The sequence below is a fragment of the Mus caroli genome, unplaced genomic scaffold, assembly GCF_978045245.1.
Source record: "Mus caroli unplaced genomic scaffold, Mus_caroli_1 scaffold_5, whole genome shotgun sequence".
In the NCBI taxonomy this organism is placed as follows: domain Eukaryota; kingdom Metazoa; phylum Chordata; class Mammalia; order Rodentia; family Muridae; genus Mus; species Mus caroli.
The window spans coordinates 130,500,531-130,763,862 of NW_028227260.1; the positions used below are offsets into that span (position 1 = coordinate 130,500,531).

Below are 263,332 nucleotides of genomic sequence, written 5' to 3' on the forward strand. Positions count from 1 at the left end.
TTTCCAGAGTGGTTGTACAAGCTTGCAATCCCACCAACAATGGAGGAGTGTTCCTCTTTCTCCACATCCTCGCCAGCATCTGCTGTCACCTGAATTTTTGATCTTAGCCATTCTGACTGGTGTGAGGTGGAATCTCAGGGTTGTTTTGATTTGCATTTCCCTGATGATTAAGGATGTTGAACATTTTTTCAGGTGCTTCTCTGCCATTCGGTATTCCTCAGGTGAGAATTCTTTGTTCAGTTCTGAGCCCCATTTTTTAATGGGGTTATTTGACTTTCTGGAGTCCACCTTCTTGAGTTCTTTATATATATTGGATATTAGTCCCTTATCTGATTTAGGATAGGTGAAGATCCTTTCCCAATCTGTTGGTGGTTTTTTTTGTCTTATTGATGGTGTCTTTAGCCTTGCAGAAGCTTTGTAGTTTCATGAGGTCCCACTTGTCAATTCTCGATCTTACAGCACAAGCCATTACTGTTCTATTCAGGAATTTTTCCCCTGTGCCCATATGTTCAAGGCTTTTCCCACTTTCTCCTCTATAAGTTTCAGTGTCTCTGGTTTTATGTGAAGTTCCTTGATCCACTTAGACTTGACCTTAGTACAAGGAGATAGGAATGGATCGATTTGCATTCTTCTACATGTTAACAACCAGTTGTGCCAGCACCATTTGTTGAAAATGCTGTCTTTCTTCCACTGGATGTTTTTAGCTCCCTTGTCGAAGATCAAGTGACCGTAGGTGTGTGGGTTCATTTCTGGGTCTTCATTCTATTCCATTGGTCTATTTGTCTGTCACTATACCAGTACCATGCAGTTTTTTTTTCATGCTAATGTATTTTTTATTTTATTTTTTTTTATTACATATTTTCCTCAATTACATTTCCAATGCTATCCCAAAAGTCCCCCATAGCGCCCCCCACTTCCCTACCCACCCATTCCCATTCTTTTGGCCCTGGCATTCCCCTATATTGGGGCATATAAAGTTTGCAAGTCCAATGGGCCTCTCTTTCCAGTGATGGCCGACTAGACCATCTTTCGATACGTATGCAACTAGAGACAAGAGCTCCGGGGTTCTGGTTAGTACATCATGTTGTTCCAACAATAGGGTTGCAGATCCCTTTAGCTCCTTGGGTACTTTCTCTAGCTTCTCCATTGGGAGCCCTGTGATACATCCAATAGCTGACTGTGAACATCCATTCCTCTGTTTGCTAGGCCCCGGCATCGTCTCACAAGAGACAGCTATATTTGGGTCCTTTCAGCAAAATCTTGCTAGTGTATGCAATGGTGTCAGCGTTTATAAGATGCTTATGGGATGGATCCCTGGATACGGCAGTCTCTAAATGGTCCATCCTTTCATCACAGCTACGAACTTTGTCTCTGTAACTCCTTCCCTGGGTGTTTTGTTCCCAATTCTAAGAAGGGGCACAGTGTCCACACTTTGGTCTTCATTCTTCTTGAGTTTCATGCGTTTAGCAAATTGTATCTCATATCTTGGGTATCCTAAGTTTTGGGCTAATATCCACTTATCAGTGAATACATATTGTGTGAGTTCTTTTGTGATTGTGTTACTTCACTCAAGATGATGCCCTCCAGGTCCATCCATTTGGCTAGGAATTTCATAAATTCATTCTTTTTAATAGCTGAGTAGTACTCCATTGTGTAAATGTACCATAATTTCTGTATCCATTCCTCTGTTGAGGGACATCTGGGTTCTTTCCAGCTTCTGGCTATTATAAATAGGGCTGCTATGAACATAGTGGAGCATGTGTCCTTTTTACCGGTTGGGACATCTTCTGGATATATGCCCAGGAGAGGTATTGCTGGATCCTCCGGTAGTACTATGTCCAATTTTCTGAGGAACCACCAGACTGATTTCCAGAGTGGTTGTACAAGCTTGCAATCCCACCAACAATGGAGGAGTGTTCCTCTTTCTCCACATCCTCGCCAGCATCTGCTGTCACCTGAATTTTTGATCTTAGCCATTCTGACTGGTGTGAGGTGGAATCTCAGGGTTGTTTTGATTTGCATTTCCCTGATGATTAAGGATGTTGAACATTTTTTCAGGTGCTTCTCTGCCATTCGGTATTCCTCAGGTGAGAATTCTTTGTTCAGTTCTGAGCCCCATTTTTTAATGGGGTTATTTGACTTTCTGGAGTCCACCTTCTTGAGTTCTTTATATATATTGGATATTAGTCCCTTATCTGATTTAGGATAGGTGAAGATCCTTTCCCAATCTGTTGGTGGTTTTTTTTGTCTTATTGATGGTGTCTTTAGCCTTGCAGAAGCTTTGTAGTTTCATGAGGTCCCACTTGTCAATTCTCGATCTTACAGCACAAGCCATTACTGTTCTATTCAGGAATTTTTCCCCTGTGCCCATATGTTCAAGGCTTTTCCCACTTTCTCCTCTATAAGTTTCAGTGTCTCTGGTTTTATGTGAAGTTCCTTGATCCACTTAGACTTGACCTTAGTACAAGGAGATAGGAATGGATCGATTCGCATTCTTCTACATGTTAACAACCAGTTGTGCCAGCACCATTTGTTGAAAATGCTGTCTTTTTTCCACTGGATGTTTTTAGCTCCCTTGTCGAAGATCAAGTGACCGTAGGTGTGTGGGTTCATTTCTGGGTCTTCAATTCTATTCCATTGGTCTATTTGTCTGTCACTATACCAGTACCATGCAGTTTTTATCACAATTGCTCTGTAGTAGAGCTTTAGGTCAGGCATGGTGATTCCACCAGAGGTTCTTTTATCCTTGAGAAGAGTTTTTGCTATCCTAGGTTTTTTGTTATTCCAGATGAATTTGCAGATTGCACTTTCTAATTCGTTGAAGAATTGATTTGGAATTTTGATGGGGATTGCATTGAATCTGTAGATTGCTTTTGGCAAGATAGCCATTTTTACAATGTTGATCCTGCCAATCCATGAGCATGGGAGATCTTTCCATCTTCTGAGATCTTCTATAATTTCTTTCTTCAGAGACTTGAAGTTTTTATTATACAGATCTTTCACTTCCTTAGTTAGAGTCACGCCAAGATATTTAATATTATTTGTGACTATTGAGAAGGGTGTTGTTTCCCTAATTTCTTTCTCAGCCTGTTTATCCTTTGTGTAGAGAAAGGCCATTGACTTGTTTGAATTAATTTTATGTCCAGCTACTTTATTGAAGCTGTTTATCAGGTTTAGGGGTTCTCTGGTGGAATTTTAGGGTCACTTATATATACTATCATATCATCTGCAAAGAGTGATATTTTGACTTCATCTTTTCCAATTTGTATCCCTTTGATCTCCTTTTGTTGTCGAATTGCTCTGGCTAGGACTTCAAGTACAATGTTGAATAGGTATGGAGAAAGTGGACAGCCTTGTCTAGTCCCTGATTTTAGAGGGATTGCTTCAAGCTTCTCACCATTTACTTTGATGTTGGCTACTGGTTTGCTGTAGATTGCTTTTATCATGTTTAGGTATGGGCCTTGAATTCCTGATCTTTCCAAGACTTTTATCATGAATGGGTGTTGGATCTTGTCAAATGCTTTTTCCGCATTTAACGAGATGACCATGTGGTTTTTGTCTTTGAGTTTGTTTATATACTGGATTACGTTGATGGATTTCCGAATATTGAACCATCCCTGCATCCCTGGGATGAAACCTACTTGGTCAGGATGGATGATTGTTTTGATGTGTTCTTGGATTCGGTTAGCAAGAACTTTATTGAGGATTTTTGCATCAATATTCATAAGGGATATTGGTCTGAAGTTTTCTATCTTTGTGGTGTCTTTTTGTGGTTTAGGTATCAGAGTAATTGTGGCTTCATAGAATTAATTGGGTAGAGTACCTTCTGTTTCTATTTTGTGGAATAGTTTGTGAAGAACTGGGATTAGATCTTCTTTGAAGGTCTGATAGAACTCTGCACTGAACCCATCTGGTCCTGGGCTTTTTTTGGTTGGGAGACTATTAATGACTGCTCCTATTTCTTTGGGGGATATAGGGCTGTTTAGATCATTAACCTGATCTTGATTCAACTTTGGTACCTGGTATCTGTCTAGGAACTTCTCCATTTCATCCAGGTTCTCCAGTTTTGTTGAGTATAGCCCTTGGTAGAAGCATCTGATGGTGTTTTGGATGTCTTCAGGATCTGTTGTTATGTCTCCTTTTTCATTTCTGATTTTGTTAATTAGGATGCTTTCCCTGTGCCCTCTAGTGAGTCTGGCTAAGGGTTTATCTATCTTGTTGATTTTCTCAAAGAACCAGCTCCTTGATTGGTTGATTCTTTGAATAGTTCTTCTTGTTTCCACTTGGTTGATTTCACCCCTGAGTTTGATTATTTCCTGCCGTCTACTCCTCTTGGGTGAATTTGCTTCCTTTTGTTCTAGTGCTTTTAGGTATGTTGTCAAGCTGCTAATGTGTGCTCTCTCTAGTTTCCTTTTGGAGGCACTCAGAGCTATGAGTTTTCCTCTTAGAAATGCTTTCATTGTGTCCCATAAGTTTGGGTATGTTGTGGCTTCATTTTCATTGAACTCTAAAAAGTCCTTAATTTCTTTCTTTATTCCTTCCTTGACCAAGGTATCATTGAGAAGAGTGTTGTTCAGTTTCCACGTGAAGGTTGGCTTTCTATTATTTATTTTGTTATTGAAGATCAGCCTTAGTCCATGGTGATCTGATAGGATGCATGGGACAATTTCAATATTTTTGTATCTGTTGAGGCCTGTTTTGTGACCAATTATGTGGTCAATTTTGGAGAAGGTACCATGAGGTGCTGAGAAGAAGTTATATCCTTTTGTTTTAGGATAGAATGTTCTGTAGATATCTGCCAGATCCATTTGATTCATGATTTCTCTTAGTTTCACTGTGTCCCTGTTTAGTTTCTGATTCCATGATCTGTCCATTGGTGAAAGTGGTGTGTTGAAGTCTCCCACTATTATTGTATGAGGTGCAATGTGTGCTTTGAGATTTACTATAGTTTCTTTAATGAACGTGGCTTCCTTTATATTTGGAGCATAGATATTCAGGATTGATAGTTCCTCTTGGAGGATTTTACCTTTGATGAGTGTGAAGTGTCCCTCCCTGTCTTTTTTAATGACTTTGGGTTGGAAGTCAATCTTATCAGATATTAGAATGGCTACTGCAGCTTGTTTCTTCATACCATTTGCTTGGAAATTTGTTTTCCAGCCTTTCATTCTGAGGTAGTGTCTATCTTTTTCTCTGAGATGAGTTTCCTGTAAGCAGCAAAATGTTGGGTCTTGTTTGTGTAGCCAGTTTGTTAGTCTATGTCTTTTTATCGGGGAGTTGAGTCCATTGATATTAAGAGATATTAAGGAAAAGTAATTGTTGTTTCCTGTTATTTTTGTTGTTAAAGTTGGCATTCTGTTCTTGTGGCTGTCTTCTTTTAGGTTTGTTGAGGGATTACCTTCTTGTTGTTTCTAGGGCGTGGTTCCTGTCCTTGTATTGTTTTTTTTCTGTTATTATCCTTTGAAGGGCTGGATTCGTGGAGAGATAATGTGTGAATTTGGTTTTGTCGTGGAATACTTTGGTTTCTCCATCTATGTTAATTGAGAGTTTGGCTGGGTATAGTAGCCTGGGCTGGAATTTGTGTTCCTTTAGTGTCTGTATAACATCCGTCCAGGATCTTCTGGCTTTCATAGTCTCTGGTGAAAAATCTGGTGTAATTCTGATAGGCTTGCCTTTATATGTTACTTGGCCTTTTTCTCTTACTACTTTTAGTATTTTATCTTTATTTAGAGCATTTGTTGTTCTGATTATTATGTGTCGGGAGGTATTTCTTTTCTGGTCCAGTCTATTTGGAGTTCTGTAGGCTTCTTGTATGTTCATGGGCATCTCTTTCTTTAGATTTGGGAAGTTTTCTTCTATAATTTTGTTGAAGATGTTTGCTGGTCCTTTGAGTTGAAAATCTTCATTCTCATCTTCTCCTATTATCTGTAGATTTGGTCTTCTCATTGTGTCCTGTATTTCTTGGATGTTTTGAGTTAGGATCTTTTTGCATTTTACATTTTCCTTGATTGTTGTGCTGATGTTCTCAATGGAATCTTCTGCACCTGAGATTCTCTCTTCCATCTCTTGTATTCTGTTGCTGATGCTGGTATCTATGGTTCCAGATTTCTTTCCTAGGGTTTCTATCTCCAGTGTTGCCTCATTTTGGGTTTTCTTTATTGTGTCTACTTCTACTTCCCTTTTTAGGTCTAGTATGGTTTTGTTCATTTCCATCATCTGTTTGGATGTGTTTTCCTGTTTTTCATTAAGGACTTCTACCTGTTTGATTAGGTTATCCTGTTTTTCTTTAAGGATTTGTAACTCTTTAGCAGTGTTCTCCTGCAATTCTTTAAGGGATTTTTGTGCTTCCTCTTTAGTGTCTTCTACCTGTTTACCAGTGTTCCTTTGTATTTCTTTAAGTGTGTTATTAAAGTCCTTCTTGAAGTCCTCTACCATCATCAGGAGATATGCTTTTATATCCGTGTCTCGCTTTTCCGGTGTGTTGGGGTGCCCTGGACTGGGCGAAGTGGGAATGCTGGGTTCTGATGATGGTGAGTGGTCTTGGTTTCTGTTAGTAAGATTATTACGTTTACCTTTCGCCATCTGGTAATCTCTGGGGTTAGTTGTTGTCGTTGTCACTGTTTAAAGATTGGAGCAGAAGCTGTGTTCCACTCACCAGCACTCTCAAAATCCTGTGGCGGGGGTCGTGGGTAGCTGGCAGTACCCCGGTGCTGGTCCAGCCGGAAGAGGCCTGTGGTCCTACTCAGGCCGGTTTTCTGCTTCCCTAACTAATGCAGTCTCAGTTCCCGCGCGCAATTGGATTGGAGCAGAAGCTGTGTTCCACTCACCAGAAGTCTTAAGATCCTGTGGTGGGTGTTGTGGGTAGCTGGTGAGTGTCAGCTGACCCTTCGCCCTCGCTACCCCGGTGCTTTTCTGACCGGAAGAGGCTTGTGGCCCTATGTAGGCCGGATTTCTCCCTCCCCAACCAAAGCAGTCTCAGGTCCCGCGTGATTGGACTGGAGCAGAAGCTGTGTTCCACTCACCAGCAGTCTCAAAATCCTGTGGCGGGGGTCGTGGGTAGCTGGTGGGTGTCAGCCGACCCTGCGCTCTAGCTACCGCGGTGCTGATCCCCTTTTTATATTTTCTTGATTGATGCAGTTATCCTGCACTGAACACTCTCATCTAAATATTTGGAGCCAGGAACCATGATTGAGAGTGAACATACAACATTTATCTTTCATAGTGTAGGCTACTTCATTCAATATAATGTGTTCTAGGTTCATTCATTTACCTACAAATTACTTGATTTAATTTTTCTTTACAGCTGAATAGTATTCCCTTGTGCATATATACCGTATTTTAATTTTCTATTCATCTGCTGATGCACATTAAGGCTGTTTCTATTTCTTAGCTCTTGTAAATAGAGTGGCAGTGAGTGTTGCTAAGCCAGTATCTGTGGAGTAAGATGTTAAATCCTTTGGGCAAATGCCAGCAAGTGGGTAGTAGCACAGCCAGAACATATGGTAGATTTATTGTAAGTTTTCCTAAGATTCTTTACAGTGGTTTCCACTACGGGTGCACCAATTTGGATAGCCATAATAGTGAAAGAGAATTCCTATTTCCATACACCCTTGCCAGAATTTATTGTCAGTTGTTTTCTTGATCTTAGTCATTCTGCCTTGCTGAGATGAAATCTCAAAGTTGTTTTAATTTATATTTTCTTATTGCTAAAGATGATGAACAGTTCTTGAAGTATTTCTTAGCCATATTTTATTTCTTATATTGAGGACCTACTGTCACAAAATCAGAAGACCAGTGGAATAAAATAGAAGGCCCAAATGGATGCTTGTAAAAGCAGCTAACAAATACTTGACATTGAGATAGAAAACACTGCGGAAGAGATGCCACCTTCAGCCAATAGAGCTGAAAACTGGAAGTCCACATAGATCCATATCTATCACTCTGCACAAAGATTAAATTCAAGTGTTTGAGGACCTCAATTTGAAACCTGAAATTATAAAATTGGTAGGATAAAAACCCATAGGAAAGGACTTTCTGAACAAGGCTACATTAGTCAAGGAATTAAGACCAACAATTGACAACATGGATCTCAGCCTCATAAATCTAAAAAGTGTTTGCGCATTCAATCAATGCAGTGAAGTAAAACCCTCAGGGTGGCAAATAATCTTTGCCAGATATATATTGGATTTATGATAACTATCCAGAGTGTATAATAACTCAAAAAACAGAAGAGACATTGGAATAAATGCCCCAATTAGTTATCATTTTTGAGTTTTATAAAAATTATTAAGTGAAATTTTGGCTTACATTGAGACACAGTTCCATAATTTTATGAAACAGTCTTACCTAGACACGCTTCTATTTTGTCATGTAAATATAAGCAACCACAGCTGTCTCATTTGCATACAAATTTGTCTTCATCTTTTATAAAGGTAAATTTTATGCAACCATGACATTGCTTTAAATTATTTTTTAAAGATTTATTTATTTATTTATTTAATGTATATGAGTGCACTGCAGCTGTCCTGATGGTTGTGAGCCATCATGTGGGTGCTGGGAATTTGAATTCAGGACCTCTGTTCATTGCAGTCAACCCCGCTTACTATGGATGACTCTGCTTGCTCCAGTCAGCCCACTAAATACACTGTGATTGTCTTTAGACACACCAGAAGGGGGTGTCAGATCTCATTACGGATGGTTGTGAGCCATGATGTGGTTTCTGGGATTTGAACTCAGGACCTTCAGAAGAGCAGTCATTGCTCTTAACTGCTGAGCCATCTATCCAGCCCTTTAAATTATTTTTTTGCTTCTTATTTGTATTTATGTTTATTAGATATTTTCTTTATTTACATTTTAAATGTTAGCCCCTTTCCTAGTTTCCCCTCCAAAAACTTCCTCTCTCTTTCCTTCTCCCCCTGCTCACTAACCCACCCACTCCTGCTTCCTGACCCTGGCAGTCCCCTATACTGGGGCATAGAACCTTCACAGGACTAAGGGCCTCTCCTCCCATTGGTGATCGACTAGGCCATCCTCTGCTACATATGTAGCTAGAGCCATAAGTCCCACCATGTGTTTTCTTTGATTGCTGGTTTAGTCCCAGGGAGTTCTCCTCCCTCAACAGAGGAATGGATACAGAAAATGTAGTACATTTACACAATGGAGTGCTACACACTATTAAAAACAATGAATTTATGAAATCCTTAGACAAATGGATGGATCTGGAGGATATCATCCTGAGTAAGGTAACTCAATCACAAAAGAACATACATGATATGTACTCACTGATAAGTGGATATTAGCCCAGAAACTTGGAATACCCAAGATACAATTTGCAAAACACATAAAACTCAAGAAGAAGGAAGACCAAAGTGTGAATACTTCAGTCCTTCTTAGAAGGGGGACAAAATACCCATGGAAGGAGTTACAGAGACAAAGTTCAGAGCAGAGCCTGAAGGAATGACCATTCAGAGACTGTCCCACCTGGGGATCCATCCCATAAATAACTACCAAACCCAGACACTGTTATGAATGCCAACAAGTGATTGCTGACAGGTGCCTGATATAGCTGTCTCCTGAGAGGCTCTGCCAGTTCCTGACTAATACAGTAGTAGATGCTCACAGCCATCCATTGGATGGAGCACAGGTTTCCCAATGAAGGAGTTAGAGGAAAGACTGAAGGAGCTGAAGGGGTTTGCAGCCCCATAGGAGAAAGAACAATATGAACTAACCAGTACCCCGAACTCCCTGGGACTAAACCACCAACTAAATTAATTTTTAATGATGTATTATCTGTACATGTTTAAGTTGTATATTGTTACCTATACATAAATACCTAACATTATATAAATGTTTTTCAGGCAAAAATGGGGCATGAGGGCCAGTGGAATGGCTTAGTCAGTAAAGGAGCTGGTGATCAAACCTAATGACCCGAGTATGGTACTCTGGATCTTTATGGTAGAAAGCTATAGCTGACTCCACACCACTCTATTATGGCATGTAAATGTACACACACACACACACACACACACACACACACACACACACACACACACACAATTTAAAGATCTTATGAATGGAAAGAAGTTTATAAATCTAAGTTGTAAAATAACATTTTAATTCAGAAGGAAAAATTCCACTACGTTTCAATGCCTAGCAGGATCTGCTATGGATATGTTCTCTGTCCTTTGTGTCCTCGTAGACAATGGCCTTAGTCTTTTTGGCCCTGGATTCCATCATTTGACTCATAATGTTTCTTAATTTTGTTCCATCTCTGATTCTTATCATAACTACTTCATAGGATTGCAGTGAAAGTTTAATGATATTGTGTTTGTAAGATTGTATAGTGCCTATCACAAAGGCATTAGTCAATAAACAGTAATTAAACTAAAATTTATTTCTAGTTACCTACCATATGAGTAAGATGACGTAGAGGGAGTTTGCACTTCCATAGCCACAGCATGTTTTCATATCTCTGCATACTGTTCAGTTCTCTATGCAATGTAAATTGCCCTTTACTGAGAATAGAGATGGATTCTTTTAACATAATTCAATAAGCCATCTGTTTATGCATATAAATCACTAAGCAAACACTCATGCATACACACTTATTACAGAAATTGCATGTGGTTTAAAGAGATGACTGCTCATAAATTTAATGTAGCATTAAAATTCTGGCAGGGGCATCTTGCACCATGACTTGCTTTGGGGCTGTTTCTTTCTCAGAAGCACTGTGTTCACTTATCCTTCTGGCTTTTAGAATCTAGTTCTAACACAGATAAATTCCTTGCTTTCATCTCCAAAATGAAATCTACAGTCATCTCTCTCAACTTAAATCTGGTTTTGTGTTCCACCTGGGGCTGATACTTTAAACACAGAGAAAGGTTATTATCTTGTTTTTTTTTTTGGGGGGGGGCTGGGGTTAAGTTAGATGGATCAGCTAGTGTGGTGATTTGAATATGCTTGGCCCAAGGAGTGGCACTATTAGGTGTTTTGGCCTTCTTAGAGTAGGTGTGGTCTTGGTGGAGAAAGTGTGTCACTCTGGGGGTAGGCTTTGAGACCCTCCCCCTAGCTACGTGGGAGCAAGTTGGTTCCTGTCTGCTTTTGGATCAAGATGCAGAACTTTTGTTTCCTCCAGTTCCTCATCTGCCTTGATGCTAACAGCTCCCACCTTGATGATAATAGACTGAACTTCTGTAAGCCAGCTCCAATTAAAAGTCCTTTATAAAAGTTCCTTTATCCATGGTGTCTCTTTACAGTAATGGAAACCTTAACTAAGACAGAGATTCGTACCAGGGACTGGGGTATTGCTCTGATAAGCCAGAACATGGTTTTGTTTTGAGGAATGTAGATTTGGGGACTTCAGAAAGCAATGAGAATGCTTAAGTGGGGCTTAATGAGCCACCCTAGTAGGAATATGGAAGTCATTGGTGCTGAGGGTGATTTGAACTGTGCATACCTGGCCCAAGAGATTTCAGTGGAGAAGAAATTCAGTATGTGGCCTAGAGACTGCTTTTGTGGTATTTTGGTTGAAGAATATGGCTGCTTTTTGCCCTTGTCTGAAGAGTCTGCCTGAGGCAAGGTAAAGAGATTTCAAACAATTGCACTGACAAAGGAAGTCACAAAAACCCAGCAGATACTTTGTTGTTTCTTTTAGTCTCATGAAGACCATTTTGATCAAGTGTAGCAAACTTTGAAAGGAAGTTCAAAATGTATGAGTTAAAGAATAATGGGTCACCAAGAAGTAGAATGGAGCTGTATCCTATATTCAAGAAGTTAAACAGATTTAGAGTGGTGACTTTGGGGCAAGATCCCACCCAGCTAATAATGTTGCTTATTCTTTTGCAGTTGAACAAGGGACTTAGTTATTGTTTTCATTTGGACTTTTAATATGAAATGAACTACAATCAATAAATGGAGAGCACAACTGTGATCCAGATCTTGAGGCTGGAAACACAGGCTTTTGATCAGGGTCTTGAAAAATACTGGCCATGTCAAGCTTAGGCCCAGGCAAGGTGTTATATACCTTTAATTCAAAGAGACAGAGGCAAGCAGATCTCTGAGTTCAAGGCCAGCCTGGGACAGAGCAAGTTCCACATAGAGAAAAGCTTAGGTCCAGGTATGCTGGTCCACATCTATAAACCCAGAACTCAGGAGACTCAGAGGAACTGAACTGTAGATCTCTAAGTGCAATGTCAGTTTACAGAGCAAGTTCCAGGACAGCCAAGCTTAGGTAGTGAAGGAGTTGGAAATCAGGAAGCTGGTGATAATGTAATAGAACAAAATGACCATGTTTCAGCTACAGTAAGCAGCAGAACTTGGCAGCTTCGGGCATGTAGTCCTGGGTCACACATAGAAAGGGAGTACTGGGACAATTGACGTTGGTTAGCTGGAGCTAAGAATTGAGCAGTGAGCAAGAAAAGACCAGTGCCAATGGGGTGAAATCTCGAGGAAAGTGTTTTCTGAGAGCACAAGGAAACTATCTATGTTCCAGAGATAGTCAAAGTTGTACCTCATGATGCACTGGACTTGGTAATATGTAAGAATCACCCAGATGGTATTGGTTTTGAAGGCATGAAAGGGTCATGGAGAGCAGCTGATACTTGGCACTTTGAGAGGCCAGGGAAGGCTATTGGTGAAGGTGCTGCCTCATTTGCAGTTGACGACCTATGGCTGAAGGGGTCATGCAAAGAATTTGAGGTTTGGCACCATAAAGGGAACCTGTAAGAGGCTATTGGTGATGTCTCCTTGAAGTGGAAGACTCCAGTGAATTGGAAATACCAGTACCATGTTATGATCACCAAGAACAGCAGTAAAGGAGTGGACTCAACCAGAGCCCAGAGTGCTGGAAAAAGAGACCTAAGCCCTGTGAAATATCCCAGTTGATCATATATGGATCCCAGGCATTGTACCAAGAAGGTGTAATGTTGAAGTTGCCTAAGATGTTAGAGATGCCAGAGCTGTGGGATACCTGCTGAGGAAAGCTGCTATTAGTGAGTGGAACCAGCCCAAGATCAATAATTGTGTTGCAGTTAGCCAAGATCAAAGGATTTGGAGAACTGAAGAGATCTTTTACATCAGACATGGAGATGCTCAGTTTGGAGTTTGCCTTGATGGCTTTGGTCTTGCTTTGATCCATTATTTCCCCACGATGACATTTTGGAATGGTAGTGCATATCCTGTGATGTTGGAGGTATGTATGTGATCTACTTTTAAATTTTGATTTCTTAAGGGATTACATTTAAGACATTGCATGAATCTCAGAAAAGCCCTTAAATTTAGAGCTTTTAACCTTGTTGAGACTGCGATAGACTACGGGGACTTTTGAAATTGGACTAAATATATTTTACAATACGCTATGTTGAGGCATGGCCCCTGTAGAGTCATGTATTTGCACAAGCCTGTGGAGGAGGCAGGGAATGCAATGGGTTGGCTTAAAAATGCTTGGATCAGGGAGTTGCACTATTTGGAGGTATGGCCTTCTTGGAGGAGGTGTGGCCTTGTTGGAGGAAGTGTGTCACTGTGGGGTGAGTTTTGAGACCCTCTTTCTAGCTACATGGGAGTCAGCCTGCTCCTGTCTGCCTTTGGATCAAGATATAGACCTTTTCACTTCTCCAGCCCCATGTCTGCCTGGATGCTGCCATGCTCCCCTTTTGATAATAATGTACTGAACTTGTGAACCTGTAAGCCAGCCTCAATTAAATGTTGTCCTTTATAAGAGTTACCTTGGTCACGGTGTCTCTTCACAGCAATGGATACCTTAACTAAGACAGCTAGTAAATGTTCCTTGTTGACAAACCCGATGACCTTATGGCCTTGACCCCTAAAACCTACATAAAGGTAGAGAAGAGAATCTGTCTTATGTCTTGTATACAAAGCCTGTGTCATGGGCATATTCACATTCATAAACATACATTTCTGTAAATAATAAATAAAGTAATTGATTTTTTTTAAAGGACTGTCCTTGAACAATTTCCCTACTATACCCTCATGACTGGGAGGGAGAGTAATCTTCATGACCCTCAGGGTTTACTACTTTGTCAGTAGAAATCCAACTTAGGCCTGTGTCTTTTCATCTGAACTGCAAAGACTAAGTTTGTTTAAGATTCCCAGTCTTATGGTAAGATTTTTCCTACTTTGGTCTTAAAATTAATGATACATAGCATATAGACACTGAGAGAGCTGTCTGAAGCAGAGCTTAAAGAAATGTCTGCTTCTGCTGATGGCAATAAAGAAATGAAATGTGTATAAGGAATTCAAAGTAAATCGTACTGACTAAATTCAGAGTGCCTTTCATTATCTCTGTAACCTAAATTTGCTAAACAAAATCAGTGATAAAATAGTCAAGCATTCCATAGCAGGCCACTACTAATGTTAGATTTTATTCACACTGCACTCACCATGTTTCAGGGACTTTAACAAAGTGTGTTTGTGTGCATGTGTGTGTGTGTTTTGTGTGTAATGTGTATTCCATAATACATGCCTTCTATTACCATAAGGTACCATAAAAGAAGGGTAACTAGAAACTACCTGAAACAGAATTACATAGAAATAGTGTAATGAAAAGAGCACTGGATTTTGACTCATGTAAGGATAAAACTTGGGGGAGGGTAGGTGAGTATGAGCGAAGTATTGTATGACAAGATCAAAGCATATAGTTCAATTGTTTTCAACATTTCATCTTGTCTCAGCTCCCTAAGAGTTGCACGATCCTAATTCATTTGTTTAACATCTTTTGTGATTGGGTTGCCTCACTCAGGATGATATCCTCCAGATCCATCCATTTGCCTAAGAATTTTATAAATTCATTGTTTTTTAATAGCTGAGTAGTATTCCATTGTGCAAATGTACCACATTTCTGTATCCATTCCTCTGTTGAGGGACATCTGGGTTCTTTCCAGCTTATGCACTCACCGATAAGTGGATATTAGCCCAGAAACTTAGAATATCCAAGATACAATTTGAAAAACACATGAACCCCAAGAAGAAGGAAGACTGAAGTTTGGATACTTCATTTCTTCTTAGAATGGAGAAAAAATACCCATGAAAGTAGTTACAGAGACAAAGTTCAGAGCAAAGCCTGAAGGAACGACCATCCAGAGACTGTCCCACTTGGGGATCCACCACATAAACAACCACCAAACCCAGTCACTAGGCAGATGTCAAGAAGAACCTGCTGACAGGATCCTGATATAGCTGTCTCCTGTGAGGCTCTGCCAGTGCTTGGCAAATAGAGAAGTGGATGCTCACAGTTATCCATTGGATGGAGCAAAAGGTCTCCAATGTAGGAGCCAGAGAAATACCCAGGGAGCTGAAGGGGACTGAAGCCCCATAGAAGGCACATCAATATGAACTAACCATTACCCCTAGATCTCCTTGGAACTATACCACCAATCAAAGAAAACATATGGTGGAACTTGTGGCTCTAGCTATATATGTACCAGATGATGGCCTAGTTGGTCATCAATGAGGAGAGGCCCTGGGTTCTGTGAAGACTCTATGCTCCAATATAGGGGAATGCCAAGACCAGAAATGGGAATGAATGGGTTGGGGTGCAGCAGAAGGGGATAGGGGATTTTTGGAGGGGAAACTAAGAAAGGGGATAACATTTGAAATGTAAATAAAGAAAATATCTAATAAAAAAGAAAGAAAAAAGAAAAATAAGAAAGTCAGACATAAAAAAAATTGTTTAACCTCAGTGAAGCTTACTTCCCACGTTACCATATGTGCCAGGTCACTGAATTCTCACAAGCTTTCAATGACTCGGAGTATTGAAAAGTGACCTGTGCATAATAGACATTCAACAAATGTTAATTTCCCTTCTAATCATTGCTTCTGAGAAAAGTAGACCCGAATGAAATCCCAACCATATAATACTGCTACACCAATGTAAATAGAGGCCACTTCATGTTCATCTCAGTTCCAAGTCCATTTGCCCCAATCTGGTGAAATAAAATACCCCATACAATGCATAAATCTTTCTTGGAGGGTTAGATGAGTTATGCATATATCTTTGACTTAAAGTAAAAATAAATGCTAGGAAAACAATTTAAATTGTATTTGTAAATAAACATGACTAGAAGTTCAAGATACAGTGTAGGCTTCAGGTACAACCCAGTCACTTCTCTAGCTCTGTTTCTATATATTTTTCTCTTCTTAGTCTCCTTGAATGTGTATGCACAGTGGTATTAGATTAGCTCACTTCATGGAGGGTGTGTGCCCAAAACCACTGAGAAGATATCCTTCCTTGTTCATAGTCCATAATAGGAATATCTTCTTTATAAAGTCAAAACCATTTTCTCTTTAATCTTATTAGGTCAAAATCTCATGCCCAGCACAGCATAATTGATGGTTACTAGGTCTATGACATGTGTTTACTGGCTTAATTATCACTCTTCAAATGGTCACTGGCATGGTTTTGATTGCTTTGATTGACTGAGATAGTCAAGGCCCACTCATAGTGCTAAGAACAAGTCTACTTTCCCTGATCACTTAGGTTTGTGTGTCTAGGAGGTAGGTGATGGATGGCTGAATAAAGACTCTGTATAAAACAAGAAGAGGGGTTGTCTTAGTTACTTTTCTTTTGTATACTGTTTTGTCTAATTGGGTATTTATTTCATTTACATTTCCAATGTGATCCCAAAAGTCCCCCACAGGCTCTCCCCCCACTCCCCACCCACCCACTTTCACTTCTTGGCCCTGGTGTTCCCCTGTACTGAGGCATATAAAGTTTGCAAGTCCAATGGGCCTCTCTTTCCAGTGATGGCCAACTAGGCCATCTTTTGATACATATGCAGCTAGAGTCAAGAGCTCTGGGGTACTGGTTAGTTCATATTGTTGTTCCACCTATAGGGTTGCAGATCCCTTTAGTTCCTTGGGTACTTTCTCTAGCTCCTCCATTGGGGGCCCTGTGATCCATCCAATAGCTGACTGTGAGCATCCACTTCTGTGTTTGCTAGGCCCCTGCATAGTCTCACAAGAGACAGCTATATCTGAGTCCTTTCAGCAAAATCTTGCTAGTGTATGCAATGGTGTCAGCGTTTGGAAGCTGATTATGGGATGGGTCCCCGGATATGGCAGTCTCTAGATGGTCCATCCTTTCATCTCAGCTTCAAACTTTGTCTCTAACTCCTTCCATGGGTGTTTTGTTCCCAATTCTAAGAAGGGGCAAAGTGTCCACACTTTGGTCTTCGTTCTTCTTGAGTTTCATGAGTTTAGCAAAATGTATCTTATATCTTGGGTATTCTAAGTTTCTGGGCTAATATCCACTTATCAGTGAGTACATATTGTGTGAGTTCCTTTGTGATTGGGTTACCTCACTCACGATGATGCCCTCCAGGTCCATCCATTTGCCTAGGAATTTCATAAATTCATTCATTTTAATAGCTGAGTGGTACTCCATTGTATAAATGTACCAAATTTTCTGTATAAAATATTATGACCAAGGCAATTTATACAAAGAAGGGATTGCCAGGAGTGGTGGTGCATGCCTTTAATCCCAGCACTCTGGAGAGGGAGGGAGGTATTTCTGTGAGGTCAAGACCAGCCAGAGCTACACTCTACCTAAGCCCTTCCAACAAAGAAAATAAATAGACGGAAGGGCTAATTTTGGCCTATGAGTTAACAGGGATAAGAATTCATCTCCGTCTTGGTGGGGAAACATGGCAGTAGGCAAGTGTGGCAAATAGTCCAGCAAATTGAAAGCTACAGCTTAAGCTACTAGCAGGAAGAAGAGCTTTCTCAGAGTGGCTTGAGCCTTTGAAACCTCAAAGCTCCTTAGTCACATTCTTCTTCCAGCAAAGTCACATCTCCTAAACTGACCAATCAGTTCACCAACAGTGGACCAATCATTCAAATACCAAAGACAATGAGGAATATCTCACTCAAACCACCACAGGGATCATGATTTGTTGAGTAGCCATTTATGTATGTGCATTACATTAATATTTACGAGGTACAGAAGTCACATTTATTCTCAGTTTCCATCTACCACCAACTCTTCAAGATCACCTACTAGAGAAGTCAGTACCCAGTTTTAAATTAGAAATTTGACTATAGGATGAGAAAAGAATCACTATACAAATCCCAACCTAGCTGACTATTTGTAGTAAAAAGCAATACATCTGATATACTTGAAAGACATATATATATATATATATATATATATATATATATATATATATATATATATATATATATTTGCTAGGGGTATCCATTGTGACTGGACTCCACAACTCCAATAAACATTCTAGCATGTAAGGATCAGGAAACATTGCGGACAAGTGGGCAGAAAGATGGTAAGAGCTAGAGGATCAGGCACTTTGCTATGAGAATGTTTCTTCTAATAATATTAGAAGCTCTCACTGTAAAGTCTCATCATCCTAATTTCCTAAACAGGAGCTAAACAAGGAGCTAGGCAAGGAGTCTCAAATTGTGTAAGTATGGAGAAATCATGCTTAGCACAAACAGCCAAGAGTTTCTCTCTGTTTTTGACTATGATATTATATGTCTAGCCATTTGAATCTCATGCCTTGAATTCCCCACAATGGTTAGCCAGAATTGTAAGTTGACTAAAGTAAACTTTCTCCCCTAAGTTGGATTTTTTAGGGTATTTCAGAACAACTGTCAAATGATGCTTAGACATGAACATACAGAGACTCTATCAGTTAATGCTTTACCACTGACAAAATAACGAAGTCAACAAAGGAGTTGGTTTTAATTCATGGTTTCTGAATATTTAGTCCATTGATTTGTGCCTATAGTGAAATGGAACATTATGATGACAGGAGTGTATGATGGAGGAAGCCACTTATTTCAGTCACAGCAGCCATGAGGCATAAAAAAAGGATAGGAAGGAGCTCAGGGACAAGTACATGATCAAAGTGGCCTATTTTCCCCAACTAGACTCTATCTAGAAAATTTCCCATCACCTCTCAAAACTTTCAACTAATTATGAACCCATTAAATGTGCTAATTCATTGGTAATGTCAGCATTCTCCTGGTCCACTTGCTTCCTCAGATCCTCAGCTATGGACATGCTTTAATTAGGGACCAAACTTCTTAAATGATTTTTCTTTAATTAACTTATTTATTTACTTTACATTCTGATTGTAGCTTCCTCTCCTCTCCTCTCCTCTCCTCTCCTCTCCTCTCCTCTCCTCTCCTCTCCTCTCCTCTCCTCTCCTCTCCTCTCCTCTCCTCTTTTCCCACTGCCTCCTTCTCTCCTCCCCTCCCGCACATCATCCCCTCCTCTCCTCCTCAGAAAAGGGGAGGACCAATGGATATCAACCAACTTTGGTACATAAAGTTGCAGTAAGACTAGGAACATTTTCTTTGGGAGCTAGACTAGGCAGCCCACTTAAGGGGAAGGGATACAAAGGTAGTAAGAGACAGTCCCTCCTCCTGCTCTTAGGGAACTCACAACTCTTGCCTATGTGTAGAGGGCTAAAAGGGACCAAACTATTAATACACAGCCCTTTAGGGGCACTTCACATCAAAACCCTGACCCATGTGGCTGAGCAAATTTCTCTAAGAAGTAGGAGGTTAGTGGAGAAGACTACAAAGTTCACTTTCAACTTACAGTTATAATTCTATGAGAGAATTTGTAATTCAGCTCAAAATAAATTGACAAACATCTCTCAGCAAACTGATCAGGCATATTGTGAGAGGCATAGTCTGCCAACGAGATAGATTAGAGTCAGATCTGATGGACAACCAATCAATGAAATATATACACCTTCACAATGGAGAAGGACGGTGAAGGCATGAATGATGAATCCTAGCCCTGGGGAGTGCAGTGAACTAGACAGTTCGTCTTTGTTGAGGGGAAATTGAGAGGATGCTTCCTGAACTCTTCTTGTTTGTCCTTGGATTTGCTTTAAAAATAGAAAGCACATGAATATGCCAATCATAACATTCTTTTGGAACCTAAGATTCTATAAACCTTAGATCTTCACCTGAGGGTTAAATCTCCATTTGTAAATAAATTGGTGTTAATTCAATGACTTCATTTAGCAAATTAGAGGTTCTTCTTTTCCCATAACATTCCTTTTTAAAGTTGATGTGGCTTTTAAAAGGTGAGCATAGTTAGATCTCATCCTTCATTTGATGCATGAGTCCCAGATTAGATATTAGCTGTGAGCATCCTTGTTTTCATGTCAGTCTGAGACAAAGAACAAGTTAGGGTACTTGTCAGGAACTTCTTGTAAGGAGGCGATGTATCGCAACTGCTTAAATATATGATTAAATATGTTTCACATATGCATATTTTGTTTTGTTCTTTTCTTACTGTCAAATGTGGATATTTTTACTCATCTATTATCTAACTATTTACTCATCCTTAATAGTTACCTTAGTGTAGTGTCCTGAATGGATGCTCTACAGGACTTTCATGGTTCATGAGACTCTTTAAGGAGCTTCATGGGATTCAAATTATGTCCACAGTAGGATTTTTAAAACGTCACTTTCACTTTGTATTGAAATGTGTGCTGATGATGAACACAAAATAGATACACATTCAAAAGTGTTGATGCCTAAGGAAGAATAAAGTGTAGGTATGTCAAACTCTAGGAGCTTGTCATGATATTCTTTATCAAATGCCATTAGAGTGCTAGAGAGAGTCAATTTCCCTTAAGAATTCCCTTTTGCCTGCCTGTACTGCCTGGCTGGGCCTCAGTGGAAAAGAATATGCCTAGTCCTGTTGGGACTAGATGCCCCAGAGTGGAGTGATACCCAAGGGGGACTCCCCCTTCTCTGAGGAGAAGGGGAGAGGGCAGTAGGAGGATGGATTTGTAAGGGTGGGACTGGGAGTAGAAGAGGGAGGTGGCTGTGATTGGGATATCATTTCACAGATTCAATGCCATTGATATAAAAATACTATGCAGGCTGGAGAAATGGCTCAGTGGTTAAGACCACTGACTGCTTTTCTAGAGGTCCTGAGTTTAATTCCCAGCAACCCACATGGTGGCTCACAACCATCTGTAATGGGATCTGATGCCCTTTTCTGCTACGACTGAAGATAGTTACAGTGTACTCATATAAATAAAAATACATCCTTAAAAAAAAGAATCCTAAACCTTATTAAAAAATTAAAACACTATGCTATACTGATGTATAGCCAGGACATCTAAATCTTAGAGTTTAAATGATACACCCCCAAGGAAAATCTACCACTCCATCAATTTAGATGATACTGCATTTCTTTAGACTGATTAGAACAGTGTTGGGAAGATTGTCTGTGGCTTTTGAATAACCCTGGTTTCATCCCAAGGTTTGTGTGGCTTTGAAATCTGGGTTATGTATGTAAATATTCAAACTAATTGTTGCCATATTCTGACAGCCAACATCTTGACATCGCTTCTTAAGGAGATAGAAGACAAAGGCTCCCTGAAGTTGCTTGTAGCCATAAAGAAGATAAGAAATACTCCCTGAGCATAGCCCTGGCTACCCATTTTCTTTGAAGTGTCTTTAATGCTGATCTTCTTTCTTTTGTTATCATTATGTACATTTTATACATTATGTACCTAAATACAGTCTCAAGTCTCAGACTTAAGCAGATGGTGGTTTTCCTATTGCTCTATTTTTAACACATAAAAGATAATTAATCAAGATCTAATGGTATTGTGTGTCATATGATTACCTACCAGATGAATCTGCTCTGTATCATTTAAGCTTCAAGCCACATTAAAATGTTCTTCTCAAAGGCAAAGGTAGAGGAAGATCCAATCCAAGGCATTCTAACAGTCACAGAATCATAGGATCAGAGGTGAGGGGGACACAACACCTTACACTAGAAGTAAGTGGGACAAGCAGGACCCAGGAACTCCACCTGACCAATGGCATAGGTTCCTTCCAGACTGTGCTGGTGCCCTGAGCAGACCTTGGGCGCAAACTCTGCAGCCAGTCCCACAACACCCAGAGGAAGATCCATTCCCAGATGCTCTAACATGCTCAGGATCATAGGATCAGAGGTGCCCTGAACAGACCTTGGGCACGAACTCTACAGTCAGTCCCACAACACCCAGAGAAAGCTCCACTCCCAGGCACTAACACACCTAGGTCCACAGGATCCCAGGAGCTTGGTCATGTCATGATCTCAGGGTCCCAGAGGCAGCTTGACTCGTAGAGCTCTGACACACCCAGGATCTCAGGATCCCAGGATCCCAGAATTAAAGAATCACAGAGACAGCTGAACTCTGTGGAGTTCTGACACAACCAGGATCACAGGAAGGACAGGCTCCAGTCAGATATAGTGAGGGCAGGCAGCACTAGAGATAATCAGATGTCAGGAGGCACGCATAAGAACATAAACAACAGAAACCAAGTTTACTTGGCATCATCAGAACCCAATTGTCCCACCATAGCAGGTCCTGGATATACCATCATACTGGAAAAGCAAATTTTGAATCTAAAATCACTTCTCATGATGATTAAAGAGGACATTAAGAAGGACATAAATAACTCCCTTAAAGAAATACATGAGAACTCAAGTAAACAGCTAGAAGCCCTTAAAGAGGAAACACAAAAACCCCTTAAAGAATTACAGGAAAACATAATCAAAGAGGTGGAGGAAATAAACAAAACCATCCAGGATCTGAAAATGGAAATAGAAACAAAAAAGAAATCACAAAGGGAGACAACCCTGGAATTAGAAAACCTAGGAAAGAGAGCAGGAGTCATAGATGCAAGCATTAGTAACAGAATATAAGAGATAGAAGAGAGGATTTCAGGGGCAGAAGATAACATAGAAAACATTGATTGATACAACAGTCAAAGAAAGTGCAAAATGCAAAACCTCCTAACCCAAAACATCCAGGAAACAATGAGAAGACTAAACATAAGTATAATAGGTATAGAATAGAGAGAAGATTCCCAAGTCAAAAGGTCAGTAAATATCTTCAACAAAATTATAGAAGGAAACTTCCCTGGCCTAAAAAGAAAGAGATGCCTATGAACATACAAGAAGCCTACAGAACTCCAAATAGACTGGACCAGAAAAGAAATTCCTCCTGACACATAATAATCAAAACACTAAATATACAAAACAAAGAAAGAATATTAAAAGCAGTAAGGGAAAAGGGTCAAGTAACATATAAAGGCAGGCCTATCAGAATTACACCAAACTTCTCACCAGAGACTATGAAAGCTACAAGATCCTGGGCAGATGTCATACAGACCCCAAGAGAACACAAATGCCAGCCCAGGTTACTATACCGGGCAAACCTCTCAATTACCATAGATGTAGAAACCAACATACTCCACGACAAAACCAAATTTACACAATATATTTTCACAAATCCAGCCTTACATAGGATAATAGATGGAAAACATCAACAAAAGGAGGGAAAACTACACTCTAGAAAAAGCAAGAAAGTAATCTTTCAACAAACCCAAGAGAAGATAGCCATACAAACATAATTTCACCTATAAGCAAAAATAACAGGAAGTATCAAAGGCAAACATAAAGGAAATTGCTATCTCTATGTGCCATCTGTATTGGCTATTTCTCTTCTCATTGCCTACCAACACATTGCTACCTTCCTCTGATACTCACACCCCAATTTCCTTCTACCAACGCTTCAAAATTCTCACTTTTAGTCCATGGGCTTCCAGTTTTACAATTTCTCTATGTCCTCAGATATTGCCCGCACTTTTGTTCCCCCTGGTAAGAACACGCTCAGGGCAACCGGAATCTTCTGTGGCACAAGCTTTATTGCTTACCCCTTCAGGAGCCAGTGGAGAAGAGAGCCAGAGACAGAGAGAGAGAGATAGAGAGATCCATAGAATGGCGGAAACCCGTCCCTTTTATGGAGGACTGTCCTCCGCCTCGGACGTGTCGCTCCCTGATTGGCTGCAGCCCATCGGCCGGAGTTGTCGTCACGGAGAAGGCAGAGCACATGGGGTGGGAAACTACCCCGGCGCATGCACAGATGGTTTGATTACACGGGTGCCAGTGCCATCAGCGCCATCTTGTAATGGCGAATGTGAGGGCGGCTCCTTACACTCAGAGAAGGACTGGTGTGAAGAATTCTTCATAGTAAACATTTTCTATAATATTTCAAGGATAATATTACCCATAAGTAGTCTGTATCCTATAGAAAAAACTTATTATTCTCCAAATGGAGTAAGACTTAAATTTAGGACCTTAAAACTTTAGGATCTTAAAATTAAATTGTTGATGTTGAACTGAGAGTCTAATTGAGACTATAGTCAACAAAGTGGACAGATGGCACAAAAAAAAAATATTCTAATCCCATTGCTACACCAAAATCCTGCATTCGCTGGGAACACAGCACTGCCAAGTTTTTCTAATTTTAAGCCAACACATTTCCTGTTTTTTCCCTAAGTCCATTTCTGTTGTATTTCCTGTTACTTACATTTGCAAGAATGTTAACCTATAACCCCCTGACATTTTCAGCAGTAATATGTATGCATCTACAGCCCAAGCTAGACTCACAGTCTTCTAACATTCTTTGAACCATTGTCTTAAAACATGTGGAGAACCATTCAAGAATTAATCCTTCCCATCCTTTTTTAAATACAGCAAAATTGGGGTTTGGCTTTCATTTTGTCTTCATAGATTTAGTCCTGGGATTTTGACTGTAGAGAATTATTTTTTTTTCTGAGAAGCTTTATTGGCTCTACTTCCTGTTTGTGAATCATGAGGGGAAAGTCAGAGAGGGGGATCCTGACTCTGTCCTTCTCTGTGCATCCCAACCCCCATCAGAAGAATCCCTCACAACTATTATTTATATACACTAAATAAATAAATAAATAAATAAATAGGAAGGAAGGAAGGAAGGAAGGAAGGAAGGAAGGAAGGAAGGAAGGAAGGAAGGAAGGAAGAAAGAAAGAAAGGAAAAACCATGGAATCAGAAATGAAGGGAATAAGGTTTTTAAGTGTTTGGAGTATAAGGAAGTACCAATTCAAAATTTATACTCAGTTAAATAAAAACAGTGATTTTCTTGTACTAAACTACTACTCTGTTTTCATAGAGGGTTGAACTTTGAAGAGTGATCATTGTACACAGAATTCTCTTTTCAGGAGAGTAGCAGAAACAAAGCCTGCCATTTTGAATAGCAATGTAAGAGAGGCAAACCTCACCACAACCTAGACCCTCCCCAAAACTGCAAACACTTCCACTGAGAAAAGGAAGGTGATAGGTAACCTAGGTAGCATTTCAGCCAATGATCTAATTCCTAATGTTCAAGTTGCAACACACACACAGAAGTGACTTGAAAAATCAAGACAATACAGAGACAAAGATTAGAGCTAAGACAGTACAACTATTTTTTTTTATCATCTATTTTATTTTATTTTTTTTATTACATATTTTCCTCAATTACATTTCCAATACTATCCCAAAAGTCCCCATAGCGCCCCCCACTTCCCTACCCACCCATTCCCATTCTTTTGGCCCTGGCATTCCCCTATATTGGGGCATATAAAGTTTGCAAGTCCAATGGGCCTCTCTTTCCATTGATGGCCGACTAGGCCATCTTTCCATACATATGCAGCTAGAGACAAGAGCTCCGGGGTTCTGGTTAGTACATCATGTTGTTCCAACAATAGGGTTGCAGATCCCTTTAGCTCCTTGGGTACTTTCTCTAGCTTCTCCATTGGGAGCCCTGTGATACATCCAATAGCTGACTGTGAACATCCACTTCTGTGTTTGCTAGGCCCCGGCATCATCTCACAAGAGACAGCTATATTTGGGTCCTTGCAGCAAAATCTTGCTAGTGTATGCAATGGTGTCAGCGTTTAGAAGCTGATTATGGGATGGATCCCTGGATACGGCAGTCTCTAAATGGTCCATCCTTTCATCACAGCTACGAACTTTGTCTCTGTAACTCCTTCCCTGGGTGTTTTGTTCCCAATTTTTTGCATTTTTTAATTAGGTATTTTCTCTTCTTTTTTTAATAAATTTTTTTATTATGTATTTTCCTCAATTACATTTCCAATGCTATCCCAAAAGTCCCCCATACCCTCCCCCTCACTCCCCTACCCACCCATTCCCAATTTTCGGCCCTGGTGTTCCCCTGTACTGAGGCATATAAAGTTTGCAAGACCAATAGGCCTCTCTTTCCACTGATGGCCTACTAGGCCATCTTCTGCTACATATGCAGCTAGAGACATGAGCTCCGGGTGGTACTGGTTATTTCATATTGTTGTTCCACCTATAGGGTTGCAGATCCCTTTAGCTCCTTGGGTACTTTCTCTAGCTCCTATATTGGGGGCCCTGTGATCCATCAAATAGCTGACTGTGAGCATCCACTTCTGTGTTTGCTGGGCCCCAGTATAGCCTCACAAGAGACAGCTATATCAAGGTCCTTTCAGCAAAATCTTGCTAGTGTATGCAATGGTGTCAGTGTTTGGAGGCTGATTATGGGATGGATCCCCCAGTATGGCAGTCTCTAGATGGCCCATCCTTTCTTCTCAGCTCCAAACTTTGTCTCTGTAACTCCTTCCATGGGTGTTTTGTTCCCAATTCTAAGAAGGGGCAAAATGTCCACACTTTGGTCTTCATTCTTCTTGAGATTCATGTGTTTTGCAAATTGTATCTTATATCTTGGGTATTCTAAGTTTCTGGGCTAATATCCCCTTATCTGTGAGTACAAATCATGTGAGTTCTTTTGTGATTGGGTTACCTCACTCAGGATGATGCCTTCCAGGTCCATCCATTTGCCTAGGAATTTCATAAATCCATTTTTTTAATAGCTGAGTAGTACTCCATTGTGTAAATGTACCACATTTTCTGTATCCATTCCTCTCTTGAGGGGCATTTGGGTTCTTTCCAGCTTCTGGCTATTATGAATAAAGCTGCTATGAATATAGTGGAGCATGTGTCCTTCTTACTGGTTGGAACATCTTCTGGATATATGCCCAGGAGAGGTATTGGGGGAATCCTCCAGTAGTACTATGTCCAATTTTCTGAGGAACCGCCAGACTGATTTCCAGAGTGGTTGTACAAGCTTGCAATCCCACCAACAATGGAGGAGTGTTCCTCTTTCTCCACATCCTCGCCAGCATCTGCTGTCACCTGAATTTTTGATCTTAGCCATTCTGACTGGTGTGAGGTGGAATCTCAGGGTTGTTTTGATTTGCATTTCCATGATGATTAGGGATGCTGAACATTTTTTTCAGGTGCTTCTCAGCCATTCGGTATTCCTCTGGTGAGAATTCTTTGTTTAGCTCTGAGCCCCACTTTTTAATGGGGTTATTTGATTTTCTGGAGTCCACCTTCTTGAATTTTTTATATATATTGGATATTAGTCCCCTATCTGATTTAGGATAGGTAAAGATCCTTATGTATACCATTTCTTAATAGGGATATTTGGTTCTCTAGAGTCTACCTTCTTGAGTTCTTTGTATATATTGGATAGCCCTCTATTGGGTGTAGGATTGGTTAAGATCTTTTCCCAATCTTTTAGTTACCATTTTGTCTTATTGACAGTGTCCCTGGCCTTACAGAAGCTTTGCAATTTTATGAGGTCCCATTTGTTGATTTTTAATTTCCTAACATAAGCCATTGATGTTCTGTTCAGGAAAATTTCCCCTGTGCCCATGTGTTCTAGTATTTATCCCACTTACTCTTCTATTAGATTCAGTGTGTCTGGTTTTATGTGGACATCCTTGAGCCACTTGTACTTTATGAGGTCCCATTTATCGATTCTCGATCTTACAGCACAAGCCATTGCTGTTCTATTTTCGAATTTTTCCCCTGTACCCATATCTTCGAGGCTTTTCCCTACTTTCTCCTCTATAAGTTTCAGTGTCTCTGGTTTTATGTGGAGTTCCTTAATCCACTTAGATTTGACCTTAGTACAAGGAGATAGGAATGGATCAATTCCCATTCTTCTGCATGATAACTGCCAGTTGTGCCAGCACCATTTGTTGAAAATGCTGTCTTTTTTCCACTGGATGGTTTTAGCTCCCTTGTCAAAGATCAAGTGACCATAGGTGTGTGGGTTCATCTCTGGGTCTTCAATTCTGTTCCATTGGTCTACTTGTCTGTCACTATACCAGTACCATGCAGTTTTTATCACAATTGCTTTGTAGTACAGCTTTAGGTCAGGCATGGTGATTCCACCAGAGGTTCTTTTATCCTTGAGAAGAGTTTTTGCTATCCTAGGTTTTTTGTTATTCCAGATGAATCTGCCGATTGCCCTTTCTAATTCGTTGAAGAATTGAGTTGGAATTTTGATGGGGATTGCATTGAATCTGTAGCTTGCTTTTGGCAAGATAGCCATTTTTACTATATTGATCCTGCCAATCCATGAGCATGGGAGATCTTTCCATCTTCTGAGAGACTTGAAGTTATTGTCATACATGTCTTTCACTTGTTTGGTTTGAGTTACCTCAAGATACTTTATATTATTTGTGGCGATTGTGAAGGTAGTAGTTTTCCTAATTTATTTCTCAGCCTGTTTATCCTTTGTATAAAGGAAGGCTACTGATTTGAGTTAATTTTATATCCAGCCACTTTGCTGAAATTGTTTATCAGGTGGAGAAGTTCTCTGGTAGAATTTTTTGGTTGGTTTTGTATACTATCATATTATCTGCAAATAGTGTTATGTTCATTTCTTCCTTACCAATTTGGATCCCCTTGTTCTCTTTTTGTTGTCCTATTGTTCTAGTTAACACTTTGAGTACTATATTGGGTAGATATGGGGAAAGTGGGCATCCTTGTCTCGTCCCCTATTTCAGTAGGATTTCTTCAAGTATGTCTCCATTGAATTTGATATTGACTGTTGGTTTACAGTAAATTGCTTTTATTATATTTAGGTATGAGCCTTGAATTTCTGAACTCTCCAATACTTTTAACATGAAGGGGGTACTGTATTTTGTCAAATGTTTTTTTCTGCATCTAAGGAGATGATCATGTGATTTTTTTCTTTAACTTTGTTTATATAGTGTATTATGTTAATGGATTTTCATATATTAAATACAATTCAGCTATTAAAATGAGGACATCATGAAGATTGCAGGAAAATGAATGAAACTGGAAAATATCATCCAGAATGAGGTAACACAGACCCAAAAGAACATGCATGATATGTACTCATTAATAAGTGGATATTAGCCAAAAAGTACAGAATACCTAGGATACAACCTACAGACTGTAAGAAGTGTAATAAGAAGGAAGGCTCAAGTGAGGAGGCTTCAATCCCACTTAGAAGGGTGAAGAAAATAATCATGAGAGGCAGAGGGGTGGATGGACCTGGGTGGGAGATGGGCAAGGGAGAAGGGAAACAGGATCAGGCTTTGGGATCATCAAAAGATAAAGAAATATTAATATATGTTCTATGGGGGGTGTGGTGAGGTGTGGGGGGGGTGCCTCAGCAGGCATCCCTTTCCCCTGAGGGACAAGACACACAATGTTATAGTATAGAATAGAGTTTATTTAGGGCATGGAGGAGGGGAGTTAAGAGAGTAGTAGAGGCAGAGAAAAAGGCAGAGAGAAGAAGAGACTAGAGAAGTAGAGGCCTGCCATGACCATGTGGAGAGAGGAAGGAAGGGAATGGGGAGAAAGGGGGAAAAGGGGGACAAGAGACAAGGGATAGAAGCAGGAATAACAGAGTAAGAGAGAAAGGAGGGGGAAAGCAGCCCCCTTTATACTGGGCCAGTCCTACCTGACTGTTGCCAGGTAACTGTGCAGAGGAGCATACTTGGCTGTTGCCAGCCAACTATGGGGGTGGAGTCCAGACAGAGTATGGAAGGGAGTACAGGAGAGAAGCCCAGATGGCCAGGAGAATGAATGGAAATATTCAGCCTCAGGGGTGGAAGGTAGAAGACCCTCTAGAAAGTACCAGAGACCCGGGAGCTGAGAGACTCTCAGAACTCAGTAAGGTTGACTTTAGCCAAAATGCCCAACAATGAGGAGAGGGAACTTGAAGAGCCCACCTCCATTAGATAGACAGGACCTCAAGTGGAAGGATGGGTTACTAACCCACAGTCAAAATTTCTGAGCCAGAATTGATCCTGTCTAAAAGAATTTCAAGGGCGAAAGTTTAGAAGAGACTGAAGGAAAGGCAGTCCAATGTCTGGCCCAATTTGGGATCTATCTCATTGGCAGGAAGAGGCACCAAGTTCTGACACTATTATTAATGCAAAGATGTGCTTACGGGCAGGAGCCTAGTATGGCTGTCCTCTGAGAGGCCATACCAGCAGCTGAAACAGATGCAGATACTTACACCCAACCATAGAACTGAAAATGTCTTCAACAAAATCATACAAGAAAACTGCCCCAACCTAAAGAAAGAGATGTCCATAAAGGTATAAGAAGCCTATAGAACACCAAATAAATAGTATCAGAAAAGAAAATATTCTCATCACATAATTACCAAAACACTAAATGCACAGAGCAAAGAAAGAATATTAAAAGCTGCAAGGAAAAAAGGCCAAGAAACATACAAAAGTAGACCTATCAGAATTACACCAGACTTTTCAACAGAGACTATGAAAGTCAGAAGAGCCTGGTCAGAGGTCATGCAGAGTCTAAGAGAACACAAATGCCAGCCCAAGCTACTATACCCAGCAAAACTCTCAACATAGAGGGAGAAAACAAAATATTTCAGGAAAAAACCAAATTCAAACAGTATATATCTATCAACCCAGCCCTTCAGAGGATCCTGGAGGAAAACTCAAACACAAGGAAGATACCTGCACCAAAGAAAGGACAAGATATTAAGCATCTCATAACAAAGTCAAAAGCAGAGAGACACAAGCACATAAAGGCACCTACAAAAACAAACAAATCAGGAACCAACAGTCATCTCTCTTTAATATCTGTCAATATCAATGGATTCAACACATCTATAAAAAGACATGTTAACAGACTGGATATGCAAACAAGATCCAGCATTTTGCTGCATAAAAGAAACTCACCTCAATAACAAAGACAGGCACTATCATAGCGGAAAATGATGGGAAAAGGTCTTCCAAGCAAATGGTGCCAGGATCAAGCAGAAGTTGCCAACCTAATATCAAATAAAATAAACTTTCAACCAAAAGTTATCAAGATTGATGAAGAAGGACACTTCATAGTCATCAAGTGGAAAATCCACCAAGAAAAAGTCTCAATTCTGAACATCTATGGCACACAAATCCATAAAAGAAACTTTACTAAAACTCAAAACACACATTGAACACCACACAATACTAATGGGAGTCTCCAACACTCTACTCTCACCAATGGACAGGTCATAGAAGCAGAAACGAAACAGAGATACAGTGAAACTAAGAGAGGTTATGAACCAAATGGATTTAACAATTATCTACAGAACATTTCACTCTAAAACAAAAGAAAACACCATCTTTTCAGCATTTCATGGTACCTTCTCCAAAATCGTCCATATATAATTGGTCACAACCCTCAACAGATACCAGAAGATTGAAATAATACCATGAATCCTATCATATCACCATGGCCTAAGGCTTGTCTTCGATAACAGCAAAAACTACAGAAAGCCCACATAACCACGGTAACTGAACAGTTCTCTACTCAATGACAACGTGCTCAAGGAATAAAGAAAGAAAGAAATTAAAGACTTCCTGGAATTTAATGAAAATGTTGACACATCATACCCAAACTTATGGGACACAATGAAAGCAGTGCTCAGAGGAAAGTTCATAGAACTAAGTGTCCTGGTAAAGAAACTGGAGAGATCTTACACTAACAACTTAACTGCACACCTGAGAGCTCTAGAACAAAAACAAGCAAACTCACCCAAGAGGAGTAGAAGGCAGAAAATAGTTAAACTCAGGGACAAAATCAACCAAATAGAAATAAAGGAAACAATACAAAGAATCAGTTAAACCAAAAGCTGGTTCTTTGAGAGAATCAACAAGATAGATAAACCCCTAGCCCAACTAACTAAAGGGACAAGAAGCAGTATCCAAGTTTTAAAAATCAGAAATAAAAAAGGAGACATAACAACAGAAATGGAGGAAATTAAAAATAACATCAGATTCTACTACAAAAGTCTATACTCAATAAAACTGGAAAATCTGGACAAAATGGGTAGTTTTCTAGACAGATGCCACATACTAAAATTAAATCAAGAGCAGGTAAACTATCTAAAGAGGCCCATATCACACAAGGAAATTGAAGAAGTCATTATAAACCTCACAACCAAAAAAAAAAAAAAAAAAAAAAAAAAAAGCCCAGGGCCAGGGCCAGATGGATTTAGTGCAGAATTCTACCAAACCTTCAAAGAAGACCTGATACCAATTTTCCTCAAACTATTCCATAAAATACAAACAGAAGCAACACTACTTAACTTGTTATATGAAACCACAATTACTCTGATATCTAAACCAGATACCAGAGTATTTGTGTAAGTGAAGCACATTTTCTGCATCCACTCTTCTGTTGAGGGACATCTGGGTTGTTTCCAGCTTCTGGTTATTACAAATAAGACTGCTATGAACATAGTGGAGCACATGTCCTTGTAATATTGTAGGGCACCTTTTGGGTATATGGGTGGCACACACTTTTAATCCCAGTACTTGGGAGGTTGAAGCAAGTGGATCTCTGTATGTTTGAGGCCAGACTGGTCTACAGACTGAGTTTGAAGATAGTCCGTGTTACATAGTGAAACCTTGTTTCAAACACAAACAAATCAACAAAAAATTGTTAAAAGCAAGAAATTCTGGGAATGATGTATTTCAAGTTCTGGATGACTCCATCTGTAAACCAAGGCTTCTATACTCAGCAAAAGTATCTGCCATCATTTATGGAAAAAGAAAATGCTTTCATTATAAAAGTAGGATTGAGTGATGTATGACCACAAAGGCAACTCTATAAAAGGTACCAGAAGGAATTCTTTGGGCTGAACATAATGATAAATATATTCAAGATGCTGCATATTGTTAGAGCAATAATTACATAGATATGGTTTAGGAAACCACCAAACATTAGCAAACCAATAAAACGACAGGACATATACCGTCATAAAATAACTGTGTACTAATGGTCTCAATTCCCTGGTAATAAAACACAGTCCAGCAGATTTGATTTTGCAAAGTGTCTGTCTATTTGTTGCCTCCAAGAATGTAGCTCAAAATCAATATTAGATACAATCATTGAGGAAAGGGTGGGAAATGTTATTCCATCAAATGTAATTAAGAAACAAGCAGGTGTCACTGCAGTCCTGTCTGATAAAACAGACCTCACATCAAAACAAATCAGGAGAGAGAAAGAAGCTCATTTCAAGCTGATTTATAGAGCAGTCAGTCAAGAGGAGATCACAATGGAGCAGGGTAGGTGTCTCAGCTGGTAAACTGCTTAGTGTGAAAACAGGAAGACCCAAGTTTGGATCTTCAGCATCCACCTAAAACTCAGGCACTGTAGTGTGCATGTGTGTCCCAGCACTGGGAAGTAGACACAGGCAGATTAAGTTTTGTCGACCTGATGCTGCAAGCTCCAGGTTCAGTGAAGAGCATCTTGTCTCAAAGAAAGGTGGTAAAGTGGTTAAGAAAAATATCCTGATGTCAAAATCTGTCTTCTTCTCTCATCTGCATGGGCATGTACACCAACTCACACTCATACACTCAACACTCACTCACACACACACACACACCTCAAATGCAAATAAAAAAGAGGACACTATTATTCTAAATACACTGAACACTGGGTCATCCAATTTCATTAAAAAAACTAGGTAAAAATGTACATAGTAATACCAACACATTAATATTGTATGATTTACAACTAATCTGGACCCTTGGGGGCTCTCAGAGACTGAACTACTAACCAAGGAACATACACAGGCTGGACATAGGTCCCTCTCACTGTTCCCCTAACTAGGATGTCTCCTCAGTGGGAGAGGATGTACCTTGTCCTGGAGTGACTTGAAATGTCAGAGTGGGTTGCTACGGGGGTGGGGTCCTCTCCCTTCTCAGAGATGAAAGGGAAATGGGATGGAGAAGGAGCTGTATGAGTGAGGACTGGAAGGAGAGGGGGGCTGGGATGTAAAGGAAATAAAGAAATAAATGGAAAATACTATATGGTTTAAATATCCTGCTCTCACTAATAGGCAAGTTATCCTGATAAAAATAAACAGAATAACAGTTAAATGACATCATGTTATACTCAAACACCAAAGAATAGACATTTATCTCAGTAACCCATGCAAATTTATCCCAAATAGATTTGGTTTTTTAGGACACAAAGCAAGGCTCAAGAAATAATATAGGAATATGGGAATAACTTCCTGTGAACTGTTGTCCAGAAAGTAACAAAGTTAGGAAATGACAGCAGATATGAACAACAGAAAGTGCATAGACTCATAGAGATTAAACAACATAGTACTGAATAATTGAATAATTCAATTATGAATAATATGCTCATATCATTGAAAGAAGATCGAAACACAGCATACCCAAACCTATGGATACAATGAAAGCACTTTTTAGAAGGAAGTTAAGAGTTATCAGCATCTACATTAAGTCATTAAAGTGATCCCGAATAAATAAAATAATGGTGCCCCTTAAAGCTTTGGAAGAACAAGAACAAGTCAAACTCAAAAGTAGTGGTTGAGGAGAAATAGTTAAGATCAGGGGAGATGAATAGGGCATCTACATTAACAACACCCAAGGATCAGGGCATCACTGAAGTGGGGGCCAAAAGAATGGGAGAAACAGAAAGTGGGTTAAAAAATGGTGACATGGGGTGCTCTGAACATGACATAATCATTTGCACTTATAGACACACTGCAGATGTAATGACCTGGACAACGTCAAACCAACGACATCAGTCAATAGCCAGCACTAATTGGATGCAGTGAGTTACAAAGCAAATGGAGAGGCCATGAAGCAGGGAGGGAGAGTATGTTGAGAGTGCCTAAGGAGAGCAGGAGAGGGAAATTAGGATAGATAGGTCCAAGATGCTGTGTTTACAGTACAAGATTGTCACACTGTAAATAAAAGATCTCTGATTAAAAAGATCAGTGGGGAAATTAAATGAAAGAAATGAGGTCTAATACAAAGAATAACTGAAAAGTTGGTTTTGTGAGAAAATAAACATGATTTACAAAATACTGAGCCTATTTATTTATTTATTTATTTATTTTCAGACAAGGTCTTGCTCGGCAGTCTTAGGTGGCCTGGAATTTGCTATGTATACCAAGCTCATCTCAAACTAATAGGAATCAACCTGCCTCTGATTCTTGAGGACTGGGACTAAAGGCATGTGTCACCATGCCTGGTACTGTAAGCCTAATTAAACAAATAAAAGTTAGATAAAAGACCCAAACTAATAAAATTGAGTTGAAAGCAGATAACAATGAAATTCAGAAAATTATAAAGACATACTGTAAAAATGTATTCTGCTAAGCACAGTGGCTGATTCCAGCACTGGTAAGCACTAGGAGGCACTTAGGAGGCAGAGTTATATTGTTGCATGAGTACACAGCTGTCCTGGTCTACATAGTGAGTTCAAGACTAGTCAGGAAAACACAGTGAAACCCTGTCTCTAAAATAAAACAAAGGAACAAAATCTTATATACCACCAATGAGCAAATTCTAAAAGAATTGCATGTATTTCCAGATGAACATGCCTTTCCAAAATTAAACCAAGAAGACACAAATGAGACAAGTATGGTATTTATTTTTCTTTAAATTTTGTATTATTTCATATATATATATATATATATATCTGTGTGTGTATGTATATACATATATATGTGTGTATATATGTATACATACATATACATATGTGTGTATACATACATATATGTGTGTGTATATATGTATGTATGTGTATATATATATATATATATATATATATATATTCACGTGGATGTACTGTATGTGGGATGTCCACAAAGGTCAGATGAGACCATCAGATCCCCTATATCCAGGGTTGCAGGCAGTTATGGGTCACCTAACATGGCTACTGGGAACCAAACTTCAGTCCTCTGTAAAAGCATCAGGTAGTCTGTTTTAAAGGATATTTAACCAGCATTGTGATTCAAATGAAAAGAAAAACATCTCCCAACAAAAATGTCTAGGTTCACATGCATTCTTCATCTAAATTACCAAACCTTTAAAGAAGTTTCAAAGCTGATCATTCTTAAACTAGTCAATAAAATAGAAAAGAAAGGAATATTTCCAAACTCTTTTAATAAACCCAATATCTGGTTTGGGTACAAGAAAAACCGAGAATTCCAGAGCTAGTCTCCCCCAAATACACAGACACAAAAATTCTCAATAAAATACTTTAAAATCTGAGTTTAAGAACATAGCAGGAAGATCAGTCATTATGATCAAATTGACTTCGTTCCAGTAATGCAGCAATGGCTCATTATATTTGATCATTAAATGTAATGTATAACAGAAATGGACTCAAGGACAGAAATTTCATCATTATCTCAAAAGTACAGAAACCTTGGTCAAAATCCAACATCCCTTCATGACTAAAAAATACTCCACATACTAGAAATAATGGCAGTATATCTCAAGGTAATAAAATCTGTGTGTGTGACAGACCTGTAGCTAATATGATACTAACAGCACTCTATACAAGATGAGTTTATTTTGGCTTATGGTTTTATAACAGAGTTTCTCAACCTGTGGGTTATAACCCCTTTTGGGGGTTTCAAACATCCCTTTTGCAAGGGTCCCATATCAGATATTTTGCATATCAGATGTCTACATCATGATTCAAATCAGTACTAAAATTATAGTTATGAAGTAGCAACAAAAATAATTTTATGGTTGAGAGTCATCACAACATAAGGGACGGCATTAAAGGGTCCCAGTATTAGGAATGTTGAGAATCACTGATCTAGAGAGTTAGGTCTATAACGCTATGGCAGAGGCATCAGGGAGGCTTGGTAGCTGAAGCAGGTGAGCTGTGAATTCACATCGTAAACTGCAAGCATGCAGGAGAGTGCGGTGGAGTATACTGTGAAAAGCATGAGGGAGGCAGAAGCAGGAGGAGGCTTTCAGTAAGATAGAAGCTACTGTGATTTACATAGAAAGCTTCAGTCCATGCGGGGCTCTATAGTGAGATTCTATCTCAACAAACAAACAAACAAACAAACAAACACAAGAAAACATACAACTGGATTGAAGAATGGGCTAAGGAACTGAACAGAGGGTTTTCAAATGAAGAAATACAAATGGCTACCGAAAACTTTCAAAGAACCAATCCTTGGTCATCATGTAAATACAAATAAAAACTACTTTGGGATTCCATTTCACATTGCTCAAAATTATTATCATTAAGAAAAGTGTCCCGAGCTATTGTTCTCGCTGGCCCGGATGACCCGATTCTTCTGCAGCAAAAGCTTTATTGCTTCTTCAGGAGGGAAGACCCAGAACCCGGAAAATGGTACTGCTTATATAGCCCTCAGCATGGCGTGTCAGCACCTGATTTGTTGCTCGCCCATCACCTCACTACTGCGCCCCAAGATGGGCAGTGGCCTGGCGTGAATTCACTCTCACACCTGTGCACAAGGCTTGTTTACTAGTTGGGCACAGTGGAAGCCAGCACCATCTTGTAATGGCGATTGCTCACGGCACGGCTCTCCACAGAAAAGAAAGGCAAATGCTGCCAAGGATGTGGAGAAAGGGGACCTTTATGCATTTTTGAGTGAATGTGAACTGATGTACCCATTATGAACAACATTGTGGAGGTTTCTCAGAAAACTAAAACTAGAACTACCATTTGAACCAGCTCTATCACTCCTGGGCATAGACCCAAAGGACATGATATTCTAGCACAGAGATAATTTTCACATCCATGTTTAGCCCTGCTCTCTTTACAATAGCAAAGAAATGAAATATTCCTAAAATATTGGCTTTTAAATGTTCCATTTCTATTTTCAACAACCCAGAACAGTATTTTGGCCATTGCTGTCCATAATATTCTGCTAAAATAACATTCTTGATGGCCTAAGTAGTAGACATGTATTTTTCTCAGAGTTCAGGAGGATGGAAATCCAAGATCAAGGTGGATGTATTTTTAGTTTCTGGCAAGGCCCTACTTCTCATCTTGAAGGTGACCAACTTCTTGCTATATCCTTGTGTGGTTTTTCCTTGGTGCATAGAGTAATATCTAGAGTGCTGAAAATCTACCCTCTTCCTCAAAATCCTATCACACTAGGACCACAAATTTAACCTTAATTGCTTCCCCAAAACTCTCTCTGCAAACACAACTATAATAGAAGTTAGGGTGTCAATGTATGAATTGGGCTTCTGTATCATGTCAGCCTATCATTGGCCATAGTCTGCTTGACAAATGTAATATATTTCTAAAATATTAAGATGCATGTCTAACATTCTAGATGGGGCATTTTCCTTTGGTTAGAGGTTACAAGGCCCTATGCAAATACACTGTAATAAGGATGTCAAAAATAAAGAACAGAAATGGCAGAGGAATGGAATGTCAGATTCAACTATACCACAAAGAAGGTACTAATCTATGAATTGTATAGTAAAAAACCCATGGAAAACAAATGATAAAATTATAGTCTATCTTCTCTTATTAACAGTTAATTTAAATGCATATTGATGAAACATTCTTTTTGGGATGGATGAAAATTTATATGGACAATCTATGCCTATCTACAACGGACTTACTTCAGATCCCATGACAAAAATAGATTCAAAATGAAAGGATAAAAATATATTTCATACAAATAATAACAACATACTGGGGGAGCTCAGGCAAAGATGGATGCTATATCAATGATGTCTATGTAAAAGACACCTAATATGGTGCCTTATGCCTTTCATTCCAGCACCCAGGAAAAGTTAGGATAACTGGGTAGTTCAATGCCAGTCTGAGCTTCAGAGTGAGACTATCTCAAAACAGACACCAAGGGACCTGTAGAGATTGTTCAGTGATTAAGGACACTTACTGCTCTTCCAGAGGACCCAAGTTCTGTTCCCAGCTACCATGTTTGGTGGCTCACAACCATCTGTAATTCTAGTTTTAGGGCATCTGATACCCTCATTTGGCCTCTGTGCACAACTGCACACACAGTGAGACATAAAAACACAACTAAAATTAAATCTTTTTTTAAAAATTTTTAATATTTTTATTACATATTTTCCTCAATTACATTTCCAATGCTATCCCGAAAGTCCCCCATAGCGCCCCCCACTTCCCTACCCACCCATTCCCATTCTTTTGGCCCTGGCATTCCCCTATATTGGGGCATATAAAGTTTGCAAGTCCAATGGGCCTCTCTTTCCATTGATGGCCGACTAGGTCATCTTTCGATACATATGCAGCTAGAGACAAGAGCTCCGGGGTTCTGGTTAGTACATCATGTTGTTCCAACAATAGGGTTGCAGATCCCTTTAGCTCCTTGGGTACTTTCTCTAGCTTCTCCATTGGGAGCCCTGTGATACATCCAATAGCTTTAAATCTTAACAAGCAAAGAACATCTGAAATGAGAATTACTGACAGTTGTAAATGTAAGTGATGCTATGCAAGAGAAACTCCTAAATTCATGTGGCAGTCTCCTGTACACTTAAAATATGAATCTGTGTAATAATTGACTGTGCAACTTCTAGATAGTTACAGAAAAATGAAAACATATGTTCCTTTAAAAGGAACCTGTTCACATGCACACTTATAGCAGCTTTGTTCATAAGCACCAGTTTGCTAACAAGTCCAATATTCTTAAGTGAATGAGAAATGTCTCGTGATTGGAATAGCACTTGGTCATAAAAGAAACAATTGACACACACATAACAACTTGATTGAATCTCAAAGTATTACACTAAGTCATTAAGGAATCCCAATAAGTTGTGTCTACTATGTTTCCATTTCAGTAACATTCTGAAAGGGCAAAACCATAGGGATAGAGAATAGGCCAATAACTTCCAGTGATTAAAGGCGAATAGAAAGTGTAATTATAAAAATATAGCACAGGCAATTCTTTATAAGGATGGAAATTATCTGTATTCTCATTGTAATGATGGCTACATAAATCTATACCTGTGTTAAAACGCACAGAACAGTACAGTTATACAATCGGAAAAGTCTAAATTACTTTATGACAATTCAAACATAAATTTAAATAAACTGAAACCAAAAGAAGAGGAGCTAAGAAGGCTCAGGGTCTGGACTAGCAGCATGTCTCTAACAATCATCTTCACTTAGAGAATCAACAAAGACAGCGTGGTCTTTAGAATCAAATAGGAATGGAGGCTATATAACAAAGGATAGAGATAGAAAGCATGACAAACAAAAGAATCTTTGAAAGGAAGGCCAAGGCATGACATGATGTAGATACATATAAGTGAGAAAATGAGACTTCTTTTTTTTAGCAGAAAAGGAATATGCATGCTGGTTTAAATGAGTCAGTATTCGAAGTAAGACAAATTTTTGTTCTTCAAAGCCATGGTAGTTACTTTCTATCTTCCTTAGTTGGGAAAGTGAATGGAGATGCATGCCAGAGGGTACCAACCTTTCCAGAGCTGCTTTGCAGATGCCCCAGCTTCAGTTAACAGGATTCTCAAAACTAGTTCCTAACCTTGTAACGCTCACTGTTATATTTTTATAACTCCCTTTTGTAAGCCTGTACAAATTTGTTTCAAGTGAAAGCAAGTTTTCCTGCCCTCTTATCTTATAGTTGCTTTGTGCCAAAGCTTGTCCTTAATCAAAACTGTAGTTACAGGGTTAGAGTTGTTGTGTGAGCTATGGTCCTCATTTTTCAGCAGAAAAGAAATTATCCTTTTTTATTTAATGAAAATGAGTATTTTTACTCTTTATCAGATCACAGCCCTTCTCCCTCTTCTCCTCCTAGTCCCACCCTCCCATCTCCCTTCCCATTTCTCTTTCTCCGTCTACTCACAGAAGTGGAAGCCCCTTATGAGTACCAACCCAGCCTGGCACATCAAGTCTCATCGGGACTAAGAAAATCCTCTCCCACTGAAATCAGACAAGGCAGCCCAGCTAGGGGAAAAGGATCCAAAGGCAGGCAACAGAGTCCAAGTCAGAGATAGCCTCCATTCCAATTGCTTTGGGGACTCACATGAAGACCAAGCTGTACATCTGCTACATATGTGGGGCGGGGCCTAGGTCCAGCCATGTGTGCTCTTTGATCAATGATTCAGTCTCTGTGAGCCCCCATGTGTCCAGGTTAGCTGGCTCCATAGGTCTTCTTGTGGTGTTCTTGATCCTTGTGGCTACCATGATCTTTCCTCCAGAAATTATTCTTTAAAGACCATGACACAACTTCAATGTGCATTTTTTTGCTGTTATAGATTACTATGAAAACTGCAAAATAACAATAAAAGTATTGGGAATCGCTGTTGAAGGGCAATGAAAAAAAATTAATTTTGGAATCTTTGGACTGAGTTGAGGAAACAAGTACATTCAGTATCCATTCCGAGAAATACCCAGTAAAGTGTGAGATGACACAACTTTTGTGTCCAATATGAATTGTCTCTGACCTAAAGCAATTTGAAAAAAAAAAAACTAGATAAAACTCAGGTCTAAGTTTTTTAAAAAGACATGAACCACATTAAACATTACCCAGCCAGGGATCTACCTAGATTGATTCTTCATTAAGTACATCATTCAGAAGAAAATATCTTACTGATATTTTCTATGCAATTTTCCATGCAATTAAGGTAAGTGGTGATGGACAAGATTTATCTGCCTACTGGATGCATTTGGGAAAACCACAGCTTGTATAGTCTTGTGTATTATTATTATTATTATTTACTAAAAAGGAAGGTCTTACATGACAAAATGCTGGAGGAGGTTGATTTTCAAAATGCCTTTGAAAGCAAAGAGGGTGATAATTGGAGGAAAGCCATTGGAATCCATACAGAGGAAAATCAAGAAAGAAAACTGTACTGGCTAGTTTTGTGTCAACTTGACACAGCTGGAGTTATCACAGAGAAAGGAGCTTCAGTTGAGGAAATGCCTCCACGAGATCCAACTGTAAGGCATTTTCTTAATTAGTGATCAAGGGGGAAAGGCCCCTTGTGGGTGGGACCATCTCTGGGCTGGTAGACTTGGGTTCTATAAGAGAGCAGGCTGAGCAAGCCAGGGGAAGCAAGCCAGTAAGGAACATCCCTCCATGGCCTCTGCATCAGCTCCTGCTTCCTGACCTGCTTGAGTTCCAGTCCTGACTTCCTTGGTGATGAACAGCAGCATGGAAGTGTAAGCCAAATAAACCCTTTCCTCCCCAACTTGCTTCTTGGTCATAATGTTTGTGCAGTAATAGATCACCCTGACTAAGACAAAAACCTTCAGATATTTGAATTGGCAGAAACTCAGCTGGGCTGTTCTAAAAAGGATCTGGATAAAGAACCCGGGAGAACCACAATGCAGAGGAGCATCTAGGCCTTGATACCTGGAAATTGTCAAATCTCAACTCTGAGATCTATAATTTCCATCATGAAGAACTATTTCTTCCAATTACTTTTAGTTACCAACCATTCTGATCCATTTCTGTTGTTGAACATTCTACAAGGATTACATACCCTGATGTGTAGTGTTATTCAACTTAACATTTCAATAGTATTTTAGGGTTGTAATAATAAAACAAAAGGCTTATCTAGTCCTCCTTTAATCACGTTTTCTGGTGCTCTTCTTTCATATTTCCATCTGGTATCTTTTTTCCTTCTGCCTGAAGGAAATCCTGAAACATGTCTTAAACAGTGTCAGTTCCTTGGTTGATGGGTTTTCTTTTTCCCTCATTACGGGTTGTATTTTCCTGCTTCTTTGCACACCTGGTAATTTTTGAGTGGATGCCAAGTACTGGGAAATTTACCTTGTTGGGTACTGTAGATTCATAGATTCCTATAAATTTTCTTGAACTCTGCCTGGGATGCTGTTAAGTTCTTTAGCTTTTGTGAGTTGTTGGACAGATTCAGAGTAGTGTTTAGTCTAGGGCTAACTCTATCCCACCCTTGAAGCAGGCCCCTTCTAAGCATTTCCCCCCATGCCCTAGGAATTATAAAGTTTTCCTCTGGCTGACTAGGAACAAGCACCATTCTTTCCCTGTGCAAGCACTAAGTAATATTCCTTCTAATTCTTTGGGTGCTTCTGTGCCTTGCCTTGGTTATTTTCCTCATATGCACATGGTAGTTAGTACTTTACTAAATGCTTAAGCAGGCCCCTCTGCACACCTTCGAGGTCCTCTGGGTAGCTGTGTGCGCTTCCCTAATACATTGTTCTTCCATTTCCTTAACTCGGGGAATTGGTTAGATTCTAACTGTATCCTCTCTCCTGGTACCACCAGAAACTTTCAAGTTACACAGTCCCCAGGAAACCAAACAGCCATCCTCACCTATGTGGCTTTAGTGACTCCTGAACTTTGTGATTTGACTTCCAGTAGTGGGAAAAACCATTGTTTTATGGACTTTTGTTGGTCTTATTGTGTCTGGCAGGAGAACCAAAATTACTGTTTCTTGGATAACAGTAAGAGTCCCATTTGAGTTGAAGTTCATAAACCACAAAATTCTATCTCTTCAGACTTTGACAAACAGCTGTGAGAAACTCTGATACCTATTTATTAGAAAATTTTTCTTTGTAATTTTTAGACCTTACATTTCCCTAGACTCTCAAAGATTTCTACTCCTATACAGAACTTCTATAAGTGGGTGAATCTTCATTTTGATATTTAATTTTATTGCACAAACCCTGAAAAACAATATTGCTTAATAGCACCTGTAGGGTATTTTTTTTTTCTGGGGAAATAGAACATGCTTTAACATTTTAAGGCCCAAGGCTTTTACTCTCACCATTGTTTTTTTTTTTTTTTTCTCCTGTTTTATTTTGTTTGCTTATTTTTGGCTTTGGGTCCCCAACTTTGGGATTGCTGGATTGCTTTGTGATTTGGGGTCCTTTGTGATTCCACATGAACTTGGTTTGTTTGTTTGTTTGTTTGTTGTTTTTTAGTTTCAGTCAAGAAGCTCATTGGTGTTCTGATGGAGAATACATTGAATATGTATCTCAATTTCAGTATAAGCCTTGGGTTTACATGTAAAACATATATGTGTTGAATATTTGCTCTATGCCACAAAACAAGATAGAGCCTCATGCTGGTTAGTTTTATGTCAACTTGAAACAAGCTAGAGTCATTTTGAAAGTGGGAACCTTAGCTGAAAAACTGCCCCCAGTAGATTGGCCTGTCAGCTGGCATGCGGTGTATTTTCTTGACCGATAATTGGTGCCAAAGGGCCCAGCACAGTATGGCAGTGACATTGACATCTCAGGCTAGTGATCCTGACTGATACAAGAAAGCAGAATAAGAAAGCTGGTAAACCCCACTCCTCCATAGCCTCTTCTTCCACTCCTGCTCCCAATTCCTGCTATGTTTAAGTTCCTTCATTAGTGGACTTGCTGTGAAACTAAGTTGAAATACACCCCCACCCCAAGTTGCTTTTGGTCATGTTGTTTTATCTTAGCAATAGAAATCCTAAGATCAACAGTGAGGAACTAGATCTGAAATTGTGTTTTCTCAGGTCTTAAGTAGCCTGTCTCTCAGGATGAACATGCAAAGGGAACAAATTTTAAAAACGAACAAAACACACAAGGTCAAGATAGCAAGCTCTACATGCAGATAATACTGCAGAGAACTTGTGTTTTCTGATTGGCTGGCTAAGGAAGGTCTCAAATAGTGGGTGATGCTTGAGTAAAGATCTGAAGGAAAGAAGCTGAGCTAGCATGTATTGTTTGGGAAAGGATTTCTACACATATACAGGGCTTCTGTAGACTGGCAAATCTTCCTTTTGATGGTTCGTTTTATTGCACACACACTGAAAAACAACATTGTTCTTGTTGCTGTTTTGTTTGTTTGTTTGTTTGGGGCTTTATGTCAAGGAGTTTCATCTTAGCAGTTTTGTTTATTCTCAAGCAGAGAAACCAAATATGTGTAAAGGCTAAAGCTAATGCCTAGACAGTTTTGAGTAGCAAGGTGGCTTGTAAGACTAGAGAGGGTACAAGAGAGGGTCATCTAGGTAGGTGGGCAGATCATGGAACTAGATAATGCCAATCATGAAGTAGACAGAGGCCCATTTGATGTTTTATTCAAACAGACCCAGGAGATTGTTAAACGTTTTAAGCAGACAAATGAGATAATACCAGTAAAGATTCACATAGATCACTTTGAGTTTTGTTCTGGTAGTGTAGAGAGGGCAAGGGATAAACTACAGCAACCCATTGTAATGCCGAGCCCTAGTAAAACTGGTAAGAATTGATTGCATTGTGGATATCCGTGTACGGTACAAGCAATGGCACTCGCTGATGAATCTCTTTTTAGTTTTTATTTTTAAATTATTCCATATGTATTGTTGTTTACTTGCCTGTGTGTCTAGTACCTTCAGATGCCAGAAAAGGATATTGGATTCCCTGGACCTGGAGTTACAGGTGGTTGTGTGCCACCATGTGGGTGATGCAAATCAAACTTGTGACATTTGGTAGATCAGCCAATGCTCTTAACCACTGAGCCATCTTTCCATCCCTATGAATCATCTCTGTTAAGATTCTAGAAAAGACATGTCTGAGAGTAACTTTAGGAAAGTCCTAGGGTAAGTGAAAGGACAGAATTACTATTCCTGACATAGATAGGAAAAAATAAAACTAGGAAAACCAGTTTTGAGGGGAGTAGGTTGCAGGCTTTAGACATGTGAACTTTAAGCTGTTGACTAGATAACTAAGTGGTAATATGTGGAGTTCTTTGTAGAGGTCTGGGCTGCACACAGAAAAAAAATTATTTGAAGCTATTTGCATGAGTGATAAGCACTTGCTTAAAAGAAAGGGTTCTGAGGTTGAACTCTGTGAAATTTTCATATTCAGAAGCCATTAGTGTAGGCTTTTGCAAAAGAATAGTTAAAGAGGTGGAACAGGTTGTCCTGAAAGCCAGGATTAAAGAAGACAAAGCAATAGGTTTTGTCAAGTGGGGCTGATGGGTTAGCTACGATAACCAAGAATGAATTGCTTGCACTGGGAGGTCAGTGATGACTTTGATAACTACTGTGTCAGTGGAGGGACAGACTCAAAGAATGATTGGCAATGGTTCATAAGGGAGCTGGAAGAGTAGAGCTTAGGACAGAGACTCCATTTCCAACGAGTTCTACTGTAAACACAAAAGCTAGGGTGGTACATACAAGGAGATAGCACATAAAGAAAGGGATCTTGCTGTGTCAAGTTTTTTAAACAGAAGAGATGCTTGAGTGTGAGAAAACTCAGACAAAGAAAGGAGAATTGGTAATATAATGGAATGACCAAAGAAACATTGATGTAGTATCCCTGAACAAGGGAAAGATCATTGGCTGCAGTGCACAAACCGAGGACCTCTGTTAAGCAGGGTCAGGACAGTGTATCCATAGTAACAGAAAAGAAGGCTGACTATAAAAGGCTAGCAGATGAGCCCATATTATGAGCTTTTTGAAAAGAACAAAGCTCTTTGAGTGCTTTTATTCTCTCAGTGAAATGATCATCAAGACAAAATAACAGAGTGCACATGAAAAGGACTGGTTGGTTGGTGTCTGAGGTAAGAAGAAAAGAGGAGAAACCATTGTCTGGGGTGGTAGAATGAGTGTCTTAGGGGACAGTACTGGATAGGTAGCATCAGTAAGAATCTGCTTCCGATTCCCTTCATAAATACAGAGCAAGGTAATTCCTCAAGATTGTAGATTTTTCTGAAGCCATGAAATTCAAGGTTTGGGCTGCATAATATTAATGTATATCTCATAAATATTATGGAAAGAAAACTTACATCACCCACTAATATTATTAATATTAATATTATTAATATTAATATTATTAATATTCTCATTCTCTTGAATGAGAAGTGGTGGTATTGGAGAAGTAACTTCATGGAGAAATGAATCTCTGTAGGATGTCATGTCTGAACGGTATCCCTGATGGCCCACACTTCTGGTCAAGAGAGAAAACATTTTAAAAAAGTTGGTGGTATGCTACCTAATTCCATATCCTTCACAACTCCATGCTACATGATTTCCTAAAGTTTCTGGCTTATTTCTTCATTCATTAATTTTCTTTTGACAAAACACCCAAAAGAAGCAACTTAATCAAGGAAAGGTATATTTGGGCTCATGACTTGACAAGATAGAGTCCTTCATGATGGAGAAGACATGGCAGTAGACACTTGTTTACAGCTGGGTAGAGCAGGAAGTAGACAGAAAACAGGAAGCAGGGCCAAAATATAGAACATACTCTTGTCTTACATCCCCCTGAAATGAAATTCTTCCAACTAGACCCCTACCTCCCAAAGTTTCAACAATCTCCCAAAATAATGGTACAGAGTATGGATCAAATCTTCCAACAAATGAGTCCCTGGGAGAATATTTTCACATTTAATCCATAAAAATATCCACTGGGTAAATACTCAATTGACGAAGGATGAACAACCATGATATCTTGACCTTGACCTCTTCCTCCTATCTCTTTTGGGCTATGACTGCTTGTGTGGGAGATGTTTTTGTTAGCACACATTTCTATAAACTTAATGGAGAGAATGTCTTCTAACAGAGCAGACCTTAAGTTTTTGTGAGGCAAATAGCAGAGTGAGGTACCAATTGTTTGCTGATGAAGCCAGGACTTGGTTCTATTAGTAGCATTTAATAGTAAGATTCATTTGATTTCTATTTACTCAATTGTGTGATCTTTCTTTCAATTTGCTCCAACCTCAATTAAAAATTATACAAATATTCACTAACCATGTCAGAGTTCCATGCAAGTTTGTATAATACTTAAAACAATAGGTTACTTCATTAAGGCAAAATCCCACATGAGTCTGTTTATGATAAAATAGAAAACTAAAAATCAACCCCAAATTTGATGTGTGCTTGTTTCCCAGTTGGTAGTATTGTTTCAGAAAAGTGCATCACTTTTAGGAGGTATAGACTTCCTGGAAGATTGTAGTTCCTAGAGACAGGATTTGAGGTGTTCTACATCAGCTCCATTTTCAGTTTGCTCTCTGCATCCTGTTGAACCAAGATGTGAGGAGAAGGTGAGGGTGTCCTAGCTACACACTGACACAACAAAGCCAATTCCTACCACCCTACCACATTTTCCTCTCAAAGATGGGTTACATCCACTCAAACTCTAAGCCCTGTCATTGCTGTTTTTCAGGTTCTTGGTCACAGCAACAGGAAAAATAATGCATTATTCATGGTATGCATAGGAAATGGAGAGGTGGGGAGTGGCACTCCAAGCAGCTCAAGGTCTACCACAAACCTCATCTTATTAGGAGCACACCTTTGGAAGGTAAATAACTTGTTACTTTATTGCTAAAAGCATGTCCTTGCAAATAAAAATTACAATGGATTTTTACAATTCGACTTTCCATACAAGATGCACACTAGTTAATATGTAGTTAGATATATTCCCACAAAGTCCCTAACAATAATAATAGTGATGCTAGTGTTCATGAAGACCTTGGCAAGCTCCAATTTTTTAAAACTTCCTTGAGAATGTCATGGATGTGTACAATGAGTCTGGATCAAATCACATCTCTCATCACAGTTCCCTCCAAAGTTTGAGTGTTCTGTTTTTAGACACAGAGTCCAATTAGTGTGGCTAGCTGTGCATCCACGCCTTTGGTGTGATCCAATAAGCTGTGATCAACACACCCAGCCAAACCTTCTTTTCAATAGTTCATATCAAGCGTCTCATTTACTCTCCATTATAAGTTTATGAGGCAGATAGCCTTCTTATCTGTATATAAGGAGATACAGAAACTTAGGCAAAGTTAATTGCACTTGGGCAGGTTACACAGCAGATGGCCGAAGCAGAAATTCCAGTTCAGGAACTTCGTATGATGAAACCTATCTTTTAAACTTTTCAAATTTATTTATTTATTTATTTATTTATTTATTTATTTATTTATTTATGCGTGCATACATGCATACCACCACATAGGTACAGCAGTCAGAAGACTACACAACTTTAAGGGAGCCCCCTATTTTCTTCTACCACATATAATTCTCAGGATTGAACTCGTGTCATTAACCTTAAAGATAAGTACCTTCACCCACTGAACCATCTTGGTGGGCCCAGCTTACCTTCTTCATTGTTCAATAATAATGACCAGTAGGCAGCAACTAAGCTGGCATTATAAACTTCCTCGTTACAGAAGTAACACTAAATGATATACCGTGGAAAATTACTGAAATCAATAGAGATAAAGCCTTGGTTTGGCATAAACCTCATAATTTGCTCTAAGCAACAGGAGTATACAGGCTGTGGATGTGAGAGTGGATATACATATCCTCACTATACTTTTTATGTTGGATAAGTCTGAAAATAAAAATGCTGAGCAAGGAGTGGAGGAAACTCTGGCCTCTCACCTTTAGTCAGCCAAGTAAATTATAATCTCTCTAATTTATAACAAAGAAGCAACTGGGGATGTAAATCCTAATTGTTTGATGTGGGCCAGCTGGAATTGGGATAGCCTGAACTGTACCTGGGAAATTGTAGGGGGATAAGAATCCTGTCAATGCTTTCCAGTCCGAAGCTAGATGATCCCACAAGACACGCTCCTTGTGGCCTGGAGGGCTCTCTATGCTGTACCTTCAGCAGGGAGTGGAAGATAGCTTTCTGTGTCACCAGGAACTACCTATGGAGTTGCCTTCATCCTTCACAGGTTTAACCCGCTGTTGGTCTTAATTCACTGCCGTACAATGAAGAATAAACCATGGAAGGGAGAAGAGAAAACTAATAACCACTGAGCCCTAGTCATTGGTTAGCATTTTCTCTTATCCTCTCTCATTGCATAAGCTAGGGATTGTCTCTAATGTACAAACAAGACTGATGAGGCTGAAGGATAAGAATATGTTTGTTCCAGGTCTCAGAGTGGTCAAAGAACAAGGACACGAGGTAGTGCTCTCCTTTTGGAGAAGACTCAGTGCCAAGACTTCAATATGCTCAGTCTCATTTTCTTTATTAATCACTTTTAATTTTTTGCAATGTTACCAAGACAGCATTGTGCATCTTTATTTTTTCAAATATTTGGGTGTATGGCTTCGTACTATATCATGGTTGGCTTACCGGGGACTATGTATGCTCTTAGAGAAAACTATCTCTTCCTTTCCTAGCAATAGCTCATCAGATAGAGATGGGATTGCTTACCTTCATCTTCTGTGCTGAAATTTGGTCTGTCTTGGGCTTCCACAGACCTTATGCAAGGAAGGCAACATCTATCTATGGAACTCAGGTGGTTTCCCTGAAACTCACAATCCTTCTAACTCTGTTTCTGGAATCCTGGGATTACTGGAGGCTGTCACCATATGCATTTTAAAACTGAAGAAATGGAACTCCAGAGAGTGACTTACCTGATAATTTTCACTAACTTTCATGTGAGCATCAGCTAGGAAGCAGAGAGTGGACCCTGCTAGTCCTTACAGGCTCCAGTACAGCAACAAACATTGCTGTCTGTTTCAACGGGTACACACTACATTCTTTGTCTACTGAGCTACAGGGGAGGCAGTACAAATATCTGGATCCTTTTTGGAAAGTTTTTACAGCATCATGATGAACACTTTCTGTGTATGACTCACAGGCCAGTACTGTGTTCCCTTCTCTGAAGTGAAAAAAATAAACACTGTGTGGCTTGAGTAAAAGTTTAGCTAGAAAATTCTACTTGAGCAGAACTGGAGGCTATAGGCAGCTCTGAAAGCCAAGAACTTGAAAGGCTATCTCTTCTCTTGTGAACTTGGATAGACAGGGCTGAACACAGAGGAGTAGTTTCTTCTCATTTCTCTCTTACTCTAGTTCAAACTCTTCTTACAAGTGCTTGGTGTGGAACTTGGTAGACTATTCAAATGCTCAAGAAATGAGTTTAAGGCAAAGGGTTGGTAAATTTAAGCCATGAGCTTTAAGGCCTCTGCTGAGGCCTAAAATCAAGTCTTCTTGCTGATCATACAGTATGCATGGCTCCTTATAAAAATCAGGAGATTAGGTCTGGGACTGTGGTTCAGTGGTTCAGTGCCTGCTAATCTCCCACAAAACCCCACATTCCATTCATAGATCTGTCAAAACATACATTTTTTTAAAGATAAAAAGAAAAACGCTGGCAATGGACAGAGAGACCCCTAGTTGGTGTTGCTCTCCTATCAGTCATGAGCAAAGCAGATGGCAGTGTTTTGTTCATTCTAGCCTGATGCCTGGCTTAGTGGACAAAGCTGTTTTTTGCCTAGGATTGATTAAAAAAAAAAAAAAAAAGGAAATGAAATCAAATCCAGGCACCACAATGCAGAAGGAGGAAGACAGACAGCCACCTGTGGACCACCATGCTATCCAAAGACATGCCCTCCAGTGCATGGCCACAGGACACCCACAGCACAGATGGAGAATGTCATCCAGAGCCTGGACAGCTGCTTGGCCAGTCTACAGGAGGGATCACCACAGTGTGCTAGCATGTGGTGATCAGATGGGAGAGAAAGAGAGAAGTGGGGCAGCTTGAGCATTCAGAAGAGAGATGGAATTGTTGACTCGAGGATGGAGAGGAGGAGCCTGTTGTGAGTGGCCAGCCCTGCCACCTGGGGCTATAGTGCGGTCCCAGCCTGAGCTGTCACTGAGGGTCATGTCTGAGGCTGTAACTAGGCAGCTGCAGTGGTCAGTGTCGATGCCACCAGCTCATATTACCTCTAGAGAACATGGGGCTGTCCCTAGTCAGGGCAGTTTCCAGGGGCTACCTGCATATCCAGGGGCTATGCAGAACTGGCCCTGTCCCTTACTGGATGCAATGTTCAGGAGAGCTGGCCCCATCTATCACTGGAGGGCAGGCAGTACTCAGCAAAGCAGGTCCTGCACCTTACCTAGACAGCACTGTGGAGCTGTTTCTGGCAGCAAGGTTGGAGGTGAGGCAGCCTCAAGGGAGTGAGTATGGGACAGCTGACCCTGCCACTTGTCTGCCATGGGCAGGGTGACCTAGGCTGGAGGGGGTGGGATGCCCTTTGTCCCCTCACCTATTGACACCTGTAGCAGTCAAGACAGCTGACCCCGAGGGTCATGAGAGCAAGTGAGCTAGGCCTGCCCCTCAGGAGAGTAGACTCTGCATCTTGCCTGGGCAGCACAGTAGGGCTAACCCTAATCGAGGCAGCACATGGGCAAGCCAACCCCAAGGGCACGAGCATAGGACCCTACCACTGATCTGGTGTGAGGTGGTATGGGTGCGGGGGTGATGCCCTCTCTCTCCCCTGTCTCCTTCTACTGCCTCTGGAGGTATGGGTGCAGGTGAGCCAGCCCTGAGGGCAGAAGAGCAGCATCTGTGCTAAGAGGCACAGATTACATGACAGTGAACCACCACCAATGTTTCCAGAGCCTCCTGGAACTTCTTGTGCGACCAGCTCCTCAGCAGTAAGACAAGAGAGAAAGGGGGCTGGGAGTGTGATAAAATTGAACTGAGGCAAGATCTTTCCAAAGAGGAAATGGGGGTCAGGGGGCTGTCCAGGCAGGAATAAAGATACTCTGGAGAGGCACTTATGGTTCCCCTTTGAAGGGCCGACTACTGAAGTGACAGTCCCCAGGAACTTAGACTCTCCCTCAGGGATCTCCTGCTGGAGAAATAAACCCTTAGCCAGACTCACTAGAGGGCACAGGGAAAGCATCCTAATTAACAAAATCAGAAATGAAAATGGAGACATAACAACAGATCCTGAAGACATCCAAAACACCATCAGATCCTTCTACCAAAGGCTATACTCAACAAAACTGGAGAACCTGGATGAAATGGAGAAGTTCCTAGACAGATACCAGGTACCAAAGTTGAATCAAGATCAGGTTAATGATCTAAACAGCCCTATATCCCCCAAAGAAATAGAAGCAGTCATTAATAGTCTCCCAACTAAAAAAAGCCCAGGACCAGATGGGTTTAGTGCAGAGTTCTATCAGACCTTCAAAGAAGATCTAATCCCAGTTCTTCACAAACTATTCCACAAAATAGAAACAGAAGGTACTCTACCCAACTCATTCTATGAAGCCACAATTACTCTGATACCTAAACCACAAAAAGACCCAACAAAGATAGAAAACTTCAGACCAATATCCCTTATGAATATTGATGCAAAAATCCTCAATAAAGTTCTTGCTAACTGAATCCAAGAACACATCAAAACAATCATCCATCCTGACCAAGTAGGTTTCATCCCAGGGATGCAGGGATGGTTCAATATACGGAAATCCATCAACGTAATCCAGTATATAAACAAACTCAAAGACAAAAACCACATGGTCATCTCCTTAGATGCGGAAAAAGCATTTGACAAGATCCAACACCCATTCATGATAAAAGTCTTGGAAAGATCAGGAATTCAAGGCCCATACCTAAACATGATAAAAGCAATCTACAGCAAACCAGTAGCCAACATCAAAGTAAATGGTGAGAAGCTTGAAGCAATCCCTCTAAAATCAGGGACTAGACAAGGCTGTCCACTTTCTCCATACCTATTCAACATTGTACTTGAAGTCCTAGCCAGAGCAATTCGACAACAAAAGGAGATCAAAGGGATACAAATTGGAAAAGATGAAGTCAAAATATCACTCTTTGCAGATGATATGATAGTATATATAAGTGACCCTAAAAATTCCACCAGAGAACTCCTAAGCCTGATAAACAGCTTCGGTGAAGTAGCTGGATATAAAATTAACTCAAACAAATCAATGGCCTTTCTCTACACAAAAAATAAACAGGCTGAGAAAGAAATTAGGGAAACAACACCCTTCTCAATAGTCACAAATAATATAAAATATCTTGGCGTGACTCTAACTAAGGAAGTGAAAGATCTGTATAATAAAAACTTCAAGTCTCTGAAGAAAGTAATTATAGAAGATCTCAGAAGATGGAAAGATCTCCCATGCTCATGGATTGGCAGGATCAACATTGTAAAAATGGCTATCTTGCCAAAAGCAATCTACAGATTCAATGCAATCCCCATCAAAATTCCAAATCAATTCTTCAATGAATTAGAAAGTGCAATCTGCAAATTCATCTGGAATAACAAAAAACCTAGGATAGCAAAAACTCTTCTCAAGGATAAAAGAACCTCTGGTGGAATCACCATGCCGGACCTAAAGCTCTACTACAGAGCAATTGTGATAAAAACTGCATGGTACTGGTATAGTGACAGACAAATAGACCAATGGAATAGAATTGAAGACCCAGAAATGAACCCACACACCTATGGTCACTTGATCTTCGACAAGGGAGCTAAAAACATCCAGTGGAAGAAAGACAGCATTTTCAACAAATGGTGCTGGCACAACTGGTTGTTAACATGTAGAAGAATGCGAATCGATCCATTCCTATCTCCTTGTACTAAGGTCAAGTCTAAGTGGATCAAGGAACTTCACATAAAACCAGAGACACTGAAACTTATAGAGGAGAAAGTGGGGAAAAGCCTTGAAGATATGGGCACAGGGGAAAAATTCCTGAATAGAACAGTAATGGCTTGTGCTGTAAGATCGAGAATTGACAAGTGGGACCTCATGAAACTACAAAGCTTCTGCAAGGCTAAAGACACCATCAATAAGACAAAAAAACCACCAACAGATTGGGAAAGGATCTTCACCTATCCTAAATCAGATAAGGGACTAATATCCAATATATATAAAGAACTCAAGAAGGTGGACACCAGAAAGTCAAATAACCCCATTAAAAAATGGGGCTCAGAACTGAACAAAGAATTCTCACCTGAGGAATACCGAATGGCAGAGAAGCACCTGAAAAAATGTTCAACATCCTTAATCATCAGGGAAATGCAAATCAAAACAACCCTGAGATTCCACCTCACACCAGTCAGAATGGCTAAGATCAAAAATTCAGGTGACAGCAGATGCTGGTGAGGATGTGGAGAAAGAGGAACACTCCTCCATTGTTGGTGGGATTGCAAGCTTGTACAACCACTCTGGAAATCAGTCTGGCGGTTCCTCAGAAAATTGGACATAGTACTACCGGAGGATCCAGCAATACCTCTCCTGGGCATATATCCAGAAGATGTCCCAACCGGTAAAAAGGACACATGCTCCTCTATGTTCATAGCAGCCCTATTTATAATAGCCAGAAGCTGGAAAGAACCCAGATGTCCCTCAACAGAGGAATGGATACAGAAATTATGGTACATTTACACAATGGAGTACTACTCAGCTATTAAAAAGAATGAATTTATGAAATTCCTAGCCAAATGGATGGACCTGGAGGGCATCATCTTGAGTGAAGTAACACAATCACAAAAGAACTCACACAATATGTATTCATTGATAAGTGGATATTAGCCCAAAACTTAGGATACCCAAGATATAAGATACAATTTGATAAACGCATGAAACTCAAGAAGAATGAAGACCAAAGTGTGGACATTGTGCACCTTCTTAGAATTGGGAACAAAACACCCAGGGAAGGAGTTACAGAGACAAAGTTCGTAGCTGTGATGAAAGGATGGACCATTTAGAGACTGCTGTATCCAGGGATCCGTCCCATAATCAGCTTCTAAACGCTGACACCATTGCATACACTAGCAAGATTTTGCTGAAAGGACCCAAATATAGCTGTCTCTTGTGAGACGATGCCGGGGCCTAGCAAACACAGGAGTGGATGTTCACAGTCAGCTATTGGATGTATCACAGGGCTCCCAATGGAGAAGCTAGAGAAAGTACCCAAGGAGCTAAAGGGATCTGCAACCCTATTGTTGGAACAACATGATGTACTAACCAGAACCCTGGAGCTCTTGTCTCTAGCTGCATATGTATCGAAAGATGGCCTAGTCGGCCATCAATGGAAAGAGAGGCCCATTGGACTTGCAAACTTTATATGCCCCAATATAGGGGAATGCCAGGGCCAAAAGAATGGGAATGGGTGGGTAGGGAAGTGGGGGGCGCTATGGGGGACTTTTGGGATAGTATTGGAAATGTAATTGAGGAAAATATGTAATAAAAATATTAAAAAAAAAAAAAAAGAAAAGCCTAAAGCCTGATGCCAGAGGAAGGATGTTGTCTCCCAGGAGGAAATTTCAGACTGTCACACCACTTTCCAGGAGAGACTGGAGGTGACTAGGATAGGTTGGGACCACAACCTCACTCTCTATTTAAACCTAAACATCATTTGAATACCTGCAAAGATGGAGCTTGGAAGGGTCTAAAGACTTCTTCGATTCTTTTCCCAATGTTGCCCCATAGAATACATCTCTCGGTATTTGCTTTGCACTATCAATTGTATCTCTCATTAAATTATTGGGATGGTTGAGTGAATAGAGTGGCTGTCCGTGTCCGACTTTGATCCCAACTTACCTAACAGTCATACTGTGGTAGAATGGCAGTAAAAGCAGTCAGGACTTAGGAAGATGAAGAAGGTCCTGATTCTAAGATTAATTTGCCTTCACCTATGGCTGACAGTCAAACACTTCATCCCAAATGACAAATTCAAGGTTGCCTACAAGTACAGTATTCTCTTTCCTAGAGATAACTCAAAGATGCTAAGAGCAGCAAAGCCTGTGTTGACTTAGATACAATGTCCGTGACTTTTGATTTTGCCCTCATTAGCACCTCTCTCTTCCTAAAGTTCAGTGATGATCCTCAGAAAAGGACTTTGTAGTTTCATTTACAAAAGGAAATTCATTACAATAGGAGAAATAAGGAAATCAACTCAGATTTTTTTTTACTTGATTTAAAAACCTAGGTTAAGTTTACAACATTGCAGAGGAGAAAGTGGGGAAAAATCCTTGAAGATATGGGCATAGGGGAAAAATTCCTGAATAGAACAGCAATGGCTTGTGCTGTAAGATTGAGAATTGACAAATGGGACCTCATGAAACTGCAAAGCTTCTGCAAGGCAAAAGACACCGTCAATAAGACAAAAAGACCACCAACAGATTGGGAAAGGATCTTTACCTATCCTAAATCAGATAGGAGACTAATATCTAATATATATAAAGAACTCAAGAAGGTGGACTCCAGAAAATCAAATAACCCTATTAAAAATGGGGCTCAGAACTGAACAAAGAATTCTCACCTGAAGAATACCAAATGGCAGAGAAGCACCTGAAAAAATGTTCAACATCCTTAATCATCAGGGAAATGCAAATCAAAACAACCCTGAGAGTCCACCTCACACCAGTCAGAATGGCTAAGATCAAAAATTCAGGTGACAGCAGATGCTGGCGAGGATGTGGAGAAAGAGGAACACTCCTCCATTGTTGGTGGGATTGCAAGCTTGTACAACCACTCTGGAAATCAGTCTAGCGGTTCCCCAGAAAATTGGACATAGTACTACCGGAGGATCCAGTAATACCTATCCTGGGCATATATCCAGAAGATGTCCCAACCGGTAAGAAGGACACATGCTCCACTATGTTCATAGCAGCCTTATGGGGTATGGGGGACTTTTGGGATAGCATTGGAAATGTAATTGAGGAAAATACGTAATAAAAAAATAAAAAATAAAAAATAATAATAATAAAAAAGAATATGAACCAGCAAGTGCAATCATTTCTGTTGCTTTCATTCACCAGTATGTCTACAACATGGAGAACTGTACCTAGATCCTCAATAAATATCCATATGATAAATTAAAAAAAAAGTTTGCAGCTTTGTTTTATCTTTAACCCGGATGTATATTATATTCTTTGACATGTTTCCAAGAGCCACAAAAATCTCTCATGAACAAAGACACAGACACATAGACAGAGATACACAGACAGAGACAGACCAGTAGACAGACAGACAGACACATAGACAGGCAGACAGACACAGACAGACACACAGACAGACACAGACAGACACACACACACACTGCTTAGGGATGGAAGCTAAGTACTATTCTAATTTTTGTTGTTGTTTTGATGCCTGTGTGTCTGTGTGTGTACCATCCTGTTGCTCTCTGCTGTCCTCTCTTGAGGCAGAGGATCTGTAGAACTAAGCCTGGACTTTAACATTTCAAGGCTATACTGGCTGGCTACCAAACTCTAGCTAGGGCTGTCCTCTACCACTGAGCTAAGCTCTCCCTATTCATTAAGACACTTAGACATGAGTCTCCTTCGTTAAAAGCCCTCATTCATGTCTTAAGTCTGTATTGTCCTTTTGAGGCAGGGTTTTTCTGTGTAGCCCTAGCTGTCCTGGAGCACATTCTGTAGACCAGACTGGCCTCGAACTCACAGAGATGTGCTTGACTCTGCTTCCCTCATGCTGGAATTAAAGACATTTGGCTGTGCTGTCTTTTACTAAAGGTCTCCTTTTATAAACACCCACTTTTAATCTAAATTGTGTACTATCTTTTTATCGTTACTTAATAAACTCATCACAATTGTTCCATTCTGACTTGCCCCATATATAAATATATAGTTAATTTTTGAGACAAGGTCTTTCTATGTGGTCCTGACTTCCCTGCATTATCTCAATAATTCTGACACTGGTCATTTTCTGCCTTGGTCTATGCCTGATTTGACACTGTAGTGTATCCCAACTGGAGGGATCATTATAAATCTTGTAGAATCTAATCTTTTCTTAATATCTGTTTAATAATAAGTCTTGGTGGTTGGGGAGACAGTTTAGTATGTAAGAGTGTTTGTTGTGTAAGCATAAGAATCCGAGTTCAGATTCCAGTACCCATATAAAAAGCCAGGCATGTCTGCATATGCCAATAACCATAACACAGTGGGGTGAAGGAGACTGGAGGGTCACTCAGGGTGGCTGTTGAGTTTACTAGTGTAGTTTCACACACACACACACACACACACACACACACACCATATACCCCCCCAAATAAATTAAGAATAAAAACAATAAGTAACTTCTATAACCCTGAAACGAACAACCCTGGTATTCAGACCTGCCAAACATGAATTGACAATGTATTTATTGAATAATGCCCTGTGATTTAGAAAAAAGAGAGAAGAAAAGGAAGGAGATTTATCATAAGGTAATATTTATATATTTTCTATCTGAAGGTTTGGCAAATTACACAGGAGGGGAAACCTGCTCACCCCTCCCCTTCCCCCGCCCAAATTTCACAAACTTCTACCAGTGACAATATCTCAGCTGCGACACACTGCGCTGGAACTTCAGCACCTGTGGATGTGATTCCTTGGGTCATCACTGCCACTTTTCAGTAAAGATCATGACAGTCTCACCCAAAATAGAAGGCTAAGCCTAGCTTCCCAGCGCTTGTGCTTTTTGCCCATTCTTGCTACCAGGAACTCGAAGCATGGACTTTATAATAAAAAAGATTGACTTGGGTCATGCTCTGCCACTGCTGTGTGACCCTATGGCAGTTAACCTCTCTGTTCTCTAGATTCTGATACATAGATCGAAGACAAGAAGGCATCTTTTCCCAGGCTTAGGATAATGTTTGAAAGAGGTCTATAGTTATTACTATACTGTTAGTGTTTGGGGGTCCTTGCCAACCGTTCCAACACTCAGCTGATACAGTTATCCCCATTCCAATGATGCTGTCGCATCAGTACACTTACTTCAGAGATAGAGGCCGGGGGCGGGGACATGTCCTCTCTTCTTTGAGATAATAAATCCCTATTATATGGCTTTTTTTTTTAATTAGGAAAGATATTCTGAGTATATTTCCTTGGCCGGATCTTTACTTTTCTGTGGAATAAAGTCTAAAGGACAAGTTTGAAGACCATCCATGTGACTTTCCCAATGTTCCTAAACCAGAGACCCCAGCTGTCTTTCAAGTGAGTTCCTGTCAACCATTGATACTAAAACAGCCTTTGTTTCCAGTTTTAATCCTGCTATGCTGAGAGACCTCCCCCCCCCCCCCCCGTTGTCTCTCTAGGATGTGTTTCTTTATGCAAGTTAGAGTAGAGGGCCCTGCCTACTTAGCATAAAGTCCTCAAATAAGTAACAACATTTGACCAGTACTATAACCCTTGTCTCAGTCAGAAAAACTCTATGGTTCCTTATAACAATTATGGACCTCTGATTTGGGGCTTAGGCAACGTGCAAGCAAGACAATATCACTGTCACGAGTTGGAGGGTCTCAAAGCAGTGGTATGGTAGGGGGAAGCTTTGCTTGGACATACAACATGCAGAGGGATCCTGGACTTGGGCAAACAACCGACTCTCACACAGTTGTTGAGACACCTGAACACACTCCATTCTCCACCTTGTGCCCCTCACATTTCCCTATCAGCTAATGCAAACAACAGATCCTGGGAGGGGTTTATAAGCAGTATAAGCAGTGTGTAGTGGGAAGGGTTGCTATGGCCCATACTCTCCAGTTTATGCTGAGGTTAGATACCTGTGTAAATTTTATACTTGTCTATATGATACCCCCTAAGGGCCAAATAGATTAAAAACAGGCTTCCCTGCCCCACCCCACCCCCACCCCCCAGTTTGATTTCTCAAGTTCCTTTTTCACAGCTCTAAGAATATCACACTATTAGTAGGCCTCAGGGTATCTGCCAGCTTCCTGCTGGGGGCTGCTCTGTGATGTTTCAATCAAGGCAAAGCGCAGGGGAGAGGGGAAAGCAGGCACAAGCATGCTCTCACAATAAATGCACACACACACACACACACACACCAGCGTAAAGCCACACTTCTCATGGTAATCTCCCAAAGCACCATTTCTAAACCCTGAAGAGTACTCAGTCAAAAGAACCTCAATCTCCAGTGTTTGATGTGTGGAATATGTAAATCATCATCACTAGATCCTCTCAAGATTTTATATATATATATATGTATGTGTGTGTGTTCAAATATATATTTGAAGTCAGCATACATGAATACAGTTCTTTTCATAGAGATACATACCGCCAAGGGAAAAAGAGATGGTGTGCACATCATGCACGCATACATACATACATACATACATACATACATACATACTTACACACACTTTCCCTTCAAGTCCTACCCCAAATGTTATTGCACTGCTAGTCACAGTTGTATGAGAGTAATAGATAAAAAGAGAATCAAATTTAATGTAAATTGTGCTTCATTTAATTGGAAAGAGAAGGGAAGTGGAAACTCAGGACTCCAGTGAGTTTAGTGAAGTCAGGATATCAACAGGAATATTGAACAAGAAAGCAACAGGAGGTGGGGATGCTGACGCCTTTAAATCCACACAAGTCACGAAACAGCACGCGCCACTTTGGGCTCAGCATTCTCATCTCTGATCACACAATTCCCCCCGCTGGTGTTGTCTTCATGATTCCATGAAGCCATTAAGCTCAGTCTTCACTGTCGCTGGAACAGCTAATCATTTAGTTCTTCCCCTGTCTTTTGAATCATGAATGCATGATTTGATCACAATTACTTCTCTTCCCAGGTCACAAATCTGTGGTCAGCTAATGAAATGGTGCTCTTCTCGCTTCATGAGTTTCAGCTAAGCTCCTTCTAGCAAATTGAATTGCTAGCCATGAGAAGCAGGAGCCTGGCACGACAACAAAGGGCTTGGCCTTTGTATTTGGATGGATTAGAAGCCTACTGGCTAGATGGATGATGTTTGGCAGGTTACTCAGCTACTCCATTGCCTCAGTATCCTTTTTCAGAAAACTAGACATCACAATAGCATTTATGTCACTAGGCTGTGATGTGGGAGATGACATTACCTAATGATAAGTACCTGGTCCATAGTATATGTTTAGGAAATGTTAGCTGCTGTCACCAACACTGCCACCACCACTGCCAGCAGTGCCATGGAAGTCAAGAAACATCATTTTGTCCTCTGTGTCTAAAATTATAGAACCATTCCAGTTGTTTTCTAGTATCTTAAGTTTTCCATAATTGTGCACATTTATTCTCAATTGATTCTATCAATGACAAGCTAAATGACTGCACAGAGAGAAGAAAGAAAATTTCTGTTCCTTTTGGATATGCTAATGAAAGATAGGTGCTGTCTGTCACTAAGATCACAGCCAGGACAGTTTTGAGTTTCTCAAATAGAGTCCAGGGAGCTGCTAAGAAGGAGGCATTTGACAGCAAATATTTACTAGATCTGGGAGCACAGTGTGGAAGCGACTGATGTATACCTTAAGGAAACAAATCTATTTTTGAAGGGAAGGCTGTTCGGAGATAGAGTTTCTCTGTGTAACCCTGGCTGCCCTGGAACTCGTTCTGTGGACCAAGCTGGCCTTGAATTCAGATATCAGACTGCGCCTGCCTTCTGAGTGCTGAAATTAAAGGCCTGCAATGCTTCCCCCCAGATAAGAAGACAATGAGATATTTGGCTGTTGTTCCTCCCTTAGCTTCTTTGCACTGTCTCCTATACACTCTGAAAAGGAGGGTATTGGAAGCTCCTTGACCTTCCTAGAATAGTATTCTGAAGTTCGAGGTGCTCAGGAATCTGTCTCTGTCTTACGACCCTCCCTCCTAGCACACATCCCTTGATGCCACAAAGTTGCTCTAATTTCAGCTCCGTTACACTCCATTTCCCTCTGTTTGGGCTTGACTCTTTTTATGAGGCAAAAAGAGAAGAAGAGGTCAGAGGTCAGAGAAACCCGAGGCATATGGTTCTAGTGGAGAAAAAAAAGTATGTGCTTACTTTGATTCACTGTAGCTGTTTTCATTTATCCCTAAAAATCATCCTCCAATGTCAAACCTCCTACTCCAGTAGTAAGAAAGACAGTATGCCCTTGGAAACCGATGTAATCTCAGATAAAATATACACAAAATACAAATGTGGACTTGTTTTTTAAACAAACAAGACACCAAGTGGGTAGGTAACAGAAATAGATCTGGGGGAAGCTGAGAGAGAGGCAAATTATAATCCAAACACATCGTACAAAATTGTCAAAGAACTAATGAACACAATTTAAAGAGATTGGGATAAGTGCTCTGGAGTCCCATATCCTGTGAATGAGAAGCCCACTTGAGCTTCTCTCAGTATCGTACATGTTATCAGAACTCCAGTCTTAGACCTTGAACCTTCCACTCTGTTCAGGCCAACCCCCTACTATACTATTGCTCAAGGATTTTTTTTTCAAAAGGAGCAGAATCCAGAGGCATCTATATGGTCAGCAATCTACAAGTGACCATGAGATGTAGCTCATGAATTAGTGTCGAACTGAGTACCTTGGGCTCCTTGCATTAGTCAAATGGAGCAACGAGAGTAAATATAGAATGAAGATAGTTGGGTTTACTTATTTCCCTATTGAGAATAGCAGTCATCTAAATGTAAAAGAGTATTCTGCATCTTACTCTGAAGTACGAATGCTGACAGACAGGGTCATGTTCACAAACTGACAAATTAGTGGCATTAGGGAAGGTCACTCCTGATCATACAAGAAATGTCAATTTAATCATCAGGGAAATGCAAATCAAAGCAACCCTGAGATTCCACCTCACACCAGTCAGAATGGCTAAGATCCAAAAACTCGGGCTACAGCAGATGCTGGAGGGATGTGGAGAAAGAGGAACACTCCTCCATTGTTGGTGGGATTGCAAGCTTGTACAACCCTCTGGAAATCAGTCTGGTGGTTCTTCAGAAAATTGGACATAGTACTACCGAAGGATCCTGAAATACCTCTCCTGGGCATATATCCAGAAGATGTTCCAACTGGTAAGAAGGACATATGCTCCACTATGTTCATAGAAGCCTTATTTATATAACCAGAAGCTGGAAAGAACTCAGATGCCCCTCAACAGAGGAATGGATACAGAAAATGTGGTACATTTACACAATGGAGTACTACTCAGCTATTAAAAAGAATGAATTTATGAAATTCCTAGGCAAATGGATGGACCTGGACGGCATCATCCTGAGTGAGGTAACCCAATCACAAAAAAACTCACATGATATGTACTCACTGATAAGTGGATATTAGCCCAGAAACTTAGAATACCCAAGATACAAGAAGCAATCTGCAAAACACATGAAACTCAAGAAGAACGAAGATCAAAATGTGGACACTTTGCCCCTTCTTAGAATTGGGAACAAAACACCCATGGAAGGAGTTACAGAGACACAGTTTGGAGCTGAGACGAAAGAATGGACCATCTAGAGACTGCCGTACCCGGGGATTCATTCCATAATCAGCCTCCAAACACTGACACCATTGCATACACTATCAAAATTTTGCTAAAAGGGCCCAGATATAGCTGTCTTTTGTGAGGCTATACGGGGGCCTAGCAAACACAGAAGTGGATGCTCACAGTCAGCTATTGGATGGATCACAAGGCCCCCAATGAAGGAGCTAGAGAAAGTACTCAAGGAGCTAAAGGGATCTGCAACCCTATAGGTGGAACAACAATATGAACTAACTAGTACCCCCCAGAGCTCGTGTTTCTAGCTGCATATGTATCAGAAGATGGCCTAGTCGGCCATCATTGGAAAGAGAGACCCATTGGACTTGCAAACTTTATATGCCTCAGGACAAGGGAACGCCAGGGCCAAAAAGTGGGAGTGGGTTGGTAGGGGAGTAGGGGGGAGGGTATGGGGGACTTTTGGGATAGCATTGGAAATGTAAATGAAGAAAATACCTGCTCTTCCTGTCAGAAAAGCACCGGGGTAGCTAGAGCACAGGGTCGGCTGACACTCGCCAGCTACCCACAACACCCACCACAGGATCTTAAGACTTCTGGTGAGTGGAACACAGCTTCTGCTCCAATCCAATTGCGCGCGGGACCTGAGACTGCATTAGTTAGGGAAGCAGAAACCGGCCAGAGTAGGGCCACAGGCCTCATCCGGCCAGATCAGCACCAGGGTAGCTAGAGCGCAGGGTCGGCTGACACCCGCCAGCTACCCACGACCCCCGCCACAGGATTTTGGGACTGCTGGTGAGTGGAACACAGCTTCTGCTCCAGTCCAATCACACGGGACCTGAGACTGCTCTGGTTGGGGAGACAGAAATCCAGCCTACATAGGGCCACAAGCCTCTTCCGGTCAGAAAAGCACCAGGGTAGGAAGGGCGCAGGGTCGGCTGACACTCGCCAGCTACACACAACACCCGCCACAGGATCTTAAGACTTCTGGTGAGTGGAACACAGCTTCTGCTCCAATCCAATTGCACGCGGGACCTGAGACTGCATTAGAAACCGGCCTGAGTAGGGCCACAGGCCTCATCCGGCCGGATCAGCACCGGGGTAGTTAGAGCGCAGGGTCGGCTGACACCCGCCAGCTACCCACAACACCCGCCACAGGATCTTAAGACTTCTGGAGAGTGGAACACAGCTTCTGCTCCAATCCAATTTCGCGCAGGACCTGAGACTGCATTAGTTAGGGAAGCAGAAAACCGGCCTGAGTAGGACCACAGGCCTCTTCCGGCTGGACCAGCACCGGGGTACTGCCAGCTACCCACGACCCCCGCCACAGGATTTTGAGACTGCTGGTGAGTGGAACACAGCTTCTGCTCCAATCTTTAAACAGTGACAACGACAACAACTAACCCCAGAGATTACCAGATGGCGAAAGGTAAACGTAATAATCTTACTAACAGAAACCAAGACCACTCACCATCATCAGAACCCAGCACTCCCACTTCGCCCAGTCCAGGGCACCCCAACACACCGGAAAAGCTAGACACGGATATAAAAGCATATCTCCTGATGATGGTAGAGGACTTCAAGAAGGACTTTAATAACACACTTAAAGAAATACAAAGGAACACTGGTAAACAGGTAGAAGACAATAAAGAGGAAGCACAAAAATCCCTTAAAGAATTGCAGGAGAACACTGCTAAAGAGTTACAAATCCTTAAAGAAAAACAGGATAACCTAATCAAACAGGTAGAAGTCCTTAATGAAAAACAGGAAAACACATCCAAACAGATGATGGAAATGAACAAAACCATACTAGACCTAAAAAGGGAAGTAGACACAATAAAGAAAACCCAAAATGAGGCAACACTGGAGATAGAAACCCTAGGAAAGAAATCTGGAACCATAGATACCAGCATCGGCAACAGAATACAAGAGATGGAAGAGAGAATCTCAGGTGCAGAAGATTCCATTGAGAACATCGGCACAACAATCAAGGAAAATGGAAAATGCAAAAAGATCCTAACTCAAAACATCCAAGAAATACAGGACACAATGAGAAGACCAAAACTACGGATAATAGGAGTGGATGAGAATGAAGATTTTCAACTCAAAGGACCAGCAAACATCTTCAACAAAATTATAGAAGAAAACTTCCCAAATTTAAAGAAAGAGATGCCCATGAACATACAAGAAGCCTACAGAACCCCAAATAGACTGGACCAGAAAAGAAATACCTCCCGACACATAATAATCAGAACAACAAATGCTCTAAATAAAGATAGAATACTAAAAGCAGTAAGAGAAAAAGGCCAAGTAACATATAAAGGCAAGCCTATCAGAATTACACCAGATTTTTCATCAGAGACTATGAAAGCCAGAAGATCCTGGAAGGATGCTATACAGACACTAAAAGAACACAAATTCCAGCCCAGGCTACTATACCCAGCCAAACTCTCAATTAACATAGATGGAGAAACCAAAGTATTCCAAGACAAAACCAAATTCACATATTATCTCTCCACGAATCCAGCCCTTCAAAGAATAATAACAGAAAAAAACCAATACAAGGACAGGAACCATGCCCTAGAAACAACAAGAAGGTAATCCCTCAACAAACCTAAAAGAAGACAGCCACAAGAACAGAATGCCAACTTTAACAACAAAAATAACAGGAAACAACAATTACTTTTCCTTAATATCTCTTAATATCAATGGACTCAACTCCCCGATAAAAAGACATAGACTGACAAACTGGCTACACAAACAAGACCCAACATTTTGCTGCTTACAGGAAACTCATCTCAGAGAAAAAGATAGACACTACCTCAGAATGAAAGGCTGGAAAACAATTTTCCAAGCAAATGGTATTTAGAAAGAAGCTGCAGTAGCCATTCTAATATCTGATAAGATTGACTTCCAACCCAAAGTCATTAAAAAAGACAGGGAGGGACACTTCATACTCATCAAAGGTAAAATCCTCCAAGAGGAACTATCAATCCTGAATATCTATGCTCCAAATACAAAGGCAGCCACATTCGTTAAAGAAACTTTAGTAAATCTCAAAGCACACATTGCACCTCATACAATAATAGTGGGAGACTTCAACACACCACTTTCACCAATGGACAGATCATGGAAACAGAAACTAAACAGGGACACAGTGAAACTAACAGAAATTATGAATCAAATGGATCTGGCAGATATCTACAGAACATTCTATCCTAAAACAAAAGGATATACCTTCTTCTCAGCACCTCATGGTACCTTCTCCAAAATTGATCACATAATTGGTCACAAAGCAGGCCTCAACAGATACAAAAATATTGAAATTGTCCCATGCATCCTATCAGATCACCATGGACTAAGGCTGATCTTCAATAACAAAATAAATAATAGAAAGCCAACCTTCACGTGGAAACTGAACAACACTCTTCTCAATGATACCTTGGTCAAGGAAGGAATAAAGAAAGAAATTAAGGACTTTTTAGAGTTCAATGAAAATGAAGCCACAACATACCCAAACTTATGGGACGCAATGAAAGCATTTCTAAGAGGAAAACTCATAGCTCTGAGTGCCTCCAAAAGGAAACTAGAGAGAGCACACATTAGCAGCTTGACAACATACCTAAAAGCACTAGAACAAATGGAAGCAAATTCACCCAAGAGGAGTAGACGGCAGGAAATAATCAAACTCAGGGGCGAAATCAACCAAGTGGAAACAAGAAAAACTATTCAAAGAATCAACCAATCAAGGAGCTGGTTCTTTGAGAAAATCAACAAGATAGATAAACCCTTAGCCAGACTCACTAGAGGGCACAGAGAAAGCATTCTAATTAACAAAATCAGAAATGAAAAAGGAGACATAACAACAGATCCTGAAGACATCCAAAACACCATCAGATCCTTCTACCAAAGGCTGTACTCAACAAAACTGGAGAACCTGGGTGAAATGGAGAAGTTCCTAGACAGATACCAGGTACCAAAGTTGAATCAAGATCAGGTTAATGACTAAACAGCCCTATATCCCCCAAAGAAATAGAAGCAGTCATTAATAGTCTCCCAACTAAAAAAAGCCCAGGACCAGATGGGTTTAGTGCAGAGTTCTATCAGACCTTCAAAGAAGATCTAATCCCAGTTCTTCACAAACTATTCCACAAAATAGAAACAGAAGGTACTCTACCCAACTCATTCTATGAAGCCACAATTACTCTGATACCTAAACCACAAAAAGACCCAACAAAGATAGAAAACTTCAGACCAATATCCCTTATGAATATTGATGCAAAAATCCTCAATAAAGTTCTTGCTAACCGAATCCAAGAACACATCAAAACAATCATCCATCCTGACCAAGTAGGTTTCATCCCAGGGATGCAGGGATGGTTCAATATACGGAAATCCATCAACGTAATCCAGTATATAAACAAACTCAAAAACAAAAACCACATGGTCATCTCGTTAGATGCGGAAAAAGCATTTGACAAGATCCAACACCCATTCATGATAAAAGTCTTGGAAAGATCAGGAATTCAAGGCCCATACCTAAACATGATAAAAGCAATCTACAGCAAACCAGTAGCCAACATCAAAGTAAATGGTGAGAAGCTTGAAGCAATCCCTCTAAAATCAGGGACTAGACAAGGCTGTCCACTTTCTCCATACCTATTCAACATTGTATTTGAAGTCCTAGCCAGAGCAATTCGACAACAAAAGGAGATCAAAGGGATACAAATTGGAAAAGATGAAGTCAAAATATCACTCTTTGCAGATGATATGATAGTATATATAAGTGACCCTAAAAATTCCACCAGAGAACTCCTAAGCCTGATAAACAGCTTCGGTGAAGTAGCTGGATATAAAATTAACTCAAACAAATCAATGGCCTTTCTCTACACAAAGAATAAACAGGCTGAGAAAGAAATTAGGGAAACAACACCCTTCTCAATAGTCACAAATAATATAAAATATCTTGGCGTGACTCTAACTAAGGAAGTGAAAGATCTGTATAATAAAAACTTCAAGTCTCTGAAGAAAGAAATTATAGAAGATCTCAGAAGATGGAAAGATCTCCCATGCTCATGGATTGGCAGGATCAACATTGTAAAAATGGCTATCTTGCCAAAAGCAATCTACAGATTCAATGCAATCCCCATCAAAATTCCAAATCAATCCTTCAACGAATTAGAAAGTGCAATCTGCAAATTCATCTGGAATAACAAAAAACCTAGGATAGCAAAAACTCTTCTCAAGGATAAAAGAACCTCTGGTGGAATCACCATGCCGGACCTAAAGCTCTACTACAGAGCAATTGTGATAAAAATTGCATGGTACTAGTATAGTGACAGACAAATAGACCAATGGAATAGAATTGAAGACCCAGAAATGAACCCACACACCTACGGTCACTTGATCTTCGACAAGGGAGCTAAAAACATCCAGTGGAAGAAAGACAGCATTTTCAACAAATGGTGCTGGCACAACTGGTTGTTAACATGTAGAAGAATGCGAATCGATCCATTCCTATCTCCTTGTACTAAGGTCAAGTCTAAGTGGATCAAGGAACTTCACATAAAACCAGAGACACTGAAACTTATAGAGGAGAAAGTGGGAAAAAGCCTTGAAGATATGGGCACAGGGGCAAAATTCCTGAATAGAACAGCAATGGCTTGTGCTGTAAGATCGAGAATTGACAAGTGGGACCTCATGAAACTACAAAGCTTCTGCAAGGCTAAAGACACCATCAATAAGACAAAAAAACCACCAACAGATTGGGAAAGTATCTTCACCTATCCTAAATCAGATAAGGGACTAATATCCAATATATATAAAGAACTCAAGAAGGTGGACTCCAGAAAGTCAAATAACCCCATTAAAAAATGGGGTTCAGAACTGAACAAAGAATTCTCACCTGAGGAATACCGAATGGCAGAGAAGCACCTGAAAAAATGTTCAACATCCTTAATCATCAGGGAAATGCAAATCAAAACAACCCTGAGATTCCACTTCACACCAGTCAGAATGGCTAAGATCAAAAATTCAGGTGACAGCAGATGCTGGCGAGGATGTAGAGAAAGAGGAACACTCCTCCATTGTTGGTGGGATTGCAAGCTTGTACAACCACTCTGGAAATCAGTCTGGTGGTTCCTCAGAAAATTGGACATAGTACTACCGGAGGATCCAGCAATACCTCTCCTGGGCATATATCCAGAAGATGTCCCAACCGGTAAAAAGGACACATGCTCCACTATGTTCATAGCAGCCCTATTTATAATAGCCAGAAACTGGAAAGAACCCAGATGTCCCTCAACAGAGGAATGGATACAGAAATTATGGTACATTTACACAATGGAGTACTACTCAGCTATTAAAAAGAATGAATTTATGAAATTCCTAGCCAAATGGATGGACCTGGAGGGCATCATCTTGAGTGAAGTAACACAATCACAAAAGAACTCACACAATATGTATTCACTGATAAGTGGATATTAGCCCAAAACTTAGGATACCCAAGATATAAGATACAATTTGCTAAACGCATGAAACTCAAGAAGAATGAAGACCAAAGTGTGGACACTGTGCACCTTCTTAGAATTGGGAACAAAACACCCAGGGAAGGAGTTACAGAGACAAAGTTCGTAGCTGTGATGAAAGGATGGACCATTTAGAGACTGCCTTATCCAGGGATCCATCCCATAATCAGCTTCTAAACGCTGACACCATTGCATACACTAGCAAGATTTTGCTGAAAGGACCCAAATATAGCTGTCTCTTGTGAGACGATGCTGGGGCCTAGCAAACACAGGAGTGGATGTTCACAGTCAGCTATTGGATGTATCACAGGGCTCCCAATGGAGAAGCTAGAGAAAGTACCCAAGGAGCTAAAGGGATCTGCAACCCTATTGTTGGAACAACATGATGTACTAACCAGAACCCCGGAGCTCTTGTCTCTAGCTGCATATGTATCGAAAGATGGCCTAGTTGGCCATCAATGGAAAGAGAGGCCCATTGGACTTGCAAACTTTATATGCCCCAATATAGGGGAATGCCAGGGCCAAAAGAATGGGAATGGGTGGGTAGGGAAGTGGGGGGCGCTATGGGGGACTTTGGGATAGCATTGGAAATGTAATTGAGGAAAATATGTAATAAAAATATTAAAAAAATTAAAAAAAAAGAAAATACCTAATTAAAGAATGTTTCTCTGCATAGGTCAAATGAATCATCAAACACATGGTAAGATTTGCTCAAAAAGTTATTTGAAAATTAATTATTGAGGATAAATATTTCTGGAGCATGCTGAACATGTATATTTTTAAAGCATAAGCAGGTGAAAAATAAAATTAACAAAGGCAGAAAACTTCAATTTAAGCACATTGGTAGAGACAATTTACAACATATTTTATGTACATTATAACACCAAGCTTCACAGTAAGTCTGGAAAATACTCTGTCATTATTATTGTTGTTGTTGTTCTTCTTCTTTATCATCTTCTTGTTCTTCTTCTTCTTCTTTATATATTATTATTATTATTATATAAGAAGAAATGAAGTGCACACAAATTTTAGGGCAGTACTCTACCAATGAACTATTTTCATGATCCTAAGAAGTATTCTTTTACATTATTAGTATTATTATCATATTATTGTCATTTTCATTATTTGTATAGTGGTTAGAGGACAAATTCTGACAATCTATTTTCTGTCCTCTCATCTTCTGTGTCTCAGCTCTCTATTTGCTTGTATTTATCAATCTCAGAGAAGGCCAGTTGTTAAATGTCAAATCAAATGTAATTTTGTGTACATGTACACTTGTGTAGAAATGTGTGCATGTTTATGTGATCTGTACCTGTAGGTGGAACTGGAGATTAGATATCTACCTCCAATTTTACTCTTCAGGTATCATCCACCTTATTTCTTGACACAGAGCCTCTCCCTGGTTGGCCATCAATCCCCAGGGATCTATCAATCTCTGACCTATCACTACTGGAATTGCCAGAGCATGACACATCACCTCTTTTATTTTTACATGGGTTCTGGGGATCGAACTCAGTTCTTTGTGCTTGAACAAGAGCATTTTTACCATCTGAGCTAGCTCTTCTGGCCTCTAAATGTGATTTACTGTTTCTCAGTAAATATGTCAAAGATTTAGTTACAAGGAACAAAACAGATCCCAAGTCTGGTCCAGGTTTAATAACCGTACTTTCTGTATCTATTAGAGATCAATAGTTGCATTTCATACCCACTCACATTGAAGCTCTCACAATCTTAGCTTTTTATTAAGAATCCTACAGGGTTTATGCTCTCTGTATGACTTTTGAGTTCCAAGTGGTTTCACCTGATTCATAATGCCTTCCAAACAGTAGCTCTCAATAAATGAAAAGAAATAAATGTCCCAGCATCTCTTTCTGACTGGTTTTCAGACTCAAGAGACACTCTTAAGCTGAAAGTTCAAATCAATACCTCCGCCTAGTTTTGAGATCACTATTCCTTCCTCTTCAGTCAATAGCAAAAAGCTATTGCCTTCATTCCTTTTAGTCCTCAAGCATGGGTCATTTTCAAGATGTTCAGTTTCAGGGTCTCTATGCTATTATGCCTATGTGCTAGCAACAGGTCCTCATCCATTGGGAGTGCTTCATACTTTCTCCCTTTGTCTTTGTTCAAAGTATTCCTATGGCCCAGGATACTATCCATGTGTGTCCTGACTTCTACAATGGCCCGTATCCTAGGTTCCTGGAGCTTGGTAGTGCTTGTGTGACTCCTGCCCATCTCCAGTAACTTGTGGTATTTACTACAGAATAGCAGGGACTCTAATATCCCCAAATCTGGTGTCTGTGCCAGCATGAAGCTGACAAAGGAGTCTCGGAGAGGTGACAGGTCACTAAAGTGGAATCTTCTAGTTTGTTGGAAAGTTATTTATGCCAAATGATGTCTTTCTGGGGCACACAGGTGAAAGGATGTCTTGCTAAAGCAAACACATGAAAGACTGTTTTCCTGAAGCAGACACGGGTGAAAGGATGTTTGGATATAGCAGATACATGAAAGGACTCTTGATGAAGGAGTATAAATATGACCCCACGGACAGTGGGAGATGAACACTGAGCTTTGGTATGGTTACTCCGCCTCACTATTCTTCCTAAAGACATACATGTATTGGTTTGTCTTATACAGTGTTGTTCAGCTCAACTTGTGATAATGCTGTCATTGAGAGAAGCTCGCCCAAGAACTGCTAATGAGGTTCCTGAGGCAGCTTGCTGCTTCCAAGGCTTCTTCTCAGGATGGTTGGTGACCCTGGCAGTTTCTTCAAGATTGAACTACAGCTGCTTGGTGTCTGCTTGCTGGAAGGACTGGACTGTAGCTGCTGGTTCATGCCTGGTGTCTGCCTGCCTAGAGGACTGCTCTGCAGCTGCTAAGTCGTATTTGATGTTTGCTACAAGACTGAACTGCTGCCCAAGAAGACCAAGCTCGCCCCCAAAGAACTATTGCTGAACAGGTCCACTTCTGCCCCCCCCCCATCCTAATAACTTTTCTCTTCCACTCCCTCTGCTGGGTGGTGGGCTAGAGGAGAGGTTGAATCCTTATTAAAAGTAGCTTGTAAAAACTGTATGCCTACAGATCACCTTCAGTCTGTGTCTGCTGGGGCCTAGACTTTCATCATGTGCCTCTAAATATCAAACTTCTTAACTCATCCTGTATTTTGTTTGACTTCACTGAACACAGTAGGTTACTCCAAACCATTTCAAAAAGTGTGGGAAGAGCCTGGCCTTTAATAGTCCACGGGTAAAATGGGCAGTCTAGTCTGTAAGCATAATTTGGCTGTTTTGGCGAGGGAGGCTCAGTTGCCTGTAGAGACCTGTAGCCTCATAGCACACTGAGCAGACATGGCCTGGAGAGGAATCTGGCAGGAAAGCAGCACTGGCGTGAAATGTATATCTCCACATAAGGAACTCTATTCGAAGGTGAGACCAAGTCCCCATCCCTGATTTTGAGGTTGGATCACATGTATCCCTGTTGGCCTCCAACTCATTCTGTAGCCACTCTGACCTTGAACATATCTGTTTCTACTTCCCTAGTGCTGTGGTTCCTGGCACACATCACTACACTTGCTTTATGAGACTAGACCCTTAGGGAAACTCTTGTTGATTCCCCTGAGAAGAGTAGTGGTGTGTGGTATATTATAATGAGGAGGCTCTGGGCTATTTAGAAAATCTAGTTGTTTGGCCTGAACTATGCTAGCTCTTCACATACATGGCATAGGGTTTCACCTTTCTTCTTTCAATTGTCTTCAGAAAAATGGTCATACATTTGACAGACTTCTAGGATATTAAAAGGCACAATCCTCAAGCATTTGCCTGAGGGTGATTTTCACTCCCAGTTGAGAGAAGATACATCTACCATCCCCTTCTTGCCACAACTGTACCTTCAGCTTGAAATGTGAGCTCCAGGTGCTTGGACCCCTAAGTCTGTCTGCTAATGGGCTAGCCTAGCCCAGCAGAGGGGCCCCATCCCATTATAGTGTCCTTGCAGAGACACATGCCATCTTTTGCGTGACCACTGTTGTTTTATGACTGCCTGATCGACCACCCTTGAAATCTTTCCCAGCCTCCTCTTTCACCCTAGGGAGTCCACAGCACAGTCCAGGCTCCCACCAATCCTGACGAAATGATGAGAGCTCAGAAGTAACAGTTGCTTTCAGTCCCATAAAAACAGTCCTACAAGTAAAAGGTGGCTAGTCTGTTGATTGCATTGGCTTCCAATATGTTGGCATTTTTATTCAGCACAGTCGAATCACATCTGTTAATGTAGCATGACTGTATGGATTGGCAGCAGCGGGGCTCCATGTTCCCTGAAGCATCGCTTCACACAGTAAAGGGCAATTCAAATTGGATTGGTTTCCGTAGCAAAGGTGTTGGCCGTCCCCAGACAGCAGTGCCTGTGAGGAGAGCCCTCCCATTTTGACAGCACTGTTTGTAAGAAAGGAAAGAAACCTTTGAATAATCTGAAATGTGTGAAATAAGGTTAGTCACCGGATTTCCTGCCACCAGAGCACACAAACAAACTTTCCTCACTTCCTCTTTTTTCAAAAGTTGGGTTTGGGCTTACTGATATAGCTGCTTTTGTTCCAGCAGTAACAGTCTTCACCCTGTTAGCAAAGGTTACACAGGGTTGACAGCACTTCAAGGTCTCTCCTTCTCTCCCCTGCCTACTTCCACCCCACTTACTTTAAAATGCTAGCTGCTCAATTATGAACTTATACTAAGGGAACTCGGTTTGATTATTTTCCTTTCTGCCTCTGCTTTCATTTCCTAATGATAAACTGACCCCTGCCCCAGCACTTCCCTCCTCATCCTATCCCACCCCTCCCATGGTTGCATTTTTAAATTGTAGTCCCTCATAGAGTTCCAGTCTCAGAGAGTTCCAAGTCTCTAACAAAGTCCACCCTCTTTACTACCTTGCCCACTTACACCTTCTCACCCAAGTTCTGTTAACTTTGACCTTCAGTATCTAGATTAGGGTGTAGATAGATGCTCATGCCTAACAAAACCCCAGGGTCTTTGTGTTTGCTCAATGAATAGAAATGAAACTTAAATACTCTATTAAATGTTTTTCATCCCAGCTAACAATATTTCAGGTTAATATGAATGGATATTCCCAAAAGGCAAGGAAAGATAAAATCTACCAGTTGGTCCATGAAGAATGGCCTCTTAGTGTCAGTGTAGTTCAGAATCTTAAGATGCTATATGTGATGGGACTGGATGTTTTCTTTCTTTTATTTTACTTTTTCTATTTTTCTTTTTTGAGTCAGGGTTTTGCTGTGTAGCCCTGGCTATCCTGGAACTCACTCTGAAGATCAGGTTAGCCTCAAACTCAGAGACCCACCTGCTTCTGCCTCTCAATTGTTGGCGTTAAACCTGGCTACCTGGTGGTTTTCTTACTCAATACTGGAGGTCATTTCATCACACACTTGTTAATCACATCATCTTGTTAATCACATCTGTCTTTATTTCATGTGTATTTCATTTTATTTGTCTGGCATCTACTTTGTATATGTAGAATCCGCAAAACAATTTCCCAGAAAAACATACCCGTGAAACAAAGAAATTCCAAACTGTATACTACGTAAACAGTTGAGGCTCTTTGTCCCAGGCTCAGTTCACAAGACAGCTAAAGGGCCTTGGTGGAACCTATTCAGAATCTGTGTGGAATTCCAGTTTAATCACATGCCTGAGAGTGAAGAGGATTCTGGTTAGTGCCCCTTTCTTTTATCCTCTTGTCCGGTGTGAGCTACTCTCTTTGGTTTTAATATTGGTTCCTGGAGGGGTATGGCTCTGTTTTGTTTTACTCTTACATGGAAAACAATGGCTTCTCTTTGAACCCAGTTTGAACTTTACACTTAATCCCCTCACTTCCAGTGCAACAGTGTATTCTCACACCAGGGCCCCAGGAATTTTGCTCTTCACCTAAGCTCCAGTTCAAGTCATGTTTGATGAGCTTTCTCCTGTATTTCTCCCTTTTCTGTCTACAAAGGTCGTGCTGTGCATTGTCTGCTGGTAGACACCTAGGCTCACGCTATGGATTCTTGTTTTTTACCCCAATGCTTTGCTCTCAAACCAATCTTTGCCCACCAGCCACCTTCTCTGACCACATTTTATTTGCTCTGTGGATTTTAGGCTGAAGCCTGGTCAGCCAGCCAGAGGGGAGAAAGAGATTTACACAGTTCTGACAGCTCATCAGATCCTCTTGTAAAAGAGAGTGGAGCTGAGATCATGGTGATGGTCAGGACCACACCTTGACTAGTACCGCTTGGTTAGACACACTTTGCCTTGTTTTAAATTGTAAGCCTCATGTCAAGACAGTCAATTTGAACTTAGAAGGAAGGAGTTCTTCCTAGCCTCTTTGTGTCTCTTCCCAATATGGACACATTGAATAAATTGTATCTTTTCCTGCCTTTCAGTATTCTTTCTTTGGTTGGTCTATTGAGAGCTAGTGACTGAGACTTTGTCACTACTCCCAAGGCCTAGGATCTTGCTACTTCCAACACGCGCACGCGCCCGCACACACACACACACACACACACACACACACACACACATGGTTAAGCCTAAGGCTAGAGTATGCTAAATAAGAACTCTACCATTGAATAATATTCCTAGTGAACATATTTACCCTTTAACTTTTAAGACAGTCTTATTTTGCAGAACTTAGCCTTGGACTCAATCTGCAGCTTAGCATGCCCTGAAGTTGTGATTCTCTTGCTTCAGCCTCCTCATTAGCTAGGATTTAGGCCAATACTTCCAGTACCAATTTTCTGTTAGTTTTCCTAACATACCTCAATTAAGTGTTCATAGATGACAGATGATGCTATCTCCTCCTCCCGTTTTTGATCTAGCTAAGAGAAAATTCTGCTATAAATTGCACAATTTAAGAACAAGGGTTATGTTCATACTTTCGTGTATTCTACATAAGAATATGCATAGAGTTTCTGCGTGTAGCTAGTACTCCATAAAGGCTGTCTGATTTTGGCTTTATCAAGTATTGTTTTCTATATGAGCTCCACAATACCTGTCTGGATATTTCAAAAGGAAGAATATTTTAAGATTTATTTATATTATTTTAAAATTATGTATATGTGATTATGTATGTGTGAATTCAGGTGTCCACATAGACCAGAGACATTGAATCACTTGTAGCTGGTGTTACAAGTGTTTGTGAGCCACCTGGCATGTCTGGTGGGTACCCTACTGGCCCTCTGCAAGAACAATACTCATTCTTAACTGCTGAGCTATCTTACAAGATTGTGAGAATAGCATTTTAAAAAAAAAACATGTTCTTATCCTTCTATGGGTCTAAGCTATTTGCAGGAGGAAGTGCGTAAAGGGATTTAAATCAACAATAATAGGAAAGAAAAATCAACACAGACATCCTAAAAATGGAATCATTTCTCAAATGATTAATCATAGAAACTGGATGCAGAAATGACTTGGTTTTCCAAGCAAGAAATCTAAAGACAAATTTCATTTATTTCTGGCGTCCTATGGTGTGGCCCAATTGAAACACTCCGCAAGTACTGTCTACCTTGCCACTTCCAACATTTAGTTCCCCTCCTCTTCAGCCCCTACTGTGCCACCCATGGACAAAAGAGTCTTATCTTGCCCTGATGGCCACAATAGTCAGAGCTCTTTATACTCTCTGTTGTCATCTTCCTTCATTGTCACCAACCTCCAGTGGCCGTGGGAAGTGTCCTGTCATTCACCTATTCGATGTTACTCCATGCGCTTAGGCTACAGAATTTTCAGTTCTCATTCTAATGCATATGTTATCGTTCAAATTTTAAGTATTGAATCTTGGAAAGCAGACTCATAAACCTGAAGAACTCTGTGTGTGGTTTGTAGGATGCAGCCATAGCTAGCTAAATGTGATGGGAAGACCAAAAGATTCACTCTGATTTAAACATCATATTTTGTCAAGCTAGTTTATGTTCCTGGGAGCTGATTTTGTTTAAAATGCACATATAATTCTGTGTAAAAGCAAATTCATTAGATACGAATAACATGCAAGAAAATTCATAGTACATTTTGTGTGTATGTTAAGTGAATCAGGTAATGTTTCCACTCTTCTGTCTAGAAAGGAATTTTCTCTAGTTTCTAAATGTAAAAGACAGAATTTAGCAGTCCAAACTGTGCTTTCACTTCAAAATACAAATTATATGTATTAATATTTATAATAAATACTAAAACATAAATATATTATTGAGGGAGCTTTTATTTTTTACAGAAGTAGTTTACAGATCTTGATCAATTTTAAAGTATATACTAACTGCTTATTTAAAAAGTCTGACACTGCTGAAGTATTGGGCATTTTCCTTCTTTTCTTTTTTTTTCTTTTTTATTAGATATTTTCTTCATTTACATTTCAAATGCTATCCCAAAAGTCCCCTATACCCGCTCCCTGCCCTGCTCCCCTACCCACCCACTCCCACTTCTTGGCCCTGGCGTTCCCCTGTACTGTGGCATATAAAGTTTGCAAGACCAATGGGCCTCTCTTTCCAATGATGACTGACTAGGCCATCTTCTACTACATACGCAGCTAGAGACACGAGCTCTGGGGGTACTGGTTAGTTCATATTGTTGTTCCACCTATAGGGTTGCAGACCCCTTCAGATTCTTGGGTACTTTCTCTAGCTTCTCCATTGGGGGCCCTGTGTTCCATCCAATAGATGACTGTGAGCATCCACTTCTGTATTTTCTTATTTTCTAAAGAGTTTTTTTTTTAATTTTCTGTTAAATAAAAGAATAGGAAGAAAAAATACCCATGAAAGGAGTTACAGCGACAAGGTGTGAAGCAGAGACTGAAGGAATGACCATCCAGAGACTGCCCCACCTGAAGATCCATCCCGTACACAACCACCCAAACCAGACACTATGGCAGATGCCAACAAGAGCTTGCTGACAGGAGCCTGATATAGCTGTCTCCTGAGAGGCGCTGCCAGTGCCTGACAAATACAGAAGTGGATGCTCACAGCCATCCATTGGACTGAGCACAGGTTCCCCAATGAAGGAGCTAGAGAAAGGACCCAGGGACCTGAAGGGGTTTGCAGCCCCATAGGAGGAACAACAATATGAAATAACCAGTATCTTCAGAGCTCCCTGGGACTAATGGTGGGACTCATGGCTTTAGCTGCATATGTAGCAGAGGATGGTCTAGTTGGTCATCAATGGGAAGAGAGGCCCTTGGTCCTGTGAAGATTATATTCCTCAGTATAGGGGAATGCCAGTGCCAGGAAGTAGGAGTGGGTGGGTTGGTGAGCAGGGGGAGGGCGAAGGGATGGGGGTCTTTGGAGGGAAAACTAGGAAAGGGGATAACATTTGAAATGTAAATTAAAAACATCCAATAAAAAATTAAAAAGTATAAAGTTAAAATAAAGAATAAGTAGAGAGGGCTGGTGAGATGGCTCAGTGGGTAAGAGCACCCGACTGCTCTTCGAAGGTCCAGAGTTCAAATCCCAGCAACCACATGGTAGCTCACAACCATCCGTAATGAGATCTGGCACCCTCTTCTGGAGTGTCTGAAGACAGCTACAGTGTACTTACATATAATAAAAATAAATCTTTAAAAAAAAAAAAGAATAAGTAGAGAATAGTTCAGTATTTATTCTTTTATTACTGCCTTATTTCCATTAGTATAATATGTTTAGGATTTATCCTGTGGTAAATGGCAAGATCCTGCTTTTTATGGCTAAATAATATTGCACTCGTGTGTGGAATTTCTGTCTACTCATGTACTGATAGCTATTTCGTTTGTTTTCACATCTTGGTGATTGCATGTGCTCATATCACCTTTGAGCACAGGGATGTAACTTTCCAGTTGGTTCCCTGGTACTGGGGAGAAGCATTAAAAGAAAGCTTGCTGTGTTCTTACAGGAGGCAAAAGGTTTCAGAAGCAGGGCAGCACTGGGCTATGTAACTTAAATGTGTCCCTAGTGCTACCCTGGGAGATTCAACTCAGTGGGTAGCAACAAACACTCACCCTCATTTTCTCAAACTGCTTAGTTAAATGTAAAGCAGGCATGCCTTAATCTGTCCACCAAAAGTACCAAGTATGAATTCCCTTCACAAAGATATTCCAGCCATACTGCATCCGTACTAGCTAGCATTCCCGTTCCTAACACCAGGAGGCATATTTAGTCTCTGCTTGTGCATACTTTCCATTACTTGCTCTCTTGAGGGATGGGATTTCTCACCAAATAGCAAAGAACACCTTCTCCCTTAAAAGGCCTTGGGTTTATTAAATCTGATTTACAATGAGTACTATGACAGTTGCCAGATGGTCAATATTCAATTGCTGTTGACCTGTCATAAGTAACCACCATTTCTAAAAGAAAGAGATACCTCCCTAGTTTCAAATCTTCTGAACTGCTATAGACTTTCAGTCAGTTCCGCACACTCTGTCAAAATAAACTGTGCAATTCTTTCTCAGCAAAGCTTGTACCTTGTACCTCACTGTAATTCACGAGGCAGGCGTATAGTAGATCCCAACTGCTACTCAGGTTTGAAGTATATAGCTATTTTTCTTACTACTCTGTTGTAAGCACTCTACTAGACATAACACACTGAATGTACTTTGCATGAAATATGGCTTTCACTGTTAGCCCAGAGTCTAGTGAGGCAAAGGGATATGGAAGTCACTAATCACAACTAAATATGTTTAAGTACATTGCAGGAGTTTCATGCAGATAAATTCAGACACTCTATATCAGGGAGAAAGAAAATCTTACTGAGGAATTGCACCACCTACATAATAAGGTAGACCCTAGGAAGAAAAACGTTCTCCAATTACACGAACAGTTAAATACATGAGATGTTCCGGGAGATAAGTACTGGCTCTTGCCATCATAGGGCATAGAAGAAGAAAAGGGAGGACCAAGAGGGGCCATGCTAAGGATGTTGGGCTTCATTCATCCAGAAGGTACTAGAGAGCCACTGAGAATTTGGATGCATACCAGCATCATGCTCACATTTGCTTTGCTAAGTAGCTCACTGTAGCAGTCTCGTGGAGCACAGATCAGAAGACCTTGAACACACCAAGTCATGCCTATTCATGCCGGTGGAAGCAACAGTGGCCTACACTAGGGTCACAGAAGACATTGGAAGCTCAATAATAGTTGTGAAAAACAGAATAGAAGCCAAATGAATAGCATCTAGTGATCGACTGAAAAAAAAAAAAATGTCCTTTCTGCACCAGCACAAGGAATAGAGCTTGAATCACAGTGCTAACAACCTGGCCCCACAGCTGTCTGCCCAGCACTGTAACTCTAACTACTGTGGCAAGTGGAGATAATGGGACTGCTGGAACTTACTGACCATTTGTAAACCCCAAGTCTGAAAGGAACAAGGCAGACATTGATAGAGCAGCATATCTGAAGCCCTCTTCTGGCTTCCACATGCATGTGCACCAGCAGCAGCAGCACCACCACCACCTGACCCATCATTCATACACACGTAGAATAAATTAAGTACATTTCAAAATGTTAGACTGGGAATCCTCATCACTATAATGTTAATCAAAATTAGGTATGCTACCAAGAGCCTGGAGTATGGAATCCAGGCTGGAATGTTCATCATTTATTAGCCATGAAACTTGAGGCATTTCTTTTTTGCCTTGTAGGAAAAACCAAGATAGCACAACCTACCACACAGGTCTGGTGTAGGAATTGAAGATGTGCATGTAACAGTGTATTACATGTTAAAAGGTGCTATATGTAAATGTTGACCATTATTCTGTTGACTTGAGTTGCCCCTGCCTTATGTGTGTGTATATATGTGCACACACACATGCATGCATGTACACATATATGTGGTACTGGGGATGTGACCCTGGCCCATACCCATGCTAAGGTTCTTTAACTGAGCTATCCACAAATCCCTACAACCTTAAAGTTCTTGAATTTAGGAGACTCAAATGACGGTTTTCTGCCTAAGAATCAGTCTTTGGCGACTAAATAAAATATCACTTGCATAGGGCAGCTAGGCAGAAAAGATAAGGTGTCAAGATGCAGAGTCCATCACCCACACACTTCAGCTGTGTCCCCTACACTGCTGAGCAGGAAATGTCTGTCAGGGCTGTATTTTTTTTTATTGTGCAGGTTACAGTGAACAGCAAACTTTCACCAGAGGCCAGGCCTCACTGTAGCAGTGGTGGGTTGGTGATTTGGGCTTTGTTTATGACTGCGAATCAATGGACTTGTAACAAGAAAAATGTTCTCCAGCTCATAGAGAAAAATGTTATTTTCTTCAAAGTTTTACACAAATAAAAACGATAAGCAAAGCTTGAAAGGATCATGAGCCATATCCTCTTCGCCTGAAATGCTATTCTGAAGGATACTACATGTTTGTTTGCATTGGCCAACCAAAAATCAGACCTCAGTGTGTAAACGATGTTTGCCTCTGCTTCTAGTTCTGTCCCATCTGTGGATGCAAGGGGGAGAGTCTGTTGGAATCATGAACCTTCACTACACTATTCTCCCTTCTCAAGACACCAGTCAGATGTGTCCAATGGGGAACCTTTTTAAATTTAACAATTAGATGGAAGGGAACTGATGCATTCGCTAATACTTTCATGCTAAGAGCAGACCATTTGTTGGTCCTTCCAAATCTAGTTGCCTATTAACAATGGGTTCTTCTATGTCCTAGAATAAACAAGCAGAGACCTGAAATTTTCAGCTAAGCATCTTTTCAGGGAGTGCTACCACATATCTGTGGAATAAGCTTGAGCCTGACACTCACCAAATCTCTGCCAATGAAAATACTGGCATAAATTTGGCAATGCTGCATTATTTCTTCTAGAGAGAATAAAGATATTTGTAAGTAGAGATGTCCATTGTTTATCAAAAACTACACTGTTGTTAGTTAAGTTTCAACTACCAAAGGGCACATTATTAAATTAGATTTGCCTAACTAGAAAACCACTAACATATATGTATGTATATATACATATACATATATATGTATATATGTATATATATATATATATATATACCTTAGTGTGTGTATATATGTGCACACACAATGTGTATGTGTTTGTGTCCTCAGATAAATATTTTGAAGAACTATATTATTTCTTTCTGTATGTAATCATTGATGAAAATTCTTTGGAGAATATCACATACATAACCGAAATATAATACTGAGGACCTAGCGATTTATTTGCTTTTTTTGAATAAAAAGGGTCAAGTCACTGAACAGATTTCTCTTTACTCTTTTCTCCATGTTTCACTGGGACTTGCAGTTGTGCAAGAGCTGAGAGAGGTTAGGGTTGCAAACTATGCCCCTGAAACTCGATGAGGCTAACTTAAACAAATGGGAATTGACCCACCAACTTTGACCTCAGCCACTGCCTGCTCTATGCTAGCATCTGAATGAGACCTTATGAATACATTCTCTAGCAGTGAACATTCAATTTTATTTTGTTCTTAGAAATCCCTATTCACTTAGCCAAATTGATCAATCACATTTCTTTTTTAAAAATTTACATTCATCTTATAGGATTAAACATCCATTGTAGCTCAAAAAAAGTACACAGTCCTCAAATTTAGACACAAAATAGTATGTAAGTCCTAGGAGTTTTGTTAAAACTTTCTAATAGCCATGAAGCTATTCTAAAGTGCAATACACATGTGCTAGACTATTACTGTCCTCACAGAAAAGTCTATATTACAGGAAATCTGTTCATGTACACAATGGCCTTCAGTAATATACTTGGGCAGAAGAAAAAGTGAAGAAGAGCAGCTTCATGATCAGATCAGTGTTCACGGCTGTTGGTGTAGAGATTGGGTTGGCAGAGGGTAACCGGCTTTCAGACAACACCGTAGTAAAGAATGAGACACTGAAGGCAGAACCCCAGTTTTTCAGAGAACGTAACAAGCACCCCTGGGGGAAAATGATGAATTTAAGAGATATATGCACAAAGGTTGGGGATGTAACTCAGTTGCTTCTAGCATGTGTAATACTAAAGCAGCTTTGGTAGCACACACTTGTACATCTGGAAGTATAGAGATAGAGTCAGGAGGATCAGAAGTTCAAGGTTACCCTTGACTACATAGGAAGTTCAAGGCTATCCTGAGCCACATAATATCCTGTCTGGAAAGAATGTTTAAAAAGATATGTGAATAGCAGAATTACTAAGTCATAGACAGTAATCAATGGGTGTCTTTTCGGGAGAGCTGTAGAGAAAGGAGGTTTAAAAAATATTAATTCCTCTATTCGAAGAAGTACTAAACATTACATTTATCTATTTGTGTTTGTACATTGTGGAATTTCTAATATGCATATAGACCCTAAGGCAGACCCAGCAGCCCCTGTGAAAGTGTTTGAAATCAGGATGAATGCTGGTTCTCCCGGACTATTCTCCCACGGATGAGAGCAGTGTAACCAGGCAGGGCCAACAGAACTGCACAAGGTTCAAGTGCCAAGTCCTGGGGTGAGGCAAGGCAGTCGAAGGAAAAATGAGTCACAGAGTCAAAAACTTTAAAGAGATTGAGGGAGTTCTGAATCGGAGTCTGAGATAAGCCGGGGTGAATGGTTCAGGACAGAAGTCATGAATTCTGAAAGAATGAGGGAGGCCTGTTTTCCTGCAGCGTGGGCAGGTTGGTACAGGCAAGTACCTGATAGCTTAACAGCAGTGAGCAGGCCCAGACACCCTCTGTGGAATCCCTAAGCCAAACTGTCTCTGCCCGGAGAGCTGAAAAAAAAAAAAAGTACATTCTTATAATTAGAGCCGAGTTTCATGATTGTGTTTCAGTTTCCCAAGATGGGCCCCTGGAATACCAAACATTATTAAGAAGCAAAATCCCCCAAGTCCTCCCCATCCCTTCAAAATGCACAGGACGTATGAGTTGCAATCCTGAAGCCTAAATCTAAGGCTATCTATTGGCTGACCATTTCCAAAAGAAAAATCCTCTAAGCTATAAACACGGGCTGCTGCACTCATTGTGTTTACCAGGTAGCAGATTAATTACAGACAACTGCCAGGCAGTGTCTTAGAACACAGCCTTTGCTCTGCGCCTTTGCTGTAATATGATACAGAGCACACACTTTACCCCAGAGAGATGGCTACTTTAAAACAAGTTTGGGCTCAGACTTCTGTCATCTATGTTGCTGTCTCAGGCTCCCTCCCCACAAGGTACATAGTGGCCTTGTGCTAGGAACAGACAAGAGAATAGGGAGAATATGAAATGTTTGCCTGCACCCACCACCAAATATAGTCCCAGCAATCAAAAGAAAATGTTTCAGGAGGAAAAGACTTGGGAAGGGAAATCCAAGTAGGGAAAGGGTCGCTAATCCCAGTTATCTCTCACTATTTCCTGTCCTGGATAGAGGCTGACCTGCACTCTCATCCCCAGCACCCTCCTAAGCCTTCCATTTCTGGGAGCCTTTGCCACCCAGGACTCTACTACCTTCAGTCATGTGATGGCCCTAGCACTTGTGTGTTGTTTGTAGGTGATCCTTTGTTTTACCAATATAACACTAAGAGTCTTCAAGTGGAGTTTTATAAGAGAAAGACTATATAAAGGCAAGGGAATTCTGAAGATTCTTGGTTCTAAGACGAGATTCCAAAAAAGAGCTTTTGAGATAGACCACCCTCAGCAATAAGCAAGGAAGACAAATCTGTAGGTTCCATCCTAGACGTACGGAATCTTAATTTGGGGGCTAGGGCTAGCCATCTACCCACTGACAAGCCCCCATGGGACTCTGATGTTTGCTTAGGTTTACTAACAAGTAGCTTGAGTGTCACCTCGCTAGCTTGGGAGTCCCTCCCCCTCCAATACTTACCTTGGGCAGAATTACAAGTGGCCAACCCTACACTTGGCCCAGTGGCCACCATGTCCTAGCATAACTTGTCCAAGAGTTAATGCTAACTAACAGTCTTGCCAGTGACTTCCACATGTTTGCCTGTTTTCTATGTGCTCTACTTTTTACTGGGCACAAAATTCTTCATATTTCATGGATTCCTCACAAGAGCTCCATAAAGTGGCCTTATTTAATATAAAATTTTAGTTTTTAAGAATTGTATGCAATATATTTCTAGCATCTTCACCTCCCACCTCCCCAAACTTCCTGCCAGTATCATGAGCACCTGTTAGCATCCTGGCTCCTCTCAGTATGTCTCAGCTCCACCCACTACCTCTACCTCTCCAGCCTCTGAATTTGACTTTCCTTCCTCCAGCTTCTTGTTCTGTATACCTCAGCCGTTTTGGCCAGAAGCTCTCTTATCCTCTCGGTCTCCTTCTCTCCTCTTTCTTCTCTTTCTCTCTTAATCCATCCTCCTCCTCTCATGGCCCAGTCTGATTTGCTGGCCATGTTCATTCTAGACTCTTTCAGATGCCTCTGGCTGCTCTCTCCCTCATATCTACAATAGAAATCTTCCCCTCATCTGTACGTTAGGACAGTCATGTCCTCATTTTCATTCATTTCCATATCTGCCCCCATAGCTGCACTCCATCACTTCCTGTCCCCTTTTTCACTTTTTACTTAAGTCCAATTTGCACTGCCCACATACTCCTTGGAGTGGGGCCATCCACTAGAGCATTGTTAACATAACAGGAACAACACCCAAGACAAAAAGTGACTGTCCCTCCTCCAGAAGCCATCCAGTGTCCTTAGTTTCTTGGCTAGGAGCAGCAGCAGTTCATGAGCCCCACCCCCCTCTATGCTGGAATGTTGATTTTGTGCAGGTATTATGCAGGCAACAGTAGCTGCTCTGACATCATTAGGGCAGTGGTCCTGTGAAAAAGACACTGTTTCAAAGATTGAAGAAGGATTGATATGGATGTCACGTTTGTGGCACTTATTCTCTTCAATGTCATCAGCTGTAAGTTTCTGTGTTAACCATTGTTCACTGCATAAAGAATTTTCTGAGAGCTGCAGTCACTGGTAAAGCGATATGTGTTAAAAGGGCAGTTTGATACTATGTCCATTTAGTTGAATAATTATAGCAGGTTGACTTCTAGGTCCTATGAACTCCCCAAATATGTGTTCATTGTCAGACTTGCATTCATGAGTTTCTGCTTGTAGAGAAGGCCTTAAATTCAACAAGAAATTGTTTTTTTTTTAATCTATATAACACATGTGTCATTATTGTGCCTATGGGAGTACCTTGCCATGATGGGCATTATTGTCCACAGGGGTTCCAGCTGAGTAAGTAAGACTATTGAAGATTTATTCCCCTGGAAGCCTGCATAACATTTTCTGGTCCTATAAAAAGCTAGGCAGCATAAAGGAGGCGTCTCGGTCCGTGATTCCTCCATATCCTGAAACCTAAATGTGTGGTGTTCAGGCGCCCTTATCATCCACATGTCCCAGAAGGAAATGTAGACAAAAGAAGCAGGCTCACGTAGGATATCCAGACTAAGACTAAGACTCTAATATACTCAAAACCTTGATTCCACGATTCATGGGCCAGATATCATGACTCTGGAAAATTCTCCAAGTCTATGCCAACCCAGCGTCTTGCAGAGACAACTCTCCTCCTCATACACTGGCCTTTTCATGTGTTATTGCAAGGAAAGATATTTAACCATTAGGACCTTTGATTCCTTTGTTTGTAAAAGGGGAGACATAATCACTACAGACCAGCCATGTATGCTTTCTGGTTGGTGCTCAGTCTCTGCGAGCTCCCAGGCCTACAATCAAGGGGTGCTGCCAAGGGAAGTACTGGCTTCCTTGCATGCTGTAAGAAGTTGAAAGGCTGCTATGAACATAGTGGAGCATGTGTCCTTCTTACCGGTTGGAACATCTTCTGGATAGGACACATGCTCCACTATGTTCATAGAAGCCTTATTTATAATAGCCAGAAGCTGGAAAGAACCCAGATGCCCCTCAACAGAGGAATGGATACAGAAAATGTGGTACATTTACACAATGGAGTACTACTCAGCTATTAAAAAGAATGAATTTATGAAATTCCTAGCCAAATGGATGACCTGGAGGGCATCATCCTGAGTGAGGTAACCCAATCACAAAAGAACTCACATGATATGTACTCACTGATAAGTGGATATTAGCTCAGAAACTTAGAATACCCAAGATATAAGATACAATTTGCTAAAAGCATGAAACTCAAGAAGAACAAAGACCAAAGTGTGGACACTTTGTCCCTTTTAGAATTGGGAACAAAACACCCATGGAAGGAGTTACAGACACAAAGTTTGGAGCTGTGACGAAAGGATGGACCATCTAGAGACTGCCATATCCGGGGATCCATCCCATAATCAGCTTCCAAACGCTGGCACCATTGCATACACTAGCAAGATTTTGCTGAAAGGACCCAGATAGAGCTGTCTCTTGTGAGACCATGCCGGGGCCTAGCAAACACAGAAGTGGATGCTCACAGTTAGCTATTGGATAGACCACAGGGCCCCCAGTGGAGGAGCTAGAGAATGTACCCAAGGAGCTAAAGGGATCTGCAATCCTATAGGTGGAACAACAATATGAACTAACCAGTTCTCCCTGGAGCTCGTGTCTCTAGCTGCATATGAATCAGAAAATGGCCTAGTCGGCCATCAGTGGAAAGAGAGGCCCATTGGTCTTGTAAACTTTATATGCCTCAGTACAGGGGAACGACAGGGCCAAGAAGTGGGAGTGGGTGGGTGAGGGAGTGGGTGGGGGAGCGTGTGGGGGACTTTTGGAATAGCATTGGAAGTGTAAATGAAATAAATACCAAAAAAAAAAAGAAGTTGAAAGGCCAGAGGATAGACCGGTTAGCTTCATTGTTTTGGGGTTGAGGACTTTGTCCCAGCTATGTATAATAACATTTAAAACTACATTTGGTTCCCATCTTTTTAAAGAGCAATTTTATAATATTTAAGCACAAATTTCCTTCTAGACCAATGAAGTCTTCAAGTGTTTCTTTAGCTTCAGTTGCTTCTCAGCTCTCATACTTGTTTCTTTTTGTATTTCCTGCCCATGATAAGAGTAGCTTGCTGTCAACTAGGTTGCCACTCTTAATCTTTTCTTCTGGTCTTTGTTCTTGCAGAGCATATACAGTGTTTCAATTAGGGTAGAGGCCTTAAACTTCAAGGTAGGATGCTGGACATTTAGTTCAAACCAGCAATGTCAGGGCAACAGAGCTGAAGACCGTGAGCAAGGTTGAAGGTAGACAGGTCTGCCTTCTCACTGAGTTTCCTGAGGGCTGGTGCACCAGAGAAGCCAGTATGTAAGTTTTGATTGGAGAGACTTTCTTGTTAGCTTATTTCCTGATGTTTCTTGGATGAAATGAATTTGCTTTTAAATAGATATTTAAATATATTTATATAGTCACAAAACAACCTCCAAATAACTGTTGACTTAGATGATAGGTGCTAAAGGGGTGGGGGAGAGAATCCTCTGTTTCCTTTCTTTGGGGCAAGTCTCTTTTGGGACTCTTCAGCAGGTCATCTTTCCAAATGATTCCATTTCTCCAGGGTGTAGAACTTTGTTTTTAAATAGGAGTCCGTGTGCTTAATATAAATTGCAATCAGCCTAACGTAGTTACAAGTAGTTACAATTAGTGTACTCTTGCACCGCTTCCATTGTAAATGCCACACATGGCCAGAATTTGGATTCATCCAGCCCAAAAGTTTTAAATAGAACAGAGAGATGTATTGATACGAGGAGTCTGCTGTCATCCTCTGTGACACTCTCTCATGTTGATAACAATTTACAAGGTCCTCTTATTAACATGTCCTGCATTTTGCCTTTTAAAAGGTAGTCTAAATCCTTCTTGAGTTGCAATCTATACAATTCGTACTGTCAGGGGATGTGGTAAGCCCCACAGGTTTTACTGCCCACTGCATCCATCCATCCATCCATCCATCCATCCATCCATTCATCCATCCATCCATTTCAAGTCTAACTTCCTTTTGTTTGTCTTGGATTTGACTCTTCGGAATTTAAAGGTCTGTGCTGAGCTCTTGCCTGTAAATAGCTTTGATCATTATTTACTCTGTCCACACCTTTCATGCCATCTTTATAATGAGGTAAGCTGTGGACTCTACTTTATAAAGTAAATAGATACTGAATGATCCAGTGCTATGTACTGTGCTTAGTTAGACACGTGGGGCACACGGCATGTGTCCTAAATATGTGACCGCTGTTAGTGGTTCTAACATCCACCTTAACTTTGGCATCTCTTTTAGTTCTAGCTTTTGTGTGTGTTAATGAATAGCAATCCTTTGACTGTGTCTCTGTGTCTTCTTCTTGGTCCACCATTCTTTCCCACTATCCATCTGCTCAGCATTTCTCACAGTAGTTCACCTTTCTCTTAACTCCTTGAACCAAACATCATGTTCTAGATACGGCTGCAACAAAGTTTTAATTTTTTTTCAAAAATTAGATAACATGCAATTTTTTTTCTAGCTTATTTTCTATCATTGTACAAAGTTTTCTTGGGCTTTCTGGCCAAAACAGCCTACTGAGCTGAACTCAGTCCAGAAAGAGCTTTCAATTCCTAGATTACTCTTCAGATTCCTAGATAACAATACATTTCCTTATTGCTATTGTGTGAGTTTTTCTTTTGTAAATGCTTTACCTTAGTTGAGTATGGGTCACACATCTGTAACCCTAGCCAGGGGATAATGCGCAACAAGGACCCATGCTCAAGGTCACCCTGCCTGCACACAGAAGCTCTCACTCAAAGAGCAGTTTATCAAAATGAGATAACATTTTTCCCACCGCCCCTACTTTGAGACATTGTTTTGTTATTTTTCCCTACATCAGCTTGACATTTCATCTCTAAGAAGAGGTGAGTATAGAGACACAGAAATACCACTGTGCATACTGCATCTTACCCCATTTATAATACTGACCAAACATGGGTTTGAGGAAATCTTCAACTCTCACATGCCCTTAGCCTGAGAAGCAGCCATGTTTCCCGATCCTCTGGTTCATTCTGCCAGTTAGCTTCCCTTCCTTCAAACCCTACAGGGACTCATTTACAAATAACAAACATTTAACAAAATGGAATCTTGTCAAGGGCTTTATATAAAAAAAAAACCTTTATGCATTCTGTCCCTTAGCTGTCCTGTCCCTCCTGTGCTTGCTTTCTCAAAGAATGCCGATAGATTTGTCTGACATGATTTCTCCTCATAGAAATCCTCTGATTGTAGAAAAAGTCATGTTAAACTATGACTCTAGATTTACTGGTAAGCTATAAAATAATGCATTTTTCAGGTTCTGATTTTTGTTTTTAGAGAAATGTTTTCAGGGGCCAGCAAGCTTGCTCAGAGGAGAAAGACGGTTGCTACGAAGCCTACTGACCTGAGATTGAGCCCCACGACCCAAATGGTGGAAAGAGAGAACCACTATCTGTAAGTTGACCTTTGAGCACATGAATGCTGACATATGCAAACACAGAACTACACTAGTGAGCATGCACGAACACACACAATTAAGTATTAATTAATTCATATGAAAAAGAAATATTTCCATAGAACCATTAAATGTCGCTGCTGGCACGTGAAATCTCACTAATCCGATAGCCTAAACAAGACATGCATGGGGGACAACACCAGCTGACATACTTACATGTCACAAGGCCCCATCTTTAGATGAAAAGCTAAAGACAATCGATGGCTGCTGCAAGAGGGAAAAAGTCTACTCCTGGGATAGATTCCATCATAGATTATCCAATCACAAGGGTCATCCCTAAACACACCTTCACTGGAGCATCACTAAGTGGACACAACTCTCGGGGTATGTGTATGTGTAACAATAATAATTGAAGAAGAGGCTGTGTATCGGAGAGGTAGTGGAGGGGCATGCAAGGAGTTGGTGGGAGGAAGGGAAGGGCTAGCAATAATGCCAAATGTTACCCACCTGTGAAACATCTCAAAAGTGAAAATTACATTTAAGAGAAAGTCAGTGCTGCCAGTCACAGTCAAGACAGCTGGAATCTCTTTCATGTACAGTAAGGAAACTGAGGCATTTGCTAAGCTTACTTTTCATCTATTAGTCAGTCAACAGTTTCAGAAAAGTTTTTAACTGAATCATGCGGAACTGTATTGTCAGATACAATGGGTGTGTTTTCCTCATGAAATACACAGTAGATCTTATTTATGCAAGGAAGTTTGAACACTCCAGCTTTCCAGATTGGCTTCCTGCATTTAACTTGTCATATACATTGCTTTCACCTCAAAATTTTCCTTTTGTTTTGTTATTCTTTGCACGTATTCTATCTCTGAACTATACAAATTTTCTTCTTGTTGTGAAAATCCAGCTGCCAACATTATTTAGTATTCACCATGCACCAGACTCTGTTCTCAGCCTTTTATTGTAGAAAAACTCAAGTGCAGATTTACAAACTCTGAAGACAAAGAAGAGGACAACTTTGGGCTAAGGTGACAGTGTCCTGATAGAAATAGCATCTGGGTACAGGTATAATGCTTTCTGTTGAGATTAGTGATAAATTCATGCATTAAATGACATCGTGAAAATTGACTGAGCTATTGAACCCTTCAGATGTGTGCAGTTTTCTGTAGACATAGCATAGTTTAATGGATGTTTAAAGAAAAAAAATCCTTCATTTGTAACTTTAAATCAGTTTTGAGTATCTTTCTTTACTTTCTTTCTTTCTTTCTTTCTTTTTTTTTTTTTTTTTTTGAAAAATGATGAAACTGATACAGGTTTTAAAAAGTACCTTGCTGAAGACCGCACATGCACATGTAGACTAAACTAAGATTTGGCCCTTAGTAGTCTGGTTCAAGACCCTTTGTTCTAGGATAGTATCATATATACCTCCTGTCAGAATTGATTCATTTCTTTGCAGCAGCTATTCACTGTCTAGTCCTGTGATAACCTTTCACCCGCCCCCTCAGCTCTTACTAACTCTACTTCTACATAATTCCTTATCACTTATCATTACTTGTCAAAATGAAACAAAATGAAAAGGGGCAATACTATAATGTCTTCAGTTTCCTGACCTGGCCATCTTCCTTGCTGTCCATTAAAAGAAAATAAACTGTGAAACCCCTAAACTCCAACACTAAAAATATTCTCTACTACTACTATGAAAGCTACTGAAAATCCTAACCTGTTCCTAAGAGCAGAAACTGCATTGTCATGTCTTCTTTACTCTCAACACAATACGAATTCATACCAGACAAGATCAAATCCACTTAGTTTAGTTTGACCCTTGATTTTTATGTGATTCTGAGTCATGCAAACCTTGGTAAATAAAGACCAGCCTCTCAAAGACTCCTGCGTTCTAGCTAAGAGTAGTATAGTAGAGTCTCAGAAGAAGGGACAAATGGACAGAAAAGAAGCAATACTACTTTTGTGGATTTTCTATCCTCTATCAGATATGTTACTGCAGATCATGTTAGTTGTCCCATTTACCTTTTACTACCACCCTTTAATGTGGCTATTAATCATCTTCATATTGCACAAGAAAACAGGGCTTAGATATTAATTTCAAACAGCAAGTATGGTCTATCAGGTTGTTCAAGGATGGTCTTCTCCCCCACCCCCTTGTTAAATTGTGCCACCATTCACCAACTGAGTGGTGGTATCCATTTTAGAGTAGGAATATCAGAAGAAAGGAACGTGGTGTAGTACTTTTTATAGACAGCACAAAGCTACTTTGTGGTAGAAGTGCAAGCTGCTTCAAACAAAAGTACTAATCAGCCAATTCTATTCATTACAGTAGAACATGAAGGTGAATCACACTTCCTCTTTTAATCTCTCTGTCAGAGAAAACAAAAGGAAAACAAAAGTTAAAATATTTTAAGCCTTATCACTTTAGAAACAAAAATTCACACTATAACATTATTAGTAGATGATAGAATAATTATAGTAAATTCTAATGAAGTCAAAGTTATTTTAAACCCGTGATCCTTTGAGTCTTATCTACTAGTAACAATTGTTTTCTGCACTCCAGATATAGGAAATGCGGCACTCTCCCCTCTATGACTGTAGTAGGAGAAAGCCTAAATTCTGATGCCTTATTCCTTGGCTCCAATTCTCACTTTACCTCTTAATAACTATTTGACCTTGGTTTATAACACTGTCTGACTGTTACAAATAAGAATATATTTGCGTTTCAGTTCAATGGTAATTTTTCAGTATAACTATGGATCATTCAGAATTATGTATCACTGATGCAAAAATTCAAATTGAATTGGCATTCTACCTTTGTCTTAGATACATTATTTAATCTATTTGTCCTCAACTTTCTTCATCTGTAAACTGAAAATTGTACATTACTAGCAGTGCCTAATTCATGGTCCTGATCAGCATTAAGCAGGGTTGTATATAAACTGCAGTCCTGTCTGATGCAGAGTAATCAGTCCAGCAGGGGCATCTATTATCACGAATTCCTCTGGTTACATTAATTCAAGCTTGACTTGGGTTCTGCTTTATGAACAGTGAAAGACTTACTCTACATCTCACCGGCAATGTGCAGAACCAAAGCAAAAGATTGAGCATTTAACATTTGGTTATGCACACTCCCTTTGGATGGCTTACACTTTGCTGGGAAATATATTCCCGAACCCAGCCTTTTACAATCCAGAAACAGTGTCTTCTACTATTGGTCCATATAAATGACCTTCCCATACAGCAATAATCTTTTATGCTTCCCCAACTATATCCATCCTTTATAGGCATCTGTTTCTCTATATTTGCATGGCAGGAATCTGTATGTTGTCAGATGCAAAAGAATTGTTAAATTTAAGAACTGGTATGTTTGAGTTTCTTGTAACATGGAAAGAAAGTCCAAACACATAATAAAATGTGGTATACAAGACATTTAAAATACAGTCTATTTGTATCTGCTTTCATGATCTCATTTTGTAAATGTCTACCACTACTTTCACAATTTATACGGGAAGCATGATGTATCTCTGTTAATTTCAAGCTGGCAGCCAGCCATCTGAATTCTTCTTACCTTCCCATACTGTAAACCACGGGGATGTGTGAAGGCTCACATAAGGTCAGTAGCATGGGAAGTATGAAAGAGTCAGAAGACAATGAATGACTCTGAAGAACTGAAGCAACACTAACAAGTTACTGCACACTTTCACAGCAAGCAAACATCATGATTTTTACCAATAATCTGTGCTTTAGAGTGCTAAAAATTGTTCCTGTTTTTCTTTCCATTGTGAAAGACACTAACTTGGCTTCATGAAACCAGGCACACATGTCATCTCCCACCTCATTTTCTTTTGAGTGTAGGAGGGGAAATATAATACAAACTGTTCTGGTGTACAATAATCTATTTTACAGGTGCATACAAGAAAACCATCCCAGAAATCCTGGCAACACAGCCTTTAGCCTTCTTCACATCATTTCTCTTTCACTCCCCTCGTTTCTTTATTGTCAATACCATACAGTCAAAGTCAATTTATGTATGCAAGCACATGGCAAAAACATTTAGTAACAGTTCCTTATACATATGATTTTTAACGATTGCTACTTTGAAGAAAATGCTTTCTACAGCTATGGTGATGTACAGATACAATGTCAGTAGGCACAGACAGCTTTTGACTGTCCCCAAGCATAAACCAATTCTTTAAGAAATGGGTTTCTAAATGGGAAGTGAATTTGGTTTCTATTTTTTATGCCTTTTATTGACACTTTGCCATGGGGTTATACGAGATTTTTCTCTGCAATTGTCAAACCTATTTGCAATTCGATTTCTTGGTATTTTCAGTAGCTCTCTGGATCTTACCACAGGCACCTCAAATTCTGGATCCCTTTATCTTTTCTCTAATCTTGGTGCTCTTTTAATGTTTTCAGGTGTCACTTACCCAGTCCCTTAAGTTCTATGTAACTGGCATCTTACTTCTCTTCCCCTGGTAATGTCCATGTCAAATCAATTGAATGCAGCTTATTTCACCTTCAAATTGTTTCTGGAATCTATCCCCTCCTCTTTATTTTTTTAGCCATTAATTTAGTTCATGCCCTCTCTACACATTTAAGGTTGACCACTTAATGATCTCTTAATAGGTTCCTCTGCTTCAACTTTCTTCCATATCCAATCTGCCCTTTACGTGCAAAGAGTTTTCTTTAAAAAAAAAAAAAATCTGGCTTAAATCCCTCTCGCCCTTAAAATACTTCAGGCCTTCTAAGAGCCCATTGGATCAAGTCTAAACCCTGCAGAAAGGCATATGGAGCCCATAGTCTGCCCATAACTTATCCCAGCCCTAATGTTGGGATACCTCATGGACTCTGTTTCTGCCTGTCCAAAAGTAAATCCACAGCTAGACCACAAGGATAGTGTGTCATTTCTCTAAGATAGTTGTTCTTAACAGAGTACATATTAACAGAACCTCAAATAAGACGGTTTTTTTTGCCTATGTGAGTCTTACAAATTCACAACCTGTATTAATGGATAGCATAGTCTCCGTTGCCTAGGTGATAAGGGAGTGTGTATGCTTTTATGTGTTTATTCACTCCTTTCCTTCTGTCTGCAATGCCTTCTTTGCTCTCATCTTGCTCCTCGGCTCTCTTCTTAGTTACTTACCAGTCATTTTTCAAGACTTAGCTCAAATGTTTCCTCTGTCTTTCCAGGACTTAGAAGGTAAAATCAGTTGCTCTTTGGCCTGTTGCTACATTCATTTTGTTTTGTTTCCACTAAGACAGAGAATTTCACTATGTGGTCCACACTGGCCTAAAATGTGTGCTGATACTTCTGCCTCAGTATCCCAAATGATAATGTTGCAGGTCTGTAGAGCTACATCTAGATTATAGTATTTTGAAATGGACTGCTATTAAAATCCATTCTCCCTTGGAATGTGCCTGTTTATGGAATTCTCCTGGGAGAAAGCAAACTCCTTACATGTCTTAGTATTCTCAGTGTTTAGTGCAGCCCCTGGCTTGGTGTTCAAGAAGAACAAAGTAAAGAAAACAGGCAAGGTTGTATGAACTTGGGCAGAATCTAGGGTCAAAGTGAGATTACAAATACACGTCATCTGCTTCTTAGTAACAACTCCATCTTAATCAACTATAGGATTCTCATGGCAGATGTCATCACATAGCACATGGACTCTTAAAAAATCCAAGTGGACTTGGGGAAAAAGTTGTAGAATAGGAGATTTGGTTGTTTTCAGTGTTGAGTTTCTGTCCCTCAGATACTTCTCGGTATCTCTGATAATAGCCCTGCAGTGAGTGCCTGCCATTACTGTACTCTTTTCACGATCTCTTATGTATAGTTGTAACAAAACCATGAAAGTTTTTCTAAGCCAGTTGAAGGTTGGTAATTTTACACAACTGCCTTTCTTAGAGATCCTGGCAACAACTTCCTTCTCCTCACTGTGAGCTGATGGCATAGTCACTTCCTATTTGGTCTCAACTGCCAGGTTTTTTTGGTCTGTTTTTAACTGCCACCTTTGACTAGAACATGAGAAGCCTATGAATTAAAGAACAAGTAGCCAATTCAGAGGGGAAAATATCACCCAGAACGGCAGTTGAACATCACTTCATGGTGACACATGAAAAGGCTCTCCTGTGACTAAAGGCTGCAACCCCAGGATCAGAGAGTCTACCCGATCTTATTACAAAGACCTCAGTTTCCCCAATTAATTCTCTCAAGAAATGCCTTTCAATGTTCTTCCACGGAAGTCTCTCCACTACCCTTGTGGCAAGACAAAACTGTCATTATGGAGTGACCAATGGAGCAACCAGTGTTTCTCTTGGCACAAGGAGAGCTGTGAGGGCTCCTGCACAGGCATCTGCCACTCTACAGCATGATTCTGTCACCTAAGAGGGAGGGGTAGCCAAATTGGAACCAGGGAAGGAGCCACTCTACCTTAGGATTCAGGCATCTGTGCTTGCAGTGATCCAGACCATATTGCTCGCTCTCGCTCTCTCTCTCTCTCTCTCTCTCTCTCTCTCTCTCTCTCTCTCTCTCTCTCTCTCTCTCTCTCTCAGCTCTGGAACTAATTGACGCAGGCAATGAGCTCGTTTCTTTCAGTGCCCGAGTGCAAACATTTCAAAGAGTGTGAGTGCACATATAAAGAAATGCTACGAGCCGGAAGCTGCTTTACCAGCATCTGCTTCCACCCACTTCGTCTGTTGCTGTAGTCCCCTCCGTAGCATCAGGAAGTAACGGAAGTCAGGCTACTGACAAGATTCTGCTCTGGAGAGTCTTCCATACTTGGTTTCTATTACAAATGATACTGTGGTAGACTGTTGTGTAATCCCCAAAAGGTACAAGATCATTCTGGAGAAATCAGAAATTACATAGGTTTAACCTTCTCTGACTAAGATTTTTTTTTTTTTTTTTTTGGTGGAGGATATTGGTTGGTACAAAGGTTAGAGCTATTGTAGCATGCATTTCCAATATGATAGCCATAGAAAGCAAAGAGACAGTTGGAGATATCAAACATTCTTTTACTAAATAAGAAACAAACAAACAAAGAACAATAAGAACAAGAAAATGAAAAGATCCTTGAATGTTTTACTTCCAAGTATCGTTTCAGTTCCTTATAGCATGAATCCAAATATTCCTCACCGGATGGCAAGCTTCAAACATAACCCAGATTATGCTTGGGTTTCATATATTCCACTAATTGAATAAGATCCTCAGAAGTGCACTACTTTACCATTAAACTTTACACATGATATATATTTCAACAGAGACATTAGGCTTAAAATGTGAAAATTTATAACACAAACCCCTTTCTTTAAATTTTGGGGACTAAAGGCTCCCATTTGCCTTGATAAATTATTATATTTGAAAGCTCTTAGGTTATGCCCTGGCACATTAGAACACACTTAGTGTCTATGTCTTAAGCAAACCAATATTGTTCATAAATATTTCTGTTTGATATCACATTGAACTAAAATACACAAGTCTTGTGTGTGGGGAGTGGGGTCTGTAACAGTTGTTTTCCTTGCCATTACATCCACTCTTTGGGAAATGGTGGTTTATGGTACCATTGTACATAATAATAATATTGTAAATAACATAATAATATTGATTTGTTTATAGGACCAACTGGACATGACCTCATATTTTTATTAAAGGCAACACATTGAACTAAATATACCAAAAGAACCCTGATTCCCAAGCATGTTATTTCATTAGTAGCGCCTCTATCATAGATCATTTCTCAAACTTTGGCACCACTGAGATTTGGAATTAGATAATTCTTTGTTGTGGGAATTGTTGTGGGTATCCCTCATCTCTACCAACTACAGAGCAGTAGCAATTCCCTCACTATTTTTTTTACACCCAAATATGGTCTATTGGAGGTACAAAATGCTCCTAGGTGAAGAGCTACATATTTGCTTTAATTAGTGACCTCACTAAATACTTTAAATGTGGATAAAGTTCAATATTTAATATTGAAGGTAGTATAAATATCGGGAAATCCAATCCATAAATGTTTTATCTATCTATCTATCTATCTATCTATCTATCTATCTATCTATCTATCCATCTATCTACACATCTCTGTGTGTATGCATATTGTGAGTCTGCACATGCCATACCATGCATATGGAGACAGTTCATTTTCTCCTTTCACCACATAGGTGCTAGGGATTGAACTGAGGCTTGTTGGCAAGCCATTTTACTCATTGAGCCATCTTACTGGTGCGTATAGATGTTCAATTTAATTTATTTTTAATCTGGAGGGTTCCTGGATACTAACATTGAATTCATTTGCTTCACTAACTTCATTTAGTCTTCATTTATCTAGTTGCTAAACATTCATAATTACCTGTAGTAATATATTGTACTATACAGGCTGAGTTTCCCTAATCTGAAATCCAAAATGCTCTGAAGTCTGAAAGTTTTTGAATATCAACCTGATGCTCAAAAGTTTTAGATTTACATGTTCAGGGTATCAACTGTTAGAGTTTGTATCAATGGCTCCATATTTGAAAAAACTCTGAAATCTGAAACATTCAGATATGAGACACTCAACCTGTATTATTAGACTCTGGAAAGATACCTTGAAGTAAAACAGTCACTCATTGTGTGTGTGTGTATGTGTGTGTGCACACACACACACGTGCACATGTGCATGCATGTAGATGTTTGATATCAAAAGCATACTATATAGTTCTTTAATTTGCCATTTTACTTTAATTAAAACCATAAGAAGTAGTGCAATAGTGCTGTGTGTACGTGTGGGTGGGTGGGTGGGGGTCCTGTTACTCACTCATGGTTTTTGGATTGTTTTCAAACATGTACACTTTCACAAAGTTTTTATGCACATGTCCACATATAGCACATGTGTAGTCTCAAAAAGCATAGGCAGAAACTTAAGGAATCCCAAGGAAATCCCCAAATGTTTTTTATTGATAATAGCAAAAGACAACAAAGGACTTAGACAAGATCAGCATTCCTAAAATAAAAGACTCCTCAGTGTCCTTCAGAAACTGTCTCAGTAGTGTCGCTCTCAACTACTACATCATTCTAGTCCAGCCTGAAGTCAGGAAAATCATTTCTTCACTATGTTTAGAGTTCATTTGTTTACTAAAATCACAGAGCATTCTCTTAGGTGGTTATGAAAATAAAACTGGGAAGAACCCAGCAGGCCAAAAATGAATTGGGGGCCATGGTGAAGGTTAACCAAAAGCAGTGCCTTTGAGTCTAGCCTGACAACAATACAATAAAATGTAATATCCCCAACATATACCTAATATCAACTACTCTGTGCCACAGAACATTCTAGGCTCTCAAAAAGATATCGTTCTTCCTGAATAATTCTCCTAGAAGAGATACTGGATCTCTGACTTTAAGCACCTAGTAAGGTTAGTGGGCAAATCAATGGCATACAAAGACCCAAATACAGACAGAGTGACCTGTAAGTATTTCCACATACACACAGTCCAATTTTGAAACTGAGCACAGGGCAGCTATGTACATTGGATGGTAGGTCTGAGAATGTTCAATGGCCCTACTTGAGGTGGGTCTTTAATGATGGAGCTTAATTCACATCTTACTAACTCAAAAAAAAAAAGAATCTTAGAATCACTATCTGCCTCACCTTAGATTTGCAGGTTCAAAATCTTCAGTTCCAAAATAATAATCCTTTGAGTCCAACATGATGATGGCACATGCCTTCAATCCCAATGCCCAGAAGGCAAAGGCAGGCAGATCTCTGTGAGTTTGAGGTCATCCTTTTCTACATAATAAGTTCCAGTCTAGGCAAGGCTACATAGCAAGACCATGTCTCATACAAACAAACAAAGTAAGTAAACAAACAAGCAAACTTTTTTTTTTGAGGTCTCTGTAGACATTACAGTTAGGTGGCACTGAACGTTTCTGGGTAGGCTAGTGTAGCTGGTGAGAAATAGACATTAGATCAGGGCCTACCATTGGGTAGAATAGAGAGAACGCCAAGGCTTGGAGCACTAGGAGTAAGGTAAAATCAATACCATATTTAATATCTTTCTACCATATAATAGAATGTAGTATGTGGCAGGGGGGGCCCAGATTGGACTTCTCAGATGTATTGCTTTTTAATTGCAATATTTGAGTCAAATATTTACTTGGCTGAGCCTTTTGATCTATTTGCTCAGTGGGGAGAAGGCAGTGTGACTCAAGTGAGCGCTTGTCACAATAACTCATTACAAAATATAGTGGGTAAATTTTGGGGTCTCTGGGGCAATGAAAACGAAATCTACTACTACTACTAATGTTGGTAATAACCAGATACTATTCTTGGAGAAAAAAATATTTAAAAAAGAATAGCATTTGTTGAGTGTGCATTGGTTGCACGGGCGTCTAACAAACTTCAAGGTGAGTTCTCATTTTACACATTCCCTTGGATCTTATTTTGTCCTGTAACCTTTAGTAGCCCGTGCGTTCACATAGGTGCTTCCCTGAGATTCCTGTGACTGCTATTATTAGCACGGTCATTGTTGTGTTATTGGGTCCTCCAGAAACGGTCCGCCTCACTCCTGGAGTTGAACTTAAATTAGAAGAAGGCAGAGAGTTGCAGAAGTCACTGTGCTGCATGCTAAATTCAAATATCTATACTCCGAAAGATGTAATCTCATGCCCCTTGCCTCTGTTATCGTTGTTAAGTTTTCTGCCAATACATGATCCGTTTTCCAATTTGCCTCTCCTTTACACGCGCAGAAATTGTGAGCAATTTCAGCCAGGCTATTCCTCAACTGATAGCCTAAGGTAAGGACAGACTCAGGTTAAAGTGACTTGAGGCATATCTAAGGGCAAGGAAGCTGAAAATTGCAAGAGGGAAGGGAACTTAGGCGTGAAGGAGCAGGTGTCTGGCTCGGCGGCCCCACCCTCGGCCAGGTGGGGGAGCCAAGCAAAACTTTCGCAACTCCAGACCTCTGGGAGGCTACAAGCACCCCAGCCTCGCAAGCCTGTCTGCAACGTGGCCGCATTCATCCGGGTTGCCCTCATCTCCCCTACCCCACTCCCGCAAACTCTTCTGTTCTTTCTCTAGGCCCGGTTATGTTTCAAGTTTTTCGATCCCGCCCTTCTGCTGCTCTCCGCAACCCCTGAGAGCCCCGAGCGTCTCCAACTCTGGCTATGTTAGCCAACCCCCTTTGCAGCCTGAAGCCTCAGCTCCCCTGACACCGCCCGGCAGCGGGGTGGAGGCAGGGCCAACCGGGGAACCGCCCCCAGCCGCCTCCCAGCCTAAGCGTTCGGGCGGGTTGCTGGGGTGCCTCCACCTCCTCTTCCTAAAGCGGCGAGGCGCAGCAGAGCGGCATCACTGGAGCCCAGGTCCCAGGCACCGCCACAGGTCAAGCCCTGCATTCAGGAAGGAGAGCAACACTGCTGTTAGCCAAAAGCCAGGCGGGCCAGCGGCAGAGGGGTAGGTAAACTGAGTCCGGGAGAGCAGCGCCGCGAACCGCTCACCTCCCCGCAAGGGGAGGGGGGGCGGAATGGGGAGAGTGGAGGCTGCAAGCCACCAGCCCACTAACTCCACTTCTCTGCGTCCTTCCAGGCCTCGATCGAGAAGCCTGGTAGAGCTGCAGAGATACCTCCGTAGGAGGAGCCAGTCTCTGCCCGAGGCGCCACCGCCACCGCCACCACCGCAGAAGCAGCGCGAAGTAGCAGTCGCCACCATGGCCCACTCACCGGTGGCTGTTCAAGTGCCTGGGATGCAGGTGAGGAAGCCCAGGCCTCCCGTGCCGCCCACGTGACTGCTCCGAAGCCCCGCTTTGGGCACCAGGCACCAGGGACCAGGGGCAGCCACCGGGCAAACCTGAAGCCAGGGCCGGATCTCTCACCAGGTGACCCCGAAGTAAAGCTCGAGGTGTTTCCTGGCGTCCGGGTTAGAAGGTGTTTTGCACTGGAGAGACTAAGGCGACTGGGGAGAGACTCGGGTTGGTGTTGGCGTGCGGAGGGGGGTGCGGGGGGTACACGTATAAAAATAGGCCAGAACCTTAGGCACCTGTACTTGTTGGCTTGTTAATCGAGGCACAGTTGAGGATTCAGCGTGGGGGAGTCCCAGAACTTAACCTAGATGAGATGGAGACATCCTGGAATGTGTGGGCTAAAACACCCAAGAGGTGCCCCCACACGGTACACACACAGAGGTTGGGGCGGAGCGAGACCAGGAGTGGTGGTGGCATTGAATTTGGTTCTTCCTGTGTGCAAAGACAGAAGAGCAAGATGACTTCTTTCCCCCTTTGGTGCCACTTAGAAGCAAACTTCTATCTCGCTCCCCTACCTAGCTCAGTGGGTAGTGTTCCAAGGAATGCAGGATCCTGTTCTGAGGGCCTAGGTGATGACTCCACATACCTTTCTCCTTGTCTGTCTGCTAAGGTGATTGGTACACGTACTTAAGCTTTTGTCCAGTGCAAAGGGAATAAAAAGTGTGGGACCCAACGTTTTACTCAAAATCCATACCGTTCTCCTCCCCGTATACTATCGTTTCGTTAAAGAAAATTATGTCAACAAATGTTTTACACAACTTTTTTTTTTTAACCACTCTTAACTTTTTAAAGCATTTACATTTGGGGTATCCCCCATGGTAACCTAAATAACCCTTTATGAGTTATAAGTCAGAGGCTAAAAACACTGAAACTGGGTTCCTTATGATCTTCTAACTATGCTAAATCAAACAAACAAATTATTTCAAGTTCTGAAATGTGGAGAACACTGCATAGCTTACGCTTCTATTAGGAGTCCAAACTTTGTGAATTGGAGTCTCTGTCTACTGCCGCATGCGCTGACTGGTCTCATTTTATTTATGATAAAAATAAAAAGGTGCCTTTAAAAATATCCTTTCTCCTCAAAGGGGTCATTTGTACAGGACATACATGTCTCCTGCATTTAAGGGCAGGTCTGGGTTGAGACTCAGGAAGGGGAGGGAAAGAAATGTAAAATAGAAAAAGTGGGTCTTTTTGTGGTATTAATCCATTTCAGTTTTTCCCAGTGCCCCAAACTTTTTTTTCCTCATGCATTCTCCTCCTCTGGCTCTCTTTTCCCTAACTGCTCTGCCCCACACACCGTTCATTGAGGTCTAGCTTTGCTTGTATCTGGACAACTAGTAGTTTGCAATAGGAACTGGTTTTGTTCTGCCTGGTTTGGAACGACGTGTGAACTTTTCCCTTCGTGCACAGCTTTCTGTTATGTTGAGACATAGAACTTTACATATGGCTGCTGCTCAGAGGCTCCATGCTTCTCTCTCCATTGTGAGCAGGCGCCTGCCTGCATGCGGCCACACTGGTGCCTCCCCTTCATCAACTTTGGGTGATTCTGGGCTACTCAGTGTGCTCACCAGAAAAAGGTTCCTGGTCTTTATTTCATTTGGCTTGACTTTATTTGATTTATGTGGTTTCTGGTCTTTATTTAATTTGTTCTGACTTTATTGGATTGAGATGGTTTGCTAACTGCTCGCTGTTGAGCATTGTCACATTGCTCCTTGTTTTGTTTAATTATGGGAGCTGGCTATCTCTTGGATTTTTAGATCTTAATTAAGGTGGGTTGAAATGGGAATCACATATTTGAAATGATCAACTTTGCCTTGCGTGGTGTGCCTTCCCCACGTTGTTAATTTGTCAGTCAATAGCTGTACAGGATAGTCATCTCACATTCAGCAAGCAAAGATTATTGATTATTGCTCCGCCACTTCCCATCTAAGTGAAGTAGCACGTTATCCAATTATTTTCATTTTTATTTCTAGATGTAGTTCTTAAGCACTTGCTGCAACATTTAAAGAAGACAGCTTTTCCATCTTTGAAATTATACAGGGACCTAAAACACATTCACAGCATGCAGCATGACCCTTTAGCCTAGAATAGTTTTGTTGTATTTCCCAAAAACTATAATGTAGAAATATATTCTGGGATCATAATAGTCTCCTAGAGTTTTGTTAGAGTTAGAAGCAAGCAACTTTTAGGTTGTTTAAGTAGCAAGAAATCTTGAATTTGCCATGTGTTCTTTAAATTAATGTGTAATATTTCCCCAAATCAGGGTGGAGTGATTGACTGGCCCATACCTTCTTAACTGTTTATGTTGGAGAGTTATGAAGATTGATGGGAAAAATGAGTTTTCCAGAAATTAAAAAGCAAAATTACTTTCTCCACAATGTTTTTTCTCCCTCTGAGCAGAGATGTGGAGCAAAGGCCTAGCTACCTGCTCTGTCACTTAAGTCTTCAGCATTGCTAACTTTCAAACAAAGAAATTTTTGTTGCCACTAGTTTAAAATGTAAAAGAAAGTTGGAGGGAAGGAAGAAACCTCAGGATTTGGTCCAATTCAAACTCATTCTTGTGAAATTAGTTCCTCAAAATTTATATTGTTGCTATTTCTCAATGCCGTAGTACTGGACATTTTTGTCCTACTACACCCAATGTCGAGGACACGATTTTTCCGTATTTAATTTGTGCACATTTTATGTTTATAACTAAAGGAATTTTCCACCCCAGAAGCTTTACTCTTGAACAACATTTAAAGTACAACCTTAAAAAAGGTAATAAACCAATAAGCCTGTTTCTTTCTACCCAAATAATTATTTTTTAGTGGTTTAAAATCTGTTTTTGACTTTGAAGTTGTCAGTTAAAAATTATATTTCAAAGTTTAAGATATTTTCCTTAAAGCTTATGTCAGTGTTTCTAAACAAATATGTAAAAGACATTTTCAGTCTTTCAGCACCTTTAGGTAAGAGAATACATTTTATGTTTGTTATACTTTATACTGTGTCTCATAGTAAAGAAACATTCCTTACTTAAAAAATTCTAAAATTAGCTCTTACATACCTGTGAAAAGGGTGGTACAGCTTAGCAGTGGTTGTTTTGAGATCTCAGTGGAAGTGGAGTTTTAGTATTAATAAACACTTTATTGAAGACTTTTTGGCTAAAGAGTAAAAACATTACCTGACATTGGTGAACTTAGTAGCTGCTTCCAAGAAGGACCAATATAGAAATCTATGATCTGTGCTTAAACAACTATCAAGTCTGTTTGATACTTACCTATGTAAGTATCAAAAGAGTTTCTGAGAGTTTCTGACTAGAAGGCTTCAAGAAGGTCATCCAAAAGTATTGTTAGGATTTGGGGTAGGCATTTCCAAGTAAAGAAACTCCCTTAGCTAAGGTATACCTTACATATGCAGACAAGGGCCTGTCTGTTTGTTTAAGCACACATACACATGCATGCACATGTCTTTGAAAACAGAATAAAATCATTTGAGAGATTATGAAGTATCCCATGAGAAAATGATAAGTTAATAACTTTGGAAAACTAGAGTGGGCCAGATGCTAGTGGTGGTATTTGAATGCTAGGGAAAGATTTTAGCCTTTGAAATAGCCATTGAACCTTTCTGTATAATGGTGTGAAATAAATAAAGTCTTGTATAGGAAGAGAAAAGTCCATATTGGATGAATGAAGGTACTGGAGAGGTATAATATTTAAGACAGTCTCACCTACAGAGGCTACTTCAGTAGGACAGTCATAGCTATGCAGTGGATCTGAGATTAACAAGCTGCCTTCCATATCCCTAGGTGCTGTAAAGAAAAAAGGTACCACTTGCTTTAATAATTTGCTAGTCACATAAGGGCAAGTGAAAACCACAGTACAACTGAAGGAAGTAAGAATGTAAGTTTTTCAAGCCAGACCCGACAAGAAGCAAATGACTTCTGCTTCCCACTTGTGGATTTTCAGGTAGCAATCGGATGACACCATAAGAATGCCCAACATGAGTTCCAGAACAGCCAGGGCTACACAGAGAAACCCTGTCTTGAAAAACAAAACAACAAGAAGAAAAACAACAAAAAAAGAATGTCCAACATAGTTTGGAGATGTAAAATTGGAGCTTTAGCCACTTGTGTGTTGTTTACCAAGTGACTAGTGTATAACCCAGCACTTTAAGAGAAAAGATGGAGAACCATCAAGATGGGAAAGGTTCATAACATCAATGAGAATATGCAGAAGCAAAGGGGTAGGAAACATGGCTTGTAAGTTAAGATGCATGAGAAGATGAGAAAATATGCTAAGCTAAAGAGGGAGTTATTATCTGGAACAAATTTTTTATTAACTGTCACCAGGAAACCTGAAGTGAAGGGATTACTTGTGGCACCAGATTTTAGTATGTAGAGTGACTGTCTCCTCCTTTCTTTCTCAATGGTCATTCAGATTTGCTGTGTGAGGTAGCAAGAGATTGGAAGCATTGGTCCTTAACATCTGTGTTAAGTGGTTGAAGCTGAATCATTAAATATGATAGTGATCATAGCTGGGACCAAATAGCCCAAGCCAACTGGTATACTGAAGAAAGAGGTGTAGTTGTTGTAGTTTGGAGGCTTAAATGTAGGGCCCACAGGCTGGGGTCTCCTGAGGAAAGTAAATAGGAACTGGACAGAATATGGCATGTGAATCGAATGGTAAGTAGGGCTAGATAGAGATGGTGCTTGAATACAAAAGGCTCCTCATGTCCCTCCACTTCTTGAGCCGGAGAAAATGAGAGCTTATAATTTGCCTGGTATTTGGGAGCCAGTGAGCATTGCACTGCTGTGTTGTTTTGATGTTGCCTTTCCTTTATTCAGTGACCGTGTACAAATTGTCTACAAAATTGGGAATAGTAAAAGCTGCATTTCCTTTGCCTCAACGAGAGGTTATTATGATGAATTAACTCTCCTCTATGGAGTAGATTTGGAACTCCTGTGGGCAGTTCATACTGCAAACACCACATCATCTTATCTCTCTTCTGTTTAATAACCCACACCCTGACTACCCCACTGCCCCAATCAGATCCAAAGCCCTACGCTCAGTTTCTTTATAAATGTCTTAGTTTAACTACTTCTGATCAAGAAATCCTGTTTGATCTACTGTGTCAGCTCCAGATCAGCAATCACCACGTGGCCAAATCTTACCTGATGTTTCAGGTCACATTTTACTTTCTTCAAGGACTTCCTGAGAATGTGCCAGGCTCTCGGACCTTCCATTTCTACATAATTTGTGCCTGCTGTTAGTAGCCCACACAGTGCTCGCTTTGTCTCCTGCCTTCAATTTTCTTTAAATATGTTTGTTCAGGCTGGAGAGATGACTTAGTGGGTAAAGTCTTTGTCACCGGAGGACTTGAGTTCATATGCTAGCACCATGTAAATAGCTAGTGTGTGTGATGATCTGTCTGTAATGTGATTAGTGTTCAGCATGCACATATATATAAAACTGAAGAAACAACTAAGCCATGAATGTCTCCAAAACTAGACGGTAACTTTCTGAAGGTCTGAACAAGCATGCATTTTAATTTTCATGCCATTATCTATGAGCTTTTACATAGATAAATAATAAATATAAATAATAGATATTAAAATACATCTATGAATCTTTTACACAGGTTTGGTTAATGAATATAGTATAGACATTACCCGCCTTTTAATGTTTGACTGTTTCTTTAAGTATGTTATGGAATGCTTATGTTGTGTAGACTGTAAAGATTAATTGCAATGTGTACAATAGAGACTTTCTACTCTTTCAAATTATTTTAATGCATAATATTTTGTCAGGCATGATATACTTCAGAACTAGTCAGTCGTCCCATCTCTGACATTCTCACCCACTTGCCTTCCCAGATATTTGAGATGAAAGGAAGTCTCATGGCTTTCCTTCTGAGTAGAAGTGATTTCGGGCAAACATTTGTCCTTGGGGAAAATGGCTTCCTCTGTCCTCTTCTTTTCCACTTTGACTTTTCATTTGCATTGCGGTTTCCATTGCTCCTTTTAGATTGTTTGCCTGGTGATTGGGACCTACCAGTTGGTTTTGTGTCTCTGTTCTGCTCTCTATTTACTAGGTTTTTTTTTTTTTGTTTTTTTTTTTTGAGGTTCCTTTATTTTCTTATCCCAGCTATCTCATTGGAATCTGATCATTTCATTCATATCAATGTATTTTTAGAACATGTCTATTTTACGTGTATGAGTGTTTGCCTGTGTGTATGCATGGGCACAACATGTGTTCCTGGTGCCCCTAGAGATGGCAGATACCCTGGAGTTAAAGCTGGTGGTAAAGCTTCCATACGGGTATTGGAAATGAAACCTGGGTCCTCTGAAAGAGTAGCAAGTGAGCATTTCTTCCAACTGTAATATGGTATTTTTGGCTGACAGTTCAATGTGTAGACACTCTTCTTTTTTTTAAACAATTTTTATTAGATATTTTCTTCATTTACATTTCAAATGCTATCCTGAAAGTCCCCTATAACCTCCCCCCTCCCTGCTCCCCAACCCACCCATGGTCATATTTTATAGGAACTTGTTTGTGTCTTGGATAAATGGAAATATAGTAGAATTTCAGACATCTTGATATTATTTTTAGATTGAGTTGTATCTTCAGAAAGAGTGGTGATATTAGCGAGTCTATCTGGTGCTAGAAAATGGAATTAGGAAAATGAAAACTAACATCATTAGGTGTGAGACAGCAAACTCCATTTCATGTCTCATTATGAAGACTCAAAAGATGTCCCACCATGTGTACATATAAAACAGAATCTTTGGAGCAATGCCATAAAGTAAGTAATTTTACTATTTATTTACTTATTTATTTAATTTCTGCAGTGCCAGTGCTAGACCCTATGGGCTTTCCTAAGCTAAGCAAGTACCCTAGCATTAGGCCACATTGTCATCTCTTCCTTAAAAAAAAAAAAACAAAAAAACAAAAAAACAAACAAAAAAAACCCCCGATAACCAATAAAATACTCACCACTAAAATTTTAAGCCCATGTTAGATATATTTCTCACTTGGTCATCTGCCACTTTACATAGGATGTTGTGTGGTAGAGGTTACATATCTGAATTAATGCTTATAGACATCAGATATTTCTTTAAGATGATACCTAACTGCCTTCAGCATGATCAGAAAATAAGAAGAGTAATTGTCTGAAAAAAAAAAAGTGCCTTCAAAATGAAATTTAAAAATAAGAAGGCTGTCATAACCCTGGCTACCTTTACTCATGATCCTTCTTATTGGCCTCCACCTAAACTTCATTACAACAGGCAAATCACCTAACTCAAATGTTCAAATAATGGGGAGGCTTATTTTCCACAGCAAATCCTGTCTTCTATTCCTGCCTGCCTCTTCCTAACACCTCACCAACACATCTCTACTGGGGATAGAGAGTGCTGCAGGGCGCTGCCAAGAACTCTCCTTAGCCTGGTTTGGACTTATTCCAGCGGTCCCCTGACAGAAGCTGACTGGCTTTTCTTCTTCTTCATTTATCATAAGATCATGGATTTAAATGATTCATATCCCCAAACATCAGATTAGCCATTAGAATGGCAGACTTTTGGAAACTCAGGCAAAATTAGAACACAATTGTGGTTCATATTTCCCGAACCTTAGATGGGGAAAAAACAAAACAAAACAAAACAAAACACCAAACAAACAGAACTGTAGACAGCTTAGATGAAAGAGATGAGAGATTTGAAAATATTCTTTCTTGCTCGCTCTTCCTCCTCCTGTCCTCCTCCCCAACCCCAGCCATCATCAGTGAGAGTGTCCAATACATGCAACGTAAGGGTTTTCCCATGAAGCTGCCTTCCCAGCCTCTGATTTTAAGTGCTGAATATCCATTACTTTCCTAATGTGTTGCTGAGAAACCAAGGCACCGTGTCTTTGTGCTTTCGTCATAGACAATGCTTACAGAAACAAAACAAAACTGCTCTTCAAACCTTCCTCTGTGGTGTTTGTACCAGGTATTGTGTGTGGGTGGTATTCTCTCTCTCCACTCTTAACCTGTTGAGGTGAAAGTTGGAGGAAATCTGTAAGACCTTCCTGACATAAAATTCAAAACATTGAAGCAAGGGAGGTTGAAATCAACCATGATGACTTAAAATTGTTGTTTATTAAAGAACAGTAGGGTGTCTAGCCAAATAATAACAGTTGCTGTGGATTATCTGATCAGCTTCCTAGTATCAACTTAATGACATTTCAGGGGATTTGAAATGTATACCGCACTAGATGGGTTCAGACATTTCTAAGCTGGTGAATTTCTCTACCAGATTTCAATAGTGCCTGGTAACATAATCCCACGAGTGAAATTTTGGCAGGTGGAGGAAATGCTTCAAGGACATCTAGAAGCATCCAGAGTTTTCTTTGAAAATGCATTTTTGAGCCGCTCTGTTTCAGCAATTTTTGCTTTTTTTAAAAAAATCCCCTCCCCCAGATTTCCATTAAACAGATGGATTTGGGGCATATCACTTTACAGCATGTATATTAAGCTAGGCTTAGCTGTTTGCTGGAGTAGAGTTTGAATAACAGAGCAACAGGTGATGGGGGAAGGGTGAGCAACATGGATAATCAGGTCGGGAGTAGGTTGTTATTAATGCAAGGATACTGGGAAAAGCTGAGCCAATAGAAACCATAAAACCAGCATTTCTTCCCAAACTTTATATCTACCAGAGCTGGGAAAGTTTTTAGATTTCTCTGTCTCAATTTCCTGCTGCCTGCCTTAACTTTAAGCAGAAGCTCGTGCGAGCACACACACACACACACACACACACACACACACACACACACACACAGCCAAGCAGGAAAGCATACACACATGCTACTAAGTATGGAGACAGAAAATAGAACTTTGACCTCTTGTGGTTAAAGAGACTATAGTCAGAGTGTCTAGCCACCCTGGGGAAAGAAACATTTTTTTTCAAATGTATGCTTTTAAATGCCACTGACCCCATGGGAAACCAGGTTAGCAAACTCATTAACTCAGTCCTATTTCCTTCTCCAGTTTACATCCAGACTGTTTGTTTGAAATAGCCCAGAGCCTTTCTGTGTGCCATCCAAATAAATGGAAATATATCAGACTTCCCATGCTGGGCTGAGCTGCCTTTGGTTTAATGTTTTTATGTTCTCACTCTTCAAGAAATAACTGGTTCTGACTTCAGGTAGTAAGAAGTCATCAACTCTTTCAAAGCATATTTTGGGGGGACGGGGGGTGGGGCCAGATAGGACTGTGTGCTTATCTTTCGAGACAGCAAACGTAAGAGATTCTCTGACTCCAAGAAGTTTATAGACTAGAATCACTGGCCATCTACATGTTGAAATTGAAACCAATGAATCCTAAATGAGATAGAATCTGGTACAAAAGCATTCCATAGGAGAGAGATTAAGGTAGAATACTGTCATTTATAAAAAGAAGTTCATGAGAGAAGAAATGCATATACCAGAGGTTTGAGGCAGGTACCAATTAGAATGAACTGTTTGCACACATAGTACAAGGCCTTGAATGTCAATTGAAGACCTTTATTTACTTGGTTTATCTGTAGTCTGTTATCAGAAGTTATTTAGCAAGATGAGTGTGTCTTTGGACTCGCTTAAAACTTCAAAACCCCAACAGGTTGGATGAAACTAGGAAGTGTATACATGTTTGATCGAGAACAGGACTCAACTCTCCTAATGCTGCCACCCTTTAATACAGATCCTCGTGCTGTGGTGACCCCCAACCTTAAAATTATTTTAGTTGCTACTTCATAACTGTAATTTTCTACTATTACAAATCGTAATGTAAATATCTGTGTCTTAGGTGACCCTCCTATGGGTCGTGGCCCAAAGGTTGAGAATCAATGATCTAGGGCAATAAAGGTGAAACTCTAGCCTTCTAAGAAACCACCTGGAGTGGGGTTTAAAAAGGGTTTTAAAACACCCAAGGCTGGTTCCAACCATTCTGTTTCTGATTCTTGGGGTCTGAGGTGGAGTCTGGGAATTTGCATTCTAATAAGTTCACAGCTGCTCTGTTGGTTTGGGGACTCCTCTGAGCACCACTCAAGGTATTTACAGACCTTGGTGACTAATTGAATGTGGGAATTGGAGAACCATGATGAGAGGGTCAAGAATGAGAGATACAGCTGAGTCTTGAAGAGACTCAGCACAAGGCCAAATCTGAAGTGCTGGCTCACACACAGCCAAGCAGAAGCAATTAGTAGCAGGTTCAGGAGAGAAAATGGAAACCGGGAGGGAACTGATAGAAGGTGTGAGAAATGAAAATAGCAAGATTTCCAGTTATCCCTCCAAGGATGGGAACACTGTGTCCGAATTCTACAGCTTAAACAACAACAACACCTCTCTTCCTCTCCCATGATTTGTTTCCTTCATCGCGGTATGTTTGCATCTTAGAACATGCCCGCTGTCGCTTTTATTCACCATTGACTCATGTGTACTGTAAGTAAAGAACTTGTTTATTTATCAAATTATAACTTAAATTTTGTTATATATGTACTTAAATTCTATCTGGGAAAAATTTCACTGAGTGGCATTTTCATTTAGCCTGGTATCAACCTAATTGGCTTCAATGGTGCCATGCTACAAAGCTTTCTCACCCTGGGTTAGATCTCTTAGGTGAGAAATCCTTGCAAATAGATGCTTTCTGTGGAATTCTGACACTGTGCCCAGCTTGGTTCTGTGTTTTCTGCAGTTAACAGCTCAGCAAATTCTCTTACTTGGGATGCAGGCACATATTAAGCACATAAAATCTGGTTAAAATGGGGTAGAATGTCATTATTATAAATGCCAGAAAATGACAACTTTTCCCTAAATTGGAGATTTTTAAGTCCCTTTGCAATTTTTATAGATAGCATCAACTTTCATTATTCAGAGTTCTCCTCTGGCTTGTCGTTGTGCCCCATTCTACCCACACGGAGCCCCTCAATCAAACAAACTGAATCTAATAGATAGAGACTGCTATTAGAAAAACTGTTTTTTCATAATCATGCCATTCTGAAGCCAACTCATGATTAATATGTAAATTTCTGGAAGGGAGAGGAAGTCCATTCTGAATCATTAAGGAAACATCAAACCACTGCCAAAATGGCCTGTCTGCTCTGTAGCACTTTCCCTATACCTGTCAGGTTAGGGTGTCACTTACCAACAGGTACCATGTAGGAAAACCTAGAGTCAAGTTCAAACAAAGGATTAGAACTGAAAAGCAAAAGAAGCAAATATTTAATGAGTTTGCCAACTCCAAACAATGTGAACAAACTTGATGACCCACTTAGGTACCAGTCTTATGTTAGATCATTTTTCAATTCCTAAATGAACACAAGGTAGCAACAACAACAAAAAGAGTCCATGGTTCAGAAATAAAAATTGATAACTGATAATGATATCTCTTTCCCCCCAAAAAAGCACATACAGGAATTTCTCTTAAAATGTTTAATCTGTGTTTATTCATCGTTAGAATAAACCCACAAAATCACCAGATGACCTGTTTTCCCTTTAGAGAATATAGTTCGTTAAGGTATAAAAAATCTATTTGTACCCTAAGCCCCATGCTTTAGTGAACATCCATTAACTAGAGTAAAGATTGTTCAGTTACATTTGTATTGGTGAATCGATTCACCAATGATTGATGAATGGGTGAACGTATACTTTTATGTATATTTGTACATACAAGGGAAATGTACATACACAGGAAATGTATTTTGAAAACACTTTATTTGAAAATAAGACTCATTATTTGCATATCAAGATGTTGCTAGTTTTAAAACACAAGACTAATGAGTCCTCAGAGTAAAGTGGACAAAAGGTGACATGTTCAAGAAACAGGTATGACCTGACAATGACATTTAAGAAGCTCTGCACATAATGGAAGTGAGTAAAGTTTATCGAAAGATTATGGCACCCCAGAGCATGTAGACTGTCAGTTAGAATGTTCACTGTAAGGGAAATGTGTATACATACCTGTGTTGAAATTCTAGGTATTTTATTGCGAAACATTTTAGTTACACTTTGATCGAGGCTGGGTCTTTCTGGTTTTGCTTTCTTGTTACTTAAACCCCTGTGATTCTTAAAGACATTGAGCTCACAGCAGGCTGTTCCATACAGTGTACAGATCATGAGAATTGACTTTTAATGAAATTCGATGCCAGTGTTAAGCAGTTTTAGTGAATTAGAATTGAACATTACGTAGGATTACATTTATCAACATTTCCAATATTCTGGTTAATTTCTTCCATAGAACAGTCTTACACGGAATCATTGCATGAAAGGAGCTGCCTTTGATAAACACAAATCTGTTCAACTGTTAGCAAAATCAGAGATCCTAGCAGTATGCAAATGATTGGTAGTTAACAGAAACTCGTTATCATTGTCCAGGCTAATGCTGAAGCTAAATGTATTGCAGATGCTTCACACTATGGAGTCGCAGGTGATAGGGAATGGAGGGAACCAGATATTGGAGTGTGACTCACTCACAAACAAAATCTTGTACCAGGAAGCTGCTTTTTCTTCTGTTTCTTTCTTTATGAAAAATGGTGACTGTCACTGGAAGATCTTTTTTTACTCTGTCACCAGCTTTCCAAAGGGCACATAAAATGAAAACGTGTGATTCGAGGAGCTAAGAATGACTCAGTTTTGAGACTTTAGCATAGGTGACATGTCCATGGTTGTCTCTTCAGACTGTGATTTCTGGCAATAGCAAGGAGAAAACTATTACCTTTATTGTTGTGGGTTGTCTATCTTCTGAGGCTCAGGCATCGTTTTTGGAAACCCTACTGAGGGCAGGTAGCTCCTCCTAATGCCAAGGGATTACTGCTGCCTCATGAACATCAGAAAATGTAGGTGAAGGAAAACTGTGCTGGACTCAGGAAGCACAGAAAGACAGTATTTCCAAGGAAGGGGAATACTAGTCTTTTGCTTCAAAGATTGGGAATTTTGTCTATCGACTTCTTTTAAGAATGGGAAATTTCCCTACTTTCTGCAGAGTGGAGGAAAAGCTAACAGAAAAGGAGATTGAGGAGGTAACAGTAATTCTTTTTTTCCTTGTTGCTTATGACTTCTGTGATGAAAGTTATATTTGCATAATTGATTTGTGATGTCAAGAAATTGTCTGTAAGAAGGGTTCTGTGTGTGTTTTGGTTTGTTTTGGTTTGGTTTTGCTTGAGAGAAAGCTTGTGAATGACGGGGGGTGGTGGTGGTGGTGAATAAGTAATGGCAACAGTATGAGATGTGCAACTGTGGTTGTACGCATATCGATCTAATTAATTGTTTCTGGACACTTGTGATCATTTTAGGGGGTCTTCTTCCTGTCTGTAGCTAAAGGCATACTTTGTTTTAAGCAAGGAAAAGTGCCAAACGACATGGATTTTATTTGACTCATTTGTACTGCCGTTTTCTAGGGAGGAAGAGCAAAAGGATGATTCTCATTTTCAAATGATTGAACTTAATATAATGGTTACATTTTCAATAGGTCCTGGCATTTAAGGTCTCCCTGGAGGCGGGAGTAGAATAGTTCTCTGGAGTATGTCAAGGCTGAAGAGCATCTCTGATTTACTTTGAAATAAGTTTGCCTAATGCCTATTTGATTTGTGTTTTGGCTGAGAAAAGAGTTCAAACTGTAGTCATCCAGTTTGTTTGTTTGTTTCTTTGTTTTTCTAGGAATGCCTAACAGATAATAAATATCATAAGGTTTCTACTACTGACATTAAGTTTGCAGTAGTTCAAAAGGTATAAATGTCTTTATCTCTTGCAGAAATTAAAAATAAACAAATAAGGAAACAAGACGGAACCCACTTGTTTTTCAAGGGGTTTCAGTTTCTCCTGTTGCTCACCTGCATGCCTGCCTCGCTCCATCTGGATAACAAGAAGCATTTTCATCTGATTGCTCTGGTGCACATTTTTTTTATGACAGTTTGACATCCAATTACGTTGTCACACGAAATTCTGGCTGATAGATAAGACACAGTTTTAGATTTGCTAAAATCCTGTTAGCTGAAGAGATGCATTGATTGTGAAAGAATCTTCTTGAATAATATAACCAAGTATTTCTGAAGCTTGAGGACTGAATTTTTAACCCTAGGAGGGCACTAAATTGTTTCCTCTTAACTGTGAGGATGAAGGATGCAATGCATTCTCTTCGCTGTACTGTAGCATCTTCCCAGCTGTGAAATGAGGAGATTGTGCCAGTAACACTTAAGCTATCGGTTTGGGAGACACTGATTAGGACTCAGAACCTGGGTGCTGTTATTGTTGCTGTTATTGTTATTTGTTGCTGGGTTTTGTTTGCTTTTATTTTGCGTTAGCTAATTTTCTTTTGATACATAATCTTAAAACATAATTTAGGATGACCCAAGATTTATCGCAATTCTCCTGCCTCAACTGGAATTACATGCCTGATGCACCATATCTGGGTTATATACTATTTGTATATCAAGGGCATATGTAAGTATTTATATATTGAAGAGTCTAAAAACCATTCCAAACACACATTGAATGAGATTTGATGTCTTTTCTGTGAAGGCATTAATGTGCCATTAATTTTTGACTGTGAAATCAGTTTTCTTCTGAGAGGTAAGACTAAGACAAAGAAAAGGGGCTTGAAATTTGACGTTTTTTTTTTTTTTTACATTCTCCGTTGGTATTTATGAATGGATGTGTTTTTGCTTGTGTTTTTTGTTTTTGTTTTGGGTTGGTTTTTTTTTTTTTTGTTAGTTTGTTTTGAGGCAAGGCCTAGTACCCTAGCCCACTACCCTCTCATTCCCAATTCCCCTGTCCACTCCTCCGAGTGTCCCACCATGTCCTTGACTTTTTGTATTGTTAAAATATTTATCATTCACCCTACAGTGGAGCTTTTGGAACTTTCTCAAGTAGGACTTTGCTATTTGAACCACGAAACAGAAAAGGTCCCTATTTTTCTTGGAAGGACACATGACTAAGCCTCGTACTATTTGCATTCTAAAGCAGTTATGATTGTGTGTGTGTGAGTGTGTGTGTTTGTGTGCATGCATGCCTATCTGTCTGTCTCTGTTTAACATATGGTGAATTCCTGATGGTAACACTTTGCATACTACAGTCTAGGACCAGATTCTGCCTATAGCCCGCTTACGTGGCTTGCAAGCTACAATAATACTGATACTAGTAACAACAACAACAACAACTGACTCTTATGAGGCTGGGAATGGAACCCAGCATATTTTGGGGAAGTATTTTAACACTGAACTCCATCCCCACTCCCCACTTGAAGGTAGAGAAAGAGGAAAAATGTTAATGTTTTTAGAGAATTGTTTTTAAAAATATGACATTCTGAGACTGCAGACTTCATCTGACTCACAAAGCCCCCTTCCTGAAACTGTTTCCCAATCCAACCTTAGGACTTTGACCCCCATTAAGAACTGCTGGTCTAGAGAAAGAAAGGGTTGTATATTGTTTCCTCTGTGGTTAGGTGTATAGTCTTTGCAAGAAAACTGATTTATATACAGTCCTATTATTAAAATGCTAACCTGAAGAGAAGGCCTCAGCTTATAGTAAATGGAAACATTTTTTTCTTTGCTTCTTAAAGATAAATTTTAATGACTAAACTGTATAAGATGTTGAATTAATAATAATAATGAAAGCTAAGCATTTGTGGTTTTATGGATGCATTTTAATAATTTCCCCAATTTTCACACAGAAAATAAGGGAAAATATTGGGAAGCAGAATAGAGCGAAGTCAGAAGAGAGCACTAATTGCTTTTATTAGTATTATAATTTCAACAGCTATATCTATTTGCGAACACTAGAGAACAGCTAGTGTTAACTGTCAGATATAATCACATTTTGTTTCTTCCTTGTACTGTATAAGTGTCTCCCCCCTACAATTAACATATCAGGTACCTCGTCAGCAGTAAGGAGAATAATACTTAATCAAAAATGCATTAAAATTATTAGATCATAGCATATAAAATAATCAAGCTCTACCAAAAACCACTTAAACACTTGATTTCGTAGGGGAGGTGACATCAGCCATAAAGCATGTATTAGCAAATCACAGAATGATGGAGAGTAGCAGGCATTATGTATAACTCGCTGCAGGTTTCTGTTCTTTCCATGTTTCGTTAATCATGAGCCTCTATCAGCATTTCACCCCCCCCCCTGGAAAGTGTCAGATATCATCCTTGCTTTTTATCATGCCATTCTGGCTTTTGTCAGTAATTCGACTCAAGGCTGTGTGCAGACATGATGGAAATACCTGAAATACAACATTTATTTTATCCCTCATCTGCCGAAAACTGTCAGTGCCTCCCTACCGGCCTGATCAAAAATTCTGAGCAAGAATAAGTTAGGCCAAGCTATAGAAATGATCAGGAAAGATTTTATCGGGTAGCTAAACTGGCATTAATATTAGCTGTGAAGAACCAGGGTGAGAGAATTTACCTAAGGCAAGGAAGAGCAAAGAGACTTCGTCCATTGTGTTTTTGAATGGTTTCTTGTTTTTGTTTCAGTTTTTTTGAGGTGGGCTGTTAGAGTTCCTTAGTGACTTTCTGGCTAAGGCTTTAACTTGAGAGGCTAGAAGTCAGCTCAAATTGGAGATTGCAGGTCTTGGATAAATGCTGCTGAAAGCATCTTAGTGACTTTTAATCCCTCATCAAGATTATGTTGGGAAGAACAATATAAGAACTGATTGAGGGACTTTATCATTTGTGATCAACCTGGAATTGTTTGGTACAGTCCACTCACCATCCTCTCACCTAGAAATCTACTTCCAAGTCAAAAGGGCAAGTGCTCTTTAAGGCTCACCTCTGCTCTAAAATCTTACTATTTTTTCAAAATGTATAAATAGACCATATGACGTTATTTGAAGGAAGATTTTTTTTATTTCTATGTACATAAAGCATTGATATGTGCTATTGTTTATTCTATTTGGAGAATGACAGTTTTGTTGGATTGGGTGTTAAATAGAAAAGGACTCTTAAGTTTCAAAAGAGAAAATGGTTTGCATTTACATTAGTACAGAGGAGTCACATTTATAGAGAAAATGTGGAAGTAGCTCCTTGTTTATAATTTTTGTTAAAAATTTAAAAATTAGCTCATTATTATGTAACTCATTACTCAGTGATATTTTTCCTTTATTTTGATATTTAATCTATCTAATGGTTTAAATTGTGCTTGGTGCCAATTTTGGTAATATCAGTAAGACCATTAGGTATAAACACTGGTAAATCTATACCTGTAGAGCGGAATATCTGATGTCCAAAATGCTCACGACAGTTGGGATAATAGTGGGGTTGTTGAGAGGGATGAAGATAGGTTTGAAATTTTTGGTTCAGAAAATGTTGGCAAACTTCCAAAGGAAATTAATTTAAAAGAAAAGGTATAAGATTTTTCTCAACCCCATTTCTTTGGCTGTCTAGTACCGTTTCTTAATGAATGGCATTCCATGTGCTAAGGAAATGACAATAATAAAGTCATCATTAGGAAGGATGCTGAAATCCAGCCAGCTCTGTCCCTTTTACGGAAGGTACTTATACAAGGTGTATGTCTGACATGCTAGGTACAGAACTAACTGTTTAGTTAAGTTGTAATAGTTCTTAGCCAAGTATTTCAGGCATAGATATTTTAGTTTACTTGTTTTCTGAGTATAGTCCTTTTCAAAAACATTTTTGTTGTTGTTTTTTGGGAATTTCATTCATGAGTACAATGTATCTTCATCATATACATCCTCACTCACTCCAGCTCCTGCATCATCCCCTCACATCCTCCTCAAAGCATGTCCCCTTCCTCTATAATTATAATTATTGTTATTATATTCATATATCTACATACATATATATATATAGTAAAACCTACAAAGTTCAATTTCTATGTGTGTTCTTACTGAAAAATATTTTTTTCTAAATGTTTTTTAAGAGCACAAAATAACAAGAAACATTATTTTAAACACACACAAACACACACACACACAAACACACACACACACACATGGGGAGAGAGAGAGAGAGAGAGAGAGAGAGAGAGAGAGAGAGAGAGAGAGAGAGAGAGAGAGAGAGGACTCCAATGGTATTTTTCACTTTAGGGAAATGAAAATGAATTGTCTGTCATAGTGAAAAACTTTTTGTTTTTTAGTATAAAATGCTCTCCTCTTGCCTTCATTTGTACTATTGTCCACCATTAAAATCATTTGTTATCAATGTCCCCATGACACCAGCATCATTTCCTTGTGATCATAGAACGTTAAAGCCAGCAGGACCCAAGAGATCATTTTCCTGAGTCCTAAGATTCCTTTCGGCAACTCCTTGCAAATACTGTTTGATTAAATTCATTCCGAGGATAGATTTGATTAAGGGGGAAAATGTTGAAGGGGAATTATTCTGCAGCCACTTTCTCATTAAGAATGAAAAGGTAAGGCAACGTAAAATTCCACTTTTTCAATCAGTGTTAATTTTCTAAAAGAACTCATGGTGTTAATAATTTAGTGCTGTGCTTACAAGCTTCAAACCTATTGATTTTAATTGGAGTTCTGTATCTAAAAGGAAGCCAGGGCATGAGCAAATCAATTTTGTTTTAATTCAGTGCATTTTAATAAGTGTGCTAAAGATTCATCATAACGTTACCCGAGATGGCTCGATATCTGCTCGAACTGGCTGCTGCTGCCCTCGATGGTATGCTTCTGGAAGTACTGAAACGACATTCTTTTATTTAACTCTCATACAGATGGCAGAATGAGCCTCTCAGTGTCCATCACTTGAAAGTGCCCTGTGTGAGTTTGATGAAATAATAGCCTGAATAAATTAGGCTACCTTTTTTTTTTTTAACCATTTATATAGTAACAGAATCCCTGTCTTCATTTCACTATGTGGCCTTTTCCTCCTTTCTGAATGAATATTTTATAGTTAGGGCTTATTATCAATCCCAGGCCATATTTATGTAACATCCTGTCTAGTCAGTAATAATCCCTCTCATTTTAACACTAATGCCCATAGTTAAGCCTGACCCTGGCTGAATTGTGTGTTTTTTAGATGTGTTTAGCCCAGCTAAATTAAGAAATGTACAGCACAGTGATAGTGCAGGTCCCGACTCTCGAAGCCTCTAATCTTTACATTAGAGCATAAAATGCAAGACAGCCCCAGGACATGCAGAAGTCATGAGCTTTCCCTAATTGCTATGGCAGATGGGCTCCCCCAACCAGATTTGCACATTCCACTGATAGGAATCCTTGAGTTTGCTGCGACTTCCAGCTCTTCCTTGGCTGTAGATTCGTACTATTTCCCAAACTGCTGTTTCCCAATTTGATGTTCCCTGTTAAAGAAAAACTCAACTTTTAGGGAAAGTTAATCATATATGACCACAGAAGTTACCTGAAAATGGCATACATATTTTAACACTCTTTAGCTTATTGAATGTAGCCTCCCTCATAGCAAAAGCCAGAATCCCAATTGTAAATGAGAGGGTAACCTGATGCCTAGATGGTCCCTACAGTAAATACTTTGTGAAATCCAAAGACCATAGTGTATAAAATATTGTACTAGGTCCATGTGAAGCATACCTGAGCCTGAAGAGAAAGGTGTCCTATCCTGAACGTTAGCTTACTGATGGAAATCGAAAGGTTGTGGTAATGAACGAGAACACAAGTGTAATACAATGCATGATTGAGGTGCTAAGTATCGCTGTTGTCTTTATTAAAGACATAAGGCTATCCAGAGATAAAACAACAGCAGGATATCATTCACTGAGAAAACTGCATCATTCAAAGGCTTAGAAAAATAAGAAAGAAGAATCATAGGCCACTGGAGCATTGCATTCGAGTTTGTTTTCCTAAACTCCTATCTGAGGGAAATGCTGGCCTTGAGATATGGTCAAATATCCCCCAAATTTTCTCTTTGGCTGTTTGGTTTTGTTGGATGTCCTATTTATGCTCAGTATAACTGTGTTACCTTTCTGAATACTTTCTGAATGGATGTCCTTTACAACTAAGAGAGAAGTTACTCTTAGGTTCTATATTTGTTCCAGTCCTGGCTGTCTTGACTTTGGGGACAGATTTTACACACACACACACACACACACACACACACACACACACACACATCTTTATATGAAGGGTAGAGATGTATGCACAGTTCACTGTATGGCTCCTTCCCTAAAGCTAGGGTTAGGGGATTGCAGTGGGTTAGTGATATTGATTTTTTTTTTTCTGGCACATGGTAGTGCATGCTTTTCATTTCACTCACTGTATACTGCTATGGAGCTGATTATGTGGTCATTGCCAATTCATCTCTTTATGTTTAGAAACCAGAGTTGGCTACCGTAAGTGAGAAAGGGAGAACAAAGGGACTTGGCTTCTACTACTTCACAGGCACGCAGCATCTGAGCAGTAAGGAATGTAAAGATCATTGTGTCCACCCACTCTCCCTCATCAGGCAGATGCCGAAGCTGACATTTAATCTTGGATGTCTTGTAATTTTCAGGATAAGCAAAATTAAGCCAATTTTGCCTGACCTCTCTGCTCTCTACCTCTGTAATGCTAGGAGACACCAGGCCTCCTTTTTCCTCCGGACTGGATGTAAGGTCAGAGAGAAATGAGCTAAATGATACAATGGAATTTGCATCCAGCGTTTCTTGCCATGATAGCCTTGACGTCTCGTTTATCGAGAGAAGAATGTGATTGTTTGCAGGATCCCTCTTTCCCCTTACCCATGGCTATAATTAAAACTTTAAGGAACTTTAGATTCCATAGTTAGTCAAAAAGACAAAAATTAGTTATTTCCTTTCATTTACAAGCACTTAGGCCTAGGGATGATTTACTTGGCTGGACAAAAGTCAGTTAGAATAACAGGGATGGAGAGGCCTCTCTATCTGGGAAACAGCTAGTAAAAGTGCTGCTTGCTGCTTGAGCATCTCAAAGGTGGGATAAGTATGGTAAAGTGCTGCTCATTATTTCTGTATTTCATCTTGCTTTAAAAACATGTGCAAAGGTGACAGGAAACTGGAAGAAAGTTTTCATTCTCCCTCCCCCTGCTTTGCAAATTGAACTGTCTCACAAACATATATAAAGAGCTTCACTCTTCACATCTCTGCCTGGGTTCCGCTGTACTCCATTTTCGTTTTTGTGATCTGAGCCTTGTGGAAAGAGCAGAGAGCAAGTCAAGAGTAGAAACTCTTCTGTCTCCTATCCTCTCTTGAGTGGGCGGAATTAAGATGAAGGAATATTATCAATTATTCTTTTGTTCCTAAGAGAAGAAGTAGACTCACAATTACTAATCAAGGGAAATCCCTCTAGCTGCTGTGTTATATACATGCTGTTATGTCAAAACCGTTGGTAATAATTTTAATCAAGTTATCTTTTGCCAATGTATTTATGCTCTCACTATGTTTGCTAATGAGATGCACTTAAAACTAGGAATAATAAAATAAAGGGGAGATGAAAAAGTACTTAAGAATTTAATTGTATTTCTGCCTTATGAACACATTTTTCTCGTTGCTATGCACAGAATTGCTGAAAGTTTAAACAGTTGCCCTAAGAGTAGAAGACAGTGATGCACAAGACCTCTGACTCTACACATTGCCACTAAGACCAGGGCAGCCTTCCTGGTCCCATCCGTCTCTAAACAGGCTTTTAAGTGGGTGTATAAAGAAAGGGACTGGACTGCGAGTGATTAAATGCTCTCTAATGACCACGGGGAAGCTCAGAGTTGCTGTAACTGCATCTCTGACTGCACTCCATTTATCTCACCACACACCCGCAAAAGAGGGCAACCCGAGCCCTGCTTTATTTTGCAGGAGCAAGTTTAATAATCTTTGAGAGAGACCTAAGAATTTAAGTACACTATAAAGATAGATAAACGAAGCACATTTTCTTTATACACCTACATAAATATTTTGAGGTCTTATAAATGTGGAAACACAGACTGAAGCAACTGGCTACCGAAAGGAATCTGACCTCAAGCCAAATTCCTTATGTTTAATTAGAAACATAATATTGATCTCAGTTCTGTCATACGTAAAATATAGTCAGGCTGAGTATTTTACTTCAGAAATATAAATCATGGAAGTATCTTAAGGTTTCCATAAAATTTTATCAGATCCTTGTAATATGATCCTGAGGTGGTGCACAGTAGAGAAATGTTCCACTCACAGCACATTCTTCAAGAGTTTAGCAAAATTTATGGGGTGTTTGTTTAATCCTTCTCATTAGTGAAGTAGCCTGAAAACTCACACAACCATTGGAATCATTCTAGACCTACCCAGTACTTAGCACAAGGTTAATAATTGATAATAAATATTTTTAATCTTGGATCAATCCATCAATTTGAGGGGGTTGTTTATGAACTGGACTGAAATCTGCAATAAATCACTGATCAGAGCTCTTGGCATGCTGACATTGGATCCTATGGGAGTCCAGAGATAGAATATCACTGCTTTGAGAGGTTAGCTGCTTCCAGATTCATTATTGCCATGGGAAAAAGCAACCAATCGCAGTAACCTTGGTGGAGAGTCAGTCAAGATTCCAAATGGAAAGATATGGTAGCTGCTTATGTGTACAGGGGTCAGACTCCTGCAGATTGGTTTAGAGATTATTATAAGGAATTGTATTATTAAAAATATCTCCTTTATGCCTACTTCCACTCTCACCCATGAATCTAGCTCCCAGTAACCATTCCTCTACACACAGAGACTGTGAGATCTTTTTTTTTAAGTTCCACATATATGAATGAAATATTTTTGTCTTTTTGTCCTTAGCTTATTTCAGCAATACCCTCCAGGCTTTGCAATGCAGTGTTAAGTAAAGAATATGAAATTTTAGTTAGCTACAAGGAATAAGTTTATGTGATCTATTTAATATATAGTGGGTTTGGAGAAGAAATTTTACTAACTTCCTAGTTATCTCAAATGTCCTAATTTTTTTTAACCCTGGGATTTCTAGGAGCCTTTGGCCTCTTACTATATCTGCCAACATCTTGACACAAATAGCCTTAGATTTCAATGGTTGATTGGGTGAGAATATTTTAGGACACAGCAGACACACAGCAGTTCCGTATTGTTGATAGCGGTGGTAAGAGATGAGGTTCTATGACCTTGGCATTTCCTGCCTGCTCAAAAAGCCAGTGACTGAAGCCAAAATCAATTGGGTATGTCCAGTCCTTGCAAAAGATAGTGTCCTGTGATCTTGAACTCTGCAGTACTACCTGTCTATGTCTGTTCATTTTCAACCAGTTTATGTCAGTATCTTGTACAATAAATCCAATACAACCTTTTTATCCTTTTCACAATATTCACAGAGAAAATAATAAAAAAAGATTAACACGAGGGAACTGAGATTCGGCTCACACAGTCAGTGGAGAGTCTCTTTAATTTATGTACATCATACTTGTTAGGTTGCAATTATAGACATGAGAATAATCCAGAAAAGCCTATTTTTCTATCTCATGAGAGCCCATCTATTGACTGTATGCATGCTTGGTTTTTATTACAGTGTAAGGCACCATGAAAACAGACTCTCTGTGTTTGTTGCATACCTCTTAAGGATTTCTAGAGGAATAAAAGGTATCTTGTTGTCATGATCGGGAGGCCAATGCCAAACCTTAGGCAATGGTTAGCTCTCAACCTTCCTAATGCTGTGACCCTGTAATATAGTTCCCTGTTTTATGGTGACCCCCAACAATAAGATGATTTCATTGCTAATTCACAAGTATAAGTTTGCTACTGTTATTAATTATAATGTAAAGCATCTGATATACAAAGTACTTGATATGTGACCCCTGTGTGGGTCGCAATCCACAGGTTGAAAACCACTGCCTTAGAGGTCAGCCTTACTCAACCTGGTTCTTGATTATTGGAGACTCTTTAGAATGCCTGAGCTCAGCCCTTCCTAGCCCAGGAACTCTGAGAAATCTACCTCCTTTACTTAAACTTATTATGGTCTGATTTCACTCTTTGTCCCACAGTGACAATGATCTTACTGAGATACCTCATATTCAAAGATAGGTGTGTGTGTGTGTGTGTGTGTGTGTGTGTGTGTGTGTGTGTGTGTAAAATCTTGGGCATTTTGAATTAAAACTTCTTTGATGTGTCCTGGGTGTTTGCATCTTTAAGGCAGTAGTGCTGAGCCTGATGTACAGCCAAGACTGAGCACCTTGCAAGAACCTTTCAAAGTTCTACTAGCACTCTGTTCCTATAGTTTGAGAATCCAAAAATCCTTCTTCCACATGGCCCCAGGCAGGTAAGAGTTCAGTGCTTTACTTTAAATGCTTACCATTCATTTATTTAACTTTGCCCTCTTTTTTTTTTTTCTTTTAAGACAAGAAAGTTTCGTATGGTGGAATACTCCCACGGCCTCAACACTCAGCTGGTTAAATTGGAGGGCATCTTGGGAGACAAAAAGATTCCCATGCTGGTCAGGGCAACATGGCAAATGTCTATCAAAGAAAGAAAGAAAAAGAGGATGGGGGAGGAATGAATGGAGGGAGGGAGAAAGGAAGGGAAGGAGAATGATTGTAGAGAGAAACAAAACTAAGCAAACAGTGTAAAAGTCTGTCTTTGTTAAGGATGCTTTGGTGTAAGATCTTAACGTGGAAATTATAAACTGGTTGGTTTTTTTTTTTTTTATCAGGGATTCTGGAATTGGTGGTGGGACAAAGGTCTCTACCCCTCAGAGAGTGAGGTTATGGTAGAAAAATAACTTGGTTTCAGATTTCTTCTACTCTGAAAGTTGGTGCTTTGCAGAAGTTTAAAGCCCAGAATTATAGCTGAAATGTTACCATGTAAATGATGTATCTTTCTGTCTCAAACTTGCTGCTACTCAATTTAAATTCTTTAACTATATTGATAAGTTAGGATTCACCTCATAGTTTCCTTAAAATGTGACTTGCTTTTTAAATCTATGATTTACATATTTGCAGAAGCCTATTTATTACAGAAAGCAGGGAGCAGCTGTGTCCTCCCTAGGGTTAATAGCTTCAGTTAAAATCTTTTAAAACACCAATTAAGAAGAGTGGAATTTAATTTCTGTTTCTTAACAAGAGAAGATTCTTATTAGTAAGTTAGCTAATAGTATACTCCTCAAACTGTATTATTAGAAGGTACATCAAATATGTATTCCTTATCAAGTTTGTATTTCCAAAGTTCAGAAGTATTTTATAGGTATATTACGAAAGTCTGAGGAGGAGCTTCATTGGTACAGTGCTAACTCTGCAAGCAGGAGAACCTGAGTTTGGTCCTCAGAACTCATGTCAAAGCTGAGCCAGCTGGATGTATGCTTGTAATCTTTGTGCTGGTCTCCTAACCTACTAGGTGAGCCTCGTGTCTCAGTGAGAGACTTAAAAAATCAAGTTGGGGACCAACAAGTTAGCTTAACAGATAAAATGGCTGCCATGTAAGTCTGGTGACCTGAGCTCATCCTTGGAAGCCACATCAAAATGGAAGGAGAGAAGTACTCTACAAATGTTGTCCTCTGACTTCCAAACATGCACTGTGGTACATGTGTCAGGCCTGATGATGATGATGATGGTGATGGTGGTGGTGGTGGTGGTGGTGGTGGTGGTGATGGTGGTGGTGGTGGTGATGGTGGTGGTAGTGATGGTAGTGGTGGTGGTGGTGGTGATGGTGGTGGTGGTGCTGGTGGTGGTGATTTTTCAGACTTCAAAACACAAATTAAGTTGGGAAGCTCCTGAAGAATGACACCCAAGGCTTCCCTCTCGCCTCCTTATATTGGTACACACACACATGCATATGTACCTGTACTCAAAGGTGAATTCACATCCATCCACATACATGTACACATATACACTCCAAAAGACAGAAAACAAAAACTTGACATTGAATATTTCCCAGTCCTCTGCAGTTAGGCAATTATAGAGAGGTGAACTAACCACCATATTATTTCATGCCTATTTTCACCACAAGCTACTACAAAGAGAAACATTATCCCATGAGGTAGGAAGAGGTAACTGTGGGTTAGCCACCATATATATGATAGTAATCACAGAACAGTGTTGGTAGAAGGCACCACCAATGGAGCTGTGCCAGGCTAAACTAAAGCTAAACTAAAGCTGGATAGGGATGCACACTTATCTTGAACTAGAGAAAAAGACTGAAATAGAAAGTGTATCTCCAAAAAAAGAAAATTAAGCCCAACCAAGGAGAATAGCCAAGGTTTCGAGGCTAAATGGGTCATGTTTTAATTGTATTTTAGGTAAGATCAGAAAGAGAAGGCCACCAAATTCAATTGCAGGACAAAGAACTTGATAGGGAAACTTCCATGGCTACTTTGTCTAAAAATGAGGTGAAACACTAAGGATATGAAGATGCTGTAATTCTCTCCTGAAATTCAGGTTAAGACAGAACTTGGGGAAATTGTTGTAAATGAACTTTAGGTTTTGGTTTAGTTGACAAGTTTGATTGACTAGAATCAGATAGCATCCTTTTATGTTTTAAAGAAGCTCAAAGTAAAGTATTAGCCTAGCAGAGCCCTCAAGTGTACTTTAATAATGTTCCATTTGGAAGGTTTTGATCAGCAGTGTCTTCACTCTTTAGCAATATTAATGAGAATATAAAAGGTTGTCTTATGGACGTCATCTTTTGAGGCAAAATCTGTATCATGACGGTCAGTACGTTTAGACATTTAAGTTATGCTGATGCACATGTTTCTGCTTAATTCTAGATTTTTTGTATTATCTAATTCTAGTTCCCTTCTGTAAGGTAACTTGGGGTTTGGTTTGGTTTGGTTTGGTTTTGTTTGGTTTGGTTTGGTTTGGTTTGGTTTGGTTTGGTTTGGTTTGGTTTGGTTTGGTTTTTCCAGACAGGGTTTCTCTGTATAGCTCTGGATGTTCTGGAATTCACTCTGTAGACCAGGCTGACCTTGAACTCAGAAATCCACCTGCCTCTGCCTCCCAATTGCTGAGATTAAAGGCATGTACCACCACTGCCTGGCGGGATATCTTTTATATTTTTAAAAAGTATTGTAATTGTACACATATTGGGTGTTAGGTGATAATATGGTACACACATAATAGTATGTAACAGTCAACATGAGGTAGTTAATATTGATACCTCCTGAAATATAAAAAATGAGGACACATAACAGTTGTACATTGTTGTGTGGTATGATATAATATCTCCTGTCTGTGTACTGTATGTGTAGGGCATATCAGAGTGATTAACAGTCCTATCTCTTTATCATTACTGTGTGTTTGGAGACCTTGAGATTGAGTTTTTGTTATTCATAAAACAGATTAGCTTATTGTAAACCATAACCCTCCACCCTCACATACCGTACCCTAGAACTTGTAAACTTTTGTCTGCTGTGTTTGGATACCCACCATCCAACTTCTCCTGTGCCCTCCTCCCCCACTCTTCCCAGCCTTTAACAATCATTATTATATATTCCAATTGCCTTCTTAAAACATACTCATATAAAAGTATGCAAAATTTGCCTTTTTGCATCTGTCTTATTTATGTAATACCCTCTAGTCCCATCTATTTTGCTGTATAATACATCATTTTTGATAGCTGAATAATATTCTATTTGTGTATATGTGTGTATGCCACATTTTTGTAATCCATCAGTCTCTTGATGGTATGTAAACTAATTTCATATCTTGGCTATTGTGACTAGTGTAACAACAGGCATGAAGGTAGATGTCTCTGGTAAGGTTCTTTCATTTCCTTAAAAGATAAACTCCAGTGTGTGATACTTTGATCAAATGGTAGATTTCGACTTTTGGTTTTCAGAAGACTCTATAGCAGTTATGACGATTCACATTCGCACTAACTGTGTATAACAATCTCCCTTTCTCTACCTTAACAGCATTTGATAGATTTGGTGAAGGGATAGAAAGTGAAGCTTACATGAAATAGTCTATAGTGTTATCTGATTTGTTTTCCTCTATTTAAAAAGTTTGATTCATGGGCCTGGAGAGATACCTCAAGGATTAAGAGCACTGCAAGAGCTGCTCTTGCTGAGGACACAAGCTCAGTTCCCAGCACCCACCTGACAGCTTACAACAGTCTGTTAGTCCAGTTGAGGGAAATCAATGCCCTCTTTGGGCCTCCACCTGTACCAGACACAAATGTGGTATAGTTGCATTTACATGCATGTAGGCGAATAAAAATAAGCACACATACAAACAAACCTAAAAGAAAAAAATTGATTTACATGATTTAAGTTTTCACTTTTTTTTCCTTTCTTCCCCTTAGAATAATATAGCGGATCCAGAAGAACTGTTCACAAAATTAGAGCGCATTGGAAAAGGCTCCTTTGGAGAAGTTTTCAAAGGAATTGATAACCGTACTCAGCAAGTGGTTGCAATTAAAATCATTGACCTTGAGGAAGCTGAGGATGAAATAGAAGACATCCAACAAGAGATAACTGTTTTGAGTCAGTGCGACAGCTCATATGTAACAAAATACTATGGGTCCTATTTAAAGGTAATGTGCATGCTATATTATTTCATAACTTGCTTTCATTATGTTTTTGAAAGGTGGTATCTTTTTAAGGTACTGCATCTTTAATATTTTAAATAGCAGCTATGGTATTAAGCTTCCTTTGTAAATTTTGCTATTAATTATTGTTATTCTTAAAATCACCATTATTTGGATAGAGAACCCCACTCTATGTGCCACACCTTTCTGGAGCTCACCACAGACCATGTGCTGTGCCTTTATCTTCTTCCCTAGTTTGGGACTACATGAGTGCTGCCCTATACTTCTAATTGACAGAAATCTGCCCACTTCCCACAAAGAGCCACAAGGAGGTGTCGGATAGATTCTTCACCTTCCTTGTCAATGGTAATAGTAATGGGTATTTGAAAACATCCAACCTGAGTATTTAATTTTAAATATTAAACACATGCAGGTATTTATATGTCAATTCTATTTTAGTGAATCTTTTTACACAAAACAAAGAATATCTATTAAAAGAAGTAAAGAGAAGTATATGTTTCCAGGCCTCGAAGCCACCACTACATTCTCTTTTTCATTCTTCTTTTTCATTATGCTTCGTGTTCCCAGAATCTTTTACTTGCACCATCAGAGGCTTTCCACTATGCAGACATCATTAGGATGTGCTGTCAGAGCTTGCTGGCTCATCTTACCCATGGCCAAAGACGGTATCTTGTTTGTTTTTGAGACACAGTCTTACTATGTCGCCCTGGCTCTCCTAGGACTCACTATGTAGACCAGGCTGGCCTTGATCTCACAGATATCAGCCTGCTAGGATTAAAGGCGTGAACCACCAGGCTTAGCTCAAAAGGCAGTGCCTAAAAATAGGAATTGCTAGTCTTTATCCTCTGGGCAAAATCTAGCACCATTTATGGTGTCAGCTAAATTATTGTTAGAGTTAACAGTTAGGTGGAGTCTTTAATAAATAAGCCTTTTTCCTGATTTCAAAATGATAAGAAAGAAACAGAAAGGAAGAAAGGAAGAAAGGAAGAAAGGAAGAAAGGAAGAAAGGAAGAAAGAAAGAAAGAAAGAAAGAAAGAAAGAAAGAAAGAAAGAAAGAAAGAAAGAAAGAAAGAAAAAGAAAGAAAGAAAGAGGAGGGGGTAGGGGTAGAGGGAGGGGAGGGGGAGAGGGAGAGGGCAAGAGGGAAGGAGGGGGGAGGGAGGGAGGGAGGGAGGGAGGGAGGGAGAAAATGAAAGAAAAAGGCCTTTATTTCCAATCCAGTATGAGCCAGCTTGCTTTGTCAGTGGCATAGACCTTGAGCTTTGGGTGGTATTTTGCCATGGTAGAGTGGGTTCATTGCATAGCTTTACCCTAGAGGCAGGAGTTCATATCTGAAGTACAGGCATGTGCAGAAAGGTTTTTCTGCTCTATATGGAAGTCTTGCTTTGTTATGGTGGTGCCTGGGCTATGTGGTTGGATACAATTTAGCAGCCATCAAGACATTTAGGCTCCAGAATGCTTGCTTTCTCTAGTGGTCACAGGCTAGTTAGTGTGTGCAGCACAGGCACACACAGAGAATCTTTAGTTCCAACTGAGTGGGAGCTAGCAGTTCAAGGCAGTGAGCCCACTTGGTAGTGATGTGGATAGATGCAGTACAGGTATAGAGCCTCATAGGGCAACCATTAGCCCAAGGAGGAGCAACTGGCATGCTTTTGGAGAATGGAGACTCCTTTTCCCGGTGACTCAATGGAATCTGCTTCATGTGAGCAAGCATTGCATTGTAGTGCCTGCCCTCTCTGGAGTTCCCTGGGAAGACTGGCTGTTGATCCCTTCATCAGTAATGATGTCCATATCTTCTGGAGCAGTCCACTTGGTTCCTACTGCTTGACGATACTGATAGCCTTCATCTTTCTCCTTAGTTCCTAGCCATCTCTCAGATGCACAGGTATGCCAGGCTCATCACTGATCCTTCCTGTGGAGTGACCCTCCTGCTTGTGTGTTGCTACAGTTAGGGATAGTGAGCTGGTTTTGTTTGAGGTTATGTTCTTTCTCTCTCTCTCTCTCTCTCTCTCTCTCTCTCTCTCTCTCTCTCCTTCCACCCCACCGTGTGTGTGTGTGTGAGAGAGAGAGAGAGAGACAGAGACAGAGACAGAGACAGAGACAGAGGGAGAGGGAGAGACACAGAGGGAGAGACACAGAAAGAGGTAGCAGGGGAGGGACCCGACTAGTATCTTCTATGCCTTCATCTTAGTGTCCTAGATCTCATTGTTTTCTTGATCTTTATATATTTATATTAGCTTACACTATCAAAGAAAAAGATGGTCAATTTTACTAACTTTTTTTTTGCAAAGTCTGTCATATTCTAATATTATAGACATCAGATTAAACAGAGAGAGAATTCGCTATAGAGTGAGTTGTGTAACAGCTAGACACTGTGGCCTATAAATTTCCAGGTGCTGGAGCTATAACATGACCACCATACTCCTTTCTGAAACTACAGAGCATCCATCCCAGTATTACATCAAAAGTACAGATTTTATGGTAAAAGTCTATATACAAAGTTACAGATAAAATGGGCACAAGTATACCTAGCCTAGCATGCTTGTCTGATTGGGTTCCATTCACAAGACTGCAATAAATAAAATCAATCAAAAGCTATGCATTAACAAACACAAGTAAGCAAGTGGTTGCTTGTGTCTCTCTCATCAAGAATGGCATGAAGAAATGACCTTACATAGCAGGTGATAAGGAAGGAAAATTTCATCTAATTTCGGCATTTACTCCTAAGTGTTAGCTGTTAATCATATCTTGCTACATATGAATAATTCTGGTTCTTTGTAGCATTTCTTATTCACTCCTAAGATATCTAACTTAGCAAGCCCTATCCTTTTATGGGAGTCTTTGAGGTTATCTCTCACTCTCAGGATCTTTAGGCTTTCCCACCAGTTCTCACAATGGGTCTGGTTGTAGGCAGCCCTGGGAATATTCTGGTCACATGTGTAATTGCTCTTTCTGGCTTGCTCTTTCTGGATTGATTCCTGGTAATTCCAGACTCTCTCTAGAGCAAACCTGAACCCTTGCTATTTTTAGGCACTTAGATCAGATATGCTATTTTTGGTGGCTGGCTTAAAATATTAAATAAACCCAATTGAAATTCAGTTTTTTAAATATATTTTATTTTACATCAGGAGTACCATGGTGGCAAAGATTTTAGTTGTTACTTAAAGCCTTTGTTTATTCACAGTTCTCTCATAGACAAATGTGCTTCAGCTGCCTGAGTTTTTATTTGTAAAAGATCATATTTTAAGAACACTCCCATCAGCCTAGCCTAAGATAATCCACACACCAGTCATCTAGTAATGACTTCATCTCTCATAAGTGCAAACTAATGCTTGATTTATTTTCCCCTAAATACTGATGGTAAAATGTATTTAGAGCAGCCCATGACAGAAAACTAGTTTTCTAAAGGCTAAAACTGAATTTTTTAAATCACCTTTACCAATTATTTATGGAAGTCCTGTAAAGGTTATTTGAAGAACACGTTTCTTCATGATAAGACTATATAAATGCTGTTATAGGTAAGTGAATATACATATAAAACTTAGAACTCTTCTCTGATTTTAAATTACTTCCTTTGTGTGTGTGTGTAAGAATGATATCCAGAGTTGTCTTTTCTTACCTGGATGCTAATCATAAATTGTCAGTTGCACCCGTGTTATTAAAATTAAATTATCTTGGGGGATGGGGAGAAAGATATACAGAGCATTAAACGTACCACTAAGTTAAATCCTATTCCTTAAAGTATAGTCCAGGTTGGCCTTGAACTTGCAATTCTCCTGCTCTGACCCTGTGCAGTTTTTTTATTACAATTGTGAACCACCCTGGTGAGCTAAGTACTTCACTGAAATTAACCAACTCATTATTTCCCATTTGTATTGTCATACTGTGATTGCGTAGGCATGCATTTTTGTTGTAAACTAAAGCCACATCAAATATAATAGGGTTCTGTTTAATGCAGTCAGCATAACTTAAGACCACATCCTGTTAGTACCATGAGGGAATGGCTTTGTCGACTGACTTAGCTATGTACTGGGGGCCTGTCAGTGCATTTCAGATGGCAGTGGAGTTTGTGAGTCAACTTAATTGAACAAAACGGGATATGGGATTTACACAGGATATCATACATAACCAAGGCTTCACTGTGAGCTAGAGTAAAAGTCACTGCCTTTAAGAGAAAATTATATGTTCTCTAAAACTGTGTGCAGTTGTAGTGATCTCCTTCCGACATGCAAACATTGACTGGGTATTCATTTTGACTGAGCTCACTGTAGAACTCCATCTTTAAAAACAAGAGTAAAAAACCAGATGAACACATCAGTGTGACCACAGTGGTTTCCTTTCCTCTTCGTTCACTGCAGCTTGCCCTGACAAAGTTAGTCTTTATGAAGAGCTCTACAGTCTGCAAGCCCTTTCCTTCTGACTTCATACTAATCGAAGAATCTTTCAGCATCTTCAAATATTTTGTTAGTTTGATGCAAATTTTAAAATGAAGCTCATTCAGACACTGAATAGAATGTGAATCAAGCCTGTATTTGCTGCTGAAGTTGCCTTTTTGCTAAGGGAATATGGTCCCACCCACAGATCCATATATATTACAACCAGTATTGTTTTTTTAAAGAATGAATGAAGTGAAATATTTCAGAGTAAAACCTGTAGCTGTGTGGTCTTTTTTTTTTTTTACCAGAACTTCATGTATGATTGCATCTAGAATGTGTTCAGTGCCTCTGGAATATGGTTTTATTTGAAAATGTGTGCGATGTTTTCTGATAAAGCTTGACAGTCATTTCTTTCTCCATTGTAAAATGTTCTTCTCTCAAAACAAAAGAATAGCTTTAGGCTTAACATAATCCATCTCTAAGAAGCCCCATATTTCCACAGACATGTATTTATTGAATACCCTACTATGGGTATTTTTCTCATTCACTTTATTCTGACAACTCCACAATTCAGCCTTCCTCCTCAGCCCCAGGTATGCGTTTCAATTTTTTTCTCCTGTTACCTACATGTGGTTGACTCTATCAAGTACAGTAACTCTAACACTAGGGAAATAGCATTTGAACTATTTGACATATGACTTTGTGGGACTTGGATTGTAGACAAGGCATTCCCAACTGGAACAAAATTGTGTAGAGGGGATAAAGTTTCAGGCCCCATTCTTCATATGGCTATCTCTACTGTTCTCTGTCATTCTGGAAAATCATTCATGCTACATTTTAAAATCATGATTAAAAATTACACAAACTATTATTTCAGCTGTTTTTCTGTGTTTGTTTTTAACAATGGTTTTATATTTTGAGAAATTAATATATTTTACCTTTCCCCTCCCCCAGTTCCTCCCTTCCTCCCTATCCCTGCTCATCTTCATATTCTTTCTCTTAAAAATAAATACAAAACATGGAGTCCAGTTTGTGTTGGCTGACTACTCCTGAGCATGGCCTCTGCCATGGAGGGTAGTTGATATACTCAGCATCCATTTTAAGTGCTCCATTTTTACATTGTTGCTTAGCCATCACTCTCTATCATTGCCAGCATATCTTTATCAACTGAAACTCTGTACCAACATAGAGTAATTCCCTATTGCTGGATTCCATGGCAACCACTATCCTTGGGGCTATCACTGTGGTCTTGACCACTCTAGGTACAATGGAATCATACAAAATTTACCCTTTTGTAATTGTACCTGCCTTTACAGTTATACATTCTAGCTTATGTCATCAGTGTAATAGGCTATTGGAGTAATAGGCCTCCCAGTCACTTCAACTTGTATACAGTACACATAATCCTCATGGTGTGTGTGTGTGTGTGTGTGTGTGTGTGTGTGTGTGTGTATGTATGTAAGTATGTTTGTGTGTGTGTATGCATGTGCTATAGATATCTTAAGTACTTTTTATATAAGAAAATTCTGACTTTGTAGCACCATTTCTCCCTACTTTGCCCAAGTGTTTGATTTAGTAGCAAATCATTAGAGTCCATATCAAGGGGTAGCACAAAGATGTACTTCCTTGATATTTCTTTTTCTTCTGTGCTCCCTGAGGTCTTGCCCTGGGTCAGGCCTGCTTACCATGAGTCTGGATGTCCAGAACACCCTCCCATGAAACTTGTCTCTAGAAATGGAGTGACCTAAAGAAGGTAGCCATAAAAATCTGTCAAGTCTCCTGGTTGTCTCAAAGTTCCAGTGAGTAGCTTGCTGGCCAGCAGGAAGTCCTATTTTCAGATGTAGAAGTTACTTAGTTGGGACTTGAGCAAACTCAGCCATATAGCCTGCTCTCTAAGGTCACAGCTTAAGGTTTCTCTGCATCCATTTTGGTGACAGTTGGGAAGCTTCCATTTTGAACTGGTACAAACAAAATGTCACACATTGTTTTTTAACTTGAAAAACAGGTGCTTTCGTTCATGCAGAACAGCAAAATAGAAGCATATTTTACAGTGATTTTTTTTTAAATGTCAGGCACACAGGAAGCATTCTGAGTTCACATGATAGAATAGTTAGTTATTAGGAACATGTTTGTGGCAAATGAACAAATCTTAATTTATAACTCATTATAAATTTTTTTCTTCCTCTTGAAAACATGTAAAGATGGATCCCATTTGCAGTTGTCAGAGTTTCAGTGCCCCATTGCTATCCATAAATTCAAGTTACATGAATCACTCTTAAAGCTCTGCTTCCTCCCCCACTACTGTGGGTTTTCATCTCTTTCTTAATGTAGACACGGGACTTTAAGTGCTTTGCTTTCTCAGTTAAAGCTGGATTGCTATGGCAGAACAGAATGGAAGTCAAGATTACTGGAGGGGGTAAATAGGATGGGAGAAATGCTTCCTCATATATCTCCCATATAGAAAGAGCATCAAGAAAAGTATTGATGGGCTGTGCAAGCATCAGGGCCAAAGTTCAGATCCCCACAAGCCACGTATAAGCTGGGTAAATGCTTCTGGCCCTTAATCTCAACCAGCAAGGAACCAGACACAGAACCCCTGGGGCAAGCTAACCAACCAGACTAGCCAAATGGGAAGCTCAAAGTTCAGTGGGAAAAAAAGCTACAAAACCCACCCCTGTCTATATGGCAGAAAGCAATGCAGGAAGCCATCCAATATCCACTTCGGTCTCTACATTCAATATCTGCACATACACAGACATGTGTTCCCAGACACACGGACATAGGCATTATATGATCTTTCAACCTTCCTCATCTCGTGAGTATTCTTGTTTCTGGGAGTCCATTCCCTGCCTTGATAAAGTAAGTCCCAGTCTCACAGGAATGCTGCACATTTTCAACTGAACTCTTAAAATCTGCCCAGAGATCCAGTTATGTTAGATTTTTTTATTTACTCTTTTTTTGACAGTCCAGATTTTATCCCCCTCCAGGTCCACCCTCTGACTGTTCCATAACCAATACCTCCTCCCCCACCCCCATCTCCACGAGGATGTACTCCCTACCCCAGCAGACCTCCCCACTCCCTGGGGCCTCTAGTCTCTTAATGGTTAGGTGTGCCTTCTCTGACTGAGTCCAAACCCTGCAGTCCTCTGCTGTTGAAGGCTAGCAGCATGGGTGGGAGAATGTTGCTCCTACAGGTAGCGCTTTTAAATGATAAAAATAGTCCTTGTGTCATAACTTGAAGCACGGCAGTGACTATATTTCGCCCTACAGAAACGATTAATGTCTCTGAAGCCCTTCATGCTTTCTTAGTATCAATGCCTTTATGTTAAAATTGCCTTCGGAAGCACCGCACCACCTCCCACCCCCGAACATAGACGTTATTTTAATGAGGAAATGCACGCTTCAAAACCTAAATATTTTCCTTGGAAATGGGCTCACAGAACACAATTCATTCATAGTGTGACTGCTGTGAGCCTAGTTAAACCAGCCTTTCCACCTCTCATCAATTCTGTGGTCTCACAACGTTTCAGTGAATACCATTCATGAAGTACTGTAGAGAAAGGAGTAATTCAAGCTATATCTGAAACAAAGAGGAAGTTGGTATTTATTGAAGAAGTTTTATTTGGGGGAAGCTGTTTGGTGCTGGAGCTCAAACCCTTCATGAGGTCTAGGCAAGCACTCCACTAATGAGCTGTTTGCCTACTCATCCAATAGAGTTAGACGTTGTACACACATGTGTGCATGCATGCATGCGTGTGTGCATGCATTTGTTTCATACTGCATTCCTTTATATCTCTTCTATAATCTTTTTTCTTGTTCAGCTTACAACAAAGTTAATTTTATCTGAAGTGGTCATATTAAACTACACACTCTTTTTTTTTTTTTTGAGGGGACAGTTTTGTCGTCGTCGTCCCGCCCCCCCCCCCCCCCGGATTCCATGTGTGTGCAAGAATATCTATCATGGCTAGTAAAAGTTTTAAAATGTACTAAAACAAATGGAACAATGCAAAATGCCTAGTGTCTTCCAACTCTAAAATTACACAGAAATCATTCAAAAATCCCCACCATGTCCATTTTTAATGGAATTATACTTCCCCTTCTTTCTTTCTATTTTTTTATTTAAAGATTTATTTATTTATTATGTATACAACATTTTGCCTGCATATATGCTGCAGGCCAGAAGAGGGCACAAGATCTCATTACAGATGGTTGTGAGCCACCATGTGGTTGCTGGCAATTGAACTCAGGACCTTTGGAAGATCAGCCAGTGCTCTTAGCTGCTGAGCCATCTCACCAGCCCATGCTTTCCCTTCAATACCATTCAAGATAATGACTTAAAGTAATTGTTCACTTTCTGGATTTTATAAAACTTAGTGATAGTTAAATAATGGCATGTACTGCTTGTGTATGGTTAACTGTATTGTTTAGGTAGATTTGAAGAAGGTATAGGCTTGATGTTTCACTCTGTAATTTTCTGTGGAAAGACGATATATATTCTGGGTTCCAAACAACCATGTTAAAGCCTGTATTTTATAACCAGTACACTGGTTACTATGTAAGATCTGCCTAATTCTAGTATGTTATTATGGGCCAGGCATGTAACTATTAAATTTTTTATGTGTTTACAGGGTTCAAAACTATGGATAATAATGGAATACCTAGGTGGAGGTTCAGCATTGGATCTTGTGAGTACTTTGAAATAATTATATATAACACAACACATCTACATAAAGTTATTTAACTCTGTAATTATGTAAGCAGTAGCTTTTGGGCAAACTAACTTATTAAGGTAAGATGTTCAATTTTAACTGTGCTTGGAGGGGGTTTCTACTCTATGTGCACAAACTGTACTACAGGTTAGACCATGCTGCTGACAGTCTTTCGCTATATAAGGAATACAAATGTCTCAGTAAATTAAAGTCCAGAAATTCAGAATGATTGTATGCCAAATCAGTTTGACACTTTTATGCTCTCCTTAATACTGAGTATATTTGGATTTAAAAAAATACATATATGGAATGGAGAGATGACTCACTGATTAAGTACAGTGGCTGTTCTTCCAGAGGACCCAAGTTTGCTTCCCAACACCCATATAACTGTTAATAACTGTCTATAATCCCATTTTCAGGGGATCCAATGCCTTTTTCTGGACTCCACAGACACCAGGCACATAAATGGCACACAGACCAATATGCAGACAATATAAGTAAACAATAAAATAATATAAAAAGAAAAACTTTAAAATACGTCAAGATAACTGTCACTAACAGTGATCATAAATCTAAGGTTTCAGTCTTTGAAAATTTATGAGTCAATACCCTAACCCCACCCCAACATGATGGTATTAGGAAATATAATTAAGCCATGAGAATGGAGCCTTCAGGAATGACATTAGTGTATTTATCAAAAGAATCTCAGGAGTATATTCTAGCTCTACTTTTTTATTTTCATATGAGGATACAATGACAAGGACCATCTGTAAACCACGAAATGTCTTCCCAGAGATACCCATCTGCTTAGGTTCTCTAGCACACAGAACTGGGAAATCAGTGTTTGCTATTTAATTCAGCCCAGGATGCTCTGTTAGAGCAGCCTGAGGTGACCAAGACTGACATGAGGGTTTTAATCCTGTTGGCCTGTAGAAATGGCTTTCTATAGACATTTTCCTTCTCAGTAGGTCATTTGAAAATGTGTTTTTGTTTTGTTTTGTGTTTTGTTTTGTTGTTAAAATAACTGAAAAGTATTACTATCATTGTGATTTTACTTTGTAAAATAGGTAGCCATCTAGTTAGCTAGCTAGCTATTATAAGGGTGGAAAAGGGATGCACACAGCCCAGGGGCCCATAGGAATATCAGAGGACAAGTATGCTCTCTCCTCCTTCCATGTAGGTTCAGGGAATGAACCTTACTTAGGTCATTGGGTTTGGTGGCAAGTGCCTTTACTCATGGAGCCAGCTGCTAGCCTATTTTCCTAGACAGATGTTTACAGTGCTAAAATCTGGTGGTGTGCAGGAAAATGAAAACATGTTCACATGGGACATGTCTCTGAGAAAAACTGTTTTTCCCAAGTTGTTGTAATGGCACCAAAACTGATCCCTCCATTGAAAAAATTATTGACATGCAATTATATTTAAAGTTCAATCTAGGCTATAATAGTTAACATGCTACAGATTGACCATTGAATGGACAAATAGCTGTTTGAGGTTCTAAAACTATCTCTATTTCTCCAGGTCTGTGACATTGAAGCAGTCACCTGGACTTTTTGGGCTTAGATCCTATAGATTGTGTAACACAAAGAACTTATACTAAATTATTTCTATGTTCTCTTACATCCTTAATATTATGTGACATATTTGTTTATTTTTGTTTATTTTTAATTTTTTGAGGTCCAGTTACCCTATAACTCATAATTTTTCTGCCTCAGCCTCCAGAATGTTCCACCTTGTTCTGAGGCAGGATCTCCAAACCCTCCCATTTCTTCCAGTTCATGGCTTCTATTGTCATAAATATACATATGTATTACTAAATATAATTTCTAGCTACTACCATTTTCAATTTATTTTCAATATTTAAAAATTTAAATTGTAGAATTCTTTCACTTCCTAGGTTAGGTATTTAAATTCCGAAGCATTTTACGTCTTTGAGATAATAGTAAATGAAATTAATTCCCTGATTTTTTTCTCAGCATTTTTGCTATGGTATGTATATTGGATGTTGGTTTTGTATATTAGATTTATATCCTGCCTCAAAAGTTATAGGGCTAGAAAGATGTCTCAGTGGTTAGGAGCACTGTGTGTTTTTCTAGAAGACCTGGGTTCAATTCCCAGCACCCACATGGCAAGTCATAACTGTTTGTAATTCCAGTTCCAGGGGATCCAATACCCTCACATAGACATGCATGCAGGCAAAACACTAAAGCACATAAAATAAAATATAAAAGGCCTTAGACCTGACTGCCAACTACTTAAAACTTTAGATGACTGAATGACTAAAAATGTGTCTAAGAGATTTGTTTGTGGTGTGGGGGGAGGTGATCCATTTTTTCCAAAGAAATGATAATTAAACTCAGTGCAGAGCCTCACCTCCTAGGAATTCATGGTAGCTTATGCAGTTGCCCAGTTTTGTAATCCTTTCTTGAGTTTACTCTTTATTTCTGTCTCCTCTCCAGTGAGGCATTTTCTTATAGAAAGAAAACCTTTTCTGCATCGTCTTCTTGAAGTTAAATGATCATATTTCTATACCATGGGGTCTTACAACTGTGCTACTCTGCCATTTGCATTTTTTTCTCTTTCTTTTTATTTTATGTATGAGTGCTGGATCTGCATGTATACCTGCATTACAGAAGAGGGCATCAAACCCCATTACAGATGGTTGTGAGCCACCATGTGGTTGCTGGGAATTGAACTCAGGATCTCTGGAAGAACAGTCACTGCTCTTAACTGCTGAGCCATCTCTCAAGTCCCTGCTTGCAATTCTTGAATACTGATAGCCCTTTACTAATCCACTACTTACTTTATTGGGTCCCCTAAGATAGTCACTATGTCTTTCCCCCCAGTTTATAGGCATTGGGAAAGCTATAGTCTGTAATAGTAATGTTACTCACCGACTGCTGGCCCAATCCCAGCTAGCAATCCTAATCTGTATCCAGTACTTATAGTTTGCTCAGTTTAATGTTATATCCAAGTGAAAGAAACACATTTTCTCTATCTTATGTTGCTATCTACTTCTATATAATATTTAGACAAATAGCAATTAATATATACTTAATGAATTAAAATGTTGTCAGTATCATATTGGTTCACAGTCTAGTGACCTAATTCCAGTTCTACTAAATGGCTGCCTAATACTGAGCATGTCAGTCACTCTGTGACTTAATTTCCTCAAATGTTAAATGAAAAAAAAAAACAGGTTAGCAATGTCTAGTTCTGCTTTACCAGCTAAAAATATTAATAGTCCTGTGATTTAATTATAAAGCATAGGAGTCACTGGGAAAACATAGTCCTTTTCCATGTGTATTCATAGATAGATGAATGCAATCATTTTCAGGAATCTAAGAATTTGTTGTAGAGTAGCAAGAGAACCCAAAATGGTTGCTAAGGAGAGTGTTTCTCAATTCAAACTGCTATCCGACTAATAGAATAAAAGACTATGAATTGTGTTGCATGTTGCAATTATACAGTGTACAAATTACTGATTCATTATAGATAAACAGACTTTGGCCATCTTAGATGTGGTTTTATTGAATGTATTACTTACTGCTTCTTTCTAAAACATTTACAGTGTCTTACACAAAGACATATGATGGGGTAAATAGGCTAAAGCATACACACCATGGAAAGGTGGGGACAGTACGCTAGTTATAAAACACTGTAGCATGCCTGCCTTAGGGGCTGGCAGGAAGTGAAAGGAATGTAGGTAAAATCTATAAACGCACAAGTGCAGGGTCCTTAAAGGAGTAATTGTCCCTCTTTTGCATATCCTTACTCTCAAATCCAGGCAGATTATACAAAGCAGGTATGTTGCCCTGGGACAGAGACTTAGAACACTGCAGTTAAGCATTCCAAGGAAATGTAGTCTAAGACCTTGGCATACTCTCTCCCAAGGTTGTATTTAAAATTTGAAAAAGCAAAACTATGCAAAACAAACAAGCACACATTCCTTCTTATAGTATATGTGACATCCCTGCCGTTTCCGACTTTCATTCTCCGTTTCTCATGACTACCAGCACACCTTACGATGCTTGTGCACCACGGTCGTGTTTGGTATGGTGATGGTCCAGAAAAATCCAACTGCCTCGACCATCCCATCTCCATTCTCCCATACTCTTCCCCCATCCCCTTTCAGCTGACAGTTAAAGTTTTACTTTGAATTATCATCTAATCTTTAAATATATCAGATATGGTAATGAATCTTTAAGACCCTTTTTGTTATTCTTACTGAAATGTTTTAAATTTTTGATATTAAGCTATGAATTGATCTATCTATTCCACACTTAGAAATCCTTCAAAATGATAGTGAGTTCTCTTAAATTGTTGTTGTCCAGTTTCTTAATAAATGAAGAGTGTGCCTCTGGTCCTGCCAATGTTTTATGATCATGTACTAAATTTCAGTCTTAACTCATATATGTCCTTTTTTTTTATTGGTAATTCCACAGAATTTCTTTAAATAAATAAATAAAACAGTGTCTCATTTTCACCTTTAGAATCACGTTAATCACTAACCTTTAAATTAAAAAAAAAATGACGCAGCAGCTGATAGATTTGAAAGTAAATAGATAGCGTTACCTAGCAAAGAGATCTATTGAATTACAGACATCCCTGGAGTATACGGTATACCCAGACTACTCTTAATAGCGAACGGCGAAACCAAAGTACCAGGTCTATTTTAAGCTGTTAAATTTTGACATGAAAGTGCCCTTTATTCAGTATAAATATGCCATTCATGGAAAGATGAAATACACAAGGTGCCAAAGAGCTGTGACTCCCTCCCAGTGTGAAGCAGAATAGGCAATGTTTGATTTGTACCACCTCTCCCCTCCTTCCAGCAAACAGAACGCTACCTCGTCTCTGACTTCTGCTTCCCACCCTTTCCTGTAATAATACTGTACAGTCCACTGTTTGTGCTTTATGAGGTACCAGAATTTTAAAATGAACATTTATTTTAAAGAGAGATTTTTGGGTATTCCATTACAAGTTCTCCTGAAACCTAATGATTGCTTTCCTTGTCTTCCAGTTGGGATGACTGGCTTTGCTACAGGGGTGGGGAAAGAAAGGGAAGTGTGTTACGTTTATTTGAAAAAATATTATTCCTCCATGATTTAATTTTTTTTTACAATGAGAGTCTGAATAGTTTAGTTATTATATTCCTGGCTGAATTTAAATTAGGAGTGTCTGATTGAAAAACCAGTTCAGTGTTAATATGTAGTGAGTGTTTAAAAGCAATTGCAGAATTCAAGTAGCTGATTTCTTTGTGTTTGGGCATTCTTATTTTACTTAGTCTTTGTGTATAGTATGGTGTGACATGAGGAGCCACCATACACGCATACATTATACATGCACTGTATTCCCTTCATTGCCCCTAACTCTTTAGTCTTCCTGTTACTCCCCATCAATCCCCTGGAGAGTTTTACTCCTTAAGTAGCAGACTCCCTTTTTCCCATGTGTTAAGTCATTCTAATATCATTCCCACATAGTAAAGCTGGGATGTAAATCTTAGAACTCCCAGAATTTGGAGCTAGTATCTAGGTAAAATTGCTTATCTGATCTTTGAAGATAAAGTATTTATTTCTGTATATGTGGGTGGCTTGTTTTTAGACAGATCTCATCTAGCCCAGGCTCTCCTGTAGCCCAGGATATCCTCAGACTGTCTACATAGCCAGAGATGAAGTTCAACTTCTTCCTTTCCTGCATCCATCTCCCAAGTGCTAGAATTACAGGCATGTGTGTCCACACCCATTTTATGGGTGTTGATTTAACTCAGGGTTTTGCTCATGTTAAAGACAAACTCTACCAGCTGAGCTGTATCCCCAGCCCACAAATAATCACTAAATTCCTGTACAGCTATTTGACATGACTCTGTTATTGTCTTTTTCCCTTTTGAGTTTTTTCCTCATTGGTTCAAATGTTGGTTTAATAGGCTACTTCAGATAACTAAATGATCCCTATGTTTCAAAATACCAATTTTGAATTTTATTTTTCCAAATTAAAAAAAAATGTGAATATACATGTATTTTGTCCTTAAGCTGCGTGCTGGTCCATTTGATGAGTTCCAGATTGCCACCATGCTCAAGGAGATTTTGAAAGGTCTGGACTATCTACATTCTGAAAAGAAAATCCACCGAGACATTAAAGGTATACAAAAGTCAAACAGAAGCTTCAGAAAGACAGATACATTGTGGGGAGACTGAGAGATACTCATTTTGTTTTTCTTTGCCCCCTAGCTGCCAACGTCTTGCTTTCAGAACAAGGTGATGTTAAACTGGCTGACTTTGGAGTTGCTGGCCAGCTGACAGATACACAAATCAAAAGAAACACCTTCGTAGGAACTCCATTTTGGATGGCTCCTGAAGTTATTCAACAGTCAGCTTATGACTCTAAAGTAAAGCATTATCTATATAGATGCGTTTATTTAGACATCACCTCATTAATAAGCTCTTTAATTTTTCCTTCCCTTACAAGTGCATCTAAAAGAAGAGTTATGTTGTACTTTGTTTCTTGATGGTAAATCCCATTGCTGTTGGTAGTATTTGAACTCTATTTATTTCAATGGCTCTTCATTGTACTTGCAATGAAATCTGGAGTCCTTACAGTGTCAGACATATATGGCTCCATATGATCTGGCCATTGTCTGCCTGTCTAACCTTATCTTCTACCACTGTCATCTCTACTTTCTTTGCTTCAGCCCTCGTGACCTCATTTTGACCTCAGGACCTTTCTCTTGCTTTCCCCTATGTCTGGAATTGCCTTGCTCCCAGTGAGCACAGAGATATCCTTCCCAACCATCTCACATCAACACAGCGCTCCATTTCCTGCTTTGGTCATTATTTCCTTATTCTGCTTTGTTTCTCCACAGATCTTAGTCCCATACAGCATTATGTCATTCATTTATCTGTCCCTCTTGTTAGAATGGGAGCCTGTTGAAGGCAAGGACTTTCATCTGGTTTATTGAGCACTCAAGTAGTGTTGTTCCACTAATTAAAATTATTATAATTCACTACATTTCTTGAGATACAGGGTTTTGGGGGCAGCATCCTAGAATGAAGTTACAAGGTGATGTACAGTTTCTGTTATTGATTCCTTTTTAGGCTGACATATGGTCTTTGGGAATTACTGCTATTGAACTTGCCAAGGGAGAGCCTCCGAATTCTGACATGCATCCAATGAGAGTTCTGTTTCTTATTCCAAAAAACAACCCCCCAACTCTTATTGGAGACTTTACTAAGTCTTTCAAGGAGTTTATTGATGCTTGCCTGAATAAAGACCCGTCATTTGTGAGTATGCATTGTTATTACCACTGTTGATTTTTCTATTGTTCCATCTACTTCTAACAAAGGTGGTTTTTCCTGTGGTGGAGAAAAACATCTGTGGACCATCCAAGAAGCTGTTTTTTTTTCCCTTCCATATTGCTAATTCTATTCTGTTCTTAACCAGATTTTTGTCCTTTTCTTTCTCTTCCCTTATATCATCTTTTTAGTTCCCAGCTATCTGATGATTTTCTATTTCAAGGAGAGAATTAGGGGAAATAGTTCATGTTTTATTACTTACTTATTAAAGTACATGTGTACTTGTTAGCAGTGGAATTGATTAATTGTATTATAGTTGCTTGAGTGTTAAAAATAAAATAGCTTTTCACTCCCAGTGACTACAATTGCACCAGTACTGCCTCCGATTGATGTAACTATTTTTATGTTGACAGTAAACAGTCTACTAGTAATGAAATACTGAAAGGCACATATTCCCCACAGCACTTGGTGTTTGCATTTATATAAATAAAAGTTAATGTTTGACAGAAAAGTGTATAGTGAGATATGGACAGACAATGGCAAAATTATAGTTTCATAGGATGTGCAGATGCTAACAAAATTACAGCAATTTTGCTCATTTGCATGAATTTTTAAAAATTACAGTCAATGAAATAAAAAGTGTCTTAAATTGTTGTTTTGACATTTCTTAGATGTTTACTTTCTAAGTCCTACTATTTCTGAGGAGGCTTTGCCTCCTTGTATGCTGGTGTGTATCCTAGCTTCTGTCTACTTCTGTCTACTATTTGTAGCTTCTGTCAGCTACAAATTAGGTAGCTGCAATGCTGAATGTCATACGGTTACCTTGAGCCACTTCAAGCAAATAGCATTGTCTGTTCTCCTCTTACATGGTAATTGTCCTCATGTATATAAACATGATTTTTATAGATTTCAGTTTAATAATTCAATTGGCATTTTACCACCTATCTTAATCCCGAAGTTCCTCAACATAGTCATGTATCCTTTATTTTTTTTTTTTCTGTTGGTGCCTTAGCGTCCTACAGCTAAAGAACTTTTGAAGCATAAGTTCATCGTAAAAAATTCAAAGAAGACTTCTTATCTGACTGAATTGATCGATCGATTTAAGAGATGGAAGGCAGAAGGCCACAGTGATGAGGAATCTGATTCCGAGGGCTCTGACTCGTATGTATCAATTACTGCATTTTTTTAGGCAGGTCCATTTGCATGTGCTCCACTTTTTTGCAGTGACCTGGGATGCTTGCTTTAGACTAAGATTAATCATGTTTTGACCAGTCTGTGGAATACAATGAATCTGAAAACATACTTTGGAAGGGAAAAGCTCTGCTTTTAAATGGTCTTGGTCTAACCCCTAGTGGATACTTGAGTATATTACAAAATTTTGGAATATGCTTGGACCATAGGAGTTCTACTGGTTCATGAGAAGCAATAAGGAAGTATGTTTTCTCATATTGTGATGACAACCTGTGGGACCCTTTGGAGAATTGATCTCATAGCCTTTCTGACTTCCTGGCCATGGACCAAACTGTGATCAGACTGAACTGTGAACTGCTACACCTATTTACTTATGTATGGTTTTTACCCTGTGGAAAAATTGGCCTCTTTATTTAAAAAAAAATGGCAGTATTTATGTTAATAGTTCTGCTTCTGTGTTTATCATAATTTGAGTAGGATTGTCCAAGGGCTTCCCAGGATTTAGTGTTTCAGTAGTTCAACAAGGCACCACTCTAGTTCTTCACACAGTGTTCTCAGTCACCTGCTATGAGAAACTGCTCAACATTTGAAATGAATAAAACATCTAAGAGTTTGTGACCAATCTAAGGCTTGTTAACCTTGACTGCCCATCATGAAAACTTCTCGATGAAACTTTAAAAACACAAGGCATGCTACCAGAGATAGTGATTCAGGCGTGGGGGAATGGCAGTAGAGACACAGATGGCTCTCCATGTAGAATTTTGGTGAACATTTAGAGCTGAGAAACACTGCTGTTCTTGAGGAAAATAGTGTAGCCACCTGAAACTGAGGTCAGACGCTCTGTTAGAGAGCTCTTCAGAGTCTTCTTGCACTGATTTGGTGGTTTAGTTTTTGGTTTTGCTTTTGTTTTCTTTTGTTTTTTGTTTTGTTTTGTTTTTGTTTTCTGTGCTGAATCACTTAAGCATCTTTGGCATTTCTTTAGGGAATCCAGCAGCAGAGAAAGTAACCCTCACCCTGAATGGAGTTTCACCACTGTGCGTAAGAAGCCTGAGCCAAAGAAACTGCAGAATGGGGAAGTATGTGTGTGGAGCTAACCACTTTATCTATCTATCTATCTATCTATCTATCTATCTATCTATCTATCTATCTATCTATCTATCTATTCATTCATTTACTTACTTATTTAGCATACAAAGCAATAAACTTCATCATACCATATTCATATACATTCCATTATAATGTGTTCTCATCTGATCATGGTCTCCTGATAGACTATTTTAAATGCTGTTATGATATTATAATGTGCAAAACTATGAGAATTTAATTCCCCTGCATACCTGTCTGCCTCAGTATAGATATATGTTTGATTTATCATTAATTGTGACCTAATTAAGTCATAGAACTCATCGAAATGGACACAGTTATTTAAAATTCATTCCATGTAGAGATATGTAAACCCACAGAGTCAGATATCTGTTGCAATCCTAGACATTAGGGAACTTGCACTGATGGATGCAGTTTGTGACAGAAAGAAAACATAGGGCTTTATCTTCAGTCTTCTGAAGGAGGAATTCAAATTGATTCACATTTGTTATCACATAACTAAGGAAAACCATGAAGGATTATTTTAATTTCGTGTGTGTAATCTGTATCATTTCTTCAAAGGAGCAAGATCTTGTGCAAACCTTGAGCTGTTTGTCTATGATAATCACACCTGCATTTGCCGAAGTAAGTGTGGGTTATTTAGTATCTGATATCTGTCTCCGGTGGCAGGGTATTTGAAATCTTACAGCCATCACTCTTTTTCAGCTTAAACAGCAGGATGAGAATAATGCAAGTCGAAACCAGGCAATTGAAGAACTTGAGAAAAGTATTGCTGTGGCTGAAACCACCTGTCCTGGCATCACAGATAAGATGGTGAAGAAACTAATCGAAAAATTTCAAAAGTAAGTTTGAAGTGTCATTTTCAGTTGGCATTTTAGATGGTAGTTTCTGATGTAATAAAGTTACCTCGATGCAACCATTTCCTACATTTTTCCTGCAAAATCACATTTGGATAGTTGTATGTTTGAAAACAGATTTGTTTCTTGCCAAATTTAAATGTCTTCTTTGATAGAGAGAGAAAGACAGGGCTGGGGGTGTAGGAGAGAAAGAAACATGGGGAGTTATCTCTCACATGGACCTGGGAAGGAAAGAAGTCAACATTGAGATTGCTCCTCTATTTCTCTCCCCTTTATTTTTTGAGGCAAGGCCTCTCATTGAACCTGGAGCCTGCCCTGTTTAGTGATTGCCCAGAATATTCTTCTCTGCCCTCCAGTGCTGAAGTTCTATGGGCTCAGTTCCACCTGACCAGAACATGGATGCTAGAGATTTGAATTCAGGCTCTTGTGCTTATACTTCAAGGACTTTCCCCACTGAGCCACGCCCCCCCAACCCAGGATTAGCTTTTGGAATGACTATATTTAGATATGGGAAGGTAGTTTTCTACTGAACCAAACAGCCCAGGTTTTGCCCTGTCTTTCCCTGTTAGGATGAAATGAGAGAAAATGTCACTGAGTATGTTCTTATTTGGGCACATGAACCATTACCCTCATTTTCACTCTTGACAGTACTCTTAGCCTTTGCAGAAACACCATTATTCTCATCATTGCCATAGCAAAGTTTCTCTATTTGAACCCTTCTGAAATGCTGGTTAAAAGATTTAGAGAAAACAGTCGAGACAAGAATAGAGCCATTTGATTGCATTTAGTTTCTGTCTTGTCTTCTATTACTTTGATTTGGCTCACAAAGTTCTTACATTTGATTTGAAATTTCTTTTCTTAAACACTTCCATATGTATGCATTCATACTCATTAGCTTAAGCAAGTTCGAACATGGTTGTACAGCATTTAACTTTAAACCCATTGTATCTCCTCTTGTCCCATCTTTTGATTTCCTTAGCCAGCTAAGCTCACGGTGAAACTAAATACGTGACCTATAAAATCCCTCTTAATTATCTTTGCATCCAGTAAAGCCTACTCAGGACTGTGGTGCTAAACCATGCTTAAAATCCTCCAGTTCTCTTCTTATTTGCAAGCAAAGCCATTGCAAGTTGTGAAATCAGACACAAAGGAACTTTTAACCGTTCTTTTACATCTTTTAACACATCCATCTATGTAAGATTTAATGGAAATAATGTGGCTTCTTCATACATTGTACAGTTCATGGGTAAGAAATATAGATGACTTTTATAATTATACATTGAATTATATTGTCTTAATTTTGTAGGTGTTCTGCGGATGAATCCCCTTAAGAAATCTGTTGTCATTACTTTTGGCTTCTGTTTCATGTGGACCAGGAGAAACCCACCAAAGCTATGTCAACCTTATAAATGCTTAACTCATGAGCTCCATGTGCCTTTTGGATCTTTGCCACATTGAAGATTTAGAGGAAGCTATTAAACTATTTTGTGATGGTGGTTATCATTTTGTATTTTAAAGAGATTATTTTGTAAGGAATAATTTTAATACTATAGTTTTGCCGGTACTGTAGTAAATGTTGAGATACAGGTTTTTTGGTTTTTTGTTTTTTGTTTTTTTAATTTTAGGTACCATTATTTCTTATGTTCATGGAATGGATACTGTTTGGTTTGGAATCTTTAGTTAACTGTACACTCATAAACATACAGGTCTTTCAAAGTCATCCTAACTATTGAATGTTTGTAAATCATCAAGCTTCAAAAAGCATTCTTTTTCCCCACACAAGTATATTCTAAAAATGACTATTTGTAATGAGGTAGAAGTAAGTTATACCTTCTTAAAACAGGTGTTTTTAAGAAGCTCTTGGGAAAAAAAAAACACATAGACCTACAAAGTATTGACCTTCATAGCAAGTTGTTCTGAATTCATGCAGCCCCGTGTCTAGCATCTTGGAGAACCTTGTGTTCGAAGCACTTCCATGCAACATGTAGCAGCAGAAGTACCTCTTGGTGTATTTATCTTCTCTTTCAGATGGAAGAAGCAACTAACATGGTTACACATTTAAAGTAATCTCATTTAGCCGAGAATGGTGGAGTTGGTCTGGCTTCAGTCTTTAAATCTTCAGCTCAAATCACATATTACATGCTTGGATTTAGAAAACTTTTAACAACCTTTTTGTCTTGTGATTAAATACCTGATCAATAGGTATGAGCATAACTTTATACCAGCATTTATTTTGTCTTGGCAATGCATTTTTGTAGAAACTATTTATACATTTTTCTTTATAATTATCCACACATAAGTATAGTGTGTTCAATTCTGAAGGGGTATTTAAACAAACATTGTCCAGCTCATATGAAGATACCAAAGGGCAGGATCATTTCTTGTCATATAAAAGTAAGATAGACTGTGCAGTTAATTTTCGGTTCTATTTATGGTAGGTACTGTTAAGTGAGTAATAGACTTTTTTAGCCATATATATGTATATATACTATGTTTGCCTAAGTGCTAAACTAGGTCTAGTGTAGAATTGTTGGTACCGGTTAATTTTGACCATTACGATTTTAATGTTTGCATCTTCACATTTGATTTTAGCACGAAACATTTTAAAACATCTGTGTAACTGCCAAATGTGAAAAAGAAAGACGTTGTACAAGTAGCCAATGCAGTTTTTAATTGAAATGTCAATTACATCCCTTCTTTTAAAAAAGAAATACAAACATTTGAAAGGTGGAACATTGTATGCCAAGAAAATTCTTTTCGTTGGTGCCTATCCTATACCTGTTGCTTTAACTGTACCTTGAATTGATGAGTTGGTTAGTTTTTTAGTTTTTTCGTCCGTCCATGCTGTAAATGACATTCAATTACAGTTTGTTCTCCATAGTGCTCTAAAAATAATTGTGTGACTTGAATAATGTGTGACATTCATATTTTTGTGAAAGTAAAAACAAGTTCATAAATTGATTATGGAAAACTGTACCACACAACTGCATCCCAAATACAGCTGGTATTGCTTACTCATTATAGCGTTAGTTCTGAAGACCTGTTTCTATGTGAAGCATATGTCACTGTTTGGGGGATTTTAAAAATAAATATTTAAATTTTATGATCCTCGATGTTTGTTTTCTTGAGGGTGGGTCTGATATGTTATTCTAATTAATTTATAATAGTTCTTTTCATTATTATTGGAACATAACCAAGGCTTCCATTGAAACTAAAAGTTACTAAGAATTGGCTGTATTTATATAGCTGAAGACATATATCCTGATTTCTTCCTCCTACCATAAAACTATTAATAGTACTTTAAAAAATGTCTTCAGATGGCTAATTTAATGATCCCCCTAATTACTATTTTAATAAAAGATCATATACAGATTTGAACTTTATAGTTCTTAAGGAAAATATACATTTAGCAAAAGTTTTCAAATGAAAATAAGAGGAGAAATAGCATCTAACTCGCAAGATTTTGAGTTTCTCCTGGGGAAAGATTGCAGGTACTTTTTTTTTTTTTAGAAAGTAAGAACCTACAGAAATTATGTGTAAGTGGTCAAGCTTCAGTGTATTCTTAGTTTGAAATAGCTACTCTACACTCTACACTCTCTTAGTGAATTTGTGTCCAGGAAGAGAAAAAGGGAGTGGAATAAGGAATATTAAAGTTTTTTTTTACTGATGTAGAGACAAAAGAATTGTATAGTCTACCTTTTCTTATCAAATTACACATAAAATTGCTTGTTTATGTAATCAATTCACTTCTTTGACATTTACACTTAACATGGTCTTCAAAATATGTTGACTTAAGATTATCAACAAGGTTCTTCAGTAGTCTTCCAAGAGGACTGATAGGCAAATGTTTAATGGGTCAAGAATGGAATTTTGAGGGCTAAGAGATTGTTTAGTGCTTAAGACCACTGGCCACGTCAACAGAAGACCTAGGTTGGGTTCCCGATGCCACCATGGCAGTTCACAACTGTCTGCTAACTCCCATTCCAGGGGACCCCACCCCATCTTCTGGCTTCTATGGGCAGCAAGCATGCATGTGGTGTCTATTCATGCATTCAGTTAAATATTCATGCACTTAGCATTTTTTAGAGGACTCAAATTGAGTTTAACACTGTAGTCCATCACTGGAACACCCCCCCCCTCCTGCACACAGGAGGCTGAGGCAAGAGGATCATGAGTTGGAGTCCAGCCTTGGCTCCTGGTAAAAATTCAAAACAACAACCACACAAGAGAATGTTGTTTCTCTGTCTGAGTCTGATGTGGTTGCTGCCACTTTTCATAGCGGGCACGCCTATTGCCACTTCTCCACCCCTGACCATACTTTTTTCCCTTGACTCTGTCCTTTTTCCATTCTCTGTCTTGTTAGATATAGGCCAGGACCAACTCCTTCTGGATTTTGTTAAAGTAAAAAGAAGGCCATATTCATAACTTCTGTTTGAGTGGATTTTCCACTACTCTTTATTAAAATCACACCTCATATCCTTGCCTACATGCATGCAACAAACTTACGGCAAAAAATAAATTCTGGCAGGAGAAATTAATAAACAAGCTTGCCTGTTAACATTGATCACACCTTATATAATAAGTAATTAAGAGAAATCAGAAGTCAAACACCCTAATATCCTCATCAGGCACACAGTTCACTTGAGAAATGGGCCTAATCCATGAATTTCCTGCATTGAGAAATCTGTTAAATCCTCTATTGATTCTTAACATGTTGTGCTGAGAGGATTTATGCTACTCACCTATGTATATGTTTAAAAATTTTGACACTCAGTATATAACAAGACTGTTCACTGGGTCCCAAACAAGTTACCTAATCACAAAAATAACCAACATAGTCATGGACTACTAAATCACAAGGTGGTTTTAGAAGCCAGTCCCATGCACCAACCCACATCATCGTTCTTTGCCATTGAAGAATGAATCTTCACTAATAATGGCTGCCCAAGGAAATGTATAGTGGTATGGCATCCACTGCCATTGCACTGCCATAGTGCTGGGGAGAAGAAGGCATGGTTCCGAGTCTTTTTGGAGGAAATAAAAGAAAGAAGCTCATGGAAAGAGGCTGCAGCTTGATCTTTCATACCATCTTACCATCAATTAAGATGACTAAGGAAAAGATGGATCACAAGGGCTTCTTATGTCTTACCTAAGGTAAGACAGAGAACTGGGCCAGGAACATTCACAGAGTCACTCTTTTAAGCTAAGAAATAATTGCATGGCTTTAGCAAAGTCCTATCTTCAGCACCTGGTGTCGCAAAAGAAATAGTTTCATCCTCTTCTTCTAGCTGCAGACTACCAGACGACAAGCGGATTCGGGCCCTGGGTGACTTTGTTCCTTTGCCATACAAAAAGTAGTAGTCTGGCTTAATAATTTCTGATTCTGAATCACTGGACTCACTAGCTACATACCTTTCTGCTGAGCTCTGATCTATTAGGACTGTTGGGAACTCCTGCTCTGCAAACGTACATGCAAACAGATCGGTTTTACGAGTCAGAGCAGGACATGGTCCTAAAGGTCTAAATTCTGACCCAAAAGGAAAACGGATAGTTTTCATGTCTGATTGGCTATGAGATCGTTTAGGAGTTTGCTCTTGAAGGTTATATGCAAATGCATCATCTAAATGTGGATCTTCCTCCTCTGGCTCTACATTGATATTGCTTCTACCACTAGTTCTAGCCATAGCTTCTTGGAGTTCTTGAAGGTCTTGCTGTAAGCTTTTTATCCTCATATTCCTTGGGCTCCTTTTAGCTGGTTTTATTGCACTGTGATCTACATAGCTGTCTGGTCTCATACTTTCCTCTGCCATGATCAGAGACCGTCTGGGTACCTGGGGTGGCTTGTCCACATAAAAAAAGACTTGGGGAGGCATAATATCAACCTTCTGACTAGTACAAGGAATGTAGGGTACATCGGTGTACGTTAGCTGCCTTGCTGGACTCGCTTTGCTTGTGTGACTATCCGCAAATGTGGAGGTTGTTTGGAAGGAGCTTAGAGGACTCCGTTCCTCAAAGAAATCTATGGGCTCGGGGTCAGTGTTAAAGACAGGATCTGCATAAATGAAGGTGAAGGAGGAACTGCTTTGGGATGGGTGGAGCGATGTGGCCTCTGCCTCTGGTTTAGAATGCTCCAGCTCAGCTGCAAAGGTCACTTCAACTGCAGAGTTCCTCCTCCTACTGTCTAGCATAGACTCAGATGCGTGCACCCCATTCACATTTCGGTAGTAGCTGCTGCCATATGTCAGTCTCAGATCTTCCACCTTGAAAAAGAAGATACATTGATGTCAGGTGAAAAATGCTATTTAGCTGGACTTGGGAAGGGTCTGAAAGTTAATCTATTATGAAAGGCTGATTCCAGGAAGTGATTTAAGTCCATGATCTATTCCACACCTGATAAATAGGTGTATTGAAAGGGTAATACTCATACCATATCCCAAATTGTATGTTAGAAAGTACATGCAACATTCTTCATTCTCAATGACATCCCATTTCTACATTACATATTTTATGTGTCCTTCAGGTACTGCTGTATTTCAAGCAGTTTGGTAGCTGTATCAATGAAGTAGGAATCCTGTACTGTCTTCCTCTAACAGGCTATGTGGACCTTGGGCACCACAGTCTCACGTTCTTACTCTACCACCTCCTTATTTCCCACTAAAAAGGGTGGAAAGGAGAACTGTTAATAGCCTCAGAGGTTCATAATCTAGATGGTCCTTTTTGTTGGTTTACCTCTGATGCCTTTTTGGATAAAAATCATCCGATTTGAGTGAAGACATGGGAGTTTAGGACATCTACACTTAACTTTTGTAGAGAGTGCCAAAGAAAAGTAATCAACAAGTTTCTCGATCAAAGTCTAAAATGTGGCCATCATCTTACAGTGCTGGGGGCAAGAGAGTATCCTGAAATCACGTTACACAAATAAGCAACTACACCACACAGCTTTTTTGAAGGCTTAGCATTTCTACTAATGAAGCCAAAGAAATGAATTCATGTCTGATTTGGTTTTCACAATGTTAATAGTACAGATTGCAATTTGGAAGTACACTAGGGGGTTTCTGTGGTGCACACATTAGCTGTAGTTTATTAAATGGTCTATTAGCAGGAATGACTATGCCAAAAGGCCTCTCCAAGAGGCTAATCTCACAGAGTGACCTTGACACCCACTGGGAGGTTCTGGCAAAATCAAGTCTTGGAAGCAGTTGAAGACTAGATAGATGACTTATACTTGTCTAAAGAAGTCAGGCTTTTCCGAAACCTTACTTGTTTTGACACATCAGAGAGAATGTCTGGTGATGATCTGCACTGCCGTTCATGATACTGAGATGGGTACTGTTTCCTGAAATCCCCCAAAACAGAGAAGTCATTGAAATGCTCATTATACAAATTAGAGAAAACATAGAAATCTCCAAATTCAGCTTCCAATTCGCATGAGAAGAGAGGAGGAAAGGAAGCACCTTTCAAACGGCAGGCTCTTTAATCTCCCCTTTTTCCCGTATTCCAAAAGTTGCCTTTGAGTTCTTCCACTATCATAAAGAAGAGACAAAAATCATTAATTCCATCATAAGCCTATATCTTCTTAAAACCTCAAAGCTTCACCTTGGTTGGAAACCTCAAGTATCTGGATGAGTGTCAAGCGTTGTGACACCCTATCATATTGATGCTATCTAAACCCACTTATGTGGACACCAAGGATAAAACAACTTCAACTATTCAAGTCCTTTTAAAAAAACTGTAAATTACCACTGACTCTTATTTATATATTAGTTCTAATGAAGCTGTTTATTTGGATGCCAAATTCAAGGTAGACCCCAAAACAGCTAACAAACCAGGAGAGAAGCAGTAAAGAAATTGAGCTTACCATTGGGAGAAACACAAAAGGCAGAAAAGAAATCACAACAATAATAAAATGCCCAAAGTCTGAGCTATTTAACCAAAGTACAAGGCCTAACATTGCCTCCCCTCCTTGAAGGCCACTGCCCCACTGTCACTGCCTGCAAAGGATAATAGGGGTGTTTATGAGAACTCAGGTCATTAGGAAAGAGCAAAATATGCTCAATATCATCTGTTTAAGAAGACAGGGATCTGTAGAATAACTTTAGAAACATTCCACCAAAAATATGTGTGTGATTTTTTAAAATATCTATTCTTACAAGGGCAGGTTTCCACAGTCTTGGAAAGTCCCTTAAGTGGAACCATTTGATTAGAATTCTTTTTGTATCACTCAAGTTTTGTAAGCATCTTTCAATGGATTTTGAGGTTAGTTCAAATAGGAACAAGCTCTTAATACTACCTCACTTCATTTCCTCTAACGTGTGAACTGTATTGAGAAGCCTCTAGTGCAGGATTGCTCCATTTTTTAAATCCCTTGGTTCCTTCCAGTGTTTTCTCACTCTATCTTTTTCCTAAATGCCATTAATGTGGGCAGTTGAGCGTTCCTTCCATGATCTGCATATGAGCTGCCTTTAAGGAAGACAGTAAGTTTCTTGAATACATTTTTTTAAACACTCTCTGCTACCCTACATTCTCGCTATGATTCTGATCTTTGGTTAGTAAGTACCAACTTAATGCAATGTACCAAAAATGGACAGTAAGGAATATTTATATTTTTTTCAAGCGATTTAAATGGATTCTTTATTGTTCCTGGAATTCGACTCCTCCCACTGCTTCCCATGTTATTGAAAAGAAGCAATGTGCATGGTCTTCCTACATGCAGTGTATAATTACCTGTAGCGGAAACTGGAACCTTTGCTACAGAGTAATGTTTTGGGCTTTGATTTGGGCTCTTCAGAGAGCCTGAAGAAAGCATGGTACTCTACACAAGTCTTCCAGAAAGCCTTGCATGCATCTCGGCTGGCCATGGTGAACTCCAAAGTGTCTTTGCACAGCACCTGTAAAAATGGTTTTCTATCAAGCATATCCTGCAAGAATACCAAAGACCTTCTGATCGCAATGCCTTCTAAAGTGTCAGTCCAGCATCCCATGCAGCATCTGGCTTTCCATTTGGCTCTCCATCTGTTCCACAGCCACTGAAACCAAATGATTGGCAACCTCCCGAAGCTCACTCAACACACCCTCCACTCATATGCAAGCCTTGTCTATGAAGCCAGACTTGCTTTCCATACTCCTCTCCCCTTACAGGCTTTTCTGTCTTGCCTCTTTGCTTCCAGAAACATTTTTATGAAGTTGTAAGTTAGGCTAAAATGACTATCAAAGGGCTTCTTTCCAAGAGAGGAAGAAATTATAAATAACAAACAAGAAAGGAGAGGGAGAGGCTTCCTTTCCTCTGTAAGGATGACTGCATGTATACAAGTCTTTTCAATGTCCCAGGTAGAAATCCACCTTCCTCTATATTCTCTCTCATTCTACATACAGTGCTTTGGTTTTCTCTCTTGCCATAGTCCCTATTTTGATGTGTCTTAAAGGAACTTGGATTTCCAGTTCTAAAGTACAAACTTTTGCCACCCTGAGTCACCACATACCCTCACTGGCCCAAGGCTCTTTGGTGTGTTCCCAGCCCACTTTTCAACAGCCCTTACCAGCTCTTTGAGCTGACTGCCCCCTTCTCTCACCCCTTTCCAGGTTCCTGCATATAGCCCCTGGAGCTACCCACAAGATTCACACCAGATCTGGTTCCATGTACACCTTTACATATTACTAAGATCCAGGTAATAGAATCCAAACTGGATCTTCTTTAGGCTCAAATTATTGATTATACGTGTAGTTTTTGCCTTCATGGTCAGTCATTAAAACATCCTTTCTAACATCTTTTTTTTTCTTACCTACCTCGTGTAATGAAAAGTCATCAAAGACTTACTTATTTTGCTTATATGAACATCCACTTCTCACATTCTGCTTGGTCTAAGCATGTAGTTGATGGTCAATAGTTTCTACTTAAGAGAAGTGAGTAGTGATACTTTTAAAAAATAAAATAGAGAGCACCAAATAATTATTTCCATAGTCCTAGATCGGGTGACCTTATTTGACTCATCAGATTCCTCAAAAACAAACAAACAAAAACAAACAAACAAAATAAATCAAAATTAACAAACAAACAAAAGCCTCTCCCTCTCCTTTCTTGTTTGTTATTTATAATATCTACCAAAACTTTACCTTTGAGACCAATACCTCACTTTCCTATAGTATCACTTATTCTGAAGTGCAAATCAAATGCCACAGTGTTTGCCATTAGTTAAAGCATCATTAAATATCTCCTCAGTTTATATAGAGGACAAAGAGGGGTCCCATCAACCCCCAGGGACAGGGCCCTGTCAACATCTGTATTCAAGCCATTTCTAGCGCAATCAAAAAATCCCAAGTGAGCAGAAATACCACTGATTAAAAATGTACTCACCAAAATATTAGCATGAAGTTTGATGAGAAAATGCTTTCTCTTAAAACTCAGCTTGCGAATCTTAGCCCAGTTGAAAGTGTTAATCTTTGTGTTTCCCTATAAGGAAACACAGAGTCAGCCTAATTTGGGTTGTGCCTCAGGAGAGGCATGATGGGAGCTACTCTTCCTGAAGAAGATCATCTGGGGCTCTCCCTTGCCCAGAGAGATCCTGGGAAAGTAAGCCGAGGCTGCAGGAAAGCATCGCAGTTCCCTCAGAATATAAGCAAGAAGGAACATCATGGAGACTTTTAAGCCACTCTAGTGAGACGCTAGAATGGATTGTTAAAATAGCTTCTAAAATCTCACCCTTCCGTTTCCACATGTAAGTACTGGAAGGAAATACCCATTTACTTTGCTGCCTCATTTATCCAAACACATTCAGTAGCTCCCCACTAGCAGTAGCATCAAATCTGGCTTGGGTTTTGCTGTTCAATATCCAGCCATCTCTCCTACTTCTCCTTAGTCCAAACTTCAGTCCGAATATGTACCTTCATTTCTGTGCTCACCTCCTTCTCCCCCCCCCCCCGCTCCAAATGCCTTCTGCATCACCCAACTTCTTACCAGCGATGATAGCACACACCCTACAATATTCCGATGGCAGTCCACTCCCTTTCTAGCTACTGTAAACAGTTTCTCTTTAAGCAGACCAGGGAAATCAGAATTGCTTAGAGGAGCCAGGATGGGGGATGGGGTGATGATAGAAGAAAATTGTATTTCCAGGTGATTTCTACCTTGAAATACAAACTCCCAGGAAAGCTATGATCTGGCAACCCCCAAAAGTTGCTGGCAGGATCCAGCATTAATTCCCTACCAGCTAGCACTGGTCACTTCCGATGTAAATAGTTATGAGTAAGGGTGTTATCATACTTTGAATCATTTAAGGTGACTTAGCAATCTGCAAAGCACTAGAACCTATGGCTTTTGGATATCTGAATCATGTTGGCATGATTCAAAATGTCGTGGCCTCAAAATCCAGATAGTACATTACTAACTTCACAGACGCAGTGGGAAGAGGGTTTATGCACAGCGTTTACAACTACCACTTACTTCCCTTCTGGTTGGTGGTAAGGCAAAGCCTTATGGGGGAACCTATAGTCAAGCTGAAGTCACACTAGCCACCCCCAGCACATTGAAGAGCACACAAGGAAAGGGTTGTTACCCGTAACACCAATACTCCCATGTGAGCAACAGCCAGGTGAATCTGCATCCCTTCACCATCACTGGCGGGCTGCGGTCTGATGCCATACATATCCAGCTTCCTTGCTATGTCCAGTAGCAGAATGTCTGATTCAGCTGGGCTCCGGCCGCTGCAGTGGGAAAGGCTTAATGAGCCAAATATATGCGAGCCCCACAAGGAGCTGAGTGATTTCTTGAGACTGAAGCTTCTCAAACTTAAAGGCTTGCTTTTAAGCATCTGCCTTAACATTAATTAGTGTCTTCTGCCGGGAAAGTAGGTGCCAGGGATAGTACTCACATGTGCTGCTGATGAAATTGCATGATCTTGCTCTCTAAACTGGCTTGGCTTGGTAAGTACTGTGTTTGCACCAGATGTTTCCTAACTGTTTCTTCATGGAAGTCTCCTAATTCTGCTGTTCAATAGAAAAGTGACATTTTTTTCACATTTCCATTGAGGAATTAAACAGTGTACAACCCAAGAAACCTCCCCCAAGCAGCCATTTCTGCACAGCTGGTGTATCCCCATGCCCCAGTCCCCACCTTGTGCTGTGTGTATATTTGTGTTTGTCCAGCGGAATACGAACAGACTCATTCTCAAATCATAGTGGTGGGTTTTTGGGACGTCTCAGCCTGTATCATGGATTACACACTTAGAAGAGACCTTACAAGTTCCCAAATCACAGAATGTTCTGTTAGGTTTGCTATCTTCTATACTCTTTTCATTCTTTTGCCTACTTTCAATTAGCCCCTATTACAGACTAGATTTTGTCTTTCCCAAATTTGTAAGTTGAAATCCTATCCCTTGGGGCCACCATATGTGACTTTATTGAGGACTTATATTGATATTGAGAACATAAGCAGATGGCTGTAGGCCAACCTACTGAGTATCCTTTGAAAAGCAGGAAAACCAGGCATGCAGGAACTTTAGGTATGAGTACACATGGTGATGTGCAGAGTAAGGAGACTGCCTTCATCCAGCTAAGGATGGAAGCTTTGGAATTCAGCAAACCTGCCAACACCTTGATCTTAGATTTCCAGCATCCAGAATGGTGAGAAATTGTTTTTTTATTGTTGTTGTTTTGTTTTGTTTTTCTCGTTTAATCCACCCACTTTCTGGCATTTTCCTATGAGAAGCCTAGTAAAAACTTATGTAGCCCCAAACCTATTACTACTGTGATTGTCCATTATCATAAGCTGAGAATAAAAATCAACTATTTTGCAAGCCAGCTATAGCCAAGTCACCACTGTATAGTCTGGGAATTTTGTAAATCCCAAGAGTTTGAATCCCCAATAGACAAATAATCCTTTGCAAGTAGCTGGCAGTTTATCTATGAACCTAATTTACTGTTTTTCACATGTCTCCAGTTTATTGTTAGAGACAACCATTACAGGATTAAACCTGTGCAGCTGCTGCGTAGTTACACCTGCCTCCCACTTCTGTAAATGGCCTTAGGCTTCTTTGACTTTTGTTTTCCTTGTAATTGTTCTGTTTCTTCTGGGGGTCTAAAATTCACATGCATTACCTTCTGACAATTTATTTCTCCTAAAGTCAAAGTTGAGAACACTTTGTTCTCCCCATTGTGATATTTAATCTAGGACAAAGTGGGTAAGAAGAGGTATAGCCACACCTGTTATTCATATACATTCTGTTTTTAGATCATAATTAGAACATTTCTCCCTTCTATTTCATCTTTTAAATACCTTTCCCACTTCCCTTCAAATTCATGGCCTCCTTTTTCATCAGTTATTTCATGCATATATATATATATATATATATATATATATATATATATACATGTGTGTGTGTGTGTGTGTGTGTGTGTGTGTGTGTGTGTAGTGTTTAAGAGTAATATACTGTGGGATCCTGAGGTGCTCTGATATTGAGCAAAATATGTGTACAATGCTAAAAACACTATAAATAAGGAATTAAGGAACCATGTTCATCCTGATATACATTATCTATGAAAAGCCTGTGGCCTACATATAATCATATCACATGGTGCGAGAATCAAGTCTTTCCCTTAAACTCAGGAATAAGACAAAGATACCTGCTTTTGTCATATCACCCAGCATTATGCTTGAGGGTGTAGTAACTATAATCAGACCCCAAAAAAGATATATAAAAGTTTTGTAGTGGAAAGTAAAAGATAAACTGTTTCCTCTAAGACACAAAGATCCGATATTTTCAAAATTTCAAGAAAAACATAGAGAACAGTGCATCATGAAGGGTCAAGAAACAAACTCTCAGAATTGTTTTTTGACAAAGGTAGTGCAATGAATAAATAAAAATCTTTTCCAGGACCAATGAAAATCTATGAGAAACAAATACTACGATGCAATCCAGTCCAGTCAAAGCATCAGTCTGTACATTAGCATTCCGTAGCCAGCAATTCTACCAGAATTCCTGGTAGACAAATCCTTCTGTCTTGTCCAAATAGCTGGCAGTTTACCTATGATCTCTTGAAGCACACCACAAAAGCATATGAAAAATGAACTCAAAATGTATCAGAGGCATAAAGCTAAAGGGTAAACCTCAAAAAACAATGTAAAAGAAAAATAAAAGGAAGAATGTCTTGTTGCTGTCAGAATTTTGTTGTTGTTGTTGTTGTTGTTTTGTTTTGTTTAAAAAAACTATTTTAAAATCCAATGGTAAGATTTTAAGGGCATCAACAAAACATCATTGGTTGGTTGTGAAAATAATGTTAGATTAAAATTTTATTTAGGGGCTGGAGAGATACTTAGTGGTTTAGAGCATTGGCTGCTCTTCCAGGGGTCCTGAGTTCAATTCCCAGTAACTATATGGTTACTCACAACCATCTATAATAGGATCCAATGCCCTCTTCAGGTGTGTTTGAAGAGGGTGACAGAGTACTAATCTATATTAAATAAATAAATAAATCTTTAAAAGGGAATATTCATGCCCACACACCTGTCCTCAACTTTGGTTAGAGAAGCCTCCTTTTGCATTGGGCAGCTGCCAATGCAGAGAGTAGTAATTTGTCATAGTGCTGTAAGTAAGAGACGGGGTGCTCATCCCATCACCACTATAGTTCAGGGAACTTAGAAGAATAGAAAGCAAGGAGGCAGAGAGAATAAAGGGGCTGGGGCATGGGATGCTGTCTTCTGGACACAACAAAGCCAGCACACTATGAACTCTTAGCATCGATGCTTGCCTGCACAAGATCAAACAAGCCAAAATTTTGGCAAAGGTAGGGTAGGTGGTCTCTGGACCCCAGGCTTTACTGGGGGGCGGGGGACTACTGGGAGTTGACAGCTGCTGGAGAAGAGAGACTCATTCTTTTCTGAGGGTGTGGCCACTGGTAGGTTTCCCATGTTCCAGTGGATGGCCCCATATTCATAGGCATGGGGGCCGTACTAACTAGATTTATCAACATTTGGGTTACCAAAAAGAAATCAAAATGAGAAGAGAAGACATGAAGTTGGGAGGGGGATATTTTGGAAGAAACAGAGGAAATTGGAGTTCTAAAACAGTAGGGTATGACTGTATTTCACTGTATGCATATATGAAATAGAAAATAATAATAACCACAATAATAACAATAATAATGATGATGATGAAAAATGATAGTTATGCAAGTTATGACATATCTCTTTATACCTACTAGGATAGCCTTAAGATAATACCAAGTGTTAGGGAAGGTGGGAGAAGTTAGAAGTTTCACACATCCTTTATCAAAGAATGATATATGTGTACTTGGAAATAACACAGGAAAATACATTAGTTTGTTGAGTTAATTGTCATTGATAATTATAAATATAAAAAATGTTCAGGAGAAATGTATCAGACAACTGGGCAATCACCTTTCTAAGAACCTACACAAGAGGGGAATAAAGCATATATCCCTACAAAAACATGTATGTTAACACGGATACTATTATCCTTAATATCTAAACTAGAAACTTGCCTAACTATCCATGACAAAGTGAATATATGAACTAAGGGTAATAAATTCATAAAATGGAATGAAGAAACTAAGATATGCATAGATTTTTAAAAACACTGTATTTAATGGAGAAGCTAGATGCAAAAGATTACACTTATAATCTTTCCACTTCTATGATATGTCCCAAAAATCAAACAGAAGTATAGTAACAGAAATTTAATCAGTAATTTCTTGAATATGAGGAGGAGAGGCGAGCATAGCAAAACATATCTTACCCCCCTCTCCCTACCTCCCTCCTTTCATCCCTCCCTCTCTTCCTCTCTCTCCTCCCTCCCTCTCTTAATTTCTCTTTTGAGACAAGCTGTGTAGAGAAGGCTAGCATGAAAGCTGAACTCACAGAGATCAGCCTACCTTTGCCTCCCAAGTGATGGGATTTAGGGGAAGTGCCCACCACCCTCAGCTTTGTTTTTGAGACAGGGTCTTTATAGCCCCAGGCAGCCTGGAAGTTATTATCTAGCTGAAGATAGCCTTAAATTCGTGATCCTCCTGCCTCTGCCTGACATGTGCTAGGATCACAGGCATACACTATCATGCTCAATTTTATGCAGTGCTAAAGATCAAACCCAGGGCTTCTGGCAAGTAAGCAAACAAGCTTACACCCCCAGCCCTGAGAAGTTTCTATTGACATTATAGAAATGTTCTAAAACTGGACTATAGCCATAGTTGCATAGACATTAATTTACTAAAATACTACTCGTTTACTAAAATAATACTTTGTTTATGCATTTTAAATAGGTAAATTTTACAGCATGTAAACTATACCTCAATAGAGCCATCTTTTAAAAATACAACTCATACACATGTGCATCTTTTTTATTTCTTAAGAACAAAACCCTAGGGGCTGGAGAGATAGCTCAGAGGTTGAGAACATTTCCAGAGGTCCTGAGCTCAATTCCCAGCAACCACATGGTGGCTCACAACCATCTATAAAGAGATCTGATGCCCTCTTCTGGCATGCAGGCATACATGCAGTCCAAACACTGTATACATAATAAGTAAACCTTTATTTAAAACCCTATAACAACCAAATGAAAGCGTAAGAACGCATGGGATCATATTATTTTCATCTCCATGTGCTACTATGATAATTTAGCAAGATAATTGGTACCACCGGTAGCAGGTGAAAATGCTAAGTCCAAATGGTAGCCTTACTGGTCCAACTCCCATCATCTCTCCTAGAATCTCTTATTGTTCTACCTAAAATCACCGTTATCTTCTAAGTTATATTTTACCAATATGGTTCTCTTAAAACCTAATTCGGATTTTGTTCATATATTTAAAATAGAAGCCAAGAATCCCTTTCTATGGTGGTGCTTCTGATGATTAAAAATAAAATTCTCTTTCTTTCATACCTTAGTCTTCTGTCTCTATGGCTCCCCATCACATTTAGAGTAATGTTCTAGGTCTTGAATGTGCATTTAACTCCCCTCTCCCTTCTCACTAAGGCTCCAGCCAGCCACAAAGGCTTCTTGATGTTTCTCAAACACCCAGGCATGTTCTTTCTCTCCTCTGGCCTTTTCCACTGACTATTCCAGGTGTGTGGACCTCTCTTTGCTCCTTGCTTTATTTTCCTGCCTCCTTCCAACCTCCCATCAACTGTCACTGTTCCAGTACACTTGCTCTCCTCACATTATTGAAATACTCAGTATTCATACCTAGAATCCTCCCTCCCCCTCCCCCTCTCTATTCTTCTCTCTTGCTCTTAGCACCTCCTAACATTCATCAGATAGATAGATAGATAGATAGATAGATAGATAGATAGATAGATAGATAGAGACAGACAGACAGACAGACAGACAGACAGACAGACAGATAAGATAGAGATTAGATGTAGATATAGATGTAGATGTAGATATAGATATAGATTCTTATTCTGCTCATTCTCTGACTCTCCTGCACTGTCAAATGCTAGCTCCGTGAAGACAAGCTTTGTGGTATGGTTCACTGCTATGCTTTCAATGCTTACAACAGACTCTAACACAGTGGTGTGTACTTGATAATTTTTGTTGTTTAACGAATGACAAAGAAAGATTACACTATGAATTTCTAAGAAGGAAGATTCATTTGAATTATGAAAATCACATTAGGTAGTCACTTTCTAGTTAGAGGTGCTTAAGAGAGATGTAAGTAATTAAATGACAGGGCCAGAATGCTCAGATGCCTGAATGTCTAGCCTGGAGCAGGCCCTCAGCAACTATTGAACAGGTGAATGAATGGACAGATAAATGAGCAATTGGACTGTGGTTCTGTATGTGACTTTGTGTCTGACTGGAATTGACTGTGAAATACTCTCACTCAAGACCTTTCAAGATGATGCTTCATTTGCCACCATGTCTCCGAGAGAGATGCTCTTCTTGAGCTATGTATGGTCTGTCTTCATCTCCTGTGTATGCTGCTTCTTGTGCTACCACAGTTTTCATGCGTTCTCTGCCTACTATCACAGCCAATTCCCATGCATCCCTTGAAGCTCCAGTACAATAGCCACCTCCTCCATCAGCTTTCCTTGATTATTAGTTTTTTTTTTCCATCCGCTGCCCTTTCTGAGAACCTGGAGCTCTCTTGTGCCAGCTGGTAGTCACTTGATACACGGCCTAGGATGTGGTCCCTGTCCAAGCACTCCATTGTGTTGTTCTCAACGAAATCTGAAATCTACCATTTATGGACTGGTGGAAAGGTAATGAACAAAGGTCAAAATTGAACTTAGGAAATAAACCAAAAACTGAAGTTATAACTGCGCAGGATTATCAAGGAACAGGATATTCTTGGGAGGCCTCTCCAAAATGAGAAAGTCCAGCTGGCCTTAGAAGAGATGTTATCTCCTGCTGCTTAGTCTCTACTCTCCAGGCTGTAGGAGCAGCATGCTCTGCTCCACAGAACTCCTTCCCAGGCAGGCCGCCACTGTTCCCCAGAGCCCCTCCAGTCTACCTTCCGTGTTCTTTCTAGTCAAACCACTTGGCTACCAACCCTTGGGGAAGCTAATATATGTCTGATACCATTTATCCTTATAGCCTCTTTCCGCCTTCTCCATCCCATGATTTAGTCTCTGGAACTGTGCTGCAAGAAATATGGACCTGAGAGATATGCTAGAACAAGCAGAGGGAGTGAGGACTACTTGGTCAAAGTAGTGGCAAAAATTATTCCAGCCAGTTCTGGGTAAGCAAGTGAAAGGACAGTGACAGCAGGGTAGGTAGGCTAAGGTAGAGGAAAATCAGCAGATTCTACAGTTCAAATCATCAGAAGTACCTCCCCAAGAAGGTATTCGTGTCACTATTTTAAACACAAGGACATTCAGACTAAGAGAAATACAGGAGTTTGCCTTACAATAATGGTGAGGTAGTAGGACACAATTCAGATCTCAATGAATGCAATTAAGAATCACGTCACTGGAGCTGAATTAGGCCCTCTCTCCTATTAAGGTTGAATACAGTGCTAGGCAGGCAAATTGAAGGTGCTTGCCCCCTTCACTTGCCTCTATCCCTGATGAATGGGCTGAGAAGTAGAGGTTTGGTACTTACATTGTAAGATGTGCGACACCATTAAAGCTGTGCAGTTGTCACTGCATGGAAGCCTTCCCAGAGCCAAATCCTTCTTTATTTGAAGAGTAAAAAGATACCTGCAAAGGATTTGAGGAAATATCTTGAAAAAGAAGCAGGAGTACAGGAAATAAAGGAAAACTTTTCTTTCTCTCAGCCCCAAGATAATTCAAGGACGGAACAGCAGCATCCAGTCAGTTGGAGACCTTTTCCTGGGTGGCGAATCATACACAGGCTTTCCACCATGCACAAGCCAACCCCAGCCCACAACTTGACTGGCCCAGCACATTGGCACGTTCTACAACTGTTAGAAATTGCCCTGGCTGGAGCCTGCCACCAGCTCGAGGGACCTGGCCAATCCTCTTCTGGTGGTTTCTGTCATGGAGACAACCACATCCTGAGCTAGAGAAATGGGAATCTTGGCAAGCATGAGTGGATTCTGGAGGACACAAAGAACTATCAAGTAAGTAGAGCCACAAGAATTCTAGAGGCTAGTGGAGCAAGAACAACACTGCATTTTATAATGATGCCAAGTCAGGGGCCAAGCCATTCTGACCACGTGGTATCACTCTAAGGTAATGAAAATAAGGCTAGACCTTAATACATGACATCAAGTTTAGCCTACTTATCCAAGGAGCATATTTCAGGATTTGAGGCCATCAAACCATGCTTGTGCCCATCTTATTCCCTTGCCTGCATCCCATGTAACTATCAGCCAGAGCCCAAATTAGTATTTTACAAACAATTGCTATGAAACTAATGGCTGATGTACTCAATGATACAGAGCCTTCATCAAAGACCAAAATAATAATAATAATAAATGCAGCTTTGTGTTTAGGGCTCTGACTAATTGAATATTTGCCACACTTAAGGCCTTAATAAAGAAGAATTCATGTGTGTGTATATGTGTATGTGTGTGTGTGTGCGTGTGCACATCCATATGTGTGCGTACAAAGGTCAGAGGACAATCTTTGGTATTAATCCCTGCCTTCCACCTTCTGTGAAATAGGATTTCTTTGTCATTTGTCACTATACTCGTCAATTTAGCTGGCTTGCAAGCTTCTAACGATACCTCTCAGCCACCTGTAGAAGCACTGAGGTCACAGATGTGCCCCTTTCCCAGCTTCATGTAGGTTGCAGAGATTTGAACTCAGGGCTTCACACTTGTGTGACAAATACTTTTCCAGCAAACTACCTCTTCAGCCCCAGAGTCCATGTTTTGATGAATAAGTGCATTACAAAGACCCGGTATTATCTGCTTTCTTGTCCAAAGCAAAAACCAGTTCCAGCATTTCCTTTTATATGCGCAAAAACCATACATTATCTACTATGTGTGTTTCCCCGTATAAAATACAGTTTTCTAGATGAAATTCTAGGTGGATTGTTCCATATTTAATGCTCCAAAGGCAATAAATGTAGTAAAAGATAGTTAGTTGCAAGTGATAGAAATTTGGTCTGAAGAAACTTGTCAAGCAATTATTCAGTTCATGAAAGCTTTAAGTATTATGTCCTTTCAAATTGTGTGTGCCTCTAATGCGCTAGAAATAAGTTACTTAAAATGGTTATTTTTTATATAGTATTCTCAGAACTTCCTGCACTGGCCCCAAACAAGGCTTTATTGTAATTTCTACGGCAGGTAAGTATTATTCTTTCTAGTTGTTGATGCTGGGTTACTGAATGCACAATGATCTATCTCGGCAAGTGGATGACAACAAACAGATTTTGAGAGAACCAGGGGAGGTGAGGCAGACAACTTGTGCAAAGACCCCACATCAGAAGAGAAAGTCAATGTGCTCCATGAAGAAGGCCAGATGCCAGGGAGATTAACTCCCAACCACTGTGAGTTTTAACTCAGTCAACTTTAGCTTCCAAGACATGTTCCTCATCTGTAATCTAAAAGAGCTAGATAAGAATATTTCCTTGGGGGTTGGAGAGATGGCTCAACAGTTAAGGGCATTGACTGCTCTTCCAGAGGTCCTGGGTTCAATTCCCAGCAATGACATGGTAGCTCACAACCATCCGTAATGGGATCCAATGTCTTCTTCTGGTGTGTCTGAAGACAGCTACAGTGTAATCATATACATACATAAGTAAATATTTTCAAAAAGAATATTTCCTAGACTTGTTTTATGTGTATCAGTCTCCATCTAGAAAGCAGAATACATTTTGGAAGGAGTGTTACAATGACAGTGCCACTTTTTCATAGTATAAATACATATCGCTATTACAGATACTTCCCTTTCTGCTTATGGGATACATCCATATGATTACAAACAGTGGCTGTCCTCAATTTTATGTTGATTATATCCCAGATGGTATGAAATGGAATATAGGTGCTGTTGTGGCTGTTAATGGATTAAGCCACTAATTCTAGAATGTCATCCCTTCTTAGATCTGAAATTTGGAAAGATTAACATTTGGAGGGTGCAGCCAGCTTGTCCTTCTTTCTAGCCCAGTGGGTCTTCACCTTCCTAATTCCTTTACTATCGTTCCTCATGTTGTGGTGACCCCCAAACCATAACATTATTTCCATGGCTACTTTACAACTGTAATCTTGCTACTGTTATGAATTGCAATGTAAATACCTGTGTTTTCCAATGGTCTTAGGTGACCCCTGTGAAAGGATCATTTGCCCCCAAAGGGGTCATGACTCACAGGTTGAGAATAGTTGTCTAGTCCCTCAGACCTTGTAGCAGAGGGTGACTTAAACCTAAGCCATGCCAAAGGAACTCAGAGCCCTTCTTTCATCAATTGTTGGAGAAAGGGGATTCTCTAGTAACATCATCCAGCACACAGGGAAATACTTTACCTTGTGAGTTCTTCCCGAAGATGTCCGGGGTCCACTGGGAAAAATTTCACCATAAATTTGAAAACAACCTCCTTAGGATCTTAAAACACAATATCTCCATAAGTTTTATTTAAATTATCATTACAACAGTTAAAATAATCTCATATACACGCACTCTCACACACACAAATACAACATGCATGCACACAAATGTGCACACACACACACACACACACACACACACTGTGTTCTGCCTCCCTCCCATCTCCATTACTCCTTCCCATAGACTTATTTTACATTTCAGTTTTACACATGTTTACTGTTATGATTTCTGGATTGTAACACTATGTGTAGAGCGATTCAGAAAGTCTTCCAACTCATCTCTTTCACATCCTTTCCCCCCATTGAGTTTCTTTTGTAAAGATGTGTCCGTGTGAGGCCCATTCTGCCCTTTCTTAAGAAGTGAGTCGTTCAGAAAGATTATTTCCAACTCGCTGTCTGTGACTGTTCAATCCTGCCTGAGAAAAGAGCCCAGCTTCAACACAAGCACATGAATGGATGCCTTAAAGATTTCATAAAATGAAATGGAAACTTCAGGGTTCTTTGGAGAGTCAGTTGCGTTGTATTTTCCGGGGCAAACACGTGAAGGAGTGTTTTCCTGAAGTGGACACAGGTGAAAGGCTAAGGCAGACTCGTGAAGTAGTTTGGCTGAAGCAGACACAGGAGAGAGGATGTTCTGCTAAAGCAAGCATGTGAAAGGACAGAAGATGAAGGATTCTTCGCTAACAACACACATGTATTGGCCCACCTTACATTTTGTAGTTGAGCTCCATTTGTCAGGACTCCAGAGAGTGAAACACACTAAAAAACAAAAACACCCTTCAGGTAGTGTGCTGAAGCTTCCTTGGACTTGGGCTGATTGGCAGAGTGATGTCAGCCGCGCACTTGCAAGACCAGTAGAGAACATGTGATGTTTAGAGGGAGTATAAAAAGGACTTGACGGATGGTGACAGAGGCTGAGTTAGGCTTGCTTGTAGAGCTAGTTGCACAACACTTGTTGGTCCTGCATCTTCACTGATCTTCCCTTCGCTGAGAGAGGCACAGCTGAGACCTTTTGCTTGAGTCCCTCCAGGTCCCTCCTGCAGAGGCTGAGGCCTAGCTGTCTCTGCTAGGCAGTACCACCACTGCTGATTCATGTTTGCTATCCCCACTCTACCAAAGTAGACTCTACCAAACTAAACTGAGCTGCTGATTTCCTGATAACAGAGATAGGATTTGCTCCAAAGAACCCTTTCCAAACAGGTCAACTTCCCCCATGTCCTTTTGTTCCACTACATCTGAAGGGTGGTGGGCTAAATGGGAGGTTAAAGCATTTAAGAACCATCCTTTAAAAATAGGTTAAAGTTAAAATAAAAGGAATGGAAAACAATATGGACCAATGTCTCTATCAATCTTAAATTATATCCCTGGAAAAAATACATCTCCATATTTGCACACCTACTTGCATTTGAAACTGAGAAACTTGAGGCTGGGAGTAGAGCTCAATGGCAGAATATTTTGCTAGCATGCACAAGGTCCTGGGTTGCATTCCCAACACCAGAAAAAAAAAAAAAGAAAAACAAAGAATAAAGTTTGTTAGATCAAAAGTAGCCACACACAAGTAGCAACAGTCTTATTTATTCAATACATCTTTTCTGGTTGCCTTTCATGTGCCAGATCTTGTCCTATGCCAGTACTGGAAGCTAAAAGATACTCAAGTGCTCCCAGTTTCATCTGAGAGACAAAGAATTAAACAGACCAATTTGAGAACCGCAGAGCCTAGGCTGAGGAAGCCTTCCTCCAGGAGTTGACAGCTAAGTAGGTTACCAGGGGCAGGAATTGAAATAGTTAATGGCAGGGACAAAGTGCTTAAGATGGAGTCCAGAGCTTTGCATACCATGCTAATAAGGTTGAACTTTAAAGGTAATTAGGGAGCCATGGATGTATTTTAAGCAGGAGAGAGATGTGGTCTGAGTTGTATATCTCACTCAGTCCCATGGAGAGTAATATAGATGCTTAATTGGAGAAAATCAGTTCAGAAGCTAACAGAATTATGAGATAATATCACAGAGCTGGGAGAAAAGCAGAGTCACAAGATGTGTCAAGTTTTGAAGGGCAGATTAGAGCAAGGAACTAGGACGAGACACTGAAGCAAGGGCTCCCAGAGTGTTAAGACCTACTTGCAAACAAACAAAAAATACTTGTAGGATTAGTTAAATGTGCATGTCCCTGGACCCTTGTCCCAGGAATGAGGCCCAGGGATGATCTGTCTACATTTTAACACAAAAATCCAGATGAACCTTAATACCCATGGAAGTGTGAGAAGCTATGTTCCAGAGTGTGAGATCCAGGAGTCCCTTGAACATCAACTGAAGCAAATGGCAAGGCTCGTTGTGATGGCATGAAAGGAAAGACTCTTCAGGCAGAAGGTGGAAATTATCGCAGATTGACATTGAGGGTGCTTGAAGATTTGCAGCGTCAGAGAGTGAGCCACATGCAATCTGCTGGTGACATAATTACCAGAACTCTTCAGGGGTACTTCAACACCCAGCAGGGTGAGCTTCTTTCTTCAACTCAGACAAAACTAAGACAATTTTCTCTAAACTCACTGGACAGATGAAGGGCTGATGTAATCTATCCAACCCCCACTTTCCCTTTTTTAGTAAGACGAAGAATTGCATGGGGCTATAGGAGTATTTCTCAAGCATGAGCTGAGGACCCCATCCCTTGAGTGATCTTCCATACTTACTTTTGACTTGCTTCATTATGGGCTTCAGAAGTTCCAACCAAACCTGTAATAGCATCAGTGAAACACAGCAGCAGTGAGAATGGCTTTTTTCTTTCTTTCTTTTTTGGTACTAGCTAAAGGTCAACAGCAAATGAACAAACACCAGGACTACTTAGATTTCTAAAGATAGTTGGAAATGAACAGCCACGTCAAAGAGATGATGTACCTTCGACATTCCCAGTCAGCCCCCTGGTAGTATTCCTGTAACAGTGTGTGCTGTTCATCTATAAACTGTGTTGTTGACATTTCAGTCACTACTTCCCTGCCTCGATAGGGTGCTAGAGGTGTCACAGGCAAGGCTCATGAGTGGCTACAAAGACTCCTAAAGGCATTTGGTTTCACATTTATGGCCTGCATTCCCACTACCCTTATCCCTGCTCCAGCCAATGCCCACTTAATAATGAGCCTTTCTGGGAGGGTGCCAGAGTCCAGATATGTGAAGGCAGAACGCAGCAGAAGAACCTTGTAGAAGTTAGGGACCGAGAAACAGGGAAAGAAATCTCCGTAATTACCAGGTCAAGAGTCTTAACTCTGGGGGTTGAGGACCAAGGGGTCGAAGTAGATAAAATGTTGATAGTTGGTCAAAGAGGTGAGGCAGAAGAATTTGTTTGGCAAACCAAGGTAACTCAATACACAAGGCAGGAGAAGGGGAGACAGTTTTAAATGCAAGCATTTTGTAAGGGATAAACAAGTTTTGCATTTTTATTCTGGGATTGAGCCCTACATGCATCAGTGAAAACTGCATCTGGAAGCATTTCCAGACACACAGAACACTGTAGTGAAACCCACTTACATTATTTCCAGAATGGCTGCAGAATTCTAATCCAAAATATTCCTTTTCAGCAAGATTGAGATGGCCACAGCTCAGGTTGAAGAGCGCCTTTCCAGATGATTTTTGCTAAACGAAACAGAGATGATGGCCCAGTTTGAGTTCCTAACAAGTTGAGCACGATAAAGCATAGGAGTAATGCCTTTCTTCAAGCCCCCACCATTTAGAAAACCTGCACACCCCTAAAGATGCTAAGAGCTTTACAGTCACAGACACGGACACAAATCCACCTACAGACAATTTTAGCCATATACCTAAAAACTCCTCCGATGAATGGCAAGCCCTCTTGGAAGGGATAGCCTTGCATGTAACTATGGCTAGATCTGCACATTTATCTACCTCACAAAAGTCCTTAATTCATTTATCCCAGGCAGGTTGCAAACTGACAAGACAGTTTAATCAAGATGTAAATCTGACCCTGCCACAGTCCCGCTTCAAATCCTTCAGGGGTTGTCCATTGCTTAGCAAGGGAGGCTGGTGGCCCTCGACTCTGCCTGCTTGCCTCTCCAGCTGCATTTCTTGACCTCTTTCTTGACATTGCTCTCTCCTAATCTCAGCCCGCTTGTACTCCACCCCCCCCACACACACACACACACACATGTCAAGTAGCTTCATGCCCCTGCCTCTGCTCGTGGCATTCCTTCTCCATAGCCTGCCCCCTTCCCACCTTCCTTTGGCTCGGCTTGCTCCCACTCAGGCTCAGATGCCATTGCCCTAGGAGAGCTTTCCTGCTGCCATCCATCTGCAGCAGATTAAACTAAGGGAAGAGCCTGAGTTCCCCATCATCCTGGCTCACCTCAACCAGGACACATCTAACCCTGTTTGTCTTCCTCCTTATGACAATGTCTTTCATAGTAACTTCCTTGTTACTTCCCAAGCCTAACCAGAGCTTGACGAACAGTAGAAGCTCTTGGGTATTTGTTGTTAGAACAGGAAGTTGACCAGATTCATCATAGGAGTTCTTTGACTAAACTTCATTTTGTACCTTTGCCCACATACAGCATATTCTGTTCACATAAACTGCACATATTTTTCTTTATAAAGCCCACACACGCTGTGAGCACAAAGTGGTGCCTTTCTCAGGCTTCCCTGGGAACAAGCACTTTGAAGAAGGCTCTGTGCAAATCTCTTTGAGCTCAGTGTGGCTTTAATGGCCACCATCCCTTAACCCAAGTGTCACTGTGGCAGGGAAACTGCTGATGGGAAAATTGGGCCCTGGCTGATAGGCACAAAGACATGCTGCTGAAAACCTCTAGTTAAAGTCAAGTCACAGGGTGCCCAGAGTGCTGAGAGAGAAGCCAGGTGTGGGGGGCATGGAAGTGGAGCTGGAAGTCAGTGAGCCATAGAATTAACAGCAACCATAAGAGGGCAGAGGTCACCCCGAGGCAGTGACACATTGAGCAGAGCCTACATCTGCGATTTAATAGTTTCCAGGAAGGCAGCCCACCTCCCCACCACTTCCCTCACTGACCAAAAATATGCCCCTTCTCCCCCTGCCCTTCCCTCCACTTGGTTACATTGCACAGAGCTCCAATTTAAGCTTCATTTGGGTTAACCAGGGTCCTATTTTTAAACCCAAATAGGCCACAAAGGGCAAAAGAGATTGCAACCCCTCGCACCTGGAGAAAAGTCTGCTGGGCCGAGGGAAGTCGAGTTTGATTTGATGTGGAAGATTGTGTTAAAGCTATGGTCCAAGAAAAGGGAGGCAGGCCTGGAGCTGGATATGGGGGTGCAAAGGGCATGGGTGGGTGGGTGGGGTCTGATGCGAGGGGAGAGTGCTCTCCAGGGGGGAAGGGAGTGGAGGTGTTTTGTGCGTATGTGGCAACCTTGCCTAGGGCAAGTGCTGACACAGACCATTCCAGACAGATGAAATCGCTCCTATTTTTAAAGTCCTGCAGACAAGGAGCTGCCACGGGATTTTTATTATGAAGAAGAAAAAAAAAAAGAATTTCTAAAGGAAGAGGGATGACAGCAGTACTTTTTCCAACACTAACGAAACACTTCTGTCATGAGGACTAAATTCCGTCATAGACTCCAGTTTCTTTGCAAATAATTTTTAAAGCTTGAGATAGCCTCTCTTTTTCTCTCTCTGTCTCTATCTCCCTCCTCCTTCTTTCCTCCCTCCCTCTCTCCCTCCTTCCCCTCCCTCTCCCTCTCCCTCTCTCTCTCTCTCTCCCCTCCCTCCACCCTCCCTCCCCTATCTCTGTGTTTATTCTGATTTTCCATTAGAGTACTTACTCCCTATCAACCCACCAACAGTACCACACTTTTTAACACATCTTTGTATACATGTGTTCACATACTGAAATGCTTCTGTAGTCATAAAAAATATAAAAAGCCATTTACAGGAGGTTTTCAACTAAGCCTTTCTTTTCGCTCCCTTCCTTAAGATCCCCAACCCTGTGTATTACTATAATCCACTGATGCTTCTCTCCCTGAAAATGTTGCCAAATGGTTTTTGAAGCCTTTGACAGTTTTGCAGTTGGAGTCTGGGCGCTCCTGTGGCTCAAACACTCCACCCCCATCTCGGGAAAGGCATTTCCCTTCCTGGTGTACGTTGAAATTGGCCAGCCTTGTGGAATGTGTTACATAATAGGTAGGATTTGGGTTCTGTCTCAACATGCAACTTCAACTTCTTTCTACCATTACAATCCAATTCTCCAAAATTTGCGTCTGATTTCTTTCTCACACTATCTGCTCATATATGACTTTCCTATTTTCTCCTTTAGGACTTCCAAGGGTCTGCCTGCTCTTGTTTCAGTTGGCACATTTATAGCATTCTAACCAAACTCCTTTAGAACTAAAATCTCTGCTATCACTCAGTTCCCTTACTCAAGAAATTGAAGTTCTAGTCCTGATTCTTGTCTTGGTCTTATCTCCTTGGGTAACAATACAGAACTCTCTGCCTTCCAAAGAGAACTTTTAACTTTGATGTACCAGAGGCCAAACCTAGGGTGTTACACATGTTAGGTAAGTGCTCTACCACTGGGCTCCATCCCTAGTCCTTGGATTATTTTAAGTAAATGTCTCAGGACTTAGTTATATAATGTCCAAATTACTGTGTCATGACCACTGGCACTGATTCCCAGAGACTCCAAACTCATCGTTTCATGGAGGCAACAATATTTAACGCTAGTTCTAAACTGCAAGTTACTCAATATCCTGTGTACCTACAGATGTCATAACCAGCTTTTGCTTTTTTTTTTATTTTATTTTGCTTTTGGCTTTTGGCTTTTTTGAGACAGGATTTCTCTGTGTAGCCCTGGCTGTCCTGGAACTCACCACTCCATAGACCCAGGCTGGCCTTGAACTTGGAAATCTGCCTGCCTCTGCCTCCCAAGTGCTGGGATTAAAGGCATTCACCACCACGGCCCAGCATAACCAGCTTCTTAAAATGCATTTGGGGCAAGTCATGTAGCCCACATAGATTTATCTACCCATTCTAGGTACCAGAAGACAAATTCCATGGGTTTGAATATATCTATCTTTAAGCACTTTAAGCACTGGAAAGATGGCCATCAGTGTTTACTGGGTACATAGATTAGTTGGTGCAAACATTTAAATGGGTTGGTGTACATTAGTGAGATAACCCTCTAACAAGGAAAACAAAGATTGTATGAGCTCTAGGAAATGAGTGAACCTTTTTGAATCTCACTTTACTAGCCTATGAAACGGAGATGATAGCAAATTATCTCAGAGGACTATGATGAGGACTAAGCAAGATAATTCACAATTAGATCTTAGTCTAGTGCCTAGCACAACACAACATACACGCATGTAAAGAAGGTGTGGATAACCTATGGAAAAATTCAGTAAAATGAGTCTGGAATGCTACAACCCAGACTTTAACAGAATCATTATACTTGCAGAGGGAGTAGGATTGCGGGGTGGGGTGGGGGCACAATTCCTTCTATGTTTGCTCTGAAGATGGCTGAATATTTTTGAATAGGCAGGCCGGTACAATTTCTCTTGACCTAATTCCACAATGCAGACCATGTAATCCTTTCCCTCTTTAATACAATGACACATGTCACGGTATGAGAAAAGCTGACAGCTAGTAGGATACTCTGAGTGTGTATGTTGCCATAGAGCAATCAAGTTCCATGCTTATCAGTAACTATTTTCTTTACCATAATTTGGGCAGTTTGACTTGTTACTATACTTGAACAAATTATTAACTAAATTATATGCATATAGTAATTCAGTAAGGATTCATTTCTATGAAAGTTAAAGCAATCCTTATAAAGATTACATAAAGAGCATTCCCCATGCCCTGTAAAATGTGCTTTAAATATGAAAGCAGTGAAGTGTGAGAGAACTCTGTCCTCAGTGTTGTTTCCCAAACCTCTACATTTTATTGCCATATTAAATAAAGCAATATTGGAAATGGTAGATTTATGTGATTGGAGGGAATAGGACAAAGAAGAACATAATCTGAAGTCCATGCCTACCAGAAAGACTTTGACCCAATGGGAAATTATTGTAATAAATATATACATATAATATATATGACTATATAAATTGTATAACATATAAGATAAAATATATAATAATATATAAATGTATACTTTTGTTAAAATACATTTAAGTTACTGGTGCATATATGTATATAATTTATTACTGATCTCACTTTCAGCAAATTTTGTCAGTTACCAGGCTAACAGGCGCTTTAGAAAAGATTAAGAAAGGGATTCTCACATATCCCCATGACATGCATACTTTAATAATTTAATTACATATAGACCATTTAATTATGCTTCCAAAAAGGATACATTGAAATAAAGTATGACATTAACAGAGTTTACTAGGTTAGTTTTCATTTTTGCCTTTTGTTATCTTTTCTAGAGATTTCAGTAGATGTAATAAAAATTAAAATACATAATATAACATGAAGTATTTTCTAGTTATTAGCCATTTCTACTGTTGGCTCTAGCATTCAAAATATTGTACTATCCATAGGAAATTGTTCTTGATATCGTAAGTGATAATTACTTCATCCTACTTTATTTTCATACCCACCTTTAACCTCGAAATGTGACTGTTGTGTGTTGTGTTGTGTATGACAAAATATCATGACTGGGAAACTTAAATGGTAGAAATGAACATTCTCACAGTTCTAGAACCTGACACTGTAACATGGAGGTGCTGGGAAAGTCACATGCTGGTAAGAGAGCCTTTTCACCAAGTCTTCACGTGTAGAGGAATAGGGGGAGAAGAAGAGAGGAGGGGGTGGAGTTTTCTCTTCTATGCTCATAGAGGCCACTGACCTTGGAGAACAACCTCACCCTTATGATCTCAACTGTATCTTCTAAAAGCTCTGTCTTCTAACGTAGTCACATCACGGATGAGAGTTTCAACATATGAATTCTTCAAGGATACAACTCAACCCATAGCTATGATGAAGCTTGATAATCCACTTTAATGATTGTATTTGTGTGTGTGTGTGTGTGTGTGTGTGTGTGTGTGTGTGCATGAGTGTTTGTGTATCCCAGTGCATACACATAATGTTTACGGTGGGTATGGAGATGGATAAACAATGTTTATGGAGTTGGTTCTGTCTTCTCGTGTTTCCATATTTTCTGGGGATGGAGAACAGATTGTCAAGCTGCTCACTGAGCCATCTCACTGTCCCATCAAGTTACCATATCTGTTCTTTATCATTTCAGCTTTGTTTTGCTTGTTTGGGGGAAATTGTCTTCCCATGTAGCCCAGGCAGGTCTTCAACTCAGAATCTCCTAACTCAGTCTCCAGAGGGGCTGGCTGGAAGTACAGATGTGTGCCACTGCACCAAGCTCAGACTCTTTACTTTTTCCAAAGGCTAAATGAACTCTCAAAGAATGAGAACTTGCAACAAGTTTTGAAAAGAATGCACATAGAGAGGGAACAAGAGGAGTTATAAGCATGTGACTAGCACCCACAGGCATAGGTGCGAGCAATATGTCATAGTAAGAATGTAGGTTTTCACCAACCAAGTGTACCTAGAGGGACCCATGGCTCCAGATACATATGTAACAGAGGATGGCCTTTCCCGACAGCAATGGGAGGAGAGACCCTTGTTTCCTGGGCAGTTTGATGCCCCAGTGTAGGGGGATGCTGGAGTGGTGGGGTAGGAGAGGGTGGTGGGGGGAGCACTCTCAAACAGGCAAAAGTGGGGGAGGAGGGCAGATGTGGGATCAGGGGGTTGTTGGAGGGGTAACTTGGAAGTGGGCTATCATTTGAGATGTAAATGAATGGAATGATTAATAATAATAATAAAAGATGTAGGTTTTACAGCCCAGACACACCTGAGCCTAGTTTTGACTCTCCTCCTGGGAGAGGGCTAAGCTTAAGCTACTTCATCTCTCCTGAGCTTCAATTTCTTTCATTGGAAAACAATACAATCAAAGGCCAGACACAAATGACCAGTTATTATAAATAATATCTCAAATCAGCAAATCTAAAAAAAAAACAAACAAAAACAAACAAAAAACAGAAAAAAGATTCATTATTTTCAGGGGCTAGGAGCCAGGAGGCCTGAATGAACAGTGACTCTTTGTATAAAATTTCTTTTCAGAATGATTAAAATGGCCTAAGATTACATAGGATTCAATGTTTGTGCAACATATAGAAATGTTATAGACCATTTAGTCGTATACTTTAAAATTAGGAATGTTATAGTATTTGAGTTATATTCCTACTTCAAGAAGAATGCATAGCTCATGAGAATATTTTCCTGAAGTACTTTATACTGTCTCTGCACTAAGTACTTTACATGGTATCTGCCGTAAAAACTATTTGTACAGTGGCCACATAATTTATCAACCATGCTTGGATACTTTTAAGGTTGACAGGGGTCACTAATAATAACTACGGTTTCACAACAGGCATACTCCAGACTGTCCTGGACAAACTCCGGTGTGTGGTCGCATAGCACTTAGCGTTTGAATCCCTTACAAGGTCTGTTTTTCCTCAGAGGTGGTATTTCTTTATGTTATCAAAATCTGTATCACTGGGGCCCACCTGCACAGTCCTTGGGTTTCCACTAATGGGAATGAATTCCTGCTGCTTATTTCTACACTGGCAATTGCATGGATGACCTCTGTGGTCACTTCATCCCTGTGATTCCATTTCCATCCATGAAGCCTGTGATGGTGGGACAGAGAAGTGCTTCACCAGTCTTAACTCTGGGTTCTTTTGGTTTACTTTGTCTTCACCCTGTCTATACTCTGGAAGTTTATTTTTGATCCATTTGCCTTTGTCATTCTGTATATAACCTTACCCACTGCGACCCTTTCCATCTCCCTTTCAGTTCTGTCCACAAGGTTGAGACCAGGCTCTCTGCAAGGCACTTGCCTACTCTGCAGTGAGACTGATGGGGGCAACATATAGGCATTGCCACGAAGGGAAACAGACTCGCGGGCAATATAGGCACGCTGCTACTTAGTCACAGCAGCGTGAAGGGCCAAGTGCCTTGGGGTGGGAGTGTAAGCTGGGTCAATATGAGATCTCATCCAAAGCGCACCTACCTGCACAAAAATGGGGGGATAGATAGCACAAGGGACTCCTGGCAGAGGGCGTGCCCAATCAGGCACAGAGCAAGAGCTGGCTAAAATAAATAAATAAATAAAGTCTCAGACGCAGAAAATACTTGAAATCTTTATCTAGACAAGGACCCACCAAGCAGTTTGAGGTTATTAGAAAACAAAGTAAGATTCATTAGGTAGAAGGGTGGGCAGAAGCCAAACTCTCCAGAGAGAGTGAGTGTTTCCTAGCATGTGAAGCCAAGCCCCCAAATGTGGGCCCCCGGGGGGGGGGAGGGAAAGACATGAAGGGCGTTCAGCAAGATTATTGATGTAAAGTCTTGTTTTAGAAATGCAAGGCAGAAAGGAGAGCACAGTGCCCCCAAACGATGAAATCCACGGGACTCCTGTGGGCTACTCCTTCAAAAGCACACCTTGTTACAGTATGGGCTGCCAGAGTCTGAACGCCTGCAGTTCTCATGGCTCAAGGCGGGGGGGGGGGGGGCAGAATGGAAGAAATGCTGCTGCCTGAGACTACTTTGAGAAACAAAGGTGGAAGGCAAACTTTAGGGTACTGTCCTGGTTGTGATAAGTGGAGACAATAGATGTGAAGGAAGGCGGTAGACATGACAATAGAGAAAAGCCAGATGAGAGACCTAGCACCACAGTGGGCTAAGAGCTGACACAGAGAAGGGGCAGAGTCCATTACTGCCGCCCCTCCTACCAGGATAAGGGTGTGCAGACATCATCACTTAACCGGGGTCACAGTTTGAAGTCTACTGCGGTTTTCTTTTCATTTTTTAAACTGCTTTGTAAAGAATGCTCGTGTGTGTGTGTGTGTGTGTGTGTGTGTGTGTGTGTGTGTGTGTGTGTGTGTGTGTGTGGTGTTTGAATGTGATGCATAAATGCTTGTATCCAAGTCTTTCCTTTGATATTCCCTACATTCACAAGCCCGGAAAGAAAAGCCACCTTGTCGTATCTTACGCCCTCTGCTGGCATAGTGACAGAACAACCAAAGCTCTCATTTCTCCCCTCTGCTCTTTAACTCACTCCACCTGGCCTTTTCTTTCCTGTTTCCTGGGGTGGACTTCAGAGCTTTGCTCCTTATCTCTTTTTCAGATAACCCCCATTCACCCCTCCGGAACTGCTCCGAACCAGTTGCTACAGAACTCGCAAGCAGTATAATAGCACTGTATCCTTATGGAGACTGTTGGGGCATACTTCCTTTTGGATACTCTGCTTGCTCTGATCGGGTTTCTCGAACACCTTCAGCCCTGAGCTCCATATAGCAGTGGTTCTCAACCTTCCTGATGCTGCGACCCTTTAATAGTTTCTCGTGATGTGTGACCCCCCAAACCATAAAGTCATTTCGTTGCTCCTTCATAGCTGTAATTTTGCCACTGTTATGAATCATAACTTAAATAGCTGATATGCAACCGCCTCCCCCCTGAAAGGGTGGTGACCCACAGGTTGAGAAACAGTGCTGTAAAGCAATGCTGTTAGTGGTGCAGACTTCATTCGGTGTTGCCCTGTATCTTCACACACACCCATGCCTGTGTTGAGAAACAGCAGCAGCAGCAGCAGCAGCAGGCGCTTCACCTTCACTGGCTGCCCCACCCCACCCCCGCTAATGAGAAATCTTTCCCATTTCTTAGCCTCTACTGACCCAAGAATCCAAGGACTCCTTGAAGACTAAACTCCAGCACTATTTACTTTTGCATTTCATCAAAACTGCAGGTACTCTGGGCCCAACAAGATGGCCGAGCTGGTAAAGGCACTTGCTACCAAACCCTGGTGATCTGGGCTCATCTCTGGGACCAACAGGGGAAACAAGGAACAGACTCCCTTGAGTAATTGTGCACCTAATACATGCTCCCTCACACCTTTCTTCTCTCTCTCTCTCTCTCTCTCTCTCACACACACACACACACACACACTAAATAAATTAGTTTATAAATGAATAAATAATGTTTTAAATGCCTGGAGAGGATGAGTGGGCATCCATAGATTAAAAAAAAAAAAAATCTAAAAACTGCCCAAAGTGTTGCATGCATCTTACTTACAACTCTCATCAAATGCAATCCGTTTTCTAAGAAGAAAATGGGTAAAGGAAGGAGGCTTCACATGGAGAAGCTGCCTAGGATGTAGGTAAGGAGGCTTCTTCAGGGCAGGACAGGAAAGCTTCACCCTTCTGGACAGTTAACTCCTGATAAGAAGAAAACTGCACGAGCTTGGAGACGCTAATTAGCAGGGGGGAACTCTTCTTAGCAGGTAATCTTGTCTTTTATCATTTGGTAGGGGGCAAGGTGCAGTTGCACATAAAACAACAAAGACTGCAGTAGGAAGTGAACAGAGGCCTTTCCCCAGAACCCGTTGGACTCAGCAATAAACCCTGGAGGGAAACAGTTTAACTGGATACTTAAGCTGTCCTCCTGGGAGGAAGCAGAGAGACCAGCCCTTAGAGTTGCTTGTGCACGTGTGAAATTCACACCAAATTACAACCGCTTTTCATTTGGCTTCGGAATAACTCAAAAGCTGTTCCAAGTCCCTGTATGTGTGAAAGATGGGAACCTTCAAATGGCTGGGGATTAACTGCTCTAGGAGAGTTCCGGCCATGGGACTTTCACTGTCCTGGGGGTGTCCTGGAGATTCAATTGAGCAGCTGCCTATCACCCCTTTTGCCCTTGGCCCATATTGATGTAGAGGGAAAGCAAATTGCACGGAGAACTCTGGGAATGCGTCGTGTAGTATCTGATAGGTGATACTTTCTGGCAGACATCTTTTGAAAGCTACAAGGGAATGAGAATGCTCTCTTGCCTGGGGCTTTACCGAGGCCTGCCAGTGACCCGGGCAGGTTGCCTCTGACTCAAGTTGCTACATTAGTCGTACAGAATCAAGCTGGCTCTCACCTCTCAGTCACCCTTTTATACTAAGAGGAGAAAAAAGGGGAAAAAATAACCCACAAGATTACCACTCTAATAGCATCCATGCCCCCACTCCTGGGACATTGAAATTATCATGCTTGTACTAGAAAGTCTGTTGCAAAGTGACAGGGTAATAACAGCATTCTCAAGACAGAGCTCTGAGTCTTCTCGAAATTACTAGCTACTCTGGGTAATTAAAACAATTATAATTGTTTGTTTCCATGAAGCGCTTAGCACTAAATCCATGCACTGTGCATGAGGCACAACCAGATTCCAAACGGTTGCTGGGAGTTTTCTTCTAAACTTGAAATCAATTCTCCGTCAAGTACTGGGATACAGCGGGGCGCAACAGAAGCCATCTGAACCCCACACTCCAAACCCTCACTCTACCAAAGTGGAAGCTGAGATCCCGCCCAACTAAGAGACTTGCCTCAGGGCTGTCAGGGAGTAGGCCCACCTAGAAATGCAACCCAGCACTTCTGGTCTCCAGTTATGCACTCATATTGGGTCACCAAGCTGTCCTTAAATATAAAGGGAAAACTACCAGCTGAGCACATGAAAGATAATCAAACGAGCATAGCCAAGCAGCTCCTTTTTTATGTGGTGCTGAGGACAGGAGCCAGGGTCTCATGGATGCGTTTTGCTGCTGAGCATGCCAGACATCCCAGCACCTGCCTGTCATCCTTCTGAGTCACACTTTCATATTCAGGCAGGGACATACTCACCCTTTCTCACTGCTGGACTAGATTATTGATCCTCCTTTCTTCTCCTGCTTATAACTCTGATGCCTTCCATGACACCCCTTTCCAATTTCCTGTGGCTCTGACCTCTTCCATCCTGGAATGAAGTTTGCTTTGGGTGGAAGCCACTCTGTTCTGACAGGCTGTGAATTCCAGAAGAGCCCTATTCCTAACATATTATGGGTACTAAGGAAAATCTCTTCTCTTCTCTTCTCTTCTCTTCTCTTCTCTTCTCTTCTCTTCTCTTCTCTTCTCTTCTCTTCTCTTCTCTTCTCTTCTCTTCTCTCTCTTCTCTCTCTCTCTCTCTCTCTCTCTCTCTCTCTCTCTCTCTCTCTCTCTCCTGTTTTAGAGAGAGAGAGAGAGAGAGAGACAAAGAGAATGAATGAATGAATGAACGAATGAATGAATTTGTGGACTTTGGATGAAGAGTCCAGCAGACTGGCTTTGAACTCACAAAAGCAGTAGAATCTGGATGAAGGGATCATATTTGAATGTTTTGGTTTTTACACTTACTCAAAGTTTGAAAAAATTTTGTAATTAGCTTAGGTTCTATAATTTCTGGAAACTGAATATGAAATTCTTTTTATTAAGAAAATCCCCTTCAGGGGATTCTGAATGATGTAGCGACAGATCAGATGAACGATTACTCTCTTTCTGTGACAGTGGGTTTCATTCCTTCATTCTTTCCACACCCTCTCATTAGCCAGGTATGTATGCTTCTTGACAACTGAGGACCACACTAAGGGGACCAGCTCTATCCTGGAGCTGGGAGCCCCTGCCCCTACCTCACTTGGATTCTTTCCAATCACACACCCACAAAAATCTCTTAAGGCCTGTCAGATCCCTTCTTGAGTGCTTGAGTTCTTGACCCCAGCACATCTAGTGTCTTCCTCTGCATCTGGCCCTTTGGTACTGACTTAGACCTGATGTAGCAGCTACTTAGAACCCAGTTAGCTCGTTCTACTTGCCTCTTGACTGGGTGCTGGAAATGTTGTGCACACAGTAAGTGCTTTTATTGTTATTATTTTTATAAGGATCAGATAAACTTGAGACAGGGCAGTATGATTTCACTTGAGGGCCTGTCTGCAACTCCCTGGACCTTTCCTTATAACCTCCACTGACATGTAACCCCCCAAGTCATGACTCAAATATTCCGGAGGCTTGAAGTAATCCAGAATCTACAACCAAAGCCGAGGGGTTACACATTCTTCTTTAGTCTGGGTTTGGTCCCATTATGGCTGACCTTAGCCACTTCCCACCTCAAGAATATTTAGATTCCGCAACAGCTCTCCTGTGAGGGTGTGTATCATAAATCAAAGCTGCTGTCTAGAATTCTCTAGTCATATCCAGGTGCAAGCACAGTCATGTCCAGAGCATTTTTAATTCATATATTTCCTTTAAATACTACCCATCCCCCCCAATCTAATGCACTCGAAAGAGAAGGCATGATTTAACTTGCAAAATGTGAAATTGTGGGGAAGCCGAGAAGAATTTAGAAGTCACGAACATGTTCAGTGGGAACTTGATTCCAATAGATGATATCATTTGGGTCTTAAAATTAGTTAGCCATTCCCAAGGCATGCTTTCTGATAGTATTCCTTCTGATTGCTTAGGTGGAATTCTTTGTATAGAGGGATCTGGTTAAACTGACTCATTGCTAATTATAAATGAAAGCCAATGATGCTCCCCCTTTCTGGATGTTCGATTTGACATTCGCTGCTCGGCTTTGTTTCCCAAGCAGGAATGTGTTCTGGGGAGGATCCACACAAAGACTTCAGGGGCTCTTGTAGATTGTCAGGGTAGGGTGGCCTCTCTCCTTTGTTGTTCCTTGCAAGTGCCTGAGGCAGGGCACTTATCATTTCTGCTATCTCCATTTCAAAGAGTCACTGAAGGCTTACTGAAACCACACAATAGTGCATCTGCATAGAAAAAAATGTTACTCTACTACGTGAGATATGTGTGCCTCATCCTTCCTGTCTGAAGATTTTGCCTTCTAAAATCAACAAGCTGGCATTTGATTAGCTAACTAATTCATTTGAACAGGGACTCGCTGCCTAGCAGCTGAGAGCATGAATTCTCATAGATTTGTATTTATTGAACTTCTACTATGTCCCAGATTAAGCACTAATAATTCAATATACATACTTTGCCTTCACAGAGTGATTAACAGACATCACTGTGTCTGTACTTAACCCTACACACGGAGAACACATACACACACACACACACACACACACACACACACACACTCACGACCACTTTTTTGTGTCCTCATGTAATGCTCAGAGGCCACATCTTTCTGATCTCTCTCTGAACTGTTTTTATTGCTTGTCCTATGACAGCTCCCTAAGAGATCCCAGAGCCTGCTTCCTTAAACGCATTTCCCCTGTCACCATTCCTTGTGCCCACGACAGCTAACTCCAACACAATAACTCTGAAAGGACAAGCCTTTAAAGAATTGGTCAAGTGTAGTTGGGCATGGTGGCACACACCTTTAGTCCCAAAACTCAGGAGGTAGAGGCAGGTTGATCTCTGAGTTTGAGCTCAGCCTGGTCTACAAAGTGAGTTTCAGGACAGCCAGGGCTACACAGAGAAACCCTGTCTACAAAAACAAGTAAACAGAATTGGTAAAATGGCCACACCTATAAGATCTTCACCTACACCACCTCATCCAAAGCTTCTTTCTACTATTTCACTAGTTAGAGACATTTTTTAGTACTAGGGACTGAACATGGGGCCTTACACAAGTCTGGCAAGTACCCTATCACTGAGCTATGTTTCCAGTACGTTTAAATTTGAGTTTTGCTAATTTGCCTAGGTTACTCTTGAACTGGCCCTGTGTTCCCAGGCAGCCCTTGAACTTGCCCCATTTCGTCCTTAGCCCCACAAGCAGCTGGAATGAGAGGCATGACTAATCAGCAACCTTGAAACGGGTTGCTTCTGCTCTTTTCCCTACCCCCACCCCCCCCACCCCCCCACCCCCCCACCCGTGCTCATCTACTAAGTAGAAGTGTTGCTATCTCCTACTTTATTGTGAATTTCAATGAGGGAATGTGTGCAGAATTCTTAGCTTAACATCTGGAATGCAAACATTCTTTTAACATATACTAGCTATTCTCATTAAAATTTTGGCTGGGAAAGAGTTTGGGTGTCATAGCAGGCAATGGGCTTATATTTATGGGTAGGTACCTAGAATGTCTGCAGGGCACATGACTGGCACAAGCAACTTTACCAATTTAAGAGGCACTCCCATTTTGAGGCTTATGCAGAAACAGAACTTAAACTGCAACTGTTTTAAATTTATTATTTGTAAATGAACAGGTAAACATTATACATATTTATCATGCACAGCATGACATTTAAAAATATGTATATACTGTGGAATGATTAATTTGGGCTAATTAACGTATGCATTACCTCACATATTTATCATTGGGACAGCTTTTTAAAATGAATTTTCCCTTGTTTTGGTTCCAGGTTTATTCCAAAGCAATATGCTCTTATTAAAATCATTGTATCAGGCATGATGGTTTGTGGTGGTACACACTTTTAGTCTCAACTATTTTGGAAGACACCCCTGAGTCTGAGGGTTCCAGATCAGCCCTGGCATCAATAAGATATTATCTCAAAAACAAATGACTAAACAAATTGGTCTGGAATGAGGCAGCTATGCTAAGGCACCTCTAGAGTCTCAGTACTTGGGATGTGGAGGCAAGAGCATCCAGAATTCAAGACCAGCCTCTACTATGCAGCAAATTCATTCTGCTAAAAGAGATCCTGGGCTAGATGTGGCCCTGTCTCAAAAAGAAGTGAGGAAAAGAAGAAGAAATTATGTGCTCTTAATCTCATCAGAGTCAACCAATCTAAGGACCTTATAGTAAAGCTTTTTAAATAATTCTCAGAGTATATGTCACTTAAATCTTCAGTGACAAACTGTTTCAAAGCTTAGTATTGTACCACGAATGCCATTGGAAACCACCTTATTGACCATGTAAGCTGTCTTCTCCTCTTAGCAATTGCAAACAAAATTAAGAGAAATATCTTTGCATAGAAAGAAGTCCACACATCAATATACACAGCCTTAACCATTTCCGTGGGACACATTTCTTTTCTAGAGAGACTTAGCTGTCTCAAGCTCATGGAGGGCCATTGTTGTTGTTAGATGTTTTAGACATACACCTAAATAAAATCAACACATTTTAAAAATATAGTTTTAAATGGTGAACTCCAAATTCAAGTTGTAAAGAGAAGACATGATAGTCAATGGTTATGCTCTTCCTGAAGCAAGCCGGGATTTTCTGACCCCACACTGGGGGCGGGGGAGGGGTGTCTGCAGTCAGCGCAGTCCCTGTAGTTCCTGCCTTGTCTTTACTTGTCATTGTATGACCTTGTGTTCACATGAAACCTCGAGGAACATTAATTTCTGCATATGAAACTCCTCCCTCGGCCCTTGCTTCTACTTCCTGTATCCACTCTCCACATCCTCTTGCCTCATGACTGAGAACCAGTCAGCACCATGCAGTAAATCAGTTTGATCTACGCTTCACAGGCCTCCCCTGGCTTTCTCCAGTGACTCTAGACCAACTTCAACTCTCATCCCTCTGTCCCCAACTCCCCAGCACATTCCTAAATAATTAGCACTGGTCACTTAGGGCTGAGGGCAGACATGGCTTCCTTTAGAGAGCTCCAAACATGACCATCTCCACGGTGCCAGGGGGAACAGCCTATTGCAGTAGATGTCTGGTGCAGATTCTACACTATGCACATTTTTAGTTCTTCCTCCAGCCTATGGACTCCTTCAAGGCCCGTGTGGTGCCTGGAAGTATTAAGGACTCCGGAGTTCTAGTTAAATGAATGAATGAACACAATCATATCTGTCTCCCAAATTTCCCAAGTAGTGAGTGTGTGAAACAAGTGGGACCGTCTGGTACAGAGGTAGGTCAGGAAATGGTATCTCATAGCTTCAAAAGCTATTGGCAGTAACTTTGTGACAGAAACTTCTCCATCACTTCAAATATCCCAGAGTGCAAAGTTCTGGGGAACCTTTGTCTTTCCCTAGGTCTGCTGAAAGGTGAATTTCATCATCATGAAAGGAATCTCCGAGGACAAAGGACTGCTTGTTTAAGACAGCTAAGCCCCAAGATTAGCAGTGAGGCGCCAAGCTTAAATGCTTCCAGGGCCTGGGGTCAGCTCACCCTAGACAGACCTCTGTCTTCTGGCCCCACACCTTGGACCCAGAAGTGGGGGAGGAGGCTGGGGAGAGAGGGAAAGAGAGAATAAAGATTCTGGTGGCCTGTGGGGTAGGGGAGCTTCACAGAGCTGAGCTATTAAGAAGCAGACAAGCTATGCACCAGCCAGTTCCATAGCCTGGATGAGTGCTCCCCTGCTGTCTGTCACTTCCCGTCATCCTTAGTGGTGGAGATTTCAGCAGATCTTATGAGGCATGCATTGCCCTAGTGCCCCTTGAACCAACCCTGTACTACCCACCTCCTGCACAGATGCACTCTGAAGGCCAGGTCTCTCAGTGGTTCCATGCTTTAACCAAGTGTTTTCCAGCTCTCAGTCAGCACAGAGCTGTTAAATGGCACCAAGTATCACAAAGGCTGGCACTGCTCTCTGACACTTGGCTGGGAGGCCTCAGGCCCTTATAGGAAATAGCTGGGCCATGCCTGTCACCACCCTCTAAAGTTGCTTCTGCCCCCAGGGCTATGCCCCTTTGACCCCAAGACATTAGACTCCCAGAAATCACTTTGAAAAAAAAAAACCCTCTCCATGTATTGTAGTTGTCAACTTCATTGTCTTAAAGCAGAAGTTAAAACTAAGTTCTTGCGACTGTGACATATTTGTGTTCCTGACAGGTCAGACAATGGCACAAATACAGGAGATCTGTCCCTGGAGTAGTGGAAAATGTGTATAGAATTCGCTGGAATCTTGCTCTCTAGCAATGGAGTGCCGGGTGAAGATTGGAGAGCCTCAACTAGGGCTCCACAGCACCAGAATGGCACAGGAGCAGCAGGCAGGGGCCCTGAGCTGTGGTGAAAGCGGCAAGACCTCAACCAGCTAAAACTCTTTCCTGAGGTTCCCATGAGGGTAGGCTTGAATAAACATCCAGCCATCACACACCTGACTCCAAAGTCAGTTCCCCAGCCTTCTCCCCACAAAGCTCCCTTCAGAGCTTCTCTGGACTGGTCCCTCCTCCTTTCAGCTGTGGAGAGTGAGGAGGCTGGGGAAGGGCCGGCTGCAGGCCAGGCCTCTCCTCTGAAAGCTGCCAAGAAAGCAGCCTGGCAGCCAGGTGACAGCAGAGGAGGAGCCTCCAGGTGGTGGGGGGAAATGGGGATAGGGATGGAGATGAGCAACACCGAAACCGCAGAGGGTCTCTTGGCTGCTTGACAGGCAGAACACAAGCCTTTTCTTTCTTTTTCAGTTCAATTTATTTTCCGAATCAACAAACCTTAGGCTGTGAGGCTCAGTTCAAACAAAAGCATTCACCAGGCAGCATTGGCCCCCAGTAACCACAGATAAATCCCTGGCAAAGACGCTGCTAACATTGGCTAGGCTGGGACTTTATGCTTCCCAGCTGACCTTTTTTTTTTTTTTTTTTTAATGTGACCTGACTTCCAAGGTCCTTCCTTTGGCCTTCTTTGCACAGCTGGGGGAGGTAGTGAGCTGATCCCCAGACCCCCCCCCCCAGGTTTCTATCAGCAAAACCTTCATTTTGAGGACCCTGCAGAAGTAGTCTGCATGGATCTACAGGGCAGATTACAAACTCCAGAACGCTCAGGCAACTTCACTAAACACAATGCAACTGCAGAAAATGCCTCCTTCCCAAAGACACAAATCGTCCAAGAGTCTGATGTTAGATAGGCTGTGACTATCAAGCTAAGACATTGGGGAAACCCAATCTCCCACTCTGCATCCGTTTTCATGACTGTACAAACTGACAGGAACCTACTATTTCTGACCTCAACAGCTTGGGCTACTGTCACTTAAACATAAGTCTCAGGATGTCTGTTCAACATTTAAACTTGGGTGAGCCAGTGTAATGGCTCAGTGGTGTAAAGAGAAGACTGAACCCCCCCCCCCCCACACACACACACGAACACAAGTTATCATCTAACCACTACACGTGTATCATGACACACACCATACCACATAGAAGTAGTAAATAAAAGTGTAATAATAAATTATATTCAGCAATCCATTCATTGGGCCTCAGTGTGTACTACTGGTTTGGCTTTCTTACTTATGTTAATTTGGAACAGCTCTGTGGAGTACATACTAATAATATTCAGTTCTATAACAGAGAAGTTATAGAACTACTCTTGATAGTGACACTTGTTTGATTCCTGTGAGAATTATATAAGATGAAACATATCCAGGATATAGTGCTGGTAAGCATTACCTATGACAATTATTGTTGCTATTATTGAATGGATTAGCATTACTATAAGTTGTGACCATGAATTAAATTACAGTGTAGGCAAGCACAAAGGTTTTGGCTATTTCCATCTACTCCCTCAAAGGAAATTGTGTTAATCTAGGTAATACTAGACAGTTACTCTTGACACTTGAAGGCTGGATGGCTTTTGGAGGGGAGCATGTGCCCTTGAGGCTGCTCCGAGGCAAACCTCCATTGGAATAGCAGGATGAATTAACCGCTGGCTCCAAAGCCCCAGAGAAAGCAAAGAGCTAGGGAGCACAGCTTTGCTCAACCACGGTGATTGACAAGCTCAAGAAGTCCGAAAAGAAATTCCAATTTGTAGGCCAAAGTTTGTAGTTACTCTCCATTGCTTTGTAAAACCAAGAAATGATGGTTCTATGAGCAAGGAGTGGGAGGTAAACAAAGCCTCGAGTTTCTACGCAGTGCCAGGAGCCTCACATCTGCTCTCCCTTTTATTTTCCCAATGTCATCCCAAGCTAGGTGATAGGACGATTATTACCATCCGACTGATAAAACCACAGGCTCAAAGAGGACTTGAGCCCTTCCTGAATACCCACCCAAAAAACTGTAAGAGTTGAGACTAGAATTAAGGTCGAAGCAGCTCCACACACATTTTTTCCCATAATTCTATCTTTAAATCCAAAAGCAAAAATTATCTTTGTCCCTCCTCAGTGTACTCTGGTCGCTCTGTTCTCAATCTCAGTGCTCAGTCACCTCAGCCAGAAACAGGAAGACCATTTGCATTCCTTCTCACTTCATCCCTTATCACTTTCCTTCCATATCCAAACAGGAGTCATAAAACGGTTGTAAAAATCTGCCCCCTTAGCCTCTCTTGCATCCATCATCTTTCCTCTCTGTATTCACCCCTGACTAAACTCATACTTTACAGGAGAGAGGAAAAAGGGTATTGAGAGCCCTCTTCCTCTCTCTCAGTTCCTGTGTGGGTTCTTTGGATGGATTTTGAAACCTAACTAACACACTAGCTGATTAACTACACAATAGTTTTGCTAATCTTACCTGTACATGGCATTCTTCACAACAGTGAATTCTGAAGATATGATCAAAGCACACAATCTCCTTACTATTTAGACAAAGAACAAAGAATCTTGGAAGTAATGTGACAGTTTGGTATCTGGACTAGGGTGGTAAATTCTTGGGCTATCGATACAGAGATACCTGGCGAATGGATGTAGATACCATTAGAAGATTAGGGTTACATCAAAGAGTTTGTTTATTCAAGGTCACTTGCAGCCTTAATGACCAGTCTCTTGTGACTAAGGCCCTTCCCAGCTTTGGTATGTGAGGGCCACCCCTCCTGAAAGAACCATTATGACTTACTGCATGTCGAAAAACACAGGTCATATGGCCCTTCTCAAAGTTACAGTCCTCAAATGATTTCAGTTTGAAATAATCAATAGTCCAGCCTGGCTTATTTTGAGATTGAATGTGTATGCTTCCTGCTTGGTGGTTCAGTCTCTGGGAGCTCCCAGGGGTCCATGTTACTTGAGACTGCTGGTCTTCCTATTGGGTCTCCCTCCCTTTCAGTTTCTTCAATCCTTCCCCTAATTCAACCTTGGGGGTCCCTGACTTCCTTCCTATGGTTGGGTGTAAGTATCTGCCTCTGTCTCAGACAGCTGCTAGTAGGGCCTCTCAGAGGACAGCCATGCCAGGTTCCTGACTGTAAGCACATCATAGCATCAGTAGTAGTGTCAGTCCTTGGTGCCCCCTCCCCGTGAAATGGATCTCAAGTTGGAGCAGCCATTGGACCACCTTTCCTTCAGTCTCTGCTTCATTTTTTGTCCCTGTAGTTCTTTAAGACAACCCTGTGTTCTTTTTAACTCAACCTACCAAGCTGATCTTTTCCTTCTGTGAAAGACCCAATGTCTTCTGTTCTTTTTGACTTGTTGATCTTCATGTTTTCTTTTGCTGATAGCATCTCATTCTAGCTCTCACTTTTTGCTCTCTTGGTTCCCTCCTACTCAATAACCTAAATAGCTAACTCTTTGGGGAAATTTCCTGATTTTTTTTTTTTTTTGTTAAGTCTGGGTTTTGACAGTTGTGGTTCAGCTGAGACTCAGATCAGATAAGCTCCTCAAGGCCCCACAGCTCATAAGTGCAGATTCCAATTTATGCTGGTTTATCAGCTTCAGATAAACATTATCGGTTTTCCATTGTTCCTCCCTCACAACGGTTCGAGGAACAAAGAGGATATGTGACTGGCCTAAGACTATGGGGTTTGTAGCCTGAAATCCAGGTGCATTTTAATTATACCAGAGCAATCCCCATCACTGCAGTTGGGAAAACATAGCATTGTAATGTGGGACAAGAGGTTATCCAATTGTCTATTGACCAAATTACAAAAGTTCTTTCATCACTACAAACTAAAAAAGAAATTCCTAGACAAGAATCTATAAAGTAGATTCCACTACTGATTCAAAAGAAAAGTCACTGGGCAGTTCTTTGCTTTTCCATTTGGCTTAGATAATGCTCAGTCTTGACACTGCCTACCCTTTGTCCTTGTTAGGAAATGAAGCCTAGTGACCTTTATTGTGGGCTCCTGAGGGTAGCAGATGATTCACTGTGTGCTTCTCTGGGTAATCACTGGACGGCCAGCCAGATCACCTAGCAATCAGATAAACGTTAAAGGCAAACAATTTTCAACCTCCTGTTTTGACTTTAGTTTCTAGAAACTATCAAGTTGAAATGAGTTTTGAAAATCCAGAAACAATAGCTTTAATGAAGACAAGAAAGCAGCAGAGGGGTTGGGTAGATATCAGACCAAACTGCATTGACTGTGGTCTTGGGATAACTATTTTATAACGTTCTCTATCTAAAGCTAAAGGGAGCATCATCTCTAGTTACAAGGAAGTTGAGGTACAGAGACACTCTTTCACTCCTTCTGGTGTATATATGGAAAGGGTATTAGGGATTTGTAGTCAATATAAAAACCTCTAATAGTCCAGGAAAGTTGAGCTTTGGTCGTATGATTTCTTCATTCTCTGGTCCTTTGATTGAAGAAGCAAAATCGAATTTCCACTAAAACTTGTAATCACTTTTTGAGCCATATGATGTTACTCTATAGCTACTCTGTCCACTCACTCTCATTGTTATCCAAAAGTTTACCCTTGATCTCCTAAGGATATTAACAGTAGCCCTAAGGACGATGCCAAAGTGTAACAATGATCAGTTTTATGAAATGTGTATGGGGACTTGAAAAGCAAGATGAGGTTATTACTCTGTGTTCTTCCTAGGATCATACTTCAGCGGGCACGTTTTGACAGTGCTGAAGTTCTCTGCCTTGCCTACACTTCCGTAACACTCTTCTTAAAAAAAAAAAAAAAATCACAGTGGAAAAGGATGACTAACATTTTCAGATGCTTCATCTATAAAATCAACACACATTGCCTTGGAGCAAAGAAACTTCAAACAAACAGGATGTCTCTGGAGCCAGATGTTCTTCCTAATAATCTAACTAAAGAGATTACAAGTTAAAGACAGAATAAGGCAAATGCACACTAAGCACACCAACAATTTAACAAGAAGAAAAAGATACGCAGGCCAAGTTAATGTCCAGCTACCACTGCTTAGGCTAGAATATTCCTTGCTGAAAAGAACTTTATGATATTCTCAATATCTCAATAATTTCAATAATCTCAAATTCTCATTAAATTCAAGATCTGACTTGAATTTATTGAATAAACCCCTGTGCTAGCATTGGTTGCTTACAAAACAGGACATGGACTTATGAGATCCTCAATAATAATTTTTAGCCAAATAGCTGTATCAATGAATTAATAAATGTCAATGATAGGGCTTTGGGGGCTACAGATGCCTTACCAACCTGTTAACCTGTTCTAATGAACTACACATCTGTTCCTTAGATCTGATGTTCTGACATCATTTGGCCTTCTCGTGATTAATGAGGAGTCTCCAGTGTACCTAATCCTATTGTAAATGGTGACCTTGGCATGTGACCATATAATCAGTTTTTGACTTAAGTTCCTTGTGGAGTTTTGACAAATCAGATGTCACAATCTATAGGTCTGAGCCAGATCTTGCATATTGAGAATATCCTAAAGATAATGTCACTGGCGTTTGGATAAAGGGTTCTGAATGTTGAATAACATTTCCTACATGACAGTATTCTATCTGATAATATGTCCTTATTATATTTCTCCTGCTGTACTTGCTATAAAGTCAGCATGGATGATTTCCTGTCCACTATTTTAGCTTGTGTAATAAATTACTTCCTTGAATCTTATCTTTAAAGGAAAATCTCCCTTCCCTCTTCAGACTTCAGTACCAGAAACCTTATCACATGGCTTTCCTCAGCTACAATGACCTCTCTTCTTTATAAGCCCAAGCATTACTCTAAGCTGTTCAAAATACTAGCACTAATAGAAGAGAACTTTCTGCCAGCTTATTATTTTGTTTGTTGTTTTAAGCCTGAGTCTCTCGTAGCTGAGGCTGGCCTCAAACCCCATCTGTAGCTGATGCTGACCTATAGTTCCAGCACTTTGGAGATTGGGGGGGGGGGTCACAGGATTGCACCATTCTGTTGCATTTATGCATCTGCATTGAAATCAGTAAACAAAGTTCCAGTATGGTATCCCTGACTTCTAGTGACCACCTTGCTTAGTAGTTCTTTCATGGGTAAGGAATATATGGACATGCTAATGGTTTACAAAGGCCACAAATGTTCACTGTATACTAAATTATACATCCTTTGGGGACAATACAAAAAAATCATCTTTGTGAGCAATGTTTCAGGCCTTGATAACTACTGTCTGATGAGTTCCCTGGATCCAGTTGTGGAAGGGAGAGTATGGGGAAGAGTTCTGGATTCAAAACCCTCACTCTGTATTTATACACTACACAGTGATAGTGTACACACAGTGATAGTGTACAAGCTATCCCCTGATCCTGCACCCCCACCATACTCCCACCACCACCATTATTTCTATGCCTACCATTGGTTAAGAAGACACTGTCATGTCAAATGGCCAAATGCTAAGTCAAGTTCTGTTGCCCTCACAACAAAGATGCTTCTAGCACTCTAGCCCATGCTATTCCCACTCAGAAAGGCACCATGATTGCTACTCATGGTGCAACCTTCCACCAAGTAAAAGGCATCAGATGCTTTGCTTTGACACTCGAATTGCTGGGTATCAAATCTCTCTCATTATCTTTCCAAGGAACACAATGTGTTGCAGCTGGAAAGAGACAATCTGACTTGAAGGCAAGTCAGGCTGGCTTCAAGCTGCTGGAATTGGCTCTTGGGGAGGTGAATTTTGTGGCACTATAGTACCATGCTCCCCACTGCCCATATAATTGGCTCTGAATTAGAACTGCACATTTATAAAACTCTTCTGTCACTTTTTGTCAAAGATTTCTCTTTGAGTTGCATGAAGTATCTATTAAAAACTTAGCCTAAAGCAGTGTCTTTTGAATACCCAGCTCAGTAATTTGGGTTCTGGAGCACTGGACCAGTCCACCACCAGCTTGCAAATGGACAAATTACTCAAAAGACATTTTCCACCCCTCACATACACTTCCAAGAAAGAATAGGAAATGCCCCATAACTCTAATGGAATCCATTTGCTACAAAAACAAATCATTCAGGTCCGAAGAACTAGAAATGCCCTTTGCACATAAAACTGAAAGGAAGAGACAGCAAAATAGCAGCTGAAGCCAGAAAGTCATCACCAACAAAACCCGATTCAAATCAAAATAAAATCCTCTGGAAAAATGGGCTACCCTCACACCCTACATCACAGCTGAGCTTAGAGTAGTTTTCAGTTTATTTGTAGAGGAAAAAAAGAACCCACAACATTTTTTGTATGAATTTCATGGAAAATGAACTGTTTGTTCCTTGTTAGAAGCTAATGTAAATGTCACAGGAAAGAGCAGTTTGGCTTCCAATAAAATGAAAAGCAGAACGTTTCAAAATGCTCATGCATAAATCCTGACATCAAATTGCACATCTCTTAAGATGTTGGAGCTTTCAGCACTAGGTGATGTGCTTAATACATTTGTTCTTTCTTGAAGAAATGAGGTATAATTGTATGCCATCATCCTGTAGCTAGGAATTAGATTAAGAACTCTGAAGTATAAGTGCTAAATCAAACTAAATCGTCTCTTATCCTTTCTCCCTTCTTCGCGGCATTGTTTCCTGAAGTTCTCATTAGAGCTGTAACTCTGCTCCCTGTAACCCTTAGATTTTTTCTGAGGAAAGGGGGCCAGCTTTCCCCTCATTTCCCTCAGAACGTCCGAGAGTGAGACTCCCAGATAAATAGTTTCACTGAACAATAACGCCTTATTGGGTAGTAGAACTAAGTTGTTGTTGCCTTTGCACAAATATGTAGCGTATTTTTCAAATCTGTTTTCAATGTCCCTGGAGAAAGAGAGCAAGTTCTAGAAGAAAGGTTAATGGGAAAACATGAGCCAAATCGTGACATTAAATACAGACTCCTTTTCCAAATCTAAAAACCACAGTCCTCTTTCATTCGGTTCTAAAGAAGATATAACAGTGCTGCTAATGGGCTGTCCACAAATGACCATTATTGAATGAATAATAAAGGAATAATAGCGACGTGATTTCCACTTACATCAACCACAAAAATCTTCTGGGAATCATCCAAAAACTGCACTTTTAAATGGAGCATCCTCAGCGAGGCCGTTGGGCTGCGAGCAAGCAGATTCAGATGGCTGTGGGAGCTGTGACAGGAAGGGGGCTTTCTCCAGGCATCTCATTCTCAGCTGGATGCTGAGCACGCGTGTCCCCCCACCCCCAGCCAGGCATCCCTGCTTCCAGCCGGGCCCACTTGGATTTGCTTGAAGTGAAGCACACCCAAGGGCGTTTGCACTGCTGAGTACTGAGGATCGATAGCATCCGGGCAGCCTCCTCTTTGGTCCACGGGCAATCCAACTGGACTTTGAACGCACGGCCTTTCTGCAAAGAAAAAGAAAACAGGGAGCAAACAGTCACGGCTCTCTTTTTCTTCAAAAGCGAGCAATTTGTAAACACTTGATTAAACTTGGAGAAGCAGAGAATAGCCATTCTCGGAAGCCAAAAGATGACTTAGTCTCATTTTATACTAGAGATCCCGTGGCTGAGCCATAAGCCACATAAGCTATGCTTTACACTTTAAAAATATATCTCTTAATTAGTTTGGATTCACCTGATTTACAAATGGAAACTCATATTCTTTGTTCTTATATATCCTTCATCCATATATATATATATATCAAATATATGCTTTCAATTGTTTTAAACATCCATAACTTAGAAAAGAAAAAGCACACAGCCAAGAAAATACAGAGAGCTTCATTTCCACCCCTGCCTGCCACATACCCTTATTAATAATCAAATTGATCCGTTTTTTTCTTGTCCTTGTTTTCCATCCAGTGCTTATACAAATACTGTGCAAGTCGATCCAAGTGTATCTTCCCTATGTAGACAACAGAAACAGGCTGCTATTATCCTGTTCACTCCTTGCCTTTCTTGCCCTCATAGTGCAAGTAGATCTCTGACAGCAGTGCACAGAGAGCTTCCTCCTTTCTTCTCATAGAGGCGTTTTGTATTTTGTAGGCAAACCACAGTGTACTCCATTGCTCCCAAATCATTCTTTTCTGTCTCAATAAGGATGAAATAATTATTGCCATTTGTGGTTGTCAGTCTGACTTTCCACCAGATCTCCAGAAGTGGAGTTGCTGGTTAAAAGTAACATCATGATAATTTCTAAGTTTCCCTTCATAAGGGCTGCTATTGTTGAGTTGTCGCCCAAAATTCAACATGTTGAAGTAGTTTCACCCAGTAAAAACACAAATAATTACAGAAATTTGGGGATGGTATTGGTTTGAAAGAGGTCATTAAATTCAAATAAGGTAACTGAGGTAAGTTATCAGCAAATCTACAGAGGAAAAGAAACTCAGACTCAGACACAGAGAGAATAGACAATACACCAAGAATGTAAAGATATGGGGACGAGAAGACGGATACTTAGAAGCCTTGGGAAATGGCCCCACGAGTCATGTAAACACATTGAGCTTAGAGTTCTATGGCTGGTATTATGAGAAGAGGAATCTGTTGTTTATGTCACCCAGTTTATAGGGCATTGTTCTGGAAACACAGCAAACAAGGCAGCACTTGTAAGATTGCAGTCCCCAGAGCCGCGGAGGAGAATACCATAGTTCTTCCTCCAAAATGTGTGGTGTTCAAACTGGAAGATGACAAGAAAAGAAATCTCAGTGTAGCCCTAAACTTCAATTGGTTTACATCGTAATGTTTAAAGAGCATGTCAATTTCTTTTAGAGGTGTCAACAACCTGCCCTTTAAAATAGCATAGCTATTATCTTTTCTCTACTTCTGGGAACATTTTTTTTTTAAGTTAAGAAGAATGTGGCCTGGTTATAGAGCACCTGACTAACATTCGTGAACTTCTGGGTTTGATCCTTTGCACAGCAAAATAAATAAATGAGAAAATAAACAAAAGGACCAATAAATAAATAAATAAATAAACTCACAGCCATTTGGCATAGGTCATTGGCATCAATTGCACTTTCACCCATTTGTCCTCTCGCTAGAAAATTTGCTTATGTTGCAGGTCTCATGGGAAACTTTTTATTTTTGTGTAATTAAATTTATCAAAAATATATAAAAACCTCAAAAAGTCAGACTCCAACAAACCAGATAACCCAATTAAAAATGGGGTACAGAGCTAAACAGAGAATTCTCAACAGAGGAATCTCAAATGGCTGAGAAGCACTTAAAGAAATGTTCAGCAAGAATTCTCACCTGAGGAATACCGAATGGCAGAGAAGCACCTGAAAAAATGTTCAACATCCTTAATCATCAGGGAAATGCAAATCAAAACAACCCTGAGATTCCACCTCACACCAGTCAGAATGGCTAAGATCAAAAATTCAGGTGACAGCAGATGCTGGCGAGGATGTGGAGAAAGAGGAACACTCCTTCATTGTTGGTGGGATTGCAAGCTTGTACAACCACTCTGGAAATCAGTCTGGCGGTTCCTCAGAAAATTGGACATAGTACTACCGGAGGATCCCACAATACCTCTCCTGGGCATATATCCAGAAGATGTCCCAACCGGTAAGAAGGACACATGCTCCACTATGTTCATAGCAGCCTTATTTATAATAGCCAGAAGCTGGAAAGAACCCAGATGCCCCTCAACAGAGGAATGGATACAGAAAATGTGGTACATTTACACAATGGAGTAGTACTCAGCTATTAAAAGGAATGAATTTATGAAATTCCTAGGCAAATGGATGGACCTGGAGGGCATCATCCTGAGTGAGGTAACACAATCACAAAGGAACTCACACAATATGTACTCACTGATAAGTGGATATTAGCCCAAAAACTTAGGATACCCAAGATATAAGATACAATTTGTTAAACGCATGAAACTCAAGAAGAACAAAGACCAAAGTGTGGACACTGTGCCCCTTCTTAGAATTGGGAACAAAACACCCATGGAAAGAGTTATAGAGATAAAGTTTGGAGCTATGACCAAAGGATGGACCATCTAAAGACTGCCATATCCAGGGATCCATCCCATAATCAGCTTCCAAACGCTGACACCATTGCATACACTAGCAAGATTTTGCTGAAAGGACCCACATATAGCTGTCTCTTGTGAGACTATGCCGGGGCCTAGCAAACACAGAAGTGGATGCTCACAGTCAGCTATTGGATGGATCACAGGACCCCAGTGGAGGAGCTAGAGAAAGTACCCAAGGAGCTAAATGGAACTGCAACCCTATAGGTGGAACAACAATATGAACTAACCAGTACCCCGGAGCCCTTGTCTCTAGCTGCATATGTATCAAAAGATGGCCTAGTCGGCCATCACTGGAAAGAGAGGCCCATTGGACTTGCAAACTTTATATGCCCCAGTACATGGGAACGCCAGGGCCAAAAAGTGGGAGTGAGTGGGTAGGGGAGTGGTGGGGGGGAGTGTATTGGGGACTTTTTGGATAGCATTGTAAATGTAAATGAGGAAAATACCTAATAAAAAAATTAATTCAAAAAAAAAGAGAAATGTTCAGCATCCTTAGTCATCAGGGAAATGCAAATCAAAAAACAAAAAAACAAAAACAAATCAGAATGGCTAAGGTCAAAAATTCAGGTGACAGCAGATGCTGGCGAGGATGTGGAGAAAGAGGAACACTCCTCCATTGCTGGTGGGATTGCAAGCTGGTACAAAGACTCTGGAAATCAGTTTGGCATTTCCTCAGAAAATTGGACAGAGTGCTACCTGAGGTCCTAGCTATACCACTCCTGGACATATACTAAAAAGATGCTCCACCATACCACAAGGACACATGCTCCACTATGTTCATAGCAGCTTTATTCATAATAGCCAGAAACAAGAAACAACTTAGATATCCCTCAACTGAAGAATGGATACAGAAAATGTGGTTCATTTGCACAATGGAATACTATTCACCTTTAAAAAACAAGTACATCGTGAATTTTGCAGACAAATGCATGGAACTAGAAAATATCATTCTGAGTGAGGTAGCCAAGTCTCAAAAGGACATGCTTGGTATATAGTCACTGATGAGTGGATATTAGTCAAAAACACAGAATACCCAGGATACACCCCACAGACCCAAAGAAGTTAAACAGGAAGGCTCAATTAAGTATGATTGAACCCCACTTAGAAGGGGGAACAAAATAGTCATCGGAGGCAGAGGGAGTGAGAGAGGGGAAGGGGAGGGAAGTGGGGGTGGGGTGGGGTAGGATCTTATATCAGGAGAGACAGGAGAGAAATCAAGAGCACCAGAAAAATGAATGGAAATCTGCAGCTGCCTGGGGTGGGGTGGGGCAGGGCGAATTTTTTGGAAGTTCCAGAGACCTGAGATAAGGGAGGTTCCCCGGACTCAATGTAGGTGACCTTAGCTGAAGTGCATAACATTGGGGACATGAAACCTGAACGGGCCACCCCCTTTAGCCAGGGAGATCCCCCCAATGGAGGGATAAGGACACCAACCTACCCTCAAAAGTTTTTATGCCAAATTTGTTCTGTCTAAAAGAAATGGGGGGACAAAGATGGAGCAGAAACAGAAGGACTATCCAACCAATAACCCGCCCAACTTGAGACCCATCCCATAGGTAAGCACCAATCCCTGACTCTGTTATGTTGGACTTATTCTGATATTATGTTACGCCTCTCAGAGGACTCTACCTAGCTGCTGACTAAAACAGACACCTGCAGCCAAACAGGTGGCCTACTCTTATAGAAGAGTTGGGGGCAGGACTGAAGGTGCTGAAGGGGATAGGAACTCCACAGGAAGACCAACAGAGTCAACTAACCTGGACCTCTGGGAGCTCTCAGAGACTGAGCCAACAACCAAAGAACACACAGGGGCTGGACCTAGGCCACTGACACATATGTAGCAGACATGCAGCTTGGTTTCCATGTGGACCTCCCAGAAACTTGAGTGGAGACTCTCCTAAAGCCATTCCCCAACAGGACTGCCTTGTCTGGCCTCAGTGGGAAAGGATGCTCCTACTCTGGAAGAAAGTTGATGCACCAGGGTCGGAAATACTCAGGAGCACCCAACCTTCTCCGAGGGGAAGCGGAGGGAAGAGGGTCTCTAGGGGGGGGGGTGTTTGGGATCTAAATAAATTAATTAAAGCATTTTAAATTAACAATGTAAAAACATCAATTATTTTGTTATTTAAAATAGTCTCTGGATTTTATGATTGCAGGTGTGTGTGTGTGTGTGTGTAAGCGATAGAGTGTGTGGAGGTCAGAGGACCAGCAGTGTGGAGATCAAACTTGGGAAACTGTGTGTGGTGACAATCACTTTTATGCACTGAGCCAATTTTAGTGGCCCTAGCCTGTGGATCATGAGTAATAGTTTAAACGGCTTTCTTCACCTCAAAGTTTGATTTTACTATTTTGCTATTTAAGTGGTTTCCTTTTAACTTCCTGTTTGGATTTTGTCCTGATGTATGTATGGTATTAGGTATGACTTCAACTTAATCTTTTTCCAATCAGCTACCCAGTGTTTTAGATATTATTAGGAATAATGTGCGTTTCTATGTCCACTAATTTGGGAAGTTGTGTTTACCAAATTAAAAAATATGTACTTTTGTCTATTTGAAGAATTTTATTCTCTTCCATCTGTGCACAAATATCAGTTTAGCGTTTATAACTCTGGTGTATGTTTTAATATCTAGTGAGGTTATTCCATGCTCCAGTACTTTCTTTTCCACAATTCTCCCATTTTGTTCTTCTTCACTCACTCTGTAACCTTGTCCTATTTCAGGCAACAAACATTGTATGCCATGTTAGAATTATAATTCTGCTTAAGGATGATTGATATCTTGGTGGTGGTGACTGGCTATGTCTTTCCATTTGTTCTGGCCTACTGTTTAAATTATTATGTATTGATTGTTGTGTTATATGAGCACACATGTTGAGCTCACAGGACAAATTTCATCAGGGAGTCCTCTCCTTCCATTGCAGGTTGAGGGAATTGAACTCAGATCACCAGATTTTTATCTACTGAGCCATATTGCCAGCCTCTTGTTCAGGTTTTAGTTTATTCCCTTTTTCCCAAAATGTTATTGTATCTAATGCATATTTATATAAATAAAGAAGTGAAAAGAATACCTTCTCCAAGGATGATACACTTAGTGGCCAATACCAATTGGTCTGCCTTAAAAACATACAAGTAAATACACTCAGCAGATTCTCTTTGTACATTTATTAGTGTGTCTTGATTTTTTTAAGAAAAAGAAAGTATGATTTTGGGGGTTACATAGGCTGGGGATGGTATATTAATTAAAAATAAAATTATTATTATACATCACACACAGGCACACCATCTCTTGGTTGTGTTGTGACTTGACAGTCTTCTCTGTCATATCTTCTGAATAATGAGTATATTATATCTTGAGTCTGTATATGTGACAGGAATTTAATTTGCCTATTCGTGTTGGGATTTGTAGTAGTTCTTTATTTGACCCATGTATTTTCAGGTCAAATACAATTCTATTATTTTACGTAGAGATGTTTTATCTCTTCCTTTCTAACTCTTGGAACACTAGGGTTTTTTTGTTTGTTTGGTTGGTTGGTTGGTTGGGTTTTTTGTTTTTGTTTGTTTGTTTGTTTGTGTTGTCTAATTGGTCTAGCCAATGTCCCAATGAGATGTGAAAACAATGACAATAGCAAACTTCTTGTTTTCTTCTCCTGACTTGTGCGGGAAATCTTTCAGTGCTTCCCCAGTAAGTAAAATAGTGGCTTTGGAAAGAGACATCTTAAAATGTACAGTTAGCCAGATTAGGCAAGAAGCCAAAGGCACCACCCATTGTCTACAGTGAACCAACTTATTCTATGTCACTAAATAAATAGGCTGGTAAAATTAGACCAATGAAATGTTGTCCTCTGATGGACAAGAGTGCATACCTCTGTTAATATTTTGACAGCTCACAGCACAGTCTCCACAACAACTGCCACTGGAAAGGCAGCTGCAGGGCTGGGGAGCAAGAACAGTAACTCTGCTGACTGAAAGTCTATTTTGAATCTTAACCAACAAAGTGACCTGGTCACGTTAGCTCCGAGCCTCAGAGGCTCCTAACTGATAAAGTAAGGACGTGATTCACATTCATAGGTTTGTTAAGAGGACTGATGGAGATGCATATTGCAGGGACTGCAGACAGAAGACAACTCAAGAAACTTGCTGCATAGGTGAATGCCTACATATGAAAAATGATATATGACCTTTTGGGGCTGAAGTTGAAATGATCACTAAAGAGTATGTTCCTTCTTCCCCTCTTTCTCTGCCTGGACTTGATCATTCTAGTTTTACTGGAAAATTCTTGGGAATAAACTGTGATCCAAAACAGGAAACCCTTTTCAGGGAAACTTATTTCTTCTGCTTTAGAGTAAAAACCCAAAGTTGAGCTCACTCTTGGAAACATGAGCCTGGCCAGTCTGTCCTTACTTAGTCTCTCCACATGCAGGGAGGTGGAGAGCAAGAGCTGGGCAGGCAGCCAGAAAAGGAGCAGAGGAGAGAGTGGCTGTGGATTCCCGCCTTAGGAGACTGGGGAGAATTAGTCTGTCAACAGAGAGATTATGATTATTATTGGAAAATAAACAAGAAGTTCAACAACAAAGCAAACTACAACTGCTTAAAAAAAAAAAAAAAAAAACCAAAAAAACCCCCTAATATCCCAAGAGTGATCTGCCATGCTATTTGTACAATTGAAGTTAAGAGCTGATGTCAAAGTTAGGGCAATTTTTGGCATCTCATCATTAGGACCTTATTCCTGTGGGAATAATGTTCATTAGCTTTAGGATTCCATATTAAAGTGCTAATGTTCTCGAAGGCATTCAGTCTTCCTACTTTTGTATTCAACTGAATGCCAAGGCTTTAACGGTGTTTTTAGTGTGTATTTTGTTATTCATTTCATGTGCCACAACCCAACAGGTTTTTTTTCTCCTGGTTACATAAAACACACTTGCTTTGGATTGGGCATGGTGGTTGTATTTGTTACTTTTCTGTCAAGGCAACTTATAGAAGGAAGGGTTTATTTAATCTTATGTTACCAGAGGAATGGGAGTCTGTCGTGGTGAAAAAGTATAGCAGAAGTGGCAGGCATAGTGGCTCACATCGAAGTCACAAGCACAAAACAGAGAAAGCAAAGGGAAAGTGGAGAGTGACTATAAACTTTGAAATTGTGAAGCTGCTGATGCACTTCCTCCGACAGGGTTCCCCCTCCCCCAAATTCCACAACCTCCCCAAGGAGGGCCATCAGCTTGAGATCAAGTGCTCCAATAATCTGATATATATACATATACAAACACATTTTATCTATATATCTTTATCTATCTATCATCTATCTATCTATCTATCTATCTATCTATCCATCTATCTATTATCTCTGTGATTTCATGGGCAGCCTGGTCTATAAACCAAATTCCAGGCCAGTCAGAGCCACACAGTAAGACCCAGTCTCAAACAACAATACCGGACGGTTGGACAATAATATCAGCAACAAAATCCCTCAAAGAAAGGGTGCAAGTGCAGCTCATTAGTAGCCTGTTTATCCAACTATTGGGCATGAGTGGCCCTGGGGTCAATTCTCAGCATAAAAATAAAAATAAACCAAAAAAAAATAGAAACGTAAAGAAGTAATTTAGACATCTGAAATTAATTCAAGCAAGCTGAAATAATCTCCATTAATTCATAGGTATACCCTACACACAACACAGAAGAAAGTGTCATTAGACAGAGGAGTCAGGGATCAGGGACAATATCCTCATTAAACTCTCCCCTCCTTGATTTTTTCTTAGTAAAGATCAGTTGCCCAGTTCTTGTCAATCAAATAATAAAAAAAAAAAAAAAAGAGGATCCTGCCCTCCAGGATTCTTGACTATCTCTTTAAAAATCACTATCAGCTCAGTGGTAAACATCATGACCAAAGCAACTTAGCAACTTTGGGAGAAATGTGTTTATTTCAGCTCTCTATTTAGAGTCCATCCTTGAGAGAAGCCAAACCAAACACTCCAGGCCAGGGATTGAAACAGTAACCACAGACAAATTCTATTTACTATCTTGCTGCCAGGCTCATATTCTGCTACCTCTCTTAGAGAGCCCAGGCAAGCCTACCTAGGGTTGGTTCTACTCACAATAGGTTTGGGCTCTCTCTGATTGAGAAAATGTCTCACAGATCTGTCTGAAGGTCAATCTGATAGAGTCGACTCATCAATCGAAGTTCTCTCTTCCAAGACCTATAAAGCTGGCAACTAAGGTGGGCTGTGGAAAATTTAGCACTCATGTCACATTGTCTTGCTCCACTTGGTTTCTGAACACACATGTGAACTTGGCCCAGTGTTAGGTCTAAATGCATGAAACAGCTCAGCTCAGACTATGGTATATCATGAATTGTAGTGCTTAAAATGTTTAATTATGATTTTTATTAATGAGAGAGAGCACATGTGTGTCATGGCACACACGTAGAGATTAGAGGACAACTTGCTTTACCTGCTGAGCCATCATGTTGGCCCTGTAATATTTTTTTCTAAATAATTTTAAATTTGTTATTAGTATGTGTTTGTACACAATACATGTGCACGGGCCATTTGCCATAATATTGGTGAGGACCCCATGTTTATGATATCAGTGTGGTGGTCAGCGGACAGTTTTGTAGTGTTCATTTTTCTCTCTCATCCAGGGATTCATCCAGGGATTCATCCAGGGATGAATCAGATAGTCAGGCTTGTGTAAAGAGCATATCTGATCACTGAGCTATCTCACTGACCCAATTTTATTGTTTTTATTGTACTGCACACACACATAAAATGTCTGCTATTGTTGTTTAAGTTTCTCATAATGATTTAAAGGAAACTTTAATACATTCATCCTATCATTATTCAGTATACAAGTATCAAATTAGCATACATTTGGATTATTACATTATATTAAACTATTATATTGGAATGTTTAATTTAAAAAAAAAACCTGCTGTTTGGTTTGCTGACTTGAGTTTGAAAACAATTTTAAGAGAATTTTTGACTTGGAATTCAGACAGAATTTCCAACCGTGTCTGAAAGGGTCTTAAGCATGCTTCTTCAAAATTGTAATAAGCATTTATGCAAAGCAGTATTGTTGGCATCACTGATTATAAAATTAAAATATCAATCAACTCTAAAGGATATGAAATATGCTCTATCACCTACATTATCAATTATCTTCCAATATTGAATTATTTACATAAAATTGAACAAGTCCATCTATCTCATTTACCTTAATCTTCAAAAGAATAGTAAAAATTGTATGTATGTGTGTGAGGTTAATCTTCACTCTCAATGTGGCTGGATTTGGAATGACCCAGGTAGCATGTTTCTTGGTGTATCTGCGAGTATATTTCCAGAGCATTTTAACCAAGGAAGGAATAAAAGTACCCAGACTGAAATCTCAAACTAAATAAAAAGGGGGTTCTTGTGTTTCCTGAGTGGGAAGGAAAGACAACCAGTGGCATCGCCACCTTCTACCCCAGCAATGGACTGCATGTCCTCAAACCTGGAACCAAAAGAAACCCTTCTTCAAGTTATCCCTCACAAGCATTTGGTCACAACTATGAGAATAGTAACTAAGACAGGAAGAAAGAATTGTTTAAAAAAAAAGACTTTGTGACTTATTATCAACAAATGTTTGGGTGAGATATTGATTTTATATACCCGGGGTCACATCAGAATTCCTCAGGTGAAAAAGGGATGTGGGTAGAAAAAAATAAAATAAAAAATGAAAACTTAACAAGCTGGCCTAACTGCTCTCTTCTGTCCTTATACAACATTCCTCTGTCTCCATTCTCCTTACCCTTTCTAGTTTCTAACCACAATTCTGCACATCTATGGGGTATGTGTGTGAGAGAGAGAGAAAGAGAGGGGGGGGGCTTTTTTGAGCTAGGCTCTCACGCTCTAGCCCTGGTGACTTAGTATTCAGTGTTAGTCACCTGACCTCAAGCTTTTGGTGGTCCTTATGATGCTGTCTCCCTCATGCTGGCATTACAAGCATGTCCAACACACCCAGTGAACTCAGCTTGTTTATTAAGGCTTCCACACGCACATACAACAGATGTGCCCCATCTGTCTTTCTGTGTTTGACTTATTTCACTTATAATTTCCTCCAGCTACATCCACTTTACCACAAATAATAGGATTTTTGTAACTAAATAAATCTCCATTGTGTGTACATACCACATTTTCCTTACCCACCACTGACTGGTGGACACCTCAACTATTTCCATATGTTAAATTTTGTGAATGAGTGTACAAGTTTATGTGGCTTTTTTGAGGTGTTATACTTATTCCTCTTGGATCTATATTCAGAAGTCAGATAGCAAGATCATGTGGCAAATATAGTGACTCTATTCTTTGTTCCTCAGAGATAAGAAGTTAAATATTATAAAAAGTTTATAAGATACATATAAGATATAATAAGTTTGAAGGCCAGCAACATAGCTCCAAGTGTAACGGTGCTTTCTACCAAGTCTGAACACCTAACTTCAATTACCTGGGCCCACATGGCAGAAGGGGAGAGCACAGTAATCCAAATTGTTCCCTGCTCTACCCTTACTCCCATGCTGTAGAGCCAGCATGGACTGCAAAGTTCTTCTAAGAAAGCCTGGCAAAAAAACAAAGCCCTGGAACATCTTGAAAACAGCCCATAGTTTCCCTTGCACACAGAGTCACCATCACAGGAAGTCTTCAACTTATAACACATTTGAATACAACTCCTGACCAGTATTTGGTTAATACCTAAGCCATAAGGGCCCAGCCATGATCCTTAATGATTTAGCACAATCATTCTAGTTGGACTACTAACCAATCAAGTAAAACCAAACCAAGCAGCAGCCCCCATTGGTAGAAGAGTCAGGATCCAGAAACACATGATACTCAACAAAAAGTTATGAGAAATTCACACCAAAAAGAAGGTACAATTTACAGAGATGAGGAGAATCAATTAACAACAACTTTTTTTTTGAATGTTGAATTTAATAGAGAAGTTTAGGCACTCGCCAGCTACCCACAACACCCGCCACAGGATCTTAAGACTTCTGGTGATCCATCCTTTCATCACCGCTACGAACTTTGTCTCTGTAACTCCTTCCCTGGGTGTTTTGTTCCCAATTCTGAGAAGGTGCACAGTGTCCACACTTTGGTCTTCATTCTTCTTGAGTTTCATGCGTTTAGCAAATTGTATCTTAAATCTTGGGTATCCTAAGTTTTGGGCTAATATCCACTTATCAGTGAATACATATTGTGTGAGTTCTTTTGTGATTGTGTTACTTCACTCAAGATTATGCCCTCCAGGTCCATCCATTTGGCTAGGAATTTCATAAATTCATTCTTTTTAATAGCTGAGTAGTACTCCATTGTGTAAATGTACCATAATTTCTGTATCCATTCCTCTGTTGAGGGACATCTGGGTTCTTTCCAGCTTCTGGCTATTATAAATAGGGCTGCTATGAACATAGTGGAACATGTGTCCTTTTTACCGGTTGGGACATCTTCTGGATATATGCCCAGGAGAGGTATTGCTGGATCCTCCGGTAGTACTATGTCCAATTTTCTGAGGAACCGCCAGACTGATTTCCAGAGTGGTTGTACAAGCTTGCAATCCCACCAACAATGGAGTAGTGTTCCTCTTTCTCCACATCCTCGCCAGCAACTGCTGTCACCTGAATTTTTGATCTTAGCCATTCTGACTGGTGTGAGGTGGAATCTCAGGGTTGTTTTGATTTGCATTTCCCTGATGATTAAGGATGTTGAACATTTTTTCAGGTGTTTCTCTGCCATTCGGTATTCCTCAGGCGAGAATTCTTTGTTCAGTTCTGAGCCCCATTTTTTAATGGGGTTATTTGACTTTCTGGAGTCCACCTTCTTGAGTTCTTTATATATATTGGATATTAGTCCCTTATCTGATTTAGGATAGGTGAAGATCCTTTCCCAATCTGTTGGTGGTTTTTTTGTCTTATTGATGGTGTCTTTAGCCTTGCAGAAGCTTTGTAGTTTCATGAGGTCCCACTTGTCAATTCTCGATCTTACAGCACAAGCCATTACTGTTCTATTCAGGAATTTTTCCCCTGTGCCCATATCTTCAAGGCTTTTCCCCACTTTCTCCTCTATAAGTTTCAGTGTCTCTGGTTTTATGTGAAGTTCCTTGATCCACTTAGACTTGACCTTAGTACAAGGAGATAGGAATGGATCGATTCGCATTCTTCTACATGTTAACAACCAGTTGTGCCAGCATCCCATAATCAACTTCTAAACGCTGACACCATTGCATACACTAGCAAGATTTTGCTGAAAGGACCCAAATATAGCTGTCTCTTGTGAGACGATGCTGGGGCCTAGCAAACACAGGAGTGGATGTTCACAGTCAGCTATTGGATGTATCACAGGGCTCCCAATGGAGAAGCTAGAGTAAGTACCCAAGGAGCTAAAGGGATCTGCAACCCTATTGTTGGAACAACATGATGTACTAACTAGAACCCCGGAGCTCTTGTCTCTAGCTGCATATGTATCGAAAGATGGCCTAGTCAGCCATCAATGGAAAGAGAGGCCCATTGGACTTGCAAACTTTATATGCCCCAATATAGGGGAATGCCAGGGCCAAAAGAATGGGAATGGGTGGGTAGGGAAGTGGGGGGCGCTATGGGGGACTTTTGGGATAGTATTGGAAATGTAATTGAGGAAAATATGTAATAAAAATATAAAAAAAAAAAAAAAAGACTTCTGGTGAGTGGAGCACAGCTTCTGCTCCAATCCAATTGCGCGGGACCTGAGACTGCATTAGTTAGGGAAGCAGAAACCTGCCTGAGTAGGACCACAGGCCTCATCCGGCCGGATCAGCGCCGGGGTAGCAGGAGCGCAGGGTTGCCTGACACCCGCCAGCTACCCACAACCCCCGCCGCAGGATTTTGGGACTGCTGGTGAGTGGAACACAGCTTCTGCTCCAGTCCAATCACGCGGGACCTGAGACTGCTCTGGTTGGGGAGAGAGAAATCCAGCCTACATAGGGCCACAACCCTCTTCCGGTCAGAAAAGCACCGGGGCAGCTGGGGCGCAGGGTCGGCTGACACTCACCAGCTACCCATAACACCCTCCACAGGATCTTAAGACTTCTGGAGAGTGGAACACAGCTTCTGCTCCAATCCAATTGCACGCAGGACCAGAGACTGCATTAGTTAGGGAAGCAGAAAACCGGCCTGAGTAGGACCACAGGCCTCTTCCAGCTGGACCAGGACCAGGGTACCCTCAGCTACCCACGACCCCCGCCACAGGATTTAGAGACTGCTGGTGAGTGGAACACAGCTTCTGCTCCAATCTTTAAACAGTGACAACGATAACAACTAACCCCAGAGATTACCAGATGGCGAAAGGTAAACGTAATAATCTTACTAACAGAAACCAAGACCACTCACCATCATCAGAACCCAGCACCCCCACTTCGCCCAGTCCAGGGCACCCCAACACACCGGAAAAGCTAGACACGGATTTAAAAGCATATCTCCTGATGATGATAGAGGACTTCAAGAAGGACTTTAATAACACACTTAAAGAAATACAGGAGAACACTGCTAAACAGGCAGAAGACAATAAAGAGGAAGCACAAAAATCCCTGAAAGAATTGCAGGAGAACACTGCTAAAGAGTTACAAATCCTTAAAGAAAAACAGGATAACATAATCAAACAGGTAGAGATCAAAGGGATCAAATTGGAAAAGATGAAGTCAAAATATCACTTTTTGCAGATGATATGATAGTATATATAAGTGACCCTAAAAATTCCACCAGAGAACTCCTAAGCCTGATAAACAGCTTCGGTGAAGTAGCTGGATATAAAATTAACTCAAACAAATCAATGGCCTTTCTCTACACAAAGAATAAACAGGCTGAGAAAGAAATTAGGGAAACAACACCCTTCTCAATAGTCACAAATAATATAAAATATCTTGGCGTGACTCTAACTAAGGAAGTGAAAGATCTGTATAATAAAAACTTCAAGTCTCTGAAGAAAGAAATTATAGAAGATCTCAGAAGATGGAAAGATCTCCCATGCTCATGGATTGGCAGGATCAACATTGTAAAAATGGCTATCTTCCCAAAAGCAATCTACAGATTCAATGCAATCCCCATCAAAATTCCAAATCAATTCTTCAACGAATTAGAAAGTGCAATCTGCAAATTCATCTGGAATAACAAAAAACCTAGGATAGCAAAAACTCTTCTCAAGGATAAAAGAACCTCTGGTGGAATCACCATGCCGGACCTAAAGCTCTACTACAGAGCAATTGTGATAAAAACTGCATGGTACTGGTATAGTGACAGACAAATAGACCAATGGAATAGAATTGAAGACCCAGAAATGAACCCACACACCTATGGTCACTTGATCTTCGACAAGGGAGCTAAAAACATCCAGTGGAAGAAAGACGGCATTTTCAACAAATGGTGCTGGCACAACTGGTTGTTAACATGTAGAAGAATGCGAATCGATCCATTCCTATCTCCTTGTACTAAGGTCAAGTCTAAGTGGATCAAGGAACTTCACATAAAACCAGAGACACCGAAACTTATAGAGGAGAAAGTGGGGAAAAGCCTTGAAGATATGGGCACAGGGGAAAAATTCCTGAATAGAACAGTAATGGCTTGTGGTGTAAGATCGAGAATTGACAAGTGGGACCTCATGAAACTACAAAGCTTCTGCAAGGCTAAAGACACCATCAATAAGACAAAAAAACCACCAACAGATTGGGAAAGGATCTTCACCTATCCTAAATCAGATAAGGGACTAATATCCAATATATATAAAGAACTCAAGAAGGTGGACTCCAGAAAGTCAAATAACCCCATTAAAAAATGGGGCTCAGAACTGAACAAAGAATTCTCACCTGAGGAATACCGAATGGCAGAGAAACACCTGAAAAAATGTTCAACATCCTTAATCATCAGGGAAATGCAAATCAAAACAACCCTGAGATTCCACCTCACACCAGTCAGAATGGCTAAGATCAAAAATTCAGGTGACAGCAGATGCTGGCGAGGATGTGGAGAAAGAGGAACACTCCTCCATTGTTGGTGGGATTGCAAGCTTGTACAACCACTCTGGAAATCAGTCTTGCGGTTCCTCAGAAAATTGGACATAGTACTACCGGAGGATCCAGCAATACCTCTCCTGGGCATATATCCAGAAGATGTCCCAACCGGTAAAAAGGACACATGCTCCACTATGTTCATAGCAGCCCTATTTATAATAGCCAGAAGCTGGAAAGAACCCAGATGTCCCTCAACAGAGGAATGGATACAGAAATTATGGTACATTTACACAATGGAGTACTACTCAGCTATTAAAAAGAATGAATTTATGAAATTCCTAGCCAAATGGATGGACCTGGAGGGCATCATCTTGAGTGAAGTAACACAATCACAAAAGAACTCACACAATATGTATTCATTGATAAGTGGATATTAGCCCAAAACTTAGGATACCCAAGATATAAGATACAATTTGCTAAACGCATGAAACTCAAGAAGAATGAAGACCAAAGTGTGGACACTGTGCCCCTTCTTAGAATTGGGAACAAAACACCCAGGGAAGGAGTTACAGAGACAAAGTTCGTAGCTGTGATGAAAGGATGGACCATTTAGAGACTGCTGTATCCAGGGATCCGTCCCATAATCAGCTTCTAAACGCTGACACCATTGCATACACTAGCAAGATTTTGCTGAAAGGACCCAAATATAGCTGTCTCTTGTGAGACGATGCCGGGGCCTAGCAAACACAGGAGTGGATGTTCACAGTCAGCTATTTGATGTATCACAGAGCTCCCAATGGAGAAGCTAGAGAAAGTACCCAAGGAGCTAAAGGGATCTGCAACCCTATTGTTGGAACAACATGATGTACTAACCAGAACCCCAGAGCTCTTGTCTCTAGCTGCATATGTATCGAAAGATGGCCTAGTCGGCCATCAATGGAAAGAGAGGCCCATTGGACTTGCAAACTTTATATGCCCCAATATAGGGGAATGCCAGGGCCAAAAGAATGGGAATGGGTGGGTAGGGAAGTGGGGGGCGCTATGGGGGACTTTTGGGATAGCATTGGAAATGTAATTGAGGAAAATATGTAATAAAAATATTAAAAATCAAAAAAAAAATAAAAGCTCCAAAAAAAAAAAAATAGAGAAGTTTTGGAGGCAAACATCATGAATATGCCTTAAAAAAACTAAGGAGCCTTCTGGTCTAGGCAGCACCAGGGTAGCTTGGGCTCGGAGTCTGCTGACACCCACAAGCTACCTACAAGACCCGCCACGGGATCTTAAGACCTCTGGTGAATGGAACACAGCTACTGCTCCAATCCAATCTCGCGGGACCTGAGACTGCATTAATTAGGGAAGCAGAAAACCTGGCCTGATCAGGGGCACAAGACCCTTCTGGTCCCTGAGACTGCTTTAATTAGGGAAGCAGAAAACCTGGCCTGATCAGGGGCACAAGTCCCTTCCGACCCTGCCAGCACCGAGGTACCTTGGGTGTGGAGTCTGCGGACACCCGTAAGGTATACACAGGACCCTCCATGGGATCTTACAACCTCTGTGAGTGGATCACAACTTCTGCCAGGAGGCAGGTTCAAACACCAGATATCTGGGCACCTTCCCTGCAAGAGGAGAGCCTACCTGCAGAGAGTACTCTGAACACTGAAACTCAGGTGAGAGTTAGTCTCCCAGATCTGCTGATAGAGGCTAACATAAACACCCGAGGAACAAGATCTAACCAGAGACAACTACAACAACTAACTCCAGAGAGTACCAGATGGCGAAAGGCAAACGCAAGAATCTTACTAACAGAAACCACGAACACTCACCATCCTCAGTACGCAGTACTCCAACCCCACCCAGTCCTGGGCACACCAACACACCCAGAAAACTAGACCCGGGTTTAAAAGCATATCTCATGATGATGGTAGAGGACATCAAGAAGGACGATAATAACTCACTTAAAGAAATACAGGAGAAAACTGCTAAACAGGTAGAAGACCTTAAAGAGGAAGCACAAAAATCCCTTAAAGTATTGCAAGAAAACACGACCAAACAAGTGATGGAATTGAATAAAACCATCCAAGACCTAAAAAGGGAAGTAGACACAATAAAGAAAGCCCAAAGTGAGGCAACGCTGGAGATAGAAAACATAGGAAAGAAATGTGGAACCATAGATGCAAGCATCAGCAACAGAATACAAGAGATGGAAGAGAGAATCTCAGGTGCAGAAGATTCCATAGAGAACATCAGCAAAACAATCAAAGAAAATACAAAACGCAAAAAGATCCTAACTCAAAACATCCAGGAAATCCAGGACACAATGAGAAGATCAAACCTATGGATAATAGGAGTAGATGAGAATGAAGATTTTTCAACTCAAAGGGCCAGCAAATATTTTTAACAAAATCATAGAAGAAAACTTCCCAAACCTAAAGAAAGAGATGCCCATGAACATACAAGAAGCCTATAAAACTCCAAATAGAATGGAACAGAAAAGAAATTCCTCCCAACACATAATAATCAGAACAACAAATGCACTAAATAGAGAATATTAAAAGGTGAAGTAACACATAAAGGCAGGCCTATCAGAATTACACCAGACTTTTCACCAGAGACTATGAAAGCCAGAAGATCCTGGACAGATGTTATACAGACCTAAGAGAACACAAATGCCAGCACAGGCTACTATACCAAGCCAAACTCTCAATTAGCATAGATGGAGAAATCAAAATTTTCCACGACAAAACCAAATTCACATATTATCTTTCCACGAATCCAGCCCTTCAAAGGATAATAACAGAAAAAAAAAAAAAAACAATACAAGGACGGAAACCACACCCTAGAAAAAGCAAGAAAGTAATACCTCAACAAACCAAAAAGAAGACAGCCACAAGAACAGAATGCCAACTCTAACAACAAAAATAAAAGGAAGCAACAATTATTTTTCCTTAATATCTCTTAATATCAATGGACTCAATTCCCCAATAAAAAGACATAGACTAACAGACTGGCTACACAAACAAGACCCAACATTCTGCTGCTTACAGGAAACCCATCTCAGGGAAAAAGACAGACACTACCTCAGAGTGAAAGGCTGGAAAACAATTTTGCAAGCAAATGGTATGAAAAAACAAGCTGGAGTAGCCATTCTAATATCGAATAAAATCGACGTCCAACCCAAAGTTATCAAAAAAGACAGGGAGGGACACTTCATACTCATCAAAGGTAAAATCCTCCAAGAGGAACTCTCAATTCTGAATATCTATGCTCCAAATGCAAAGACAGCCACATTCATTAAAGAAACTTTAGTAAAGCTCAAAGCACATATTGCACCTCACACAATAATAGTGGGAGACTTCAACACCCCACTTTCATCACTGGACAGATCGTGGAAACAGAAACTAAACAGGGACACAGTGAAACTAACAGAAGTGATGAAACAAATGGACTTAATAGATATCTACAGAACATTTTATCCTAAAACAGAAGGATATACCTTCTTCTCAGCACCTCATATTACCTTCTCCAAAATTGACCATATAATTGGTCACAAAACAGGCCTCAACAGATACAAAAATATTGAAATATTGAAATTGTCCCATGCATCCACCATGGACTAAGGCTGATCTTCAATAACAACATAAATAATGGAAAGCCAACATTCATGTGGAAAATGAAAAACACTCTTCTCAATGATACCTTGGTCAAGGAAGGACTAAAGAAAGAAATTAAGGACTTTTTAGAGTTTAATGAAAATGAAGCCACAACATACCCAAACTTATGGGAAACTATGAAAGCATTTCTAAGAGGGAAACTCATAGCTCTGAGTGCCTCAAAAAAGAAACTAGAGAGAGCACACACTAGCAGCTTGACAACACACCTAAAAGCTCTAGAAAAAAAGGAAGCAAATTCACCCAAGAGGAGTAGATGGCAGGAAATAATCAAACTCAGGGGCAAAATCAACCAAGTGGAAACAAGAAGAACTATTCAAAGACTCAACCAAACGAGGAGCTGGTTTCTTGAGAAAATCAACAAAATAGATAAACCCTTAGCCAGACTCACTAGAGGGCACAGGGATAGCATCCTAATTAACAAAATCAGAAATGAAAAGGGAGACATAACAACAAACCCTGAAGAAATCCAAAACACCATCAGATCCTTCTACAAAAGGCTATAATCAACAAAACTGGAAAATCTGAACGAAATGGACAAATTTCTAGACAGATACCAGGTACCAAAATTAAACCAGGATCAAGTTAACGATCTATACAGTCCCATATCCCCTAAAGAAATAGAAGCAGTCATTAATGGTCTCCCAACCAAAAACAGCCCAGGACCAGATGGGTTTAGTGCAGAGTTCTATCAGACCTTCAAAGAAGATCTTATTCCAGTTCTGCACAAACTATTCCACAAAATAGAAGTAGAAGGTTCTCTACCCAACTCATTCTATGAAGCCACAATTACTCTGATACCTAAACCACAGAAAGACCCAACAAAGATAGAGAACTTCAGACCAATTTCCCTTATGAATATTGATGCAAATATCCTCAATAAAGTTCTTGCTAACCGAATCCAAGAACACATTAAAACAATCATCCATCCTGACCAAGTAGGTTTTATTCCAGGGATGCAGGGATGGTTTAATATACAGAAATCCATCAACATAATCCATTATATAAACAAACTCAAAGACAAAAACCATATGATCATCTGGTTAGATGCGGAAAAAGCATTTGACAAAATCCAACACCCATTCATGATAAAAGACTTGGAAAGATCAGGAATTCAAGGCCCACACCTAACCATGATAAAAGCAATATACAGCAAACCAGTAGCCAACCTCAAAGTAAATGTGAGAAGCTGGAAGCAATCCCACTAAAATCAGGGACTAGACAAGGCTGCCCACTTTCTCCATACCTATTCAACATTGTATTTGAAATCCTAGCCAGAGCAATTCGACAACAAAAGGTGATCAAGGGGATACAATTCGGAAAAGAAGAAGTCAAAATATCACTTTTTGCAGATGAGATGATAGTATATATCAGTGACCCTCAAAATTCCACCAGAGAACTCCTAAGCCTGATAAACAGCTTCAGTGAAGTAGCTGGATATAAAATTAACTCAAACAAGTCAATGGCCTTTCTCTACACAAAGAATAAACAGGCTGAGAAAGAAATTAGGGAAACAACACCCTTCTCCATAGTCACAAATAATATAAAATACCTTGGTGTGACTCTAACTAAGGAAGTGAAAGATCTATATGATAAGAACTTCAAGTCTCTGAAGAAATTAAAGAAAATCTCAGAAAATGGAAAGATCTCCCCTGCTCATGGATTGGCAGGATCAACATTGTAAAAATGGCTATCTTGCCAAAAGCAATCTACAGATTCAATGCAATCCCCATCAAAATTCCAACTCAATTCTTCAACGAATTAGAAAGAACAATCTGCAAATTCATCTGGAATAACAAAAAACCTAGGATAGCAAAAACTCTTCTAAAGGATAAAAAAACCTCTGGTGGAATCTCCATGCCTGACCTAAAGCTCTACTACAAAGCAATTGTGATATAAACTGCATGGTACTGGTATAGTGACAGACAAGTAGTCCAATGGAATAGAATTGAAGACCCAGAAATGAACCCACACACCTATGGTCACTTGATCTTTGACAAGGAAGCTAAAACCATTCAGTGGAAAAAAGACAGCATTTTCAACAAATGGTGCTGGCACAACTGGTGGTTATCATGTAGAAGAATGAGAATTGATCCATTCCTATCTCCTTGTACCAAGGTCAAATCTAAGTGGATCAAGGAGCTCCACATAAAACCAGAGACACTGAAACTTATAGAGGAGAAAGTGGGGAAAAGCCTCGAAGATATTGGCACAGGGGAAAAATTCCTGAATCGAACAGGAATGGCTTGTGCTGTAAGATCGAGAATTGACAAATGGGACCTCATGAAACTGCAAAGCTTTTGTAAGGCAAAAGACACTGTCAATAAGACAAAATAGCCACCAAAAGATTGGGAAAGGATCTTAACCTATCCTAAATCAGATAGGGGACTAATATCCAATATATATAAAGAACTCAAGAAGGTGGACTCCAGAAAATCAAATAACCCTATTAAAAAATGGGGCTCAGAACTAAACAAAGAATTCTCACCCAAGGAGTACTGAATGGCTGAGAAACACCTGAAAAAATGTTCAACATCCTTATTCATCAGGGAAATGCAAATCAAAACAACCCTGAGATTCCATCTCACACCAGTCAGAATGGCTAAGATCAAAAATCCAGGTGGCAGCAGATGCTGGCAAGAATGTGGAGAAAGAGAAACACTCCTCCACTGTTGGTGGGGTTGCAAGCTTGTACAACCACTCTGGAAATCAATCTGGAGGTTTCTCAGAAAATTGGACATGGTACTACCGGAGGATCCCGCAATACCTCTCCTGGGCATATATCCAGAAGATGTTACAACTAGTAAGAAAGAAACATGCTCCATTATGTTCATAGCAGCCTTATTTACAATACCAGAAGCTGGAAAGAACCCAGATGCCCCTCAACAGAGGAATGGATACACAAAATGTGGTACATTTACACAATGGAGTACTACTCAGCTATTAAAAAGAATGAATTTATGAAATTCCTAGGCAAACTGTTGGACGTGGAGGGCATTATCCTGAGTGAGGTAATCCAATCACAAAAGAACTCAAATGATATGTACTCACTGATAAGTGGATATTAGCCCAGAAACTTAGAATACCTAAGATATAAGTTACAATTTGCAAAACACATGAAACTCAAGAAGAATGAAGACCAAAGTGTGGACACTTGGCTCCTTCTTAGAATTGGGAACAAAGCACCCATGGAAGGAGTTAAAGAGACAAAGTTTGGAGCTGAGACCAAAGGATGGACCATCTAGAGACTGCCATATCCAGGGATCCATCCCATAATCAGCCTCCAAACGCTGACACCATTGCATACACTAGCAAGATTTTGCTGATAGGACCCTGATATAGCTGTCTCTAATGAGATTACGCCGGGGCCTAGCAAACACATAAGTTGATGTTCACAGTCAGCTATTGGGTGGATCACAGGGCCCCCAAAGGAGAAGCTAGAGAAAATACCCAAGGAGCTAAAGGGATCTGCAACCCTATAGGTGGAACAACATTATGAACTAACCAATACCCTGGAGCTCTTGACTCTAGCTGCATATGTATCAAAAGATGGCCTAGTCCGCCATCACTGGAAAGAGAGACCCATTTGACAGGCAAACTTTATATCCCCCAGTACAGGGGAAAGCCAGTGCCAAAAAGTGGAAGTCGGTGGGTAGGGGAGTCCGGGGCGGTATGTGGGACTTTTGGGATAACATTGAAAATGTAAATGAGAAAAATACCTAATAAAAGTTTTTTAAAAACCAAGGAAACATTGGCTTATAAAGAATTAAAAGGAACTTTGATGAAAATGACAGAACAGTGACTCTCACAGACATAAGTCATACACAAAAAAGCTACCTATGAATCTGGAAATTAGAAAATATAGGAATAAAAAAATCATGCTAAGGGACTCAAGCAATGATTTAAATGAAGAAACCAATCAATGAATTTGAAAATAGTACAGAGGATATCTATCTTGAAGAACATTGGAAGTATAAGTGTAGAAAAGTTAACAGAACCATATGGCTGTACAACCAGTAAATCTAGTACTGTACTGTTGTGCTTGTAAATTATAAAACTGTATGGAAGCAGAGGGACAAAGGAGGAGACAGGCAAAGGAGGAATGTCTGAGCATTCGAAATAGATTGTAATAAGCTAGCTATTGTAAACTTTAGAAAGGGCATTTAGAAAACACTGAAAGGAAGTAGTTAAAAGTAAATTAATAGAAGAATAACAATTATACATTTAAATGGGTTTAGCATCACACACGTAAATACAAAGAGAAAAATAAAAACATGACAAAATGGCAGACACAAATTTAACCCTATCAATAAGTCTATTAAATGATGGGACATAAACACCCCACTAAAAGGTCAAAACCATCAGACTAAATAAGCAAGAGACACATACCTTAGGGTAAACACACTCATTGGATGAATGTGTGTCAAGTAATGAGCCATATATCTCATGTACATATCAACCACTTAAGAAAGACATTGGGTGTATTGACTCAAAAGAAAATGTTTTTGAGATAATAGATGTTTCTTAGAACAAATGGAGAACACATACATGACAAAAGTCTCACACCCTTAGAAGGATAAACTAATTGTAATAATATTTGTCCTTAACAGTAGAGCCCCAGAGAACATGAAGGAAAACATGACAGAAGGAAATGAGCAATAGTTGAATCATTCAAAATGACTGGACATTTTAATATCCCACTTCCAATAACTTACAAAAAAGAAGCATGAATGCATAGACTTGTATATCACTATTAACCAATTGGACCTGCCCTTATCTGTTTTTCTACCAAGTGATTACAGAAAAACATGTTTTAATAATTAGATGCAAAATATTTTCTGGATGTCCTAGCCATGCAAGAAGTTACAATAAAAACAAAAGGACTCAAGTTACTTAATTACATTATATGACCTTAATTAAATCAAAGATTTATATCAGAAGGATGTCTGAGAATATCCAAATTTTGAAAAATTGAACAAGATCCTTCTAAATGACATTTGTGTCAAAGCAAGATTTAAAAGTACCGCTTGACACAGTCTCACTGTGTAGCCCTGGCTGTCCTGGAATTCACTATGCAGACATAGAAATCAGCCTGCCTCTGTATCTCAAATGAGTACATGTGTTTGTTTGTTTCTTTCTTTCTTTCTTTCCTGTATTGTGAGGGTTTTTTGTTTAATTGTTGTTTTTGTTTTGTTTTGAGGCAGAGTTATGTAGCCTAGCTTGGGCTACATAACTTACTATGTAGCCACTGGTGGACTTTGAACCCTAAATCTTCCTGCCCTGATTTAAAATTTTAATCATAGGCTCAGTATCTTCCCATAAAGAAAAGCCCAGGTTGGAGCGCCATCTTGGCTCCGGGACTCCGCCGAACTTAGTCTACAGGTTAGAGTGAGGACCACAGAGGCAGACAGCTTCTGGGACAGGCGGGAGCCACAGAGCCGCTGAGGCAGCACCCTTTTGGGGCCGCAGACATCCGGCACCCTCCCAGTCGGAGGACAGTGACCTGCCCTGCAGGGAGCGCCATCTTGGCTCCGGGACTCCACCGAGCTTAGTCTCTACAGGTCAGAGTGGGGACCACGGGGGCAGACGGCTTCTGGGACAGGCAGGAGCCACAGAGCCGCTGAGGCAGCACCCTTTTGGGGCCGCAGACTTCCGGCACCCTCCCAGCCGGAGGACAGAGACCTGCCCTGCAGAGAGCGCCATCTTGGCTCCGGGACTCCGCCGAACTTAGTCTACAGGTTAGAGTGAGGACCACAGAGGCAGACAGCTTCTGGGACAGGCGGGAGCCACAGAGCCGCTGAGGCAGCACCCTTTTGGGGCCGCAGACATCCGGCACCCTCCCAGTCGGGGGACAGTGACCTGCCCTGCAGGGAACGCCATCTTGGCTCCGGGACTCCGCTGAGCTTAGTCTCTACAGGTCAGAGTGGGGACCACGGGGGCAGACGGCTTCTGGGACAGGCGGGAGCCACAGAGCTGCTGAGGCAGCACCCTTTAGGGGCCGCAGACATCCGGCACCCTCCCAGTCGGAGGACAGTGACCTGCCCTGCAGGGAGCGCCATCTTGGCTCCGGGACTCCGCCGAACTTAGTCTGTACAGGTCAGAGTGAGGACCACAGAGGCAGACAGCTTCTGGGACAGGCGGGAGCCACAGAGCCGCTGAGGCAGCACCCTTTTGGGGCCGCAGACATCCGACACCCTCCCAGCCGGAGAACAGTGACCTGCCCTGCAGGGAGCGCCATCTTGGCTCCGGGACTCCGCCGAACTTAGTCTGTACAGGTCTGCTGACAGAGCATACTCAGAATCCCCAGAAGAACAACCTCTGAACAGAGACAACTATAACAACTCCAGAGATTACCAGATGGCGAGAGGTAAAGGTAAGAATCTTACTAACAGAAACCAAGACCACTCACCATCATCAGGACCCAGCACTCCCACTTCGCCCAGTCCAGGGCACCCCAACACACCTGAAAAACTAGACCTGGATTTAAAAGCATATCTCATGATGATGGTAGAGGACATCAAGAAGGACTTTAAAGAACTACAGGAGAACATGGCTAAAGAGTTACAAGTCCTTAAAGAAAAACAGGAAAACACAACCAAACTGGTAGAAGTCCTTAAAGAGAAACAGGAAAACACATCCAATCAGATGATGGAAATGAACAAAACCATACTAGACCTAAAAAGGGAAGTAGACACAATAAAGAAAACCCAAAATGAGGCAACACTGGAGATAGAAACCCTAGGAAAGAAATCTGGAACCATAGATGCAAACATCAGCAACAGAATACAAGAGATGGAAGAGAGAATCTCAGGTGCAGAAGATTCCATAGAGAACATGGGCACAACAATCAAGGAAAATGGAAAATGCAAAAAGATCCTAACTCAAAACATCCAGGAAATACAGGACACAATGAGAAGACCAAACCTACGGATAATAGGAGTGGATGAGAATGAAGATTTTCAACTCAAAGGACCAGGAAACATCTTCAACAAAATTATAGAAGAAAACTTCCCAAATCTAAAGAAAGAGATGCCCATGAACATACAAGAAGCCTACAGAACTCCAAATAGGCTGGACCAGAAAAGAAATACCTCCCGACACATAATAATCAGAACAACAAATGCACTAAATAAAGATAGAATACTAAAAGCAGTAAGAGAAAAAGGCCAAGTAACATATAAAGGCAAGCCTATCAGAATTACACCAGATTTTTCACCAGAGACTATGAAAGCTAGAAGATCCTGGACAGATGTTATACAGACACTAAAAGAACACAAATTCCAGCCCAAGCTACTATACCCAGCCAAACTCTCAATTAACATAGATGGAGAAACCAAAGTATTCCACGACAAAGCCAAATTCACACATTATCTCTCCACGAATCCAGCCCTTCAAAGGATAATAACAGAAAAAAACCAATACAAGGACAGGAACCACGCCCTAGAAACAACAAGAAGGTAATCCCTCAACAAACCTAAAAGAAGAAAGCCACAAGAACAGAATGCCAACTTTAACAACAAAAATAACAGGAAACAACAATTACTTTTCCTTAATATCTCTTAATATCAATGGACTCAACTCCCCGATAAAAAGACATAGACTAACAAACTGGCTACACAAACAAGACCCAACATTTTGCTGCTTACAAGAAACTCATCTCAGAGAAAAAGATAGACACTACCTCAGAATGAAAGGCTGGAAAACAATTTTCCAAGCAAATGGTCTGAAGAAACAAGCTGGAGTAGCCATTCTAATATCAAATAAGATTGACTTCCAACCCAAAGTCATCAAAAAAGACAGGGAGGGGCACTTCATACTCATCAAAGGTAAAATCCTCCAAGAGGAACTATCAATCCTGAATATCTATGCTCCAAATACAAAGGCAGCCTCATTCATTAAAGAAACTTTAGTAAATCTCAAAGCACACATTGCACCTCATACAATAATAGTGGGAGACTTCAACACACCACTTTCACCAATGGACAGATCATGGAAACAGAAACTAAACAGGGACACAGTGAAACTAACAGAAGTTATGGATCAAATGGATCTGGCAGATATCTACAGAACATTTTACCCTAAAACAAAAGGATACACCTTCTTCTCAGCACCTCATGGTACCTTCTCCAAAATTGACCACGTAATTGGGCACAAAACAGGACTCAACAGATACAAAAACATTGAAATTGTCCCATGCATCCTATCAGATCACCATGGACTAAGGCTGATCTTCAATAACAAAATAAATAATAGAAAGCCAACCTTCACGTGGAAACTGAACAACACTCTTCTCAATGATACCTTGGTCAAGGAAGGAATAAAGAAAGAAATTAAGGACTTTTTAGAGTTCAATGAAAATGAAGCCACAACATACCCAAACTTATGGGACGCAATGAAAGCATTTCTAAGAGGAAAACTCATAGCGCTGAGTGCCTCCAAAAGGAAACTAGAAAGAGCACACATTAGCAGCTTGACAACACACCTAAAAGCACTAGAACAAAAGGAAGCAAATTCACCCAAGAGGAGTAGACGGCAGGAAATAATCAAACTCAGGGGTGAAATCAACCAAGTGGAAACAAGAAAAACTATTCAAAGAATCAACCAATCAAGGAGCTGGTTCTTTGAGAAAATCAACAAGATAGATAAACCCTTAGCCAGACTCACTAGAGGGCACAGGGAAAGCATCCTAATTAACAAAATCAGAAATGAAAAAGGAGACATAACAACAGATCCTGAAGACATCCAAAACACCATCAGATCCTTCTACCAAAGGCTATACTCAACAAAACTGGAGAACCTGGATGAAATGGAGAAGTTCCTAGACAGATACCAGGTACCAAAGTTGAATCAAGATCAGGTTAATGATCTAAACAGCCCTATATCCCCCAAAGAAATAGAAGCAGTCATTAATAGTCTCCCAACCAAAAAAAGCCCAGGACCAGATGGGTTCAGTGCAGAGTTCTATCAGACCTTCAAAGAAGATCTAATCCCAGTTCTTCACAAACTATTCCACAAAATAGAAACAGAAGGTACTCTACCCAACTCATTCTATGAAGCCACAATTACTCTGATACCTAAACCACAAAAAGACCCAACAAAGATAGAAAACTTCAGACCAATATCCCTTATGAATATTGATGCAAAAATCCTCAATAAAATTCTTGCTAACCGAATCCAAGAACACATCAAAACAATCATCCATCCTGACCAAGTAGGTTTCATCCCAGGGATGCAGGGATGGTTCAATATACGGAAATCCATCAACGTAATCCAGTATATAAACAAACTCAAAGACAAAAACCACATGGTCATCTCCTTAGATGCGGAAAAAGCATTTGACAAGATCCAACACCCATTCATGATAAAAGTCTTGGAAAGATCAGGAATTCAAGGCCCATACCTAAACATGATAAAAGCAATCTACAGCAAACCAGTAGCCAACATCAAAGTAAATGGTGAGAAGCTTGAAGCAATCCCTCTAAAATCAGGGACTAGACAAGGCTGTCCACTTTCTCCATACCTATTCAACATTGTACTTGAAGTCCTAGCCAGAGCAATTCGACAACAAAAGGAGATCAAAGGGATACAAATTGGAAAAGATGAAGTCAAAATATCACTTTTTGCAGATGATATGATAGTATATATAAGTGACCCTAAAAATTCCACCAGAGAACTCCTAAGCCTGATAAACAGCTTCGGTGAAGTAGCTGGATATAAAATTAACTCAAACAAATCAATGGCCTTTCTCTACACAAAGAATAAACAGGCTGAGAAAGAAATTAGGGAAACAACACCCTTCTCAATAGTCACAAATAATATAAAATATCTTGGAGTGACTCTAACTAAGGAAGTGAAAGATCTGTATAATAAAAACTTCAAGTCTCTGAAGAAAGAAATTATAGAAGATCTCAGAAGATGGAAAGATCTCCCATGCTCATGGATTGGCAGGATCAACATTGTAAAAATGGCTATCTTGCCAAAAGCAATCTACAGATTCAATGCAATCCCCATCAAAATTCCAACTCAATTCTTCAACGAATTAGAAAGTGCAATCTGCAAATTCATCTGGAATAACAAAAAACCTAGGATAGCAAAAACTCTTCTCAAGGATAAAAGAACCTCTGGTGGAATCACCATGCCGGACCTAAAGCTCTACTACAGAGCAATTGTGATAAAAACTGCATGGTACTGGTATAGTGACAGACAAATAGACCAATGGAATAGAATTGAAGACCCAGAAATGAACCCACACACCTACGGTCACTTGATCTTCGACAAGGGAGCTAAAAACATCCAGTGGAAGAAAAACAGCATTTTCAACAAATGGTGCTGGCACAACTGGTTGTTAACATGTAGAAGAATGCGAATCGATCCATTCCTATCTCCTTGTACTAAGGTCAAGTCTAAGTGGATCAAGGAACTTCACATAAAACCAGAGACACTGAAACTTATAGAGGAGAAAGTGGGGAAAAGCCTTGAAGATATGGGCACAGGGGAAAAATTCCTGAATAGAACAGTAATGGCTTGTGCTGTAAGATCGAGAATTGACAAGTGGGACCTCATGAAACTACAAAGCTTCTGCAAGGCTAAAGACACCATCAATAAGACAAAAAAACCACCAACAGATTGGGAAAGGATCTTCACCTATCCTAAATCAGATAAGGGACTAATATCCAATATATATAAAGAACTCAAGAAGGTGGACTCCAGAAAGTCAAATAACCCCATTAAAAAATGGGGCTCAGAACTGAACAAAGAATTCTCGCCTGAGGAATACCGAATGGCAGAGAAACACCTGAAAAAATGCTCAACATCCTTAATCATCAGGGAAATGCAAATCAAAACAACCCTGAGATTCCACCTCACACCAGTCAGAATGGCTAAGATCAAAAATTCAGGTGACAGCAGTTGCTGGCGAGGATGTGGAGAAAGAGGAACACTCCTCCATTGTTGGTGGGATTGCAAGCTTGTACAACCACTCTGGAAATCAGTCTGGCGGTTCCTCAGAAAATTGGACATAGTACTACCGGAGGATCCAGCAATACCTCTCCTGGGCATATATCCAGAAGATGTCCCAACCGGTAAAAAGGACACATGTTCCACTATGTTCATAGCAGCCCTATTTATAATAGCCAGAAGCTGGAAAGAACCCAGATGTCCCTCAACAGAGGAATGGATACAGAAATTATGGTACATTTACACAATGGAGTACTACTCAGCTATTAAAAAGAATGAATTTATGAAATTCCTAGCCAAATGGATGGACCTGGAGGGCATCATCTTGAGTGAAGTAACACAATCACAAAAGAACTCACACAATATGTATTCACTGATAAGTGGATATTAGCCCAAAACTTAGGATACCCAAGATTTAAGATACAATTTGCTAAACGCATGAAACTCAAGAAGAATGAAGACCAAAGTGTGGACACTGTACACCTTCTCAGAATTGGGAACAAAACACCCAGGGAAGGAGTTACAGAGACAAAGTTCGTAGCGGTGATGAAAGGATGGACCATTTAGAGACTGCCATACCCAGGGATCCATCCCATAATCAACTTCTAAACGCTGACACCATTGCATACACTAGCAAGATTTTGCTGAAAGGACCCAAATATAGCTGTCTCTTGTGAGACGATGCTGGGGCCTAGCAAACACAGGAGTGGATGTTCACAGTCAGCTATTGGATGTATCACAGGGCTCCCAAAGGAGAAGCTAGAGTAAGTACCCAAGGAGCTAAAGGGATCTGCAACCCTATTGTTGGAACAACATGATGTACTAACTAGAACCCCGGAGCTCTTGTCTCTAGCTGCATATGTATCGAAAGATGGCCTAGTCAGCCATCAATGGAAAGAGAGGCCCATTGGACTTGCAAACTGTATATGCCCCAATATAGGGGAATGCCAGGGCCAAAAGAATGGGAATGGGTGGGTAGGGAAGTGGGGGGCGCTATGGGGGACTTGTGGGAGAGCATTGGAAATGTAATTGAGGAAAATATGTAATAAAAATATTAAAAAAAAAAAAAAGAAAAGCCCAGGTTAGGTTGGTTATTTGTCAAATCTAACACTCAGGAATGAAATGAAACCAGTCCTTCACAAATACCTTCAGAAAACAGTGTAGGGACCACCAGTACCATTGCTCTGTTGGCAGAGAGGCAGGAGAATCAGAAGTTCTAGGACATCCTAGGCTACAGAGTGATTTGAGACCCATCCTCAGCCTTAAAGAATGAAGGAAGAAGAAAAGAAGAAGGTGAATGAGGGGTGGAGGAGGAGGAGGAGGAAACTACTAGATGAAGAAAAAAGTCAGATGAATCCTGATACGGAAATAAATCAATGTCACCACAGAAGGTGAAAAAAGTCACAGAGCAATACCTTTCTCAAGGAGAACAAACAGAAACCAACAGTGTATGAAACAGATTATGCAACTTGGCCAAGTGTTATTTATCCAAGGAACACAACATTGGTTTAACATTTAAAGTCAATTAATGTGATGCATGTGGCTGGCAGAATAATGGCTCTCCATATATCCATGCTCTAATTCACAAAAACTATAAATACGTGACAGTACATGGCCAAGGGAAATTAAGGTTATAGATGGTATTAAAATTGCTAATCAGCTAACCACAATAGTGAGATTTCCCTGGATTATCTAGGTATGCCCAATATAATCAAAAGAATCCTTAGAAATGAAAAAGGGGAGAGGCAGAGGGAGAAACAGACTGATGTACCATAACGAAGATTGGACCTGCCATTGATAGCTTTCAAAACAGGGAGTTGTAAACCAAATTTTACAGGTGGTCATGGAGAGATCCAATGGCATGAAATAGATTCTCCCATAGAGCCTATAAAAAGGAACACAGCTCTGTGCATGTGCTAGCTTTACCCCAGTGTACTGGCTGGTTTTGTGTGTCTTCTTGACACAAGCTGGAGTTATCGCAGAGAAGGGAGCTTCAGTTGGTGGAAGTGCCTCCATGAGATCCAACTGTAAGGCATTTTCTCAATTAGTGATCAAGTGGGGAGGGCACCTTGTGGGTGGGACCATCTCTGGGCTGGTAGTCTTGGGTTCTATAAGAGAGCAGGCTGAGCAAGCCAGAGGAAGCAAGCCAGTAAGTAACATCCTTCCATGGCCTCTGCATCAGCTCCTGCTTTCTGACCTGCTTGAGTTCTAGTCCTGACTTCCTTGGTGATGAACAGCAGTATGTAAGTGTAAGCTGAATAAACCCTTTCCTCCCCAACTTGCTTCTTGGTCATGATGTTTGTGCAGGAATAGAAACCCTGACTAAGACACCCAGTAACAAGAAGTTTGATTTATACAGAAATATTTTTTTGTTATTATGAAATTGGAATGATGATTTGTATTTTTTATGTTTAATTCTAGTCATTTGTGCTACATGGGTGGTGGTGCACAAATAGCACTATTTGTGGATCTACCCAGGCACACAATCATTCTCCATCCTCAAAATGGCTTGCAAGACTTCTTATAAAATGGGTAAGGCAATACCTGAAAAATACCCACTTTTTTTACACAACACAGAATGAGTTAGAGTACAGCACAGCCTGATCTCAGTATTGTACCTAATTTATAAATGAACTTTCTGAGAAGTATGCTGTCTTAGTCAGGGTTTCTATTCCTGCACAAACACCATGACCAAGAAGCGAGTTGGGGAGGAAAGGGTTTATTCGGCTTACACTTCCATGCTGCTGTTCATCACCAAAGGAAGTCAGGACTGGAACTCAGACAGGTCAGGGAGCAGGAGCTGATACAGAGGCCATAGAGGGATGTTCTTTACTGGCTTGCCTCCTCTGGCTTGCTCAGTCTACTCTCTTATAGAACCCAAGACTACCAGCCCAGGGATGGTCCCACCCACAAGGGGCCTTTCCCCCTTGATCACTAATTGAGAAAATGCCTTACAGTTGGATCTCATGGAGACATTTCCTCAACTGAAGCTCCTTTCTCTGTGATAACTCCAGCTGTGTCAAGTTGACACACAAAACCAGCCAGTACAATTGACCCCTTGTCAACCTGACACACAAACACATCACTAGTAAGCCTCAACCCTTACATTCTTATTCATCCCCAAGATCTAAATAACTTTAAAAGTCCCACAGTCTTTACATATTCTTAAAATTTCAATCTCTTTAAAATATCCATCTCTTTTAAAATCCAAAGTCTTTTTACAATTAAAAGTCTCTTAACTGTGGGCTCCACTAAAACAGTTTCTTCCTTCAGGAGGGAAAATATCAGGGCCCAGACACAATCAAAGCAAAAATCAATCTCCAACCGTCCAACGTCTGGGATCCAACTCACGATCTTCTGGACTCCTCCAAGGGCTTGGGTCACTTCTCCAGCCATGCCCTTTGTAGCACACACGTCGTCCTCTGGGCTCCAGATGCCTGTACTCCACTGCTGCTGCTGCTCTTGGTGGTCATCTCGTGGTACTGACATCTCCAAAACACTGCATGACCCCTTCAGTCCTGGGCCTTCAATTACAACTGGGGCTGCACCTTCACCAATGGCCTTCCATGGCCTCTCACAGTGCCGAGCCTGAGCTGCTGTGTGACCCCTTCATGCCTTCAAAACCAGTACCACCTGGGTGACCCTTACACATTACCAAGTCCCACTGCAGAAGGAGTACAACCTTGGCTATCTCTGGAACACAGCCTCTTTGTGCTTTCAGAAAACACTTCCCAGAAGATGTCACCTCAACGATGCTGGTCTCTTCTTAATCACCGCTAATTTCTTAGCTCCAGCTAACCAGCATCAATAATCCCAGTAATGCAAAGTTTTTGCTTTAGTAGTTCTGGTATCTTGTTAATCACAGCTGATTCTTCAGCCCCAGCTAACCAGAACTACAAAATCTTCACAATAAAAACAGCAATGGCCCTGAAGAGAGTCTTTAATTTTCCCTCTGAAATTTCACAAACCAGGCCTCCATCTTCTGCACTGTTCTCAACATTATCTTCCAAGCTCCTACACAACATCTGACAGAGCTCTTAACAATGAATGGATCTTCAAGCCCAAAGTTCCAAAGTCCTTCCACAGTCCTCCCCAAAACATGGTCAGGTTGTCACAGGAATACCCCACTCTGCTGGTACCAATTTGTCTTAGTCAGGGTTTCTATTCCTGCACAAACACCATGACCAAGAAGCGAGTTGGGGAGGAAAGGGTTTATTCGGCTTACACTTCCATGCTGCTGTTCATCACCAAAGGAAGTCAGGACTGGAACTCAGACAGGTCAGGGAGCAGGAGCTGATACAGAGGCCATAGAGGGATGTTCTTTACTGGCTTGCCTCCTCTGGCTTGCTCAGTCTACTCTCTTATAGAACCCAAGACTACCAGCCCAGGGATGGTCCCACCCACAAGGGGCCTTTCCCCCTTGATCACTAATTGAGAAAATGCCTTACAGTTGGATCTCATGGAGGCATTTCCTCAACTGAAGCTCCTTTCTCTGTGATAACTCCAGCTGTGTCAAGTTGACACACAAAACCAGCCAGTACATATGCTTATATAGAAGAGATAAAAATTACATGTTGATCGAGGCCAGCCTGGTCTACAGAGTGAGTTCCAGGACAGCCAGAAACCCTGTCTCAAAAAAAAAAAAATTACATGTTGAGTAACCCTCATTTGGAAACTGAAAAGCCAAAATACTGCACAATCCAAAAACCTTTGGAACACTGGCACGCTTACATGAAAAAGTCCATGCTCCAACGCTTTGTTCCAGTTTCAACATTCACTCCAGGCTATGTGATAAGGTTTATATAAAATAGAACCTCATCTATGCTTAGACTAGTGTCTCATTCTGATGACATTTCATCATATACATGTAAATATTCCAATGGCCAAAATCTGCCTCTTTTCTAGCCTCTAGCATGTGGAAGAAGGTAGACTGTGTGATAGGGCTTGGCACTTTCTATTGCATCTGGTATCCATTAAGGGCACTGAATGGTAGCTGCCATGAACAAAGGGAGAAGAATGTATTCGGATACAGGGAAGTTTCTTTGCTGTTACTCAGACCCACATAGTCCTTTCTTCAGATGTCAAAGCTTTTGGGAGGATACTGGAGCTCAACGCAGAATACTGAGGTGGATGTCTTTGGAGTAAGAGATTCATTAGAAGAGGTATTATTAACACCATGGAGAGACAGCAGGGTGGAGGCCCCATGGGTGCTCAGGCACCCAATGGAGAGTGGGAGTCATATTTTATACATTTCAGAGGAAGGGAAGCAACCCCATGCTAGGCGCTTGATGAGCAGTCCATGGCACACACTGGTCTCTAATTCCCAGGTGGCAGGGGAGTGAAGAGGACTTTACATTTAGAAGAATAAATGTGTGACCTTCAGGGTGTTGGAGGAAAGGGAGAAGGGACACATTTAGTTAATGTGTACCCATCACCCATCACAGCTGTACTATGTCATCACTACTGATTGCTTGGAGTGTGCTAATCCAAGGCCGGTATGGAAAGTCAGCTAGCATGGCAGCCTAAAAAAATAAAGATAGTATCACGTCAGCAAGATCTTTGAAGGAGTGTTTTGTAAGAAGGGATCCATGATGAATGGGGGAGGCACGACAGTTCTTGACAATTCTATACAAGCAGATACAATGCTGGCTCAGACTATATAGGACACAGAGATTATTGTAAGGAGAAGAGGCTGTCTGAGCACCAACCGTGAACATGCAGGAGGTGTCCAAATGTGGATGAAATAATAACCTGGAAATATGTAGTGCCTTTCACAGACAGCAAAGGGTGACAAGGGGAGAGCATGAGCCCAGAGTGCATAGCTGCTGCTTGACAACATGGAGGATAAAGCTTCTACCCTAGTTATTTCTAGGTCTTGAAAATGAATAGAATTTGGTTCCCTTGATTTTAAAACTGCTTGGAAAAAATGATGCCTTGATTTAATGTTACTCTCTCCCTTTGTGAGTAGGAGTGCATATCACCATTATTCCAGATAGTCATCATTGTTTGGAAGTCAGTAAAAGTCTCTTAACTTTCAGAGCTTTGCTGGCTAGAGAGGCATCATGCCCTAAAAGACGTACCTAGCACCTCATCCACACTTGATGTGAACGATGAAACTTGAGATTTTGGAGCTGATAAAGTTTGGATGATACTGATTCTTTTTAGATACTGCTATACTTGAATGAGACAATGGGGAAATGTAGATGGGATAAATGCATTTCCTATGTGATAGGAGCCTTTGAGAGCATACTGTAAACAGCCCAGTTATGGTCCCATCAGAGTGTCCACCTGTTTTGTTCTTTATTTTTTTGAGTGTCCACCTTCTTTTTTGGGGGGGGGGTTCGAGACAGGGTTTCTCTGTATAGCCCTGGCTGACCTGGAACTCACTCTGTAGACCAGGCTGGCCTTGAACTCAGAAATCTGCCTACCTCTGCCTCTCAAGTGCTGGAATTAAAGATGTGTGCCACCACCACCTGGCGAGTGTCCACCTTCTTATCCATATAACTTATGGTTATGTTACAAATCAAGAGAAAATTAAAATTTGCAGATGTAATTACAGGTGATGATCATCAAATCTTAAAATATGGACATGATATATTATCCAGCATCCTTAAAAGGAAAGGGAAGACAAAAAAGAAATGAGTCAGAATGATGCCATGTGAGAGGGCTGTACCTCCCATTGATGGTTCTGAAGACAGAGGAAGGATGAAGGAGATCACAAACCAGGGCATGCAGTTGTCCCCTAGAGGGTTTCAAATGCAATGCCTTGGAATTATAACAACCTTGCTGACACCATGGTTATAGTCTAATGAGACTATGTTGGGCACCTAAAGTACAGAATTACAACACAATTAACTTATTCTGTTTCAAGGCACTAGGTTTGTGGTTAGTTGTTGCAGCAGCAAAACAGAAGTACAACATGAGAATAGAAAAATTCTACTTGCAGTTCTAGCCTGTGCTTTATCTTAACCATAAAGAAAAAGGCAGTGTGAGTACTTTAGAACTATTGGGGCTGTGGAGATGGATGGCTCAGTGGTTAAGAGCACTTGTTGTTCTTGTGGAGAACCCAGGATCCATCCTCACCAACAAAATGTTTTGTAAGCATCTCTAATTCCAGGTCTAGAAAATCTAGATGCCCTCTTCCCATCCTCAGCAAGAGCCAGCACATGCATGGTACATAGATACATGCAAACAAAATCCTCATACACATAAAAATAAAATATACTAACCTGGAATATTCTTTTCTAGATGAAAATCACAAGGATCAGACAGTAGAGATGAGACAGAGGAAGAATAGCTTGACAGTAGAGATAAGAGAAAGGATATATATCAACTGGATACATAGCTATAGTCTTCAGATGAGGAAGAGGATGGGGCAACTGAGAGATGGGTGCAAGGTAACCTAGAATTTTTAAAAAGATTATTAACTGTGTTTTGACTCAAGGTGCGAAACATCTTTTGGTTTTGGGTTACTTTGACTTTATTATCATGGGTTCTTCTGTAACCTCAGAATAACTGTGTTAGTGATGCCTTAAGTTGCAAAGTCAGGAACAAGACAAAAATGTCTCCTCTTCTTTAGTTCTATTCAGCACTTCAGGCTTTAGCTGGTACAATGAGAATTAAAAGAAAAGGAAGAGGTGTGAGCGTGTGTGTGTGTACGCGCACGAGTACATGTGTGTTTGTGTGTGTGTAATGGAATCCAGACTGGAAAGATGCACAGATGGCAGTTGTCCACATTAAGTGCTTGAGAATTCAAGAATAAAACAATTAAGACTAAGAAGTTCAACTAATCTGCAAGATCATAGAACATTATGTAAAAATGAATTGCGTTTCTATAAACCAACAGTGAAAAATAAAATTAAGAATACAAATCAAGGCAACTTAGTCACAGTACATGGACATGAGCTTAACAATTGCCTTATTTCTACACTGAAATTGCAGTATGTTAGAAAGCAAAATGATACTTGTAAATAAGTGGACAGATACTGTGTGTCTCTGAATTAGAAGATGCAGCGTTGTATTTATGGATTGATGTTTGTGTGCAATGCAGCATCTATCAAAATACTGACCATTCTTTCCCAGAAATGAATAAGATGAACCAGCATTTTCTATTTAAATGCAAAAAAAAAAATTAGAGTGGCTCATGCCTACAAATTCCAGCACTTCAGAGGTTAAGGCAGAAAGATCAAGAGTTCAGGGCAGGCTAAGCTACCTGAGATCCTATCTCAAAAAGAACAAGTGCTTTTCATGCCACTCTTTAAAAAAAAAAAAAAAAAGCACTTGGGTGGTTGACACACGAAAAAAAAGGAGTTCAAGGCTGCCTTAGGGTATTTGAAGTCCCTTGTCAAATAGGCAAGACTTAAAATAGATTTAAATATTTTCAGAACTTACTATAACTGTAGATTAATTAAGAAAAAACAGTTTCTATCTATGAAATGAGGGAACTGGATAGAGAATTTAGAAAAAATACATGAATGACCAATTTTGTTACGTATCTTTGGGCAAAGCAGCAAAACAATGCATTAAGGAAGGACAGGCATCATTTTTAAACAAACAGGGCTGAAGTATCAAACACTCACAAAGAAAACATATCTTTAGCTTTACCTCAAAGCATACGTGCAAATTAGTACCTTAAGGAAAATATTCCCAATTTGGAGGGTCAAAAATCAGTATAGGTGATTATAGATCTCAAAATGTGAATTACTAAAGGAGGTTATGTAAATCTTAGTATAGCTTTAAAATTTATTCAAATATACCTATAGCTCACAAAGGACTCGGATGCAGAATATATAAAGAGCTCTTAGAATGAAAAAATGTAGAAAAACAACCGAATAAAATAAGGTCAAATATACACATGTACTTTATGATGAGTATAGAAATGACCAATGAGGACATGAAGGAATATTCAATACAGTCCAACCATCAGAAAAATGCAAATTCAAATCACCAAAACATGATACTTCACATCCCCTAGAAGAGGTAAAATTGTAAATACACTCGCTTTCAAGCAGTCAAGGATGTGAAGCACCTGGAAGTATCACGGGTTTTTCACACAACACACACACCAGAATGATAAACGATATGATCACTTTGATAGCTCTTTTTAACACTGAATAACCAGACATTGTTTAAATATACCTCAGTTAATCCATCTTTGCCTGCTCAAGGAGAACAGGGAAGCTTTCAAGTTTGGATTGGTGTAAATGAGGTAGCTACAAAGGTTTGCTCTCTCTCTCTCTCTCTCTCTCTCTCTCTCTCTCTCTCTCTCTCTCTCTCTCTCTCTCTCTCTCTCTTCTCTCTCTCTCTCTCTCTGTGTGTGTGTTTGTGTGTGCGCGCGCGCATGTGCGCATGTGCGTGTGTGTACATACATTTACAATGCCCTTGGTTAGTAACACCAAGTGGAGTGGTGAAATCCCAAAGGAAGAATTTGTTTTCTTTGGTAAGAAACTGACAAGCTGTTCTCCAGTATTGTTTTGTTGGTGTTGTCTTCGTCGTCATTGTTTGGCTTTTAATGGCCAGTACTTGGGGGTCTTTTAGGAAGTCTGCCCTTGAGTGATTAGAGCTCCTTTCTTGAAAGCACAGGAAACCAGAAGAGCAGGAGAGTTTAAGTCCCTCAAGGGAAGTCCTTAGCCAATCCTACAGGAAGAGTGAAGCCATCACTCTCATGTGTAATTTACTATGTCAACATCCTTGAAGGATACAGAGGAGGCTGGGAATTAACTAGAAACCCCACACTTTCCTTTCTTCTCCTGTCCATGACCTTACCTACTGTATTCATGCTCTTCCCTAGTTCTTTTAGGAGAATTGGATAGCAAACCATGCACACTCAAATCTTGATCTCAGGGTCTGCTTATAGTGGGACATCCGGGCTAACATAGGATGGCTACCTGCTTACCTCACACACTGTTTTCCAGATAAGTCAACAAAGTGGAAGCTGTGATCCTTGCTAAATCTTGGGCTCTCCCGTAACCTTTCTCCTGCTTCCTGCTTGAAGGGTGGGGTCTTCATACTACTCACCTTCAAGACATATGTGGAACCACTTAGCTCAAAGTGAATCTCTATTCCCACTGAGAGTGGAAAGAAAGATCTTCCACTGCTTCGAACTCTGTCCGTGCTGGCACCATTAATCCTAGGGACACTAATAATCATCCTGAGGTTACACTGAACTCTTCATAGTCAAGAGCTTTGAATGTGGCATTACATTCCCTCTTCACAACAGTAGTCTCATGGCACAGGAATTCTTTTGATTCCATTTTACTACTGAGGAAATAGACGTTGAGATAAAGTACCAGTAAGTGGCAGGGCTGAAATTTTTAGTTCGTACCACACATGCAGGCCTCCACTGTAACTCTGATCTCTGTGCTCTGTTATCTCTCCCCCCCTCCCTTTTTTTTTAACCTACTACCCAGGAATTCTGCAAGCCTAGTCTGCTCCTTCTCTGTTCTCCCACTGTATGAATCTGAATAACATCACTGAAAACATGCCTCCGCTCAATACTAATATTTGCCCCTGCATTCAAGTCCCTGACTTTGTGCAGAATACCAGGCTCATCCTTAATCATTCCTTTGGAGCTTCTATATGGGACAATTTATCTTTTTTTATTAGTATAAGTTAATTGTACAACCTAATGATTTTCGTGATGAGGTTTTACACATACATGTCATACCCTGACTCCTGACTCTCATTCTACTGGTCCCCTCCCTGCTCCTTAATAATACTCCTCCTATTTTCTGCCTTTTAAACCATCATTTCTTTTGGTTTCTGAGATTATAATATAATTATGTCATCTCACCTTAGAAGATACTCAAGTTGGAGAAAGTCCAATAGAGAAATGAGTAAAATCTAACACAGAAGTCCATAATTTAGATATAACACCATTTGACTCGTAAAAAAAAAACCATTCATTTTGTTGGGTGTTACATAGATGCTTTGTTTATTTTAAGCATGGCTCAGTGTTAAGAAGAGACTTTTGGCTAAGTCAATAAGATAAATACTTGAGCTCTTTATAAAATGTCAAACTTCCTAGCCCCAGAAAACCCAGTGTCTCATCTTCTCCATCACACATGGATCTTAGCCTCGAATCTAATTTTGTGTGTTCAACTTGGAGTTCCCATAGAAGTCAAGAATTAGAAAGATGCCATTGGGAAGAGGCTGTCTTGTGGGAAGAAGGATACTAGACCATAGGTAATATAAAAGTAGACAGAGAGAATATGGGGAGTAGATTGCAGGGAGGATGTGGACAAAGAGGAGAGACCAGCAGGCAGGGGAGGTGAGCAGCATGAAAGGAATATTAAAAAACATGGAAATCCACTACCTTCTAACCACATTTTAAAAACTAGAATTCATAATAAAAAAGAAAAGCGTTTGAAGTAAATACCCTGCATGGCTGGAAAAAGCTTTTCTCAGAAGCTGTGGTTTATTAAACAAAACAAAAATAGTGCCTGGGATGAGGCACCAACTTACTTATGAGTTATTAGTGAGGGAAGTCCCAGAGACCCCAACACAATACAGGCTCTTTGCATTTCTTCTGCTTGCCCATCACAACCAGAAGATAAGACCTCATTGTTAATGATAGCACATGCCTTGGTTACAAGATATAGAGGACACAAGCCTGAACTAACCTGCAAGTATCCTCCCTGCTGTCTTTCTTTTGTCCTGCTAGAAGATGCTATATCAATGCAAAGGTAGAAAACACAATTGTGGTTTGACCCAGCTGTGAACCCTATGAACTCCAATACCAACTTGTCTTGGAATATGTGCCAAGAGTATGTTCTGGTTGAATTTGAGACCTACTCCATGAGCCAGAACCTATGCATGGTACTGCAGTGTCAGTCAAAACCACCCAGTTAGGGGAATGACTAGTGAAACATTCAACTTTGAGAGCACAACTTTTCCAGCAAACCTGGGTTTGATTCCCAGCAACTACATGGTGGCTTACAGCCAACATTGCCCAGGGGGATCCAACAGTATCTTCTGGCTCCAAAGGGCACTATGTTCTCTCTCTCTCTCTCTCTCTCTCTCTCTCTCTCTCTCTCTCTCTCTCTCACACACACACACACACACACACACACACACACACACACATACACACACACACACACACACTGTGCATGTAGGCAAACCAACCACACACATAAATCGGCGGGTGGTGGTGGCACACACCTTTAATCCCAGCACTCGGGAGGCAGAGGCAGGCAGATTTCTGAGTTTGAGGCCAGCCTGGTCTACAAAGTGAGTTCTAGGACAGCCAGGGCTATACAGAGAAACCTTGTCTCAAAAAAAACAAACAAAAATTAGTCGAGTGACAGAGAGGTCACAGACCCTAGTGAGGAACTTACTACTGTTATTTAGTTAAATTCACTCTAAAATATCTACGTTTATATCTCAACCTTAATCAGAGAAGCCTTTCTTTGGAGTGAATTGTAGCGGATACAAGACCAAAATACCGAGAATAAGTGATGATTGAGAGCCCAGCCTACATAAGACAACACCCTATCTAAGGATGCTGCAGAAGAGGGGACAGAAAGAAGGTAAGGCTTAGAAGATAAGGAGGAGTGGCACCAAACATCATCTCCAGGGAAAGACAGAAATGCAATCGAGAACTCCCAACAGCTGTAGATGCCTGCACTGGGCCTGCAGAAAACAGGCCTGCTAACAGTTAGGCATGGATGAAAGTGCCTAGGGAGGCCTACCCTTTTCTACTACACCATTGCGCACTGACAGACTCAGAGAGTGTGGAGCCATTGCCTTCATTTGTGCACCCTTGGGTGATCCACCCCACGAGGCTCCTATGGATAATTTCAATCCAGTAGTCATATGTTTGGCCTTGGTTAAACTAAATGGATCACAAAACTAAACCAAAAACAAATCATGGAAAGGGACTGTCGATAAAGAGCAGGAGCTGACAAAGATGGGAGAGAGATTAAAGAAGTTAGATGAGGGAGCTGAATCAGAATGCTCTGTACACATGTTCGAAATTGTCAATTAAAAAGTAGAGCTGGGTATTTTGCTCCCCTTCTAAGTAGGAGCCTGATATAGCTGTCTCCTGAGAGGCCCTGCCAGTGCCTAACAAATACAGAGGTGGATGCTCTCAGCCAACCATTAGACTGAGCACAGGGTCCCCAATGGAGGAGCTAGAGAAAGGACTGAAGGAGCTGAAGGGGTTTGCAGCCCCATAGGAGGAACAACAATATGAACTAACCAGTACCCCCAGAGCTCCCAGGGACTAAACTACCAACCAAAGAGTACACATAGAGGGACTCATGGCTACAGCTGCAGATGTAGCAGAGGATGGCCTTATTTGGCATCAATGGGAGGAGGCCCTGGGTCCTGTAAAGGCTCGATGCCCCAGTTTAGGGGACTGCCAGGGCCAGGAAGTCATAGTGGGTGGGTTGGTGAGCAGTGGGCGGGGGGGATGGGATAGGGGGTTTTCAGAGGGGAAACCAGGAAAGGGGATAACATTTGAAATGTAAATAAAGAAAATATCTAATAAAAAAAAGTAGAGCTTGGGGCTAGGCCTATAGCTCAGTTGCTACTAAGCATATATCTAACTTGCACAAAGCATTGAGTTTAATACCCATCATAGCATAATTAGAAAGCAGTAGTTCATCTATAATGCCAGCAATCAGGAGGCAGAGGTAAGAGGATCAGATATTGAAAGTCATATTCAGCTATGTAGCAAGTTAAGTTTGAGACCCGTCTGTACTACATGACACTCACTCTCAAAAACAAAAATGTAGCAAAGCCTCCAAAAAATTAAAAACTTGTCTTTTAAAAGTACTAAGTACAGGGTTATTACAACATAAGAAATTGCCTTCTCATGTCTTTGCTGTAGAAATTAGGTCTTATGACTATCCCATTGTGTAGCTAGGGAGATGGAATGTCAGAGAAATGCGGGGTTGAAGTGGAGGTGGGTATGGCAAGGCAAGGATTTAAGCCCAGACATTTTGTTCCCACTCAGATAGAATATGTTGTGTTTCTGTCCCTTATGCTACTACTAACAAAGGTAAAATTTAAGATACATAGTCAATGCCTTAGCTAAAGTAAGGGCAAAAGGATGCACAGCTGTGCTGTCCACTCAGTTCTTCAACCTGAGAGATGTTCCTGAGATGGAGGCTATTTAGAAGACATTGAGGCCTCTTCCCAGGTATCAAAGATTGAATTTCAATCTCCTGGGAAGGAAAGACGTGCAATGTATTAGTTCCTTTCCACCCTTTGAAAGTCTCCATGATCCTGCAGAAGCAGGTTCTGAGGACTGCAATGAGACGCTTAGGGTAATGATCCCGACAGAGATGAGGACAGTCTAAAGATACACTTGGATCTCTCAATACGAGATCTCTCAATATCATATAGTATTGAAGACAATGGACTCCAAAGAAAGGGTATTTCTTTTGGAATTCCAGGCTGGAAGAAAGAAAAGACCCCAGCCAAGGGGAGACTTGTCTCCTGGAAAGATTTCACAGCCTTCTAACAACCTGCCAGGTCAGCTTAGAGGACAAAACTGAAGCCCGGGGAATGATGGGTCACTGGCTGGCAGGACAATATGTAGATCTTGACTGAGATTGCTTAGAAGTGTGTATCTAGGATGTGTAAACTTTAATTTTACTACAGGATCCTAAAGAAGGGCATAAGGGTACAAGTGGGGGTTCCAGGATCCCTTTGGCAGTTTTCTCAGTATAAGCACCACATCGAATAAACCTCCTCTTCCTGCTTTTCTCCCATAATTTGGCTCTTTTAATTGGCTTCGTGAGGATGTGTGACCAGACAGACCTGACTTGAGGCACAGGCTGTGACCCCAAGTTTGATGAAGAAATTTAAGAGAGCACAGTGCGCTGCTGGCGGCAGCCAACTCAACACCATGGAGTCAAGCGACTCTGTGCCATTTCATCTCAGGAGCTCCAGGCATAGCAGATTCCATCTTATTTGCCCACCCACCCTGCAGCTCTGGCTTCCTCAAATACCCACCTCCAAGTTAGTGCACAGCAGAAGTAGCAAGTCCCGGATGCCCTCAATTGGCAGAACACAGGCAAGTCTTTGAGAGCACAAGCACAGAAATCCAGCAGATGGTGATGTTTCCAAACAAGGTGATGTGGAGCATGACTTTGAGCTGCCTGGGAGGTCTGGAGTGTTTACTGATGCTAAACTCAAGGAAGGCTTCAGATGTTGTTCAAGAGTCAAAGGGCACCTTTACAAGCCATGAAAATTACTGGGCTATGCAAAAGAAAAAAGAACAGTGTGGGGCAGGCTGTGTGGAATGAGGAATCAATAATTCATTCTCTACTGGAGAAACCCCTTAGCACAAGGACTAAATCCACGCTCCCTGAAGGTCCCTGGACCTTTATGGCTTAGAAAATGAGATACATGACTAAAATGAAGGCTGATGGCAGAGATTTGAGCCAGAAAGCAAGTCTGAGTGTCTGTCCGAGATCAGACCAGATGAGGCCCCATGTCCTACTCGATCTGTATCAGTGGCTGGCAAACTTTCAGAAAGGGCAGGCCACAGCTTTATTTAGCCCCTCTAATTTAAGGTTGCACATGCCAGGAATACACTGGAGCAGTTGAGGGCTCTTAGCTCAGCCCTTCACATATCACAGCAAATATGAATTCTTAAGTATTCAAGGGCCTTTGGAAATTTAGCTACAAAAGCAATTTGGCCAGTTCTACATGCTCCTTGCTTGCCTTTTTCTTTCCAGCATGCCATCCCAGATGCCTTAACGTGCCTTGACATAAAGTAGCCTGAGGTGGTCCATTTCACTCTAGTCAGGACCACTCTGCCCTGCAATTTCCTAGGGGATTAGAAAGCTGACTTCCAAAGGCCAAGCCCTGGGTATTTTCCTGTCCCTGGTTTTCCAAGGCCCTTCTTTATCAGTTGACAAGCACAGGCTGTTCTTCCCTGTAGGCAGCTGCAGTGTCTGCAAGGAATGTTGTCCAACCGGCTGAGCATCTCAGTCAGCCCTGCCAGAGACCACCAGAACACCTGGGCTTTTTCACTCTCCTCCCATTTGTCCAGTGCTCTTCCCCAGGGGAGTTTACTCAACCTCCATGCCTCCGCTTAAGCGTCACTGCTGTATGACTGTTTAACCTGATTCCTTGAACTAGGATAGATGTCTTTCTTCGAATTTATGGATTTGTGTCTGTCCTCCATATTAGATCGTGGCACCTACCAGGACAGTGTTCTACTTTGCTTCCCAGGAGGTAATAAAATGAATGACTTGAGGTTTTAACTAGTAAGGACTACTGACAGGCATCATGTGTTGTTTTTCTGGTTTGTATGTATTAATTTATCCAATTTTCACAACCTATGGCTTTATGCCTTGTTACTGCCCTTGAGCTTGAAGCAAGACTTTAGCTATAAGAGAACTTGGGGGCCTCTGACCAATGATCACAGCACTTAGGAGGCAGACACAAGGCTGATAGCTTCAAGATCTCAACCAGTGAGATCTACATACTGAGTTCAAGGGGAGCTTGCATTGTAGAGTAAGTCCCAAATATCATAAATAAATAAGTAAGTAAGTAAGTAAATAAATAAACTACTATAAGAGGGAAAAGATAGAAAGGGCAGAGCTACATGGGATTATGTGAGATAAAGCTATGTTCACTATCAGTTGTATATTCCTAAACAACAGAACTTCATTTCTGTTTCACTTTCAGTAATTCTCAAAAACAGAACAGGCACGATGGCACTTTATAGTGACTGGGGCAATGTATGAAGATGTGCATCCAGAATCAAGAAATAAATTCCTTTGGTTCATGGATGAAGCCAGGGCTAGCTAGATACATAGAACAAATAATCTCATCATCTAGGTGGTAACCAACTATCTGTATGTTACTGATCAAACTCCTTTATTTTTTAAATAGATGAACAGGTGTTAACGTTATTTGTATTTATGGATGAGGGTGTGAGTACATGTCTACCTGATGTACTCTGAGCCCAGAAGAGGATTTCAGGTTCCCTGAAGGCAGAGTTCTAGACACTTGTGAGCTGCCTGACTTGGGTACTGGGAACCGAACTCCCTCACGCTGTAAAAGCAGCAGTCATTCTTAAATGCTGAGCAACCTTTCCACCCTTCCCTCTCTGTGGTATTTTGGCCATGCACACCATTTCTTTTCAATATCACCATATTGATACTTAGTGCTCCAGCCACACACTCCTTTTCTGGCCACCAGGAATGAGGAACAAAGTGCATGCCCCTTTACCCTCAAGGATAGTTCCCTGTAGTTAAACACATGAACTTTTGCTAATAGCCCAATTGGTCAGAACTTACACAGTCACATCTACCCCCAGGAGATGCTAGAAAATATAAGCAATTTAAGGTAGTCATGTGCCTAACGTAAAAATCATTGGTATTAAGGGGAAAGGAGGCATGCTAGTATTGTAAAGCAACATGTGCGCTCAGCTATAAATACGTTAGTTCTGATATAAGGAAACTTTCCCAAAATCCCAAATGAGCAAAAGACATATTTGGTTAAGAGATCAGGGGAAAAACCCATAGGGAAACAGGTAATCAAAGCAGGTTTGGAAACATGGAAGTTATTCTGCTGTGGCAAATAGGGTTTATTATTATAATTATCATTATTATTATTATTAATTTGTTGTTGTTTGATTGGCTTTGTTTCATTAGATTTTTTTTTAAAACAATACCTCACTATGTAGCCCAGGCTGGTCTGGAACTCTTAATTCTTCTGCCTCAGTTTCTGGAATGCTGGTCATCATAGGTGTGGACTACATCACCACCCTGCCTAAAGAGGCATTTTCGATAGAGGGAGAAAACAAGAAAGGAGACATGGAGACTGAAATGAGCAGAGTGCTGTCTTCCTAGGCTTTCTACTCTTATGATAAAATGTTACAACCGAAAGCATCCTGTGGAGTGTTAGGACTCAGAGAAATGTTTACCAGCACACAGGGAGAAGAGGATTTCCTTCATATTACAACTCGGGTCACAGTACATCATCTATGATGAGAGTCAAGGCAGGAAACAAAGGCCATGGAGGACTGCTGTTCATACTGACCTGCTCCCTTGCTTTCTTATATATCCCAGGACCACTTACACAGGACTCACATCAGCCACAATGGGCTGGCCCTCTCACATGAATCATCATTTAAGAAAATGCTTCATGCAACATATGGTTGACCACAAGTCCGTGTTATAGAAGCATTTTCTCAATTGAGAGTCCTTCTTCTCAGATGACTCTAGCTTGTTTCAAGATGACAAACAACAACAAAACAAACCCTACATAGCACAAATGTGGTGGTTTGAATGAAAATGTTCCGCATAGGATCATAGGCACTAGTAGGAGGAGTAAATGTGGCATTCTTGAAGGCACTAAGAATGGGTTTTGAAGTCTCAGAAGCTTAAGGCAGGGCCAGTGTCACTCTTTCTTCCTGTTACCTGAGTATTCAAATGTAGAACTCTAGACTTTTTCTCCAGTATCATATCTGTCTGCTTGCCACCATACTTTCTACAATAGAGATAATGGACTGAACCTCTGAACCTGTAAGGCAGCCCCAATTAAATGCTTTCCTTTATAAGAATTGCCTTGGTCATGGTGTCTCTTCCCAGAAATAGAAACTCTAAGACAAATGTTGTTGCCTTCTTAAGTCCTGGAATACAAGTTGGTGAGCAAGAGAGGCAATAATGGCAGCCTGGAGTCATTTGGAGGAAAGACATAGATGTCAGAGCAGAGTTTATATTGGATTTGCTGGTCAAATGGGAGGAAATGAAGGCTTTGGTGCAGAGCATTTTGACTGTTACTACAGCAACAACTTATGTTTGTGCAGAGGAGGTATGGGAGCAAATTCTCACTGCAAAAAGAAAAAATATGGGCAGGTTGGCACACAGAAGACAATACAATAAGGCTATTAACTGCTCATGGGACAGCACCAGCCCAGATGAGGGAGGCAGCGGGTTCAGTGTGAGGTTTCTTGAGTCTTAGGAGCCTTTAGCATGTCTACATGAGGGTGTATACTCAAAACAGAACAAACAAAGAAACAAAACAAAATAAAACAAAACAAAAAACCCTTGAGAATGAGAAGCCCAGGACAAAGGCTAAAATACATATATGTACCTGAAAGTGTCATTATTGAAGCAGAAGAAGCCTCTAATTCAGTAGTTCTCAGTCTTCCTAATGCTGTGACCTTTACTACAGTTTCTCATGTTGTAGTGACCCCCAACCATCAAATTCTTTTGTTGCTACTTCATAACTGTAATTTTGCCTGTGTCATGAATCTTAATGTAAATATCTGTGATTTTATGATCTTAGGTGACGCCTGTGAAAGGGATCTTTGACCCCCCAATGGGTCATGACCCACAGTTTGAGAACTACTGCTTTAAAGGAGTGAGATTGCATAATGGACAAGGGCAGTCGAAATGGCTGAGTTTCAAGTACAGAGGGAAGGAAGGTTGCTTTCAAGAAGATGAAACTAAGACAGGATCCTCGAAGGCAAGTACGAAATCTGTTCAGCAGGGTTGAGTCATTTGAGTGTTATAGGAAGTGTAGGGGAAATGCAGTCAAGGCAGGGAAAAGGGAAACGGCAAGAAAATTGTGTGAGTGAATGGCAAAGAAGCTGGGTTGTTGATGTGTAAGCCATTCTTCCAGTATGTGGCATGGGCATGGGGTAACTTCAGATACACTCAACATTCAAAAAAGCATTGAATGCCAAAACCAGAAGGGCCACAGGATGATCCATCTTCATTATGAACTTGAGTGTGTTTAGACTCTACGTGGAAACACAGCACTATGTATGTCTATAAGGAGGCTTCCAGAAAGCATTAAATGGGGTAAGATGCTCCTGGCACTGTCCTATGGGCTAGAGGGAACTAAAAGGAGAAAACTACCTGCTCTTTTCAGACGGGAGTCAGAATGGGGTGGGTCTGGAGGAGAGGTGAAGGGGGCACTATAGGGAGGGGACAAAGAGGAAACTGAGGTATGGATACAATAGATTAAAAAAGAACAAAAGAAAAAATAGTTTTTTAAAAGGAGAAAGGCCTCTGAGTACAAACGTTAATCTCTCCTTCCTGACTGGATGCAATCCGAGCAGCTGCCTAACACCGGTTCTCAGAGGTGCCTTATCCACCAAGATAATGTGACTCACAATACATCTTTACTTCCTTCAGCCCCTTTTCTTAAATATTGGATCCCAGCAAGAGAGAAAGTAAATAGTAATGGACCTTAGACACTTCTAATTTCTGACTGAGCTAGATTAAGGACAAAAATCTATTCCCACAGAGAAAAACCCAACCACTTCTGCCATTAAGTTCTTCTAATCAGAGGACTGGCCATCCTGGGACCCACAGGAAATCAGAGCAATAGGACTTGCAAAACTCCCTTGATCCAAGCAGTGGTGGCGCATGCCTTTAATCCCAGCACTTGGGAGACAGAGGCAGGCAGATTTCTGAGTTCGAGGCCAGCCTGGGCTACAGAGTGAGTTCCAGGACAGCCAGGGCTACACAGAGAAACCCTGTCTTAAAAAACAAAAACAAACAAAAAACCAAACTCTCTTGAATCCCATTTGCCAGGACAGGGACCATTTCAGAAGATTCAGCATCTGAGACTAAAGAACAGAGCATCAGTCTTTGGAAGGATACAGTATCCTCTCAGAGGACACTGGGAGAAAAGCTATCTGGACTTTCAAGAAAGACAAAATTTCAGATGCCTGCTAATTCTTGGAAACTAGAAAGTGGAAGCTGGTTCATTAACTTCTTTTGCCCTCCTTGTCAGCAAACCACCACTTCAAATGTTTACTCTGCATGTGTTCGTTATACATGGGGTTCACTTTCATTTTCATAAAGTATATGATGTGCTTTGAGCACTATCTGCCATAACTCCTTCCCTCATTAATAAATAATTAATGTTTCCCTAGACAGTTCTCTTCTATTCTCATATCACATACACACGTAGGATTTGATATATCTATATCAAATCTAGGATCCACAAATGAGAGAAAACATGTGATACTTGACTAACTGTTTGGTTTTGCATTGGTTTTTTGTTTGTTTGTTTGTTTTGGATTTTTTCTGACAAAAATTCTCACATATTCCCAGCTGGCCTCCAACAGGATGAATTGAGCTTCTGTTCCTCTGGCCTCCATGTCTTGCATGCTTAAACTACAGGTATCTTCCACCACACTCCGTTTAAGATGTTATCAGAGGCAGCCCAGGGCTTTGTGCATCCTAGGCTGACACTCAACCAACTATAGCATACACCCTGTTCAAAACAATGCAAATGTTTTAAACATATTATTTTATTTTAATTATGTGTATATGTATGGAGGTACACATGAAAGCAGTCTGCTTGGGGGGCCAGAAGCATGGGGTCACCTGGCACTTGAGTTATGGGTCTCCTGATCTGAGTTCTGGGAACCATACTTGGGCCCTCTGCAAGAGCAGTATGTGCTTTTAATCATCAATGCATCTCTCTAACCACATGAATTCTTCAAAATTTTTGTTTTTAAAAATGTTAAGGCAAGTCACCCAGGTGGAGTTGAATTATCTGTGTAGCAAAGGATGTCTATGACCTCCTCATCCTCTTGCTTCTACTTTCCCAAGGCTGAAATTTCAGGCTTGCACCAGCATGCTAAGTTTATGTGGTGTTAGGGACCAGTCCAGGGCTTTGTGCATGTTATGTAAGCACCCTAGCACCTGGGCTCCGTTCCTAGCCCGTGACTACCTTTTGAATTACTGTAAGTCTCACTCTGTCTAGACCTCAGATTCCAAGCATGCAGTCAAGGGTTGTAAGGAACTAGCTTCTTCCGCATAGAGGATATAGACCAGAGAGCGCTTCATTTACATGTGCTTCTTGGTGAACTATTGTGAAGTAAAGAACCAGGCTAGCAGACCCTCATAGAGGGTTGAACATTTTCCATCGGAAAGGAGAATACAATTTTAGTTATTGTCACTTGTGACAAGGTCTTCCCATGCAGTACAGGCTGGTGTGAAGCTCAATATAAATCCTAGGCTGACCTCAAACTTAAAGCAATCCTCTAGCCTAAGCCATCCAAATACTGAAGATCCAGCATGCATCACCAGATTCACCTGCAATATAATTTAATACACTAAAAATTGTTCTGCTCTTTGGTTGGTGGTTTAGTCCCTGGGAGACCTGGGGGTAATGGTTGGTTCATATTGTTTTCCTCTTATGGGGCTACAGACCCCTTCAGCTCCTTGGGTACTTTCTCTAGCTCTTTCATTGGGGACCCTGTGCTCAGTCCAATGGATGGCTGAGAGCATCCACCTCTGTATTTGTCACGCACTGGCAAAGCCTCTCAGGAGACAGCTATATCAGGCTTCTCTCAGCAAGCTTTTGTTGGCATCCACAATAGTGTCTGGGTTTGGTGATTGTATATGGGATGGATGGGGTAGTCTCTGGATGGTCATTCCTTCTTGTCTCTGCTCTACACTTTATCTCTATAACTCCTTCCATGTGTATTTTATTCCCACTTCTAAGAAGGAATGAAGTATCCACACTTTGGTCTTTCTTCTTGAGATTCATGTGGTCTGTGAATTGTATCTTGGGTATTCCAAGCTTCTGGGCTAATATTCACTTATCAGTGAGTGCATACCATGTGTGTTCTTTTGTGATTGAGTTACCTCACTCAGGATGATATTTTATAGTTCCATCCATTTGCCTAAGAACTTTTTGAATTCATCATTTGTACTAGCTGTGTAGTGCTCCATTGTGTAAATGTACCACATTTTCTGTATCCATTCTTCTGTTGAAGGACATCTGGGTTCTTTCCAGCTCCTGGCTATCATAAATAAGGCTGCTATGAACATAATGGAGTATGTGTCCTTATTACATGTTGGAGCATCTTCTGGGTCTATGCCCAGGAGTGGTATAGCTGGCTCCTCAGATAGTACTATGTCCAATTTTCTGAGGAACCACCAAACTGATTTCCAGAGTGATTGTACCAGCTTGCAATCCCACCAGCTGTTCGTCTTTCTCCACATCCTCGCCAGCATCTGCTGTAATCTGAGTTTTTGATATTAGCCATTCTGACTGGAGTGTGGTGGAATTGCAGGCTTGTTTTGATTTACATTTCCCTGATGACTAAGAATGTTGAACATTTCTTTAGGTGCTTCTCAGCCATTTGGTATTCCTCAGTTGAGAATTCTTTGTTTAGCTCTGTACCCCATTTCTTAATAGGGATACTGGACATTTTGGAGTGTAACTTCTTGAGTTCTTTGTATATGTTGGTTATTAGCTCTCTATCAGATGTAATATTGGTAAAGATCTTTTCCCAATCTGTTGGTTGCCTTTTTGTCTTATTGACAGTGTCCTTTGCCTTACTTACATAAGCTTTGCAATTTTATGAGGTCCCATTTGTCAATTTTATGAGGTTCCATAAGCCATTGGTGTTCTGTTCAGGAAAATTTCCCCTGTGCCCAAGTGCTCCAGGGTCTTCCTCATTTTCTTTTCTATTAGTTTCAGTGTCTCTGGTTTTATGTGGAAGTCCTTGATCCTCTTGGACTTGAGCTTTGTACAAGGAGATAAGAAAGGATCAATTCACATTCTTCTACATGCTTACCACCAGTTGAACCAGCACCAAGACACTGTGAAGGCTTGGTCCTGTGAAGGCTCAATGCCCCAGTGTAGGGGAATGCCAGGACAGGGAAGTAGGAGTGGGTAGGTTAGGGAGCAGCGGGAAGCAGGATGGGGTAGTGGGGTTTTCCAAGGGAAACGAGGAAATTACATAACATTTGAAATGTAAACAAAGAAAATATCTAATAAAAATAAAATAAAATTTAGATGACAGCAAAGAAAAGAAAAAAAGTAAAAGAAACTAAAAACTTTTGTGTTAAGAGATGAGTGGCAGCTTGTTTTATTTTTATGCTTAATAAAACGTACTTTTAGTACAAAGCCCCCAAAATTGTTCTGCTGATCTGAATTTTTATAGTTTAGAAATGAAAATATAAGCTATAATGTATATGAACATAAAATAGAAATTGTATATGCTTCTATAAAATATGCATATTTAAAATACATAGATGTACCATATACACTGTGTCTTTTGCCTGGTTTCTTTCATTTAGTATAGATTTTTCATGTTCAGATGATGAAACTTGAAGTGAGGCATGGTAGTGAGGGATTGTGGAATAGAGGAAAGGACCATCAAGACTATAGGAAAGATGAAAGCAGATTGCTGGAGTTCCATCTTGTTTGGATGGGGTGGGATTGCTTTGGTTTATTTGTTTTAGAAAGGGTCTCCCTTTTTAGTCCAAGTTGGCCTAGAACTTTCTATGTAAGTCATGTTGCCCTCAAACTCACAGTGATCATCCTGTGTCAGTCTTCTAAATTCTACCATCATGGGTGTGATCTGACATTCCCAGCAAACACACAGATTTTAAAACAATGAATAAGAGACTGAGAAAATTCTGTCTTGGAGTTGTAGAAGGCTGTGTATGGGGATGGGGAGAGAGGGTAACTAGAGATAAAAACAGTGTGAACATTGCACAAGTCTATCTAGGCAATGGTTTGATCTCAGGAAATGGGGCAATGACTAGCTCTATAGTATTCTAGTCACCATCAGTCTCTGCTCTGAATACACTTGCATGTTTCTTCTCAAACTGAAATTTTATTTTTTAAACAACCCTTATTTGTAACATTCTGAAGGCTTTACATATTTATGAAGGAAAATCATTGCATGTGGAAATCTTAGAATATTGGAAATGTCAATTTCTAGCTTTAAGCTCTTCATTCCTGAAAAGAATATTTCCTAAAAGAAGATATGACTATTCTCCTATAAGAATGTCTAAAATACAAAGCACAGCTAACCCCACATGTTGAAAAGTGTGGATCAACATTCGAAGCTGGTAGAAGTGTAAAATGCTACAATTGCTTTGAAAGAATGGCAGATTCTCCACAGCTGAACAAGCTGTTACTACACAATCCAGTAATAACCCTGTTTGGAATTTACTCCAATAAATCGAAACTTTTTGCTTACACAAAGCACACAAATATTTAGAGGTTTTATTCATAGCTTCTAAAATTCATGAGTAACCAAGATGCCCTTCAATAGATAGTTGATAAACCTTGGCACACTGGTTCACTAGAATACTCTTCAGTGATGAGAAGGAGAAGACAATAAGTCCCCAGGAAGACATGGATACCTTGCATGAAGATTAGAAAGGGGAAAGAGTCAATCCTAAAAGGATACAGACTATTGCAATTTTGTAGTACTCTAGATGGGGGGAAAAACATACAGGCAGTAAATGATAAGTGGTTATCAGGGATCCTGAGAGAAGGGAGGGAAAGCACAAAGACTTTCCCATGCAATAAATCTATTCTTAATGATTCTGCAGTCTGCCATACATGGCACCGTGTATACAGGAAACCTCATGGATCTGTACAAACAAAGTGAACATTAATGCCAATTGACTGGTTAGTGATAATGCATCAATATTGATTTGTCAGTTGTAAAGCATGTGCCGTACTAACAGGTTGTGTTAATAATAGGCCAAGCAAGCTGAGGAGATGGCAACTCAGCATATAAGCACACATGAAGCATGAGCATGAGGCCCTGAGTTCAAATTTCCAGAAGCCACGTGAAAAGCCTGGCATGGTCATATGTGCACTTGTAATCCTAGCAGTGTGATTGGGGACAGGGAGCAGAATGGCTGGCATGTACTGGCTGCCAGTTTAGCTTCAAATTCAGTGAGAGAATCTGTCTCAATGGAGTAAGGCTTCCATATGTGCAGAGACTCACACACCTACACACACATTTGTGCATGTATAAGAAACTGTGCCCAATAAGGGACTGGCAGAGTAGATACTGTGATTTTGTACGCTGACTCTGTACTCAGATTTTCTGCAAGCCTAAAACTGCTGCAAAAATAAAATCTATTTATGAAAAGAAAGTAAAGGGAAAGGCAAGTTGCCACAACCCCCACTTCCTTTTCCCTCTAATTATTTTGTGGTTGGTGCTATTTATTGTCTCTGCAAGAATACTACCTAGGCTGAAAATCTGGTTTTGATTTGATTTTTTTAAGTCAAAGATATAAATTTTGATTTCCTGTTCAAATTTTAAAGAAATATAATCTCAAGCAGTTTAAATCAGCCAAAGAACAAAGATTGCCTAGCATCTTCGGAGTATAACCAACACTTTCATCACTTCTCAGTGTGGCAGTTCTGTGCAGGGGCCAGATATTTGTTCTTGAATGAGAGCTCCACAGTAGCCATCTTTGTGACACTTTAATCTATTGTTGGGGGTTGGAGCAATGTTCCTGTTTAATATTTGACAACTGTAGAAATTTCCTAGTATGGACTATAAGGATTGATAGTCTCCAGTTGCTCACAGGTTTGTTCCAGTATGTTCCTTGGATATTCACATCTATGGATGCTCAAGTACCTTGTGTAAAATAGCATAGTATAACCTGTGCATAGCCATATAACTCAAATCATCAGTATTTGTTAATTTTCTGTTGCTCTAATAAAGCACCAATTGGAAGGCAGCCTACAGAAGAGGGTGCTTATTTTGGCACTGGGTTCTAAAAGGACACTAGTCAATCCCAGAAGAAAGACATGATGGTAAGAAGGCATGGTCACCAGAGCAGGAAGCTGAGGAATCACATCTCAACCACAAGCACAAAGCAAAGAGAGCTAACTGAAAATGGGAGAAGGCTTTAAAGTCTACTGGCACACTTACTCCCACAAGGCCACATTTCCCAAAAGTTTCCTAGAACAGAACTGCCAATGAGACCTGTGATCAACCACGAGAGCCTGTGGGGGACATTTCTCATTCCAACCACCAGATTCCTCATCTGTAGGTGATTTCTCAACCACATCACAATGTGCATGCATTTTAAATCTCTTTTATGCTGCACCATTTTGACAATAACTATAATAAAAAAAAAAAGTCTTGTCCTCATTTAGTTCAGAAGCAATTATTTTTTGAGATGTTCAATTGTGTGGTAGAATTCTGCCTACATGGCACTGTAGATACAGAAGAAGTACTGTGACACAAGATGGGTGGCTTAAAACAACAGACATATTCAGACTGGTGGACTCCTTCCTAGCCTCTGTCTGGCTTCTGGTAATGGCTGCTAGTCTTTGGTATTCCTTGGCTTAAAGCTCCTGCATTATCCTAATCTTGGCTTACACATTTTACTTCCCCTTTCTTGATGTCTCTCTTTTCTTCTAACAAGGACACTACCATATTGCCTTTAGGGGCCCACTCTATTATGACCACATTCTGACTTGGTTTATTCTATAGCTATCTCATCTACAAATTAGATCATACTCTGAGACATTTGGGGGCTAGGTCTTCAATATATCTTTCTAGGGGACACAGTACAACAAACAGAATAAAGACATCATTATGAGCAATTTGAGTCCTCAGTCTGCAGCAGGGCCTCCTTATAATTGACACATACATAGAAAGACCTAGACTTTTGAAACAAGAAAACATTTTGACCATCAAATTCTGAAGGCTTTACGTATTTATAGAAGAATACCTTTAGGTTGTTGAAACCTCTGGAATCTTTGTGGTGTCACTTGCTTCCCCACTTCCCCTGTAGAGTCCTCAGGTTCCCAGAAAGGCACTCCATGTGGACTGAGAGAGTTGCTCAGTGCACTTGCCTAGCATCTGGAATGTTGTAGGAGCAATAACCAGCAGCAAGAAAACAAAGCTTTCGATTGCCTCAATCCATGTATTCTACTAAGTTGTAAGGCCTTCACAAGACTCATCAATACAATGCACCGTGCCCATGTGCATAAATTCTGCCCTTCCTTGATTTAGGAGAACAGCTGAGCTACTTTCTTCAACATCCCATAGCCATCCTTCAAGCACTGGAGATTTCCACAGGATGAGGATGATCCCGTTTACCATCATGGCTTCCACTACAGGCTAATGATTTCCAAGTCTGCCTACAGCTTTGACTCTTTTCTGAACTCCACAGCCAGTATCTGGTTACTAATTAGAAGTTCTACCAGAGTGATGTGTGGATATCTCCAACGTAATCTGTTCAAACCTGTCTCACCTAACGCCCAGCTCAATGAAAGAAACATCTCCTAGATGTGCCTGCCCTTCCCACTCTTTACATCTAGCTCACAGCTCTACCTCTCACCTGCCCTTGTCTCTTGATAATCACTAACTGTATCGTAGATCGAGCCCTTGCAATTTTAAGAATTTTTAAAAATCTCTCCACATGGTCTACTTTCCACTCCATACCATTTCCCAATGGCACTCAGAGGGAAAGTGCCACCATAGGACAATGGCAGTAGCAGTGGTTCTCAGTTGCCTCATGGTGAGATCCACATTCCCTAATGCACAGGGAGTCTTTTGCATTTTCAACTTCAGTCTTCTGGGATGCTCTACCTGCTACAATATGAAAGTACTTAGAAGTTCCCAATGTTCAATATGGAGGGGGGGGTAGTATTTACTTGACCTTTTCTTGCTACCTGGGGTGCTTCTCTACACATTGTCTCCATCCCCAATGAGTCTAAAGGCCCAGTCATGACCTCTACTCTGAATGTATGATGAGAGAGATGCATCTCAATGACAGTTTACACCCCAGGGGAAGTTCCAGACTCTCCCTCACTGCCAAGAGCTGCAAAGCAAAGGCAATTTCTGTGGTCACGGACTTTTCCGGAAGCATGTTAGTTCCAAGAGAGGCTACAGGGCTGCCAAGTTGTCAGGTTAGCTTTTCCTGCTCTGGATGCCAGCACTGAAAGGGATTCTGATGAGGTCCTAGATCCTGTCTTAGGGCCAGACTCTAAAACAGGTGGGTGCGCAAGACAGGTCTCATCACCCCTGGCTCCTGGCCAGTCTCAGTCTCTGCCCTATACCATGTAGCTTGCATGCTCTCCCCTCCTCCCTCCCTCCCTCCCTCCTCATTTTACTACCTCCTCCATCTCCTCCTTCCTGGTCCACTTACGCAATAAACCAATATTTGTTGACTGAGTACTATATATTAGGCACTCTATTAAATGCAATCAACAAAACAAACAGAAAAAAAAAGACATTGATAACAATACTGCTCGTTTCAGCCTAAAGACATTAAATAGAAACAACAGATATTTAATTAATGACAATTATGAAGCATAACAGACAATGAAGGAAGATTGCAGGGTTCCGTGGAGGAATCAGCCTTTTATTATGTGGAAGGAATGAAATCCTTTAGAAGTGTACAGCTCAATTGTTTTTCTTTGTTTCCTTCCTTCCTTCCTCTCTTTCTTCCTCCCTCCCTCCATTCCTTTCTTTTTGAAATAGCTTTTGTTGTTTGTGTATATGGATTCAAGATACACCACTTTGTATGGGAAAACCAATTAGGGGGCTCTTCCCTGGAAGAGGCTGACTCTCCCTCTCTTGGTAGTCACTAGTTACTTATGGTTCTTTCTCTAGGGGTGGCACCCCAGGAGCTTTCTCCCTTCCAACTTAGCCAAACTCTTGCCATCGTTCCAGTCTTGTTTAAGCAGGCAGCCAAACTGTTGAGATCTTGTGGGTGCAGCTTCCGTGTCATGTCTAGGAAATCCAGTCACAGAGAGAATGTACTTGTCTTCCAGCTCCTGCCATCTTCCTTAAGATTCCTTTTCTTCTGCATTTGGATGAGTCTCTAGATATTAGCAATGTTAACTCTCTGTGTATTGTATTTGCTACAATTCTTTTCCAAGCATGAAAATTCTAGTTTCTTTTGGATGTCAAGTACATTTGATGAGTCCAAGGCATTCAGTCATCACATAGAATTTCCCATTTTCAGTCATTTACCCAGTCCAGGTGAGACACTTTTCTCATGGTTACCACAGAACCTCTGGCTTCTTTGCTGCATTTAGCCTGGGAACATGTGACTTCAGTGAATTCTATCAGTTATGATACTCCTTATATTCTATGTAAGGTGCATCTGCCAGTCCTCTATACCCCAAAGTTACTCTTTTAATCTTTGTTGTAATAAGTATTCTGTGGACTCCTTCTTGGGTGCCACCCATAGGCCTAGATTTTTCAAAACCTACTTTAATTCAGGTTCTTTAAAAAAAAAACTTTTATTTATTTACATTCCAAATGTTATCCCCTTCCAAGTCCTCCCTTCCTGAGTTTTACTCTCCCTTCCCTTTGCTTTTCTGAGAGGGTGCTCTCCCACCTATCCACCCACTCACTCCCACCTCACACCCGCCAGCATCCCCCTTCCCTGGAGCATCAAGTCTCTACAGGATTAGGCACACCTTCTCCCCCTGAGGCCATACAAGGCAGTTCTCTGCTACATATATGCCAACTTATGTATGCACTTTGGCTGGTGGTTTAGTTCCTGGGAGCTTCCAGGGGTCCACATTAGTTGATACTGTTGTTCTTCCTATAGGGTTACCATCCCCTTCATCTCCTTCAATCATTCCCCTAACTCTTCCATAGGGGTCCCCAACCTCAGTCCATGGATGGCTTTAAGTATCTGCATCTGTCTCAGTCAGCTGCTGGGAGAGTCTCTCAGAGTACAGTCAAGCTAAGCTCCAGTCTGCAAGCACAACATGGCATCAGTAATAGTTTCGGGGTTTGGTGCCTGCACATAGGATGGATTCCAACATGGACTGATCACTGGGCAGCCTTTCCTTCTGTCTCTGCTCCATTTTTGCCCCTGCATTTCCTTTAGACAGAAACAATTCTGGATCAAGCATTTTGAAGATGGT

The 263,332-nt window shown here is 40.4% G+C and overlaps 2 protein-coding genes across 2 annotated transcripts; one reads left to right on the forward strand and one right to left on the reverse strand.

The window, feature by feature from the left end:
- Positions 1-87,162: 87,162 nt before the first annotated feature.
- On the forward strand, positions 87,163-154,503 carry Stk26 (serine/threonine kinase 26). Its single transcript, XM_021152903.2, has 14 exons — positions 87,163-87,223; positions 91,581-91,697; positions 102,756-103,127; positions 103,260-103,422; positions 131,628-131,858; positions 140,876-140,932; positions 146,989-147,097; positions 147,187-147,344; positions 148,051-148,236; positions 149,261-149,409; positions 150,422-150,515; positions 151,105-151,167; positions 151,249-151,385; positions 152,707-154,503. Exons 2-14 carry the CDS (start codon positions 91,585-91,587, stop codon positions 152,729-152,731), a joined length of 1,857 nt encoding a protein of 618 aa, XP_021008562.1. The 5' UTR covers positions 87,163-87,223; positions 91,581-91,584; the 3' UTR covers positions 152,732-154,503.
- Positions 154,504-156,384: 1,881 nt separating this feature from the next.
- Positions 156,385-202,192, reverse strand: Frmd7 (FERM domain containing 7). Its single transcript, XM_021152901.2, has 12 exons — positions 202,121-202,192; positions 176,873-176,977; positions 176,041-176,083; positions 173,274-173,352; positions 170,447-170,544; positions 163,265-163,379; positions 162,950-163,097; positions 161,752-161,847; positions 160,125-160,288; positions 158,855-158,923; positions 158,661-158,736; positions 156,385-157,660 (listed from the first exon to the last, which is right to left on the reverse strand). Exons 1-12 carry the CDS (start codon positions 202,175-202,177, stop codon positions 156,599-156,601), a joined length of 2,112 nt encoding a protein of 703 aa, XP_021008560.1. The 5' UTR covers positions 202,178-202,192; the 3' UTR covers positions 156,385-156,598.
- Between the last annotated feature and the right edge of the window lie 61,140 nt (positions 202,193-263,332).

Coding starts and splice junctions, on each gene's coding strand:
- Stk26 (XM_021152903.2), top strand. CDS start 91,585: ATGTTTTCAGGGGCCAGCAAGCTTGCTCAGAGGAGAAAGACGGTTGCT. Junction 147,345..148,050: donor AGTCAGCTTATGACTCTAAA/GTAAAGCATTAT, acceptor ATTCCTTTTTAG/GCTGACATATGGTCTTTGGG. Junction 148,237..149,260: donor TGAATAAAGACCCGTCATTT/GTGAGTATGCAT, acceptor TTGGTGCCTTAG/CGTCCTACAGCTAAAGAACT.
- Frmd7 (XM_021152901.2), bottom strand. CDS start 202,177: ATGCTCCATTTAAAAGTGCAGTTTTTGGATGATTCCCAGAAGATTTTT. Junction 170,545..173,273: donor CTTCGGGAAGAACTCACAAG/GTAAAGTATTTC, acceptor AATCCTTTGCAG/GTATCTTTTTACTCTTCAAA. Junction 158,924..160,124: donor GGTTCCAGTTTCCGCTACAG/GTAATTATACAC, acceptor TCTTTATGATAG/TGGAAGAACTCAAAGGCAAC.